The 243,793-nt window shown below is 48.8% G+C and overlaps 3 protein-coding genes across 9 annotated transcripts in view; 1 reads left to right on the top strand and 2 right to left on the bottom strand.

Annotated features, from left to right (window-relative positions):
• The first annotated feature begins 4,331 nt into the window (after positions 1–4,331).
• Positions 4,332–168,618, top strand: cadm1b (cell adhesion molecule 1b). 3 transcript variants are annotated; one of them, XR_015107438.1, is made up of 12 exons: positions 4,332–4,467; positions 118,490–118,510; positions 122,858–123,004; positions 127,342–127,494; positions 129,504–129,641; positions 133,250–133,408; positions 134,743–134,839; positions 135,150–135,322; positions 144,027–144,077; positions 158,195–158,323; positions 158,428–159,276; positions 168,204–168,618. XR_015107438.1 is itself a non-coding variant. In XM_086164153.1 (11 exons), the coding sequence occupies exons 1-11, from the start codon at positions 4,392–4,394 to the stop codon at positions 158,544–158,546; spliced, it is 1,263 nt and encodes a 420-aa protein (XP_086020279.1). In that variant the 5' UTR covers positions 4,332–4,391; the 3' UTR covers positions 158,547–162,752. The 3 variants fall into 3 exon arrangements, 2 of the variants coding, with proteins under 2 accessions (XP_086020279.1, XP_086020281.1); XM_086164153.1 differs by lacking the exon at positions 168,204–168,618 and having other exon boundaries at positions 158,428–162,752; XM_086164155.1 differs by lacking the exons at positions 144,027–144,077; positions 168,204–168,618 and having other exon boundaries at positions 158,428–162,752.
• Positions 168,619–170,094: 1,476 nt separating this feature from the next.
• arhgap32a (Rho GTPase activating protein 32a) lies at positions 170,095–192,885 on the bottom strand. Of its 4 annotated transcripts, XM_086164274.1 has the most exons (24): positions 192,749–192,885; positions 187,928–188,041; positions 187,451–187,555; positions 187,264–187,363; positions 185,550–185,641; positions 184,182–184,266; positions 181,233–181,319; positions 181,020–181,157; positions 180,420–180,512; positions 180,213–180,335; positions 180,068–180,145; positions 179,913–179,994; positions 179,644–179,793; positions 177,395–177,497; positions 176,172–176,316; positions 175,933–176,015; positions 175,332–175,439; positions 175,107–175,252; positions 174,818–175,031; positions 173,460–173,608; positions 173,309–173,383; positions 172,757–173,226; positions 172,550–172,679; positions 170,095–172,380 (listed from the first exon to the last, which is right to left on the bottom strand). In XM_086164274.1, the coding sequence occupies exons 2-24, from the start codon at positions 188,014–188,016 to the stop codon at positions 170,249–170,251; spliced, it is 4,977 nt and encodes a 1,658-aa protein (XP_086020400.1). In that variant the 5' UTR covers positions 188,017–188,041; positions 192,749–192,885; the 3' UTR covers positions 170,095–170,248. The 4 variants fall into 4 exon arrangements, with proteins under 4 accessions (XP_086020400.1, XP_086020398.1, XP_086020399.1 ...); XM_086164272.1 differs by having other exon boundaries at positions 174,818–175,252; XM_086164273.1 differs by lacking the exon at positions 192,749–192,885 and adding an exon at positions 190,223–190,284 and having other exon boundaries at positions 174,818–175,252.
• Positions 192,886–201,111: 8,226 nt separating this feature from the next.
• Positions 201,112–243,793, bottom strand: part of igsf9ba (immunoglobulin superfamily, member 9Ba) — a 64,256-nt gene continuing 21,574 nt past the window's right edge. Inside the window, exons 3-21 of one of the 2 annotated variants that reach the window (XM_086164774.1) lie at positions 234,298–234,444; positions 224,374–224,525; positions 217,837–217,954; positions 216,058–216,199; positions 214,919–215,064; positions 214,128–214,270; positions 213,414–213,554; positions 213,205–213,324; positions 212,923–213,073; positions 210,950–211,073; positions 209,311–209,486; positions 207,603–207,829; positions 207,448–207,532; positions 207,206–207,367; positions 207,077–207,122; positions 206,348–206,434; positions 204,101–205,732; positions 201,526–201,656; positions 201,112–201,439 (exon numbers count right to left, since the gene is read on the bottom strand). In XM_086164774.1, coding sequence (XP_086020900.1) covers positions 201,231–201,439; positions 201,526–201,656; positions 204,101–205,732; positions 206,348–206,434; positions 207,077–207,122; positions 207,206–207,367; positions 207,448–207,532; positions 207,603–207,829; positions 209,311–209,486; positions 210,950–211,073; positions 212,923–213,073; positions 213,205–213,324; positions 213,414–213,554; positions 214,128–214,270; positions 214,919–215,064; positions 216,058–216,199; positions 217,837–217,954; positions 224,374–224,525; positions 234,298–234,444 — 4,139 coding nt within the window. In that variant the 3' untranslated portion in view covers positions 201,112–201,230. The remainder of the gene's footprint in view (positions 201,440–201,525; positions 201,657–204,100; positions 205,733–206,347; positions 206,435–207,076; positions 207,123–207,205; positions 207,368–207,447; positions 207,533–207,602; positions 207,830–209,310; positions 209,487–210,949; positions 211,074–212,922; positions 213,074–213,204; positions 213,325–213,413; positions 213,555–214,127; positions 214,271–214,918; positions 215,065–216,057; positions 216,200–217,836; positions 217,955–224,373; positions 224,526–234,297; positions 234,445–243,793) is intronic. The other variant, XM_086164775.1, reaches the window with a different exon arrangement.

Raw genomic sequence — 243,793 nt, 5'->3', positions numbered from 1 at the left:
AATAGATTGTGCAATTAGCAGCCTTTGTGCTGTTTTGACACAATGAAACGGGGGAAATGAGATTCGTCGTCGTCGGCGTGCGCGGCTCCCGCGTAGCCGCGCCGTTTTTCCGGGAGATATTTCAAATGTTTGCGTGTTTCAGGTGACAATAAGCGGAGACTAAACGGGAGAAGCCGGTTTATCGGTCGACGTGCGGTAATTAGTCCGCTTCTTCGTACGCGGGTCGTACGAAGCAACGGCTGCGAACGCCGCCCGCGACGTTCCACCCCCGGGGATAGGGGGCGCTATCGCTGCAGACGGACCGACAGCTGGAGCGGCGCCTTGAACGAAATCACAAAACACCTCTGCGATTTCCCACATTCGCGACGGTCGGGGAGGTTCTTCTCGCAAACAAGGAGAGGAAGCTAGTTTCCGGGTGAACACGTTCTGCAGGCCTTGCCATTATCGCTATTAGAAGACGTGACCGATTGGGTATTAATAAATGCACATATTTAGCAGCTTTAATTACGAATAAACCCGGCACGTCGACGGCAGACGGATATTTTTACCCCGTCTCTCTGCATGCAGGAGTCTGAGCAGGATAATGGCGGCGTGTCCTGAGGTGGACCTCACAACAACAACAACAACAACAACAACAACAACAACAACACAACGCAACCAGGAATCTGTATTCTGGGACGCCCATCATTACTCTTGAACGTCCGGACTCATTGCGGACGATTCTGACCCACACGTCCGTTCTCCCTTTCAATGCAGTATTCCATGTAGTACTCCTTGTACTTTACATCGTATTTCTCCTTGTAGTCATCGTCATAGTACTCGCCAAAGTTGCATTCAGTGTAGTTTTCATCCTAGTATTCACGGCGGTATTCGGCATTATTTTCATTGTAGCATTCATTGTAGCATTCACTGTAGTAGTCGTCATAGTATTCATTGCAGTATTCATCGCAGTATTCAGTGGAGTTTCCAAAGTAGTATTTATTGTAGTTTTCAATGCATTGTAGTAGTTGCAGTTTCCAATGCAGTAGTTACTTTAGTTTTCTATGTAGCGTTCACGGTAGTTGTCATCTTAGTATTCGTCGTAGTTTTCATTACAGTATTCACTGATGTTTCCATTGTATTACTCCCTGCAGTATTCACTGTAGTTTCCATTGTAGTATTTTTTGAAGTGTCCCAAAGTAGTTTTCATTGTAATAATCCTTGTAGTTTTCTAGTTTTTAGTACTAGTTTTTAGTACTTTTTGTAGTTTTCATAGTAGTAGTCACTGTATCCCTCGCTATAACGCGGTTTACTTTTCACGGTTTCGCTACTTCACGGATTTGCATCATGCATTGTGTTCTGCATTCTGATTGGCTAAAAAAGTCACCCCGCTTCTTCTCTACCTGTGCGTCAATAACGTTGCAGTTTAATATGTACACGTACGTAAAACAGCTTGCCAAATTTACATGACGTACGTGCAAATTCTCTTGCGATTTCGAGTTTCTCTAAAACCCATAATGTTGACAAAACGCTCTGGAGCGACAAAAGGGCCCAAAAGGCAGCGGAAGATGCTATCTATGGCAGATAAAGGTAAACTTCTGGACATGCTAAGGGAAGCTAAAAGCTATGTGGCTGGAGGTCGGCATTACGGAATGAATGAATCTTCCGTTCGTTCCATAAAGAAGGAAGAAAATAACATAAGGACGACAGCAGCGATAAGTTTTAATAAGGATGCAAAAAGGGTTGCAACTGTCCGCAATTTTTTTCATAATCATTTTTAATTGTCTCCCGTTTAATCCAATTACTCGGGTTGCGGTGGGCGGAGCTAATCTCTGCAATTTGAAGCCTTCTGTTCACGTTGATGATTAAAATTATCATTTGACAGTTCAGTACAGAAGTTATTTGTTGAAAAAAAAGTTTCTAAAGTCCAGTACTTTTATTTGTGAAACAAATGATTGAGCCTGTAAAATGGTTTGTTCTTTCTTTTCAATGTATAATAGAGTATTTAACTGTATAATAATTGTAAAAATAAAAAATAAAGGTTTCTACTTCACGGATTTTGCCTATCACGGGTTCTTTTTGGAACGTAACCCCCGTGAAAAACAAAGGTTTACTGTATTCACTTTAGTTTTTATTGCACTTTTCATACATACATCATAGTTTTACTTTCAGTATTCACAGCAGTTTTCATCAAAGTGTTTATTGTAGTTTTCATTGACGCATTCATGCTCATATTTATTGTAGTTTACATTGCAGTTTACATTGTAGTACAGGTCATGGTATTCACTTCAGTATTCTCTGTAGTACTCGGTGTAGTAGTACTCAGTGTAGTAGTACTCAGTGCTGAGTCTCTGGTACGAAAGGGGAAACGTCTTCAAAAATCAAGTCCAGTTACTTTGAGAAGAAGATTTTGACAAGGATGTCCAGCAGCTTCGGGCGATCAACGGCAGAGAGGGAAAGGTATCGACAGATGCCAGAAGAGTGATGGGAAGATGGAAAGAGCTCTTCGAATGAGCTGATGAATGAGGAAAATGAAAGAGACGGAAGGATAGAAGACGTGATGATTGTGTAGAGATCGGTAAAGGTGGAGTGAGGAGGGCATTGGAGAGGATGGAGAGAAGAAAAGCAGTTGGTCCTGATGATCTACCTGTGGAGGTGTGGAAGTGTCTAGGAGAGGCAGCGGTACAATATCTGGGTAAATGATTGGACAGGATCTTAGAGAGTGAGAAGATGCCTGCAGAATGGAGACAAAGTGTGTATGAGAGATGTGTAGAATTGTGGAAACTATAGACGGACAAAGTTGATGAGGCGAACAAAGAAGTTATGGGGAAACTAGAGTGGAAACAAGACAGCAGAAGGCAGCATTTGTGAGAAGCAGTATGGCTTTGTGTCTAGACAGAGTACTGCAGATGCAGTATTTGCTTTGAGAAAGCTGGCAGAGAGGTTCAGAGAAGGTCAGAGAGGTTCAGAGAAGGTCAGAGGGAGCTGCATTGTGCCTTTGTAGACCTAGAGAAAGCCTATGACAGAGTGCACAGAGGAACTCTGGTGCTTTGTGGATGTTAAACTGGTGCAGGACATGTATGCTCGCTGTGACACCGTGTTGAGGTGTGCTGCAGGTGTAACAGAGAGGTTCAAGGTGGAGGTGGGACTCCATCAGGGGTCAGCTCTGAGCTCCTTCTTGTTTGCAGTGGTGATGGACAGGCTGACAGATGAGGTGAGACAGGAATCTCTCAATGGACCATGATGTTTGCAGAGGACTCTGTGATCTGTCGTGACAGCAGGGAAAGGGTGAAGGAAAATCTCGAGAGGTGGAGGTATGACCTGGTAAGAAGACAGATGAAGGTCGGTCACAGCAAGACAGAGATGAAGATGTTGAAGTTCTCTTCGGGAGTGACCGGGACGGATAGGATCAGGAAGGAGTCCATCAGAGGAACAGCACATGTTAGATGTTTTGGAGAGAAGGTCAGAGAAGCCAGACTGAGATGGTTGGGCCATGTAAGGAGGAGGGATAATATATTGGTGGACAGATGCTGGAATTGGAACTGCCAGGCAGGAGGTCTAGGAGACGACCAGCGCTGAAGCCTCCTAATCACACGTCCACCTTGAGGAGCTCTGACGGCTTCTCCGAGGTCAGATCTCGGTTCTCCTTCAACTGACCAAGCCTCCAGTCCAGGTGTCCTCCTGGACAAGGACATGGTCTTTGTAGTCCCATATCAGTGACCTGGTCCTAGTTGAAGGTACGGTACGAACAGGCTCCGCCCCCTTCCTCGCTCCAATTAGGAATCAATAAAGTATCGATCATCCACATTTCTTTCTTTGTATCTACACCTTCAAAGGGGCCTCCTCTGTGATCTCCATTCAGACAGATGGAAACCCTTTTATCTTTAACTTGCTGACCCTGGAGATCAAAAGGTGCCCCCAAAATAAAATGTAATTAGATCATAATTGCAATCAAAAGTCGTCAAGCTGTGGTTTTGATCAGTTTGTTTTTCATTTTGTGCTGCAAAACTGGATGGCGTGAGGGGGGGGGGGGGGGGGGGTCCCGCTGCACCAGGGGGGCTGCCAGGTCCACCGTGGTATGTGTGTGTGTGTGTGTGTGTGTTAGGACGCACACACCGATGCAATGACGGGGTCTCGGGGTGTTTGCGTGGCGGTGGGTCCTCCGGGCGCCGGCGGGATATTGGTTTACAGTAATAATTCATAGCGGCTCCTGGACGGCGTGTCTGCGTAACGCGGGCCAATGTGGGAGCGGACGCCCCGCTTGGACCCTCCCCTCCTGCCCTCCTCCCCTCCCCTCTTCTCCTCCTCCCCCTCTCCTCCCCTCTTCCTCCCCCTTTCCTCCCCTCCCTCCTCTCCATCCCATGGCCGTCTCTAGGTGATTTAGCGCCGCCAGTCTCACGCAGGTGTCCAACATGGCGAACACGGGCAGCGGATCTCTCGCCGTCTCTCTTTCTCTCGTCCTGATTTCCGCGGCGTTTCTTCTCAAAGGTAAGTTTTTCTTGCGTGTGCATGTGCGTGCGTGGCCGTGACGCCGAAGCGCGTCCACGGCGAGGGGGGAAGAGGGAACGGTTGGGGGGGAGGAGGAGGAGGGGGCCGGGGAGTTGCGACGCGTTTTTGCGCGCCGGACGCGCTCCGGGTGTCCGGCCGGAGGAGGGACGGTCCTCCACCTCTCCTGCCCGGCGCAGGCGCCCCCAGCCCGGGCACCAGCGGAGACGCGTCCCGGCGCCTCCCGGAGCTCCGCGATCCGCAGCGCCGGCGCTCTGCCGCAGGAGAGCCGGGGAGGAAAGTGAGCTCGGCGGCGGGAGGAGCCCCGGGGGAGAGGCGGCGGGGGAGCGGGGGTCCGGCGGGCGGCCGGTCGGTTCCCCCCGCGGCAGCTCCTCGGTTCCAGCCCGGAACCGAACCCCCGTCTTCCGCGTTTCAGGCGCGCTTTTCGGCGAAAACACGCATTGCAGCTCCGGTCAGGCCGTGCGTCCCCTCCCCCGCCGGACACCGCGGGTCCGGGTTGTGCGGCGGACACGTCTCCCGTGGGCTTCGGCTGGCACCCACGGAGTTACACGCGTGTTTGGTGTGCGCCGCCCCCCCCCCCCCCCCCCCCCCCCCCGCAGCTTACATCAACAGGTTCTGCTGAGATGGGTTCCTATTAAAGTGGCTTCTCCCATCTGGGTTCAGCCGGTCTGCTTGCTCTGTTGGGTTCCTCACCGCCCTCGGTGACATCTTCTACTGGTGGAAACATCTCCGAGGTGCCGTCGTGAGGAACGACCACTCGGGGTTGCAGGACGTCCAGGTGGGACCTGCACTCGTTGACCTCCCCGTTTCCTCTCGGATTCGTACGGAGCCGATCTCAGGCGTTTGACCTTCTCAGCTGGCCGTACGAGTCCAGCTGGGGCGGCGGTAGAAAAGGCACAGAGACGCCCCCCTGGCCGTCATGGAGCAGGATTCTCCCCGTGGAGCTGCTGAGGCCGGACCCGTCCCGGCTCGGTGCGCCGCGGTCAAACGTTTCGTGTCCCGGCTGCCGGTTCGAACCCCCCTCCTCGGGCCCGAGCCACGGAGAGACGCGTGGATGCGAGGCGGCGAGCCACCCGGGGGACAGGAAGCGTGCGGCCGCTCTGCAGCTTTCGACCGGCGGTTTGCGCTTGACGACGCCGGCGAGCGACGGAGGACGTCGCGCTCGGAACAGATGCCTCTGAAATCTGTCGTCGGGCTTCCGCTCTGCCCTCCGGCGCTGCCGCTCCTGGAGATGGAGGTGCTTTGTTTTGATCTCCCTCCGAGCGTGAGGGAGGATGAAGATCTCCGTGGCGTTAAGTGTTTAAGTCGTGACGAGGTCGACGTTTAGAGGTGAATCCTCAGCCCCGTAACGATCCAATACCACCCGTTAAAAAGGACTCCAGCTGAAGTCAAAGCTCTGCGTTTTGTCACGAGTTCCCCTGCCGTATTAGAAGAACCTACCAAACGCCAAACATGTATTTTTAATCTGCTTTGATGGTTAAAGCAGAGTTTACAAACACGCGACGCAGCAAACGCGACGTCACAATTCAGTTTCAGGGTTTAAATCGGTGCCGACGTGCAGAAAATTCAACCTGCACACCAAATGAGCTGGGAATAAGGACGTCTTATATAACTTTATATATATATTTACATACACACACATTTTCTGTTTTTCGTCTCAGTCAGAGTTGTCTTTCCTCTCTGAGCCGAGTGATTTTAGCTGCAGCTGCAGCTTATTCAGACTATGAACACACACACACACACACACACACACACACACACACACGTCGAGCGGTGTGGCATCCGAGGAAGAAGGTGGTGCAAACATGGCTCCCCGGAAGTAACGATGATAGATTTATTTGTGCGAATGAGAAGTTTCACACATTCGTCCGTTCATTCCCGCTTCTTCGGACTGCGGGAGGAACCCGGAGAACCCTGAGGAACCCCACGCAGAACATGGAGACTCCACCCAGGAAGACCTCCTGTGGGAATCCAACTGGGACCTTCTCGCCGTGAGGTGGAAGCGCGAGCCGCTGCACCACCTGTGGGCTAACAAGTGGGTCGTTGAAGACCTGACAGATGGGCTTTGCCTGGTGCCCGGAGGCAGATGTTCTCCAGAATTAGTGCACGGGAAGAAAAGGCGTCTCGCCAGCAGTCTGATTTCAGACATCGGCGACGAGAGAGACGACCTCGACTTCACCGAGCCTGGTAGATACGACGCTGCGACGCTACCGGCTCTTTTATAGGTGAGGAGCATCGCCGCTCACGGGACCAGGAAGCCGGTCAACTCAAACAAATTCAAACTTCTGTCTCCGAAAAGCGAACAAACCAGACAATATCCACGACCAAAGAGTGGATTTGGAGGTTCTGTTCTCGCCGTTGTTCTCCTTCAGATCCAAACAATGGCCAAATATCTGGAAATGAAACCCGTGAGCGTAATGGCGTCAGAACGGTACCGCATGTCCGTGCAGATGTGCGTCCTCCTTTGCAGCGCCGGGCAAAAACACTTCGCTTAATGGCCCTTTGATATGTAGCCGTGTGTGAAGGATCCCATCGGCTGCACGTTGAGATCACCGCCGCACATCATTTGTAACAATAATATAGTCTTCTATTTAAAGACGTTGAATTTATTGCTCATTAAATTTGCATTAAACGGCTTAATAAGCCCCCCGCTCTGATTGCAAGATAATGCATGCCGCTACTTTGCGCCGTGGCAGCTAATTTCGCCACTTCAAGGGACGCGCTCGCCGATGGAAGGCGCCGGTAGAAGAGGTGACAAAGGAAGTGGATTGTTACATCGACACCTCTGGGCGGCGCTTCTCCGCTCAGATGGCTGCCGCGCGACCGCCGGCGTGCACGGCGAGCGGTTCCCCGAGTTCAAGACGAATAACCGGGATATCGCCGGGTTGTTTGTCCCCTGGTGCGGGAGGCGGAGGCGGGTCGGCGTCGTTTACGCCGAGGGAAGGCGATTACGAAGGTCCGCGTGATGAGAATTTCTTTTTCCGCTCTTTTGTGCGTTTTCAGGCCTGGCAAAGGGGGGGAGGAAGAAGGGGGGGGGTTCGTCTCCTACTGTACCCGGCTGTTTGGTCAAGGTCAGGGAAGCGCTGCATTGGACATCACATCACTTTGAGTCCTGTAATAAATATGAAAAAGAAAAAAAAAAAAAAAAAAAACCTCGGGACTCCGCTTTGGAGAGGGATTTGTGCGGCGGCGTCGAGCTGAATGACAAACCGAGGGCGATCGGAAACGTGTCTGTCGGTGTTGAAATGTAGAAAACAGTCAATTAGGAGAAACAGACGATGACAGGGCCTTTTATGATGGCCGGGACAGAAGCCTCCATTCATAACTCTGCTGTTTTAATGAGGGGGAAAGCTGATGTCTCTGCTTATGAATATGACATTGTTCTCTGTGTTCCCGGGATCTGAGAGCCTCGAGTCTATCTCGGTCTATTGGCCGTGTTGCTTCGGCACAAACAATCAAGTTCACAATGAGGGGGGAAAAAAAAAGGGAAATACAATGTTTTGTCTGGAGAAGGGGCGGGGAGTGCACATTAGTATGGGTGATGGAGCAATTACAAGCTGCCATTAAGGCTGCGTGGCAGTTTTGGTGGACGCCGCCGACCTCCATCGCCCAGACTTCCCCGGGTTTCATGTGAAAATCTTTTACGCGGCTGCGTTTTCCAACCGAAGCTCTGCAACGCCGCTTAACCTCAGTTTACCTTTTGCGATCGCGCGGCGACGACAGACCGTTTCAAATGACGGACGAGAAGTCGGTCGCATTTGCGGTTGGAAAAAAATCCCTTCTAAATAATCGATGCGTGAAAATTATTCCCTCGAAGTATTCAATTATTCTTCAGTTTTCCGTCTTTGACCCAAGGATTGTTTAGCAAACAAATATGATAACCGACAAAAAAAATAATAATAAAGAAAACAATTAAAATAACAACACCAGTAAAGATAATATACCAATATTGGTTGATTTGAAAGGTGCTCAGAGTGGCCTGAATCTAATCTAATCTTCTAATCTATTATTTGAGCGTCTTATTAAAATGATTTTCCCCATTTTTCAACCCGAGAATCCCGCCGTGACACCAGAGGAGCTCCGACGACCGGCGTCGTCAACTCAGAAACGCAAACAGAATCCGTTTGATCGATAGAGATTAAAATCTGTCGTCATCAGAAGCAATGAGTGACGCCGCCGGCGTCCCGGACACGCCCACGTTCACGGGACGAGGGAGGAAACATGCGAGGTGCATTTCTAAAACGGTTTTGTCCTTCAAGCGCCGACGAGATCCCGGAACACGTGTGACCAAATGCATGGCGACGATGCGTAAAGATCGTTTTCTACTCGGTTGATAGGGATTGATTATTTCCTGGATGCCCGCTTGTTCATCAGACCGACCGTCTCCAGAGATGGCTTGTTTGGGAGCTGCTATTTTGAGCGGGTCTTTATTATCATTTTAAAGAGGATCATAAAGTCCGTCTTCTGTCGCGCTTCCTCAGCGGAGGAGCTCCAGGAGCTCCGGGTTTCATAAAACGACTATTTTATGCAGCGTAGCTCGGGAGAAATGTGGCAAATATCTTCTGAAGGTAAGATGTTTTGCCAAACCGCGCTTCGTATCGTGTCAGTCGGATCCGCGGCGCATCCACTCCCCCTCGCCTGCTCCCTCCCAGAACAACCCAAGGCGGGTTTGGGATCCGACGAGGCTCGAGAGGTGAAAACCGTGGGCGTCGAACTGGAAGATGGCGGGCGGAACGATTTTCTGGGAGGTGAAGGAAGGCCTCGAGCCAGTTGTGTTCGCTTAATCCCCGGCCGCCGCCCGTGTCACCGCGGACACGACGGCCTCCGTGTAATCGCTCGACAATGATGTTGAGGTCAACGGTTTGGCTCTGCTGCCGGTCATATTTTTGAGAAACATCGGCGCATCTTTATCTCTCGTCGGCCTGTTCCAGATTAAATTCATTAAATTAAATTTAAAAAGATTAACATGACCACACGGGCGGAGGAGAAACCTCGCCGTAGGTTTCTGGCCTCGGGAAACGTGCGCCGTTCTTCCTTTCTTGCGTTGAAATCGTACGACGACGACCCCGAGAGGGCGCTCGGCGGAACTCGTCGCATGTTCCGACTGGTTTGGATTATAACTCCTGCAATGAGGGATTTTATCGGCGCGCTTACTTTCTTTGAATATTCATTCATTTGCTGATTCTTGTCGAAATCTTGAAGATGTGGACGAGAATTCACGGTGACCCGGATTGGCCAGATCCTCTGCAGACTCGTTCATTCGTTCGGCCTCAGCTGTGATTGGACGAGAGGCGGGGTCACCCGTGACACGTATAGAGACATACAACCATTATATAACCATTCACGCCTCTTATTCAAACCTCAAAAAGAGACGTACAACTATTGACTCTCACAAATTGGTATACCGGCATTTCCGGACTATAAGTCGCTACTTTTTTGTTTGCTCAAACAACAACGTGGCTAATTTGTGGATTTTTTTGGGCTAGCGAGCTTCACGCGGCTAAAACATTTAGCCTCGTCACAAAAAAAAAAAAGCATTTCCATTACGTATTTGTTAATGTTAGAATACAACTTTATTAATCCCAAAGGAAATTCGTTTGCCGGACGGCTCCGACATCACATCCGTTCACTTGAAACATGCAGGAAAAAGTGAGCGAATGTACGGGAGCGATCTGGCAGGCTGCCGCCCGTGACGCTCTGCAAGTGATGTATGCATTTAATTCAATGTTAAAAATAAGGAAAGGGGAAAAAAAAAGGGTTTAAAAAAATGTGTAAATATCTCATGTTCCAACGTTCACACCTGCGGCTTATAGACGAGTGCGGCTTATATATGTACGCATAGATTTATCGAGTTATTCTCAGCCGGTGTGGCTTATATTCAGCTGCGCTCAATAGTCTGGAAAATTCAGTATAAAATAGAGTATCAATGAACTAAAGTCAACCAACCGCATTGGGAAGGCGTTCATATGTTCATGCATTCATCCATTCATCCATGACCCGTTTGGAAAATGAAGGTGATTGAAGACGATTGAGGTTTCCCAAGTAAACAGCAGCGCCGCTGGCCGTCGCCTGTAGAACGTCTCGGAGATAAATCATGTTTACCCTATTAGCCGAAGGTCCACTCTCCCCCGTTCAATCCCTCATTGATGAAATGTATCCATCACTCTGTCGGGCCGACAGGCCGGCTTTGAAAAGTGTTCACATCCCTACTTTATGACGCCGACGCCCTCAGAGTCCTTCAAAAGCTGCGCGAGGATGCATACGCAAACGGAGAGGAGTCAGACGCCGCTCCGGCAGATGGAACAAGACTGTTAATAGTGGCTGTTAAACTGATCCAAGTAGCAAAACAGCAATGGAGTGCCGGTTACTTTGGTTACGGCCGGGGCAGAGAGCGAAAAAAAACACAGCGAATACGATCATTATTGGACGTACAGCAACGATACGCGAGCGATGCAGATTCAGTCCTGTAGACCAGGGGTTTGCACGCTTGTCCAAGTCAAAATGATCTAACTGCTGTAAAAATGCAAACTTATTTACTTAAAATACTACAATATGTTGGTGTCGCTTGCATAACAGCGTGAACAAAATATTGCACGATTCTAACTCTGTCCATTTGCCCTGAATGGAATCAAGCAGGGATGTACGATCCGGACAGAAGCTCCCGCTGGCCGGCCTCAAGCGCACTTCCAAATGATCCGTCATGGTAGAACAGTATTTGGACTTAACGATCTTCACGTGGGAGAAGGTTGACTCACGTCACTAAATGGACAACTTTGATTTTTAGTTCCTTCTCCTCCTTAGCTGGCTTTTCGGAGGGAAGCGCGTGTCGTAGGTTTTTACGAACAGTCCGAAAATTCCGCTTCACATTTTCCCTTCTGAAGGTAGACCGGCGGACGAGGCAAACGCACGGCAAAAATCCTCCTCCCGCTCCCTGTGGAAGTGGTTAGCTTTTTAAATACCCTTTCTGAAGTTTAAAGGGAATAAATTGGAGGACAAGTAGGTAAGTCGCTAGCTTGCTAGTTTTGCGCGGTGACCCATTTGTCAGAAAAGGTCAGACCGGCTGCCTTGTAGGTCCATTAAGTGACAAAGGACGGATGACAGGTGGACGTGAGTCCTTTAAAACCATTCCATCTACCAGTAGATGGTGATGGACGTATTGGGCGTCTCCGCTCTAAACGTAAACAGCCTCCGACGGAAACTAGATGTCTACGCCGTCCTTCCTCGGCCGGAAACCTCATGCAAGCGTTCACCCGGTGATTCCAGGCCTCTGCTGGCCGTCAGTCGCAAATCCGGTATCGTTCAGACACCCGTTGATCCGTGTGCAGCGAAGTGACCGACTCCCGGGAGGGTTGGTGCCCAATCATTTGTTTGTCCTGGTTTGGAGTCATTCTGCGCGATGGCGGCGGCCTCCCGGAGGGGGGAGGCGACGCCCCGCCCTCTCGGCCTCGGCTCTTTCCGTGTCAGGAGGCGTGTGTGACGGCGTGGCGTTCGCTTGTTCCGAGGGCACGGGCTCGGCGTCGCACTGCTCGGCGACGCGTGGGCGGAAAAGCTCGATATACAATTTTACGTCTGAAGTATACAGTGCACGGGACGTGCGGGGAAGTCACAAAAGAGAGGCAGGCCGGATTGCACTTTCGATTAGTTTTCGTCGGCAGTACAAGCACTCTATAGAAGGAAGTTCCATTCCGCTGGCAACGCTTTACAAATCAATAAATCTTGCATTCTTAATAGAAACACAGCACTGTCATACTTAACTTTGCAATGAGAATGAAAATGTAAAAAGGGTGAAATCGATCGACACCGGCTCACGTTTCGCTCGGACTCTTTAAGACAAGACGCGCGGTGTCGCTCGACGCCGGCCTCCCGAGTCGCTCTCCGAGACCAAAAACCCAGCTTACGGATGCATTTATGCATATGCATCCCGAGTGGAAAATATTAGCACCCGCCCTGCGCTCAGCGGGGGACGCCAACACCGGGGGACGACATTACAACAGCCGGGTCTTCCCGCAGATTTGTCTCTTTTCACCGCGCTCGGAGACGGCAGCCAGCAGGGAGGAACAAAAGCCCAAAGCACAAAGAACTGGAGATACCAGATTGTCGGGGAACGAACGGCGCCGCGGCACCGAAATGGAAAATAAGTGATCGGCAGCCGGTGGATCTGAAGGTCGGCGGTCCGCTCCCCGGTCGGCGCCTCCGGTTTCTAGCTACCGTCGCTAAATACAGGCGGTTTTCGGTAGCGCGCAGGAAAACGCCTCGGGTGAAATTGGAAACGGGACGGTGGCGAAGGCTGGGGCGCGGAAAAATGATCGGTTCACCTCGCGATAACAGCGGCTACGGGATTAGCCGCTAATCAGCTAAACGGGGGCACATTTCCATCGGAATCAAGTAAATCGCCGCTTCACAGAGGAAGAGGAGCGGCGCGGCGGCGCAGGGAGGTCACGCGCCTCCGCCGGGAATTACCGCGGAGAGTCAGCGCGCGTTCAAGGCCGCGTAAAGTTCTAGAATTTGTTTCGAGCTTTCTTTCGATTCTAATTGTGACGCTTTGAAAAGGCTAACGCTAGTGAGAACGTCTCTCCCTGTGCCGTCGGACTCGCGTGAACATGCACTTTCTAAACAGATAAAACAAATAAAGAAATGGATCCCGGAGGAAATGAAAGGGCGGCTGAACTGTTTCAGCAGTTGAGTCGAAAATAAAATAAAAATTAAACGAATTAATAAAATTAAACAGCCTCTGAGATCTCCTCCCGAGTGCCTCGCAAACGCTCGCAGTCTGCTATTGATGACAACGGTCGTGATGGGCTGTCGGACACACACACACACACACACACACACACACACACACACACACACCTTGAATGCATTTCAAGGATTCAACTCCAGGTTTCTGCCGGCCAGTTCACATATCGGCGGTCGGAGATGGGGGTAATCACAACCCCAGCTTTTTTTATCTAAAAGCAAGTTATTCAAATCAGGAAGTTGAACTGAAACGCTATTATTCGTGTTCATTGTCGAAAATTGGAACGGATAAAGACTGTACTTTTCTGTTTTAAGCGCGACTATTCAATTTCCCTCCGAATCAGCTCGCCTCGTGCAAATAAAGGACATCATTTATAATACTTTAAATTTATAGACGTCACTTTGCAAACCGTTTTACTCCCCTGTTGTAAAATATTTTACGGTTTTTCCTTTTTTTTTTTGGCCTCATGCAAAGAAACTAAGTGATTCTGGTTGAAAGTAACAGGATCTGTGTTTTTGGGCGTCCGGACCTCCGCCGCACCCCGATTCTCTCCGTGTTTCTCACGAAAACCCCCCGCGTTGATGAAAACCACATAGAATTCAGCCCGTTTGAACCAAAGCTCCATCCGCAGTGCGGGGAAACCCACGTGATTTGCGGAATAAGCCGGGTTCGTTTCTCGGGACGAGCGCGAGAGTGCAGCTCGGCTGTCGGGCTGAACCGGCAAAGCTTTTCAAATAACACGTCTTGTTTCTTTGATCCGTACAGAAAAAAAAAAAAAAAGCAAAACAAAGGGTCCGGACCTCGGGGAGTCACTCGTAAAGTGGCGTTTGTTCAAGCTAGCTAAGCGCGGACGACGCGGGCCGGTGTTTGGAGAGGATAGGCGGTTCCCCGGCGCCGTTCCTCCGAGCGAAGCTAGCTGCTGGACGTGCCTTCATAGCTGTTTAACAGATGGGCCGTGGAGTCCTATTGATCCTCCCATCTTACTCCGGGAAGGAAAGCAAACAGGAATATTTGCCCACTGTTTATTCCCGCAAACACCTCGTCCGGACTTATTTGTCGAATAAAGTCAAGTTTGTGTGGAAGTATATTAAAGATTGACGCGTGCCATGAAATGGAAAAGCGCGACGGCCATCGTACTGCGTAAAAAAAAAAAAAAAAAAAAAAAAACAACAAACGATGATGTTTTTTTTTTATCTTTTTGGAATCGATCGTCGCCGAGGAACCGTTCATGATCGTTAAAGCAATTAACGGCCGACGCAGAACTTTCCCATCCTCTCAAGGTGAATCATAAGAGAATATGTTTACGCCGAAGAGAGCTGTTGTCTGACAGGTCGGCCCCGCTCGCCTGGAGGCGGCGGCGGCGGCGGCGGCTCGCGCTCCGGCCATCAGCGTGACGATAGACCCATCTTAATTACTCTCAGACGCGGCGCTATCATCTGTCATTGTCAGGCGGATCGGGACCGTGCAAACCCTGCACCAGGACTCATTCGCCCAAACCAGGAGCCTATTGATTACTGCTCATTCTTGAGTCATTGCGCCGGGGAGGGACGCGGGAGGCAATAGAGCTAATGGAAGGGGGAACTCAAAGTCACATTGTTTACATCGGAGTTGACAGGTGAGTGTATTTGAAAGGAAATATGGGTTTGATCCAATAACGGAGGAGCCGGCGGTCGGCGCTGCCGGGCCCGGGGGGCTCCACGCTCACGCCCGGGACAAGCCACCGCGACCATCTTGCACTCCTGGAGGTTGGTGTTTTAATCCTGGGGGCGTTTCTCCGGCTGCACGAAATTCTCCAGGAACGAGTCATTTCAGACTAAACCAACCGGATTTCGTGGTGTGTTTCTAACCCGATGTCGCCGATCACGCGTGAAGGCTTGGTGGTTCTACTCCGGTGCCGTACGAATAATCTAAACGGGATGTGAATCGATGTGCTTCGCCGGTGACTGGAATAAACCATCTGGAGAGAAGCTCCTGTCTGATCTTCAGGTTTAGCGGTGTGAGAGCTTCTGTGTGGGCGGGGCCGCTTTCCAATAAGCTTTATTTGGCTTTCATTTTCACATATACACAACTATGTTATTAAATCTCTCTCTCTCACACACACACACACACACACACTCGTATTAGAGATATTTACAAGCCTATAAAGGAGCATCAGCCAGAAGAAGGGGAGGGAAAGGTGGAGGAGACAGAGGTGGGAGCAGAGATGGTGTTTGGTTTGGAGACGATGTGGAGGAGATGTGGAGGTTGGACATAGGAGATGTTTGGACGTGGACGGAGGAGGGATGGAGAAGATCTGGGTAGAAGGATGCTGAGGTTGGAGGAGGAAGACCAGAGAGGAGGACAGGAAGGCGGTTGTTGTGAGAGGAGAGGGTCAGATGGAGGCAGATGATTGGCTGTGGAAAACCCCTTGAGGAAATTGAGATTTCTACAAGTCACAACTTTAAACATTTTCACTCAAATAAAACCGTCCTCCAAACCCCCAGCAAAATCCATGGTTTCAAAACGAAGACGTCGGCGCACCATCATCCCGGCGTAGAAAAAGGAAAAGCGGACGCCATTTGCGAACCTCCTCGTGGAAACGTGATCGGCACAAACGTCCACAAATTCATTAATTTCAAGAGTGGATGATAATAATAGATATGTTGTTTATATTCCACGTTTCATCAGGATAGCGAGAGCAGTTGGTAATGGCCGTTTAATGAAATGACATCTAAATGGGTGATTTATTCGCGCAGATTACACATATGTTGCCCCTGTTGCGTGGCAGTTATTACATTCTGCCTGTATCGCCGCATTTTCCCGCCGGGCTCTAATAGGGTGTTTGTTTTTTTCCCCGTCTTTCTTAATGAGCTCTGCTTAAACTGGGGTGTATTTCCTCAAATATGTTTTGATGACATTTTTCAATTCCGGTCTTGATCCTTTTTTTATTGCATCTACTCGCCGGCTTATTAAAAAGGAATGAAACGCTAACTTTTCTAATGGTAAACAATAGTTGTACTTGCTTAAAGCGCTAAACTAAAGATGAATCTCGGCGGCAGAATTAATGCGACAGGCTAAGCCGATTGCTTCTGTCATATTTTATCTCAGATTTAAAAGTTCTCTGTCCTTTGTTCATTGATCCATCAGTGCGCCGATCCTGGGGAGAAAAAATAAAAAATTGGAGATTTTCCATTTGCATTCGGTGCCGAAATATGTTCAGTCATGCAGCTTTGTCACTCCGTGGGCTCCCGCCAATTAATCCGGTTTTAATAACACTCCCTTAAAATCTTACTTTGGAACGCCGAAATATCCATACATAAGCCGGACGTCCACGTTCGGCGATACCGGAAGTTCGCTGGTTCGATTCCGCGCCCGCGACGTAGCGAAGCCGTGGTAGCGTTAGCGGCTAGCATGGCAGCTCTGAAGCTAAGCAGGCAGATGGAAGTCCTATAGATGCGGATGAAAACCTGATTAAGGTTTTCCGTTGCCAATAGTAACCCGGCCATGCGTCGCATGGGGGGAATAAACGGCTGTTTGAATATCCATCGCAACCCAACAATAGCACTTTCAACTTGCAAAATACATATTTTATTGCCTGTTTATATATTGTATAGTTATTTTATTGCCTATCTGTATATTTTATATATACTTGCTCAAAAAAATAAAGGGAACACTTGAACAACGCAATGTAACTCCAAGTCAATCACACTTGTGTGAAATCATAGTGTCCGCTCAGGAAGCAACACAGATTCATTTTGACTTGTTTTAAGGACATTACACCAAAGTTGGATCAGCCCGGAGTTTGTTTTTACACTTTAATTTTGAGTGTGATTCCTAATCAGACCTCCATGGGTTGATACAATTGATTTCCATTGATCATTTTGGTGTGATTTTGTTGTCAGCACATTCAACTGTGTAAAGAGCAAAGTATTTCATAAGAATATTTCATTCATTTAGATCTAGGATGTGTTTTTTAAGTGTTCCCTTTATTTTTTTGAACAGTGTATATTGTCTATTTTATACAGCTCTATATTTGTATTGTCCAGGACTCCAGATGGAAATTAGCTATGAGCTATAATCTGGTACAAACATCTCTGCCTCTGTGCTTAATATATTTGCACTCTGTCCTAATAAACTTCTAAACAAACAAACATGAACAACCCGGTTGGGATTAACTGTAGAAGGCCACGTTCTCCGGCGTTGCCGTTTTTCGTCACGTTGGGTTTTTTCGACCTATTCATTGTCAGTCCCGATCTTTAATTCTTCCTCCTTATCGCCCCGTCATGGCCGACCCGGAATATTACAGTTCCCGTAATGGAAACTTGTCCCCCCGGCGACGCCAACCTGAGCCAGCCTAGATTAAGCGTCCTCGGTGGCGTCGCGGCCGTCTCTTTAAGCAACGGCGGCGGTAACTCTGCCCGCGGCTCTTTTCCTATCTTTATTGTCATCCTGGATCCTTATTGCATTTGCGACTTTGCACCCGAGCTCCTCCCGTCTTGGCGCCGCAGACGCCGAACCCCCGGTTCCTCCTTTTGCCGCTGCAAGTGCGAAGGGGAACACGTTCTCCGGTGGAAAGCGATTTGAACGGAGACCGTTTTCCCCCGTGACAACCGCAACCAAAAGGCGCGCACGACCCGAAGGGATAAACAGAGCGAATTCCCCGCACGCGGCCGTCTTTCCTCCCTTAAACAAGCGTCGTTTGGTTTTGAGAGTCCATGAAGCACTCGCGGTTGTGCCACCGTAAAATTAATTAGTCGTTTTACAGTCGGCACCCTCTCGTTAATTGCGTTTCAATTGGTTTAATGTCGTCCTCCAAGGCGAACGCGCGACCGCTGCGACGGGAAGACGCGGGAAGTCGGCGTTAAACTTCGGCGCGCGGAAAGCGAACGCGGATCCGGCTCCGGCGCCGCTCGTTGATCACATTTGTGACCCGCGGCGTGGTCGCGGCCCGTCCGCTCCGAGCGCAGCGGCTCGGAATTTATTTCACCGCCGTTACCTCGAATGAAATCCGACGTCTGTAATTTGTGCAGCTGCGTGATAAAAGCACGGCGACAAGCCCTTATTTTCTTCAAGTGCAGGTGTTCATAATCAGGATCATAATTTGTGGGTTGTAAACACGATTATTACCGAGATTATCATTCTAAGCAGCCGTAAAAAAAAAAAAAAAAGACTTGAAAGTGTGTCTGTTTCAGGTAGACAGCTATATTAAATCACATTCCACATAATCATGGTTTAAGTGATGAAAGGTGAAGCAATTCGGAAAAAAAAAAAGAAAAGGAAAACAAGCTTTTGTAGAGAAACCAAGCCAGGAATTGACCGTCAATGGCAACACGGGGAACCAAAGTGAGCGGGGAGGTTACGCTGTGTGAGACGTTCCTCCGGGTTCCTCGGAGAGGCCGAAGCGAGCCGGCCTCGGATAAAGAACCGACCATCTTAACAGAATTTACGCCGTTCTCGCCGTCGTCCGGCCGAGTCCATCAGCTGTGGGTTGAAAGACACGTAAGGGGAAACGTTGACGGCGAAGGGGACGATTAACCTTTTCGGCCCGGCGTCCGTGAAGCCCTGCCTGCCTCAGGCGCCCACGCCGCCCTCCGTCTCGGCGAGGATGACTCCGCCGTTCAGAAGGGACGCGTCGGTTCAAATGAGCGCTGATTTTATCCGGAAAAGCGCATCCCTCTAATTTCGAGCTATTTGAAAAATGGTTTATTTACACCGTTTTTATTCGTTCGCGCCGCAATTACGCCGATCACAAGCATATTTAGATAACAGCCGTAAAGTCAGACGACTTTCTCTTTTCCGCAGTTCCTCACAAGAAGAGAGGTCTCTTTCCGCCAATAAGCCGCGTCTAGAAAAAAAAACCCCAACAATATACAACGAACAAAAGAGGTTTAACAGCTTCCGCGCCTTAAACCCACCGAATTAAAAGTTTTGTTTTGCCGTTTTAAGTGCGACATGGCTCTGCGCTGCAAACCTCTGCAGAGGACAGACAAGCTCCGGTCTAAAAACAGATATCAATAAATGTAAACAGCACCGGCCCGAGGATGTCATTAAAAAGAATGGCTTGTCTAGACCTCATAAAACGAAAAAACATTGTTATTTCGAAGCAGCGGGAGTTATTGCCTATGAACACGAAGATGACATCCATCAATTTAGAGTTTTATTGGAAAATGTAGATAGGCTGCTTGGGAGATGTAAATGATTTACTTAGCATAAAGCTCTGCTTGAACAGGCAGGGAGATAGTGTAGTTAGTGAGGGCAGGGATGTACGTGTGTGTGTGTGTGTGTGTGTGTGTGTGTGTGTGTGTGTGACAAAGGCGGCATTGAAGCGAAAGCTGATTTCCCCAAGCCTGAGCGAGTCGCGATCCGTGCATGAATAAATAGGCCGGACCTGGAGAACGTGGATTATTCCGACTCGAATGTCTGTCGACTCGGGTTGTCAAACGGCGTGCGCGCGTCGCAGGAATGTTGTACACGGTTTCATTTTGTCACTTATACCCGACAAATGTCATATCTTCTGAGGTCCGCTGTGATTATTCCTCACTCCTCCGTTCTCCCCGCCTTTCCGCTCGGGCCAATTTAACAGAACTCTCTTCCCCTTGAACATTCTTTGTGTGCTATTACTAATGATGGGAAGCGTAACCTCGACGCCCGAGAGCGGAGACAAAGCGCTATTAGCTTCGTTACAGCTTGTCAGTACAATAGCGGTAAGGGCACGGAGCCGTGCGGTGTGAAGGCCGTCTGAATAATTCAGATTAGCATGAAAACGCGTGCGGGTTCGGTGCGTTAAACTTCGAAAGATCTCGCGTGGCAATCCGGGGAACGCCGCCGCTTCGAAACTCAGGCGATTAGCATGCAGCTGTGCATCACTTTGACACGCCTTTCGCCGCCGTAGCCCGAGTCTGCATCCGTTCACGTCCGAGCGGCGCGGAGAAGGTCGGCGCCGCGTAATCCGTCAAAAAGGTTTCATTCCAAGAGAGAGATCCTGGATTATTTGGATAATTAGCATGTAGCCTTGCTTCGCGGCGCAGCAGCTCACGCTCAGATTAAGTTGGCGCCGGTCAATCCCAGCTCACAGAGACACTCAGCGTCACAGAGGCATTTTAAATTTTTTTTTTTTTAAATATCCTTTTTGGTCTCGGCCCTCCCGCTTCCTGCAAAAATAAATTTTTGTTTATTTTATTCTTGTCATTGCCACTGTCGCTCTGTTTATGTTGTCATTCAGTTTTGGTCGCCTTTTCACCCCTGCTGTCTTTTGTCCATTTTTTCCCTTTCCTTTTGCTCTCTATTTATATTTATATTCACATTTATTTGATACTTATAACCGTTACGCTGCTGTGACAACAACGGGGAATAATAAAGTCGATTGTATCCTCATCGCTACGAGGCAGCGCTAAACGCCCCGTCGTCCATGATGCTAAATTAGCCTTTTCACGGGTGGTCGCGGCGTCGGGGCCTCGGCCCCAAAGCGTCCCCCGTTCCATTCCCGATCTCGCCGAAGCGCCGTTTCAGACGAGCCGAAGCAAATCTGAAGTCCGACCCCCAGTTGCTCCGGCTGGCGCCGCTGGGTGGAGGATTGCGGATGCGATCGGGATTAAGCGCAGAACGCTTCCCGCCATGTTGGAAGGCCGTTGGTTTGATTCCGGCGTCCACCTGCGTGCAAGATGCAACGGGTGAGTGCGATCTGCTGCTGGAAAGGGCTTTGGAAATAGAAAGCCGCTGGAAGTCCTATAGATGTGATTGAAGTTTTCCGTCGTCAATAGTAACCCGCCCATGCGTCGCGGGAGGGGGAATGAACGGCTGTTTTAATATCCATAGCAACCCAGTTACCGAAGGATTAATTGTAGAAGCATTTCTCCCGTTCCTGCCCACGTTGTCCGGCGCCGCTGGTTTTTCTTCATACTTGTTTTTTCTCCGCTTTCATCGCCGGGCCCGACCTTTAATTCTTCCTCCTTATCGCCCCGTCATGGCCGACCCGGAATGCAGCTTTGTCACTCCGTGGGCTCCCGCCAGTTAGTCCTGTTTTAGTAACACTCCCTTAAAATCTTACTTTAGAACGGCGAAATATCCATACATGAGCCGGACGTCCACGTTCGGCGATACCGGAAGTTCGCTGGTTCGATTCCCCGGATGCGACGCGGCGAAGCGGACCTGGGTGAGACGTGGTAGCGTTAGCGGCTAGCATGGCAGCTCTGAAGCTAAGCAGGCAGATGGAAGTCCAATAGATGCGGATGAAAACCTGATTGAAGTTTTCCGTCGCCAATAGTAACCCAGCCATGCATCGCATGGGGGGAATAAACGGCTGTTTGAATATCCATCGCAACCCAGTTGGGATTAACTGTAGAAGGCCACGTTCTCCGGCGTTGCCGTTTTTCTTCACGTTGGGTTTTTCGACCTATTCATCGTCAGTCCCGATCTTTAATTCTTCCTCCTTATCGCCCGTCATGGCCGACCCGGAATATTACAGTTCCCGTAATGGAAACTTGTCCCCCCGGCGACGCCAACCTGAGCCAGCCTAGATTAAGCGTCCTCGGCGGCGTCGCGGCCGTCTCTTTAAGGAAGCGTCTCAGACTCGGTAACCCAACCCGCGGCTCTTTTCCTATCTTTTATTTTGTCCTGGATTCTTTTTTGCGTTCGTAAAAAAGACGGTTTCCATCGGCGCCCGGACCTGTGACAGAATTCTTCGAACACAAACGTGTTCCTCCCGCATCACCGACCCGTGGCTGTAAACAACACGCTATATTGATATTAGCTCCGCTGATCACAATCGCATTTTATTTTACACCGGCTTACCTGTTATCTCAAATCAGCCCAAAGGCGAACGAGTGCTTTTAGATTTAATTTGACTCCTCCTCCCTCGCCCGTCTGCAGAGAACGTGCCTCCGGATTTGTTTTGCAACCGACGCGTCCATATTTCTTAACCCCTCCAAACAGGCCGCGAATACCTCTCCACTTTGGATAAATGAGGAGTGTGTCATTCAGCGTGAGGAGAAGGAAAGAGCGCGGAGTGGAAGGCGTCCCGCGAAAAAACAGCACTTTCTAAAGACCATTAAAATACTTCATCTTCTGATATTGAGGGAACGATATTGACTTTAACCGTGTTAGACGTTCCCATTTAACCCGAGTGAACCCGGTAAACACGAAGTCCGCTTTATTTGCTAATAACACACGGGATAAAAAAAAAAAAAAAACAGCGCTTGACACTCAGACCTCGCGCTCATCGGTGAGGTCTCGCGGTTTCGTCCGAAAGTATCTAAAGAGATCTTTCAACCCAAAACATCTCTAAATTCAAGTCGACCCCCCGGCCTCAAGAATTCCTTCGAAAAAAGCCAGCGCTTTGTTTCTGATCGTGATACATTTGTGTCTCGTCGGCCAAGAAGTTCAAGGCCCGGCGCCCGGCGGAGACCCTGCCGGCGCTCGCCTCCCCGTTTCAAATCCAACAAAAGGCCCCGACGAGGCGGCGGAGAGGAAATAAAAGAAACCAAAACAGTTGCGGGACGGATCTTTTTCCTTCCAGATCGTGGGACGGCGCGCAGAGACGCCACGCCTTGTGAGCTCCACCGTCTCCCCACATCTATCGCCAACACGGTTATTGACGAGCGCCTGTGTTTCGGGGAACCTCAGGGTTCGACCTCGGGACCCCGGCCCGCTTCCACGCGAAAGAAAACAGACGCGCTCGCTCCCGCTTAAAACTAACCGCCAATTAAGAATCCCGCGAGCGCGGGCCGAGTGAAGTTCGCCGCCGGCCGTCGGATCGTTTCCTTCCTCCGAGCTCTTCCTTGGCCGCCGTCACAGTCACACTTTCCGCCGTCTGGTTTCATCCGTCGCGGCGGAAGCTCAGCGGCGACGAGGTCTTCTCTCCTCGCCGAGCAGCTGCTTTTTTAACGCCATCATTAATTTCTCCTCTTCTTTTTATGTCGATGACGATTGATTGCATTCCCACTCCCGCGTTTTTATTTCCATGCGCCGCGTGGCTATCGATGAAAGATGGCGACCGAGTTATTATGATTATTTATTATTTTTTCTATTCCTCATATTTGCTTGAAACAACTTTGCCTGGAGCTCTTTGCACCTTTGATATCACAATGGCCATCAACTTTCTAAAGGTTTGCTTTTTGTTTGTTTTTGCCATAAAACGCTAATTTGTTTGCCCTTAAAATGCACTCTGCATTATTGCGAAACGGCAGTTGATGCTAAGTCGGCGGTTAGCGTGGCGGTTTGCGTTCCCTCCGTCCGTTCATGCGTCAGAACGTCTCGGGCGGGCGGAAGTGAGTGGGTTCGCAACGAAAAGTGGGTTTGCAACGGAGGAACGCAGGAACCCCTCGTTTGAGAACTCGCCGATTTATCAAAACGCTCGTGCTGGATTCCATCCCTTCCTTTTTGTCATTTCAACGCTAATATATTGTTCTTTTCAATGTATCACTTAAGAATTTATTTATTTTAATCATTATTTAAAATATTATTTATTACTATTATCATTTTTTAGCACGCTTGTCTCTATTTTGTCCTTGTATGTCCTGCTTCTCATATCAAGGGATCCTGCATTAAAGTCTATATTCAAATACATAAAACGATAATGATAATGCATTTAACTGACGGCAGCCCTACTCAACAAAATATAACAACAAAATAATAATAAATTAAAAAAAAAAAAAATCCGACAAGCAGTTGGCGTCAGATGGAACAGGCTGTGTTAAAAAGATATTGAACACCTAGTGCTGTGAAATTAAAATACCCGGCCTAAAAAGGGCACAATGAATAAACGATAAGGTCAGACAATTCATTAACCGCTAATTAAGAAATCTTTGAGATGCGTGAATCCTTTCACCGTGAAATAGCAGGGATGAAAATGTTTGCGTAACAATAAAAAAATTCTATCCTATTCATTTTTTTTTTTTTTAAATTTCATCTTCCATCTGAATTCAAGTTGAATAAAATCCGCCTCCCTGAATTCCTTTCAGCAGGAAACCAACTGGGATGAAAAGGAGAAAGAGACGCTTTTTTTAGTGACGTGGGTCAAGGCTGCGGCTCGGACCCGCGTTCAATGTGATGCTTTGAGATGCACACACACACACACACACACACACACACACACACACCATTTCAAGGTTGGAATGTACAGTATGCTAAAGGGACGGACGTGCAAAAAAGAATCAGCCGGCGTTTCTCTTCCCCGGGAGGTCAAAGAGTAGTTCTGCTGAATAGATGGAATATCGCGAGCGTCCGCCGCTCGGAGCGCACGTGGACACGAGGACCTCGAGCGGGACCACGCGAGACCCGATGCGTCACGTGAAAAGGCACGGATTCCCAAAGAGCCCTCGCCGTTCGCCGTCTCTCAATAACACAGTCCGCGATTGTATTTCAGAACGACAATCAGATGAAACGGCGGCGTTCAGCTCGTTGCAGCCGATTCATTTTCGCGAGCGTTCACTTTTTGAGGCCGAACAAAACGAGATACCCTTGAACCCCCGATCAGATCCAGGGACAAAAAAAAACAAACATTTTGTCCGAGTGAGATGTTTAACAAAGAATTACCGGAAGAAGAAAAAAGGATGGGATTCGTAGAAGAGTGTAAAAAACGACAGGGGATGGTCCGGAGCCAGCGGCCCGCCGGGCTTCCAGCACCGCCGCCCACCGGTGGATCGGTACTTAACGGAGAGAGTTATGGATCTCCTCCTTTGAGTCTTGGCAAGAAACGACCCAACGGGCAGGTTTACTGAACGCACCGCGACGAGGAAGAGCGGCGGAGCATCCAGAACCGGGGTCGCCGCTCGGAGAAAGCGACGTGACAACGAGAGGGACTGATTTTACGCGTCGAAACTCAAAAAGCCAACGCTACGCCGGGATAGAAAAGCGAGGAACTTTCTGGAGAACACGTACGTTTCTCTGCTCGGAGCGTAAACACGACTCCCGCTGAATGAAGGCCTAATTGCTCGACTTGTTGATTAGCGGCGCAGGTAGCCGAGGCGGCGGGAACGCTCCTGATTGCCGGGATTGATCTCACCGCTGACGATGGGTGGGTTGACTGACGGGGACCCGCCTGTCAGAAGACATCATAACTGATAGAAGAACGTCGGAGCCGCCAGCGTGACATCGGGTACAAAGTTTGAACGGATGCGTTGACGGTTAGCGAACGGTTCGTTGTCGTGGCTGAGGCGCCTCTGAATGTTTACCGCCATCCCTGTCACGGGGAGCGACGCTATTTGCGCCGCCGCGCTCGCCTTTCCCCCGCGCGGCCCGGTATCGCGCCCGCTTAGCCCGGCCGGCCATCAGGCGTCTGCGCGGCATAATTATGGAGCATTAAACCATCACGATGTCAGACGAGATATGCAAAAGGCCGGCGCGGTTTACCCTTATTTCTGTCAGCCGGGCCGCAGAAAAAGAGGTTTGTTTGCCGTTGAATCATTATTATGATTGGTATTTATAGAGCCATCAAGCTTTCAGTCGGGAGGGGATTTGAAGGTGACTCGTCGGCGTCACATCAAACTGCAGACGTGGAGAAAGCGAGGCTTTCAGACAAGCCGTCTCCTCTCACCCAGCCTTTTAAATCATCATCGCCCCGGCCGGCCGCGTGATAGTTCACATGATATACGACCCGTGCGCCGGCGCACGGACACGTGCCACCAACAGGCCGGGCCGGACGCCTCCGCTTACGAAGCCTCCGCGATCTCCGTGTTTTTTTTTTCCCCCTCGGAGGAGTTTTTCTCACGTCTTCGTCGACGTCGACGGCGGGGGGATTTTTTTTTCGTGGTGTTTGTCAATCACGGCGGAGCAGCTTGTTAGACTGAAGGTTGCCGTCCATCCCGGCGTCTGTCAGGGAAGCTGCCAGTCTGCTTTTCTGCAAAGTGAGTCAACTGGCTGCTGATGGGGAGCTCTGCGCTCATCATGGCTTTTCTTAATGGCGTCACTTTATTGAAAAGCGCGGCGAGCGACGGCAACAAGTGTTTTCGGTGCCCGCGGGACTCTCGGCCGCGGCGCACGTACATTTAAATGCAATTAAACTTGAAATGTAAGTGGACAGTCAGACGTTTCAGTGAAAGTGGACTAGCAGGTAACACGGAGATGCCAGTGTTTTGTTTATTTCTTTAATTTCTTTGGCTCTGTCAGCCGGATCCAAGCGGATCCACTCACAGCCTTTACTGATTTCAGTTATTTGAATTATTTTGAAATGGAATTGTAGCCGGAGACCCGAAATGGTCCGTGCGTGTGGACGAGAGCGCGCACGGGGGAGCTAACGGCGACAATACCGTCATTTCCGGACTATTGAGTGCTAAAAGTAACAAAATAAATCTATGTGTGCATATATATAAGTGCCGGAGGTTCGCACATTACAACATGATATTTACACATATTTAATTGCTTTTAATTAACATCCACACACACTGGAAATGCTTTTTTTCACGCAGTGTCTGTAACACAGCTGATGAAAAAGAGGAATAATAAACAAGACAAGGAAAAGTCCATATCCTCCTCCAGCTGATCGCTATCTTGGTCTTAAAACCTAAAAAACGTTAAAGTTGCCTTCTCTCCGGTTGGAATTGAACGGCCTCAGAATTTCACGCTCATTTTATCGGTCCGATGTGACGAGGCTAAATGTTTTAGCGACGCGGAGCTCGTCAGAGCGCTAAAAATCCATAAATCAGCCGCGACGTTATTTAAACTGCAGCGTTCAAAGCCCGGGGGGGAAAAGTAGCATCTTAGCGTCCGGAAATAATGTTACTGTGAACGGATCACAAAAATCAGCGGCGTCCAAGTTAAAGACATTTCTGCAAAGTATTCAGACGGAGGGAAGTATTTTAAAATCAACCCTCGGATGAGTTTCTCACGTGACGACCGTGAAAGAAACGCTATTTCCAAAAAACGGCGGTTCGCGGTGCTGCGGCGTTCTTTGAATTTGGAAATGTAAAAATACTAGCGTCGGCTTTAAATCTCACTCGGAGCGATGGCTTTCAGCGGCTGCAGAAGTTTGGAGCTGAGCTGTCTTATCATCGCGCCACCGTCCTCCATCCACCGTTGTAATGCCGAACGCGCAGGGCGCTCTGGCACCGCTCCGAATCCCGCTGCAGAGCGGAAACTGGCAAATCAGTTGGCAACCGTTTCGGAAATCTCTTTAGTCTCCATCGGTTTTTACCTCCCCGTTTCTAGCTTCTGTTTTTTTTCCATCATGTGTGGCGGCTTCTCGATTACTTCTAACAAACTCCAGGAATCACAAACGCGGTGTTCGGGACGGACGCCGCTGCCGAGCCCGTCCCGGGACACGTCGAATATTTTTAAGATCGAATTAACATATCATGACCTCGGGGTTTGATTGACAGATCTGTGTTTAACTATACGCTGAGATAAATTAGATGAACCCATCAGTGACTCGCGCATGATGAATGTTTGGGGAAAAAAAAAAAAAAAAATTAATTGAATTTTCGATCCCTACAGAATATTAAAATATATATATCTTTTCCTTTTTTTTTTTTTTCTCCCTGGCTCGGTCTGAACTTGTCTAAGAGGCGAAATTATCGGATGAAAAGCTCTCAAAAAAAACAAAAAATGAGAGATGCCACCTGACGCTCCTTCGCGGCCGGACTCGGAGCCTCGGCCAAGCGCTTGTTGCGCACCAATATTTATACGCAAAAAAGCCGCCGGAGCTCCTGCTGCCGTCATGCACCATCTAATGTGTACCTACCAGGCGTACCGGCGCACCTGAAGTGGAGAATAATCAACCGATTAAAAGACGCGATGCATCGTCGCACAATAGGGAAACCGATAAACACCTTGCAAAATCCTTTGTTTTTTTTTTTTTTTTTGCGAAAAGATCAATACAATCGCTTTCTGAGGAGCTTTGGAAATCCGTATACCTGTCCACCTCCGCCGCCGCCGCCGCCGCCGCCGCCGCGTCTTTTATTGCCCGATTACGGGAAAAAAAATTGACTGGCGCTAATCTTGGTGAGATTTCCCTACCGGATTCTGGGATTGAATGCAACATTTTGGGTTTAAACAAAAGAAAATAGAGAAACGCACGTCCCTCCTCAGCCCCTTAAGTTGTGTTTTCTCCCGAAGGCCGATCCCTCGTCGCCGCCTCGCCGCCGCAGCCACTTACACCGCTTTGAGAGCAGGTGTGTGTCTGGACTCAGCTGGGTATTATCTGGGCCCAGATTGTTCTCGGACCCCCATGTCTGTCTTATAACCCGGGCGGCGGCCGCCCCCATCCATCACGTCCCGTCCTCGCTATTGATTAAACCGCTTCGGTCCGGTTTCGGGAACGGCGGAGACGTCGTACGCCGGCAATTATAAAGTCATTATCCGTATGTTTGACAAGCGCGCCGTCCTCGCAAAGCTCCCGCTTAATCGCAAAAACAAAGAGCTGACAAAAGGAGTCGGCGAAATGATGAAATATACGTCCTGAAAACAGTAAGATTATATTATTGATGGATCGCAGAGCGGCCCGTCGCCAAAAACTCTTTTATCTTGATATACGACTGCCGAGAATATATTTTGGGTCACTTTGGGCGCCACCGTATTCATCTTCGCCGGCCACGTCGCCGTCATCATTATCAGCCTGACCCGCCGGAGGGATATTTTTTTTTCGGCGCGGCGTGCGGCCCCGGCCACGGCGGGAACAATCAAAACAAATGATGGCGCCGAAAAACCCGGACGTGCTACTTCTACAACCCGGAGATGCGGCGGAGCGTCTCCACGGGCTTCCAGGTCAGGACAGGCCGGAGGAGGATGAATTACATCCACGAAGCCACGCACTCCCTCTCACGCTTTCATTTGCGGCGGCAATTAATCAGCCATCACTGGAGAGCCCTTGTATGTCAGGCGGAGGATTTTATTAGGGATGTCCTTTATGGGCCTTAATGAGACTTATGTCTTCCTTGAGTATTTCATTTGCTCCTCGCAGCTCGTCTGCCGGTAACCTTGAGGTGAAGAGCTTTTCCACAGCGGCGGAAACTTGGCAGGGCTTTGTTAAGCGCTCCTCCGTGATCTTAACACTCCACCCCCCCCCAACCCTTCTCGCTGGATCCTCTAATTTTAGCGACGTCGTGCAATGAAGCCCTTTTTTTTTTTTTTGTTTTTTTTTTTTTTTCCGCTCGCCGGTTTGAAGCGCGGCACAGAGAAGGAGTTATTTTGGAAGCGTGGTGGCTCTGCAGCCATTCTTTGAAATGCATTTGTACCAGGATGAATGAAATGGGCCGGGCGTCGATCGGTTAAACATTGGATCTGTGTGTGTGTGTGTGTGTGTGTGTGTGTGGAGAGGGTTTGTATTTTTTAGATTTAGGGGGGTAATTTGGAACGACCCATATTTTCGGTCGGGCCTCCGGGCAGGCTTTCCAAGAAATACGGTATAAAACACATTTCATGCGCCGCGCTGGATTTGGTAATAGGTCAAGTAGCCGGGACGGCGTTTGAGAGCAGATTTATGACGGCGGCTGCAGAAAACATGAACGCAGGACGAGGAGAGCGTTAGCCGGCTGCTCATTAAGCAACACCCGTCTATGTTCAGTGCAAAAACAAACTGTTGATGCAAGTTAAAGTTCCGGCGAGCGGCGGCCGACCGGGTCAAAGGAAGACGGCGTGTTTGCTTCCGGAAAAACGTTTCGGCAAAAATCTGTGTCGTTCGAACGGTTAAAACCGATGTGCCGACTGTGAACGCTGAGGTTTGGTTCCAAGAAGTAGTTTCCCCCCCCAACGGGAACCTTTTTAGTTTAGTTCCCAACTTCTGCAACATGAACCCTCAAAAAACAAAACCCAGAAGATGAGAAGAACAACATGGACGCCAGGCTGATGGGTCGAGTTTTATCTTCTCCCTGCACTGCTTCCGAGTGTGAAGAACCCCGTTAGCCGTTAGCTATCTACACACTTGAGCTCCAGCTTCTTCTTCTTCTCCTAGTCCGAATCCACCTTCTCCATCTAACCTCATTCACTGGATCCTCCTCTCCATGGGATCCTCCATCCTCCATGAACCCAACCATATCTTCTCTCCAAATCGTCCACCATGTGCCGTCCCTCTGGTGGACTCATTCCTGATCTTCTCCGTCCTGGTCGCTCCCAATAAGAACCTCAGCATCTTCAGCTCTGCCTCCTGTCTTTTGGTCTTTGTCACTGTGACATCTGAGCTCCTCCAATCACCAACAACACGGATCCTGCATCGGAGAAGGAGCTGAGATGGTTGCAGGAGCTGGAGGTCCCTGGTTCCTCTGCGGTCCGAACCCAGGAAAAAGCCCGGTTCTTGAAAAGGTTCTGGGAAACTCAAAAAGTTTGTTTAGTGCGGAAGAACTGAAGAAGCCTCTGGGATGAAACGTTTTCAAGCGAGGAAATACAAGTCCAGTCGCCACGACAAGGACATTTCAACGGAAGAGGCGAAATACAAAAAGGCAACCTCTCAAATAACCCTGAAATGGATAAAGGTGTCCATCCACTGAAACACTTTAATTTGTAGCAGATACTGCAATCTTCTCCATCAGGGCCGCGATTCTGTTATTTCAGCCGCCCGACAAAAGGAGGATCAAAATCAGGTTTAATAGAAAACTCAATTATCAGCAAAGAGCCGGCGAGTTCTGGTTCTCCGAGCCAAAAGCCTGCCGGTTCAACGCCGGTCCGGTTTTCTCCACCCGAGGACTTTGCTGCTCCACGAAATCAGGTGTGAGAGCTGAAGCTGGTGACGGGACCCAGGAAGGAGAGCCGACCCTTTCTCTAAAAGCCGTCCCGGTCAAAGGTCAGGTGTTTAGTCGGAACAAATTGGACAGAGGCGACGCCAAAGAGGTCCGCGCTCCTCTGGCCTGCCGAACCTCACAGGGGTTTCCAGGGCTCGCAGAGGAACATCTGCATTTTGGCCAGAATAAGTGTTAGCTAACAGGGTTCTTCACACGGGTTCTGAAGCAGTGCAGGGAGAAGATAAAAACACTCCAACCATCCGATAGCCGAGGGGTTTTATTCCTTCAACGGAGCTTCACCTCCATGGCGTCCGTGTCGTCGTCTCTGGTGGTTTGTTGTCGAGTCCGGAGCTGAATTGCAGATGTTTAGGTCCCTCACTGGACAACTAGCAGGTTCCTCTGGAGCAGGAGGCTTCCTCCTGCAACCAAATTGGAGCTTCTCTGTCTGAACGCGGCTCCTGACCGAGTTCCTGTAGTTGGATCCAGATCGACCGCTAGTAGACAAAGGACTTCTCTTCCCTCGTTCCGTCTCAGGATTTCTTTTTGACGCTTTCCAGCCAAACCGTTGGAAGTAGCACCTGAACCTAGCAGGGGTCCGGCTGACGTTCCCCCGGCAAGGATCTGACGCACACAAGTCAGAGCACGTTGAATTTTCCAAACCTCCGCACCTCCAAAGCCCGGCCGTCATATCTCTCAATTCCACAAAAAGTCAAAACGATCTTGTCGCCGACGGTCGAAGCCGGCGGAGGCGAAACAGCCGGCATCTTTGTCAGGGAGGAGCGGAAATACCGAAGGAGGTTTAAAACCAACGCGGGGCCGCCGCCTGCATCTGTGCTGCTAGCGTTGAGTCCACCCACAAATTTATTCTGAAGAAAATACAGGCAATAAATGGAAAAAAAAAACAACAACCCCCTTTTGGGCTGGTTCCCCTTTTCCCATCGTGCTGCCGCAGAGCTTCACCCAGGCCGCCGGCCGAGCAGCAGCAGCAGCGTTAGCGGCGTTAGCAGCGGTAGCATTGGTAGCAGCGGCAGCACATTCGACAGCGTCGGAGCGGGCGTCGCCCCGCAGAACCCACAACCACAGAGAGAAAAAAAAGGGATATGCAGACCATCTGGTAGCATTTTTACAGTATGGCGAGGCAATCTGCCCATGTGTGTGTGTGTGTGTGTGTGTTTGCGCTCTACAGGGTCATAAAAGAGACCAAGAAATCTCCAAGGACACACACACATGAATATTCTCTGTCCAATTTTCCGGGTCAAATGTAGGTCAGCAGAATCGCCTGACCTGATCACATCTGTCGGCAGGTTTCTACTCGACCTTCAAACTACAGCTTTTCTTTTCTTCTGAAGCTTAGATCGTCTCCAAAAGGTGGAGACGGTGGAGGCTTTGTCGCAACGACCGGCCAAGCTGGAAGAATCCAACTAGCAACCTAGCAATCTCAGGTTCTTCTCAAAGATTCCCCCCCACGTGGAGGCATAAAATCCCCGATTCCAAAAGCGATGCACAAACAAGAGTATCAGCTGGAGCTTGTGGAGGCCATCGGCGCCGCACCTTACCTTCTTCTTCTCCTTTGCGCCGCCGCTCACCTTCTTGGCCGCCGTCGTCGTCCGTCGCCGTCGGTTCGCGAACAGATCGAGCGAACGTTCCTCAAAGTCTGGGCAGAACGAGGGCCCTCGGCGCTCCGAGGACGCGAGGGCGGCGAGACATTTGTAAGAAATACCCAAAAGGCGACGTGGGAGGAGATCCGGGAAAGGAAAACGCCGGAGTCGAGGAGAAAAACCAAAAGTAACAGACGGTAGAAGTTAAAGGGAGTCTAATCACAGGACGCCGGCCGGCTCAGCGGAGCGCCGGCCAATCAGCCGACACAAGACAGGTGCGGCAGGTGAGGGCAGGGAGGCGCCTGATTGGCCGGACGCAGCGGGAGCAGCTGGTGCTGACGAGGACTCCGTCCCGTCTCACAGGTGAAGGAAAGAGGCGGCAACAAAGAAAGGAGTGGAATAATAACTGGGACGACGCCGATGAAGAACTGAAGGTAGAAACTGTCAAATTCACCTTCTTTTCCCTCTTTGTGCGATTTCAAAGGAGTTTGAGACCTTTGCAACAATGAGAGTGATAAAAATCAAATCAGGTGGAAAGGCAGTGTATGTATGTGTGTGTGTGTGTATGTGTGTGTGTGTGTCATTTTTCCATTCGAGACGTGAATGGTTGTCCGTCTCTGTGGCTCCTGAGCTGGACCGGTCCAAGGTGGACCTGGGAGAAGCTCCTGAGTGCAGGATGAGCAGGTGAATGAATGCCGTAGCTCGTATGCAGTGATGGGCAGTGAATATATTGGCAGACGGATGCTGGACTTGGAGGTCCGGACCAGGGGTCGGCAACCCTGAACACCCAAAGAGCCATTTGGACCCGGTTTTCTTGGAAAAGAAAACACCGGGAGCAATTACTTTTTGACGTCTGAAATAAAGGCACCACTGTATATATTGCTTTTTATTACCTTTACACTTTGTATAAACAAGTGCGAAGTGTGTTTCTTCTGAAATTCACAAAGTATTGTGGAGAAAATTAAATTCTATTTTTGTAATGAACTCATTTTGAGCTTTGGGCTTTCAGAGCGTTTAGCGGAGCCTTGACCTGAATTTAAAAAAAATAAATTGTGAAAAAATCACTGTGTCAGTAAACAATGAAAAATAAATATTTGCAAAATATCTTCATAAATATTTATTTTACCTGCTTTATGGGACTTCTGCTTCTGAACTTCTGCGCACAGCATCTGCAAATTGGGACTTTACCGTCTTCCGCGAGTGTGACGTTATTTTGAGCGGCGAAAAATAATAAATATAATTTTATTTAATATTTCAAGATCACAATAATCTTCCAACTCAGAACTTAAAGAAACAAATGGACTGAACACAAATGAAATACACTTCAATTAAATATTTATAATTTATTTTCCCAAGCCACGAGTAAAGATGAAAGAGCCGCGGGTTGCCGACCCTTGTTCTAGAGGATATGAAGTTAGTCGGTGTGAGAAGAGATGGAGAAGTTGATTTGATGTGGCGCCGCTGGAGGGAAAAGCCCGAAGGAAAAGAAGAAGAAGATCCTTAGCTGATGCTAAGCTATTGGGAGTGATGTTTTGGTGCACAACACCCAACTTTAAAGATGATAAGGAGCGCAGGCCTATTGATCTAAATTGAGGGGGTGGATGAGATGATTCGGAAGCAGAGGTGGTCTTGGTTTCCATCTCCGTCCCTGTCAGAGGCTCCTTTAACGCTCATGAGATGCAGAGCAGTTGAAGAGACGGAGCTCCATCTCTCACAGCGACATGGATAGACTATCTTTGTTCCTGTTGGGTCAGGCCGAGGGAACGGGAAGCGCCGGGCGTCCGAGCGGCGCCGCTAATTAAAGCTACCGATTTGGATCCTGTCATTGGCTACTTCGGAGATGAAAACGCTCTTACTTCGGTCCCGCCGAGCGTTGTTCCTAATGGCCGGCGCCCGTCATGTGGAACCGGGACGCGCACGGAGGAAGTTCACTTTGCCGACCGCAGTATCGGGAAAATCGATACCGAACTGCAGCGGCGTGCGGGCAGCACCTTTGACGGCTGGCAGGCAGCTTGAGGAGAAGAACAATGCCTTGATTTAGACGCTAATCTTAGCAAACTCGCTCATTTCCAGTTCATGCTGTAAACAGCGGCGCCGGCGCGGAGATACAGCTCTGCTGTGGAGGAGCTGGACGAAAAAATGAGGGGGAAAAAATGCCAGATTTCATCTCTTTATATGGTTGTATACGGTTGTCTAGATAATGTGAGTGCTCGTGCGTCTCGGTACGGCAGGCGAACGGTTGTACGCCTCCATACGTGGCCCTGGAAGGTCGCGACCCTCGCCGCCTCAATGACAGCTGATTGGTGCATCGATTCCCTGCATGCAGAATAAACGTTACACCCTCGATAGCAGGAATGACGAAATCAGCATCTGATTTGTAATGAGCGCTCGCAGCCGTGATGTTCCTGTGCAGCTCTGGTTCCGGCAGATCTATCGCGGGAAAGTCGGAGGAAAGTTATTCCGTCTTCAAACTCTTTTCCCGAGCTCGGAAATCTGCAAGGGGAATGAGCCACGGCTTTTTTTTTTTAAAAATTTTTTTTTTTTTTACCCAATTAATTTGTATTTGGAGGTATGACAGCGGTGCGGAGCCGAAGTGTAGGAGCGGGATAATCAAACGACTCCCTCCCTTGGATTTAATAAAGCAGAAACTACTAATTTCACCTTTGATTGCATGCAGTATTTAATGCCCAAAGAAAGCAGATCTCATTTTCCACGCCGCGCCCGGTGCGCCGGCGCTGAGCGGCAGACCGCCGACGAGGGTCGGCGGAGGAGGACGAGGCGGCCCCTGACTTTTAGACATTGATCTTTAATAAACAAAGATAGTAAATCTGGGCCGAGCGCCCCGAGATGTTTGCTAATAGCTCACTCATAAACGGGAGCTGACGTTTTGGTAAATGCACAATTAGCATACGCTTGCGGAGTCAGATGTTAGCGTACCCTCCCGTTTGTTCAATAAAACATCCCGGGCGATAGAGAAAAACGGAATTGGGTGTTTTTCACGCAATAGTGGGACCCGTTCGCCGAAACTGTATTTTCTTTTCGTCCACGTGACGGTGAATCAATCGACCGGCTGTCCTATCCAGGCGTTAAACGTCGATTAGGACTGAATTTACATCTCGGCGCGTTCGTATAAAACGGGATCTGCAAAAATTCAGGGGACGAATGAAGGAGGCACAGCGAGTGACTTTTCTGCACAGCCACCCACCAGCTGCCGCAACATAAATAGTAATGTATCATTATGGCTGCATAAGGGGGGAAACACCCGGTGTTTTAGTTCTTTGCAGAGGTCATGTGGCAATCAGTGGGTGTGTTCATGCAGCTCCTGCTCGGAAAAACACGCTAAATTATACCTCTGCGATACGGCCACGTCTCCGAGCGAGCCCCTGCCACTGACTCAAAGCGGGTTCGGGGCCAATTCTGCTTGGGTTTTGACTCGTCTGGTTTTACCGGCGGGCGGCGAGCGGACCGGCCCCGCTCCGGCCACGCTCCCTTTCAGATCTTTCCTGAAATCTGAGGTTGTTATGAATACAATCTTTTCTTGTTTTGCTGCCCGTCGTCGGAGGGAAGCGCTTCGACAGATGACTCAGTAACCGCCCCCCCCCCCCCCCTTCCCCAACACACACACACACACACACACCACACACACATGATGCAACGCACAGCAAGTCCATGTTCCTTTGAACTTAGGGCTTTCATGGTCGTGTACCAAATGTTTCTTTTTTTTTTCTGTTATTGTTTGGTCTTTGGTTTTGAACGTATCGCCAAAGCTCGCCTGATTAGGACCCGTGTGTTTCTGCAGACCGGTAGCTGGGATGAAGCCCTCGGCGGCCTCTTTCCGAGCGTGTTCTCCGGCGCTCCGAGCCTTTACCGTTCGAATCTTTCGAACGCCGCGACGGGAGGAAGACGTCTCTCGAAAAAGGAGACGGGGCGGCGTCTTATTGCACTCGCTATCTCATTTGAATAACCCCCTCTCGGATGCGGAATTGATTGTTCTGCAACATCTGAATGATCGCATAATCGACTTTATTTTCCAAGGATCGCTCATTTCGAGTTCCTCCGGCTGCGCCGCGCCGTCGATCGTCGCTTCGCCGTGTTCACAGTGTTTATTTTCCCAAAAAGATATATGTGACGGCGCGCCGATGAACCCCCGGTTTCCTGCGAGCGAGAGGCGCCGTCTTAAATGAATTAAGGTGTTGATGTTTGCGAAGGACCTCCGGATGATGATTCACGAGTCCGTTAGTCTCCGTTCGGTTGAGGCCATCGTTTGCATCCGGCGAGGAGGGGCTTTTCTTCCCACAAAATCCAAGGCATCGACGGATTTACCTGGTAGTCGGACGTTTGGGTGACGGGCGGTCCGGTAGTGACGCCGTTGTTTGGGTCTGGAGGCTTAGCCCCGATTTCCCCGCTCATCCTCCGCTGACGGTTGGATTTAAGGACTTACTCGTCTCGCTCTGAGCACTTTGGCAAATCTGACCGCTCGTCGTCCGCCTCGCTTTGGCTAATATCAGCGCCGTGCATCTGTCGTCACCGCAGCTTAGCATGCGGCGGCTAGCGAAGGGGGTCCCAGGATGCCCTGAACCTTGTGGCAGTAATCCAACGACTGATTAAGAATATAAATTTCAACTTGAAGTGGTGCGACGTCAAATTCGGACCAAAAGTGGCGCGGCGTAAAAGCGGCGTAGATAACAAATGAATGAATTAATCTGGAACGTCGCTCCAACTGCCAACTCTGAAGGACTGGAGATGAGACGCTGCGTGAGCGTTCTGGGCTCTCAGATGAAATTCATCTCATATTTCTCACTTAAATGTTGCTGGATTTATTAGATTTCGAGTTTGGCGTCACATCCGCAGCTCAAACCTCCAAGGTTCCTCATCTCTGAGAAGATCGCGTCCGTAGAAGACTTTGGTGAAATGTTTAACTTTTCGAGACGCCCTCTGGTCTCTTGGCGCCGCTCCTCGGGTCAGATTTGGACTCATTTTTCTGTTTATTTTCTCATAATACTTTCATTTTTCTCAGTTTCCTGAACCATAATGATGTTCCTTCTCCCGCAACCTCGTTCCGTTTCTCAATCTATACGATTGACTGAAGGGTGCTTTCGGTGACTTGCTGTCCGTTTCCCGTGCAACTTTTCAACATAATGTAAACTACAACCGCCCTTCAAAACTCCAATTTCCCCTTTCTCGAGCCGTCGCTCCGCAAATGCCAAACCCATTTCGACAATTACGCAGGTGAAATCGCTCAGGGCTAATTTGCTCCTTTTGAGTCCGGTCAAGTGCTGCCGTTTTATAGAAAAGGGCCACGGCGTTGAGGTATCGGGTCGAGGAACCTCAGAACCCCGAGCCGTCGTGAACGTCCCCGTCCAGCATGGCCGTGCCATCGCGGAGTTTGCACCCAGTAGCCGGGATGGAGGCCTTCACAGGTGTGTGTCGGCTCTCCGGCTGAGCCTACGAATCACGAGCAAACACCCGCCCCGACCTCAGATGACGCAGGAGGCCTGTGGTGACATTGATCCGCGAGCGGGCAGAGCTTCAAACGTCAATGAAGGCGGTAGGGTGATGACGTGCTGCACGCCGGAGACTGTCAATGCGACACGTGCTGTCGTCCATGAGGGGAAACATCCCTGCTGGTTTACACACACACACACACACACACACACACACACACACACACGTGGAAGCATGTGCAAAACAAGGCTTTGGTGTTTGTTGGGATGTGCAAACAGCTGTTTGGTGGTTGTGAGATGAAATGCTTTAAGAGGAAGGAGTACGCTAGCTTGTTTTTAATAAGCATATATAGCTATATTTGCTATCTACCGTCATAGTCTTTTGGAGTTCGGTTGTCGTCCCGCTACGTTTTAGCACCAGCATGAACAGAAGGAATTGGAATGTAAATGAGGTTGTCAGGTTCTTTGAATTTGGGGAAGAAATACTATTTGTAGCCGTGGATGTCTATGAAAGTCAATTTTAAAGCAGCCGGTGTTTCAAAAAGTTGCGATAGTTCCTCGGTGACGCTCCCCTTCGACGGACGACCCGGGCGTTTTGGCGTCCGGGTCCAAACAGCACGGCGGCTCCACAGCCTTAATCACAAAGAAAAAAGCAGCCCTTCTCATTGACACTCAAGTTGCAGCACACAGCTGTCAAATGTAGACGGTGCTCAAACAGACCTAGTTTTCATATCTTCGAGTCACCTCGCACGCCACGGCTTAAATTAAGAGGCTTAAAGGCAGACGGTGGTCTCCTAACCGCCGCGTTCTGTGACGTAAGGGAGGAGTTTCGGGGGCGTTTGGATGCTGGAGGGCAGTTCGGCCTCTCAAATGTGATCTTCAGCCCAGAAACGCAGCCGTATATTAAACTTGTCTCATGACATTTTACATTTAGAAAGCGCTCCTTCATTCATTATCTACGAGGGGGTCGTCAGGTGATGGGTGGGTTCACCCTGGGATGGTCACCGGTCTTGTAGAGACTCAAACGTTCACCCTCATTCGCGTATCTGGACAATTTAGATCAGGGGTTTCAAACTCATTTTGGTCGAATTTGATGTCACGAGGCCGGACCAGTAAAATCCGAGCATAATTACTTAGAAGTTATACTAAGTTCAGGTAAATGATAAAAATCTTTATATGTCACAAACTGTGCCTTTAAAAAATACATGTCGAACAACCCGAGATTCATGAGGAGAAGAAGTGCAATTTCAACAACACAATTCCTCCGTGCATTGTCTTGTATTTTTCGGCATGGCGAGTCTTAAGGTGGCACCGAAACTCGCTGCATCCGTACCAAGCATACGGGTTTCTTATTAACATCAATCAACAAATGAGAAGCGGTTGGTGTTTCTTAGAAAACTCTTCACTCCATGTCCACTTTCTTTCTTTCTTTTGACATAATCTTGCGGATGAGGGTGTCGACTCCAACCGAAATCTCTAACAATAAGTAAAAATGCCGTTGACAAACTCGGAAGCCGCTTTCTTGCCATCTGCTGTAAGTTGTGAGTCACATCGTATTGTTCCGTGTTGCTCACACTGACTAAAACAGTGCAGCCCTAGGAGACAATAGAGGAACTGTATTTTTAGTTTTAAAAAGTAGTTCATGATTTTGATGTATTTTCTCAAATTGTATATTTATTCCACGGGCCGCAGTGGAACCCCTGGTGGGCCGATACCGGCCCGCGGGCCGTACGTTTGACGCCACGGGTTCAGGCCCTCCAATGAATTGAACCAGGGACCTTCTTGGTGAAAGTGCTAACCACTGCACCGCCGTGCTGCCCGAGTTCAAGAAGTCCTCTGCTTCGACCGGTCGGGGTCAAAAGACAGAGAGGAGGAACGAGAGTAGCCAGATTTTATCCCAAACTCCTCCGTTCTGGTCATGATGTGCGTACTCAGAGGTTCAGATGTTTGAAATTCAAAAATCACTTTCTCCAAAATCCAGTCGGACCAGTTTTGCTATATTTGTTTTCTTGAATTGGCCTGGTAACCAGCACGCGCTAAATCAGCCGGAAGGTTCCAGCCGCGTGTTCGTCTTCTGTCATTTAATTAGACAGATTATCCATTAAGCTTTGTCGGAATTAAAACGAGTGACATTTTGTTTACAGCGCATTATTTCTAAATGCTAAGATTAGGCACGCAACCAACAGATCCGCGCCGCATATGTGCGTGGCTCCAGTGCGGGAAAGCTAAAGAGGAGAAGAAATGAACTGAAATAAGGTTTTTGAATCTGAAACGTTCGTCAAACAACCTCCGAGCCAGACGGGTCACCTAATAAGGAAGTTGAGGAAAGGGTTGGTCGCATCAGCTTCCTCATCGAAGGGATCAGTTGTTGCTTCTAGTTTTGGTCGTTGGGCAGAGAAATGCATACTGTTCGCTTTTTGATTAATATTTATTGTTGCAAGCATCACACCTCACAGCAAGAAGGTCTCCGGTACGATTCCACACAGTCTGCATAGAGTCTCCATGTGGGGTTCCTCCCACAGCACCAAAGTGGGCAGGAAGTTTATTGGATACCTGGAATTGCCCAGGCATTTGAATGGGGAGACGCAATAGTTGCTTCTGTGCTTCTATGACGCATTAACCAGCGGGGCGGTAGTTGTATGCCTCTAAATGATGTTCGGGCGAGGGGGGTGGGGCATAGTTGTATGCCCCTATATGATGTACGAATGAGGGAGGGGGGCGGTAGTTGTATGCCCCTATATGATGTACGAACGAGGGGGCGTTAGTTGTTTGCCTCTATATGATGTACGAACGAGGGGGCGTTAGTTGTTTGCCTCTATATGATGTACGAGCGAGGGGGGCGTTAGTTGTTTGCCTCTATATGATGAACGAACGAGGGGGATGGTAGTTGTTTGCCTCTATATGATGTACGAACGAGGGGGGGCGTAGTTGTATGCCCCATATGATGTACAAACAAGGGGGGCCGTAGTTGTATGCCTGTATATGATGTACGAACGAGGGAGGCGGTAGTTGTATGCCCCATATGATGTACAAACAAGGGGCATCGTCGTTGTTTGCCTTTATATGATGTACGAACGAGGGGGGCGGTAGTTGTATGCCTCTATATGATGTACGAACGAGGGAGGCGGTATTTGCATGCCTCTATATGATGTACAAACAAGGGGCATTGTCGTTCTTTGCCTTTATATGATGTACGAACGAGGAGGGCGGTAGTTGTATGCCCCATATGATGTATGAACAAGGGGGGCTGTAGTTGTATGCCTGTATATGATGTACGAACGAGGGAGGCGGTATTTGCATGCCTCTATATGATGTACAAACAAGGGGCATCGTCGTTGTTTGCCTTTATATGATGTACGAACGAGGGGGGCGGTAGTTGTATGCCTCTATATGATGTACGAACGAGGGAGGCGGTATTTGCATGCCTCTATATGATGTACAAACAAGGGGCATTGTCGTTCTTTGTCTTTATATGATGTACGAACGAGGAGGGCGGTAGTTGTATGCCCCATATGATGTACAAACAAGGGGCATTGTCGTTGTTTGCCTTTATATGATGTACGAACGAGGAGGGCGGTAGTTGTATGCCCCATATGATGTACGAACAAGGGGGGCTGTAGTTGTATGCCTGTATATGATGTACGAACGAGGGAGGCGGTATTTGCATGCCTCTATATGATGTACAAACAAGGGGCATCGTCGTTGTTTGCCTTTATATGATGTACGAACGAGGGGGGCGGTAGTTGTTTGCCTCTATATGATGTACGAACGAGGGAGGCGGTATTTGCATGCCTCTATATGATGTACAAACAAGGGGCATTGTCGTTCTTTGCCTTTATATGATGTACGAACGAGGAGGGCGGTAGTTGTATGCCCCATATGATGTACAAACAAGGGGCATCGTCGTTGTTTGCCTTTATATGATGTACGAACGAGGGGGGCGGTAGTTGTATGCCTCTATATGATGTACGAACGAGGGAGGCGGTATTTGCATGCCTCTATATGATGTACAAACAAGGGGCATTGTCGTTGTTTGCCTTTATATGATGTACGAACGAGGAGGGCGGTAGTTGTTTGCCTCTATATGATGTATGAACGAGGGGGGCGGTAGTTGTATGCCTCTATGTGATGTAGGAATGAGGGGGGCGGTAGTTGTATGCCTCTGATGCGACATGGTGAATGGTTGTATGTCCCTGACCTGTCCATGGTGCCTCTGAGTAAAGGATAAATACAAAATGAATGAGTGTTTATCGTCGTCTTCCTCCAATCGGCCCCTTCAATCGGTGACACTGCTTTTCGAGGGCTTTCATGAGTTCACCAGTTGTGTCGGCAGGTTGGGGTGTGCGAGCGACGCAACGGATGTCTTTAAATGGGGATTTTTTTTTCAAGAGTATTCAGGTAAATGAAAGGAGCGGAGGAGAAACGAGAGAGGGAATATAATAAAAACAAAAAATGCATACATGGCTTTGAGCTCGCCTCACCCGGAATCATCTCATCTGATATTCCGCCTATTCCTCTCTCCTGGATTATGAATAAAATAATCATTGTTTGCTCAATGAAATTTCTACCCCACTTCCCTCTGCTGATGATTATCTTGTTTAAAATATATCAGCTGGAAAATATACTCTGTAATATGAATGCCAATGATTCCACCAAATATGTTTTGGGAGAAACATAATATGCCGCGCTCTTATTGCTTTTTTATCTTTGGAAATGCATTCGCGGTTTCCATTCAGGGACTCAAGATTGTATGAAATGTGCAATTAGACAATCCTTGCACCTGTGAATATGACCTTTATAGTGTGAGAATAGACTTTGACAGTGTGTGCATGTCTGATTATTGTTTCCTGATAAACAAGTGTGTGTGTGTGTGTGTGTGTGTGTGTGTGTGTGCATTTGTGGATTGTGATGCTCTACCTCGCCATCGGGCCGTAGCTTTCTCCGCCCTCCTGTCTGGGCTTCCATTAAGTCATTCCTCTACCCAGAGCTCCAAAGAGCTTTTTTTCCCTGCCATTTTACTTCATGGGAGCTGAGTTTGTAAACATGTCGCCCACCGCACAAATGTGCACTAACTGCAGCCCCTTTTCTCCCGCCAGGAACTTTTTGCAGTTCCCAGAACCTTTTCAGGTTCAACTTGGTTCCTTTACACAGCAGATGAACCAGGGACGGTGGACCTCCGGTTCCTGGATTAATATAGTTCCCTCTCGTAGGTGATTGGTGGAACTCGTTTACGTTTTTAAAACCTAGCTTGGTGACGGGGACAAGATGGGCAGAAGCAACATAGAGGTCAAAGCTCGTCTAGCCTGCTACACCCCTACAACATCTATATTTTGACCTCAATAATGTCAGAGTTAGCTAATGGCTAACGGAGTTCTTCCCACGGTGCAGGGAGACGATAGAAACTCTTAAACCGTCTGATAATCCGTGGTTATCTTTCCACGAACGCTGTGGCAGCTACCACCTCCGTGCGGTCTTGTGGACCTCCAGGTGCTCCCCACCGTGACCAGACTTCATGGAACCGCTCTTAGACCCTCCTTAGACCCAGGGCCGTCTGGCCCTGAAGAAGGAGGCATCGGGGCGTCCGACTCTTTTCTCCGGCTTTTAATCGAAGAGCATCTTTGCTCGTCGCTAACTTTAAGTGCTCTTCCTCCGCGCCGGTAGCCATTAAGGTTCGGCGGTTATAATCCAGCGCGGCTTTGCCGGAGCGCCGCGGCGGGTTCATCGGAAATACTCGGGCCGATAACTAACCTGGAAAATAACGAAGTAATATCCCAATTCGGTTGTAATTACTGTAAGTCTGTCCGGTTTCTGCATCCGTGCTGCAAAGATAAGCCTTTTAACGTGAGTGTTTCATCTGCTGTAGAGATTGAAATGAATAATCTGTCCCCGGTTGCGCCGGCTCGAATTTCCGCGGCGCGTCAGACAGATGGTTAAAGCTCGGATTTCAAAGTGACAAAGTAAAACCAACGTTGCCTGCCTTCGCCAGTTCTAATTCTTTCATCCCGGGCGAGTTGCACTTCACGAAAGCGGCCCCTCGTTGACTAAATGAAAGTGCACAACAAAGCGGATCTGCTGACTGTCACCGCTCGCCACATCAGCCCGCCCGGGCGCCGCTCCCCGCACAGCGGAGCAAAATCAAGCGGCTTTCTGCACTCCGCCGGTTCCTCCTTCAGGCCGCCGGAGCCCGGAGTCCTAAGAGGTAAATGGATGAATGGGGGCTTTATGGAGATGAGGAAGTGTAATGGTACCCTCCTCTCAGTCCCCGTGGCTGGAACAGTAGCTCTCTGTGTCTTTTATCAGACACATGAAAGGGGGACAATAAGCCTCTCTGCTATCAACAATATGGTGTAATTTGAAGCAGATTATCCCTCTGTTAAAGAAGAAGAAAATAAAAGAGCAGGGTACAATGGATGGAGTTAAGAGCCAAGGTTTTCTCTCCCATGAGGAAATCCTGCATTCTGCGTGAAACTCTTTGCTCCTGTAACGCTCCCGTTGTTTCCGTTCCGTTAATGACGAGTCCGACGCTCTTCGGGGACCCGGGGAATGGATCGAAAATGGATTTTTAATATTTAGGAAGCCGCCGTGACTTTTGGCAGCGGGTTAACCCTTCCAGAGCACAGCCAGAGGGTTGGACCCCCACTGGATGCCTTGCTCTTTGGAGTCTCAATGCAGGAGCTCCACTGGGCACCCGACGTCGTCCGGACGTGGGAACGAGAAGGTGAACGGATACCAAATGTGCAAACGGATGGTTGTACGTCCGGTCCGATGTCTCCGTGTCCCGGAATCGGACGCCTCCCACCCAAAACAAGACAACGTGCCTTGAATGGACCCACAGTGCGGAAATTTCAACTGCAGAAAGTGGACAGTGCAAGAAAAACATAGAAAATTCAATAAACAGTGTTAACGATGCATATAAACGGGTTGGGTTTGTTCAATGATGAAGACAATATTTACACGTGCAAAAGTGGCGACTGCTTGCAGAGGTAGCGCCTATCTATCATGTATAAGATAAACTTTATTGATCCCCATAGGGGGAGTTCCTTTGTCACAGCAGCGTAACACTTATGTCAAAAAATACAAAAAAGAATATCTATAAATAGAGAGACAGAAGATAGCAAGACATTCGTGAATAAATAGACAACAGGGATGACAATAGCCAACAGGAAGGAACAGTGAGGGTGAAAAATACACAACCAGAACTAAACAGTAAATAGAAGTAGAGTGACAATAAAAATAAAAGCAATGAATAAAATAAATGAACAGAAATAGGCAGGATGTAAGCGGGCTGGGACAAACGAGGATAAAGACAGCAGCGTCGGGGCGTGACACGTGGATGGGTGAGGTAGCGAGGTGGTGGAAGCAGCGCCAGTCAGGGGTGTTGCGCTGTTCTCCAAAGGAGCGTCTGAAGCGTCGGGTTCTGATGAACCGTCGGCTGAACGAGCGGCTCGCGGTGCAGGAGGCGGGAAGGATGGTCCAGGATGGCTCCCGGTTTGTCCTTCACCCTCATCACTGCTTCCCAACCTGTAGAACAGGGGCGGGCAAAGTACGGCCCGCGGGCCACATCTGGCCCGTTGGTTCTAAAAATCCGGCCCGCCAAAGATTGGTATCAATGAATGTGGCAGCTCAAACAGGAGATTATTTCATTTTTGGGGCTATTTGAGAATTTTCCTGAGCTGAATGACAGATTCGCTTTATGATTTAGCCTTTACCGTGGACATACTGACACGTGAACGAGCCGGACGTGAAGCTACAAGGGAAAAAACGGTTTGTGCATGAAATGCAAGCAAACGTCAGAGCCTTCAAAACCAAGCTGGTTTTATTTTCAAGGCAAATGTCGGATGAGTCTGATATGAACTGTTCACAAATGCGTTTTTTTTATTTTTTATATACATGTATCGTATCTTGCGGTGTCAAATTTTAAAAGTCAATGCTTGCCCACTCTGCTGTAGAATCTCAGTTCAGCGTTGTGTTTATAACAAATGGCTACTCGAATCCCTTTTGGCGACCGTGTACCGATGGCGCTTGGCTGTTGCTAAGCTATCGGGAGTGACGCGTCGGTGCGCGTCACCCGACTTTAAACTCAATAAGGCAGCGGAGGCTATCTCATCCGACAATTACACCGGGCGGACACCAATCTAAATTACGCCGTCATTGCAAAGTTGAGCCGCCGAACATAATCTGGCCAAATATTGCGCGGCGCGCCGATCGGCCCACGGAATCCAATGAAAGCAAACCCCCAAAGCCCGAGTGAACCTAAGCGAACTTTAATCTCTCTTTATGAATTCCAGTTCGGCTCGCCTGCACACGGTTTACATTGTGTTCCGCTTCTCCCCCTCGGGTCAAATATAAAGTTCACCCATCCATCATCCGGTTTCCGTCTCCTTAAAACCGTCCGAGAGGCCGTTAAGACCTCCTCCATCACCGCTCTGAAACTCGCCCGAGGCTTCGAGAGGTGTCGCCTCTCCCACGTCCAAATTGAGAGTAAGTTTTTGCACTTTGTCACTCGCCGTCAGCGGTGCGCTGATCTATGGAGAAGGTCCGGATCTGAGCCGCTTTCATCCCTGCGCGTGTCCTCCAAAGAATTCTCCGGTCGGCTCGTCGGTATCTGCAAAACATCGACGACGGAAGCGCGTCGAGGAAAACACGAGCGGTTAAAGACGGTATAGAAACGAGCATTTTGAAGAAAGACGTGACGAAATGCATCTTGCAGAATGACCGTGATTATAATTAATGTTCTGAGCTCTTGATGGGTTATTTGTACATTTGTGTGTGTGTGTGTGTGTGTGTGTGTGAGAGAGAGCGAGAGAGGCAGCAGAGAACAAATTATTGGGGTCAAGCCAGATGCTTCAGGTCTCCATAGAAACTGCCCACACTTCACACTCCTCTCTATATTCCCGGCATTTCTTTATTTATTTTGTTGTCAGCAGTTCCAGAATAACTTAATTAAAGCCGTGGCAGGCTAGCACGCTGCGCGGGATGACAGGAGGCCCGGAGATGATTTGTGATGGATTACTGCGTTTTTTTATCTCCCCTTTATTCACTGTGTTGAAATGCGGCGGAGCCTGCTGTAATGCCAAATGAACGTGCAATAAACGTGTTTTTTTTTTTTTTTTTTTTGTGTTCGCTCAAAACCATTTAACCAAACGAGTGGCTGCAAATGCGGATGGTGTTTTTTTTTTTTTTTTTTATTATTTCCTGTACAGGCGTAGTGTTTTTTTTTTTTGTTTGGAGTCGCCGTCCCGCTTGTCTGTGCAGATAAAGTACGGCGGGTACCTGCTCGGCTGCAGAGCTCCATTGATAAGCGCGGCTCTTAATTGGACATCATGGCGGCGGCGGTGGCGGCGGCGGCGGCGGCGAGAGGAAGGGGGAGGGCGCCATGACTGGCACATCATCTTCACTTGACCGGATTTACTCGCAGAGTATTATATTTATCTGCGGTTTTATAGAATATGGTTCTCGTAAAAATCACTTTACAAGCTCTCCGAGATTCCCGAGGACGCCGATCATCGCCGTCGTTCGGAGGCGTTCATTCCTTCGGCGGTTTTGCTCGACGCAGAGGGCGGAGAAGCGGTGAAGGAACGGGTGGAAGGAGGACAGGATGCGGTGGAGAAGGTTAGATGGAGGTTCCTTCAGACGCTCCTGCACCTCCACCTCCGCGCCCCGCGCTCCCTCTCCTGCTTCGGAGCTGCGTTCAAGATCAAGTTAGCGTCTTCAGCCTTGTGGATGTGTTTCTCGGCTGCGGAGGAAAGAAGGTCCGGCGTGGACGAGCTCTCCTCGGTGTTTACGCTAACCGAGTCCAAGTCGGGTTTCTGATGGCGGTTCGGCGGTGGAGACGAGACTCCGACAGGCTCCGGGTCGTCGACGACCCCAACCCGCGAGTGCGATTGCAACTAACCGGGCTGCTTTTTTTTTTTTTCCCCAAAATAACAATTTTTCTCTCTGGTAAAGTGGTGTACGGAGCTGCCACCAACTCTGAATTGCTCTCGAGTCGGCGTAACCGGGTTTTGGCTCGGCGGCTTTTCTCTCACGGCGCTAATGGACTGTCCTCGGGCCGAGGTGCCATCCATCACGCGCACTACCTGAAGTCTGGAGCCTCCATAAAGATTAGGACCGTTAAGAGAAGATGGATAGCCCTTGTCGCCAGCGCGCATCATCCTCCAAACGCCTAAATTAAATCTTGAAATTCTCACGGGGGGAGTCGGGGTTAGTCCCGTAATGCCGAGCTCTGCCCCCTCCCACCGGCCCCGACGCTGCCACGTCATCAAATATTTATGAAAGTTGTGGATATTAACTTTTTGAGAGCTAATTTGAGAACGAGCCGAAGAGGATCGTCGAGGGCGGTGGTGGTCGGGGGGGGGGACCTGAAGCCCAGCCGGCGAGAATTAGTCAGACATTTGTTTTAAAAGTCTGTATTGGACTGACCTTTCGTTTCCCAGCGTAGGCCTCTTTAGTCTCTGGCCTTTTTAAATACAGTCGTTATGGATTTGTTGCCTCGTGTTGTGAAAGGCTTTAATTCCCCGTCGGGATGGAAACAAACCCGCCGACAGCCAGGAGTCCCTCGCACGCCGGCTTTATCGTCCGTCTGCTCCGCCGCCAAACGAGCGAAGGGACGCCTGCACGTAAGCGACCGCTACGAGATATCGATGATCGCACGAAGGATTGTTTGTTTTGGTTTTACCTTGGGGCGACGGAACGATTCGATTGTTTTTTTTTACCTCTCATTTGTCAAAGCGGCCACCAACGACCACCGGGTAAGAACATAAGAACGTCATGCACGCTTTGAATAAGCATGTGTGTGATTAGCGCAGCCGCCGTCCGCTAACCGCTGCGTTCAGTCCAACCCTCAAATTGAACTCGTTCGCCAACCCAATCGACGTTTGCCATTGATTCGTTCCCCAACGCCAAAGACGTACTGTACCGAAACCTTTCTGATGTGCCAAAATACAGAAAGTATTTAAAGGTAACCTTTATTTACAGTGTTTCCCGTGATTTTTCTCTCCTTTTGTGTCGTTTGAACCGGTTTGATGGCCGGTTGAGCGAGAAAGCAATACGGAGAAGTTTTTTTTTTTTGTTCTTTGGTGGAGAATTTTTCCCAAAAAATTCGCTGTTTCCGTCGCTAAATCAGCAAAAGTAAAGCCTTCGCTCGCGCTATCTCCGGCAAGCTATCCTTCATGCATCCAAGCTAACATCCAAGCTCCTTCTCGTCGTCGCCCCTTCAGCCCCGTCAGCCGTCCCGAGCGTATCTTTGCTCTTCAGGTTGGTGCAGACGGTCGACTGAGCCGAGTCGTAGCGCTCGGCGAACACGATCATCGCTCTCACGTTGAGCTTCGATATCCTTTTTCAGACCGACTGTTCTTCTTAGCTGCTTCTTCACACCGCTGTCACTCGCACTTTTAACCTTTCCAGGAGCCACACTGAGCGCTAGCTTACCGGGGAAAAGAAAAGGAACAGGAGAACACGACGATGAACGATGTAAACAATGCCGAGTAGAATAGCACGCGCGATCGCCGCTACGCCGCAACATGGAAAGAGCGTGAGTTTGTTTGTGTGTTGGTGCACCGAGGCTCGATTCGGGGCGTCGGCGAGCCCGGCTTCCGCTGGATGTAGTCCTCTCTTTGACACGCCGCCTTCTATTAAACTATCATGTACCGATTTAATAGCCGTGTTCAGACGTTGGGTGAGGACGGCGCCCGGAGGGGGAAACGTGTTTCCTCACGGTGCCGTAAACACTGCACACTCTGCTGGAACAGGAAGAGGCACTTTAATTTTCTCAATATTTGAACTTGCGCTGCCGGTGTCTTTGTTTTCATTTGAAATCCTCACATCTGGTTTCTCTTTGCTCCGTAACATATTTGTTGTTGTTTTTTTTTTTTTGCAGTGGCATTGATTTAATTTGCTGTAAAAAGAAAATTTGCGGGCAGTTGGTGCTTCCGCCTCACCCGGTTGGAGTCGGACCAACATTATTGCTCACAGTAATGGATGACTGTCAAAGTAAGCGGTAGAGAGAGGTTGTGGGGAAAAACAAAAACAAAAACAAAAACTACTACATTACATTACATTGCATTTGGCAGACACTTTTATCCAAAGCGACTTACAATAGAGGACGTAAGGACTGCAAATACACGATGCACAGGAAATATACAGAACGGTAAGCTTGGGTTAGTGAGGGTTTTTCTTTTTTTTTTTTACACAAACATACACACACACACACACACACACACACTGCATAGCCTAACTTGCTGCCAACCTGATCTGGGGCATCAGCGCAGTAAAAAGTCCTGAAAGAGAAACGGTTTTACCTGTTTCTTGAAGGTTGAGAGAGATGATGCTAGTCTTGTTGCTTCCGGAAGTTTGTTCCACCACTGAGGTAGTAGAACTGAGAACAGTTTTGCCTGAGATCGCTTAGAGCGAGCAGAAGCTACTGCTAGTAGGTTTGAATTAGAGGAACGCAGCTCTCTGCCGGGAACGTAAGGTCTTATCATTTCGGTCAACTACTACGAGTTGATGTACCTCAAGTGTTATGATACAGAAGACTAATAAGGCGATGAGAAACAGGAACTTACAAACAAATCCCAGGGCCTGAAGAGCAGGACTAAACTTCGGATTGTAAATGAACATGAAAACGAAATCCCAGTGCTTTTTTTTCATTCTGTTGTCCATCGTTATTCTTGATGTTGTGGTTTGCTATTTTCCAATTGTCCATTTATATTCATAGTTTTTGATACTATAGCTGTTACGCTACTGTGACAAAAGGGATCAATGAAGCTTATCTTATCCTCCTCTTCACCCCGACATTCACTCGTCCGGACAGTGGGTGTTTGGACTGCGGGAGGAACCCGGAGAACCCCGAGGAACCCCCGCGGAGACCTAGCATGGGAAGGGAATCCGACCGCGGACCTCGTCCCCGCGAGGCTACGGCGCTAAGCGTTCCCGGTCGGCAAACAATATCGATATTTTTCAGCGAAAAACAAATTGCGCGAACCTGGACGTGAAGCTTAAAACACATCAGCGCTGCTGCAGGTGCTCGCCGGCCCGCGGAGAGAAGCTGCCAGTCATTTCCAGTTTGAAGTGTAATGAACTGCCACCAATCTTTTCTCTGCCGTTCCTGCTATTACATTCAAATCTAGCATCAAGAAGCTCGCGCCGCCGCCGCCGCCGCAGTCGGTGGTTCGTCTCTCTCCTCCCCGTATGCCAATAAATCATGAAAGGTTTTTGTAATTTTTTTTTTTTCCCCCCGCTAGCAGCGTAAAGCCCCATGTGTATCATGTCTGAGTGCTGCAAGGGTGGGAAAGAGTAGCTTTTCTCATTTCCTCTGACTGTTTTGGAACTGAATCACATTAGCGCAGTGACAGGGAGTATGACTAGACCATAAAGCATCCTGCTTTGCTTCTGTCCAAGTGAGAGATTTGTCTGCTCAACACTGCAGGTGCTTGCAGGAGCTGAATGATGCAACCAGAATATTGAAAATTACTCTTACCGGCGTTTTCCTTTTAGGACGGCCCCGCCGCTGCATCTCCAACCCCGGGCGGCTCGCGTTTTGCCACTTTATCGGATTTAAAACCGTCATTACCTCCACGAGCCCGGCCTGTTTTTTTTTTTTTTTTAATTTTATTTTATTTTTAGCGGACCGAGCCGCCGCGCCTCCCGTCTCCGGGCCCGGCCGGTGTCACCGGCGGGTAACGGGCCAGCATGTGTCAGCGGCGCAGACTATCCGCGATGAAAATCCATGCCATCCTGACGGCTACAATTAGTGTCAGCCGGGGTATTGAGTCTTTAAAAAGGACTCCTGGCCTTTTGGCTCCCAGCCTGTCTGGCTATAGATGTCTCTAATGAGTCATTAGCCGCATGGCCTCTCCTCTCACGGGTCCAACCCATAATGGCACACCTTTCATCTATTTTACAGAGAGGCTGTCGTTGGTCATTAGTACAGCTCTGAAGTCCTATTACCTTTACGTCAATGATGAATGAATAGGACGCCGCTGCCAAGAACAATATCTCCTCATATCCCGTGGACAGCCATGTCTCTTTTTTTTTTTTTTTTTCCTCCCCTCTTCTTTTTTTAATGCAATTTCTCCTCCACCATTAAGTATAATTGCTAATTGATGTGGTTCAACTTCATATTCAGATTTTTTTTTTTTTTTTTTTGAGCAAACTCTCAGGGCGGATTGCTATTCCCGAGCGTTTTCCCATGCGTGCGTTTCGCCGTCCGCGGCGGCGGCGGCGGCGGCGGCGACACCGGGCTGTCACGGATGATGGCTTGACACTGATGTGATCCACAGGGAGCTGCAGCGGTCGGGGAGGAAGCCTCTAAAATAATAAAGCGGCGGCGGCGCTTTGGAATGCAGCGCCATCTTGCCCGCTTCCCTCTCGGTATTGTTTCCGTGCCCCTTGTCTCTCGGTGAAATTATTCATCTTTGCATAGTTGTTTTCTTTTCATGTCTTTGTTTTCGACTCAGAAGGCAAATTGTAAGTGCGCGCCGCGGATTGACAGCCGCCGGGCGAAGCGCCGAGTCGTCAGTTCAAAACCGAGGGCAATATCGATGGGGTTCAGAGGCGTGATTTGCATAACATCGCCTGAGTAAAAAGGCACGAAGAGAGAAATCCTCTAAAACAAAACAAAAAAAAAAAAAAAAAAAAGACGCACTTACAGTTTACTTCAAGCTGATGTGTTTTCATCTCCCGAATTTTTTAGTTGATCTGGACCTTCGATCTGCTCCCACACACGAAAACACAAACGCTGCTTTAAAATACAGCACAAATATATCTCCGCTGGGTGGACGGGTGGCGTCGCCTCCGTCGACAACATTATACTTCAGACGAATTCACCGGCTTATTCGGAGCCGATCTACGGATTTAGCATATCTGCTGTTCGGTAAATGAGACAAACGACTCCACTAAAGGTCGACTGATAAAAACCGAACAATCAAAATAAAGGTTGAATTTATTCCATCTAAACGGAAAAGGTCATGTGACCGTATTGTTGCATTAATGAGAGCTGATTGTTTCTGCGCGAGCGTCCTTCTTCCTCCTCCTAAACACCTTCTGGGGCTCCTACAGGTGAGCCGGTCGGAATGCCAAGCGTTCCCGGTCCGGTTCTCTCCATTTTAATGTCAACATTATTTAAAAGATACTTTATTCTGACAGTCTATCGCGACGGAGGTGCGTCGGAAATTATCAGAAGGAATGCATTCAAGCGTTTGTTTTTTTTTTAGTCGTTCATTGATGATCTCAGCTGCTTGTCCAGCAGCTCGAGCTGCAATCGGGCGAGAGGCGACGTCTCAGGACGATGATCTCGACGATCCGCAGCAGATCCCTGGGTTCGGCATCTTCATGCGTCGTCCCATCAGCAATGATGAATAATCTGCCGTCGCAGATCTACATTCATCTCGACCTTCGAGGGTTTAGGCCGTGACCTTCGCCGGAGGCCGAGTTTACGGGACGGAAACATCTTTTCAGTCACACTTGGAGACTTCCGTCTCCTCCGGAATGGACGGCACAACGGTTTGAAGCCGTGACGCCAAATGGCTCGAGTCGAGTATTCAAACGACGGATTAGCATGCGGACGGCGTGTTTCCGGACGGAGGCCGGGATGCGGGCGTGTTGCGGGCCGGCGTCGGCCTTCTGCCAGATTTGATCTTCACCTACTCAGTCACGGCTCAGGTGATTTTTTTAAAAAGAGGGGACCTCCATCCCCTCCTCCGAGCAGCCGCCGTCCAGATCCCATTGAACGCAGGGTGGAGTCGGTTTAATGATGATCCGAGCCGCTCGCACTCGGACTTGAAAGTCCTTCCGCGCAACACGCCGTCCGCTTCTTCCCTTCTTTCCTTCGATTTGCAGGTTTTTTTTTTTTTTTTTTGGAAAAGTCTCTTAAACCTGGTGGTCGCCGTTGGCCGAGGTCCTTCACGCGCGACGCGCACTTGCATCCTGGCGACGTCCGGCCTTCCCCGCCATTTTCTCGCCCCGCCTCGGCCCGGCGGAGGGATCCGAGGTCACGGCGTCCGCGCTTCGGTGTTTTTATTCGGAGCGAAAACCGCAAAGAAGGGCCGCGGATTTTAGAGGATGAATCTTCGCCGTCTTGTTTTTTCGTTCCTTCCCCTCGGGCCCGTCGCAGAAATTGCCGTCCGGTTTTGAAACAAACAAAATCGAAATGAGGAAGGAGCGTGGAAGATGGCCGCCAACCTAAAGCCTCTGTATTTCAGCACCAGAATGAAGGAGTTAATCTGCCTTCTGTCCATTTCAATTAAAAGCAGGGAGGGTTAAAACTCTGTGTCAGTGCACCGCAGCCTGCAGATTGCCTAATCTGTGAAAGCGAGCCTGCTGCTCGCTTAGAATATTACGCCGGCTGATTTAATGTCCCCCTCTGTCTTCTTTTTTTTTTCTCCTAGGTAAGCATTTTCTGGCCGCCGTGCCCGGGGAGGGGGGTCGTGAGGCTCGCTGCGGCGGCGGCGGCGGCGGCGGCGGCTGTGTGGCGAGGGGCCGGGGATGACTGATTGAGGTGATGTACTGCAGTGTGTCCAAAACACTACCGAGTCGCCGGCGGGGTTGATTACTCAACGCGCTGACAGCCGAGGACTCGGGGGGGCCAAGAGATGTAAATCTAACCTCCAGTAAGTATTTTAAACCGGCGCGGCGTCTTTAACACAAACTACTGCTGGAGTCCCGCTCGCTCAGAATGTAAGGAAGCGGCAGATAAACAACCACGAAACATATTTTTCCTTCGTCGTCCGGGCTTCTATGACGTCGCGTTCGAATGCGACGCGTCCACGTGACGACCAAATGCGCGGACGTGAATCTGCGACTGGATGCATTCGCAACGTGACGGGCGAAAAGAAGTTCGGCCTTCTGTTTTCAGAGTCAGAATTGCCGCGTTCGCAGAGTAATTTTGCAACGACGAGGAATTCGCTTTGGTCGACGGCGCTCAGCGGACATTTTCGGGGGTTGTTTTTCCAAATTCTAGCTTTGGAAGGAGTTTGGCGTCGGGGAATAGGTGGTGTTGTGTTTCTGCAGGGAGGGCGAAGGTGTCATCATGCCCAGGTGCTACTTTGTCCAAAACACCGTTTCGGATGAGACGCTCTCCTCTCCGATCGGCCGTCGAGAGAAAGTACGATATCGATTCCTTCGGCTGTTTTCAACGGTAATTGGGAAGGCGGCGCCGGCTGTAGAGTGAACCTTCAGCCGACTGGCGTCTTCCACCCTGTCATAGAAACTGCATTTAATCCGTGCGCGGCGCTGATCCGCAGTAAGGAGCCGCTCCTTTGGCCGCGGTGGCGCGGCGAGCTGAAAAAGAGGGGCTTATATCCCGCCGCCACCGAGGTGGCGATGCGGAGCCGGAGCTCCTTCCACATCACTGCGGCGGCCGGGGGGGCCGGAGGCGCCGAGGGGCCGCGGCGCCGAGGGGCCGAGCCTCCATTATGCATGAGGCCCGACCACCTTTCACCAGCTGTCACCGAGCTGACCACTGAATCCCATCTGCACCCGCGGGTCACAGCGGACCATCGGGGGAGGCTGTAAGATGAGCCCGCTGACACGGAAACTCCCGCCCCGGATCCCACTTACCGCCGTCCCCACTCCCACGTCCCCCTCACGGGCAGCGGCGGTTTGCGCGGGGGATCGAGTTTTAATCTCGCCATCCTCTAATGAGGGGGAAAATCCCGGCGGGATCATCGATTGTGAGCAGAAACGCAAGGTGACTTAAGTCCCTCCGCATGAGCGTCAGCGCTAAGATGCACCGACAGCCCGCCAGCCTCGGGAAGAGTTAACCGTCCCGCCGCCTTGTCTGTATTGATGATGTCATGGCTCTGATAATCGCCGTCTGTGCCGCAAAAGGAGTATTGTCTATTCAGCACGTCTAAAAGTGGCCCGCTGGAGCAGATGGTGCTGGAGGCAGGAGACCAGCCCCGCTCTCACCTCAATCTGGATAGCAGGGCTCATCACTCCCCGGGTGAAGTGAAAGAGACTTTGCTCCGGGCGAAACAAGCGGAGCGAAGCTCCGGAGACTCCGGACGACGAGGGGGGAAAAAAAAAACAAAATAAAAAACAAACGCGCATCATTTCGGGAGACGTAAAACCGGACACGTCGTCTTCTTTCCGGTCCGTTCATAGTTTACCGACATATGTTGTGGCGGCTCTCGTTGAAAGCCCCCGGGAAAGCTTATAGATTAGTATTAAAAAGTGCGGTTTGACCGCAAACAGTTTACGCGCAGCTTGTCGCCCACCAGAACGTCCCGAGACTAATCCTTATCAGGGAGCCTTTGTGCTCCGGTGTCTGATTAAAGAGAATTGAGGGACTCCATTATCTGCGCTGCACCGCAGCTGTGCAGCTAATTACAAAATTGCCCCCCCTTCCAAAAAAAAAAAAAATCTCACTTTAAACATTCACGCTTAGAACGTCCCTTTTAAGCATGTTGTTTAAATGTGCTACCGAAACATACGACCACTTTTTTTCAGGAGTCCATCAAAACCTCAGCTGTTTGGATTTGGTACTACACTGCTCAAAAAAATAAAGGGAACACTTAAAAAACACATCCTAGATCTAAATGAATGAAATATTCTTATGAAATACTTTGCTCTTTACACAGTTGAATGTGCCGACAACAAAATCACACAAAAATGATCAATGGAAACCAATTGTATCAACCCATGGAGGTCTGGATTAGGAATCACACTCCAAATTAAAGTGTAAAAACAAACTCCGGGCTGATCCAACTTTGATGTAATGTCCTTAAAACAAGTCCAAATGAATCTGTGTTGCTTCCTGAGTGGACACTATGATTTCACACAAGTGGGATTGACTTGGAGTTACATTGTGTTGTTCAAGTGTTCCCTTTATTTTTTTGAGCAGTATATAATAAATAATAAGTATTGATGGTCAAACAGCAGACCGACCTCGCAGCTACAGGGACGTGAAATGCGGAGCTCTTTCCGTCCGGCTGCCGACGGCGTTTCCCAACGCCGGGCGACCTCTGAGCGCTACCCTGTCAGTCATCCCTTCGTTTTCCACGCCGCTTTGTCCCGCTGTGATTGGACGAGAGGCGGCTTGGTCCGGGAAAGGTGGAGACTCGGGGTCTCTTTTGGACAGCGAGAGGACGGCCAGCGACTGCAGGACAAGCTTTCTAGATGAACCAATGAATGTTCTTGTCTGATGAAGTTGAGTTGGAACTCTTTCTCTCTCTTTTGATTGCCCGTCGTGTCCGATGATGCTATTTGTGAGCGTTGCCGTGGCTGTTGAGTCCAATCCTTGGTGAACCGCATTTTGGGGAGCATAAGGAGCAAATATCAATGAAGGGGTCTAGTTTCATACATAAGGCGCATGATAAAACATACAGGAGATAAAGCAAAACTTTCTTCATCTCACTTTGTTCCCTCAGAAACTCTGTTTGGTCTTTACTCCCCTTGCGTCCCGTCGATTCATTCATGTCGAATTCTTTGGCGGCTGCTTCGTAAACAGGTGCCATTTTTGGGGGTCTTCAGTAATATTGTGTTGATATTGTGTGGTTGTCAGCGATAGCAAACACCTGAAGTTAGCATGTGGTTGGAACAACGTTGGACACCTAATTAGTTATCTAACGTTGTCTGACGTTGCAAAGAAGGACCCACTTTAACACAACGTGTCGGGTGGGAACGCGACCGCCATCAATCAAGCCGCGCGGCTCGGTCGCTTACCAAAGTCACACTGAAACATTTTGCCAGATGTTTGAGCGCCGTGTGACACATAAGACTGGTTGGAGGTCAGCGAGCGCAACAAGAAGTCATACATAAGGCACCGGGTTATAAGGCGCACGGATGATTTTTGAGCGGATGTAAGGATTTACCCGTTAAAAAATGTTGGGAAGCAAAAATGTGTTCGTTGGAGGAGCAAATGGGATGACGGTGCTGGTGTGACACTATGAGAAAGACATACGTAAAGCATTGGATTATAAGGTGCACAATTGATTTTTAAGAAAGTAAGGATTTTAAGTGCGTCTTATAGTGAGAAAAGTACAATAGATCTGGTGCCGACCTCATGACTTCATGACTTCTCGATCGGTTTGCTTCTCCCCCGGCAGGTGGGGTGCCGGGTTAGCTTCTTCTTCATCAGGATTTTCATTTCTGTATCGCCTTTTCTGGCCACCAGCAGAAGGGCGGGCGAGATGTAATCGGCCGTAGAGAACTTCCCGTGGCAGGCGATCTTCGGGCATCTTTGGGGGGGCGGCGAAGCGCAGGAGGTCGACCGATCGTCTTTGGAACCGAACGGTCCTGTTCGGATTCCAGATCCTCCCGGCGTGTCCAAGACCGGTGGATTGTGGCCTCGTACTGACGCGGTTGATTTTGCCGGGTATTTTATTTGGGAAAAGTGTGTGTGTTTCACAGGTGGAGAGTTCGAGCAGAAACTGTGTGACACCACGTCTGCCCTCCATTGTTATTATGCTGAAAAGGTAGTAGATGTGCAGGGGCTGAAAGTTTGTGTGTGTGTGTGTGTGTGTGTGTGTGTGTGTTGTACTCAATATATCAGAATCAGAATACTTTATTGATCCCCCAGGGGGAAATTGCTTTTTGTTGAAAGCGACTCCCGCTTCAGAGTCAAGTGGGGGAGAATAAAAATAGAACTCTATATAAAATTAAAGAATAAAATATCGAATCATAAAAATAAAATGAACCGTAAAAATCGGAAGAAATACAGTTAAAGGCATGTAAAACTATATGTGACATATATATATATATGTGTATTCACACTTACATGTATATGATCACATGTAGTAATTATGTGTATAATTAGAGTTTGTTGTGCAGCAAAACATTTATTGCGCAGAAGAAAATAGATTATTATCGCACATACGTTGAATTATTGTCCATGATGAAGAAAATATGCCGTTGAACCGAACAAGGAGATGAATATTGATCCCAGAAATGCAAACAAAACATTTGTAAATAACCCTAATTCGCACGCCACCCCCGTCGGCCGATGGCGTCACGGCGCGTCGCAACTCACGCCTCGGGGGTTCGCTGTCTGCGGATAAAACACCTCGGCTCCGCAACTGCTGCATTTTTAAATATCCAGGTACATTTTTAGCACACCATTATCTTCCTCTTCATGTTTAAGTTATTTTTCAATGAATGCATGAATTATATGCTGATATCTGACGGCGGCGGCCCGTAATGTGTTCTGTCTGCACGCTGTGTCCCAGATGCATGGATATTATGGAGCGACGTGTATGTAGGGCCACTTTCATGCTTCTGCTATTGTAGAAGAAACAAGATAATGCAGAGAAATGACACTTTCTGCACTTTTTTTTCGTGCCTTACTTAAAAGAAATGCAGCGTTTGTGGAGAATCAAGCAAAAAAAAAAAAAAAAAAAAAAAAAGGACTTTCTAGAGAAAACGCCTGAAAGCTAGTTTTGCACAGGAAGAAAAACAATGAAAAAGGTGTAGTTGCAACAATGAGGTCATTAGAAGCCGGTGCACGGCGCAGACATTGGCACCGCAAAGGGACGGGGATTGGCCAATTATCGGGAGGAAGTAAAAATGCAATGGTATAATTGGCAGAGCCATTAATTGGACTATCTATGGCCCCGGGCGGAATCCAATACACAGTCATTACATCGACTCCGGCGCCAGGATATATACGGACAAACAGCCGGCGCTCCTTTCATTTATCCCCATTTTTTATCCGCGGCGTTTGGTAAAATATGAAACCTGGACGCGTTTCTGAAAGCGGAATCCCCTGCAAGCCGACGGCGGCCAAAAACAGCTGTGCCACGAAACGGCCGAGCTGCGTGACATGTCGCCAACTGACACCGGCCCGGAAATATCACCCGTCCTTCCGTTCCCTTATTTACTCGGCCGGTCCCTTGTGATGAATCTCCCCCGGTGTGTGTATGTGTGTGTGTGTGTGTGTTGTCATCATATGTTTTACCGAAAGCTTGGGTGTTCGCGCTGCAGAGTTATGAACCAATTTAGCATTTCGCTAAATTGAGGTTGCTTGTAAATGCTAGCGTGTCCGTGCGTCGGCTCCTGATGTCGTGCACGGGCCTGGATGCTCCGTATGTGTGTGTGTGTGTTTTTCCCCCGTCATTTGTGTCGCTTGTGGGCACTAACGCTGTCAGCGGAGCTGACGGAGCTGCACTCCTCCTGATCCATCAGCTGTGACGTAGCGCTCTCCTCAATCAGCGCCGAGGGCTGTAATTCATGGCCGCCGCCGCCGCCGCCGCCGCCGCCGTTTCTGCCGCGGGTGGTGCCGACGCCGCCTTCCTCCCCGGCCCTTTGCTCGTCCGCTGCCCAGACAGAAAGAAATGATTGCCCGAGATTGTAATCACCTCACTTATACGACGCGGTGACCTTGTACCAGACAAGCGCGGCACAAAAAGCCGCCGCTTATTTGACGTTCTTGTTCCAAAGGCTTGACGGACCGTCTGTGTTTTTTAACCCGCGTCCACCATCCCGCGGGAAGACGTCGCGTCGCGGCTCGATATTTTACAGACGGGGAGGCGAACGGTGCTGGTTTTTGTTTCGGGATTCACGGAGCCACAGCCGGGGGCGCGAAGCGGCGTCTGATAGATGGGTTTCGGGAGCTCGCTCAGGTAAAATTGATACGGCGGCTCATTTAGCCATGATTGTCTGTGTATGAAACCGAGGGCGTCCCGTCGCCGTCGCCCACGAACTGCTTCCCGCGCATAAACATAAACCTATTTTTGAAGTACAATGTGAACACAACACCCGTTTTTATTTAACTGCGTAGAACTTAAGAGTTTTACGTTTGGTTGTTATCGTTGTTGTTGTTATCCCGCAAGCGGTTAATGCATATCAGATGGGGAATGCGAAGGGAGGTACGTCTTCATCTCGGTAAACAAACAACACGCGGAGAGAGAGCGAAATGGACGGACAGGGCCGAGACGTGACCCCCCCAAAATCCTCCAGCCCCCCCCCCCCAAAAAATCCCCCCTCGCCCTCCCCGCATCCCGCAGCCTTTTGCTGTGCGAGCAATTGCTGCACAAGAATCGACGGGGCGCAAAATTGTAAAGGTGGGTTTAATGGCACGCCTTTTGTGATGTGGATAAAACACGAGAACGCGCCGATGTTGTTTACCTGTGTTTTGGATGGAGTGGGATTGGAGCGGGGGTGGCGGGTGGCGGGTGGCGGGTGGCGGGTGGCGGGTGGCGGGTGGATGAAGCCCCGGGCGATGCGGCACAGATTTTTGTCGCTGCCATCCAGCTGTGGTAGAGATGCGGATGAAAGCGGGGCTCCCGAACAACGACACGTGTGTTGCCGCGTGACTGACATACCTGATCTATATCCTCCTACCGGGAAGCTGCGTTTTACCACGCTGGAAAGACGGGGATTGTACGACACTCGTGTACAAGTCTCGAATCGCGTTTTCCTTTTCTTTCCCAGAAGGCGTGCAAATTCGCTCGTTCGTACCGAAGGGGTGGCCGAAATCAGGAAAAAAATAAATAAAATTAAAACTAGTGATTACTGTTAAGTTTTTAAAATGAAAAGTAAAATATAAGAGGGGGATCTTTAGTCACGGCAGCGTACCGGTTGTAGTATCGATAGATGTAAATATAAATAGACAATTAAAAGATACATCCACAAATAAATAGACAGCAGAGTGATCAACAACAACAAATAAGCCCGCCCCCATGTATTGCTATTATTATTCATCCACTTATTTACAGGGTTTTTATGTTGTTTTGAGGCTATTTACGTCGAATTTTTGATTTTTTTCTTGTGTTTCTTTTGATATTTAAACATGTCAATTTGGCGACATACTATCATAAAAAACAATTCTAGTCATACGGAAATTGCGTATGTTGCCCAGGGCGACGCGTCGATCGGAGGGGGGTTTGCGGGCCGGCCGGCTCTGATTGGTCGGATCTTCTCTGGCACCCGTACAGATGAACGGTGTGAGGGAATAACATGGGAGGAAAATGGCATTTCAAGCGTGGACGACTTAATCCCGACACGCAAAAGCACAAAAGCTGTGAGGCCGCCTGCCTTTTCCAGAAGCAACTGTTTCTCCAGCGTTTATGCGGATGGTCGGCGTGGCCGCGCAGGATCGAGTCGTCCGGCGGCGAGTGTGTGACTTTGCTCTGCTTGGGGGCGGCAGTGACTTCCCACCGGCGGATGCGGCGTGGCTTTAGCCGTAGCGATAGCCCGGAGCGCCGCGAGGTGCCCGCTCATCAACACAGCATCTCTGCGCCAGTCGGCCCGCCATGACAGGTCCGGGACCTCGGGAGCGGCAAAAATGAGCCAAATATTTCCCGTGCGTGTAAAAGCGAGCCCAGATACAACCGGCTCGGTTTGAAGAACAAATGTCATCTCGACGTCATTTGTCATGTGTCACCGCGCGGCCGTTGCAAAATGATCCCCTAAATCAGGGGTGTCAAACGTACGGCCCGCGGGCCGGTACTGGCCTGCCAGAGGGGCCAATCACGCTCGTGGAATTAATCTGCAAATTGAAAAAATACATGAAAAACTACTTTTTGAAAATGAAAATACAGTTCTTATATTGTCTGCTCTGTTTAGTCGGTGTTAGCAGCACGGCGCAACACGATGTGACCTACAACTTACATTACATGGCAGCAAAGTGGCTTCTGGGTTTATAAATAGCAATTTTACTTATTGTTAGAAATTGACCTGCTTTTCCGTCGGAGCCGACACCCTCATCCGCAAGATGTTGCTGTCAAAAAAGAGAAAAGTGGAGGTTTTTTTTTTTTCTTATTTGTTGGTTGAGGTTAATAAGAAACCCATACGCTTGGTGTGGATGCAGCGAGTTTCGCTGCCACGATGAAAATACAAGAAAATGCACGGAGAACTGAGAAAACAGAACTGAGGCCTAGTGTTGGTGAAATTGCACTTGCTTTTTTTAATGCATCTAAAGTTGTTTGTCATATATTTTTTAAAGGAACATTACATATGAAGATTTTTATCATTCACCTGTGCTCCGAAGGAAAAATTTGGACTTAGTGTTACTAATTACGCTGTGATTTTACTGGTCCGACCCCCTTGACATCAAATTAGGCTGTTATGCGGCGCCCCAGGACCAAAATGAGTTTGACAGCCCCGATCTAAACCGTGACAGAGCTTCAAATTCACAATATGGTGTCTTTTGAATAAAAATTAAGGGCATTTTTCATGAAGGCATGCTCTTTTAAAACAGGTCATTTATCCATCGATCCATGACTATTTAACAGCTTCTCCGTGAGCAGCAATGAATGTTTCGCGCTGCACGGGCCGGATTACAACACAACCCTGGAATCAAAGCTGACGCTAACGGCGGAGGCTTCGCCCGCGTTTCCCTCAGGATGGCGCGGTCAGATACATCTTCATAACCGCCCCACGCGCTAAAAAAAATGAGGTTTTCGCACAGCATGTGGCCGAAGGTCTCGCCGCAAAACACAAGAGCTCTTGATTCTCGGAGGCTTGTCAAGATGCAAAATGTCCCCGAGCCGGGAGTTGGGTTGGACGGTGTGATGGACACGGGAAGCAGGAGGCGGGAGGTGTTGCGATGGCTCTGCGAGGTGAATACAGCAGGCAGCAGATGTATCTGCCGTTACGTGTCTTTCCATATGAGCCGTGAATGAAAGGTGATCGGCGGCGGCGGCGATGAACGAATGAATGTATATCATCTACAGTGGGCCGTGTTTTCATGTCACTGGCCCAGATCTGGAAGGACGTTAGCATTAGTATGCGCGGCGCGTCCGCACCCATCCAAGGTGTGATGGCAACAGGTGTTAACGGCAGATAAACGGTGACGACCGCAGTGTGGTTTTCAGTCAAAGCGTTCATTTCTTATCTCGCATAACCGCTCCTCTCCTGCCATATACCGTCTCTGCGCTCAGAGTTTAGATGTCAGACTCGCTGCCTCTTCTGGTGTGTGTGTGTGTGTGTGTGTGTGTGTTTATATTACTCGCTCTGAGACGTACAAACAAAATGGTCGATGACGGGTGAGGGATTTCCAGTCTGGTTGAAATTGTGACTGTGGACGGAAATATTCGCCGTAATGATATCGCCGCAGTTGTGCATATTTTTTCTTTTTTTTTTCTTTTTTTTGAAGCTATGTGTGGGGGAAAAAAAGAAATAAATCCCCCAAGCTCGGAGCCTCTGGGCGGGTGTTTCAGTGGCAGCTGTTGACGTGCCGCCGCTACCATATCAGACGGGCTGTCAATTTCTGCGGGGCTCCAATAACTGGGGCATCATAGTCTGCTATCAAAACGTGTCGTTCCTTTTTATTCAACGAGCCGGGGCGGCGAGTGGCGACGCCCGCTTTCTGATGTCGGCCCTTTTCCATCTAATATTAGAAGGCTGTATTTCACTTGCATGCATAACGTGGACTCTCAGCTCTGATATCTCCTAATGTTGGACTTTTTGCATATGCATACAGTCACACCGCCGTCTCCGTTATTAGTCTGGATGTGCAGAGGAGAAAATCCGCGCTGTCGGAAACCACACAACTGGAGGTGCTGCCGTATGTCCTCTTTTGGCGACCAGGGCGTTAATAAATCAGGGAAACTGTCCGGTTTTCATTTTTCCTCCAAGGACTATTAACCATAAACTTGAATCGGCTCGCGCTTTGCATGGAACGTGACAGTCTGGTACTTACAGAAGACGCTGCTCTACCGGAACTATGCATCTATTTCAGTGCCAGTCGGTAGAAGCCAGAGGTCGGCAACCTTTAGCGCTCAAAGAGCCGCTCGGAAACGTTTTCTCACGGTGAAGAAAACAGCGGGAGCCGCACAACCCTTTGGAAATTTTAAAAATGATTTAACACGACGTATTACTTTTTTTTTTTTTTTCGCTTTTTTGCTATCTATAAACATTTTTTTTTTATATTCTAAATCAGTAAAGAACTGCGGGGAAAAGGAAATTATACTTCAGCATGCTACTTTTTAAGCAAAATACTCAAATTCTATTTAAGCGCTTCTTGTATTTATGAAAAAAATTAAATGATCCACCGGCAGCAAACTGAAAAAATACCGTCCTCTCTCCGTGTGCTGTCATCCTTTTACTCGAGCGTGCAGAGAACGCCAAAAATATTTTAACACGTTTAATGAGATGTTACGGGATCGCCAAAATGTTACAAAATTACATTATGAAAATGAACAAAGTAAAATAAAATATATTTGAATTAAATACGCCGCATCAGAGGGCTCAAAAAGTCCTTTTTGTATTTGTATATGAAAAAAAAAAAAAAGACTCAGATTAAATTTAAATTGCAATTTAGATTTAAATTGCAGCAAACTAAAAATGCGGTCTTCTCTCTTTGTTCTGTCGTCCTTTTACCGGCACGTGCAGTCGCTTATTGAGAGCGACAAAAATATTTTAACACGTTTTATTTCGATGTTAGAAGATTGCGGTGATCTGCGAATTCAAAATTACATTTAAAAAAGGAACAAACCAAAATAAAATACATTTGAATTCAATCCTTAAAAGCCATGAGGATCAATGTTCCCTCTAATTTTTTCATATGTGCATACAGACAACCTCGCTGTGCACGCTGTGAGCAACATTAGACGTGCACGCTGTGGCCACACGCCAGTATCACACCTGGGATCATAGTTTATATTTAGTCCATATTTTTCCATCAGAAAACTCTCACTACTTTAAGCTTCGCTGCAGGTTTTGCAGAGCAGACTTTTCTCACTCGAAAAAGACAAATATCTCACCCGGTTTCCCCGCTTGTTCTTCAATGTGCAGGTTAGCGTGTTAGCATTCGTGTCACTTAACACTGTTATTATTGTTATATAGTAAACTCAAGTACCGCTAATGCTAATGATTGGCTGGACGCCTGTCACTCACAGAGTTACAAAGCAAAATGATAGAGAAAAAAAAAAAGTTACGTATCTAATTGCAGTGCGCTTACTGCACTGGATTGGTTGTCTTGTGTGCTGAGAGTGTGCTAGCAGTGCGCAGTTGCGCAATTAAGGGTAAACATTGACGGGGAGCCGCATCGGTCGGCGAGCCCCGGTCTAAGCCCAGTGCAGGATAAACGGTTAGATCAGGGGTCGGCAACCCGTAACACCCAAAGAGCCATTTGGACCCGGTTTCCTCGGAAAAGAAAACACTGGGAGCCGTAATTACTTTTTGACGTCTAAAATAAAAAAAAAAGGTACCACTGTATATATTGCTTTTTATTACCTTTACTCTTTGTATAAATAAGTGTGTCGTGTGTTGCTTCTGAAATTCACAAAGTATTACAGAGAAAATTAAATTTTATTTATGTAATGAATTCATTTTGAGCTTTGGGCTTTCAGAGCGTTTAGCGGAGCCTTGACCTGAATTTTAAAAATAAATCGGGAAAAAAAATCACCGTGTCAGTAAACAATAAAAAATAAATATTTGCAAAATATCTTCATAAATATCTATTTTACCTGGTTTTTGGGACTTCTGCTCCTGAACTTCGGGAAATCGGGACTTTACCGGCTGGCGGGTATACCGGCTTCCGCCAGTGTGACGTTATTTTGAGCGGCGAAAAATAATAAATATAATTTTATTTAATATTTCAAGATCACAATAATCTTCCAAATTAGAACTAAAAGTTAAAAAAATGAATTAACACAAATGAAATATACTTCAATTAAATACTTATAATTTATTTTCCCAAGCCACCCGGAGCCGCAGTGTAAAGAAGAAAGAGTTGCCGACCCCTGGGTTAGATAATGAATCGATGAATCGCTTTTTTCCGATTCCGGTTTTGCGTCAGTTCTATTTTGCCCCATGTTTCCCTCCCGCCCGTTCCTGCGTACTTCTTATCGCAGAACATCTGAAGTCGCGAGCGAGGTCTCGGCCGCGCCGCCTTCCCAACGGGTCGGCGTTCCAACCCCCTTCGCCAATCTGAAAATGAAATGAGGGGCTAAATTGAAAATGCAGGCAAACTAACGTCTCAGCAATTTGTATCCAGAGGCAAAGTCCTCCGGGCCGCCGAAGGCGCCCGTGGAAGCATTGGCACCCCGTCCGGTCTGTTTACGGAGCTGGCGTGCCCAGAGCGCGGGGGCGGAGCCTGCCCAGGCAACGGCGGTAATAAGAAGGTACTCCATCATCATCACACCCGCCGTCGGATGCCTGAGACGACGCCAGCTCCTCCAATTTCTCTAGTCTTCCCGGTAAAGTGGTGAAACAGCAAGTTGAATTGCAATCTGCGGGTCGTTTTATTTGTATAACACGGCGGGCGGAGCGACCTGGATTGGGCTGAAGGACAACAGCTGAGATAGCGCCGCTAATACGGCGCGAGGCGCTATCTCGCGCAGCCGCCGCCGCCGCTGGAGGAAAGTCCAAGTCGCTTCGGGGAGGTCGCCAGATGGCGTGAAAGTCAGCCGCCGCTCCTCCTGACGGTCCGGGAGGCTTTGCAGACTTTTTCACCGGATGACTGTGAAATTGTTGGCGAGGCCTCGCGTTCGAGGAACCTGAACGGTGTTTTTCCAGCCCGGGCTGCAGAAGTCTGGGGAAATATTTCAAACAAAGCGTAATGATCTCGGACTCGCTTCCTTTCCTTTCCTCGGCGTCGTCGAGATAAGTTTGGCTTCTTGTGGTTTCTTGTCATTTCCGGAACCTTTCAGATCCAAGTGTATTAAAAGCTTTGACCACCACAAACCACATGGTGCTTTCACCAGTCTGACGTGCAAGACATCAACTGAGAAATGTGCTAAAGCCCAAGTGGAAGCGCACCACTTGTGAATGATCTGCCAAGAGCTAATAGCTAATAGCTGCATCTTTTTGTCTACCCTCATTTCCGGACTATTAGCCGCTACTTTTTCTACACGCTTTGAACACGGCGGCTTTAACAACAACGCGGCTCATTTTTTGGGGGCCTGTGAGCTTCAAGACGCCAAAACATTTCGCCTCGTCACATCGGACGATGAAATGACCGTGAAATTCTGAGGCCATTCAATTCCGACGCCTAAGAAGACGACTTTGAGTTTTAGCGCGGAGAGGAGGAAGACCAAGATAGCGATCAGCTGGAGTCGGACAAAGCCAGGATAGAAAATGTTATTTGTAAGTCGTCTTTTTCATCAGCCTTGTTACAGCCGCCGTTCGGAAAAAGGCATTTCCGGTTCGTATTTGTGGATGTAACCTGTAGGTATTTATAGTAAGGTAGGACGGTGGCAGAGTGGTCACTGTTTCCAATTTGCAGCAAGAAGGTCCTTGGGTTGATTCCAACAGGAGACCTTTCTGTGTGGAGTCTCCATGTTCTCCCCGTGTCATTGGAAACACCAAACTGCCCGGAGAGGATGTTTTGGAGAGAAGGTTAGAGAAGCCAGACCGAGCTGGTCGGGTCATGGACAGAGGAGGGAGAGTGAAGATATTGGTAGACGGATGCTGGAATTGGAGGTCTAGAGGAAGACCAAAGAGAAGATTGATGGACGTCAAGGGAAAAGTCCAAAGGAGGAAAAGAATTTGTCACAGGGGTGCAGGACATGTATGACCGGGACAAAGTGGTTTGGGCATGAACGCTCCTAACTGTGGTGAAGATCTGGGTCGAGGGTTGCTGAAGGTGGAGCTGCTGGGCAGGAGGTCTCGATGAAGACCAAAGAGAAGATTGATGGATGTCGTGAGAAAGGACATGAAAGTTGTTGGTGTGAGAGAGGAGGATCCAGAGAATAGGGTTAGATGGAGAAGGTGGATTCACCGTGGAGACCCCTGAAGAGAAAAGCCCAAAGGAGGAGAAGAATTTGTCACAGGGGTGCGGGACATGTATGACCGAGACAAAGAGGTCATGAACGCTCCTAACCGCGGTGAAGATCTGGGTAGAGGGTTACTGAAGGTTGAGCTGAAAGTAGTTGGTGTGAGAGAGGAGGATCCAGAGAACAGGGTTGGATGGAGAAGGTTAATTCACTGTGGAGACCCCTGAAGGGAAAAGAAGAAGAAGGAGAGTTCCACATACATGCACGTACGTTTTAGCAAAACAAATCAACTAAATCGAGTGATTCACAATTTCCTTCGTCTCCAGCTCCACCTGTTATTTTCTTACTCACATGCATATGTTCATGTACACTCAAGTGCCTGGTCTGAATGGTCTCTCAGCTGAACGAACCCCTATGAATGTAAACAGGTAGCGGGATAGAGGCGCAGCACGCCGCCGCCGCTCTCGCCTCGCAGAGATTAACACCCTCTCTCACCTGGCAGCGCCGGCGGCCGAGGAAACCCGGCGGCGAGCGTTTGCACCTTCTCCTCTCGCCCCGCGGTCCACTCCACCTAATCCGGCTTCCTTCTCCAACCTGCTGGAGGTTAATCGACGGTTCTAAATTATCTGGAGGTGTGAATGCGAGTGCGAGCGGCTCGGTGTGTCAGAGAGCGACTCACTTTACAAAGACAGAAAGTGCAGGGGCGGCATGGAGGTCGGCTCCCAGCCAGAAGGTCCCCGGTTGGATTCCAGCAGGAGGGATACGAATGGGCCGAGACCAACACGGGTAGAAAAAGACAAGAGTTTGCAAATGGGTGAGGTGGTGAGGTGGTGAGGTCCAAATGTTTGGGTTTCATCTCTAAAATGAGCCGGTTTCGCCCCTTCGTATCAGGTTTCTCGCGTGGTGAAGTCGTGCGGCAGGTATTTGGATGATCTGGGTCTCTGCACGAACCCACGGGAGCTTCCATCTCCCCATCAACCTACGGGGGATGCGCTCCGTCGCAGACGTTCAGTCTCGGGTCATCCGTGATCCCTCTCTTTGCACGCATTTTGTTTTCATGCAACGTTTCTGCAAAGCCATTTCCTCCTGGCGTTGCGTCCTGTTGTTTCCTCCGACGCTCGGAGTTAGCGGCTACATGCTTCGGTCATTTCTGAAACGCCGACTTCTGACTGAAAACAAACGGCGGAACTTAAACTTTCATCACATGAAGGTCCTGACGTTGTGATCTGAGAGCTGATCCTGGATTCTGGAAAGTAACATTTAGCATAGCATTATAGCATCAAGTGTGTAAGTTAAGCTAACTCCGCCAACCTCCTCTGCTTTTATCTGCGTCCCATCTTCAAGGTAAATACACTAAATAAAACCAGTTTATTCTTTTAAATTTTATACGTTATTTATTATTTATAAAGTTCATTATTCTTATTTAAAAACAAGTGTTTTTATGTAAAAACCGGGGGTCCGGAAAGGATTAATAGCATTTCAATTGGTTCTAATGAGGAAGTTTAATTTGATATACAAGTAAATGGAGTTACAAGCTCTCCAGCGGGACCGATCCGACTCCTACGTCAAGGTACGACTAGCGTTAGATGGATTATAAACTAGAATTATGCGGGGAACGTTGTGTTTACAAACAAATCAATTGTGTATCGCGGCCATCGCACTAAATTCAGCACAACCCTGAACACTTGACCCTTCCATACAGTGCTGTGCATTAATCCCTAAGGAACGCGCACACCTACATACAGTACATAGTCTTCTCGAACTTTTCTACTTTTTTCTTTCTACATATTTATCTACTTATTTTTCGAGATGTTATTTTATCTTCAATCTCGAAACCCAGAGATTGTGTAGTTGCATTGTTGTGCCGTGTTCTTCCTTTTAAGGTTGTTTTGTGTCTGGTTTTGATTCCGCGCAACCCGAGAGCCGCTATCTGCAAATTTGATCCGTTCGTCACGAAAAAGAATCTTGAATCGGATCTTGACGGATTTTTTTTTTTTTTGTGATCCGGTTTTTGTGATTTATCGTTCTTCCGTGTTTCTTCGTAGTATTTGTTTTTTTTTTTGGGGGGGGGGGATGAAATAGCCATATTCTAGCTTAAGAAGAAAAAAAAAAAGTAAAATCAAACAAAAATTCAACTAAAAGATACCCAGCAGGCAAACTCGCAGTAGATCCGCACTCGGCGTGCTATTGGCCGATTGATCACGTTGTTCTGTTCCTCATGTTGATTGGTTCATAGAGTCTGGGAATTGTAACCTAGGCGACGGTGGGTTGATAACAGTTTTTTGGAGGTTGGTAAAGGGTTGAGTGAGGTTGGTTGAGGGTTAAAATATTTGGAAATACCATGGAAAAGATCACATCTCTTCTACTGCTCCAAAAAATAAAGGGAACCCAAAACTGACACATCCTAGATCGGAATGAATGAATTATTCTTGTGAAATTCTTGCTTCTTTACACGGTTGAATGTGCTGACAACAAAATCACACAAAAAATATCCACGGAAATCAAAAGTACGAACCCATGGAGGTCTGGATTTGGAGTCACACTCCAAATGAAAGTGTAAAAACACACCAACGTTGATGTCATGTCCTTCAAACAAGTCCAAATGAATCAGTGTTGCTTCCTAAGTGACACAAGTGGGATTGACTTGCAGTGACATTGTGTTGTTGAAGCGTTCCCTTTATTTTTTTTTGCGCAGCATATATTCGACGGGGCGCCGGCCGACCCCTCCGCCCATATCGCGCTTTTATCACCTCGGGTTTCGGAGGCGCTTCACACCAGATCCCATTCACACTCCCGCGTCGCCGTCGGGAGCGACCGGGGGTCCCGAGGACGGCGTCCCCGTCGGCGTCCCCGGGACGGGACGGGGTTCGGGTGGCGGCCGCCGCTCACCTGCCGCCCTGGCGTTCCGGGTGGCTGCCGCCGGTTTAACTGATTGGAGACGGGCCCGGTTAAACAAACCGGGGGCACCGGCGAGGCTGGAACAGGCAAAACATGTTGGTGTAACGGACCTCCTGTTTGCTCTAACATGGCAGACATGACCTTTTGTGAGCATTTCAAATAACCGGTGGGACCTGACAGACACTAAGTTGGGCTTAGGAGAGAAAGTTCCTGCAAGCGTTGACATTACCGGCCATCTGCTTTAACCGGTCATCAGGGAGAGCAAACAGGAGAGGAGGCACTTTAAAATGTGCACACTGCTCTAACACGCATTTATTTATTTATTTGAACTACGCCGCGATAGAAGTTTCATTATTCTTCATGGTGTTTGTCCGGTTCTGTGTGACAATTTGACAGGATGTTATTTCTGATGTGGGATTGCGTGGCTTAGTTTGCGGCACGCTAACTCATCACTGTCACTTTTTTTTTTTTTGTGCTACTGCTACTTTGCAGCAAAACCATCATCCTGCTATTACATCACATTACATTACATTACATTACATTACGTTACATTTGGCAGACGCTTTTATCCAAAGCGACTTACAATAGAGGACATAAGGACTGCAAATACACTTGCAAATACAAGATGCACGGGAAATATACAGAACAGTAAGCTTGGGTTAGTGAGGTTTTTTTTTTTTTTTTTTGGACAGAGACACATAAAACGTACACACACACACACACACTGCATAGCCTAACTTGCTGCCAACCTGATCTGGGGCATCAGCGCAGTAAAAAGTCCTGAAAGAGAAACGTTTTTACCTGTTACCTGACGGTTGAGAGAGATGATACTGGTCTTGTTGCTTCCGGGAGTTTGTTCCACCACCGAGGTAGTAGAACTGAGAACAGTTTTGCCTGAGATCGCTTAGAGCGAGCAAAAGGTGCTGCTAGTAGGTTTGTATTAGAGGATTGTCTATTGCTATTGTCCAAATGCAATCACGTTACTTGGAACTGACCTTTGCACAAAAAACAAAATTATCCCGCCGCTGCTCTTTCATGCCGTCAAATATCAGCCTATATCTGAGAAACGTCTCGATCCCTCTGCATGTCCAGCACAAGTGGAGAAAATGACAATAAATGACTGACTGGTGGACGTTTAGGTTCCAGGAAGTAAGCGCCTCCTCGTCCTCCGGAGGAACCTTTTAGCTCTGCGTTCCCTCACGTGCACCTTCAGCTCCACCTACATACCGCCCAAGAAGGAGAAGACAAAGACCACATGAAGCTGTGAAGCTGCCGTGGCGTTCATGGAATAATAACCATCTATCAGATGGTTGGGGTGTTTTTAACCTTCTCCCTGCGCCGCCTCGCTGTGTGAAGAACCCTGATAGCCAGCTAAGGTTGTGTTAATGTCTAACATGTAGATGTTCCTCTGCGAAACTTCTCTGAGGAGTCGCAGGACAGAAGAGCTTGGACCTCCTCGGAGCTCCACTTCTTCCTGCTTCTGTCCATTTTGGTGCCAGAAACCATCTGTATCCGGCAATGAGCGTGGCTTATGGGTTCCTCTGAGCACCTGTGAGCTGAGATGGTTCCAGGAGCTGAGGTCCACGGTCGGTTCCTGGTTCCGCCGCCGTCCAGATGTGCCAAGAAACATCCTGAGGAGGTTTTAGGAACTGCAAACCGTTCCTGTTGCTCCTGAACGCGGCCCAACATCTCACAGGTAGTGAGATACTGATATATTGAGATATTGAAGGAGATCTGTCGAGACGTGTCTCCATGGCTTCTCCAAAAACCCGCCGGTGTCTCTGAATGTGACGTGGTGGTTCTGTTGTTTTTCCGGACTGCCGTCCTTCTCCGGGGTTAATAATAGGTGTGATTTCACAAGGTGCTCCTGCAGCCGCCGTGTCCCAAGACGTCATTTGGCCGCAGAGCATGAACCGGCAGCAGAATGAATGACTGCATATCCCATTACCCCCCGGTGCTGGGTTTGCATTTCACCCTCTCTTACGGAGATACACTGAAGGGTATTTATGGAGGGAAGGAAAAAAAAAAAAAAAAAAGGGCATCTTTGTCAGAGTGAGATTTCTCCCCGTGCTGATTTACACCTGGCCTTATCCCTAAATGAGAATGAAAGGTAGCGAGATAGCGGTTATTGCCGGCTTTATGGCCAGCAGCGGGAATAATGGAATGACATGTTCAGATTTAAAGCGAAGAGTCGGGACCGGCGGGACGGCGCGGTGACCTCGGCCCGGCTAAGCGATGGGCTCGGCTCGGCTCCATCTGCCCGTTGCATTTGCCCTTGGCGGCCCGACATAGTTTGCCGATGTTGGTGAGTTAATGAGCGCCGCAGAAAGGTTAAGTAAACAGGAGGGGCCGGGCTGACGCGGGAAATTACCGCCGCCGTCATCAGTGAACACAACTCACCGCTGCGCTTTTAATGATCTGTGGGTAACACCGAGGCGTGGGTGACGGCGACGCGCCGGACTTGCGGCTAAAGTGCTTTGAGTTATAACGGAAGCGGTGAAGTAGGAATCATCCGTTCTGCTCCGCCCTCACATTTGCCATCTCTCATGTTTTTTTTTTTTTTTTTTTTTTTTTTGGCCAAGTGCTGCGTCGAGTTTCTTCTCCGGACGGGGAGGAAAAAAAAAAAAAAAAAAGGAAAAAAAAAACCACGCCGAGCCCAGCCGCCCCGCCGCCGCCGCCGCCGCCGCCCCACCGCCATGATGGATGGCGGGATTGTTATTCAGCATTCCGAGGCTCCGCTCGGCTGCCAAGCCGCTGTCTCCTCCGATGGCCATTGTTCTCTGGTCGGCTGGAAGAGTCACCTTTATCCAATTGAAATAAATGAGATATACTCAAACCCAGACATTAATTACAAAGTTTATCTCCCGGCTAAAGTACACTAATAAAGGACTCTAATAAGGCATCCATCATAGCCGGGCTCTGTGGATGTGGGTAAGGGCAGCGGACAGAGGTCACCCGGTTTGATGAATGAAACGCATGATTCAAAGAAAGGGAGGAAAAAAAAAAAAGAAAAGCACGGTTGGAAGAAGAAAACGATATTACGCGTCTCCGTCTTCATCTGGAAATCCTAAATCTAACACGCACCCTTTGAGGATTTGACCGTAGGACGGATGTTCGTGCATCTTCTTCTTCCGTCCACGAGATTTCAGCTGATTGGGATAAAATCTCCAGCGGAGGGCTGGACGTTCCGGTCGACCCCGAAGATTTGTTTTCCCGGAGTGCAGAAACAAGCACAACAACTGGAACCGCTGTTTTGATTTCATTTATTCCTGCGTTTTTTGTTTTTTTTTTTCCCCCGACAATGACAAATGCACCGTCTGCGGTGCCGGATCTGCGCTCGCTCAAAGCTAACCGGAGCGGGAGCTAACCTCCGGGGGGGGGGGGGGGGGGGGGGGGGGGGGGGGTTCCCCGCACGACCGGACGCCGCGGCATCCCATAAACATCATGTTGAACTTAAATCCCTGCAGGTTTATGTCTCGGCCAGGTGGTTAAGGTTCTGCTTCCAGACCGGAGCTCCTCTCGAGAGCTGGAACCCGAGCTGCTGCCGTCGTTTCGGTTAGCGCCTCGCATAGCGGCGCTGTGAGCGTGCAAAGTGCTCTGTAAGGTGTGAAAACGCTCTAAGTGGAGATGCTTTACCTCTTAGCGCGATTGTTCTTAACAGATGCTTTCTCTGGAACGGAGAGCCGCTGGAGTATCGGCTCATGGGAGGCCGTAATGATTCCTGTCTTTCCCGATGATGCCGTTAACACATCGTGATGGACGGAGGTTAGAAAACGCCGTCCGTCTTCTTTCTTTCGCCCTCCATATTGTCATTTTCAAGCTAAACTCCGCCGCCTGCTCCGAATCGCTGGCTGATTTTTATTGAGTTGCGGCGCGGAGATGTAGTTTTGTGACAGACAACAGAGCCGTCGCATATATAACACAAAAGCGTCTCCTCGTACGCTCCGGTACGTCTTCGGCGGCCCTCGAGAGCCCTTTCGCCGTACAATGGGGCAAATTGTCCATGCAGTGCAATTTTCAGTGGCCATATTGTGGCTCTTGGCAGTGACTCAGAAAGACGGCCTGACATCTCCACCGCGCGAAGATTACACCAGCTGTCTCCCGTTGGCTTTCTAATGTCTTCTTTGTTAACATTTAATCAGCCGTCTGATAACGGGCATAACTGGAGGGCAGCGAACCCCCCCCCCCCCCCCCAACCCCCCGGCTGTGGACCGCAATGTAGCACATGTGTGTGACGCCGGGTCCCCGAAGTTTCACCGAAAATGAAAACCCCGGATGTGTGTGTGTGTGTGTGTGTGTGTGCAGAGCATTAATAAGTAATAGTTGGTATTACCAGCGTAGTCATCAATAAGTAAGAGGTTTGCGCTGTTTATTTATGAGAGCGGCTGCACAAGTGGACAGTTAATCGTCTCCGTCTGATTGGTCTTTTATTGCTTTGGTCTGCAGAGGAGTTCCTCCACCTCTTTATGTTTCTGGCCTGTAACTGGTCCCTTTTTGGTGCAGGACCTTTTTTTCAGTTGATGAACCTTTTCAGGAACAAGGCTCATTTCTTGGTGCATCAGACGGCAGAGGAACGAGGCATCGTGGGCCTCCAGCTTCCGGAACCATCTAAGCTCCTACTCCGATGCAGGGCCTTCTTACGCCTTCGCAGAAACTCAGAGGTGCTCGGTGGAACTCGCAAGCCACGGTTATTGCCAGATGTTCCTCGCGTTTAAAACACGATTGCACTCACTTCAGATGGTTTTGGGCCCCAAAATGGACAGAAGCAGTAAGAAGTGGAGCCACAAAGGAGGTCCGAGCTCTTCTGTCCTGCTGCACCTCAGAGGGGTTTCCAGGGCTCGGGGACAAACATCTATTTTAGACATCAACACAGGGTTCTTGGCACGGCCAAGCAGTGCAAAGAGACAATAAACAGAAACACTCCAACAACCATCTGATTTTCCATAGTGTCCATGGCGTGTGGAGCTGAAGGTGCACATTGTAGCGCTCACTATGTGGTCCATCAACGCTGAAGGAATGCAAAGCTAACAGGTTCCTCTGGAGGAGGAGGAGTAGGCTACTTCCTGGAACCTAAATGTCCATGACAGCCATGAGTTAAGATGCGGCAAATTGAGCGATTGGTGGAACTCGTAAGCCACGCCTGTTGCCAGGGTCTTCTTGCAGACCCTGAAGTGCCAGATGGTAGTTGCATGTCAGATGTTTTCTGGCACCGAAATGCACAGAAGCAGCAAGAAATGGAGCCACGAAGAGGTCCAAGCTCTTCTGTCTTGCTGCACCTCAGAGGGGTTTGAAGGGCTCGCAGAGAACATCTACATGTTGACCAGAATAAGTGCTAATAGCTAACGGCTAACGGGGCGGCGGCTTCCAGCTCCATGATCTCCATGCCGTCTTCTCCTTCTCCTTCTTGGGTGGTTTGTTTTTGCAAGTGGCGCTTGATGTGGTCCCTCACTGCTTGTAGGGATGCTAAGCCAAACGGTAGCTATGAAAAAGGCTACTTCCTGCGTCCTCAGAACGTGTCCATGCACAAGCGGCTAATATTACATGGCGGGAGACAAGTAGAAACACAAGAAACACCAAAAGCGGTCCTTCTCCGTGTCTGCTCCTGGAGATGTTTCCCGTTAACACCGTGCAACCTTTCCAACATCAAACTCGTGCTCTCGATAACGACCGCTCTCAAACGTGCCACTTCTAATGTGCGGATTCAAATGCAAAGCCGTTTCAGATCTGCTCTTCTGTCTCTTACTCTCACGTCAACCTCTGCGTTGGCTCATTGCAAAAGCTCTAAAAAAGCCAAACAAAAAAAAAATACAAATCGTGGGAGAAATTAATAGAAACAGTTCCCGTCTTCTCGCGGCTTCTCTTTGGTGTCAGCGACACTGATGTCTATTTCTCGCTCAGATATAAACCTCCTTCCACCCACCGCCGCCGTGCACGCTGTATCCGCGCCCCGGCCTTCTATACGCGCTTCCTTGAGCCGCCATCGGCCGAGTCGATGCCCTCGGTCGGACTTAAGCCGGATAAATTGTGAGAATCCTAATGATCTCGCTCTGTTTACCTCGGTATAACACGTGGCTGCTTTCTAAAGGCCGGGGCCATCATGTACGCCGCGGATATAGAAATGCGATCCTCATTCTCCCGGCGTCGGCGCTTCACCCCTGCAGGCTGACCAAAGCGCGGCGCGTTGCCTCGGGCAAGTTGTCTCGCTGCTGCCTCCGCGGCTCGTCTGTCATTGGCCAGACATAAAGCTACAGGATCTGCGCTGGACGACTTTAAAACACCCCGGTGAGAGGTCATATATTAAATTAGAAAGCCAGTGTGGGATATATCTCGGGTGCTGGAGAAAAAGCAAGTATTGAGCCGCCTCCCGGTGGCCCCGGGCGCCGATCGCCCCGCCGGCCTGAACCCGGCCCGTCATCCGGAGCCACCGTCTCCGGATTTAAACGCCGGGGCCGAGTTCACTGATTACTCGGACTTCAAAAATTCGAACTTAATCGCATGCTTTTTATGAAGCAGTAAATATCTTCTCTGGATTTTTTTTTTTCCTATGAGGATATTAAGTTCCCGGCCAGTTAAGCGTTCGCTCATTCATTATCGATAATGAATAGATCACGCAGTCCTGCGGTCGGCCTGTCCCGGCTGTGATTGGACGAGAGGCGAGGTTCAACCCGATTGGTCAGTCACCGGGCCGTGGGCAGTGCCATAAATCACCGCACGGTCAGGAGAGCGAGGCGCCGCTGTGTCTAAGCGCCGCCGCCATCTTGGCACATCCGCAAGCACATTATACTTCATATCGCCCGGTTTCATGTTTACAGTTCAATGCAACAGTGCACTTTACGCCTCTGCATGTTCGGTACATGCGGAGAAATTTTTGATAAAGCTGACTTGACTTGAAATTCACTTCATCACAATCAGATTTACAAACATCTCAACCTCGCTTCTTCGCCGTTTGATTGGCAGCAGTTAACGAGTCATGTTTAAATTCTCATATCGGCTTTTCTTCACACATACAAAGTGTAGCACGGAAAAAAAGCACATTTCATTTTAAAACAAGAGTTATTATGGTCTAACCTTTACTTATAAATGAAGTCCGTGTGAGTTCAATTTAGAAAATTGTCTCGTTTGGAAATATAATCCTCCATTTTGAAAGTGAGGACAGAATAATACAAAATAATACAAAATAAATGATTGTCTGCAGTTGACTAGCTAACTTTAGCTTGCTGTCGGCGCAAGAAAAATCCTGGAATCACGAGCGCCCCCTACCCTGAGGCAGGAGAACTGCGTGCCTCACTTAGTGGCTCTTGGCAGCTGTTTTATGATCGCTCAGCACAAGAAACTAGTAACACATATACGGTTGTTGACAAAAAAATGTAGTTCATATAGCAAAAGCGTTTAAACATTTCGATGGCGACGCACAGGGAGACAGCAATGCGGTCTTTGTGAAAGCATACCGGCAGTCAGCTGGAATTGCGCAAGCTACATTGAGGCTCAATAGTCGGCAGCCTCACCGCAAGTCTCATCTCAGTAAATGAACAAATAAATGCGAAAAATCCAACCGTTTTGAATAAAAAGCTGGTGCAGTTAAGTAAAAACTACCAAATCACCGATGAATATAACCATCTTTTTTTCACGTTAGATTTTTTCTTTCTGAGATTGGCAAGTGAGGCACGGCCTCTCCTGCCTCCCCTGACTGCACCTCACCGACTATAGTGATGTATTCTAAATAGACACCCGTTCACTCTCAATTAACCATCGAATCCAGACTTCCAATCGTTCACCCTCTCATCCACGCGTCCTATAGCGACATACATCTACTCGCTCTCAAAATGGAAGCCGAAAACAAAGCTGCCTCCCACCAGGGACCTCCAGCCTGCGCGGCTTCATCTTGAGGTGACGCTGAAGTGTTTTCGCCATTTATCTCGGCAAATAGCCTCAGCAGGCTCGGCTCAGCTCGCCGCTTCCCCGCAACCGAGAGCTCGGTTTGCGGCTGCGTTTCGTCCGTCTGCGGAAAAAGGCGTCGGGTCTCGGCCGAAGCTCATCCTCTCCGTCTCGTTTCTTTGTAAATGACAAAATAAAGCGCTCATTCTAAATTGTGTACATTTTGCACGGCCGGGTAACGACAGCGAAAGCAGCATGGGTTGCGCAGCGGTGTTATAATGAACGAGGGGATCTTGGCGTCTGAAATGAAAGCGCTCGACATTACCGGGGGCCACATAAATATAAGCAACATTTATTCGATGATGAACAGAAGACGGATGCATGCAGGCCACGGCCCCCTGCGCCGCAGGACGTCTCCAGCGATTTCTTCCACGTGGGCTTGTAGCACGCATGTTAACATCTTGTTTTATGGAGGCTCCGAGAGAAAGCCGCGTATTTTTGAAGCTTTTCTTCAGTTTCTGCAGAGACGTCCGGCTGGCGTGAAGATGTAAATACGAGATGCGTTCAGTCAAAAATGGGTAAAAGGGTCGACGCGCTTCACACCAGATGGCGTTCACCCTTTCACGGAGGCGGCGGGAATCGAACCGACGACCCTCTGATCGGAGGAAACCTCGCTCGGGCAAACGAACACCATGTTAGCGGAGCCTCAAAATCAGAAGGCGCGGTGAAAGAAACTTCCGGTATTTTCACTCATTCAAGGATTTGTTAATTATACAGCCGGGGGGGCGGAGCCTATCCTAGCTGTCAACGGGCGTGACGTGATGACCCATCGGTGTGTCACGTAAAAAGACCGTTAGCCGTCGCATTCACGCGTCCGGACAATGCCGGGTTTCCGCTGAACCTCCTGCGTCTTCTCGGACAGCGGGAGGAACCCGAAGGAACCCAAGGAGACCCGGGGAGAAGGTGGAAACTCCACGCAGGAAGGTGAGCAAACAGACGGCCTCCTTTTCTGTGCGGCGGATAGAAACATCGATCACCGGGCCGGTACGGTGGCGAGATATCTCGCGGGAAAAGGCAAAGCCGATGAATTATTAAACGGACCTTTTTCATTAAGAAACGTCTCCCTGTTTTATTTCTTCACAAAGACGGTCGGCGTCTCGAACCTTCGGCTCCGTCGACTGAACCCGCGGTTTCGCCCTCCGTATTAAACCCGGCTGATGGAAAATTCATTCCTCCCGTGGAGTTCAAAGCGCGGGTGAAAGCTGAGCAGGATGGATCCGGAGGGGCTCCTCGCTTTGCATAAGTTGTTATCTCCCAGGCAGTGTCACCGCTCTCTCATCTCCGCCTGGCTCCGTGTTTGCAGGGCAGCGCCGTTGTTTTCGCTAATATGATCATTCATTGTTGGTTTAACTGGTTTGAAAGGCAGATTTGGACGATAAAGCGGCGCCGAAGGGCTGTTTCGACGTGGTCGTCGGCGGATTCCCCAGCTAAACTTTTATTGGGATCCCGCCTATCCGCGCCCCAAAACGGCCGGAGGTCGTCGTTTGTCGCAAACCGAACCGAAAACCCTTCCCTTTGCAAGCTTCCCAAAGACGCTTAAACTCCAGGTGCGCTGCGCTAGCACTCTTTTAATCATGTACAGCGGCGTGTATCTGTCAGACTCTGAAGTACTGCAGTGATGTAGTGAAAGGTAGCAGTTGTGTGATCACTGACGGGGAGGAATCCGTGCCCGGCTATTCATCTTCGAATAAAACCTTTCCATTTGGTCCGTTAGATAAGCTCCGCTGTGTCTGAGCCGTGCGAGGATCTTCCTTTTTGCGCCCTCGCTTCGCTCACGCCGCCGCAGAGCGTTTGTTTTAGGGCCGGTGTCGGATGTCAGGGTGTCGTGACGGCTTAGGTAAACACCGCCGACTGACTTTTAAACCTTTTTCTATTTGCGGTGTTTACCCGGGTAGGGCTCGGCGTTTTAACCTCTTCCTTCCGAAGAGCCGCATCGGCAGTGACAAGGGGACGCTCGATGAAACGTCCTTCGCCTGCCCTAGAGAGCGACGGGCGCCGTGGGCCGCTCGGGTCGGGATCGTTGTTTTTCCACCGGTATCTCCATCAGACATTGGAAAATCATTGTCTTATTTCCGGAGCCACGTTCTGTTCAAATTGTCATTAAAATTAAGAGAAAAGAAACTATTTCTGAGCCCCTTCTAGCTTGAGACAGACCTCAGCTGAAGGTCCCTAGTTTAATTCCCACAGGTTCATTGGAGAGCCTGCGTTGTCCAGATGCGTGAATACGAGTGTGAGTGTTTGCGTGTCTTCATGTGGGAAGCCGAATGATTGAGTGACCGTCTGAATGCCTCGTGTCCGGTGTGAGTTTGAGGAACCAGTTTCCAGGTCCGTTAAGCGGAATCCCATCTGGAAGCATCCTTGGAAAAACGAGCTCCCCCTACCCTGAGGCGGGAGAACTGCGTGCCTCACTTAGTGGCTCTATCCAGACGTTTTCTGATCGCTCAGCACAAGAAACTAGTAACGCACATACGGTTGTTGACAAATTGGAAGTGTAGTTCATGTAGCTTAAGTGTTGAAACATTTTAACTGTGACAAACAGTGACAGCAATGCGGTCTTAGTGCAGAGCAGGCCAGCAGTCAGCCGTCATTGCACAATCTACGCTGAGGCTCAACAGTCGGCAGCCTCACCGCACGTCTCTTCTCACTATTTGAACAGTAAATGTGAAAATCCAGCCATTTTGAATAAAAATAGAAAAAAAACAATCTAAAAGTGGTGAAGAGAAATGAAAAATGCCTTTTTAAAGCTCGGTCCCTTGAGTGGAATCCACTTCACTGTTGACGTTTCAATCCCTTCCCAAACTGTGAAGCTGCTCATAAACTAAAGCCAGGCTAACCTCAATGGTGTGTGTGTGTGTGTTTGTTTATGCCGTCCCTGTCTGTTTTTAAGTATGCCTGCGCTTGTAATGTAAAAATCAATGCTGAATAATGATAATAATATTGTCCCGAGAGTGAAAGGGCAGGAGGAGAGCAGGTGAGCTCGACACAAAGCGGAGGTTAATAAGAGTATCAATCCTGTCCGGAGGAGGTCGAGACAAGCGACGGAAGGGTCGCGATGTCTCAATATTTTGAGAGTCCGGTGTGTCGGGTGTGGATAGAATAGCCGGCGCTGCAAATGTGATGGATCTTATTTTATTTCTATTCTCTTCCTCACAGTTCCGTTTTATTAAAATGAATTCCGGTGGCATTTAAGAAAATTACAGCGTCTTATGCAGTCGTCCGTTGTATTTACTCATCTCTGTTTCATTGTGTCTGGTTGAGCGTGGCTTCCCGGGTCTGCAGACCAGCGGCGGCTCCTCCATTTTAAACAATTAAGCAAAGCCCACCAGGAAACACGGGATCTTTGTTCAGCCGTCTGTAGCATTTAAGAATGGATCGCTTGCCGATTTGAATAAACCGGCAAAAAAAGTATACTGTGTACACACACACACATATGTATTAGCATGTGCATGTGTTGGTCACAGGACGGCGTGATGCAGCAAGAAGGTCCTTCATTGGATTGCAGCTTGGATTCTACATCATTTATTTAATTCATGATTTTGATATTTTTATAAAATACAAGCGTATTCTGCATCACCGCTTCCTTCTTTGCTTTTTTTTCTTTCTTCGTAACCACGTGACTCGGCCAAAGGGTCCGGATGCAAAATGCGGCAGGACTTCAACCGCGGGCCGATGAAAAGCCCAAAAACACAAACATTGCATCACCTAAAGAAAAAATAGAGAAAACAACAGCGGCGGAGGAGCGCTGGTGGAGCTGGAGGGGGTTCAAAAGCGGAGATTGCAAAGATAAACTTCCTCCGTGGACGAACCGCATCCCAACATCAGGATGAACGAACCAAATCCAGTACGCGGCTTGAAATGATGCGACGGACACCTCCTTTGTGTCGTCTTCATCTGGTCACCATGGAAATAATGATGTTTACAACCAAAACCGGACGAAACTACCCGGACTAAGATTCGGATAAAATAAAACAAGCAAAAAGATCAGACGGAAGTGTTTGTGACTTAGGCGCCAGTGTCTTCTCCTAAAAGGAGATACAACTGGATGGAATATTCGTTTAATCGTCTCACAGCGGAGGAATTTCAACCGCTCAGTGCAGAAAGTGGACAGTGCCAGAAAAGTTCTCAAAAATAGAACTAAGAATAAACAGTGTTAAGAATATATACCGCTCCGAAAAAATAAAGGGAGCAATTAAACAACACAATGTCACTCCAAGTCAATCGCTTAGGAAGCAACACTGATTCATTTGGACTTGTATTAAGGACATTTCTTCAACGTTGTGTGTTTTTACACTTTCATTTTGAGTCTGACGTCAAATCCAGACCTTCATGGGTTCATACATTTGATTTCCAGTGATCTTTTTGGTGTGATTTTGTCGTCAGCACATTCAACTATGGAGGGAACAAAGTATTTCATAAGAATATTTCATTCATTCAGATCTAGGATGTGTTATTTCAGTGCTTCCCTTATATTTTTTGAGCAGTGGATATAATCGGGTCGGGCTTGTATTAACACGTTGCACCTAAACAATATATAACAATATATAAACGTGCAAAAGCGGCGAATGTGGTTGCACCTATGGTGTCCGAGTCAATGCATGGACCCGTGAGTAGATGAATGAATGAAAGAGAAGCCTATTGAGAGCAGAGCTGGCTGTTAAATAGTGGAAACAGCAGCTGGCGGGAAGGACCTGCCAAATCTCTCCTTCACACACTTGGAGAGCAGGAGTGTGTCGCTGAAGGAGCCGCTCGCTGCCGTCATGATGTTCTGCACGGGACGGGAGGCGTTCATCAGAGATGATAGCTTAGCTACCGCCCTCCTCTTTCCCATCACGGGACCCCAAGACGGCGCTAGCCTTCCTCTGCAGTTAGTCGATCTTCTTCCCGGCAGACGACTCCAGAGAAAATGGTCGATGCTACCACAGCTAGCTATGACCTTTCCTGTTGTTGGATGGTAGACCACCATATTGGGGGGGGTTCAGAGCTGGGAAGCAGCCGGCCAATCACGGCGCAGATTGGTCCTCGCTGTCTCTCTTTCTCTGAACCGAACCGTCCAAAATGAACGGGATGGGACGCTCGAGCCGGTCATGCTAGCTCATCGGATAACCCCCGGTTTTCGGTCGTCGTGCGAGAACATTGACGTGCACGCTTCTCGCCGAGATTGCAGACCAGGGTTCGACGTCGACGGTCCCTCTGAGATGAGCGGCTTGGAACTCAAACTGATTTCTCTCTCTCGATCCCTTTAGTACAATAAACCACGGCTTTTATTTACACGTTAGCTCATTTTAGCGTTAGCGTTGTTGGAACGCCTTAGCAGCGACTCCACGCATCCCCCGGTGAGCGGCGAGAAACAGAGGGTGACGGGACAAATGTGGGACGTCTACAGCCGAGACGTTGCGCTTAAACAGCATCTGATGCAGAAAGGAATCAGCCGGCGTCTTTTCCCCGCATCCGATGAGTAATACATACCAGAGTGACTGCTTGACATGAGGAATGGCGCTCGGCGAAATTCAAATAGCATCACAATCACGAGGAAGTAGTTAATACCGGAGATGTCGACAAGACAAATGTTTGTTCATTGGGTTGTAATAATCTGTTATCAGAGCACAGCGAATGTGTTTTCCATCAGACTGTTTTGTAGCGCCGATGGATTTGAAAAATTGCCCAGGGCCTGTGATCAAACACTGGATTCACATCATCTCAAACAGCCAGTATTACAACATTCTGTAAACAGTGTTTATCTGTAATGGCTGTCAATTTTATTTTTTTTTCTCCTCCTTTTTTTTTTTTTGACATAGTAAAAGAAACCGACATCGTCTCACCTTGTTCTCGGAGGGTGGGCCGCCACGATACAGTGCGTTTTATACAAATGCCGTTGACTGGAGAAATCCAAACCTTCGGGAGTAAGTAGTTCTTCAAAGAGACGCCGAGACGGGCAGCGGCTCCCCGGAGGGAAGGCGTGTCCTACTTTGAGAGCGAGACGGTCTGGCTGGTGATGCGACGACTGCCGAACGAAGAGGAGAATCTAGGAGTCACGGCAGGAGCGATGTCTGTGCATTGGCGTAAAGCTAATACAATGCTAACGGTTAAAGCTAATGCCGGTGGATTGTAGTCCTGGCGTGGGTCGGGTGTTGTGCTGCATGTGGACCTGGACGGGGAGGTAAATTAAAGTCTGCACCGTCAGACAATAAAATCACCGGGTTATTTTGCGTGATTTGCTCCCGTCGAACGGCTAATGCATGCTAAAAATAAGTCGATGGTACTTTGAGTGCGTGGTAAAAATAAGTAAATACTACTGTAAGTGCATAGCAACAATCACTAAATACCGCTGCCAGTGCATGGGAAAGTACTGACATTTCCAGACTATTTAGCGCACCTGAGTATAAGCCGTACCGGCTAAAAATAACAAAATAAATATTTGCGTACTTAAACGACCAAGGGCCACGTTGTAACATATTTACACCGGAAACTTTTTTTTTTGACTTTCAATTAAATATACTGCTCAAAAAAATAAAAGGAACACTAGCATTGTGTTGTTTAAGTGTGTAAACAGAGCGGTTATATTCACAAATACGTACTGGAAGTGTTTTTTTTCTGCACGGTGGCTGTATCACGGCTGATGAAAAAGATGAATAACAAATAAGTTAAGGAAAAGTCCATCCATTTTCTATCCCACGCTTTGTCCTCCTCCAGCTGATCGCTATCTTGGTCTTCCTCCTGCGCACCAAAACCCTGCATGTCGTCTTCTTCCGTGTCGGAATTGAACGGCCTCAGAATTTCATGCTCAACTCATGTTTTGGTGGCGTGAAGCTCGTTTTACCAAAAAAAATTATAAATTAGCCGCATAGCTGTTTAAACGCGTGTGAAAAAGTAGCGGGTTATAATCCAGAAGTGACAGTAGCTAGCACTGCAAGTGCAGGGTACAAAGAAGTAGATTGTACTTTGAGTCCATAGTAAAAAATAATATAACAGTAATGTGATTGCAGGGTATTAGTAAGTGAATTGTACTGCAAGTGCATAGTAAAAATATGTAAATAATCCTATGAATATATTGTGAAAACATGTAAATAGTACAAATAAGCAGATGGTAATTTGTGTGCATTGTAAAAATATGTAAATAATGCTTCAAGTGCAGGGTAAAAATAATTAAATAGTACTTTGCATGCATGGTAAAAATATGTCGAAATTACTGCGAGTGCATAGGAAATATAAGTGGACAGTAATACAAGTGCATAGTGAAAATAAGTAGGAAATGATGCGAGTGCATAGTGAAAATATGTAAATAGTACTGCGAGCGCACAGTAAAGATAATTAATTGGTACTTTGAGTGCATGGCAAAAATAAGTAGAAAGTACTGCGAGTGCACAGTAAAAATGTGCGTGTAATGCGAGCGCATAGAAAAAAATCATGAAATAGCAGTACGACTGCATGGTAAAAATAAGTAGGTAGTGATCCGAGCGCGTTGTAAAAATAAGTGGATGGTGCTGAGAGTGCGCGGTAAAATAATCAAATATACAAGTAAGAAAGTGAATATTAAATTGCAGCAAATCATTTTAGCAGTGTGTTATCATTTGAGAAAAGCAATCTACCTCACCTTATTAGCGATATCCTCTATACATGGATATTCTATTCCCTCCGCTTGCTAAATGTAGGTGTCACTTCTGACAGCCGGAGAGGAATTTTTGGTATATCTCTTCCGAGGTAGGGAAATGTGCGCCGCTCTAAGTGGAGGAGGGGAATCCAACCAGAGACCTTCTGCATTGACCGTTTCACCACAAAATGTTTCTGTGTGCTAAAATTATGTCATCTACTCATGATACACCAAACAATCGAATGCTAAAGAAGGCTTTGCAGGGAGCGTGCAGGCAGCAGCTCAGCCGCCGGAGCCTTTTTCCTCTGCGTTCTTGCCAATCAGTGAGAGAACACTGATTGGCAAGAGAGAACACCCGGAGCAGCGAGCATCTCAGAGAGAAACAAATCTGTCTCCACCAAGGACACCGTGGAGGCCGGCTGCAGCACGCCGTCGCTAGCTCCGCCACAGGGGAGCTGCCGCGGCGTCCCTGCATCCACATGTTCTATCAAGATGTCGCTTTGCAAGAATCTTCTTCTCCTTTGGGCTTTTCCCTTCAGGGGTCTCCACAGCCAATCCACCTTCTCCATCTAACCCTGTTATCTGTATCCTCCTCTCTCACACCAACTCACTTCATATCCTCTCTCGCTGTATGCATCAATCTTCTCTTTGGTCTTCCTCGAGACCTCCTGCCTGTCGGCTCCACCGTCAGCAACCTTCTACCCAGATCTTCACCATGGTTTGGACATAAATAGAGGAGCGTTCATGTCCAAACCTTCTCAGTCATCACTTTGTCACGGTCATACATGTCCTGCACCCCTGTCACAAAAACTTCTTTTCCCTTGTGCTTTTCCCTTCAGGGGTCTCCACAGCCAATCCACCTTCTCCATCTGACCCTATTCTCTGGATCCTTCTCTCTCACACCAACCACCTTCATATCTTCTCCCATGACACCCATCAATCTTCTCTTTGGTCTTCCTCTAGAGCCTCCAGCATCTATCTACCAATATACACTATCTCTCCTCTGTCCATGACCCAAAAATTTTGGACCTTCTGTTCAAAACGTCTACCATGTGCCGTCCCTCTGATGGACTCATTCCTGATCCTCTCCATCCTGGTCACTCCCAAAGAGAACCTCCACATCTTCATCTCTGCAACCTCCAGCTCCTCCTCCAGTCTTTTGGTCGTTGTTGCTGTTTGTAGAGCCTCTCACCCCTGTCTCCTCCACCTTTCCTAAGAAGAATATATGATTAAAAAAAACAAGTAGCACATAAACTGTAAATCCGGACTATCAAGCGCACTTTTAAATAGGCCGCACCTACTTATTCTTAAAAGAATAAAGAAATTGTACACAAATAAGCCGCATTTGTCTGAAAGCTGCAGAGGTCCCAGTAGAAGCATGAGATATTAACGCAGCAAGAAAGATTTTTTTGGAAAACTTTTAATGAAATAAATGACGTTAACATCTACAACTACCGGTACATAACGCAAATGCTTTTTCTTTAATACAGATGTTGAACTTACGTGCAGCAGCTCTATTTCGCTTTCAGCTTGGAAGCTGCACCAAATGCATTTCTGCATGTCTTTTTCATGATGGCGTTTTTTTTGCAAAAAATGCAAAATGGCTGATCTGAAGAATTATCATAAATGTACCAAAACTGTTTCATTTGTCAACTGTGAAGGTGTTGGTGGAATGAAGCTGCTGTAATTACGCGATAAAAATCCATAAATGATCTGCATCGTTGTAAAAGCCGCACTTCTCAAAGCGTCTGGAAAAAGTACCGTATTTTGCGGACCATATGGCGCCATCGAGTTATAAGCCGCATGATAAGATTTACATACATAAAGCGACAAACTTTTTTCATCTCATTCACTCCCTTTGTTCCCTCGGAAACTCCGCCTGGTCTTCTGTACTTCATCTGCTTGCGTCCTCCATTCCCGTCCCATCGATTCATTCATGTTGAATTCTTTGGCGGCCGCTTTGTTCCATCATCGGCTGCGTGACCGATAGCCTCGGGTTTGAATTACGCTTCGTAAACAGGTGCCATTTTCAGGGGTTCTTCAGTAATATTGCGTTGAAGCACAGTACGTACTGCTATTACAAAACCTGTCGGAGGGAAGCGTGCTACGTGCTGTTCTCTGATTGGTTTGTTGTTGCCAGCGATGGCGGACGCCTGAAGTTAGCATGAGGTTGTATTCCAGCACCACATAGTTATCTCACGTTATCTGATGTTGCAAAGAAGGACCCACTTTAACGCCAGTATCGGGTGGGAAAACACCGACAGTCAATCAAGCGGAGCGGCTTGGTCGCTTACCAAAGTCACGCTAAAACATTTCGCCAGATGTTTCAGCGCCGTGTGACACATAAAACTGGTTGGCGCAACAAGAACTCATACATGAGACACCGGGTTATAAGGCGAACGGACGATTTCTGAGCGGATGTGAGGATTTTAAATGCGCAGACGTTAAAAAATGTCGGGAAGGGAAAGTGTGTTCATTGGAGGAACAAATGGGATGATGGCGCTGGCCGGATGGAGAAATGTGGTGACGTGCGAAGAGCCGTGGCGGTTTCATGAGGAGATTCTAGAAGACATGAGGAGGAGGAGCTGCACCCAGGAGAGGACAGCTGAAACTCACTGATCTTCATCCGGCCGGAGTCCCCATGTTCTCTTGGTGTCTGCGTGGGGTTCCTCCAGGTTCTTCTGGAAGTCCAAAAACATGCAGGAGGTTCTTGGAGACCCAAAAAATGCCAGATCGATTAATTAATAATAATAATAATAATGATAATACATGGGATTTTTATAGCGCTTTCATGACGCTTCACAAGTAAAAAACAGAAGGAACAGAACATACACAGAGTTATTGGGAGGAAGTCCATAATTGCAGAGTGTGGCGATGAGCGCCAGTCCAGGGACAAGCTGGAGGAGCTTCGCAGCTGAGTGTTGCGCTGCTGTGAGGAGGCAAGTGTTGGAGCTGGATGTCGGAGATGGACTTTTGGTGGAGGGAGAGATGGTGGAGCAGGAGGAGCAAGAAGATTTCGGCCGATGGAAATGCCGTCTCGCTAGGCGCCATCGGGATCCGGAGTTTCGAGAGGCTAGCCGGCTAGCTAGCCAGCTAGCCAGCCAGCTCAGGTCACCGTCGAGATCCAGAATTTCGAGAGGCTAGCCGGCTAGCTAGCCAGCCAGCCAGCCTGCTCAGGTCGCCGTCGGGATCTGGAGTTTTGAGAGGCTAGCCGGCTAGCTAGCTAGCCAGCCAGCCTGCTCAGGTCGGCAAGCTAGTTTGGTAGCTTGCTGGAGATTGTCCAGGTGAGCCTTTGTCTTTGGTTTGGTTGATTGGTTGGAGAGGATTATTATTAGAGGATGAACAGCTGGATGTTTTTATGTGACGTGTTGATGAGCGAGGGGATGGTTGTACGTTGATTGCCAGGGGGAATCCACCTCCCGGCCAATCGCGGCCGGGATAGGCTCCGCCCCCCTCCGCCCCCCCCACGACCTCGACCGCAGGACTAGCGGTAACGAAAATGAACGAATGGACGGATGGCGACTCGTCTAGCGGTAAAATTACTGCCAAGAAAGCAGTTTCCGTCTCTTCTTCCCTCCCCTGCTGTTCTCCACAGCGAGTCCTCTGCCTCCATCTGACCTCCTGCGACGCCGCGGCCGTTTAAACTTATCACAGATGAGAGGGTTAATCAAAGGGAAGGGAATCTTTACCTCCTGTCTTCATTTTTTTTCGGTTTGGAAAGAAAAAACGTATCTGAAAAAACGGGAGGAACCGGACGAAGCCACGCCTCCGAGAGGCCGTTCCCCGTTCCAGGCTTCGGCCCAAAATGCGCAGATTAGAGATGAACGTTAATCTGCCGCCGAGCCGAGCCGAGGCCTCGGTGGGTTTTTCCAGAGAGGAAAGAGAGTACGTTACATTAATCTGACTAATGAGCTATCACGTCGAATAAATAAATCTACAAGAACAATAATGTATTTTAATAAGAAATGCTAAAGGCCACTCAGATGAAAAATTGCCTCTCAGAAGCGCTAGCCCACGGAATAAATCTGACTTCCTGTTTTTTTTTTGTTTTTTTTTTTGACACTGGTGGGTGGGGAGGGGGTGGAGGGGATGCTGATTTTAATAATTGATCAGCAGAAAGTGCTTGGAGAGAGCTTTGCTGATAAGCAGAAGAAAAGGTTTTTGTGTTTGAATCCCAACATCCTATCGATTCTCTTTGAAGAACACTTAGCGGAAGAGTCACCGACTTAGGGATTATTTATGGATCCTTTTTGACCTTAGCGCTTCCCCCGGGGCCCCGCGGGCTGTGTTTAAGGCTATGAAATTGACTGCCAAATCCACGCGCGCACACACACACACACACACACACGTGGCGGATAAATCTAAACTGACAACAATAATAAGAGTGGAGAGATTAGCAGTTCTCAGCTTTATTTTTTTATCCCCACAAAGACATACATCATCATCAGCGGCAACAAAGGTGGAGCGGCCTCACCTGTCTGCACGTCTCTGCAGCCTCTCTCTGGTTTGTCAGCTCCCATCCGTCTGCGCCGCTTAGCACGCAGCGCAGACAGCGCTTGAATATAGCCGATATTTTCGCATTAGTATCATCGCCGCTGTCTGATTTTTGCGTGGGAATTAAATGCGACGGCCCGTCGGGGTCAGATCCGGGCAACGAGAAAGTAATTCCGCGCCGTATCAATCTTCCGACCGCCCCGAGACATTTTAGGGGGCTTTGTTGGGAAAGGAAAATCTAATTAAAGTGTAAAAATGTTGACATTTGGTAGCCTAGCATGGAATCCGCAATTCTTCTACTTTATTTTAAGCACAAAAGGAGCCGCTCTTGTCGTTACATCTTAATTCCCCGCAATTCACTTCCCCTGTTTGCGCCGTCCCCGTGATTGTTGGTGTAAAGTGGAGATTCTGAGGAACGAGAGGGTGTGAAGATTCGGTTTTTGGAGCATAAAGGCCGAGCCGCCGCCGGTGCGGAAATGGGAATTTGAGCAGCTTAAAGATTAAGCGCAATTTTCCCCCGAGAGCTCGGGAGCGTCCTGCCAAAAAGGACAAGTCTTTTTCTTTCCGAGGCCTCGCCAGCCGAAGGCGCCGTCCCTCCTGGAGGTCCGCAGTCATTCACCTGTCGGCGTCTCTGAAGATGAACTCTGATGTGCTGGAAGTAGATTTGAACATCTGCGAAACATCACCTTCACCCCTGAGGAGCATGATGAGCTCTCCAAGACCTCTGACCAACTGGAAGGCCCGGAGCAGCAGAGCCACCACCTCAGGTCAGGACTCTGTGGTCCAACTTCCAAGACGAGGGGTGGAGAAGGTGGCCTCTGGCATCACCTTGCACCCACCTCTAGATTTATCTGCGCCTTCTAATTCACCCGGAGAAGTCATCGACTCCCGCCCGGGCCTCGGCTCAGGTGGACTAGCATCTTCGCCGTCCATTGGGTCCACAAATTAGCTTCCAGGCTGGTTTATGCTAACGCTAACAGCGTCCGATCCAAACCTTTTCAGACGACACTGCGCTCAAACTTCCCGTGCGTCCTTTCCCTTGGTTGCTGAGCAAGGCGTCCGCTAGAGGGCGCCGTGGAGTTCAGAGTTCGCTTACAAGTTCCGAGTTGGGTTTCGGACAATACCAAAGACGTTTGTGGGCGGAGGAGCTGCCGCTGATGTGCGTTCCAGGAAAGAAATAGTGCGGCAGACAGCGGCGATCTGAGCACCTTCTACCCGGTGTTACCCGTGCCATGTTGTTGACTTCTGGTGGTATTGCTCCGTTGGGTGCGTGAGGCTCAGCATCTGCAAGAATTTCACAGGAAATGAACGCAAATCCACAAAATCTGTACTTGGATTTATCATTGAGCCTTAGCGACTCGGATGAGCTGCACAAATCCACCCCCGGCGCTGCCGCTCCGGACACTCGCGGTCTGCCGGACCCGTAGAAGCTTCTCAGAAGACAGGAGGAACATCTCCATAAAAGGAAACGGTCGCCACGACGAGGCTGAATACATCCCTGTACATCCAGCAGACAAGTATGGGGATCGGCCTTATCATGATGCTATCATAAGAAAAGTACTATTTCCCATTTTTCAACCCCCTGGAACATATGTCAGATTTTAGAGGAATCAATAAAATTTGAAAACGTTAATGAACTCCATCGACTTGTTTCCAGATCCATTTAACGTGCGGGGGGTGAAAGATGAACCTGTTAATGATTCATTAACATCGGCACGGGAAGACGATCGGGGATCAATACGCGGCTCGCCGTTGAACGTGGAGCTCGATATAAAGGACCGCCGATTACGTTGAATTAACCGACCCGGGGAGTCGTTCATAAACCCGGAAATTCTGCCGTTTGACCGCAATCTTAAGCTCTAAAAGCTTCACGGGGAGCAGGAGCTGCGAACTGCTCATATCGAAGAACATCCTACTGGACTCTTTGAGCTTGTTTGGCAGTGCAAGAGTTCAGAGCCACAAAGAAGCTTTAGGGCAGCTGAGGAACCTAGAACCACCTAGAACCACCTCAGCTCTTAGATGCAGGATCTTTTAAGGTTTCCATAGGAAGTTATAGGTGTTTGGTCGAACTCGTAAGCCGGTCACGGATCGAATGTTCTCTTGGGACAAAATGCACAGAATCAGCAAAGAATATCTACGTTAGTGCTAGAATGAGTGGAAGTTAGCTAACGGATAACGTTGTTCACGCGGTGAAGAAGATAACAAGACGTGAACGCTGTGGAAGTCTTCCTCCTCTTCTTCCTTGCTGGTTTGTTTTTTTTCGGGCGCACTTCACAGCAGCCCGAGGTCCCTCGCTGCCTGCGGGAATGCTAAGCTAAAGGGATCTACTTCCTGGAACCGAACGGTAGCTAGACACTTCCGAGCTCTGTTCTAATGTCAAAAATGCCTGTTTCATTTGTTTAGAACATTCGATAAACGGTTAAAATGATACAAAACCCAAACGGAACCATTATCGCTTTTAAAAGTGAGTGCAGTGCCGGGGGAAAATATCTATGCGAGTTGTTTTGGGGTTTTATTTTCTTTTTAACGTCACAGTACTTGTTTCTATAAAGACAACAATCAGAGAGTTTGGAGTTTTGAAGATGTGACAGCAGGGATGCTCTCATAAGTGAGGATCGTCGCCGCGACGACGAAGGCTTTTATCAAACGCTCGTCTGCGCCGTATCTGGGATTTAATGCTGTTTTTCTAAACGCTCAACTTACCTGCTATGTTTAGTTTAGTTGTCTCTCTTTAAAAGAAGGACTTTTGAAGGTACATCTCCTCCCCCGTCCTTGTTTACGTCCGAGTCGCTTCTCCGCTTTTTCAAAAGTCGGACCTTTTCAAGACAACCGGATGAGGCAAGAAATTCAAAGAATCTGGTCGTCGGAGACAAAAGAGCGGGAATGATGAAAGAGCGAGACACGGCGGGGGGAAAAGGGGCGGCGGATGCCGGCGAAGGGCACGATTGCGACTGTAAAACAGCTGCTGATCTGTAATGACACTGATGTATTCACAGAATAATCCTGGAATGTGTGCGCATCCGTCTTTCCCCGGCGTCGCAAATCCATCCGGACAAAGCACCTCCAATTATGTAAAGATATGAAATTGTTAGAAATATCGACGTGCCGCGAGTTCCTTTTGCGTCCGCGACGACGGGTTTTAAGCGTCGGATGAATCACGACCCGCGCACGTCTGTATCTTGATGTCGGAAGATGACGCGAATGTTAATGTGCGGTTGTGGGGACCGAGTATTAGCAGTGGATTACAGGTGACTAGCGGGTTGAATCTCCTTCCTGTGATTCCCTTTGAATGTGTTCGATTCCTTTGAAGTCGTGTCAGTTTTAAGATATCTCGGCCCTTTTATGTGGAACCGCGGGTGTTTGCGTAAGTATTACCCCCCTTTTTTTGGGGGGGAGGAGGAGATGAAAGCGTCAACAACAGCCAGCGTTCATCAAAGAGCGGAAAAGTCTGGGAAAAGTCCCGCCGATAACGAAGCACGACTCTTTTAAACGCCCGTCCGGGCCGTCGTGTCTGTTCGGGGCGATTGAGGTGCGGCGGCGGGTTCGAGGGTCGAGTGACGGACCGTCCAGGCGTCGTCGCTGCCGAGCTACGTTTTTGCAAAAATAACAAGCAAAACTAACTTTTTGCAAAAATAACAAATAACAATACGTACACTGTGATGATAATTACAATAATAACATCATAATCATATTTTACATTACATTACATTACATTGCATTGCATTTGGCAGACGCTTTTATCCAAAGCGACTTACAATAGAGGACATAGGGACTGCAAATACACTTGCAAATACACTTTTTTACATTTACATAATTTTTAATATTAGTGTTGTTTTATTGATTATTTATTATTCTTATTTTTATGAATAACTACGATAAAGTGACAAACAACGTAAATAATGATAATAAATGAAGTATTCGTAACCATTTTAGCTATTATTGGTTATTATAGTGATCATGTAATTTTTGCTAGTATTCATAATTATTTTTATTATTTTATATATTTCTTGCCTTTTTTAAGGAGGATTGCAGTTGGCACGAGTGGCGGCTGGTGGAAAACAATTTGTATAATATTTATATAATAATGTATAGTAATATAATAATAATAGTATAATAATATTATTATAATAATATTAATAATATTTGTATTTGTACTTAAGACCTTCTTAAGACATTCTCATTCTTCCTCCTTCCTACTATTATCTATTTTGGTATGTTTTTGCTTGAAACTCTGGCACAACAATTTCCTTCGGGATAAATAAAGTTGTTCTCATCTCATCTCATAATCATAAAACTGATAATAACAACATAATAATCAGATTTACATTATTTTTAATATAAATGTTATTTTATTGATAATTTATTCTTATTATCTTTACGAATAATTATGATCATACAATAACAAACAATGTAAATATAATAGATAATAATTTGAATTTTATATCTTGCCTATGTTTTAATGAGGAATACGATTGGCAGGAGAGGTAGTTGGCGGTTTGATCTATGTGTGTGTGTGTGTGTGTGTGTGTGTGTGTGTGAAGGGGTGAATATGATCCAGAGTAGAAGGCTTTGAAACTGATGATGTAAGTGCTATGTAAGTGGAGACCATTTAGCGGCTCCCTATCAACTTCCTCCATGTTTTTGGACGGTGAGAGGAAAGCGTCGCCCTGGTAGAAGCTCACCAGGACATGGAGAGAACATGGAGGCCCCTGGCAGGGAGGCCCCGTGCAGAAATCCAACCGGGGCCCAGTGCACGTGCAGGCATCAGGACCTCGCCCAGTCGGGTCGATGTTACGGCGGTGAGGAGCGTCAACACGCATTTGTCTGAACTTACTTGTCAGAAGGGTTTGCAGGCCTCGGACTGGGTAGATAGAAGGGTTTCGTTTTTATACTTTTCAAAGTGCTTCTCCTCCAGGAGCCTCATCTGACTTCCTTTATCTTCTCATTCTCCGTCCGTCATCCCCCGGGCCCGAACCATCGCCGGGTCGCACGTGACATTGAGTCGCACCCTCGAAATCCACTCGCGTCTTTTCGGAAATTTAAAATCAACCGTCGCGTTGAGCTTTTCAAATACAGGACGGAGTTTTTTCAAGATGAATTCACTCATTTCTGCTCCAAGACGGACGATACGGGAAATAAACGATGCTCCTCTCGGCTCATGTTATGGCTCTTTTCCAGGACTAGAAAATTTACCCTCGCTGACGAATCAAATGTAACCAACATGACTGCGACCTGGTGTTTTTCTTCAAGAAGTGAAAACCGTCTGTCGGCAGATGTGTGTCAGAGTTCTCCACGGGTCTGAAAGTCCTCTCCGATGCTTCTTCTTCTCGTGGCTCTGGATCCCTTCGAGGCGATCTTCAGCCGCCATCATCCGAGAATGGTACATTTTTGGGAGGGAACATCTCCTCAGACGTCCACCACCCTCTTCTGAGATATGGTCCGGACTTTCCAACCCAGGGGTGTGAAAGTACACGTCGGTTTTGGAAAAAACCAGGAACCTCCACCGCGCACGTGACGCTAAGTCACCGCTTTCGGGCGGCGGGTAATGTCCCGAATGGCGGGTCTGCAAAGAGGGCCGTTTCAGGCCGGGAGGTGTCATTCATCTCACGGGGGTGTCGCCGGTGTCGGGCTGTCGACAAAAGGAAATTGTTCAGTTATTTCCTCATGGCCTCGTGTTCTAAGAATAGAGGTGAGAAAAGTGACGGCGCAGCGGTCCGTTCTGGTCACCTTCTCCCCGTTCAAGATGGTTCCCCCTGAGTTTGATGCATGTTGAAGTGCCCTTGGTCAACACAACCCCCCGTTGCTGTCGGTGGTGTGGTGACAGCTCTGCAAAGTGAGGAGAGCGCTAATAACAGGAGAGCATTTCTTCTTCTTTTTTTTTCTTGGCATGTTGCATTTAGGACTATTTCTATTATTGTTGAAATCTTCTTGTTTTGTCAACTGGACTTGAGTTTCTTCATTTGAGAACCCAAATCCCAGAGGCTTCCTCCCTTCTAATGACCTGCGGGGAGTTTCCCATTACAACGGCCTGGTTCTCAGGAAGGTCAAGGTTATGGGGGCTTGTTGTGTAGATGGAGGGTTGATCTGCAGAAATTAGGTGTAAAGGGGGGGTTTTATGCTCATGGGGATGTCATTCATTGGAACAAAGGACAAACTTAGTTGCTCCTCTTCGAAAGTGAAGTGTAGTCATAGCAAGACAGAATATATGTGTGTGAATGAGAGGATTGCTGGAATGCTGGGCTACAGGGAGTGGAGCTCAAGAAGGGGGAGGATTTTAAGTCCAAAGCAAATTGGAATGGGTGGAGAAAAGTGTCAGGGGTGCTACGAGACAGAAGACTATCAGCCTAAGGAAAGGAAAGGAGGAGGAGACAGTGATGAGATGATCTACAAACTGACAATGACCAAAGGTCAGGAGGCAGAGCTGGAGGTCGCAGAGATGAAGATGTGGAGGTTCTCTTCGGGAGTGACCAGGATGGAGAGGATCAGCAATGAGTCCATCAGAGGGACGGCACATGGTAGATGTTTTGGAGAGAAGGTCCGAGAAGCCAGACTGAGATGGTTGGGTCTCGGACAGAGGAGGGAGAGTGAATATAGACGGATGCTGGAATTGGAGGTCTCGAGGAAGACCAAAGAGAAGATGGATGAACGTAGTGAGGATATGAAGTCGGTTGGTGACCCCTGAAGGGAAAAACCCAATGGAGAAGAAGAATTTGTCACAGGGGTGCAGGACATGTATGACCGAGACAAGGTGATCACTGAGATGGTTTGGACTTGAACACTCTTCTCTTCATGTCCAAACCATGGTGAGGATCTGGGTAGGGGGTTGCTGAAGGTGGAGCTGCCAGGCAGGAGTTCTAGAGGAAGACCAAAGAGAAGATGGATGGACGACATGAGAGAGGATATGAAGTGAGTTAGTGTGAGAGAGGAGGATACAGAGAATAGGGTTAGATGGAGAAGGTGGATTGGCAGTGGAGGGAAAAGCCCAAAGGAGAAGAAGTGGAAAAGATGCTATTAACGTTCAATCGAACATCATGAAGTTTTTGCATCATTTTAACAATCTTTGTTGACGTTTCACTCTTTATATCTCAGTCGGCGATGAGGAGATACAGGAAGTCGGGTCAGTGGCGGGGGGGGTGTGTTGGTGTGATCTGCTGCAAATGGACCGGCCCGCCGGGAACTGAAGCGCTGGTAATCTGAAACCACGTCCAGGACTCACCACCGCGCCGCTCCACATCCGGTGTTTACTGTAAACATCATCAGATTTCAGAAGTAAACTCTGAGGACGCCGGATCCGAGGACAAATATAAGGAAACTCCTACGAATAGGACTCGCAGGGACACGAATGGCCATTCAGTGGTGGACGAATGACCAAGCGAGGACCTTCTGGCTGAAAGATGGAATTGCGAACCGTTGTTGCTACCCAGACAGAATCCTTGACAGATAGTAGAAATATTTTACATATCTGTTGTCTTCGAAGTCGCCCCGCAGTGTGAGTTTTGATGTGGTGAAGCTTCTCTCCCAGACATCTGCAGAGCTTACAGCTAAAAGGTTCTGCCTCTGTGAGGTAATAAACCCCCAGACCTGTTATATAAACATTGGACTGGAACATTGTCTATCCGCGAGCGCACGTAACGTTTCCCTCTCTCTCTGCAAAAGCCAAAACAGAGTTTAAGAGAGGAGACGAGGGAAACAGGCATATATTTTTAAGCAGGTTATGAAATGATAAACCCGCTGTATTCTTACCGCTCTCCTCTGGTGTTCCAGTCACTCCAATCACCAATCACAAGTGCAGGCATTGTGAAAGCTGCCGCGCAGGATGACACCCTGCTCATCAGGTCAGCGCTTCACCCGCCAATTATTAGTCCGCCGGCACCACCTCCTGAGCCACAGCGGAAAAAAAGCTCCGGTCCGGGGGATTAATATATTCATTCATCCCGCGGTCTTAGTCGTGGGGCGACGGAGAAGATCCCAGCTGTGATTGGAGGAGAAGCTGGGTCCATCACTGGGACGCTCGTCACGTCGCCTTCGCGTTCACGCGTCTGGACAAGCCGGGGTCGCCGGTGAACCTCCCGCACGTGGTAGGAAGCGGGTACCTTCTCGCGGTGACGACTGGCTAATCGCGGCGCCGCTACGTGAAATGCTAATTAGCCTGGAGACGATCTGCGCGTTAAATCCTGCAAATTACGCCACGGCAGCTTCTGACCTCTTCTAGCGAGAGCGGATCCGACCCGGCGAGCAGGCAATGTTGCTGATATCAATTTGAGTCCGCGGACGCCCCCGGTTTCCGTCATCCACACCCCGCCCAGCTATTAACCGCCGGTTATCTCACAAGGGGAGGGATTAATAGAACGACGGGCCAATGGCTGCGAACAAATGAAGATACCATCAGGGATTTCCCCGCAGGCATTTCTGCAAACACCAGATTAGAATCGGATTGAAAGAGCCCGACAGATGATTTACTTCCGCCCGTGCCAAAAACACTTTACGCTGAGAAGAAAGATGTGTTCGCCGCATCTCCCGGCTCTTAATTCTGATTGGTTGAACATCGGGGCGGCCGTGCCCGCGGGATCGCAGTCGTGGTCGGACTAATGCAAATTGGCATTTTGGTCTTGTGGATGCTTAAATGCGGGAATATAAAATCGCCGTCTCCAACATCGCTCTTGGATGCAGCTAAAATCCGAACCGTGGTCCGATCAGCCTGCAGGTCGGCGGCGGAGATGGAGGTGAAGCCGGACGCCGCGGGCGACCTCGGGTCGAACAACAAGGGCGGGAGTAAGCGAACCTTTTCATATCAGGCAAATAAAAGGGGACGTCTTGCAGACCCGGGGTTTTTTGCTTTGGAAGTCAAACCGCAGCTAAATGCGATTTCACATGAGGAATCACGTCGCCGCAGCGGTTAGCGCTTCCACCTCACGGCAAGAAGGTCGGCGTGGGGTTCCTCCAGGTTCCTCCCACAGTCCTGAAGCATGCAGGAGATCCCACGTTGTCTAGTCGCATGAACGAGAGGGTGAATGGTGGCGATTCTAGATTTTGAATGAATGAACAAGTTCATGTATCGAAGTGTCCAAGTTGCATAGAGCCTGTAACCAAAGCCTGTAGACCAGGGTTCAGGAACCTATGGATCTTCTGGTGATGCCATATAGCTCCCAGACAATTTTGAGTTGAAAAAGAAAAAGATCAATTTGGAACTTATTCTAAAATACTTGTGATATTTCTTCATAATAATTTTTGGCTTAGATGGAGAAAGTTGATTGGCTGTGGCAACGAAAGCCGAAAGAAGAAGATTTCTTCTTAATACTGTGTCATTTTAAAGTAAACAGAAATTAGTTTTTGTGATAGAAGACTTTCAGCCAGAATAAAAGGAAAGGTGTACAAGACAGTGGTGAGACCAGCGATGATGTTTGGACTAGAAACTGTTCCAATGACCAAAAGACAGCAGGCAGAACTAGAGGTTGCAGAGATGAAGATGTTGAGGTTCTCTTTGGGAGTGACCAGGATGGAGAGGATCAGGAATGAGTCTATCAGAGGAACGGCACATGTTCAATGTTTTGGAGAGAAGGTCGGAGAAGCCAGACTGAGATGGTTGGGTCATGGACAGAGAAGAGATAGTGAATATATTGGTAGACGGATGCTGGAATTTGAGCTGCCAGGCAAGAGGTCTGGAGGAAGACCAAAGAGAAGATTTATGGACGTTGTGAGAGAGGATATGAAGGTAGTTGGTGTGAGAGAGGAAGATCCAGAGAATAGGGTGAGATGGAGAAAGTTGACTCGCTGTGGCGACACCTGAAGGGAAAAGCCGAAAGAAGAAGAAGAAGAAGAAGAAGAAGAAGAAGAAGAAGAAGAAGAAGAAGAAATTAGTTTTGAAGATAAATATCACTGGTCACCCATCAGTCGGGCCGGGAACCGTTGGCTTCCGAGCACGTCTGGGTCGTTGTAAAGGTGAAGAAATTAATTTTATCAAATAGCCAATTACTTCATCCGCATCAACCCTCGTAACGGAAAAGATGGCGACAAAGAAAAAAAAAGACGATGATTACCGTGCGTTCCAGGCTGCGAGGACGGAGGAATTTGCATCTGGATCTGCGGTACGTCTTACATGCTATACTTCGCAGCACCAGGGGTCGCATTAAATGTGAGACATATTTCATTTTTTGTGCGTTAAAAATACTACATGGCTCTCAATGAAATATATCAAGAAATACACTGCTCAAAAAAATAAAGGGAACACTTAAAAAACACATCCTAGATCTAAATGAATGAAATATTTTTGTGAAATACTTTGCTCTTTACACAGTTGAATGTGCTGACAACAAAATCACACACAAATGATCAATGGAAATCAATTGTATCAACCCATGGAGGTCTGGATTAGGAATCACACTCCAAATTAAAGTGTAAAAACAAACTCCAGGCTGATCCAACTTTGATGTAATGTCCTTAAAACAAGTCAAAATGAATCTGTGTTGCTTCCTGAGTGGACACTATGATTTCACACAAGTGGGATTGACTTGGAGTTACATTGTGTTGTTCAAGTGTTCCCTTTATTTTTTTGAGCAGTATATTTGGCTTTTGTCAAAAAGGATCCCGACCCCTGCTCTCGGAGGTTCCTCTAGGCTTCCAGTTTGGAGGTTCACATCCACGATTCCCGCCGCTTTATAATTGGGTTTTCAATTTCGAGAGCGTCTCTCCGAGCCTCGTGATTTTAAGGGGATCAGGCCGCCCCGGACGGACGCCGCGGCCGAGCTCGCCGTGGCCGCCGCCGTCCAAACGTCTCCGGTGATAAACAAACTGAGGTCTTGCTGGATGAGACTGGCCGGATCCGTCGATCTGTTTTGGAAGGAAAGAAGGCGGGAAACAGTGTGTGTTTATGTGTGTGAGGTGAGATCTTTTCGCCTGACATCCCTCAGGACAAACACTGTGCCGTCTCACAGCTGGAAGTCTCACTCCTATTATTCTCTCTGAGATTGAAAAGGGGAAATCTGTCTTTGCACCTGTGGCCTCCTGGACTTTGCTCGGGTCAGCGGCCCTTTTTTGCACCGCGGAAACTTCTTTCAAGAACGAGGCTAATTCTCGGTGCATTCGGACAGCAGAGGAACCAGAGAGCGTGGACCTTCAGCTCCTGGATCCGTCTTTCATGGTATCTTATATGACGATCTGTGATTGGTGGAACTCATAGGTTGCTCCCATTACCAGATCCTTCTTCTGGATTGCAGAGAGCTACGATTCACCCGCGATCCTGGTCACGGTTCGGATGTTTTCTTGCAACAAGAAAGAAATGGAGCGACAAAAAAGGTCCAAGCTGTTCAGGTCCGCTGCGCCTCGGAGGGGTTTCCACCGCGAACGGCAACATCTTAGACATTAGCACAACATTAGCTGGCTAACGGCGTTCTTCACACCGGGAAGCGGTGCAGGGAGAAGATAGAAACACTCCAACCTTCTGATAGTCCACGGTTATTATTCCACGAACGCCGCGGCAGCTTCCACCTCCGCGGCGTCCGTGTCGTCTTCCTCTTTTTCTTCTTCGGCGGTTTGTTTTGGAGCGTCGACCTAGCGAGGTCCCTCGCTGCCGACGGAAAAGCTAATCTCAAGGGATCCCCAGGAGGAGGCTACTTCCCGGAACCACTTCTTTGAGCCGCTCCGTCCGAAAGCAGCTCATTAAAATGTAACGTTTTAGATCAGCGGCGCCCCGACCTTTTTTTGCCGTTTAATGTCAGACAATATTTTGACAGACCAGCCTTTAAGGTGTGGCGGACAAATACATATTTCTATTAATATATAGAAACATGCCCGCTTTTTTCTTTCAAAATACTCCAAAGGCTTGTTTTTTTAATGGTCTGCAAGTGGCGGAGCAGTTTTGAACGCCAGTCAAGGCATATTATGCAGAGCAGGCTCGCTGCGTGGGAATCACCTGTCACAATAAATCCATATTTGAATTAGGTCTCCTGGTATTGTCTGTTAAGTACAGCTTTCTTTTTCCTCGTGGTCGTAGGCTCTGCTTCTGTCTCCTCGCTGGGCTTTTTCACCTTTGCAAAGAAACTTTCCAAAGACGTCTGTTTTTTTCCCGGTTTTGCAAGCTCGAGAGTTTAATATTAGCGTTCATGCATCACGTGACCGAGACCAGCGGGAAGGTGGATTCATAGACGGACGGAACCGAGAGAATTCAGTCATTTTTCAAAATAAAACGTTGTTCAGACTCGGATAATAAATAGAACTGAAGTTATGAAGGTTATTTTGTTATTGGGGGCCGCTGTTTTAGAATTCAGGTGGTCCTCGTTTAACGACGATTTACGACGGGCTTTGCGAGAATATTAAAATCTGGGCAGAGTTGTGAGCGGGTATGTATTGTACGCGCTTATGATTATCAAATATAAACATTGAAGAAAAAAAGGTGAACTAGCGAGGCACAAATGGCCGATATGCTTGCAAAGACTGTCCGGTCGTACGCTAGAAACGGTTTCGTTTAACAACAAGAACGTTGGTTCCCCTGGAACGTAACCCTGTCGTTAAATGAGGACCACCTGGATAATAAAGTGCACAGATGTGTGGCGAACCCCTTCATTTTGCAGGGAACGTGCAGGACTCCTCATATTGCAAATGAAAAATAACTAGAAATCCCCAAAATAAAAAGAAAAATACAATTTAAATAACCTGGTCCACTTGTTAATTGGACTGTTTTTGTAGACTAGGGCTTCTCCCAGTTAATGCATTTTATCTCTATTTTTGATTCCGTTTTTTTTCACATCCATACCATCCATGCAGAGGCAGTGATCAGATATACATCCTCATTATCCAGGGAGGAACGCCCGGGCCGAGATAAGCGACGAACGTTTGATAATCTCCCATTAGCATGTTCCGTTGCTTAGCGGTGCGCCACGCAATAAGCACCTGCGAATGTGCGAGTCAGTCAAAAGCTTCTTTTGGACTCGGTTTAGCTTGATGTGCGCTTGAGTGGCGAGGAACCTTTGATGCAGCGGCGCAAGATCTGCCGCTCTGATCTGCAGCTTGACAGCGATGACACCGTGTGGGGCTGCATCGGGAGACTCGGCGTGCACGACGCGCCACACAACATCTCGGCGCCGTGGAGCCTCGGTTTCGAACCCCCTCCCGTCCCCCCGTCGCTATAAACAAACGGATTCATTCCCATTAGAATAAACTGCAGATATTACCTGTAAATTGACAGTGCGATGTATGCTAATGTCGCCGAGCCGTGACGGCGTTCTATCCTCAAAGTATTTTTTTTCCAGCGGTGTCTGAGCCGCTCCCGAGGAAGACGTAGCAAATCCCATTTCGACTTAAACTCTGTGATTTGCCGCAACAATATGTTACTAGCTTTAGTCATGTGGGTGGCGCGCTAACAAGGAAGTCGAGCTCGAAATAGAAGCCGGCAAACACGACGGCGCATATAAATGTGTGTACACTCGCTGTTGGTTTACATCGTTGGCTTGTTTGCACCCTGTGCCGGTGGGGGCACGGCAAGATTAAAAAAGTAACTTTAACCTGTGATAGCGAGAGAGGGGGAGAAAGAGAGACAACGGGGGATGTTGTGGGAGAACAGACAAAAGTGGCGGCGGGAGGGTTTAGACACGACTTGCAGATATTTAGACCAGAAGTTCGGAGCGTTTAAGTTGTTTTCAGATGATTTCTGTTCAGACCGCGACACGCTCTTCTGCTCAAAGCGGCTCGGTCGAGCGAAAGAAGGGTGGAGTCTCGGAGTTGTGCATCTAAGACCAAGGAAGGAGCAAAAGGCTGCAGTTCCGCAGGAAGGCCTTCGGCGGATTCTTTGACTTGGATTAGTCAAAGAATCCATCTTTGTCAAAACAGAAAAACCATCTCCGGACAGGAGCGGCCTCAGACACGTCCGATCACGAACACAGACCGGGACCTTCTGCACCCTCCAAACAACCAGGAACCACCAGAAGCAGCCCCTGGTAACGGCCACATCCGTTCAGGGGATCCAGCAGGTTTCGCTCTTTTGTTTCACTTCACATCCCAATCCAGGTCATCCCACTTAGCTGCTCTTTTGTTCCGACCGACGACACCCCATTAGCATAACAACCTCCTTCCGCCGAGCTTCTGCACGTCAACTCTTCCACTTACACAACAAGCCGGCAACACCTTGACCCGCCCGAGGCCTGAGAACCAGACGCTTGTGATGGGAAACTCCTCACAAGTCACCAGAGGTGAAGAAGCCTCTGGGACGAGGGCTGAAACGTCAGTTTCCACGGCGAGAAGATTTCATAATAATTCACCTGGATACTAAGAACCTCCGCAGACACTATCTTAATCACGCCGTACGATCTGAGCCCGGCCTGAGATCCTTGTAATTACGGTCCGGGAGTCTCCAGGACAGCGGCTAGCCGTCCGATAGCGTTCCTGCTAGTTTGAGCCTTGAACTGGCACGCCCTCTCCGTTTACTTCTCAACGCCCTTCGCCGCAGTAGACGCAGTGCGATGCGGCGCTTTAGCAAAATAACCGCGCACGATGAGAAGCCTGCACGTCAGTGAAGCGGAAATGTGAAGAGGAAGCCGCGCCGCCGTTTACAAGAACACCGTATTCCCCTTTTTGAATGGATCATAGAAAATTCATGTTAATGGTCTGAACACGCAGCTCTTCCTCCTCCTGTTTTATTTTTTTTTCTCTGCAAGCAGCAGCTCAACCCCAAAGTCACTTTTAATCACAGCGGCACGTGTTTGTTTCCACCCACTCCCGCGGACCTGCGGTCGCGGGGAGGACGGTTAGCCGAGCGGCTCGTCGCTACGTCCGCGCCCGTGGATGCGGCGAGCCTCGCGGGCGCCGAGGCTAATTAGAATCCAAACGGTGAATATTAAACGCGCGCGTTTCCCGCACCACCGGTCGCCATGGTTATACCTTCCCGGGGATGAGTTTGAACGCCGACGCCAGTCACGCTCAAAGCCGGAGGTGCTCGTGTTTGAGTTTGCGTGTGTGTTTCTGGCCCGCCGCTGCGGCACATCAGCAGTCGTAACAGGCGGTCCCTGCGGAGGCCAGACTGACAGCTAGGTAATGATCAAAGAGGCCGTTTCCTGTGTTTCATGTCGGGGCTCAGAGAGAGACACATCCATACTGCCAGTTCCTCTGCTTTATAATGGGCTCGGCTTGCAGATAGCTCACTCATCTCCCCTCGCGCACGTGCACGCGGACACGTGACGCCGCAAACTCGGGTCTCCTGGACGCCTCGCCTTAACGCCCGCCCGGCCTGCAAGTGGTGTTTGCTAGCCCGGCCTCTGGACCGCACGCTAGCCGTGCTATCGCCGCGACCCGGCCGCCGGCGCCGATATCTCGCGTGTCGCCGCCCGGCCCGCCGGCTTCTGTTCGATCAATCGAAGCGACTCCAGATTGCATTTGGGAAAGCGCCCCGTCTTATTTCACGTGGGATACCGTCGGAAATGAGGTGCAACCCCGAGGACGGGCGTAAAAACAGCTCCGCTTTATCTGCGAGATTAAAACTTCGGGACGGCGGTAATCTGTCTTAATGAAACTGTCAAGTAATCTGCGAATCTTTGAAGTCCGCGTGTCAAAACCGCAAATTTGGATGTGTGTGTGTGTGTGTGTGTGTGTGTGCTAGTGTTACTTTCTGCAAGGATGAACCCATGTATTTAAATTACTGACTGGCAGTCTAAAGGGTTACTTGATTGGTATGAATTAACTAGCAATTAACTAATGTCAGGGTAATAGCTAAGTCAATCAAATCCAACCACTTAAAGCAGGTAAGGAAAGCTCGCCGAGCCTCTTTAATCATCCTTAAGGAGCCCTACTTTATGCACATATTTGATCTTATAAACCTTTTAATTTTGTGGGAGCAGAGAGCTTTTTCTTTTGATTCCCATTAGTACAGGATATTCTCTTTAATTTTCTTTATTTGCCCGCCTTTGTGCCCCCGACACCAGCTGGGCCAGATCCGGTCCGCAACTTTTTTTTTTTTTTTTTTTTAAAGTAATTTCAGGGAACTTTCTAACCTGTTAATTAGGAGTAGTCTACTTTTAGCTCCCGTCAGGAATGTAGCCTCCGCCGTAACCAGGTAACAGCGGCGCACCTCTCGAAATTGTTTGTTTCTCCGTTTTCGCACCCTTGGAATATTACGCTGATGATTCTGCTCACCGTTGGCGACGCGGCCATCTTAGCGGTCCGATATACGCAGAGGGTTTGCCGTAGCGCGGATGCCGTTAGCGTCAACGCTAAGTGTTGCCAAAATTCCTCACGTTGGCACCGGAAATTTGCTCATCAATCAGAATGAATGTTATTCACTGTTTACGTCTGCATCGGTGTTCTGGTAAAGGAGGGCTGTCAAACGTACGGCCCGCGGGCCGGTACCGGCCCACCAGGGGACTCCAGTCCAGGCCATGGAAGAAATATCCAATTAGAAGAAATATATAAAAACCATGAACTAGTTTTTGGACATAAAAATATAAATTGTCTGCTAGTGAGTTAGCAACACGGCACAACACTATGTGACTCACAGCAAAGTGGCTTCCGGCTCTGTAAATAACATTTTTACTGTTAGAAATGTACCTGCTTTTCCGTTGGACCAGCCAGATGTCGTCACAAAAGAGAAAAGTGGACATGAGGTGTCAGGTTTTCTATGAAAAATTGACCACTTCTTATTAGTTAATAGGAACCCCGTATGCTCGGTGTGGATGCGGCAAGTTTCGGTGCCACGATGAGACTCGGAAAGGCCAAAAATATAAAAACTGTACGGAGAACTGAGAAGACTGAACCGAGAAATTGCGTTCTTTTCTTCGTGAATCTCAGGTTGACATGTGTTTTTAAAGGAACGGTTCATGACATAGAAATATTTTCATCATTCACATGTCCTCCCAAGGAACAATTTGGACTTCTTGTTACTTCTGGGTAATTACGCTCTGATTTTACTGGTTCGGCCCCCTGACATCAAATTAGGTTGTTATGTGGCCCCTGAACCAAAATGAATTTGACAGCTCTGATGTAAAGCCTCGGATTTGTGTGTGTGTGTGTGTGTGTGTGTGTGTGTGTACAAACCCTGTGCTTTGTGATGTCAACCAGTTGAAATAGTCCCTTAATTGCAGAGATGCGACAGCTTCCCCGCCTCCGTGTTTTGCAGCGTTTGTTTCCCTGCATTGTCCGTCCGCCGTCTGCAGGCTTCCAGGAGGAAACGCAACTTTGGGGACCCTTGTATTTTCGGGGAACCCCGGCTGTTTGCCAGCTCCTCAAAGTCTTTCAGAATGAGACTTTCCTTTAGACGCTATGCAGTTTGTTGTACTTAAATACTACATGTAATCACATACAGATACCCGTTATTTCTTTTTGATCCCGACTGCTTTTGTTATTTTACTTTTATTATTCAGTATTCTTTAGTTTTAAATAGAGTTGATTTGTCTCTTTCGACAAGAAGCAATTTAGTCAATAACGTATTCCGATTCGGATTCGGATTGAGATCTAATCCGTCTAACTGCTTCCATCTGCTAATAGAACTTGTAGAACAAGAGCTCATATTCTGATATTCAGAAGAACCAATATTTCCAACTCTGGTTCCTCCAACAGTCCAACAAAAAAAAAAAAAGAGAAAAAAATCAATCACATGATCATCCCCTTTAAAAATGGCGCCACAATAACATGTTTGCTAACACGCATCTCCGGTTAGCATCTGTGGAAGAGTCCACGTTTGCTCGGAACGTGTTATATATAAAATAAATCATCATTTTTGGAGCCATTTTTGGGGTGCGGATTTTTTCCAAACACACGCAGATGGTTCATACAAGGTCCAGACACGTGACCCCGTGATTGACAGGTGTAAAACCCGCCTCTCGTCCAATCGCAGCACGGCAGGCCGCGGCTCCTCCTCCGCCGGTGCAGGAACAAACAGATGCGAATCATTATTATTATCACTATTCATTATTATAACATTACATTACATTACATTGCATTTGGCAGACGCTTTTATCCAAAGCGACTTACAATAGAATTATTAGTTAATAGTAATTATTATCAGTCATTATTAGTCATTTTTAACACAGCGTTCTCTCGCATTGTACGAAAACGCACGCCGCCTGCGTCTGCAGCTCCGTAGCAGACGCCGGACGCTCTGATTGGCCTGTCAGAGCGGCGAAACAGAAACAGCCTCTGATATGGAAATAGTCTAGACATCCCGGTCGTCCTCACGTAACGTTTCATCCCCACGCGATCCCCGGGATGTTTCTGAGGAGTAGTTTTCGCTCGGCGCGAGGGTGACGGGGCTGCGGGGGGTGCGAGCGACTGTCGCGTGGAAAAACGCTTGAACCCGCAGAAGACGCTCGCGGTAGCGGTTCATTAATGCAGACGAGAACTCGCTGTCGTGTCGCTGTCGTGTCGCTGTCGTGATGCGACGAAGCAGGAGGAAAGAAAAAAAAAAAAAAAAAAAAACGTTTTCCCCCGGTTTTATGACAGGCTTGACAAATGTACAGCGGTGTCGTGTCTTTCCACAATAACCCGGGTCTGTCTCTCCCGTCTCCGTCTTCTCCTGCACGTCCAGGACTCGCAGCTGAAGGTAAAGGTTTCCGCAAACCGGCAAGTGCGGAAAGATGATTGATAGCCATTTGTTTTGCCTCCTTAATACAACATAAACTCTCCGCCGATTCATCACCTGAGCGAGGGGGTTTTCACCGCGCCTCTGCACACAGCTCGCTAAAATAATTCATTTCCCGCACGCTACGAGCCGGGCGCTAATGTTAAATATTCATGCGGGTCCGGTCTAAATGATGTGGCCATTGGCACACAGTTAGAGCACACTCTGCGGAAGGGAGGAAATGTCAAGCTGTGAATAAATGAAGGCGGCGAAGCCATATTTTATCCTGCCGTGGTGGATTTACTACGGGTGCCATTTTGTGCGGCCACTTTAAATTTATAATCAATACACTCGGTGGGGCGGCGGGCGTATTGCAACGCCGGCAATAATCCGCTGCTGTGGTTGCATAATCTGAACGTTATAAATATTAACGGAGGACTTTGGGCGATTTCGAGAACGTCGGCGCATCCAACTCACCATGAAAAGGTCCCGGGTCGTGGATTCCGTGCTCGGGTCACGTCGGTGAAAGAGTGAACGGAACACGGACGAAGAATGAATGTTGTACGTCTTTATACAAATACAAATGAGCGGTCGCGTGTCTCCGTAGAGACGGGGGAGTGTTTTCAGAATCGGAATCAGGATATTTTATTGATCCCTCAGGGGGAATTTGCTTTTTGTTGAAAGCAGCTTCTGCGACAGAGTCAAGTGGTGAAGAATAAAAATAGAACTCTATAGAAAATTGAAGACAAAAATAGCAAATAATAAAAATAAAATTAAAAAAAAGACAGTCAAGATCGAAATTATTATCATGCTAATACTGCTAATAATAATGATAATGATAATAATGCTAATAATAAAAATAATAATAATAAGAAGAAGAACAACATCAACAATAATAATTAATTATCATTATTAAATATCAATAATAATAATATTTAATAATTTAATAATTAATATTATTTATAACAATATTTGATAATTTAATAATAACAATAATAATACTACTACTAATAATAATAATACTAATAATTATTATTATTATCATCATTATTAAATAATAATAATAATAATACTAATAATTATTATTAATTAATAATTAATTAATAATCAATTAATAATTAACTAATAATTAACTTTGAATACTTTTAATTAGTTAATTTAAAAACTTTAGATTAACTAATAATTATTATTAAATACTAATAACTATTATTACTATTATTTATCCTTTATTTAAATTCTAAAAAATATATAAATTACATTTTAAATAAATAAAACTAAAGTTAAAGGTATTTAAAAAGAAAAAATAACAATATATATATACATAATATATATGTGTATTTACAAGTAAATTGATGTCCATACATTTGCATGTACATGTGATATACATATAAAGACATTTTTATGTCTATATGATAAGATATGAGAAGACGATAATATAATACTTTTTTGATTCCCATAGAGGAAATTGTGTTTACGTTCCGATCCTTGTTGCTGTTTTTGTTTGGTTGTCGTGTCTGCGGAGGTTCTCGGTCGTCCGGATGCTGGTGAATTCTTGCCAAATCTTCTTGTCGTGGCAGCTGGACTTGAATTTGTTGACTTGAAGACGTACGAGCCTCATCCCAGAGGCTTCTTCACTTTCCAAATATAACTGCCAGGTTTTTGGGCGGTTCTATGTCATGTCTGCATGTTAGGTTTGGGTTGTCTATTTCACCCTTGCTGTTGTTGTTGTTGTTGTTGTTGTCGTCGATGTTGTTGTTGTTGTTGTTGTTGATGTTGTTGATGTTGTTGCTCTCTCTGCTGTCTATTTATTTGTGGATGTCTTTGCTATCTTCTAATTGCCTTCTAATTGTCTCTCTATTTACATTCCTATTCATATTTCTTTACACTATAACTGTTGTGACAAAAGAATTTCCCCTATAGGGATTAAGAAAGTTCATCTTAAAAATAGATGACAAAATATACAGGACTGTCTTAGGGAATGAGAATATTGTGATAAAGTTCTTTATCTTCTGTAATGCAATTAAAAAAACAAAATTTACTTTTTCATGATAGTCTAATATTTTGAGATACGATTTTTGAGTTTTCTTAAGATGTAAGCCATAATCAGCAATATTAAAATAATATTTTGCAATATTTCAGTTGACTTGCAATGAATCCAGAATGTATGACATTTTTTGATTTTGTAATTGCATTACAGAAGATAAAGAACTTTATCACAATATTCTAATTTTCTGAGACGTATGAATGCTTGTATGTCTCCAGGTGTCCCTGCGATAAGCGATATAACACGGCTGTGACGAAGGAATGTCCCCTATGGGGATCAATAAAGTTTATTTTATCTTATAGATGACAAATGAATGCATGAGTTTGGATGGTAAAAGGCGGTTAAAGTCGGGAAAGCTAAATCGCGGTTTCGCGGCGAATGTTGCTGCAGTGGGCGAGTCGGGAGCGAGCACGGCGGAGGGCGACCCGCGGGGTCGAGGGTCCATTTGCAGGAAACGTAACGGAGAGCGTGACGTGCGGCGTGCGGCGTGCATCATCCGTTAAACGGCGGCGCTTTGACAGACACACTCCGGCCGCCTTCAATTCTATCACTCACCCACGTGTTCGCCGCTCACATTCACACACACATTTCCCCCTGCGGTCTGACTAATGAGGCCTGCGGGCTGCAGACGCTTCCATCAAGGAACTTCCCCCTCGGTTTCGCTCCTCACACACACACACACACACACACACACACACATTAAGAGCGCTGTGGAACACACACCTGATTGATCGCGGTGATTTGACTGTGAAAAGGGAAATGGGAAATTGAAAAATGGCAGCAGAAGATTGGAAACAACACGCTGATTATAAACTCCGTGGGAAAACAAAAGAGCCTCACGTATTTTTCCGCAGAGGACGCAGGTGCTCGTCCCGACAGGTGCCTGATTGGGACGCGAAAAAAGACATTACGGCCGCAAACAAACGGACGCGTCGAGGCCCCCGGACGCCGCTTTTTGGGTCTGATAGATGTGATTATGAGCGTACGGGCCGAGGCGGCGCCCGAACGGGGACAGGTGTTTCGGCGAAATCCGTCCGAGCAAACCGACGCTTCGTCATCAACTAGGCCGTCACGTGTCGAAACCGGCGTGTTTTCAAACGGGCCGCTCGGCGGGATGAGTTCCCTCCGCCTCCGCTGGATTCTCCTCGTATCTGCTCATCGGCGGCCTCCTGCCGGCGGAGATCTTTGTCCGCTGCGGTAAACATGGGAGCGTCTTGGCCGAAGCCCCGGTGATTTAATATTCCCCGAGAGCTTCCAGACAGTGAGTGGTGATGCAGCAGCTGTCTCTTGACCCCGGAGAACCCCCACTTACCCCTCGGACCACCTCCTTTCCACCGGGCAAGCTGTGGAGATGACAAACCTGTCAGAAGCTTCTCCTAATGTCCTAATTACCTCTCCCCGTTTTCCTTTTTTGTCTCACACACACACACACACACACACACAGAGTCGCTGCTTGTATGAATGCACACACATGCATACTGAGCAAGCAGATACGCCAGCAGACAAGTTAAAGAGCACACACACACACACACACACACACACTGGCGTGGCATCTGTGAACACTGCCCATGTCTGTTCTATCTGGAGACGTTGAAAGCGGCTCCGGCGACGGGAAAGAATAAAATCGCCCCCCGATCCCGTTTGATTAGGGGTGGGTAATTATTCGGGCTGTCGGGACACATTTCTTATTTAATTTTTATGCGCGGGCCAACTTAGTATCGTGAAAATTGAACAAAATGAAAATTGCAATTTAAATATTTACATTTTTTGGCGTTTCATTTCAACTTTATAACCATTCATGATGCTAGAAATGTACAGACATTATTTTGTATGTAATCATCCGTACAAAATTAAACAAAAAAAAAATAAAGAGCTTCTCAATTCAATATAGATTGAAAGTACTTCTTGAAATATTCAAAGAAAATAATTTGGCGGGCCGGATAAAAAAGCGGAACGGGCCGGATGTGGCCCGCGGAGCGTAAAATGCCAGGTCTGCGTTTGAAGATTTGATTTGGATCCAGGAGCCGGAGCTCGGGTGAAAGAAAAGAATGTATCTGGCGGCGGCAGTTAATAGCGGTAATGGTTTTCGGGCAGAGGTTTCCTCCCTCCCGGCCGGCCCGTCCTGTTAACAAAGTGGAAAACGGCGGGGAGGCAGGAGGCGGGAGGGAGGGCGGATCGCCGCACCTCCCTGGAAACGCGGTTGCTCGGTGATTTATGGCGCCGGGAAGTCGGCGCATTCGTTACCGTCATTGTAACTTCATCGTGGCGGGTTTATTAGCATGTATATTACACGTGTCCGGCCGGGAGTCTTCTTATGACCTCGTGTTTATGGATGAGCGTGAAGAAACCGCCCGCTCCTCCGGTAGTCCGCCACCGCCGTCTTCCAGTTCGGCCTCCGGAAACATTATCGCTTCCCGCTTCGCTCTCTTGTTTACAAGAACGCTCGTCCCGTCCCGTCGCCCCGGGGTGACTTTTTGTTTCTTCCCCGGCAGCATTCCAAGTGGGATTATTCCGTAATCTCTGACAGTGAATGCCGCCTTCGGGCGCACGTGTCCGACGCAACCTCCGGGTCGCAGATTAGATGTTTGCAGAAGTGCGGCAACAGCGGCAGACGGAGGAAAAATCTCCATTCATGTCGCAGTTTATCACGCAGTTATTTAACTTCACTCTTATCTCCTCTAAGCCTGCTCGCTTAATAAACGCCGCCGGTCTCGGTGGAGGATTGGGAGGGATGGTTGCTCCCGGGAGCGGGGCGGGTTCTCAGAGTTACATGTTCATCACGCTCCACGTTCCCTCACTTCTTCATCATTCGCTCGTTATTTGCAACCTGCGGTGAAGGTCACGGGCGAGAGGCGGGGCTAGTCGCCTGTCAATCACGGGGCCACGTGCTAACACGTTAGCTCGTCAAACGGAGGCGAACAAACATCTCATTCACGCGTCGTATAAACGTGGGGAATGTAGGGTCTCCTGTGAAGCTCCTGCGTGATGTTTCCCGTGGGAGGAACCTGGAGAGTCGTCACGGAGACTCATCTTCTGGAACGAAGCACCGGCTGGAAGTAGATCACACAGGTGGAAAATAACGACGCGTGTCTCGTCCGCCAAGAGGAGCTTAAAATCAACAAGACTCATTTAATCCAAATTAAAGTATTTGAATATTTCTCCGCGACCTCCAGTGCAGGATAACCAGCAGAAGATGGATGGATGGATAAATTGTCGGCGCGATCCAGATGAATCCATCTGAAAATCACGACCATCACGTCTAAAAGTCTATTGTTATGTTTTGTTTTGTTTTGTTCAATTCCATTTGCGTGGCGTCTGTCGCCCCGCTCTCTGGGAGTTCACTCCTCCGTGTGAAAAGATTAGAAAAAGAAAAAAAAAAGGAGAAGTTTGAAGCCCACCCCTGATCCCGCTAACCTTCTAATTAAGTGAAAAACACATCGGTCCCCGCGCAGCCGGAGACCGTCATTACGCACGCGTCCACGTGCGCACGGAGGAAACCTACGCGCGGCTCTACGGGGCGCCGGCGCATCAAACCCGTCCGTGTCCTGTTCTGCACCGCAATCACCCACAAGTTTTGACATGCAGCTCGCCGCAGATCACGGGCATAAATAAGCGAGGGGATGTTCTACCTGAGAGGGAAGAGCATTAATTCAAAGGCATCTCGCCGGCGCTGAGAAGAAATGTTGCCTCATTAGTGTTACCCCACTGCTTTTTACCGAGCGGCGGCGGCAGAGAGGGTGGGCGGGGGCGCCGGGCGCCGTCTCACCCCGCATCCGTTCGGTCTCCGGAGATCTCGCCGCCGTCGCCCTTCGCGACTGAGAAGAATCGTTACCGTCCTGCGGGTTGATCGCGGGTTAAACCCCGTCCCGGAGGGATCCGCAGGAGGAGGTCGGCGGCGGCGAAGCGGGATGTGTTCGGGCTTTCCTCCCCCGCCCGCCCGCCGACGCCGCCGACCTCCTCTCTGAACACGCCGCTGCTCATTGTGCGGAACACAGGGATCAGATTGGGATGCGAGGAGGAGGTGGAGGTGGAGGAGCGGCGAGGAGACAAGGACGGACATTATTCGGAGGACGGCGATGCCGGACTCGCTCCCGTCGCCGCGTGATTGACAGATCGGCGAACGCCGCCGCACGCGTTTCCCCTGGAATCTGTCCGTCAGCGCCGTCAAAGCGGAGCGACAGCCGTGACACGTAATCACAGGCGAGCGGCGCCTCATAACTCCCGGCCCGACGTGTCGCAGGTAGCAAAGCTAATTATAGCCCCTCCGGGGGGCGCGGACAGGAAGTGGATGAAGCCGCGGGGTCGGGGAGGTCGTCGCCGCGCCATATCGCCACTTCCTGTCCGGACGTAGGTCTCTGTTGACACGAGGTGGCTCGCTTTTTTCCGGGTTTCACTCCTGACAAAGGAGCGTAAACCAGGGACACGTATACAACGGGATGCTAATGATTTATTTACATAATGTCTGCACGCCGTTGTAATTACCTGGCAATTAAAAAGTGCTCCAAAGCCTCATTACGGGGTGTCCTATGGGCTGGTTGGACCGGGTCTGATATGTTGTTCTCATTCAAGCGAGAATGTGAGTTTAGCTCCCCCCCCCTCCGTAATCACACGCGGTCGCTTTTGCTCGAATTGCTTTCAGCCGAATCTAAATCACCCGGCGGAGAAACCTCATCACGTTAAAGCGTTGCATAATCAGGAGGGTTGTTTTTTTTTTTTTTTGTAAAAACAAAAATGTCGAGGCGGGGAAGTCTCTGCAGGACGGCGAGCGTTGCCGTCGGGTGTCGTTCGTCACATCGTGTCCGGGAGGGAACCGCTGACGATGTTTAAAGAGGTATTACAAGGACAACGCTATTATTACACCCGCCACGACAGGCGACTTCGGACTCCCCGGCCCGAAGTCCGAAACCGAAGCGTGAAATACGAGGAAAAGAAAGCGTGGGTTTGGATGTGCGGGAGACGGTCCAAGAGAAGGAGCGTGTCTGGTGGAGGGGGTTGTTTATGAAAAGCAGACAATGAATGATGGAAGCTCTCCCGAGGGTTCGGGCCCTCAGCGCCGCTGCAGGGACTTGGGAAGACGCCAGTCTCCCACGCTCGTGCGCGAGATGCCAGTTTTGCGGCGGGCGCCGTTCCGAATGGGCGCTCCTTCTCCTTCTTCTTTTTCTCCAGGACGCGCCGCCGGTCCTCTGGGGAGGCTCGGGGCGGGTCTTCCAGAAGCGAAAAAAGGCGCCGCTTGGGTTCTCGATCGGGACGGCGAGCGGAAAACAAAGTCCGAGTTCGATCTCCGTTCAGACGCACCTGTGTGACACCAAACTAAAGGGTGGAAACAAAAGTATGCAGACGCGAGTTACAGAAATATATACTGTAAATTATTTATCGAGCGCACAAAGTCCTTGGCTCGGAGTGTCTCTCGGCGATTCCCCGGGAGCGACGTCACGGGCGGCATTAAAGGGCCGACACCCCGGCCGGGTCCAATTACCGAGGAACGCTCTGGGCTGCTCGGATCTACCTGCAACATTCAGAGATGGAAACAGTATCGCAGAAGAAAACACCCCAAAACACCCCCACCACCAAAAAGCAACATCTGGTTCCGGCGTTCACGGAAGGCGGGTGTCAGCCAGGATTTTATCACGACCCTTCTTTGACTTCGTCTCTAGGATGAAGCTTCGTAAATAGAGTGACCGACGCTTAACGTCATCCTGGAGGACTCTAAGAGCTTTTTGGAGCGAGAAAACAGCGAGAGCCACATAACTCTTTTAAAATTTAAGATGAATCAACGTATAACGTTTTTTGTTTTGTTTTGTTTTTTTTACCCATAATGCCATAGAGAAACAAAATATGCGTGAAAACGAAACATTTTGAACTGTGAAAAAAAAAAACACGTCGGGTTAAGGGTTAAGGTTTTTTTATGAAAAAAAAAAAAAAAAAGACAAACTTAAATGACGCACCAGCAGCAAAACAAAAATGGCGTCTTCTTTTTTGTCGCTTATTAACCCTCATATTATATTAAGGGTCGATTTGACCCATTGGGTCAATGGGTGAAATGGGTCAAATTGACCCTTAACATAATATGAAGGTTAAGAGCCACAACAAAAACGAACGCATTTTACGTAGACGTTAGAGGATAGCCATCATCTTCACATTTCAAATGACATTTAAAAACAAAAAAAAATTAAATATATTTGAATTCAAAAGCCGCAGGGAGCCGCAATAGAGGGATTCCAGGAGCCGCCGGTTGGAAGCGTTGCTAAGCTAACACCAGGCCTCCATGCTGCTACATCTATAAAGTGCAAAAACAAAGTGGAAAAAAAGCGTAAAGTCCGCGACTCCTGGCGTGTCGGGGGCTCGTCCGGGAACACCTGTCCCGATAGCGTTTTGGTTTTAATCACGGGATATTACAGGGATAGCGAACGGGATCGACGAAGAGACGGAATATTTCGAGTTCCCGGCGGGATGTGACTTTGCGCCTGCTGTCTGCTCACAATCTTGTCTGTTTTCTCCTCCTCTGCAACAGGAGCTGCTCAGAACGTGACAGGTACGTTTTATTTTTTTCTCCCTCTCTCTTTCATCGTCTCCTCGCCACCTGCTGTTCGCTTGGAATCGCTCGTCTCGGCCCGTCTCTGCCGATCGTCTGTGCGCATTAGCATAAATAGTCTTTTCCTTGCAGGGAGGGAAGAGAGCCGCACACGTCGCGCAGATTGTGTCGCCTCATTTGGAATTCTACCAATCAATATTTCTCCAGGCTTCTTAATTGGCGCTTTAGTTTGTTTGACAGATTTACGCTCCTCGTGACGTCACGCGGATGCAAACAAATCAGTTTCCAAAGTCCTCCAGGGCTTTTGTGTTCCCTGCCTTAAAGCGGGCAGCCCTAATTCCTCCTTTTGCAAAGCTACTGTTGCTACACTCTCGCAAAAACCTTCATTTGGGGGACGGCGTGACCGAATCAGACACGCACGCCGCTCGTATTCGCGGCCACCCGGTGACATGGTGAATGTCAATCACCCCGTCACCGAGGTAACAAAAATGAGCCATAAGGAACTGTTGCTATGCAAAGAGGAGTCTAGTGCTGCTAGTGTGTGGCGATCTCTCTCTTTTCTTTTCATTCATTCATGCAATCATTCATTCATTCATTCATTCATTCATTCATTCATTCATTCTCTATGTTGCTGAGCCTATTCCAGCTGTCTCTGGGCGGGAGGCGGGGTTCACTCCGGGCCACAGATTAGCGTCATTAGCATGCAAGCATTCTCGCGTCATATCCAGGCATACAACTCTCGCTCCCTAATTCACGCATCGTGTCGAGACATTCAGCCAGACTCCCCGCAGAGAGATCGGCTGTTGAATCCAACCGTGGACCTTCTCGCTGCGAGGCGGAGGCGCTTACCGCCGTCTCTACGCTCACAATATAAACCAGAACCTTCTGCTCCGTTAATTTTGAAAACCCCAGTGTGACAGTTCCGTCACAGTCCTACTTCCGTGCACGAGTCTGGAATCCTGTAACTGTGCTCACCGCTTTGCTTAAAATTCAAATTTCAAGTGCAGACCGGGTCGATCCGGTGACCATTTGAGTTCACAGCTGATCGAACCTCTCAGGAGATCGAGGACTTACGCCACCCATCTATGGACGTTTGGAGACAATGACCCCAACAGTCAGTTCCTACAGAAGCAGACCTGGCATATTTAACTAGAACAACTAATGACTGAACATCACACATACATCTATATATATATATTTGACACGATGAGTCACGTAACTTCTTTATCTTTTTATATTTTAATGACTAATGCAGGGCTTGACACCAAACAACTCCAAGAAACAGGAGTCGGGTGGAAAAGGCTGAATTTTCTCAACATGAATCGCACTATTATTTATGAACGTGGCACCTTTGGACCGTCTGGTACCTTTGAGTCGAAATGAGTGATTCGTTTAAAGAGCGCCGTGGGTTGGTTTAGAGACGTTCTTGCTTTTTAGTGCAATGAAACATCTCGACCTGTGTTGTTAAATTCACAATGAACCCATTGTTTTGCTCCCGGTGATGATTTACAAATGCGGCGGACGCCTTTGAAAGTTTATTCCAGGGAAAAGCTGCCCGACTTTTGGAAAGGCGTGGTCTTACGACACCAAATTAGTTGATAGGAAACCGTCCAATTCAAAGGTTGGCGGAAATCTTGCGCGGCGCTAATTACAGCCGTTCCCGAAACGCCTCTTACTTGTGAACAACCTTAAAACGGCGTTTCACCCTGAGATTCAGGGTCTAATGACTGAGCAGGGTGGAGACGAACTTCTTGTTGTTAATGACTGCGATCCTGGTCGATCCTTGAAAGGACAGGGGGGGTGCAGATGGCGGCGGCGGCGGCGGCGGCGGCGGCTCCGCGGAGAGGAACGGGCAGCGCTGTCCTGCTTTCTCGCCGGCCCTTTCATGTCTTTTGAAGTGAAAACAAGAGAGAAGTTCAAAGAGACAGCCGAGTTGATTCATAAGGTGCTTCCCGCCGAAGCGCCGACGGAAGATTCGGCCCGATTGTCTCGCGATTTCCCTCAACTTTTAGCTAAAATCGGTCGGGGTCGGGGGCCGACGAGCCGATCGTACGTCCCCTCCGAGAGCGGGGAGGACTTCGAAGGTCCGTATTTCCGTCGGACCGTTGGGTCGGGTGTGTTGTGATGCGGGAACAGGAGGGCGGCCATGTGTAGAAATACAGGCACTTTACTCTTCCAGACAGCTGCTGGAATGAGTGTGAATTTATCAGCCAGTCATCTGCGGCGCGCCTCGGCCCGCTCCCCCTCCATCCCCAGCCACCACCCAGAATTAATGACTGCCTCTCCTCATTTGCACCCAATCACGAGCAGGATGCCGAGGCAATTGAAAATGTTTACTCCAATTGCGAAAACCCTCCATGTTCCATAAAGTGGCCTGTTTTCGCTTTGATGGGATTGCTAATCACAGCAATGTTATTTATGTGTGTTTTGAATTGGAGATGAGCCTAGGCTAGGATATTGGAGAGGGACCAACCTTGCTTGGGGCTGCTAAACCTTATGGAGAATTTATCTATCGCATTGCTTTTCTCTCAGTCCAACAGATTGGAGGCAGAGTAACCTTGCTTTGAGGCTGCTCCGTGTTGCCGTTTTCACTGCCAGATAGTTTTTTTTTTTTTTCGCCGATGAAATAAAAGAGACATCAAAACACAAATGCGTGGCTTCGCCTCGTCTTCCGCGGCACTACTTAGCGGCCCGCGTGCCGAGCGGCTTCGTCTCCGGCGTGATCATCGTCGCCATTACCGTCTTCATCTCGGCTCGTATTGTATTCCGATTCAATCTTACGTCCTAAATGAAACCGCGGCCGACGCTTCAACGCATTGACCGCCGTCACGCTGACTTAAACCGCCGGCTAACTAGGTTTGTTAACGCGACTAACGAGACGTCGCCTGGTTTTCGCCGGCAGACGGGAAACGGCCGCCCTCCAGGAGGCCTGTCGATTCTGAAAAACGCATAGCGTGTTGCTAATTCCGTGAAAGGCTCCGCTTTGACCCCGATGTTTTTCACAAGTTAATTACTCAGAACGCGTGACAGCGCGCTGAAAAAAAATACCGTCAAAACATCAGGAAACCAGACAACAAATCCATAATGTCAAACGGTGTTTCCACAACCTTCTGACATCTGAACGGAAGTCCTTCAGAAGATCCCCGGCCGAGATCACTCGTCCCCCTAAAGGTTTTCTGTCAGAAACGAGCCCTCGTCAAAGTTCTCCCGTTATCCGAAAAGGCTTTTAGGATTTCCGCCTGTTCGTACGGCTACGGGCGAGGTAAGCGTTGCCGGGGGAAACGGCGCAGACCACGACGAGACGGAGGCCGGGTCTTCTGATCGTCGGACGGCTCCTTTCTGAGAAGATGTTGGGCGGAAGCCCGGAGGCTAACCTCTCTTTAGCGTGCTCAGACGCCCTGCGGGATCTCGGGACCTTCGTTCCGCCCGACACATTCGTCGGTCCGTCTTCTATTTCCATTATCACTATCTGCGAACGCGGAGGTTTTGTTTTTGGATTTTTGTTTTTTTTTTTTCCCTTCACTTTGTAAATGTCAGAAAGCAATGGAAGCGTCTGACAACCCGGGCATGCAAATGTTGCTGCTTTCTTGGTGCCGCCGCTGATAGCGTTGTTCTTCCACTGGTGTGAATCCAAAGCATTAAAACCAATTCTCCGTTCCCATCGCGCCTTTTTTTTTTTTTGTGCGATCCAGATAAATATAGCACAAGGTGACTTGACTCTAGCTTCTCTTTGAAGACGGGGGGGGGGGGGAAACGCCGGGCTTTTCTGTGGGGGGTTCGGCGTGAGTTACGATGACAAGGTCCAGGTCCTGTGTGTGTGTGTGTGTGTGTGTGTGTGTGTGTGTGGCGACGACGACGACGACGGCTGTGTACAGCGAGCGCCTCTGATGCTTACAGCACTTTTATTCCTGGAGATACAGAACAGAAAAGCTGAGCACACATTAGTCACATGGAAGCTCAGATGGAGGGCTCTGATAAAGCTTAACCATAAACAGCATCCTGCTCGGCTCATCCCTCGCTCGCTCCTCTTCAGCTCTAACCCCCCCCAACCTCTATCTACTACTTGCAACTCTTCTCGCACACTTTCTTTGTCTCCGCCGTGTCCCACCCTCACCCCCCCCTCCATCCCCGCTACCTTTGTGGGCAGCGGAGCTTACAGCCCATCTGGCTCTGACTCACGAAGCCCACTCTGAGCTCGGCGAGATCAATAGTGACAAACACTGCGCATTGGCTCTTATATTAAATGGATTAGAAGTGCTGGAAGCGAGCGACGCGCGCGGCCTGTTGTCGTCGTCCCCGCACGGCGCCGTCCTTGCACAACGACATTTTTCCCCGTCGTCCCTCCAGTGGAGGGTCAGAACCTGGCGACCGACAACGTGTCGGTGGTGGAGGGGGAGACGGCCACGCTCAGCTGCCGAGTGAAGAACAACGACGACTCCGTCATCCAGCTTCTCAACCCCAACAGGCAGACCATCTACTTCAAGGACGTCCGACGTAAGTGGCGGCGCTTTTCGTCTCAACCGCCGTTTTGAGTGCTTCCGCCGTTAGCATCGGCGCGCCGCGAAACGGCGTTTATGTCATCGGCGCGTTTTGTTGAAAGTCTGGGCTTTGTCACAGAGGAGGAGTGACATTTTCAACATTTTCTGACATTTAAAATGTCAATAAATTAAACAAAGACCCGCAGGTGTTTATGTACTTATTGTAATTGCACAGACGCTTTATATATATAAAAATCTATATTTGTATAAAGAAATATCGGCGTCGGCGCCCGCGTTCCGAGAAGCGGATCCTCCCGTCGGCCCTTTCGCGAATCGTTCGGAGGGTTTTTATCTCCGACCCGGTCGTCGCCGAGAAGACCGACCTTATCGGCAGAAGATCGGGTCGGCGGCGGTATCTCCGGTTTTGGGGTCAAGAACCCCCCCGCCCCCCCCGAGATCCCATCTGTCCTTGACTTCTTGGCTCTTAAACGCAAGTCATTAAAGCCCAGATTGCGACAAGATTAATATGAGATAATTTGCGGCGACGCCATAATGGGGGATACTTTTGTGTCCTTGTCACTGTTCGATTTCACGATAATCTCTTAGATTAGGATATTGAACACGATGATTATGCATGAGCATATGGACCGCTTCTCCTCTGATCCCGCTTTCCGTCTCCGCCTTTCTTTCCCGTTGTTTTTTTTCTTTTTTCTTTTTACTTGTTTGTGTCTGGGATCCGAGCCAGGATTCAAGGTGAAGCGGGAACGCCCTTCATTTCGGTCGGTATCGCGTCCCAGCTGTTATTTCGCGGGTCTCGGTGGCGAGACATGTGTTCCATCTCCTCGCTTGCAAAAAAGCGTCAAGGGGGGTGATTTTGACAACATATCTTTTCCATATTTGTTGGAAATAAGCGAGGCGGCCTGCGGAGCGGGGCGGGAAAGAGCGGCCCGCTCACAGTTAATCACAATCGCCGCCGCAGATCCAGTGATGGACTGAAAATCGTTCGGGTTGATGACACGACGCGAAAAAAAATCACCCGAAGGTAAGAACTAATTATTGCTTCGGCGGCGACGAGAACCCGAACCTCCCGGCCGCTTAAGAAAACACGTTTTTGTTTTCTCTTTTCTTTATCGAGCCGCTCTTCGCGAGCTCGCCGCCGAGTCGTTTTTCCCCGTTCCGGTCGATACGGGTTTGAAAAGCCTAAAAGGGAGGCATAATTTATCCGCGGCCAGATTTGAATTTATATCAGATTCCTGACAGGCGTCCAAAGTGTTATTGGGCCGCCGCTGCGTGTTTGTGTCCGCGGTAATGGCTCCGGCCAACCCCGCGGCAGCCTTGTTCCAGGCTCCTTTCTTAAGAGATCGCCGCTTCGGCGAAGACCACCCTCAGTTAGCGGCATTGTCAACCGTCAACGGGATCGCGCGGTGGCACTTCATTGTGCACGAGGTGGTAAACAGAAAAAAAAAAAGCCGGCTACAATCAAAACGTCTGACGGCGCTATAAACATGCGGTTGCATGTAAGTTCGGATAAAGACTGTTTAAAAGCAGGGGTCGGTAAAACAAAAGAAAACAAACGGTAAAGTTCGCAGGTCGGGGGTCGAGAGATCGTCTCGGTCAGGAGCGTAAATGTGAAATAACCGAGCCGTTTGCCGCAGTCGGGAGCCCTGATGGTAAAATCGGCCGCTCGCCGCCGGCGGTGTTGTTTTTTTTGTCCGAGATTTGTCCGACTTTGAAAAGCGGGAGCAACACAATTTGTAGCCTTACAGCTTTTTGAACAGAACAACGCCTCGGATGCGACAAACGCCTCTAACAATCCATAGTCCCGGCAAAAACAAAGGCCCATTGAAGTTAATGCGCAAGGAGAAACATCCTTAGATATTATGCGTTGGCAAAGTCACACACACACACACACACACACACACACACACACACACACACACACACACACGTAGTTAGCCCTATGAAGCAACTGTTGGAAACAGGGATGTCGTATCTCTTCAGTCTTTTCACGAATCCATCCGAAATAAGCGAAACGGTCTCAAGAGAATACTATTCTCGTGGGGCCGGATTGATCGGAAAGATACGTTCAATGCAAAGTCTTATTGATATTTTTCTTAATGATGAATGCCCGTTCAATTGCAGCAGCTGTCCTGCTGGACAGGACAGCTGCTGCAAGTCCAGCCACTATCAAGATAATTATGGAATTAACACGTTAATCTAGATTAAAAAATGTGGAGGTTCTCTTTGGGAGCGACCAGGATGGATAGGATCAAGAATGGGTCCATCAGAGGCACATGGTAGATGTTTTGGAGAGAAGGGACAGAGATGGTTTGGTTATGGACAGAGGAGGGATAGTGAATACATTGGTAGACAGATGCTGGAATTGGAGGTTTAGAGGAAGACCAGAGAGAAGATGGATGGATGTTGTGAGAGAGGATTTGAAGGTAGTTGGTGTGAGAGAGGAGGATCCAGAGAACAGGGTTAGATAGAGAAGGTGGATTCGCTGTGGAGACCCCTGAAGGGAAAAGTCCAAAGGAGGAAAATAATTTATCACAGGGGTGCAGGACATGTATGACCGAGACAAAGTGGTTTGGACATAAACGCTCCTAACCGCGGTGAAGATCTGGGTAGAGGGTTGCTGAAGGTTGAGCTGCCGGGCAGGAGGTCTCATGGAAGACCAAAGAGAAGATCGATGGAGGTGGTGAGAGAGGATATGAAGGTCGCTGGTTTGAGAGAGGAGGATCCAGAGAATAGGGTTTGATGGAGAAGGTTGATTGGCTGTAGTGACCCCTGAAGGAAAACAACCAAAGGAGAAGAAGAATTTGTCACAGGGGTGCAGGACTTGTATGACTGAGACAACGTGATGACTGAGATGGTTTCAAACCATCAAACCATAGTGAAGATCTGGGTAGAAGGTTGCTGAAGGTGGAGCTGCCAGGCAAGAGGTCTAGAGGAAGACCAAAGAGAAGATGGATGGAAATCGTGAGAGACGATACGAATATGTCAGTTGGTGTTAGAGAGGAGGATCCAGAGAATAGAGTTAAATGGAGAAGGTGGATTCGCTGTGGAGACCCAGGAAGGGAAAGGAGGAGAAGGAGAAGAAGAATTGCCACAGGCGGATGAAGGAGGGCAACGTTACTGCAGAGACTAGATCGGATAAAGAAAAGAAGGGGAAGGTTTTTATTTATTCATTATTAGCTGCATTTTTTATTTATTTCTTTTATATGTATATTCGATTTGAGACGATTGTTATATTTATATACTTATTTTTTGAATTATTGTATTGTATAGTGAGGTAAATTGAATTCAAGTGTTACTGTTTATACACAGACATACACACACAAATATTATATTTATAGTCTTTCGTCATGAGTCTCTTTGCCTCTAGAAAGTAAAATATGAATTAATCGCGATTAATCGAAACGCTCTATCCACACCGGCCCCTGCGATTAATCCGATTAAAGATCGTAACGGTTTGACAACGGCGTCCAAAGTGAATATTTCATCCTCAGAAACCCCGAAGCCGGAGACGAGACCCGGCTCTCCGCTCCGTATCCACCCCGTATTTTATGCGCATTTAAAACATGCGAGTGAAAAATTAACCCTCGGCCCAATTTAATCGTTCTCCGCCGAGCTGCCGTTTGAACCGGACGGTCAGAAGCGTCGGGTCCGTCTCGCCGCAGGTGCGCCGCCTCTTAAAGTGCACGAGTGCCATTGTTCCCCTTTGAGAAGAGACTTCCAAAGAGCTCTCGAATTATATTTGAGGGTGAGACTTTGTGTTGATTCTGCCCCGAGACCTCGGGTAATGATCGCCATAATAAGCGCCACTCCTGACGGGAATAACAAATCGCCCGCGCCGGCACTGAGAATCTTTATTTTATTTTAATTCTTTTTTTTTTCAATGGAAACAAGCAGAAAGAAAGTTTCAAAAGAGCTCCCGAGGGGGTGTTTATGGAAAATCGGGGGGACGAAAGGCCGGCCAAGCGGGGTAACCTACTTTGACGGGAACCCGTTTGCTGGGAGTGCGGCGGCGGCGGCGTGATGGAATTCATTCTGTATGTTTGAACGCCTGGGATGTGTGAGGTCGACGCGTCCATCCATGACCGGCCTCCGTTCGAAGAGTTCCCAGCTTGTTAGGAGTCCTCACGAGCACTCCTGGCACTCCCCCGGCCTGCACGGCTACTCTATAAATGAAGCGGCGCGAATCATATTGAAACTGGCTTTTCTTTTTACTCAATTAAGGAGAAAACCCGGGAAAAAGGGGGCAGCGCGCTAGCCGACGTCTCATTTTCTCTCGTCGGCGCCTTCCTCCTTTCTCGGGCTCAACGTCTCCGCTCTCATGTTTCCCCGCAGCTCTGAAGGACAGCCGGTTCCAGCTGGTGAATTTCTCCGACAACGAGCTTCGGGTGTCCCTGTCCAACGTGTCACTCTCCGACGAGGGACGCTACGTATGCCAGCTCTACACGGATCCTCCTCAGGAAGCCTACGCCGATATCACCGTCCTGGGTGGGTGCGAGGGTGACGCGCCAGATCGGGCGCCGCCGTCGTGGATCCGCTCCGCCGCTTCCGTCCCCCCCCCCTCCCCCTCCCAAAAAAAAAGAGACGCTAAAAGTAACGCTAATCTTTGATCCCGTTATCTTTAGCAACTGAAAAACAAAAATGTCAGCCAATTAGCCGCCGTTGGTGCTCGGCGCCGTAACGGGCGGGCGGGGGATGGAGGGAGGAAGGAGCAGATGCTGAAAGCGACGGCTCGACCCGCGACGCTTTCTGCTTTCTGGCAGCTGTGTTGACTCTGTTGAATCCCGGTGAATGTTGACTTGGCTGTTCCCGACGACTCCCCCGTCGAGTGTCAGCTGCGCCGCACTTTGATGCTCCGGAGTAAAATGACTCTAGTTAAGCTTTATTCTACACGCAGACATCCTGCGGGGATTGAAAAGAATTAAAAGCACTTTAACGTAATTACTCCGGTTGTACAATTGAAATGTACAGTAGCTGCGCCGTTTATGATCCCGGCTCCTTGAAACGAGCGGCGCTCCGATTCCAGACTTTGAAGCCGGCGCCGCTCTGGAGGTAAGAGGACGACGGGCCGATTGCAAAAACTGAAAACGGACTGGAAAATTCATGCATTTATTCATTTAACATAAGATAAACTTAATTGATATCTTATCGGGAACGAATGACGGTCTTTTTTCCAGTTTTTGCCAAACGTGAAATGATGAAAATTCATTCATCCGTCATCGAAGGAGTCAACTGAACCGTGGCTGCGACGAGGTCGACGACGGGTTCGTTCGAGAGCGACGTCTTTTTTTTTTTTTCTCAGAAACACGTCGGCCACCCGTAATTTTCCGCAAGTAGTAATATCTCTCTCTCGGGTCGCGTTCCTCGCTGGCAGCAGAATCGATAAATGGCAGCGCCGTAGACGCACGCCCTCCTCCGATTGCAGCAGTCGGAATAATTAGCCGGCCCGCAGCTTTGCCCTCTTCGTATTGACGTAGATAATAATACGTACCCCGGCTCGGGAAGCAGATGTAACTCGGCGCCAGATGCCGAGGAACCCGCAAAGAGACGCTCGGCGTCGGGGAACACCCACCGTATGTTTGCTGACATTTTGAACGCAGATGAAATAAGAAATGTGAACGCCGTTGTTGACGATTGACGAACTGGTTCTACCCGACCGGCGTCGGGACTCCGAAACAGCCGACACTCGTTCTTCTAGCGCACGTAAAGTCCACTAAGCCGCACTCATCTGTGCATCTGCACTTTGAGTTGTACTTTGAGTTGTACCCCAAACTGTTGCATATCTGACCGAATTGATAAGACCTTATGTTCGCTGCAGAGAGCTGCGTTCCTCTAATTCAAACCTACTAGCAGTACCTTCTGCTCGCTCTAAGCGATCTCAGGCAAAACTGTTCTCAGTTCTACTACCTCAGTGGTGGAAGAAACTTCCGGTAGCAACAAGACTAGCATCATCTCTCTCAACGGTCAAGAAACAGGTAAAAACGTTTCTCTTTCAGGACTTTTTACTGCGCTGATGCCCCAGATCAGGTCGGCAGCAAGTTAGGCTATGCAGTGTGTGTGTGTGTGTGTGTACGTTTGTGTGTCTCTGTCCCAAAAAAAAAAACCCTCACTAACCCAAGCTTACTGTTCTGTATATTTCCTGTGCATCGTGTATTTGCAAGTGTATTTGCAGTCCCTATGTCCTCTATTGTAAGTCGCTTTGGATAAAAGCGTCTGCCAAATGTAATGTAATGTAATGTAATGTCTTATTACCCTGCTACTGTTCCATTGCACTGCTCATATTTATATCTATAACCATGTTTACAATCATGTTTACGCTCTTCTTGTTAGCGACGTGACAATGAACGCTTTGAATCTGGAATCTAATTGCACTCAGTCAAAGTGAGAACCATCATGTAGGATTCAACAGAGGTCATTCAACCCTGCCGTTCTTAGAAGCGCATGTGTGTGTGTGTGTGTGTGTGTCGCTCTTCCCCTTACCGCGGCCTCCTTTTCAGTCCCGCCAGGAAACCCAATCATCGAGAGCCGCGAGGACGTGGTCAGCGAGGGGAACGAGACGGAGCTCATCTGCACGGCCATGGGCGGCAAGCCAGCCGCCGCCATCAGATGGATGAAGGGGGAGGAGGAACTGACAGGTCGGTGGAGCGACGGCGTCCGAGGCTCCGAGGCTCCGGGTCCGTCCCTCCCGCTCGCCGCGGAGGGGGCAGCTTTTGTGAAAATAATCGCGGCCCTTTAAAAGATTGATGCCTGTTGCCGGGCGATGTTGACTGACGTGAGCGGTCGGCGCCCCCGGAAGGTGATCGTCGTGCAGCTGCCGGATCAAAATTGTGCCCGGTGTCGTGGCGGGTGGAGCTAATTTCCATTTCACAGGTGTTTGTTTCCCCCTCTTTAAAAAAAAAAAAAAAAAAAAATTAAATTAAAAAAAAAAATCGCTTACACATCCCAAATCCCGGAGGAGGAGGTAAACGCCTGGCTTTTAATCCCGGACGGCCCGTTCGTGCCGCAGGCCTCGGCGGCGAAGGGCTGTTTAACCCGCTGGGGGTGAAAAACCCTTATTACTCCTCAGATACAGCCATCAATTTTTCATTACGGCCGTATTGTACGGCACGGAGGCGGGGCTGCGGGTTCATTTTAGTCATATTTTATTTATACACGCCGGGCGTCCGTGGACTCGTTGTCAAATTATATATGTATTAGAATGTAGAGGATTCATTTAGCCAGTTTAGAGATGAAATATTTAGACAAGAGCGAGTCTGAAGCTAAATGCCATCTGCGCCTCCGGTGCCGCCCGTCCGTCCCCCCCCCTCGTCCCCGGAGGAGTCAGAGTCAATTTCTGTTTATGGGTTGTTGATGAAGTTTTCCCCGCCGGATGGTCGGACCAGAAGAATGCAGGCGGTCACGCTGAGCGGGACGGAGAAGTAGAAGCTCGGCGCGGTGGAGGTGCTAAGCGCTTCCGAAGCATCTCTTGTAATCTGAAATTAAAAGCGGATTTTATCTGCCGGGGTCAACGTTCGCTCCGTCGTTTGCGGTGGCGAGACTCTTCTTACGGCTCCGCTGGGACGCGGCGGAGGTGATTGGTGGAACTCATAAGCGGCGTGCGTTGCAGAACGCCATCTGAAAAGCCATCCCGGTCACTGCTCGGATGTTTTCTCGAAGGAAAACGGACAGAAGCCGTGAGAAATGGAGCGCCGAAGAAGTCCGAGCTCTTCTGCGCCTCAGAGGAGGTTCCAGGGCTCGCAGAGGAACATCTACATTTTTCAGCTCTTCTTCAGGGAGAAGATAAAAACACCTCAACCATCTGATCCCATGAACGTTGAGGCAGCTTCACCTCCACGTTGTCCCTCTTCTTCTTCTTCTCTTCTTTGCTTTGGTGTGTAGTGCTGAAGGTGTACGTCACAGCGGTCCTTACAGAGGTCTCTCACTGCCTGTGGGAATGCTAAGCTAACGCTTCCCCTTGGAGAAGGCTACTTCCTGGAACCGCATGCAGGCTGGACGCTGCTTCTCAGTCTAACATGCGAGATGGAGGAGGAGGAGGAATGGGCTGGTGCCTTCAAACAGGCTTCCAGAAAAGGACCGCGTCGCTTTCGCGGCCGTTCATCTGGCTTTCCGGCCCGGGAAAGACTCCACACACACACACACACACACACACACGGCGGCAGAAGACTCGTTATCATAAATGACAGCTGCGTTATCGTTCAAATGCAGTGGAAACTGAGTGTTCTGTCGCCGGAGCCAAACGACAGTCATACATTTTTTCGCTAAGACAGCTGCGTTTGAGTCGCGCTTCGTTAAATCTGCGGTTTGTTGTGAGTCTAGACGAGTTCAGGAGCGGCGGGTTCTTCAACGCGGATTGAAAAGTCTGGTTTTTGACCTGAAAATAGAATCGCAAAAAGGCCTCATAAATTCACGAGTGTTAAAACACACAACTTTTGAAGCCGACAACATCAATATCCAGATCTGAACCTCACCCGGCTCCCATCGGAGGCTGTATTTTCCACATCTTTCTGCTCTAAATGAGAAATCGCTGCACCCCGTTGAAGACGGATGCTTGGAGAACGTCGACAGGTCTCCACCGAAAGCGTTGCGCCCGAGGCGTCGCTATCTGGATCAGATGAGAACGCGTCGCCCGACTTGACCGGAATCAAACCGCCGACCTCCGACTCCCCCCGCTGAGCTTTAGCGCCCGGCGATAGCACGGCTATTATCCGCGCCCGCCGCGCCATAACCACATCCTGCGAAGGCAGTTTTCCAGCCGCCTGATCAAAGGTCTCCTCTTCCGGGTTCCAGACTGACAGAACGACCGCGACAAGTGGCTACGCTTGATTGCGCCCGGATTGATCAGCGGTTGATGCTCCCAAGAGCGTTTGATTTGGTATCTCCGCCGCGACACTCGAATCTCCTCCGCATTCAGATTCAAGCCTATAAACCACTTGATCCGCGATTGTTTTTCTTACCCGGGTCGGGATTGACAAGCGCGGGGCGGCCGCCGTTGTCTCGAACCGCCGGAAACACTTCGAAGTTCAGCTTTCAGTTTTACATTTTTTTTTTTTTTTTGGTTGTTTTTCTGTAAAAAAAAAAAACAAACTGGTGAAACAGAATTCCATTAAGAAAACAAACAAAGGGTACAAAACACAGGTTGTCTGTTCGGGGAGGGTAAACAGAACAGGGTTGTTTACGCCGCAATCACGAGTTTGCCGGGGCGAAGCGCGTAAAACGTACGTTCACTTTCGCTAAACAAAAATAATATGATAAACAGCACAATAAAGGGCCGCGTTTGAAAAATATCAACTTTGCAAGTCGGCCGGCGCTAATTAGAAGCGCGATGTGTTGCCACGATAAAAACAACTGCACGCTTTTTCATGCACGGCTCCATTTATACCGAAAGCAGCGCTAAACGGAAAATGGCGTCGGCTCGTACGGCGCTTCAGCTCGGTGCTTTCCGTTCACCCGTTCACTCACACGCCGCTGGAGCACTTAATGAGGTGAGGAAATAACAAAATAGCCACTAAAAGGCAACTACCCTTTAACCGCACAAAGTAACCGCACATGTTGTACAGCTCGACGTAAAGCGGTACTTTCTCATTAACGCGTATAACTCGCTATATTTAAGATCACCGCGTTCCTTTAGGATCGCTCGGCGTCGGATTACCGACGACTCGCCGCTGTTTGTTTTCCTTCGTTACTTGGGCGCTCAGGTGTGTGTTACATGAGGTTAATCTCCATTAAAATGACCACGCGTGTGTGTGTGTGTGTGATGGTCCGGTTTGGAACAACAGTGTTTTGCCCTCCTTGAGTCCCGCCCAACTCCCCTGTGACAACGCCGAAATGGAAGTGTGCTCCGGGTCAGAGTGGGGCTGTAATTATTTCCTCACTTCATTAAGTGCGAGTAAACCATCACACTCAGCACTGCGGCTAATGCGATGCCCCCGTGGCATTGTAATGCTCTCTAAATGAACGGCCCTCTGACAGAGCGAGGCCCGCCGGGCGGCGGATTACCGAAGGGGTTAGCCCCGACAATATTCGACCCCGGAGCGGCGCAGACCGGCATTATCGGGCTTAGATGACCCAGACGCTCCTCGCGAGAGCCGGGGCCCCCGGGCCCGTCGGCGTCCCCCCGCCCCGCCCCCCCCCCCGCCCCCGCGTCGGGATTCTAATTAAACAGAAATGCCATTTAAAGGCCGCTGACTTTGACGGGTGATCGCCGACAGCTCTCGGAAGTTAACTCCTCTCCGTGTCTTTCCAGGGGAAACGACGGTGGAGGAGACGTACGACAGGATGTTTACCGTCACCAGCCGGGTGAGATTCTCTGTCACCAAAGATGATGACGGAGTGCCAGTCGACTGCGTCATTGACCATCCGGCCGTGAAGGACCTCCTGGCGCAGAGACAACTGGAAGTGCTGTGTGAGTGACCACGAACCGTCTCGGAGTCGGGCGGCCGCCTCGTAGGCGTGGTTCGCTATCCCCGGATTAGCCGTTAGCTTAACCGTAATAACAGGGACGGCATGTACGCGTTCGTTTAAAGATATCGACTTTAAAACTGCAAATATGTGAAGAATCCACACCCCGCTGCCGAACCCCATCCTTCTCCGTCATATTACTTTGTGGATATTGCAGTAGCGAATAGGGAAATTGTAAATCTACTTGCGGTTTTCAAGCTCCTCGGGATCCATCATACGGGGGCGGCGGGGGGAAGCGGGGGGGGGGGCAACATCTGCAACAGGCGCGTGGTGATAGATTGCAGGCGTCGATCTGAAATGACTGGGAATGAAGCCGTCTCCGCGCGCGCTAAACGCACGGCCCCCGCCGTCTGGCACCCGCACGCCGCATTGATTCGTTTTGGCTATTCTTGAAGCTCGACTGACCCCTCCGTGCTGTCGAGTGTGAGACGCCGGTCGGCCGCGGCGCCGCGGATCCGACGAAAATGGCAACCCAGCTGTCGGGTGACACTTTACGGACCGGCGCTCTTTAAAACCCGGCGAGGAGGAGACCGTTCTACCTGACGGGAGGCGGATTCCTGCTCCCTGTGGCGACCTTCTGCCTCGACCGGTGGCGGCAAAAAGAGCTCTCGTGCTAACGGTAGCGTCTCTGCTAACGGTACATCCGGCTCCCGAGCGTCGCTTAGACGCGGGAGCGGCGGTACATGGAGCCACGCCCCCCCCGGTACCGGAACGGTAGCCCGCCGGGATTCTCGATTCCAGAGGCAGAACTCGTGTTGCGGTTGCCATGACTGCGAGCTGCCGCGGCTGTTTTGTGTTGGCGAACGCGCTATCGATTACGGCGGCGGCGGGTGGCCACGCCCTGTTAGACATCAATCAATGCAGGGGTGAGAAGCCTCTTTGTAGTCGGTGCGGAATATTCATTTAATTTTATTATTTTTTAAGATTTTTGTCTGACCTTTTGAGGGAAAAGAAAAAGCTTGACTGGAACCGCTTGACATTTTGGTAATCTTTGGCGAGCATTGATAAGAGGGAAGAAATCATTTTGCCGTGAGGTGCTGCAGACTGACTGGGTGTCGAATGAGCACATAAGATAATCCCTTTATCCTTCTCTACGTTTCACTCCGGGCTGTGTTTCTTTCATTTAGAAGTCTCTTTCTCTCAGCGCTTGGCTTTAGAGTGCAATCATAATTTCAGTTTTGGCTTCAGGTGCGGGTTTGGAAAAAAAAAAAAAAAAACGGCTTCCTTGTTATAACGTATGACAAGAGTATTGTCAATACCCACCTCTTGTATTTTCAGATAAACCCGAAGTGAAGATTGTGGTGACATATCCTGAAGGATTAACCAGAGAAGGTGACAATCTAGATTTGACGTGCATCGCGGAAGGAAAACCACAGTGAGTGCGCGCGCACACACACACACACACACACACACACACACACACACGGTGGACGGTGGTGTCTTACCTGTAGTGTCAAACCGCCTCCTCTATTTTCATCTCCTGCCAGTTCGACCACCCCCTTAACCTTTACGCATATTATAGCGTCTAAATGTTACATGCTGTTTGCATGCCGGATGAGGAACGTTATTAGCCGCCGCCTGCCGATGGCCTCTTTCCCGGACCATCTCCGGCTCTGACCTTTATATCACATCTCTACCGTGGGAAGACGGCGTCTGAGTGACGCCTGTGGTATTTGGCTCTCCAGTCCCCATCAGATCAACTGGCTGAGAGTAGACGAGGATGTGCCGCCGCACGCCGTGGTCACCGGTTCTGATCTCTACATCGAGAACCTCAACAAGTCCTTCAACGGCACCTACCGCTGCGTGGCCTCCAACGCCGTGGGAGAAGCTTACGATGACTACATCCTCTACGTATACGGTAGTTATCGCCTCTGTTGGGGCATCTTCGTTTCTCTTACAGCTGCAGGTAGAACAGCGACGGATGACGCGAGAAAACCCCGAGTTTGGTTCAGGAAGCTGAGGCTGTTCGGGAGTGGAGTAGAAACCTTGCACGTTTGTCACGCAAAAGGTCAGAAGGGATGAAACCGATGCTGAGAAGCGGCCGTGTGGATTTGAGAAAAAAAAACAGCTTTGAGGTTGCGCCGGAGGTGGAAGGTGCCACCGGACGCCAAACGCGTGATGATTACGGTTCGGGGTCGACCTGGAGGGCGAGGAACCTGTAATGTTTCTAGGTTTGAAAAATGTACCGTGTGTACAGGAACGATCCTTGGGACGTTAGAACGGGTGTAGGCTTTAATGGCAGATAAGAAGAAGAAGCCCCAATGTCGGTTGGAGGATACCGCTTATATAGTATACATATCATCAACATTAAAGGCTCAACATTAAAGGATCAAACTAAGGCATCAACCTTATGACATCAACATTAAGGCGACAATATATTCCTACGGAATATTACATCCCCCTTCTTTTAAAGGAAGCACTAAGTCTCTGTGGTAAAGCTTACGGCGGAACAAAATAGAGTATAGTAAAAGTGGCCTGTATGCAACACTAAACAATTATCCAAACATACTGAAAATGTAAACATTAAGGCAACAATATATTCCTACGGAATATTACAGAACCCGTGAAACCCGCCAACAGGTGGAGGAGACGCCTTCTCCGTCACCGAAAGCGAACCTTCCCGGCCGCTCTGCGTGAGCTGCAGAGTCGGGAACAAAGAGCCGAGGCTTTTTTTTGGGGGGGCATTTTAAGAGTTTCTAAATCTTTTCCAGGATGTGGAATTCGCACCTTTCGATGAACCCGCTGCTGACCCATCAAAGGTCGGCGTTCTTCAACTTCTCACGCATTCTGTTTTTGTCATGTCGTCATTTCCCCCCCCGGCTTCGGGTTCGACACAAATATTCTCACATTCTCTCCAAGCTCCGTATTCAATTTTTCAAATCCCGATTGACTCGGCCGTCTTTTAAGCTCCAACTAATGACGGATGTTTCCCTCGCTGGGTAGGACTCACGATATTTTCAAGTCGGTCCGTCTATTCATTCGCACTCGGGTTGGTAAGGGGCAAATACCTGCACCGTCGGAGGAACCCCGCGCCGTCACGGGGAGAAAGTGGAGAGTCTCCGAGTCGGTTCCGTGACAACATGGCGTCCGTCTAGTCGGCATTGTTTGCAGCAACACAGCGGAGTGACGCCAAAGCCCTCCGCCCTTGGTTTGCCGAGGAGGTCGGGAGGTAGATCTCCGGGGGTTTATGCAGGCAGGAAGGACTCATCAAGCGTCCTGGTGTCTGTGCAGCGCGCTCTCCTCGGACCATAATTTCCTATTTTCGCCCGGCCGGCTGGCAGGGACGATGAGAAAGATGGAAAAATACATTTATAGCAGGAACAGCCATTGTTGGTGAGATCTGTCTTTTTTTTTTTCTTCTTCTTCTATGGATTCCTTGCACCCCGCGGTCTGGAAAACCATTTCTCTCCTACAATTTCATTTTGTGCCTTCCGAGGCTGCGCCGAACATGACATGCCGGTGACAAGACTAACACCTGGAAGGGCAAGTGTGATACAGACCCTCGAGTTCCTGTGCACATTATCTGGAGTCGGTATGTCTTGGAATCAGACAGTTATGATTAGGACCGTCTCGTCCGTAAATGGATTTTTAAATTAATGTTACACGTTAAGCCTGAAAAATAATGTCTGAGAGCAGCTTCATTAAAGAAAGCCGTGCCTTCAGCCCAGCTCCGAGCGCCTGTTCTAGCGGGTTCGGTCTTTCACGACGCTCCCAAACACCACGGTCGTCCCATTATTTTGGCCGACGAGCGTCTCCCCGCAGGAGCGCCGGTCCTCGGGAGGTGCTGAAGGACATCACCACACCGGATTCTGGTGATACAAATGAGCGATTTGTTGGAAAGCGGCATTTATGGGAATCCGCAGAGGAGATCCGTACCTCGATCGCTGGCGCAAAACAGGATTCTTCTCATCAGCAGATCTTATATTTGTATTAGGGCCGGCATACCGTAAGTTAAGTTACTTAGAAAGTCCATTTTCGGGGTAGTTGCAAGCACACCCAAGGCGTCACACAGCGTCTGCATAGCGATCCTCCGAGCGGCATCCCCTCCGAGGAGCTCAACATACTCTTGCAGTTTGTGATCATTTTCAATATTGCATGCCCCGGGTCTTCCAATATTCAGAAACTTCTTTTTCCCTGACATGCACGACAGTGTCCTTGTAACTCGAGTTTTCCAGCGAGTCCCAGAACTCTGTCGCCTCTGGGTTATTCATCATCACGCTTTGCCAGGCAGATGATGACATCTGCTCGTTCCCCAATTGGCCCGTAATGATCACTTCCAAACAAAAAGGACATCGTATGCCAGCAAACAGCTCACTCAGGTCAGACGTATCCAAGCCGACGCGCCTAAATCCCTAATTCCGTGTAAAGACCTCACAGCAAATGCTGTTTATCGTTCTTTCAGGAAAATCGTCACCCGATTAGATGGGACTAAAAAACATTTTATCATTTTTCTGCGATCTAGCCACGGCGGCATGGATGATGCGTCTTTCGCCGATTAATTAAAGCGCCGCCGCTTCCAGAGCGGCTCCGGCCATCTCCGGTCCAAATCCAGTCCAAACTTCCTTGTTTTGGCTTCCTTTGCATTCAAGCACCAACTCTCCAGAGTGAGTGACTGCTGGAACCCCTGTACCTTCAGCTCACTTTAATGAGACACAAAAGTTTTGCTTCAAGGTGCTTAGAACCTCATACAGTCGTGTTTGCGGCCCCACTTTCCTGGAGAATTCAGTCGCTGTGAAATAAACGTAGCGCTACAGAGGGCGTGTCGTCCCAGTGCGAATCAGGGCTGCTGCGGTTGCTTAATTGGAGTGTGTTTTCTGCACGCACAGGCGTCTTAGTGTAATAACGGAGCGATTTTGTACATTTTCACCCGCAGCACTTAACCCCAGCTGACCACCAGTCCGGCACCTGCACTAATTGCACTGTATTTCCTTAAGCAAACAAACAAACTTGTTTTTGTAATGCGCCTACACTGGCAAAGACGCGTCAGGACGCAAATAATACTTTATTATAATTGGCTTCGTTTTCGATGAAAAGAGTCTCGGAATCACAGCCGATGTTTATTAACCGTCTAACTTCGGTCCGGCCGCCTCCGAAAAGAGGTCCTTTCACCCACGGCTGCGGGGACGGGGGGGCGTAAATCCACGTCGGATCGACTCGCCGGTGTCTGTCATCGCCCTCGACGAGGGCCGGGAGGTGAAATGTGGGGCCTCCGGGAGGGTGACCCCGCCGCCGTAACTCACGGACCCCGTAACGACCAGCACCTGTCCCTCGTTGTCAATCGGCGCACCTGAAGCCGATCAACTGCGGCCGATTAGCTCCCGCTGACTTTTTTAAAGCCAGACACGAGCGGGTAAACGGGCGGCTGCCGTGCAGCACGCCGTGGGTGGGTAGGGGAGGAAAAGAACAAGCTGTGTTGATGCTAATGTGGATTCTGTGTGTCTAAATGCTATGTCATGCTGTGCGTTTTGCAAGCCCAGCTACCTTGTGGGTGTTGAGGCTAAATATTGTGAGGTTGTTGTGATTGCTGACTCTCTTCTGCTTCCCTCCAGTGTCAGGTAGTGTGGATATTGTTTCATCCGTTCTACCTGCAGACACCTGAGCAGTGGCTTGTTCTTTGTTTATTCCTTTTATTTGAGCTGCTGCAGCTAACCTGCCCTCTTTTTCTTAGGCTTGTACATCTTCACCTTTTCCTGACTTGTTTAATAAACACAATTCAATTAAATACCAATTACATCTGGTTTTGTTGCTGGCTGGGGTGGAAACAAATACTCAGATTCACATGGGCTGCTGCAGTGGTTAGCCAACTAGACGTGCACGATGTTTGAAGGGAACACCGAACCGACAGTGTCGCTTCCCAGTAAGAAGGTCCCTGATTGGATCCCGGCGTGGCTCTTTCCATGTTTCCCCTCACGGTGCAAACGCATGCAGGAGGTTCATCGGAGATCCTAATTTATCCAGATGTGTGGGTGGTTGCATGTCTCTAGAGCAGGGGTCCACACTCCTTTAGCATGTGCGCTAATTAATGTCAATCTACTATAAAAATGCAAAATTATTCTCTATGTTGGTGTATTTTGCATGACGGCATGAACCCATATACAACTCTGTACTTTTTCATGAACTTACTTGGACTTTCCCCGAATGGAATCAGGGCTGTAGGGTCCGGACAGTAGCTACTGCTAGCCAGCCTCAAGCTATTTGGACTCAACCTTTGTCCCCATATTATGAGCATTGACTCCCAAGTAAGTGGCCAACCGTGATGGAAGTTGGTCGTAGGTTTTATGGACCGTCTGAAAATGCCCCTCCATGTTTTCCTGTGGGTAGCGGGGCAGAGGAGGCAAATGCACTTCGAAATTGACATGTAAAATGTCCTCCCACTTCCATGTGGAAGTGGCAGTTCTTTGGCTTATTTGGTTCCCCTCCCCCAATCATTTTTATACTTTTTTTTTTTTTTTTATTTTAAAGGAAAATTGGAGAAGTAGGTAACTTGTGAGCTTTAGAGTTTTGCAGAACTTAGCGCTGTTGCATGGGTGTATCAGAGGTCAGTCTGGATGCCCTGATCTCAATGGACAAATTTCATAGTTAGTGATGATGGATGATAGACTGCTTTTTTTTTTTTTGAATACCTTGCTACCTATCGACATGAACGTCTCCCGAAGACCCTGCGACCAGTGAACGCCTCTCCTCCTGTGACAGCCGGGACAGGCTTCGGCGCAGAATAAATATTCAGAGTTCAGGTGGATTTCTGCATGAGCGGCGCTTTCTCGGCTCTCCCTGTTAATGGATTGCTGTTTTTTTAAGAGCGGCCTTGAGAATCTCGTCCGTTTAAGCGGCCGGTTGAGTCATCGTGGCTAAAATCTCATTTCGTAAACACAAATGGCTTTGTTTTGCGGGAGAGAAACCTCGACGAAGGCGGCGTGAACGGGGCATTTAAACATGGGGGGGGGGGCAAACCGTGTTGGCAGGCGGCTTTAAGCAGGCGGCGATAAACAATTTCTCCTGCATTGTTTCACTTTATGGTTAAATTTTCTCCTATCAAATTCCTCACTGATACAAATGCTCCTTGAAAATATGGCCTCACTAAAATACACTCATATTTCAGCCTTCATAAGGCTGAGCCCGGAGTCATCCAGCCTGGAAATTGCCCGTGGAGAATTCTTGTTGGGCTGGATATTATACGTGCCACATCCTATCCCAGCCTTTGTGAAGACCCTCTTTCCTGAATGGCCAATTTCCCTCTCCCAGACGCTGACATTTCAGCTATCATACTGCCTTCGGTCACAGGGAAAGAAATCTAGCCCACCTCCCTCTTCAAATGCTGTCAGAGGAGAATCTGTCCATGATCCCCTGATACACCCCGACCACCGTCGGCACCACCTCCGCCATACACTCCATCCCCGGCGGTAACATTATGCCGTCCTTGATGTTTTATCATTAGTTTGGGAGTGTGTGGTCCCCCACTGCTGTCTTTTGATGGAGTGCAGACAGTAAAGGCACCGAGACAGGCAGCCAATTTCCCCCGCTGCGACTCTCCCGCAGCAAGAGGTCGTGCTATCTTTCCCTGGCACCGGAGCCGAGGCACACGTTTCCCCCTGATGAGGAAGCGCTCCCTCCTTAGCACAGTTGCATACCTGAATTGCCTTCCATTTTGTCTGGCTGAATGTTTTGTTTGGGGGTTACTGACGAGCTTAATGAGTACAGTATGGGGCGGCGGGATGCTGTTCTGGGCTCTGCTGCGCGGCGGCGGGAGGACGGAGGAGTGGTTTAATTCGGAGTTTGACTTAATTATTGAGAGACGCTGAAAAATGGCAATGCCTCCCCGCGGTTGCCAGTCATTGTTATTCGGAGTTAATCAGCCAAAAATTTAAAACGCTGGCTTTCCATCATCAAATATGGTACCGGAACGCAAAAGTATGTCCTTCCCTGCCGGTGGGGATGATCTGATGTGCGACGTTTACTTTCCGCCGCTGCCGGGTTGTAAAGAAATGCCCCGAGGTCAGCGTCGCCTCTTCACCTTCAATGTCTTTTAGAGATTTATTGATGCAAGTCACACCGGCCAACTTTGTCCCTGTACAAGCCGTTTGCAGTTCTTACAATCTTCAGGAAGTACTTTCTCTCTGTGCATTCGGACAGCGGAAGAACTAGAGACCGTGGACCTCGGATGCTACATCCATGTTAGCTCCTCTTCCAGGGTCTTTTTAACGCAGGGGTCCCCGTCCCCCCATAATTCGGTACTGGTCCACAGAGAAAATCTTTCTTATTATTACAAATAATGGTGTCTTCATTAGACCTTCCGGATCTTCAGCCATCGCCTTTCTGCCGCTCTTAGCTCTGTTCACACATCAGCTACCAAAAGCTAGCCTTTTGAAACAAGGGAGCCGGAGAGCTTTTTGCAGGAGGAAACGAGCAAACGATGAGATCGCAGAAGCGTCGCAGTCTGCCGCCAAAAAGAAAGCTGCATTTAAAAGAAATGATCAAGATTCCGTGCTTAAGTTACGGCTTCATCGCTCCAGGGGATACACAAGCTCTGTGCATGCTATGTATTGTTTGCGGTGAACGGCTAGCTAACGGAGCTATAGTGCAAGATGATTGTAATTGCCTAATATTAAAGTGTGATGGTTGTATTCAGATGAAATACTGTGAACTAACAAGAGTTTTTATGATTTGAACCCCAGCGCTTGGAAACGGGCCGGTTAGGTATGTAGGGAACGCCCGGTCTAACGGTTCCATAGGAACTTTTGGTGATCGGTGGAACTCATAAGCCACGTCCATTGCAGATCGCCATTCTTAAAAGCTACCCGGTCACGAGGTCAGATGCTTTCTTTGGACAAAATGCACAGTAGCAAAGTGAAATGGAGCTACCGAGAGGTCCCAGTGGGGTTTCCAGGGCTCGCAGAGGAACACCTACATTTTGGCCAACATGAGTCGGGCAGTTAGCTAACTGCTAACGGGGTTCTTCACAGGGCGAAGCAGTGCAGGGAGAAGATAAAAACCCCTCAACCATCTGTTTGTCCTTGGTTGTCATTCCATGAACTTTGTGGCAGCTTCACCTCCACGGTGTCCATGTCCTCCTCTTTGTCGCTGGTTAGTTTTTGAGCGTGGAGCTTCCGGTGCGCGTCACAGCGTTCCCTACCGACGTCCCTCACTGCCTCTGGGGATCCAAAAGTAACAGGTTCCCCTGGAGGAACCGAATTTGAGCTTGATAGTTCTTTGTACTTTTTCACCTGAAAGAAATTCATGGCTAAGTTCTTCAGCCGGTCCGACAGCTCTGTTTTTCGGCCGGTTTGGACTCCAGTCACGCTGAGGTTGGTGTCCTTCACTGAGCCGCATGTATACGTGGACCAGATCAAGCGTATGAGCTTCGGACCCGCCGCATTTTTCCAATGACTGAACTCCGTGAGCAGAAGGAGAACGTGCTCAGGTCCAGATACGACGCAGGAACGAAGGTCTCACATCCGGCTTCCCGTGTCTGTGGAACATCTGTGGCGCGGTCTTGTTTTTTTGCTTTGTTTGTTGTCTTGTCGCGCTGTTTTGCTGCTCTTGTTTTATTTGCAGAACGCCGCGATCCCGCTCGCTCCCGTTTTCTCCATTTCAAAAAGGCATCTCTCGCTATTTGCGATTCTCCGTAGCTTCTCCGGTTTCCGAGGCGCGATCAATTCTCGCGTGGAGTTTCTGGATTAGCGCTCGTCTCGCCGCGAAGACGGAGGCTGTGCATCTTAACCCAAATCAATGGGCCCGTTATATGAAGAATGGTTCATATTCAAATAAAGTGCCACTATAATCCCATTTGCATTATTTGGAATATAGAAACAGGCACGGACGAACGATCGCTTTAGTCCTTCATCATGCGAGATTTGCTTCTCGCCGCCTCCTGTTTTCCAGGAGAAACTTTCCACGGCTTTTAGATTGCATCATTAAATCTGGTCCAAAGTGTCGCCGTGGAGAGAGGTGGAGGGCGATCCCGCCGCCGCCGCCGGTAATCCTCTTTTCATTCAGCACCTCCAGCGGGTCCCAAGTTTTCATTTAGCCCATAAAGTATCTTAATGGTCGCTCGGTGGATCGGCATAAATTTCAGGGGGAGGGCATGTAAGGTGCCGCACGTGGAAAACGTTGTTCTGAATCTTCCGGAGCTCCTGAATGTGGCGGAGACGGCTGCCTTTTCAGTGTCATTAGATTTAGTAGAGCTTAAAGCTCCTTAAGTTGCCCGTACTTTGGTCCTCAACCACATAAGTGCAAATAAAGGACATTCCCATGAGCCTCAGCTTAGCATTAAATATTAACCACGGTTCGGTGTTATACCTGCTAAACCTCGCCGCGCTAACTGCTGACGTTAGCCTTCGCCGTGGCTGTAAGCAACGCCGTAAATTGCGAGTTCACTGAGCCGGCCGAGATTGGAAAAGAGCTCGCGCGCGTTATGATTTTCTTTTTTTTTCTTTTTTTTTTTTTTTTTCAACCGCGCAGCTTCTCATCTTCAATGACGTTTGTCTTGCTTTATGCTTGTCTTTCTTTATTTCTTATACATGTTCTTTATTTATTTATTTTTTTGTTTTATTCTCCTCATCTAGATGCTCCCACCACTATCCCCACACCCACCACCAACCCAGTCAACACGCAAGGTACTGTATACTCCATTGCTGTCCCTCTTACAACCCTGTGTGTGTGTGCATGTGTGCGTGTGCGTGTGTGTGTTTGCATGCATGTATGATCAATCGATCCGGGCGAAAGCACGAGGGCTGCGACCTGAAGGCAGCCTGCGGGCGGCCGGTTTTTAATCAGATGGCTGCTGATCGGTGACATTGAGGACGGACGGCGAGGGGGCCGACACCCGTCACGGTCCTTTTTAGAGGGAACGGGAAAAAAAAATAAAAACAGAGACGCCGCCTCGCCGGTTCGGCTATCTTATCAGCATCTCCAGCTATATCTCAAACAGGCCATCCATCATATTGTAATGCCCTTTACATCTCCCCTACAAATGCCAAGTCACATCCTGTCTTTGTTTGGCCAAAACGCATCAAAGACTTGAAACGAATGAAAGGCGGTTCATTTGCCAGCGTTCTGCACACTCAATTTCAGACTGTGTTTCTTTTTTCCTACTTTGTGCAGCCATTAAAACCCATCTATTGTATTTAAAGCCACGCTAAGGCTACACGCGTGTGGCGAGGCAACCTCGGGAGGTGACATTTGAATATGCCAGAATTTGACATTTCAGTCCAAAAAAAAAAAAAAAAAAAAAAATTTAAAAGCTATCTTTAAAAATAGGTCAGCTTATCAATAGACGCATTCGGATCATTCCGGAATTCTGACCCCAAAAAAGTTACGTGTCAATAAACAAGTGGTTTGAAAGTCGGCGTTCTGCGGACCGGCGTACGTTTCGCCACAGTTGAAAACTTTTTTGGGCCTTTTGATAACGTCTAATGTAATCGCTTTTCTTTAACGCGCTGCTGTCAGAAGAGCAGCATCCAAGGGTAGAAGCTATCAAAAAACACGAAAATTAAAAGCGCGGACGTAAACAGACTGGGACGATTCTTCACAAACAACTTCCGCAAGGTTCGACGGCTTCAAGTTGAAAATTTCCTTTTTCAAATTTGTCCGCAGAGGTCGTGGAGAATTGCTGTCGAAATTTGTCCCAAATGAATTTGTCAATTCATGTAGCTGTAAGGCAAACCTAATGAATCGGAAACAGGAAAACTTGATTTGCCCCTGAGGGCCGATTGGGGGGCACATGGGAGAACATCAAAATTGTGGACATCAAGAATAAAAAAATTTAACAAAAATTAAAAAGTAATTAAGAAAAATTTAAAGGTGTAAATGTACCACTAAAACTACAAGTCTCAGAATGCTCTGCTGGTCTGCATCATGTCGACTAACTCTACCTTTTCTTGTCATCGTCCCAAGAGTCCAATAGTCCAATAGTCGTCTCAGTCCCACAGTAGTCCAGTTTCCATTGGTTCCCTGCAGGTTATCGGTACCAATGGCGGTCGTTGTTAACCCGGCTCTCGACCAATCCGGTACGAGATTATAAGGTTTGATTCCCATGTTTGGTTTTTGCAAAAGTTTGTCCTTTCTGACGCGACCCTGTACATTTATACATTTATCCGTGCTCAGGTAGACGCCGGCCCGAGAACATCGGAATCGCTGCGCATTTCTTTCCTTTTCCGAATGAGCTTCCCGTTCGTCGCCCTTTCGGAGCCGGAGAACGCGGCGCTTTCAGCTCCCCTTCTGTCTCGCGCCGTCGGAAAAGGAAAGCCGCGCATTACTCTGCGTTTTTTTTCTTTTTTTTTTTTTTCCCCCTATAAGCTGCTCACCGCGGTGTTATGGATGCGGCCGCCGTCTGTGTTTTCTGCCGTAACGTTTCCTGTAATTTCCAAAAGACAGGCTTGAAAGGGGATTTACCGTGATTTATGCGGTACATGCTGGGAGGATGTAATTGAGCTTTCTTGCAGTTCACTACTCCTCTAAATACCCTGTCACAGGGGCAATGCTAAGCTGGCTCGCGGTAGATTGCTTTGCCCTACCTTAATCAGCATAACGGCGCGGTATCACATTTTCCTTTCGCCAATGAACGTACACAGTACAATTTCATTACACATTCATCATAGCCGCCGTGGGATTCGGTCTGGCCACCGGCGCCTCCGACTGTTTTCTAATCAGAGGCCGCTGGAGTGCCGTCCTATAGGATCCCCATCTCAAAAAAGCCGAATCAATATCGTCGGTTGTGAGACGTAAAGGGCCGGTTTGCAGAAATGTTTGGATTTGCGGCTCCGGCCGTCGATCAAAGCGTGGCGCTCCAGTGAGTCACGGCGGGAAGAAAATGTCTTTTGATATTATAAGGAGGCAATAAAACCCTCCCAGTCCCGGAGGCATTGTTAAAGGGCGTAGTCCTGGGCAGCCTTTGGGGCAAACAACGAAAATAAACGTATCCAAATGTCATGTTTGAGACGGCGTCGCGGGTGTCTGGGCTCCCCGCTAGCGCCGTGCTGCTCGGACCCTTTCCAGCAGAAATAAACAAAACCAAAAGGCCAAACCCGAAGTCCGACGGACGCGTTCCCACCGAACGCCGACAAACCTCGCTTCCCCCGGTCCGTCGCATGTGCTTAAGATTTCCGGGCCATGTGTCTTTTTTACGGTGAACACTTAAACTAAAACCTGTCGCCAAATATAAGAAACCTTCTCACTCACAGATGGAGAAATATTTGAATTGTACGAGCGAAGCCGACGGCATTTGATGCGACATCCGTGGACATAAAAGCGGCAACCCCGCGTGTAAACAGTTGAATTTCTTCTTGGACGAAGGGAGAGTTTACCCACAATCCTTCGCGCGGAATGACTGGAGTAAGTCTATGGCAATCATTCTCCTGCTCGTCAGATGCTCAGAGATGATCCCAGGCAGGGACACAATATCCCGGCTAAGCCCCCGGAAGCCCCCCCGCCCCGGCCCGCCCGTGGCTCGCCGAGGGGAGCCAGATGAAAGATACGGAACATGGAATTACGTCGTAGGCTTGATTAAGAAGACCCTATGTTTCCGCAGATCTGCAGCCAGAGAGCTAGTGTTGTTGAGCGCGAGTCGGGAGGACCTTCTCCTCCGCTACTTCCTACCTGCTTCTGGGGTTGTTGTTCCGCTGGAGGATTTGGTTGGTCTTAGAAATCCATATCATGGCTTGATCTTTAATCCTGGTCGCCCGAAAAGGGCTGACCGGAGCAGGTGCAGTCCGACACGTTCGTCCAACCGTTCATCCTCTCATTCACACACCTAGACAACCAATGAACCGCCTGCATGAAGCCTGCAGCAACTCCTGAGCCAATCAGGGACCTTCTTGCTGTGAGGCAGGAGTGCTAACCACTTTGTCACTGTGTCACCATTATTATTATTATTATTATTATTATTATTATTATTATCACTATTATCATTATCATTATAATTATCATTATTATTGGTAGTTGTATTGTAACTTAATATGATTATTATTTTTTCAATAGTAGCTTGTAGTATTGTAACCTTACTATCATCATCATTATTATTATTATTATTATAATAATAATAATAATTAGTATTATTATTATCCTTATTATTATGATTATTATTGTTGGTAGTAGTATTGTAACTTAATATGATTATTATTATTTTCTTAAAGTAGCTAGTAGTCTTGTAACTCTATTATCATTATCATCGCTATCATTATTATTATCATTATTATTGGTAGTAGTATTGTAACTTAATGTGATTTTTTTTTTTTTTTTAGTAGGAGCTAGTAGTATTGTAACTTTATTATCATTACCATTATTATTATCATTATTATTATCATTATTATTGGTAGTAGTATTGTAACTTATTATGATTATTTTTTTTTAGTAGTAGCTAGTAGTATTGTTACTTCATTATCATTATTATTATTATTATCACTATTATTATTATAATCATTGTTGTTATTGTTGTTTTCTATTATGTTGATGGTGATTGTTTGGATCAGGAATGAGTCCATCAGAGGCACATGTTAGATGTTTTGGAGAGAAGCTCAGCGATGGTGGGTCACGGACAGAGGAGGGATAGTGGATATACTGGTAGACGGATGCTGGAATTGGAGGTCCAGAGGAAGACCAGAGAGAAGATGGATGGACGTGGTGAGAGAGGATGAGGATCCAGAGAACAGGGTTAAATGGAGAAGGTTGTCTCGCTGAAGGAAAAAGCCCAAAGGAGAAGCAGAAAAAGAAGATGGTAATGATTATTATTTCTCTGATAATTTTGTTTCACGCAAGCTTGCATCCCAGCTTCAGCAGAGCATGAAGACTGGAGGGAAAAGTGTCTTGAGAGAGTGCAGGGTGCAGACATATCGAAGCAGAGTCTGAACAGGGGTCGGCAACCCTCCTCTTTGACCTCTGCTGCGGCTCCCTGTGGTTTTTGAAAATAATTAACAAGTATTCAATTGAAATGATTTTATTTTAATTGGTCCATTGTTAAGATGATGGCATTCTTGTTACAGCTAAAAAAAAATGCGTTCAAATATTTCTTTCACTCTTAATAAGCGATAGCACGGTAAAAGCACGTAGAGAAAGGATGACATTTTTAGTTTGCTATCATTTAAGTCCGGCTTTATTTCATAAATACAAGAAAGACTCAAAAAGACATTGAGTATGTTGCTTCAAAGTAATCTTCAATGCAACGTTTTTTTATTTTTTTTCAGAGTTCAAAATGTTTTGTCGCACGGAGACATATCATTTGGTTTTCTCTGCGGTTATTCATTGATATAAAAAAAATGTAATGTTTCCATTTAGCATAAAGGGAAAAAAAAATTAACTTTCTACATCATGTTAATTCATTTTAAATTTCAAAAGCGTGGCCCTGCAGTGTTTTCTTTACTTTACCACTGAGTGGTAAAGGTTGCCGACCCTGGAAACACAAACATCCTGGAGAGTGTGTGATGGGTTACACACATCCCATATTACGCGCTATTTGCTTAAAGAAAATATTGTGCTCATTGCACTTCCAGTATTTATTCCTTCATGTAACAAATGATGCAACAAAACATAGCTTAATTCCACAGGAAAAAAAAAAAAAAAAACGTTTTACACGCCGATGCTTGATCAGTCATAAATACTAAATGCGGGGAAAAGCGGTGCAGCTTTAAGAAGCTTCTCCCTTTTGTGATCTCACACAATGTATACCAACAGATATCCCTGCTGTGAGCACTTGATATGAGTGTATAAATGAGCGCGAGGCAGCACTGCATGGCAACCTCTCACCTGCCATGTTAAGGTTAAAAAAAGAAATAAAAACAACTCTATTATGAGTTTGCTGCTGGGAGAGAAAGGAGGCAAAAGCAGGATACAGTGTGCGTCACTTGCCTTACAATGCTCTGAGGTCAAGGTATACGTATACACAGCATTACACACACACACACACACACACACACACACACACACACACACACCTGGTTGTTTAATCCAGAAAATGTTCCTTGTTGGAAACGATGTATCTTCTGCGATGCCGAGGCTTCCTGCCCTGCTTTCTTGATGTCGCTAACGGCTCGTAGCATTGTTTAGCATCCGAAGGTGCGGCGGCTGCAGATCTAGAGGAGGCAGATGGCTGGAGGAGCCGTGCTTGTGTGAGGGAGTGCGGAGATGTTAGAGGGGTGCAGGACATAAATTAGAGCTGGAACGAAGAGGTGAGGCGTGCTGGAGGCGTGATGGAGGAGGTGCATCAGGGATCATCTACGAGCCCCTTCTGGTTTGCCGTGCTGACGGACAGATGATCTCCACGGACCGCGATGTTTGCAGATGACACTGGGATCTGCAGTGAGACCAGGTGGAGGAACATCTAGAGAAGTGGGAGGATGCTCTGGATGAAGGTTTCCCTGCAGAAAGGCAGAATAAGTGTCTACGAATGAGAGGAACCCTAGTGGAGGAGGTGGAGGAACATGTTCAAGCAGGTTGGAACGGCTGGAGAATCAGCCAGAATGGAGAGACAGATGGAGAAGATGGAGGTGGTGTCCGGTTAGGAGGCAGCGGAGGTGGAGATGTGGAGGTTCCTCTTCTGGAAGTGGAGAGTCCATCAGCAGGTGGTAGATGTGAGACGACCCCTGAAATTTCCAGCCAATGAGAGCCCTGCATGCAAACCTCATTTCCCCGTGTTTACCCCGACAAAAACCTCCACCTTTTTTTCTTTGTGTTTTTTTTTTTTTTTTTTTTTTTTTCAGTGAGTAAATCATTTGATTGAGCGGCAGTTTTTTTTTTTTTATTTTTTTTTTTTATAGAGACAATTTCCTGCAAGATTTTTTTTTTTTTTTTTTTTTTTTCCCGTGCCTGTTTGTTTTCGTCTAACTCAATATTTGTTCGCGTTGGAGGCCGACAGGTTTCCTTTGCCGTCGCCGCACGTCCAGGGAATCACGTCCGGCTCCGTTTACACTGCCGGCTTCCACATACATCGCATCCGTGTTATTGTATTCCATAAGATTATTCGTCAAACATCCCGCGTGCATCCTCGCCGCTTGGACTCATAATGAAAAGATAGTTTGGAAATGCTAATTGCGTTTTCTTACGTTTGACTGCTGTAATTCCCTGCTGATTTATTTTGTTGTTTTTTTTTTTTCCTTCCTGACCTGCACTTTTTTTTCTCCTTTTGCTTTAAGGAGCTATTAAGAAAGAAAAGGGAATACCGTAATGGTCTGTTTTAATTGGTCTCCGGGGAATGTGCTAGTAATACCGGCCCACCCTGGAGTTGAGTATTTTACAGCAATAATATTGTTTTCTGGTGGAGCAGTTGATCATGATTATGGGAGCTCCAATTACCTCCATTTAGCACATTAGCTTTATTGGGCTGAGCGTCGCCTTAACGCCGCACACCTCCGAATTCAGACTTCCCCTTAACTCCTGAGTCCGCTTTGCCATTTTTACCAGGCGAGTTTTCATATTTCACCCCGTCGCAAACGTCGCATCCGTATTTGTTCATCTTCACATCTCGGGTTGGATTATTACCGAGGACCCTGGATATCTATTAGCGGGCAAAGGGTGGCGATGGGACTCTGCTGAGGGCAATATTGGTTCCCGTTGATGGTCTGCTCCGGCGGCCACGGAGAAATGATTCGGTAATGGCTGCCCACCGACGCTGATTCCATTAACTTCATTTTATTCACGGACGAGCGGCACATACAAAAGCACGGGATGTTAGCAATTCAGTGCCGGGAAATGGGTATTGACGGTGTTTCGGTTAATTCCGGAGTGATCCCTCGTTGTTCCGCCGCTATCCGGTAAGGGATAAAAGTGTACTCAGCAGAAGTGAGGCTTTTGCTCCATCAATAAAGGAGAGTCATTGTTTCAATAATATCCATGTAATTACGTCTGTAAATTGTAATGTGTTTACGGGTTTTTGTTTGTCTCCCGGTGCGAGCGGGAAACGATTAGAATTTTAAAAAAAAACGGACGTGTTTGTAATAATCCAGGTGACGGGCTGGAACGGCCCGCAGATATTGTGATAGGGCGCGCCGTGGCAATTAGTCACCGCCGGACGGAGGTGGCGAAGGTGAATCTGCAGGACCGCGGCTTCGGCGGGGCGGATTTCACCGAGCACACAGACACAGGCATTAGTTGCAAATCCTCTTTATTCCTCCATAAATCCCCCGTGGCTGCACACATCCTGTCAGGACGGCGGCGCGGGCATGTCAGCGCTACGGGATCGAGTTGTAAGCGGAGCCGTGCTGACGCCGTGGACCCCGTCCGCATCGCGTTCTACTCATTTCAAGAGTGAGGCGGCTGAAATACATTCCTATCATCTGTCATGTTGTTTTTGTTTTTTTGTTTTTCATCCTATTCCTAGTATCTCGCCGTCTGTCCCGGGAGCGTTCTCCATCTCGGCGCGCTGGATGTCAACTTATTTCGCGCAAGAAGACGAATGGCGGTTGTGACAATGTGGCCCCTTTGAAGAGATTTTGTCAAACCAGAGCTCACCCTCCCCTCGTTAGAAAACCTGACCCACATAACGTTGTACTGGAAGCTCAGAGATACATGAACCGCATGTGGCGCCTGGCTGGATGGCAGAATACGAGGCACATGTCAAACACTCGCGTGTGTGTGTGTGTGTGTGTGTGTGTGTGTGTGTGTGAAGTCGGAATTTCTTTATACGAGGCCAGTTGTCTGATGACACTTGCCCTGGAGAGCAGATCTGGACCAACGCTCTTTAAGATGATCCACAGAAACCCGACTCCGGCTTTTACCTCCAGCAGGAGATCCCGGCTCGATGTGGGCGGCATTTTGCCAGAAAGACAGTAAGAAAGACAGAGATGGAAAGTGCGGTAAAGAAAGAGAGGAAGTATGAAGGTTGGGAAGCACTGGAAGGAAGGAGAATTTACTAATAACAGCAGTGCTCACAGTTACAGTACATAGTGACAGCTGAAGTGGTACAATAACAATGTGTGTGTGTGTGTGTGTGTGAGAGTGTGTTGTGAGTATGGCTTTTTTATACATACAGTCCACACATTAAGCCAAATTCAAAATCTCTGTATACATACAAGCATAATACACAGCCATATGCTGTGCAAACATTTTATCCATATGGTACTGCTCACACACACATGTAAACATATAGTCATACACACACTATGTACGTATTGCTGTGTACATACCATGTAAACATATAGCTGTGTACATACAGTGTATGCATATGGCTGTGTACATACAGTGAATAAACATAGCTATATAAATCAAGTGTATATATAGCCAAGTACATGCATACTGATGTATCCACATAGCTGTATACCCACAGCAAATAAATTAGCCATACACACACAGTAAATTGTATGATGTAGCTGTATACAGTGTACACATATAGTTAAATACGAACAGTGTACCCATGTAGTCCTATACATTTAGTCATCATATACAGCCTTATACATTGCAAAAACTGTATCCGTATGGCACTGCACACACACAGTGTATACATGTAGTCATACGCACACTGTACACATACAGCCCTATTTGCACGGTGTATCCATGTCGCCTTATACTCACAGTATATAAATTAGCCACATACACGCCGCGTTTTGTGCACACATAGCCGAGTACAAACAGTGGATCCATATAGTCATATACATACAGTGGATACATATGGTTTTATTTGTATTTCTTATTCTCCCTCCTTCCTACTATTATTTATCATTGTTATGTTTTTACTTGAAACTCTGGCACAACAATTTCCTTCAGGATCAATAAACTTATTCTTATTTTTATTCTTATTCTTATTCTTATTCTTATTCTTATTCTTATGCTTATATAGCCGTGGTTATACAGCATATAAACCCTAGCTATGTGCATACAATAGCCATGTACACACTTTGTATACATATTGCTGTATACAACAGTGTATACATATAGTCATAATATATAGCCGTATACAGCGCAAACGCTGTATTCATATGACACTGTACTCACTCAATGTTTACATGTAGTTACATTACATGCATTACATGCAATGCTTTGTATCCATATTGCCATATAAATACATTATATCCATATAGCCATAGACAAGACTTAGAGTATATACATACAGTGGTGCACATATATAGCCTTATATAAACTACAGTGTATCCATGTGCCCGTAAACATACAGTGTCTATTCATATAGCTATGGCGTGTGCATAGAGTATATGTATATTTCCATATGCTTATATATTTACTTATATCAGCATATATAGTGGTACATATATATACATATAGACAGTAAATATATATAGTTGTACACATCCAGTGCATCTATATGGCTTTCTGCATACTGTAGTGTCAGTTGGCACAATAATTGTCAGGCTTATTTTGTTGGTTTGCTACTTTCTCATGTGGAACAGCTCTGGTCCAAATACACAAATAATCCAGCTGGCCGTCAGCCAGCACCGGGCAGCGCCGACCAAAGGCGGGATTCTTTTGTTGATCGCCGATGGGCTGAGCTGCGGGTTCGGTCGGCCGCGAGATTTAATCCAATCTCTGAATTTTTGCCTCTTGCGTTTTTGGTGGAGGAAAGAAAAATTGGACGCCCGGCTCCTCTCTTTGTGAACGCCTTCTGTCGGTTCTCGCCGGCGCCATATGCCGTTTCAGCATTTTGCCTCGTCGCTGAGCGCCGGAGGAGCCCCTCTGCCGGGCTGCCAGCGGCGGCGGCGGCGCCGGCAGCGGCGGCTGGGACGGAGGTCATCCCTGGAAGGATGTGAATTTAACAATTATAATACAAGGTTCACGGACGGATACATTCGTGGAGGAGCAATTTCTGTTTGTCGCCGTCGGAGCTCCGGGCCACATCTCCCCGAAGGGATGAGGTTGCCATGGAGATAGTATAGTTGTTATCGCCGCCCTCGGCCGCCGATGAATAATGATCTGCTTTTTCTCAGCCGGTCATGAAGCGCTCTTCACGAGCATGTGTGGTCCTGCGTGTTCAAGACGCCGTTAGGATTCAGGGTCGTCGCACCGCCGTCATGTACCTTCCGCCGCCGATACGTGTACCGACGACTTACGTACCGACGAGGACGTTTTGGCGGCGACGAACTCGGCCCTGTTGTCGAGTTTGGAAACTCAAGTCGTGAGAAGAATGAACCTCCTCACCCCCCCCCAAAAAAGGAGAAATGAAATAAATAAATGTGAGTGTTTCAGCTGGAAGCCTTCATCAGCGTGTTGCTGATTCACTTAATTACTTTCCGCGCCGCCATCATTATTACAACAGCCGCTAGAGGGCTTTATCTCTTTGACATAATTGGTCGTTTTGGGGCAGTCGCTAAAACAAATGATTTTTTATCTTTTTCTTTTTCCCCCTGAGAGAAAGTGTGTTATCGTCGCCCAAATTATAATATAGATCAAAAGTCAAACGCCGGATGACAAACTGGAAGCGGCAGAAGCCGAGACGGTCGCGACTCCGCCGGTGGAGCTCGTAAAACATTACGACCCCTCGCCTTCCAAATAATATCCACCTCCGGTTTATAGAGCGTCCTCTTAAGAAAAATAATAGGTCATAAAGGCAAGTGACCTGGAGTTTATTGATGTTTAAGAGACGGGTGGCATCGAGCAGCCGCCGCGTTCGTTCGCGACCACGAGGAAGCAGGAAATCAGATTAAATGTGAGGCGAGTCCTGGAACGGAGAGCTGGAAAAAAGGAAGAAATCTGCCAATCTGAGCCCGAGATCTCCCGGGTTTTAACCCGAGCCCTGAAGCTACCAAACACCCCGGTGCGACCGGCCGCCAGGGAAATACGGTTTACAATAATGTTGCTAATTATACGGCTATTCTGAGTCGAGGAGCCTTTCCTTATAATTCCAGCTCTCTATTGAGCGGCGGCGTGACCGGTGACGACGTCAGACGCTGCTATTTTTAACCCTAACCGCAGAATATGCTATATTTTACCAATGTTCGCAACTCACCGCTGAGGCGGCCTTTTGAAAACCGCTGAATGAGTCAATTTCCCGGGGTTTGCTGGATTGCTTGTTGGATCTTTCTCTTTGTCGTCACAGGAAGCCAATGCACAGCCATAACCCTTGTAACCGCTCTCTTCCTGCTTGGATGTATATCAGCGTTTGCCATGCAGTGAGCCTTCTTTCCGTGTGAAACGCATTCACGCATTCATTATCTGTACAGCTGTTCCTGCACCACAAACACATAGACATACCGTATATTTCGCACTATAAGGCGCACTTAAAATCCTTAAAATCATCCATGCGCCTTATAGTCCAGTGCCTTATGACTTACGACCTCCAACCAGTTTTACGTGGCACTCTGCGCTCAAACATCTGTCAAAATGTTTTAATGTTTAAATGTTTTGAATATGGGTTGCAATGTCAGATAACGTCAGATAGCTATTTATGCAGAGCTGGAATACAACTCATGTAACAACACGTTGCACGCTTCCCTTCGATGCGTTTTGTAGTGGCGCTACTTACTGTGCTTCAACGCAATATTACCGAGGAACCGCCGAAAATGGCATATACAATATATATAAAATATACAGATAGGCAATAAAATAACTATACAATATATAAATAGGCAATAAAATATGTATTTTGCAAGTTGAAAGTGCTATTGTTGTGATTTTGTTGTGATATTGTTACTTTGGTCATCTGGGGGCCATCAGATGTTACCCAGAAGGGAAACATCTGATGGCAAAATACCCGTCTGGTAAAGTAGTAAAGAAGTAAAGTAAACCAGAAACCAGAGTAAAGAAGACCAGACAGTTTCCGAGGGAACAAAGGGGGTGAAAGAGATGATAAAAGCTCGACGAAACCGTTTTTTTTCGCCGAAGTTTGACGAAACCACGCAGACACGGGGAGGAACATGGAGACTCCACACCGAGACGAACCCTGTGGGAATCCAACCGGGGACCTTCATTTCATAATTCCATTATTCCCCATTTAAACTGCAGATTATTTCAAAACAAAAACAAGATGGCGCTAATTCACTTTGCATTCGAACAGTTTAAAACCAACCCTTCCATCCATTCATCTTTTATGCGCTCCGAGTGCCGACACCTCGCGGTCGTCTTCTACCTGTTAAACGGGTCTGCGTGCAGAGGTGGGCCGGCCGCGCTCGTTTCCCCGCCGATGTGTCAAACAGAAGACGGCGGGGCGCAAGGTGAGGGCGGGAAAATGGGGGGGGGGGTTGACGGCGTGCGCGGATATCGCCGGTGTGTGTTAATTAACTTTGTTCGGCGTGCTCGGGGAAGGAGCCGATCTAACTGACATCCCTTGATACGGTAAACAAGCCGGCCCCGGCGTATTCCAGTTCACACACACCTGCAGCCATTGTCCTCGCCGCTCGTCTGAAAACGTTAATTAGTCCCATTCCGGGTGAAGTAGCGAAGCGGCGAGATGTTGCAGGGCTGAGCGCGGATGCGCCTCTTCTCGAATCCTGCACCCTTTGCTCGTCTTGTATCGAAATCATTCAAGTTCAGAGCATGACTAGTGAGATTGATGGAAAATTGAGCTGCTCCCTCATGCAGCAAAGAACAGTGCAGCCGTTCCCTCAGCCGCCGCCCCTCCATCAGTCCAAATGGGCACAGATATAGACTATTGATAAATGCCTCTGAACTATTCTGAGCCCGGAAATTTGAAGGCTTCGAATTCTGCCTTGTACTCCTGTGGCGCGCAGATAAATCTGGCTAACTGCTAGACGGTGATGCTCGGTGACACCTGAGGCAACAAGTATTCCTCCGCATCGGGGACAATTTATCTCCGGCCTCGTATCTATTTCTGATGATTGAGCTCTATAACTTCCAGAAATGGCCTCTTAAATCGCAATGTGCTTTACTGCGTGTGAACCCGCGCCCAAATTGCGGAGGGTGCCTACTGTTTCATGGTGTAATAACCGTCTTAAAACACTTTCAACGCCGCTCACTCGAGAAGCTCAAGCGGCCATGACTTCTATACGGTGCTAGAATATATTGGGTTTTTATTTTTTTTTTTCCCCCGACGCTATTCACATGCGGGATATGATCTGGAAAAATATCATTATTTAGTTTGGTGATTTATTTCCAACATATTCAGTGTTTATTCACTACTTCACCCATTCACGTGTCGCGCCATAACGCCGTTGTCTTTTTTTTATCCTCGTTGGTCCGACACCACTCGCATCTTGCCTATTTATTCTCGTCATCGCTATTGTCAGTCCGTTTATGTTGTCGTTTTGTTTAAGGTGTCTACTTTTCACCCTTATTGTCTCTTTTCCTTTCCATTCTGTCGTCCATTCTTATCCTCGATGTTGTTTTCGTAGTTGTTGTCTCTGCTGTTTATTTCTTTGTGGATGTATTTGCTATTTTGTATTTGTCTTCAGTGGTCTCTACTTATATTTATATTCATATTTATTGACTTGACACTGTTACGCTGCGGTGGCAAAAGAATGATCCCCTATGGGGATCAATAAAGTTGATCTAATCTTATTATCCGTATTAATTGATGCTGGACTCTCGTGTTGTTTTTGACCAGAATTGTATCGTTTCAACCGTTAGCATGTAGCAATTAGCGCTAGCAGGAGGTCATTTGTGCCTCCCAACCCTCTTTCTCATCCCTTGTTTGTCTCCATCACACCTTTCCTTTCCATCTCCATCTTCGGTCCAGACCTGCTCTTCATGCATCCATGACCCTCCATGTGCAACTCCCTCCTCTCCATGTTCTGAGTTAGCGCCATTAGCCGCCACTTCCTTTCAAGATTCCTCGAGGGGAACGTTTTTATTGGGGTTTACCGTCCCCTAAAGGTTTTACACACAGCCGCTGGTCCGTTTTCAGATTCCAGAGCGGGCGAAGGAGCGCCCCAGAAAATCGACCACGCCGTTATCGGAGGGGTGGTTGCCGTGGTGATGTTCGCCATCCTCTGCGCGCTCATTGTTCTCGGACGATACTTCGCCAGACACAAAGGTAAGGCCTCGCAGAGTCGACTGATTTATTTTTCGCGAGCGGACCGCAGTAGAATTGGAGTGCGCGGGGCTAATCGGTGTGTGTGTGTGTGCGCTCCCGTGCAGGTACTTACTTCACGCATGAAGCCAAAGGGGCGGACGACGCCGCCGACGCCGACACAGCCATCATAAACGCCGAGGGAGGTCACAACAACACAGACGAGAAGAAGGAGTACTATATCTGAAGTGGACAGGCCAGGAGTGACGGGCGGGTTGGCGGCGGCGGCGGCGGCGGCGGCGGCGGCGGAGGTGGTGGAGAAGGTGGAGGCGGTGCTACGGAGGCTTTGTGTCGTCACTCTTATTGGTTACAAAAGGCTTTTCTGGAGAGAGGGCGGGATGTAAAGGTGAAGAATGGAAGGTCAAAGTAGAAAGTAGGACCGGCATGGCCGAGGTGTTGCTGATTCTCCTGTCCGATCCTACCTGGACTGCTGGGGCCTATTCTGTACAGTTCGATTATTTTACAGACTATTTTGTGCCTTGTTCTATTTTTCTGTTTGGTTGATTTGTTTTTAATTTTTTTTTTTTTTACTCTCCCTCACACGCTTATCGGGTTGGATATTTTGCCTTTTTTTTTTTTTTTTTTTTTTTCTTTTCCCTCCGACTTTCACGGTTTTCATGTCGCGTTTGGCTTTTTCGGATAAAAAAAAAGAAATAATAATAATTAAATGGGCCTGTTGTTTGTTTGTGTGTGCCGCAGCAAGCTTTTAGCCCAGGAGTCTTTGTGCACTAGGAGCCAGCTCATCCACACTTTTGCTTGAGTAATCTCCAGAGTTCAGTGACTGGAACACAGTGTCAACACATCTATCCCCCGCCGGGTCAAAGGTCGTCCGGCTGTGGCGTTTCATTAGATCGCCCTCACATCTGATTGATTTCAACATACACGAATTCCAGCAGGGGGTTTCACTCTCGCTCCAGGTAAAGCTCATTTCGCATTTATCGTCAGGACTGTATTCAGTATTACCGGTGATCGTGGATTGTGTTCGTCCCTGAAAGTGCAACGGGGCCGTTGAGTATCATTTCAGCCCCGGAATCTGCAAAGTTTGTTTGTCTTACGGTGATTTCGAAACAACACGATGAGTACAAGTGGAGTTGGTTTAGCGTCGGCCGTCGTTGAGCGCGGCCCAGACCTGACCAGACGATACGCCCGATTTTATCCCAGGAATGGGGGCAGGGCTAATCTGTTGGGCAACGTCAGTCAATCGGATCACCAGCCGATCAATATCGAAAAGAACCAGCCGAACTGGACTAGAGTAATGGAGGAAATAACAGCGCTAACATTAGCGGCAGCAGGCATGTTCGATGCGCCCGCTTCGACCGATCTGCCCATCGTTTCGTGTCCGATCCCCAGTCTGTCCGTTTTCCTCAAGAAACCGAGGTTTTCTCGACATCGCCACCGACTAAAAGTTGTGCGACGCCCCCAACGTGCCGCAGGCACCATCCATTATCCGCCGCTTATGAGCTGTTAGCCTAACAAATCGCCTGCTAAAAGAAAAACCCGATCAATCCTCGCCTCCGGTTTTGTCAGCTAAATATGAAGTTTTGTTCTTCCGAGCTCAGATGTCTCCGATATTTACCGTTCATTATTCCAACCAGTGTTATAAAGAAGCAAACGTTGCCGTTACGTCACAGCCGTCCAGGCGATCCTGTCCGCAGAGAAAGATCTTGACGCGCCCGTGAAATCGCCAAGCGTTTTTACGTCAAACCTGCGCGTTGGTGTCGCGCCGCTCGGAAATCCCGATAATGTAAGACAACAAGAGTCGGAGAAAAAGCCTAGACGGCCCTCATAGGTCGCCATCGGGCGGTTGTTTAAGCGGTGTTTATTTTACTGGGAGGGAGTGGCTGCTCTCCGTAAAAAGTGACCTATTCTTGGAGTCTTCAAATGTCCTATGAGATACCGACTGATAATTCCACCTCCCCGTTTGAGGAGGGAATGGAGAGAACAAACACGCGAGGCGTCGGTTTAATGGCCGCAGATTCTTTGAAGGTAAACGGCGGCAGCTAACAGAGAGATAGACCCCGCCGCATTTACCATTCAAATATATTATGGGATGATTTAGAAGGATCGGTGTCTGCAGAGTCCAAACACTGGCCCTTTTCACATTTTGGGATTTTAAACGACCGGCGTGGTTAGACGTCCTTACGGCGTCCTGATGCCCGACCCACTCTGCATGCTGCTCATGCATTATTAATATCATTATTGCTGTCGTATATACTATTTTTAATATTATAATGATGATGCTAAAAATATCAATAATAATGATTTATCATTATTATTACTATTATTATTATTATTGTTATTATTTGTTGGAAATAATAATGGCTAATAATAATCATCATCATTATTATTATTATTCTTATTACTTATTATTATTATTATTGTTATTACTATTGTTACTATTATTTTTCTTATTACTATTAATGATGATGTTTGAATAGTAATAATAATAATAATATATCATTAGTAATAATAATAAAATAAGATAGGAACAACTTTATTTATCCCGAAGGAAATTGTTGTGCCGGAGTTTCAAGCAAAAACATAACAATAATAGATAATAGTGGGAAGGAGGGAGAATAAGAAATACAATAAAATATAAAGTGTCAAGGTTAAGGCTATCAAGTGTTTTAAGGTCTTAACAAGTACAAACTTTTGAATATTCCCTCATCATTATTAGCATTATTTAATATTAATTTTGGGAAAAGACAATTTCAGTGTTTCCTTGGCGTCGGTGCATCAGGAGTTAAGATATGTGTCTGAATATATATGAATATCAGAGCGGCGGGGTGGCGATTGAGGGTGAAGGGAGAAAGAAAAGCGGTGTTTCGCTGCTGGTGTGTGACGTTGTGCCCTTGCTCTCCTGAAAGGTAAGACGGCATTCAATCACTGCGAAATATAAATCAGTCGCGTTGCCGTCTGCAGAGACGGCTCTTGCTTTTACCGCCTCTGATTAATTGCGAGGCCGGTGTTTATTAAAGCGTGTCTGGAAAAAAGGCGAGCGCGGCTACATCTCATTTGCAAAAGCCCCGTTAGTTAGCGAATCGTGTCGAAGGACCCGGCCTCGTTCAGAGGGTCCGTTTTTACGGATGCTAATCGGCGGCGTTAGCGTCCGCGCTACGTCCGCTAGCGAAGGGGCGACACGGAAGCGGCCGTGAGAAACCGCCGGGCCGCCGCCTTAAACCCAACTCTTGATGCTCATCGTCGTGGAAGAAGAGAAAGGACTTGTACAGTAGCCTCACGCACACTTTGCAGTATATATCCTGTATATTTACGTTGCTCACGATATTCCCGACGAGTATTTCCGCGTCAGTCGCGGGACGCGGTCAGCTAGGTGGTCGTCGTCGGCAAAGCTAGTCCATAATAAGCCTATTTATTTGGATCTGTACCAGGACCGGGCTCAAACCCTCACAGTATTCCACACGATATAAACTAGTAGTCCATTCTGGGGTTATTTTTTTAGACTTTTGCCGTCCTGAAAACTCCAAATCTGCATGACATATTCTTAATTTGTTTGGTTTGTTTTTCGCCGCTTTCTCGGTGAACGTCAACGATTGTGAAAAGCACCACTCTGATCCTTATTTTTTCCTTTTCTTTTTTTAAAGACTTGATATTTAGTATGTTTGTTTTCACTCTCTCAGGTTCATGAGTGTTGATAGTTGTGTTTTGGCATCTCAGGTAGTATGCATATTTAAGGCCCCGAGTATATACTGTAGTACCACACACACACACACACACACACACACACACACACAGCTAATTAAAAGCGTGACGAAATCACGAGTTGTACATGTTCTTCTCAGTTTGTACATGTTTATGTGTTCTTAATATGGTGCACTGTTAACGGTAAACGTTTCTATTATTTTGCATAGACCTAGTGGACGGCGAGAGAAGCCTAGATTCGTTGTGTACAGTGAGCGGCGGCCGATCCCTTGGCGTTCGAACCGCGACTTCTTCGACTTTCACCCGTCCAGTGCCGGTTGTTTAGTTTGGCGGCGCCCGTTTGCATCCGTAGATGATCACCGATGAAAAGATGGTGTATTTACTGTGACATGAAGTTTCATGAATGACTCGTAACACGTCTTGGATATTTAATGCCTGGGGTGACGGAGGATTGTTTTGACCCCCTCCCCCCCCCCCCCCCTTTCCCCTTCTTTTCTTCTTTTTTTTCTTTTTTTTGTTTGTTTTGTTTTTCTTCCGCTGTTGAATCTTATTTCTCTCTGTACCCGGGCAGCCATTTTTCTTTTGTGTAGTGAATTTGTTTCTCATACGGCCATGCATTTTGTATTGGTTCACAAACATTTTTACAAAAAGGATTAAAAAAAAAAAAAAGAAAAAAAAAACAACAAAAAATCAGAAGAGTACTTGTCTTAATAAAAAGATATCAATGTTTAAAGACGTGTGTTGGGTTCGTGACTCATTCGCCGCCACGAGTCGCGCTCGTCCGGAGGGAAACGGCGATCCCGGCTCCCGTCCGTCGAAAACGACGCACGCGGACGGCGACGATTTTGACGAATTGACGAACATTCGCGGGAACGACACCTAATTCATAACCGTAAGGCGTCCCGTCATCGTAATTCTGTCACCGGCACCATTTTCCCCATTACTTTAAGTGATCCATGCCAGGTAAAGGTCAATAACATTATTCAAACTTTAATGGGAATAGTCTAACCTTAAAAACCCGCCACTTCCCTCCCCGCCCCGGAGCGCTCATCCAAATTTAAAGCCTCGTAAATACCCGTCCCCGTACGTTATTTTCGGTAAACGCGACCGGTAAGATCTCCGGTTCCGTCGAATGTGTTTAGAGAACGTTCGGGGAGGTAAGCGGGGGGGGGGGGCGCGTTTCAGTTAGGTGCCACTAATTCCATTTAAATGTTTAATTCCAATTCCGAGTTGACATATTTAAGGGTAATTAGCACAATGGGGGGAATGTGAGCGAACAAACGCGGGAGCGAGGCTTGTTTAGTCGGCTAATTGGTTGATTGAGATTGATGGCACGGCGCGCTCGGCTCGGCTGAGGTGTAATTACGTGATAAAAAGCGAAGGCCGGCGCGACGGCGGTCGACGTTTCCCGAAACCAAAGGTCGAACGACATCGTCCCGAGTCAGAGGTCTACCGCCGCGTTTCCCGATCGCGGCCTCCGAAGCGCTACGATACCACCCAAAGAAATCCGCTTTAATTAGCGAGGACATCCGGCGGCGGCGGCGGGGGGGGGGGGGGGGAGGAGAAGCCCCTCATGTTTGTGAGGTGATTAACTCGCAGGACCTGAGAGACGCCCGCGAACGCTTTAATATCAGCGCCGTTTGACGGTTAATCAGACGTTGATTCTTACCGGGGGGGCCGGGAGGAAAATTGTGATGCGGATGTTCTAGGTGTGATTAATTAGGTGGGGAACCGGAGAAGGGGCGGCGGGGTGGAATCGGTCCTTCTCACCCCCCCCCCCCCGCCTTCCCGCCGCCCTCCAAAAAAAAAGGTTAAGTGTTTCAGTTGGAAAATATGTAATTATCGTCGGAGCCGGGTTCCCGGCAGCCCTCTGAAGTGCCCTCCGCCGAATCTCAAGGTGACTCCGCTCGGCAGAAGAGAAGTTTTCTTTGCCAATTTCACATTGATGTTCCGCTCGGTTGTCGCCGCCTCCCTCGGTACGATGAACGCCGCGCACACACACACACACACACACACACACACCCGTCTTCGCCCGCTCATCCGCCCGCCTCCCTCCCCGAAATCCGTACATGATATTTGATGCGCAATTAATTCCCGCTCTGAAGCGCCTCCTGCGAGACGTCGCCGGCCTATTTGGACGTCCGTCCGGCCGGCCGGCGTCCTTCTGATGCGCCGCCGGCTGCCTTACGGGTGGCTTTTCTTTGTTTCGTCCGCTTCTTCTGTGCGCTTTTCACTTGTCAGCACATGAAAGCGTGCTATTTTTTGCGGAGAAAGGAAAATAAAGACGGGCCCGAACGCAGCCTTGAAGCCGGTGACAGGGAGCCTTGGCGAGCCGGCGAGCCGCCGCAGGAACACTGCCATCTCAATAATTTATCACGCCGAGTCTATTTTCACTTATTAAATTAATTAGTTAGGTAATTAAAAGTTACATGTTTTAATTAAATTGGCATTGAATTCGAGCGCGGGGGCCTTTACCTGGAAAGAAAGGCATCGCGGGATAAAGTTCATCAGCTCGAACGAGCGTGAATTTAATTCCGTTGGCTGGCGAGGGGGGGAAAGGGGAGGTAAATTAAAAAACGCTCCCTTTCATGGTCGGGAAAACATGGAAGCGAGCGGCGGAGAAACAGGGCAGATGAAGGAGGTCCGGATAAGGAGGCGGCTCACGCTTTGTTCGGCCGCAGAGAAGCGGAACCGCCGGTCCAGCTGGCCCGGATCGGAGTTTGGCGTTCCACGCCGGGATGGAGAACAGGAAGTCCGCTCGGAACGGGGGGGTCTCGCGGGGGAAGCGGCGAAAAGGGAAAATTTTGTTTTCCGCTCGGTAATCAGAGGGCGGAGCGTCAACGTCCGACCGGTTGACGAGGAGAAATTCGACGCCGCGGTTCTTATCCACTCCGTCCGAAACGTCGAAGGTTCTGTCCGGAGTTTACAGGTTCTCGGCGGACCTCCGGGTCCCGGTCGGTGGAGCCGGTCCGGAACCCCTCCGATGCAACTCCCTGCGTTTTGAAAATAATTGACAAGTATTTCATTGTTTTATTTTAGTTTGTTCATTTTTAGAACTTTTTAAAAGACGATGGCGATGTTGTAACATCTGGATAAAAGGTGTCGCTCTCAAGCGACTGCATTCGCCAGTAAAAGGACGACAGCTCGCAGAGAGAGGACGCCATTTTGGTTTTTGCTTTTTTTTTTTCCAATCAATACAAAAAGGACTCCTTCAACCCAACGACTTCAAAATGTCTCCTACGGAAACGTCATTTCCTTTTCTGCGGTTGTTCATTGATTTAAAAAAATGGTGTATTTTGTTTGCAAAAAAATAAGGTCATAGGCCGTGTTCGTTCATTTTAAATTCCAAAACCGGTGTTTTCTTTACGGCTCCAAAGGGATCTTTGAGTGCTCAGGTTGCCGACCCTTGACGTCGTGTCCTCCTCCTCGTCATCGCCCCGCCGTCCGTCCTCCTAACGGGACGGGGGGAAGTTTCCGGTCGATAACCGCCGAGCGTCTTTCTAATTCGTTCCATTAATGAGTCAAGCGTCGCGGGGGTTGTTGGGAGCTAAGCTAAGCTAAGCTAAGATCAGATGGTCCTTCATTAGGAGCGACAGAGCCGTGCATTTACATGCAAATGTCGGCTACCTTGTGAACCCACCGTAACGCCCGGGGGTAATTACATCCCGGCTTCTCGGGCTCTCAGTCATCAGGTAAAGGTCAAGAGCGCCATTTGCAACACAAACGGCGGGCGGCGTGAAACGGGCCGGCGCACGGCGCTCAAGATGTTTGGTCACTTTGATCACAAGTGAGTATCAAATTAGAAAGCGGCGCGCTAACAGGCAGCCATTAGTGCCGGGGACAGGCTTCGCCGAGGTCTAATCACTTATTCAATCACTAAGCATTGTGTCTCCTGCCCTCCGACGCCGCTGCAGAAAATGCGTCTGATTTTCAAACACCAGAACGCACGCCCTCGATTAAATGTATGTGTTTTTTTGTCACCCGTCACCGAGGTTTAATTCATTATCAGAGGTCTTAATAAGCTTTTCTTCCAGGCTGCAATTAACTCGGAACACATTTTCCCCTTAACTCGCCAATTAAGCAAATTGTTGACGATCCCCAAAGGTCGTCTTCCTCTCATCAAGAAGAAGAAGAAGGAAAAGACGAAGAAGAGGCGGGGGGAGGGAAAACTCACCAAGTTGAAAAGATAACAGAGGGGAGGAAGAGCGAACGCCTAAAAGTAGAAGCTGCGCCTTCTCGTGTTCGGCTGCTACGAAATTCATCTTGCAGCCGTCGACACCAAAGACGCAGCTCTCGAAACACACACACACACACACACACACACGTGGAGAAGAAAAAAAAATAAAGGATGCAAGAGCTACTTTAAGTCACAATCCCGAGGCTTTTTTACACGACAGGCTGTCGCAGAGACGGAAGATGCGCGGCGGGTTCTCCAGCCGAAGAGGCAGCTGCTTTCCCGGAGACGAGAAGGACGTTCGCACTCACGGAACTCAGATGTCGTCACGTCACGGTACGATGAAACGCGCCGCGGCGACCGTCATCCGCCGCTTTGTTCGGCGCCGTTAACTCGCGTTATCCAAATTTCTTTTGAACTGTTCCGTCTCCGAAACTCTCAAAGAGCCGTGGCCTCTTACCTCGCGCCCCGAATAATCCCGGGGTTAAAGGTGAACGCCGCCCTCTTCGCCCGACGCTCCCACGCTCGCGTTTAAAATCGTCGCTGCAGCAAAAAAAAAAAGGAAGGGGTTTACGAATCCCGCTCTTGAAAAATGAGACTTTAGCCTGATCCTGAAAGGTGGCGCGCCTCACATGGATCATGGAGTAAAAAAAAAAACAAAAAAACAAAAACAGCAAACAGATGGATGTCTCACCGGTCGCACCGAAACGCTGCATAATACATATAATATATAATACATGCATACATCGCCGCCGTCCGACGGATTGGGTAGCCTATAGAAAAGGATTGCTTTCAACATAAACCATTTTGCTGCGGGCTGTTCTCTTTGCGCCGGTCCGGTCTGCCATAAATAATTTGCTTTCAACCTTCACATGCATAAAAATTGCAACTTGTTGGTTATGAGAGAGAACAGAGAGGACGCACTTTGAATGCCAATGTGGCGATGAATAAACAATGGCTCAGAGCTCCGGGAGCGGCGCCGCGCTGCCAGGAGACGCCGCTTTGAGTCCGCCGGCTCTCTTAATGGTTTTCCGCCACAGACCGGGCCTTTCAGCCGCCTGTGAAAGGCGGGCTGCCGACAAGGACGGCGGCGCTAATAATTTCTAACAAAGCGACAATTCCCAAGGCCCACTGGGCGTCACTGGATTTTTTTTTTTTTTTTTATCCTCGAGCACCTCCGCCCGAGATCGAATGGGGCTCTTATTGTAGAAGCTCAGTGTACGACAAGTACGGCGGTGGCTTTTCTGGATCCGCCGAGGGCCCCCGATCCCGACACGGCGCCCAAGACGGGCTCCGAGGCCGTAGAAGCCGCCGGATGCTTTGTCGGGCCACAAACCGAAGCTCCCGGGATGCAAAACAGGGGGAGTCTTTTTCAACGCTTGGGCTACAGCGCCCCCTGGTGGGCGGTTGGCGCCGCTGTGGTCCGCCCCCGCCGTTGGCATGGAGACAGATGAGCGGTGTCCCGTGGCATTCGGGGCTCAAACTTTCTGATTGGAAGTGTTTTGTTTACGGACATTCATTTTTACAAGGGGCCGTATGAGAAACCGGTATGTGTTGGAGGGCCGAATCGACGATAATAACTTAAACTTATTATAAAGGGAGGAAATTACACATTCTGATGAGCTGCTTCTGGTTATCAGAATCATAAGATAATGTTATGTAAACAAAATCAATCATACCATCAGTGTTCTCAGACGGTCTGATGTGTTGACCTTCACAAACACTAAAAAGGTCTTTCTCCTCTTTTGGGCTTTTGCCTTCAGAAGTCTCCACAGCGAATCCACCTTCTCCATGGAACCACATGTCTGTCTCCCTGCCTCCTCCACCTTTCCTTTCCTTCTGGCCGATGTTCTTCTATCCCTTTGTACCCCTGACACTTTCCTCCAACCGTTCCAACCTGCTTGGATCCATTTCCTCACGCTCTGGACTGTTGACCCCAAGTGCTTGAAATCCTCCGCCTTCTTGATCTCCACTCTCGCTGCGACTAACCTTCAGTCCTCTCCTTTCCAGAGCACACCTCCACCTCTCGACGTGATCCTCCACCTGTTCCCTGCTCTCACTACAGATCACAATGTCATCTGCAAACATCACGGTTCACGGAGATTCCTGGGTAACATCATCTGTCAGCCTGTCCGTCACCACTGCAAACAAGAAGAGGCTCAGATGGAGTCCAACCTCCACCTTGACCTTCTCTGTCCCACCTACAGCACACCTCACCACTGTTTCACCGAGAGCATACATGTCCTGCACCAGTTTAACCAACTTCTCTGCCACTCCAGACTTCCTCATACAATACCAGAGTTTCTGTCCCGGCACCCTTTCCTATGCTTTTACTTGGTCACAACAAACACTAAAAAGGTTTTTTAGCATTATGCTAAAGATATTGAATTGATTAACTTTATGCAAATGGAAAAAAGTGCTTTTTATTTGTGTTATACGATAGCATATTACTGCTGCTGAGTTCAACAAACAGTAAACTGTCCGTCTAAAAGCAGCTTACGTTTTCTGGCGATGTTGTGGGATACGGCGTACGTTGCCTTGAAATTTGCATTTCTTGGTGTAAAAAAATTTAGAAAAATGCCCTTGTTTGTAGTGCAGCTTTGCTGGGAAAATATCTGTGTCCCTTCATCAGAAGGTCCTCGTATCCTCCTCCATATTTGTTCACGTTGTGATGATTCAAATTGTAATCCTTACACTCTGCTTTACTGTTGGCTCCTGAAAATAAATATTAAGCGGTCCATGTCTTGGTGAAGATACAGCGTTCAGCATCAACTTCTGGCAGGAGCTGACATTTCAAGGGGTCAACCGGCTCGCAATTATGTGAAAAAAACGGCGTCGTTTTCTAAATGAAAGCAAAACTTATGACACATTAATGGAATAAGTGTTTTTTTAGTTGGACCAACAGCTGGACCAGCCGTCGTAAGGATTAATGACACGTTGGTCGAAGGATCTAGAATTCTTCATCACATCTTTATTCTCTTCATGACACCCGTTAGAATAAACCTGTTCAACATGTCCTACAAGAGTAACCCTTTCTAACCCGGCTGATTCTTAAATAGCATCTTTAATGAATAAAACATCGTATTTTCATGTAAAACACCACGTTGTTAAAAGTTCCCTAAAAGAGGAAGTACGTTTTCGTTCTGTGACCCCAAAAAAAAACAAAAAACAAAAAAAACCCACACCGCTATACAAAATACACTTTTCCAAAGTATGAGCCGAGCTGCTTGTATATTTAGCATATTTAGCCGCGGGAGCTTTGACCCGTTGTTAACGTACGACTGCGACTGCGATAACGTGTGCGATAAGAAGAGAACAGGAAAGTTTATTTTCCGTGTCAGCCACCCCAAAAAAGTGCTAATCTAGCAATTCAGAAACGCTTCGGAGCAAAACTGCCGCACACAGAAAAAAAAAAAATATATATATACATATATAAATGTATATATGTATATATATATTGTTTATCCAGAGGTTTAATGTACACCATATTAAGACAATGTGTTTCTCACACAGTGACCCTCAAAAGTGCTTGTTTGAGTCCGAGCAGACAAAATAGGGCACGAGATGTACAGTACGTTAGCCACGTGTTAGCTGCGTGTTATTTTCATACAAATATACTATATTTAGAATTAATCCGGACACGTTCCTGTACATACTTTAAAATCATACGATTAAATCATTTACCTTGTATTTCCCCGTGATTTTTTTTTTTAAATTTTTTTATTAAGACGTTAAATAAATGTATAAACGGCCACCATTTTTGCTCAAACATGCCGCTGACGGTCACACTCACATCTTGAAAATGAAAAAAATTTTAAAAAATGGTTAAAAATGAAATCATCAATTACGAGTGAAATGCTAAGAAGATGTTTCCACGAAAAAAAAGCCGCGTCTCACTTTTTTTTTTTTTTTTTTTTTTTTTTTCTTATCCGGGAGGTTAAAGCGAAAAAAAAAAAAAAAAAAACGCAATATCAGTCAAACAGTCTGTTGGTCTGGCGGAGGATAAAGTGCGGTTCTCCTTTGGCCCTGTCGGGGAATTAGATAGAAAGCCTGAATCACTCGTAGACGCCGGCCGGCGATCTGAGGCCGGGTTGGTAAAAAGCCTCTTGATCCAGAGCGCCGGGCCGCAGTCTGTGCCCGCGAGGAGCCTCGGCGCCGCGGCCGGACAAATACTCGGCGGCGGCTTTGCCCGATCTTGTGGATTTAGGCCTGGCGTAGAAACCGGACGCACTGTCGTACTGCGTCGGCCTGACTTTTGTGCTCTGAGTCCTCCTGCTGGCCTGAGCGGGAAAAGACCCCGGCAGTTCGGGCTCGCCGGGGGATTTGGCGTGGAGGTGGTGGTGGTGGTGGTGGTGGTGGTGGTGGCGGCTCTCCCTTGTGCTCTGCGAGCGCCCCGCTCTCCGGAAGGCGCCGGAGTAGCTGCCGGCGGCGTGAAGCGGCAGGAATCGCTCGCCGGCTTGAGGTCGATTCCGCGGCTCGGGCTGGTCGTTACCGCCCGGTTCTCCGCGGCTTCTCTCCGGCAGCGACGGCACTTTCCGGAGCGGCGGCTGCTGCTGCCCCTTGGAAGGGCCGTCTTTGAGGTGGACGCGCCTGCCCGGCGCCGCCTCCACGCCGCTCAGCTGCCGGACGACCCCTCGCTCCGCCAGCTGGGCGGCGGCGGACGCGGACAGGACGATGCCTTCGCGCTCTTTCTTCTCGGCGGACAGCAGGCAGGCGTTCCCGGGGTCCGACTTGCTCCTGATGTGGACGATGTCTCTCCCCGGCGAGCCGGCCGAGGAGCCGGCGCTCTCGTAAGGCGGCGTCGCCGGATGCGCGTTTCTGTGCCTGATCTCCAGCGGCGCCGGCTGATAGACGACCCTGTGGAAGACGTCGGCGTCGCCGGCCTCGTACACGACCCTGTCCCGGCTGGCGATGTACAGATCCTTGCTGGCGGGGACGCCGCGGCGTGGAGAGCAGTGGCTCCGCGGCGTGTACGACTGCCCGCGGGGGATCTCGCTCTGCGGGAAGGGCTCGGCGTAGTACCGGGCGCCGTCCGCGGGGGCGTCGGGGTAAGGGGCGTAGCGTACGTGCTGCGGGCGCAGAGGCAGCAGGCCGGTCTGGACCAACCTCTGGTAGGAGGCCTCCTGCTCGCCGTAGAACATGGAGTCGGGGGGCGGGGCTTCCCTCTCGGCTAAATCGTAGCGGCTGATCTGCGGGGCGTGGAAGGAGCGAGCCCTCCGGATGGCGGGGTGCCCGACCCCCCGGTCCTCCGGCCTCTGCCACTGGCAGCCCAGGTGATGCTCGCCGCGGTGGTAGTGTCTGTACTGGGGGGACTGTGGAGGGCGCAGACCTGAGAAGCTGTAGCTGCCTCCGGAAAACTGCCTGAAAATGCTTTTGGGCCCCAGGAGGGGGTGCGGCATGGCGGCGGGCCGCGGGCAGCGGGACTCCGGCGTCCTCCCGGCCTGGATCTGCCTCAGAGGATGCTGGTTGGCGTACGCGTCCTCCGCCAGGTGGATGTCCTCCGCCGGGCAGTAGCGTTGGGCCGAGGAGATCTGCGGCGGTCGCGGGAGGACCTCGTCCACGGACGCCGGCACGGAGGTCTCGGCCAGAACGGCGCGGAAATTAAAGACGTTGATGGAGTCCGCGTTGGCGTAGATGGGCGAGGTGGCCGGGCTCTGCGCGGAACAGGACGGCCGCGTCGGCGTGCAGACGCCCACGCTCTGGTAGGTCGGCTCCGCCACGGAGATCCCCTTCCTGCCGCTCCTGAACTCACCGCTGCCGTCATCGAAGCTGCCCGTCCCCAGCGGGCTGACGTTGGGCGTGACGTTGTATGTGCTCTCCTGGCCGGCGGCGCCCGGCGGCGCCGGCGGCGGCGGCGGCTCGGAGCACAGGTGCGCGGGCAGGAAACGAACGGGGTGGGGGTAGCAGTGGCTCTCCACGGGGCTTTGCTCCAACGCTTGCCACTGGGATACAGCGGGAAGGTGGGGGCCGCAGAGCTCCTGCGGGTACACCTTGAGGTCCAGAACGGAGGGCCGGGGCGGTCGGTCCTCAGCTTCCTGTCTCCTGTCGGGGGCTCTGCTTCGCCGCGGGGCTCCGCCGCTGGCCTTCCGGGCGGACTCGGCCAGCGCCAGAGCCAACTTGCGTGCGGCGCTCGTCGGGGAAGGGTGAGGAGGGAGAACAGACACTGAACTCATAAGTCTATCTGCTCCTGGGGAGGGATAAGACAAACAACGCTACAGTATGACAGGACAAACAAAGCTATGGTAAGACATGATGGGACAGGACACGAAAGCTTCATAAGAAACTACCCAGCGCATTACAACTAACTACATAAGTGGAATGAGATTTACGTGACGTTGCAGAGGAACGGCGCCCACCTGGATCCGGGAGGTTCTGCGCAGACTGGGCGAGGTCGGCCGCCGCCGAGGCCTGGCTCGTCGCGCTGGCCGGACTGCAGTGCTGGAAGGGCCCTTTGGGATCCTTCCTGTCCGCCGTCGGGCCTTCGGGCTTGGAAGGAAGGGAGAGGCGGAGGTGAGGAAGAGTCCACCGGACCTGAGAGAGAGGAGGCGGCGCGAGAGTCTTACCTGCGACTTGAAGGATTTCTTCCTGAGTTTGGGCGAGGGCGCCTTAGCCGGGCCCTTCCCGGCTATCCCCAGGACGGGGCTCAGGTCCGGGGACTGAGAGCGGCTGATGTTGTTGTTGTTCGGGGACGAGATCGGCTCGGACTCGCTGGAGCAGCCGGCGCTCTTCCTCCACTTGCCTCCGTCCACGTTGCCGTGCTGGAGTCGCGGCGTCGCCGCCGCCGGGCTGCACTGGAAGGACATGGGGTCGAAGTCCAAGGTGGAGATGCCCGCGGCGGGGGGGTAAAGGTCGATGTCGTCCTCCGGATGCGGAGGCGAGCGGCCGGCGGCGGCGCGGCCGGCGCCGTTGCGACTGTCGTTCGACGGCGGCGCCCCGCGGCCATCTTTCACATGGCGAGGGTCGTTTCCGCCGCCCGCAGAGATGGCTTCACTGGTCGAACGAGGTCTGAGACGGCGGTAACTCGGAGGTTCACCTGGACGGAGGAGAACACGACACCTCCAGCTGCGGCCTCGATAAATTCGATATCTCTGGAGCATTTTGCGCAGAATAATTACCCTCCGCGTTGTGCAAAGAGGTGAGAGACTCCTCGCTTTTGGTGGAGCGCAGTGTGCCGCTATCACCTCTCCCGCCTACGGTGGATTGGGAAAGTGAAGTAAGCGAGGTGAGGAGCGCCATGAAGGAGCGCGGAGCGGACGCTCATCTGACCTGGCAGCGCGATGCTCTTTATCTCGTTGGGTTCGCTGGGGTGTCTCTTCAGTTTGCGTTTGGACACCGAATGGGACTTGCCCAGGTGGAAAAAGGAGAGCCAGTTGCCCACAGGTGACTTCTTCGCCTTGACGGGAGCACGCTTGCCGCTGCAGTGAAGGAACAACCGGGAAAAGTCGAACTTCCATGACGTTGAACTTGCAAAGATACAAAAACAACAACAACAACAACAACAACAACAACAACAAGAGCGACATCTCGCACACAACAAACGAGGACTCCTCGTAGGCTTGAATCTTTCTAGTCTGTGGGAGCTTAGAGTTGACGCTCGGTCGTCCCGTCATGCATGACCCATCCCATGACGCAGCATTCTGTCTGCGCTCGTGGGTCTCTCAGCTATTAGCATGTAGCTATTAGCTCCAGCAATGTTATTAGAAATAGACCACTGGACCCATCATTTACTTTCTGACTGCATCTAAGCTATTAGCATGTAGCTATTAGCACCAGCGATGTTATTAGAAATAGACCACTGGACCCATCATTTACTTTCTGACTGCATCTCAGCTATTAGCATGTAGCTGTTAGCACCAGCGGTGTTATTAGAAATAGATCACTGGAGCCGTCATTTATTTTTTGACTGCATCTAAGCTATTAGCATGTAGCTGTTAGCACCAGCGGTGTTATTAGAAATAGATCACTGGACCCATCATTTACTTTCTGACTGCATCTAAGCTATTAGCATGTAGCTATTAGCACCAGCGATGTTATTAGAAATAGACCACTGCAGCCGTCATTTATTTTCTGACTGCATCCCAGCTTTTAAACTTGACACTTTATATTTTATTGTATTTCTTATTCTCCCTCCTTCTTACTATTATCTATTATTGTTATGTTTTGCTTGAAACTCTGGCACAACAATTTCCTTCGGGATAAGTAAAGTTGTTCTTATCTTATCTTATCTTATCTTATCTTATCTTATCTTATCTTATCTTATCTTATCTTATTAGCATGTAGCTGTTAGCACCAGCGGTGTTTTTAGAAATAGACCACTGGAGCCATCATTTATTTTCTGACTGCATCTCAGCTATTAGCATGTAGCTGTTAGCAGCAGCTGTGTTATTTGGGATCATTGGAGCGTCCTGACCCTCGTACTCCCACGCTTGCAACGCTGGCTTTCTGCATATTATCTTAAAGAGTGGTGGTCCAGGCCGGCACTACATGCACGGCGTAAATAAAATCTGACTAGCCTTTAGCATAGCACAGATGAAACTTGAAAAACACCAGACTGGAATGGACGCTGCCGGAGGACACAGACGGACATGAAACCACAAACACCCGTGGACAGGTAATGAAACTACCTCTCAAGCGGAAGCTCGAGGACTGTGTGGAACTTGCCGAGCAGCGCTCCGGGTCCCTCCCCCACCTCGATGTAGTCGCTGTGGGAGAAGCAGGGCGTGGTGGCCGGCGTGCCCAGCTGGGCCTGGGTGCGAGCCTGGGCCTCCTCCAAGGAGAGCAGCTTCGTGGAGGGCGAGCAGACCAGCAGGGACTTCGGTCGGGACAACGTGCTGTTACCTGACGCCAGACGTTCCCGGTTAGGCGATCCGTTCCGCGGACCGTCACCGGAAACGGGACGTTTTCCGAGCTCACCGGCGCTTTCGCGTATGATGCCGTTGAGCTTGGGGCTGAAGAGCGTGTCGGCGTTGTTGAGGATGAACTCCACCACCACCGACTGGATGCGCACCTCCATGAACGCCGCCGTGCCGCTGAAACAGGCGGACTCGATCTGCCTGGACCTGGACGGACGGAAAAACGTGCGTGGAAAGAGTCCTTCGCCTACGAGTTTGACTTTGAATCCCGTGCAAGAACGCCTACCTGAGGAGGTTGGGGGCCCAGACGATCGCCAGGTTCTTCGTGTGCATGTTGGTGACGGAGCTGAAGGTGGCCAGATGGGACAGGTGTCTCATGAGATACTCCAAAGTCCTGCCGGCGGAGACAAACGTGAAGGAGAGCGCGGTCAGGGAGTTCAGCTGTCGTACGCCTTTCCCTCCAGCAGATGGCGCCGTTACACATTGCAGAGAAGGAAAAAAAAATCCAGGCGTGGTTACCATGGCAATGCAATTTCCGTGGACTGGAGTGCTGAGCGCGTGGAGGGAACAGCGAAAGGTCAGGGTTTGGCTTCAATGGGATTTACATTTCAGCAGATCGGGCTCGATTCGCCATATTGTCATTTTGCTGCAACGGTTTATTTTCATTCACTCATTTCACGAAACGGTGAATAAGATTGTTTTCTAGTTTTTCTACTTTTCTTGCTTCTACCTCTAAAACATCGCATGCTAACACCGACAGGGTCTTCTGCTGCACGTTATTTAAATTGATAAATCCCGTCCCAGTTTTATCCCCTAAATGTGGCCAATCTAGGGGGATAAGGAACATCTTCCTCCACCAGGTGGCGGCGGAGAGCCGTCCGGCTGACCTGTAGTGCGGCGGCGGCAGCTGCTGGATGACATTGTGGATTTTGACCAGCCTCTCCTCGTCAGTGGCGGCGGACACGGCCTCCTGTGACGACAGCGGACAAACCGTTGAGCGATAATAACCGGCCGGGACGCTAATCCCGTTAATCTGGTTCCTCGAAAGCTCCGCCGACCTCGTTCACAGACGCTAATTATTTAGCGGTTCTCGTCCAGGAAACGTTTCTCCCGCCGACGTTCTTACCGAGAATCGGTCGTAGAGCTGATAGGTGAGCAGGGGGTTTGGCAGCTCCCGGAAGTACAGCTTGCAGAGGGAACCCACCGAGTGGATGTCCTGCCTGAAGACGTCCCTGCTCAGGTCCGGGATCTGCTCCGAGTCGAACTCGTGCCTGGACGGGAACGAGAAAGATGTGGGAAAGTGTGCGTTGTGCATCTCCTGACACAAACCAAACAGGACGTCCCCTTCCTGAAAACACGACTCTACGAATGCATTTCATAACAAAACATCACCGAACTTCAACCCCCAGCGATAGAGACGTCCACTTCTGCGCTTTTAACGCCACCGTTGATCCTCCAGCATCCGACTCCGGCTTCAGAGCTCAAATCTAAATCCCGGGGCAGGTCCGGTTCTTCTCCCCGGTACTGATGGAAGAAGAGTCCAGCTATAATTGGGCTCCAGGATGTAGCCTCCTCCAGAGGAACCTTTTAGCTTAGCATTCACACCGGTGAAGCTGCGTTCACAGAATGATAACCGTGGACTGTCGGACAGTTGGAGTGTTTTTATCGTTTCCCTGCGCTGCTAAAGAACCCTGTTAGCCGTAAGCTAACTCTGCAATTCCTACGGCCCTGATGTAGATGTTCCTTAGATGTTCCCTGTTAATGGAGAAAGCAGGCCAGAAGAGCTCGGACCGCTTTGTCGCTCCATTTCTCGCCACTTCTGTCTATTTTGTCCGGAGAAAACATCTGAGCCGTGCCCAGGAGAGCTTTTCAAAACGGCGCTCTGGAGTCAGCAAGAAATATCTGGCGTGGCTTTCGGGTTCCACCGATCACCAAGCACTGATGAGGTCCTATGGAAGCGTTAGAAGACCCTGCCACGTAGTAGGAGATTAGATGGTTGGATGAGCTGGAGGTTCCTCTGCTGTCTGAATACACCAAGAAACTACTTCCTGAGAGATTTCTAGAAGCTGCAGAAGATGCTGCAGCAAGAGAGAGCCTGATGTGTCTTTAAGACTGAGAAGAAGAAGGTCTTCTCACTCCTAATCTCACTCCTACGCTGCTAAAGCTTCCTCACATCCAGCCTGGTGCCCATATATCTCCATCTCCACGAGGGGCACCAAGGTAGAACTTTAACTTCTCATCGGTCGGTTCTTCTGCAGGATCTATGAAGGACCAACTTGAAGAAATAATGGGATTACGGTACCGTAATGGCATATAAAAAAAAAAAAAAGGGATTAAATGGGCACAAACCTGAGTTTCTGGATGTTGGAGGAGATCCCAGACAGCCTGTAGATCCCGTCCACGACCCCGTGCCTCTCGATGAACTCCGTGCAGCTCTTTACAACCTGCGGGACTGCAGGAGGAGAAGCTGAGAATATTTTCAAGGAAACCAAAACAGCGCTGACAGATCCTGCTCTTGTAGGATCCTGTAGAAGATAGTTCAGGCCTTCACATCTCCTCCGTCTCCACCGAAAAGTTCTGGTCCGGACCTGCTCTACATGACCGCATTGCCATTTGGAGCTCCCTACACTGAAGGTCGCAGGGGGACGGAGCCTAATCCAGGGTGGACGATCGAATGTCTCTACATGAAGTGTGATTGACGGATGAGATGTATTTTGATGAGCCCATGTTTGGGAAATTATTAAGCAGCAGCAGCAGCAGCAAGACATACAAGGATAAAACAGTGATAAAAATAAGCTAAAATACAAGTAAAAAATAAAACAAAATAAAATAAAATAAATCAACAAACTCTGAAGTGAAAAAGTATAAGGTATAATCTATCTTCTTCTCCTTTGGGCTTTTCCCTTCAGGGGTCTCCACAGCCAATCCACCTTCTCCATTTAACCCTATTCTCTGGATCCTCCTCTCTCACACCAACTACCTTCATATCCTCTCTCACGGCATCCATCAATCTTCTCTTTGGTCTTCCCCTAGACCTCCTACCTGGCAGGTCCACCTTCAGCAAACTTCTACCCAGATCTTCAGAGGAGCGTTCATGTCCAAACCACCTCAGTCATCACTTTGTCTCAGGCATACATGTCCTGCACCCCTGTGACAAAGTCCTCGTCTCCTTTGGGCTTTTCCCTTCAGGGGTCACCACAGCCAATCCACCTTCTCCATCTAACCCTATTCTCTGGATCCTCCTCTCACTGCATCCATCAATCTTCTCTTTGGTCTTCCTCTAGACCTCCAATTCCAGCCTCCGTCTACCCTCCTCTGTCTATGACCCAACCATCTCTGACCTTCTCACCAAAACATCTAACATGTGCTGTTCCTCTGATGGACTCATTCCTAATCCTATCCATCCTGGTCACTCCCAAAGAGAACCTCCACATCTTCATCTCTGCTACCTCCAGCTCTGTCTGTTGGTCATTGTCACTGTTATAGAGTATAAATTATTTAAAAAAGAAATTAAAATGTCTCTCCATATTTACCAAAACACACGAATAGGTGTCTGCCTCTTTAGTTTCAATGGGGTTTTTAATTCAAATGTATTTTATTTTAGTTTGTTCACTTTTAAAATGTTATTTTAAATTTGAAAATCATGGCAATCTTTTAACATCTAAATAAAATGTGTTCAAACATTTTTGTCACTTTTGATAAGCGACTTAATAAGCGCCAGTAAAAGGATGACGGCACAGAGAGAGAACGCTATTTCTGGTTTACTGCATTTAAGTCTGTTTTTCTTTTGTTTTTTTTTTCATAAATACAAGAAGGACACAAATAGATAATGAGTATTTTGCTTCAAAGTAACTTTGCTTCAACACAACTTTCAGAGTTCAAAATCTTTTGCTGCATGCAGAAAGGTCATTTCTCTGCAGTTATTCATTGATTTAAAAAAAAAAATGTAGAACATATTTTGTTCATACATAAAAAACATTATATGCAGCACTAATTCATGTAAAATGTGAGGCTCCCTCTGTTTTAATAACTGTGGCGAAACATGTATTTAACCCTCGTGCGATCTTAACATTGTGTTTACTCCCCTTGTCCGACGGGTCAAAAATGACCCATAAGACAATCTTTGTACCCTAGTGGTGTACAGCCCACATGGAAACATAAACAAAAAAGAAGTATCACTTTTTCTAATTATGGGGTCTCTTTAGGAAAAGTCATAAAATTTCAAGTTGGAAAAAAATAGGTTATGGTGTTTTTTCTACAGTTAAACATGGTAGTGGGTCAGTTTTGACCCGCAAGACAACACAAGGGTTAATATCATATGCACAGCGTGGAAAGGTTCTTCCTGTACAATGAAATTCTTCCTCTTCTGTCTGCAGTGCATTTGGATTTGTATTGACAATAAGCATTATAAATATGAACTATGTTGGCAATGCAAGTGAAAAAGGTGTGAGAATAAGAGGGTGAAAGAATGTATGTCTCATACAATCATATCCTCCTGCATGAATGATTGAATGATTGAATGAATGAATGGATGATTGATTGATTCCCTGGATGTTGAATGTTTGTGATCAATGAACGCGACGGCGTGAATCGGAGACCTTCGTGTCCTGAGTTGTGCAGATGTTCTCCCAGGTCGCAGCCGAACACCCTCTCCCTGAGGATCCCACGCTGACGCAGCTTCTGCGGCGGCGGCCGGGACTTCATGAAGGACCTCAGGAACGTGACCAGCTTCCCGTGTTTTTTACACACTGATCAGCATCACACACACACACACATACACACACACACGGAGCGCTTTGAATCCAGCCATCTTCTAACCCGCGGTTGAGGCTTTTAATAGATGACGGGCGGCGACACGTGGACTCACCCGGCTTCGGCACGGAGCTCTGAACGCTGGGGGGGATCTTGTCGTTTATCAGCTCCACACAGTCGCAGGGGAAGAAGCCCACCTGAGCGGAGGAGCGGCGGATTTAAAAACCAGCGACGTTTCCTCCAAAATGTCCACTTTCATTCCCGTTTTACCTGGAAGCCGTGTTTCCCCCTCCACCAGCCCGTATCTTCTTTGGGCGGCATGTCTATGACCGACACGATGTCCCCGACCTGCGGCGGAGGTGGACATCACGTCAGCGGATTCTACGGAGGAACATCGAGAGCCGCGGCGTCTCACCTCGAAGGTCAGCTCGTCCGTGGCCTGGGCGATGTAGCGCTTGGTGACGTGGGCGGCGGCGATGGCGGGCACGTTGATGGACGCCTCCTCGGACACCAGGAGGTGGTTCCCCTTGTTGTCGATCTGGAGATACAGAAAAGGTGGACCTCCGAGACTCGCGTTTGGTCCAAGAAAAGCCCAAACGGTGAATTGGCGGAAAGGTGGTACCTCCATCCACGTCAGCACGGGACCGCAGTTTATTTTGTTGTCGGCGATGGCGGAGAAGCGGGACAGGTACGTGGCCAGCATCCTGGTGACCGACTGAGAGGAGACAGGGGGGGCGGGGTCAGAGGATGATTGACGGCCGGACCGAGACCTTCACGCTTCTTCAACGGAGCAGCTCAAACATCCGAAGGGAAGATCGACGTCGGGTCTGGATTATCATTACATTCTACGCAGATTCGCTCGTCAGAACAAATTTAAGGTCTCCGCCCAGGACCTCCTGCAGGTCGGAGAACCCTGAGGAACCGGCCTCAGATGTCAGTGATCACCGCTCGGCCGCACCTCCAGCGTTTCTGAAGGTGATCGATAATATCATTTATTTTTCATTTAATTAAGAAACCGAGAGCAACCTGGAACATGAAATTCAATGAGCCTAAAAGGCAAGCGGTATTTTCTAGTACAGATAAAAAAGACGATCGAGAACGTTGATCCGACGGAGTCGTTCATTGATGGATTATCTGCACCGTCCGCCGTGGACCTCCTGCGTGTGTTCGGAGGAACCAGGAGAACCCTGAGGAACCCGACGCAGAACAAACTGGGCCTCACCTCCAGCGTTTCCCTCAGGGTGTCGTATCTGGGCAGCTCGGCCAGCTGGGAGTAGCGGCGGTCATAGATGCACAGGTGCAGGTGCTTGTCCAGCACGCGGAAGTCTTCGTAGGACCTTCTCACCAGCCAGTTTCGAGCCTGAAAACAGGGGAGGAGAAGAATACTCAAGATACCTGCGGCGTCACGTCTCCGGGCGGTACGAAGATACCGCACCTGGCACGAGATCTGGATCAGAAAGACCAGCTCTTTGGAGTCCAGACCGGCTTTGGGTCCTTCGCTCTGCCCCTCTGTGAAGGCCAGCTGAGGAGACACAAAGCGGAGGGAGATGCAGATACTGTGAATAATGCATGGAGGCGCAATATGGAGACCAGCCGAACGGCCCTGATACGACAAGGTCTGGAGATGTTCCTGCAAACCTTCTGCAAGCTCCCGCGATCATCAAAACTCGTGAATAAAGAGGTTTTCTCCACTTTCCTGTTTCACTTTATCTCATGCGTCCCATCACGACGCTCCAAAAAGACCTAGAAGTTTTTGGTTATTTATAACCGTCCGCCGCTGGTCCAGACACAAGTGTTACACAACACGGGGCGACCCAGTTCCTGCTGGAAACCGGTCCGACAGGAGGGAAATCGGTCCTAAATAAGCACAGGGCTCTCGAATTTCGAATCGGAGGCCAAAAGGGACGATGAGGAACGAGATTAGACGGTCCGCTTTCAAAAGAAACAACAAAATAAAAACGGCTGGTTGGGAATTTCAACCTACAGATCTCTCGCTGGCTAATTCCTGGAAAGCCTCCCGTGCAGAAACACACCTCTACCGTTTCCCAGAATCAGTTACCTGAAGCCTCCCTGGTCTCCGTCCACAGCTGGAGGAAGAAGCGCCTCCTCCTTTGTGTGCGGCTGCAATCCTTCCTTCCTTCCTTCCTCCCTTCCTTCCTTCCTTCACCCGCAGCTCCTCCGCCGGGAAGAATCAACGCGACGGGCCGCAGAGTTTAAGCACCGGGAGCGAAAAGCCAAACGCGAAGACGGCGGTCGCCTCTCGCTGCCGCTTTCCAGCCGGCGAAGGAAAGAAGAGGATGCTCCCCTCCCTGGTCCTGGTCGCCTCCAGTTCCCCCTCCCCTCCCTGCAGCCTCCATCGCCTTCCCCCCTCCTCCCCCCTCGTCTTCTCGCGCTCTGTCTCGCCACAGCATCTCTTTCTGTGGCGACAAAAGGCTTCGGCGGCGGCGAGCGGGGCTAAATGGATGCGCGGCCCCGGCTCCTTTCAGAGCGCTTCACGTCGCGCTCTGGAGGCGAGACTGGAGCTAATCTGGGTCGGGATCGCGGGGAGAGACTGCCGTCCTTGTGCTGCATGAAACCCCGTCTGGACCTCCTCCCCTCTTCTCCCCTCCCCCGCTGCCCACAGATGCGGGAAGAACTGACTATTTATGGCTTTCTTGTGATCCAGAAATCAACATGAACGTGCCTTTGTTTGCACTGTGTTTGTGTGTGTGTGTGTGTGTGTGTGTGTGTCAGAGACATCCTCATCTCCCTGTACTGATGTGTCTTTTGTGCTTTTGTTTCCTCCCCGAGGGATTTTTCTCTCAAGGTCACTGAAACCCGTTGAGTGTCTCTGCTCGGCGTGGCTCCTCTGAGGGAGCCGTCACAGTCCCGGCAACCAAAAGAGGACATTTAGGCCTCGGTGAGAGCCATCTGGCTCTTCTTCATCTCCCCTAATGCCGGTCTGGCTGCTCCAGCCCTCTGCTAGCATGGGGCTTTTCAAGAGGAGCTCTGCTGCCCTCTTGTGGCAGAAAGCAGAACTACAACCATTCGAACCACTGACTTCTCTGCTCCTACCTTTGCAAAGTACAAGATCTAGCCGCAAAGAAATACCCTCAAAGGTTATTCAAATGTCTGGGAAACTCACTGTTTATATGTCTTATTGTAAATCTCTTCCTCCTCTTTCGAATCCACCAGAGGAGCGTTCATGTCCAAACCATATCAGTCAGCACTTTGTCTCGGGCATACATGTCCTGCACCCCTGTGACAAATTCTTCTTTTCCTTTGGGCTTTTCCCTTCAGGGGTCGTCACAGCCAATCCACCTTCTCCATCCAACCCTGTTCTCCGCATCCTCTTCTCTCACACCAACTAACTCCACCTCCTCTTTCACCCTCCATCCATAAATCTCCTCTAGACCTCCTCGGACCTTACAGCAAACACCCAAATGGGCAAATTCCAAAATGATAACCTTTAGAAAGCACGGGGACTGGACTGCATTCGGGGAAACAAACACAGAGAACGCGAAGCTTTGACTTTTAAAATGATTTTGAATAAAATGAGCGTTTTAGTCACGGAAAACACCTGGTTATCGGTAAAACATCCGTTTAATAAGCGACCACACAAGGCTCGATACAACTAACTGTTCCTGAAAAAAAAAAAAAACAGAATTCCTTGCAACCCCAAACCACATCCACAAAATTCCCAGCAACCCCACAACCACACAGAAAACATGAACCCCAACATTCCTGACTCGCTGCAATACTTTCCAGCTCTAAGAGTTCTTGCGATGCAATCGGCCCGCCTGACTTCCAAATTGACTCAGATTCAAATTGAGAATACGTCGTGCATGATCACCTCTAATCAGGAATAAGTATCGTTAGAAATGATCTTTTGTGGACGGAGAGGATGAATCATCCACCCGAGTTAAAGCTCTTTCGAATGATTCCGAGTTCGCTCCGCCGCGTTACCCGATCTTCCGCGGAGACCTCGACATTTATTCAAGTGGCCGAGAGACGGGTAATCTGATTACAAACATCTCACTGGGTCGTCATTTGTTAAAGTTCGGAGTGGAAAACAATGAAATTGGATCAGATTAATGATTAAATATATCTTTTAGAGGAAAATGAAGGTGATGGATCCGTTTATATAATGTCATTTAATTAAGAAACCGAGAGCAAACTGGAACATGAAATTCAATGAGCCTAAAAGGGAAGCGGTATTTTCTCGTATAGATAAAAAAGACGATCAAGAATGTTGATCCGACTGATTCGTTCATTGATTGATTATCGGCACGCGTTCGTCCTCCCGTGTTCGGAGGAACCAGGAGAACCCCGAGGAACCGAACCGAGGACCAGGTTGCTGCGAGTCGGTCCTACACTTTCCTCGCGGAGCGTTTCCAGGCCTCACCTGAACATTTCCGAAGTCGACGGTCTCGTAGTGGAAATGGGCACACTCCGCCAGTCTGGGGAAGTGACCTCGAGGGAACGTTAGTCTAGAAAAAAAAAAAAAAAAAAAAAAAACAGTAAAAAATTAAAGACAAACAGCAGCGTATCAGAACTGTATCTATAGCACACTTAAAGTCCTTTTATCCTTTTAAATTCTCATAATCGGTGCCTTTTGTATGAATTCCTGTTATGCTTACTGACCTCCGACCAGTCTTATGTGTCAAAATGTTGTAGTGCGACTTCGGTAAGCGACCGAGCCGCTCCGCTCGACTGTTTTTTCTTTTTTGAATATAATAATAATAATAATAACCTTTATTTATACTTGTAAGACCACTGAGGTCTCCCTCATTTTCAGGGTCGGCAAGTTTACAAGCAAAGCAGAGCACAGCACAACAATTAAAAAAACAGGAGATAAACTAAAAACAGGTGAATATGAGATTAAATTAAAGACGGTACGGAAGCAGTAGATAAAACTCGAAACAAGTAAGAATGAGATCAAATTAAAAACTACAAGTGGGGTGGATAAAGCTAAAAACAAGTACAATCGGCAGTACAAATTTTAAAAAAAATAAAAAAAATGGGTTGCAACATCAGACAACGTTAGATAACTAATTGGAATGTAACGACGGCCCTGCGAAAGTATGAAAACCTCAGCGCGGTGTCCTTAAATAAATACACAAATAGCCTCCAAAAGGAAAGATAAGTCAAAATCACTGAAATCCAGTCGTAAGTTTAAAGATCCGGCCATAGCGGGCCGAAAGTGTTTATCTCGCCGAATTGTAAATACCTTTGGAATCCCGACGTTGTTCCAGCCTCACGCTAACTTGTCCGTCATCGCTGGTAAGGATGAACCAATCAGAGAACAGGACGTAGCACACTTACTTTTTGGAATAGCGCTACATTGCGTGTTTCCTGTACGTTTGTGCCGAAAATGGCACAAATTCAGCGGATGATGGAAAAGAATTCAACACGAATGAATCACCGGGACGCAGGCAGATGAACCGAGACGAGTAAAGGAGACCAGAGTTTCCGACGGAACGAAGGGAGATGAAGAAAGTTTTGTTTTGCTTTATATACCGTATGTTTTATCATCCTCATGTATGAAAATAGACCAGTTGATAGAACACGTTGCGCCTTATGGTCCGCAAAACACGGTATTCCGCGTGGTGAGGGAGCAGAGAAGGAGGCTGGATGTGAGAAGATGCGAGAAGATGCGAGAAGATGCGAGAAGATGCGAGAAGATGCGAGCGCTGCGACGGGACGGCCTCCGTTCCCTGGCCTGGATAGGAGCCCTGGTTTGAAGCCCATAATAGCAGCAGGAGGCACCTACTTCTTCATGTTCTTGACCTTCATGCTGGCGGTGCTGACGCAGGAGCGCAGGAGGGGCTCCACGGGATGGTCCACCACGTCGCCGGCCTTCACCTGGCAAACAAGAAACGTCGATCAGCCAAAACCCCATGCTTTCGTGGAGGTTGTCGGTTTGAGGTCTAATATGAGCGTTACATATCTGGGTCAGGAGTTAAACCCAGAGATCATGAATTTGGACCAAACCAAAGTGAACTTCTTCCCCTGCCTCCGTCAAACCTACAGCCGATCCAGTCTTCCCTCCGTCCACGTCCAAACCTTCTCAGAACATCTCACCGGCGCTCCTCACGGTGATTATTGAGATGCTCTCTGTGGATCCAGCGCTAATTTGGCAGTTTGTTTGTGTTTCTTGAAGAGCTGCCGCGTGGAAACGTGTGAAAAATACCATGAATCCCGCTAATCTGAAGCACGGAGCCAATCCTGTCAGATTACAGAGGAACGCGTGGGCTGGATCTGCAAGATAAATTCCACTAGCGCATGTTATTTCCAAGAATTAAAAATAACAGGCCCCGTCCGTGCAGGCATCTCACGCACCACGCAGGGGTTTGTTGGGAGTATCCGAGGTGTCGTCGCTTCAGGCCGTTTGAAAACGTACACGTGTTAAAATATTTGCTCTAAACTTGACTTCGGAGTTTAACCGGTTCAGTGAGCGAGCTTGTTTAATCGCATTTATTTGATGTAAATTTCCTCATTAAATTGAATTGAAAAGCTGTTTTGTCCCATGTCCTGTGAAAAATAGGCTAAATTAATATTAATATCAATCTTCTTCTCCTTGAACAGAGGAGCGTTCATGTCCAAACCATATCAGTCATCACTTTGTCTCGGGCATACATGTCCTGCACCCCTGTGACAAATTCTTCTTTTCCTTTGGGCTTTTCCCTTCAGGGGTCGCCACTGCCAATCCACCTTCTTTATCTGACCCTATTCTCTGGATTCTCCTCTTTCAGACCAACTAACTTCATATCCTCCCTCACAAAATCCATCAATCTTCTCTATGGTCTTCCTCTGGACCTCCAGTTCCAGCCTCCGTCTACCAATATATTCACCAGCCCTCCTCTGTCCATGACCCAACCATCTCTGACCTTCTCTCCAAAACATCTAACATGTGATGTTCCTCTGATGGACTCATTCCAGATCCTATCCATCCTGGTCACTCGCAAAGAGAACCTCCACATCTTCATCTCTGCGACCTCCAGCTCTGCCTCCTGTCTTTTGGTCGTTGTTGCTTTTTGTAGAGCACCAGCATCGCTGGTCTCATCATTCTTGTCCACCTTGAATAAGCTGGTTTTACTAATTATATTTATCTTGAAGATGGGAAGATGGCGGCAGAGGAGATGTTTGGAGGAGGTCGGGGGAGTTTTCCATTTGGTTTTCTATCCTTAGCTTAGCTTACAGGCTACACACTTAATGCTACGACGTGTTGCTAAACGTAACTTTGCTTCACGTTATGTCCGAACTCACTTATGGACAGAGTAAGAGCATCTTCCGACACCTTGTTCCCGCCATCTGCCGCGAATCCCCGTAACGGTCTCCTGTTGTTGTCCCCGACAACAACGTGCACACCTGGCTCGTGTTTTTCCGTGATAAATCGTCCTCTATGAAAGAGGTGCGTACGCCTCCCGGGACCGTCCTTTCACCGCGCAATCGCACGCAAAACCAACGAGTCTTTGTGCGGATACCTCGCTCGGCGGGGGCTCCTGCGGCCGCCGCTCCTCAGCGAGGCGCTCGTCGGGCGCGGCGGCGTCGTCTTTGACCGGGTGAGAAAGCGGCAGCTCGCCTCTGAGGAGGAACGACAACACAAGAATGAAGTTATTTTCTACTTTTACGAGCGTTTTTGCGGTGATGGTGCGGAAGGACGTGTCGCACAGTCGCCGCCGTTTCATCGCTGCGTCGCGCAGCTCGGCCGCGGGAGATGCAGAAAACATGACGTCTCGTCGACGGGGAGGCGGCGCGTCCTTGCGCGAGGACGCGCTGTGGAGAAAAACACCGACTTGAAACGTGACTCGGTGCTCGGGAGCGAAGGGTGAGGTCCATTCAGCTCAACTTTATGTGCAACAAAAGAGACAAGAGAGAGAGAGAGGGAGAGACGGGCTTCGCTATTGTCGCGGCTTTTCACGACGGCGAGGGCGGGAAACCAGGCCAAGAGCGGGAACGCGGTCCCGCGTTGGGAGGGATGCGCGGCGAAGTTACATAACATCAGCTCGACCATTCAAAGGGAAGGGGGAGGGTTTAAAAGCAGGAGAGGATAACTTTTATCCACACACACTTCAAGATTCACACGTGATTTTAATAAGCTCAGATGAGTCAGAGCGGGAAAAAAAAAAAAATCAGGGAGTTACTCACCCGTCAAGGACGTCGCCGCTTCCTGGCGCTCCCTGGGGTCCTGAGGCGGCATTCTCGATCACCGCGGCAACCACACATCCAGCCTCCATGATAGCGCCGTCCTGCAACTGCCCACTATTGGAAACGATCGGGACAAAGAGAGGGCTGTGAGGAGGCGCCCGCAGACATTAACCCACTTGCGGCGAGCGGCGCCGACGTCACGGCAGGACGCCTCGCCCGGCGCGCGTTCGCGCCTTCGCCGCGGCGTTCCGGAAAAGGCTGGTCGTTTGGTTTTGCGCGCCGGAGCTTCTTTTTCTCCGCCGACGGCAGAAAGGAGGCACAAAGGCACCTGTCCGCTGACAGCGGTGTTGAAATGAAGCTAAAATAGCGGAGCGGCTTCAGAGCGGCAGGTCTGCGGTTGCGCTGCCAGGGGGAGGCTGTCAGCGCCGTCCACGGAATGACAAGCGGCGGGTCGAAGGTCGTGGGAACGGAGGCCTGGAGATACTTCTGCGGACTGAAGAGCAGCCCGACTGAGCTTCGGGACACACCCCTGGGATTCAATGCCGTCGGTGACGGAACACTGCGATTATATCCCTTCGTTCATTCATTCGTTCAGTCGTTCTGCACTCAGGATCGTGAGGGCGCCGGAGGTTAATCCTCTCTGTGATTGGACGAGAGTTCACCCCGGAAACCAATCGCAGGGCCAAAGATGGAGACAAACATTCACCCTCTCATTCTAGACGTAGAAAAACATCCGTTCCTGGATAGTTCAGGGTCTCCAATGAACCTTCTGTACGCGTTGGACCGTGGAAGGAACCCGGAGGAACCCAGAGGAACCTGGAGGAACTTGGAGGAACCCAGGGGAACCCGGAGGAACCCGGAGGAACCTGAAGGAATCCGAAGGAACCCGGAGGAACCTGGAGGAACCCGGAGGAACCCCAGACAGACACGCAGAGAACGTGGGGACACGGGTTTTCTCTTCGGCGGTGCCCGGATGAGGAGTCCTGGGAGGAGAAGATGGGGTTTACTGATTGTTTCCTCCAGGAAATGTCAGCGGTGGCGTCTGGAGTAAACAACTTCCTCTGAAGGTTTTGCAGAAAGGAGCCTCTTCCCTTTTACACCCGGTCTTCTGCGGACGGGCCTCCACGACAGCTGGCATTTTATCAGTAAACCTGCACTCGTGTCTTTATTTATTTGGTGTTTAAAGGCTAAAATGGCCGCGGGCGTGGAAACGTCCTCTGGGCTGACAATTACGACCCGGGTTTATCTCCCGTCGGTCTCGTTCTCCGGTCTTTCTGTAGCGTAAACAAACAAGAGGAACGCCCTGACGCGCTGAAACCCGACGCCGTCAAAACCTCCCTCCGCAAACTTCCCGCGACCGTCCGTGGAGAAGCGCCGACTGCGGACATGAGGGTCAAAACCTACTCGGGACCTCCGACCCCTTTCCCCCGCCGCCTCCCCTGCAGATCGACGACGAATAAAAAAACAACAAAAAAAAAAAAAAAACGGCGACAAACACATTCACCCCCCCCCTCCTCCTCCTCCCCGTGCACTGCTGCAGCGGCAGTTTCCCCCGAACCCAACCCCTCTGACCCGCAGCCTCAATGAACGGCTGCTAACTGACTTCCACAAAGCCCCCTGACTCAGCAGAATGCACGCGTGCAGACAGGATCGCGGGCCAGATCGGGCTGGAGCTGCACCTCGTCCCGGTACCCGGACCCCCCCCGGGGGGGGGGGGGGGGGGGGGGGGTGAACCGGATATGCATTGACCTGCAGAGTGTGTTAAACAAACGCACGGTTGTTGTGTTTTGTGATGTTTTGCAGGATTTTAAACCCGCGTCCGGAGTTACATCACGTTACAGCGAGCGTTATCTCACCGAGGAACAGGCTGTGCTTGGCGCTGCGGAGGAGGAGAAGTTATGTTCTCTTCCCGTCTTGCGCGAACGCGCGCGTGTGATCTTTCGGCGCCGACGCGCGGAGGCTCGGATCTGCCGACGCGTGTAAAAATAGCAGCGGGTTTCAGAAGCGAATCGACGGCAAGACCGGGTCGGCACCGGTTTACACGGCGGACCGGAAGGGACCCTTTAAGGCGTCTCAGGGAGCGCAAAGGGACGTCCGATGGCCTACATGGCTACATTTTCCTGAAAAATAGGCCGACCGACACTTTCTGGCCGTTTGCGACGCCGTTTTTGGAGGAGAGATGATTTAGCGACTCGCGGGTTCGGGCGTAAATCGGCCGTCTCAAACAGGTTTTTACAGATTCAGCCCCGCTGTGCAGAAACAGAAAATACATTTGCGTCTCATAAAGATCTTTACCGTCGGGAGAGACGTCATGAGAGCTGAGCAGACGCCTGGAGCGGTGAGACGGCGCTCCGCACAGGCTTCACCGCCTCAGGATAATCCCTGTGCTTCTCAGCGTAAACTGCAAAATTGATTATAATTATTTTGTTATTTTATCCAAGGCCCTCCACTCGCTCCCACATCCACGTCTCCTCTCCACCTGTGACGCTCGGTTAGTTAGGTAACATCTATATTTTGTCTAAATGTGGATCTAAAAAGAGGTGACGGTGACTTTATATTTGTCTTTTGGCCCTGCAGGCGACGGCCGATCGAGCAAGTTTGTCTTTTTTTAAACAATCCGCACATCGGCCGTCCGGGCATCACATATCCGCTCTATTTCAGGTGAGTTTCCCAAATCTCCCGCGACCCGGTTGCCATGACGAATCGTGTCACATTAAAATAAACCGTCGACACGTGAACCAGTCGCAGACGACAAAACTGCACTTGATGCGCGTCATACTCAAAAAAATTAAAAATAACTACAAAAATGATCAATGGAAATCAAACGTATGAGCCCACGGAGGTCTGGATTTGGAGTCTCGCTCAAAACACGCCAACATTGATCCTTAAAACAAATCCAAAGGAATCAGCGCTGCTTCCTCAGCGACCGAGTGAACGACTTGGAGTTATATTGTGTCGTTTAAGTGTTCCCTTTATTTTTCCGAGCGGTAAATCTCGACGTGACCGAGATTTGACGTCCGCTCGATGAAAGACCTCCAACAACAACAACAATTCTCGCGACGGAAGAAGAAGCGCATGTTGGCGTCGGGCAGCGGCAGCTAAACGTCCACTCCGGCGGGAGGTTTACTATCATATCATCTCCTGCAGAACTTTGAAGAGGAGCCTTTCCTGCACCGCTAACTTGGAAGCGGCGCATCGGCGTGGTCGCCGCTCGCCCCCCTCCGTCCCACCCCAGACGGCGTGACAGGCCGGCGCCGTCACCGAGGGCAAACCCGGCCGTTCATGCTCTCGTTCTGAGCTCCGGAATGCAGTCAACACACGCGAGGGACACAATGGGGAGGGAGGGGAAAAAAAAAAAAAAAAAAAAAGAAAGAAAGAAAGAGGCCGCTGGTTGTCATGGCAACCTCTCCCGTCCACCATGCATCCTCCAGGCTGAGGATGAGGCGGCGAGGAGGGAAATTACATCATCAGGCAGGCTCAGGGCCCCGGCGTGCAGCCGCCCTCTCGCTGAGAAATTACTCATATCGGACAAATTCACCCGGGCCTCGTCGCCGGTTTAGCACATTGCAGAGGAGGAGGAGGAGGAGGAGGAGGAGGTGTGGCCGTGACATCCCATAATCTTCCTGAAATCTGCCCGGGTGAGATTAACTTCATTTCATCTCACGACGAACCGCGGTTCAATCTTTTGTCCCCTGACCTTGACGGATCTGGGCCGCGGCGGGGCAGAGGGCGGGGAGAACAGCCGGACGATTACACCGCCGACCGCACACACCCAAATATTTAATCAACTCCGGCGGGGAGGATCATTCTGTAAGCCTCGCCGGGAAACGTCCGCGGGTGGAGCCTGGATGGACGGCTCCTCCGACGGCGACGTTCTCAACATCTCGTCCAGAAAACTGGAGGTCCAGAACCAAATCCCCAAATTATCCCCGGGACGAACAGTTCGGTTCCTCTGTGCGGGAGAAAGCCGAGGTCTCGGGAGGTTGTCGACGTGCGGGGCACGTGCACCGACGCTGTGTGTGTGTGTGTGTGCGTGTGTGTGTGAGGTGGACGATGTTGTGATAAGAGAACCTTCACAATCACGAAGGGACGGCGATTATTAGCTAGCCTGTTTTGAGGATTCAATTAGAAGCTCTCCGGCGTCTTTTCCAACCTCCTCCCCTAATTTGGGGCGCCGAGCTCCCCAGGTGGATCACGAGGACGTCCCGTGTGGCGCCGGGAGTCAGAAAGAGCGGCGACACTTTCCCAGGACAAATCCAGAAACCAGGAAATAAATCTTTCTGGGGTTCGATCTGGAAGCACCTTCTCCTCCTGGACGGCTGGAGAGAAGCATCTCAGCAGCAGGTCCCTCAGGCTGAGCCGGATGTGCACGTGGAAACCAATGCAAATACAGGAGAAAGTGCGTGACAGGCACACACACACACACACACACACACACAGACACGCACACACCAGCTGGCGTTAACCTGGCACAGGTTGAACCAGAAATAAAAACATACTCAGGTGGAAAAAAAAACCCTCCCAAAACACTTGTTGCAGGGTAGGAGGGGCGTGCACGTGAATCCGTGCACGTCAGAGAAACCATCAAGACTGACAGCAGGTGGAGGTGAAGGTGGAGGTGAAGATGCGGGCTTCCCACAGGTGTCCTTTGACCCGCTGGGCCGCTCCGCGCACCGCAACCACGCCACCCGCTCGCCCACGCCGCCCCCTCCCCTCCCCTCCCCGCACGGCCTTTTTTCCCGTGAAAACGTGAATTGACGTGAAAAACGGAGGCGCGGGGGGGGAAAAGATCCCGTCCCGTCCACGGGTGACTCAGCCTACCTGTGTCCGTGCACGTCGCTCCTCTCAGCTGCACGGCGCGGCGGAGACACGCCGTCTGCATGTCACGGCGCGGGCACGGCCGGCGGGGGACGCACGGAGCGCGGCTACGGCCGTCCGGCGTCGGGGGCGGAGGCGGAGGCGTGCGGGAGAGGAAATGCGGCCGCGATCGGCTGCGACATTGCGGGAGCGGTGCGGGAGTCGCTCCGGAGCCGCGGCCGACTGCCGGGAATCTGCACCCTGCGCCGGGAGCGCGCACCGCTGACGCCGTGCCCGCGCCTCCGACGGCGTCTCTCCGCGGCCCGTGTCAGTGCGCGGACGTGGGAGCCCGGGATCCACGCGGGGACGCGGCTTCGTGACGTCCCGCCGCCCGGGGAGCATCGTTTGGCGGCTCCGCCAGGGTTTGGTAACGCTCGACCGGGAGTTACATAACAGGCGTGTGTGTGTGTGTGTGTGTGTGTGTGTGTGTGTGTGTGCAAATCACCACTCAACCTTCTCCCGCCTCCCTGCTGGAGCTGCAGGACACACCAGTGCAACACATCACTTATTTTACTGCAAAAAATAGTTTGCATGCAGAGATCGATGCCTGAGCTCTGCATGGAAGACACATTATTATTTTATTTAGTACTATTATTAATATTATCATCATTATTATTATTATTATTATTATTATTATTATTGTTGTTGTTGTTGTTGTTATATTGTTATTACTATGCTTGTAATGTTTCATTCATTTATTATTGTTTCTTATTTATCAATATATTCAGGATATTTATTAAATCTAATTCATTTTTCACCTATTATTATTATTATTATATTTTTTTTTCCTTTTTTATTTATCTATCAACATTATTTTTTATTTATATATTGTATTATCATCATATTTAGTTTTGTTCTATTAGTATTATTATCATTATTGTTATAATCATTCTATTATTTAGTTATATATTTTATATTATATTTAGTAATATATATTTATATTTCATATAATATATTATATTTTCATATTATTATTATTATTATTACCACAAACATACTCAGCTCTCCTCACATGATGACTGACAGGTTTCCTTTGGGCTGCTCCTTTCAGCTGCCAATCACGTGCCTCCATCTAACCCGCAGCCAATCACGTGCCTCCATCTAACCCTCTCCTCTGCACGCTCTCCTCTCACACAACTAACTTCCTGTCCTCCTCCCCTCCATCCATCCACCTCCTGTGTGCTCCTCCTCCAGACCTCAGGGTCCTTCTACCCAGATCTTCTCCCTCCCTGGTCCAAACCATCTGCAGAACATCTGAAGCTCTCCGTCCTCCTCACTCCGGCTGACGTTCAGCTCGGCGGACACTCGTTTCACTTTGAACACGCTCACGACGGAAGATTCCCAGCCTCGTCTGGAGGATCATTTACAGAAGCGAGCTGTTAAAAGGTGTGTTTGTGTGTGTTTTGTGTGCGTGTGTGTGTGTGTGTGTGTGTGTTTATCCAGCAGATTAACTGCACTTTTTTTTTCTTTCTTTTCCACCCCGCAGGTGTATGCAGATGGCTGCCGGTGTGTTTGTTCCTGCCCGAGGGAGTTTGAACAAAAGCACAAAGGTCAACCTCGCGCACCTCGTCCTCTTTCAGGTTATTTGTTCTTCTTGGCGTTTGAGGCTTCACGTCTGCGCGGGAAGCGGCGGTCAAACATTAATCAGGCTGCGGATGCTTGGAGCTTCCTTCTCCTGCTAGAAGGTCCCAGCCTGGATTCGGGGTCTCCATGTTCTCCATGTCTGTGCAACAAATCCACAAATATCTCAGTATATCAGTACTTGTTGTTTTATTTACTCCATTTTTTACCTCCATGTGTTATTTTGATGGTCATGTGTGTGTGTGTGTGTGTGTGTGTGTGTGTTCACCCCAAGTCACAGACAGTCGCGTTGGAATCAGATAAAAAAATGTAACGGTTTAAAAAAATTGGAATTTCTTTTGGTTTCAATCTCATTTGAAATATATTTTATTTTGATTTCATTTACCTTTATATTTCCCTTTGTCTGTCAACTGACGGGGAAAAAAAACATTATGACATTTAAAATGTGGGAAACCACGTGGTGTCTCATCGTATCCATCTGTGTGTGTGTGTGTGTGTGTGTGTGTGTATGTGTGTGTGTGTGTGTGATCGGAGTAACAGGTGAGATTGTCAGGATCACATTTGCGTATTTGAAATAAATAGCATCGCAGTTGCGCTGGTTAGCGCTTACCTGTCGCAGGGAGAAGGTCCCCGCTTGGATTCAGGGTTCCTCAGGGTTCCTCAGGGTTCCTCAGGGTTCCTCAGGGTTCTCCTGGTTTACATGCAGGAGATTCCTTGGAGACCATTGACGTTTTGCTCCTAAGATCGATCGTAGGAGGGAGGGAATTTTTAAACTCCCATTCCTCAGCGGTTACAGCAGTTCTGACATTTATAGCTGCCTCTGATGAAACATCCAATCAGCATGCAGCACACTGCTCCGTGGGGTCAGGTTCTCTGGGTTCTAGGTCTAAATGTATTTTTATATGTGTTATATTTCAATAACCTGTATGGCAAAAAAAAGCATTTTCAAGGGTGGCGCCCAATCAGAGCACGGTGTTCTGTATCCTGTTCTCTGATTGGCTACGGCGCAGCTGGTTCTCCGCAGCATGTGGGGATGCGTTGGGCATCTGGCCTGGTCTGCTGCACATCCACCTGCGGTCGCTGCTCGTAGGGCTGCTCTGCAGGTTGTGTCCGTGCAAATTGTAAAGGAAGCATTGATAAGAGCGCAGGGAGGGTTTTAAAGCTTTAAAATACATATTAAAATAAAAATATGGATCGCCGTTTACTGCGGCTGGTTCTGGAATGTGAACCAGCGACGACTAGCGGTGCATCCAGCAGTTGCTCATGCGCCTCCATATAAACAACATAAAATATATTGATAAGTAAAAACAATAATACATAAATGAAAAAACATAATAATAACAATATAATAATAATTATTATTATAAATAAATAAATAAATAGTAATAATAATAATAACAATAACAACGATAACAATAATAATAATAAAAATCATAATAATAATGATGATGATGATGGTGATGATGATGATGTTGATGATAATAATAATAATAATAATAATAATAATAATAATAATAATAATTATTATTATTATTATTATTATTATTATTATGGAGGGGGTCACGTAGCTACAGGGAACATCTTGATGTTTATCTCGCCATCCGGTGGTTGCAAGTTGTATTGCTGTGTTATTTTGACCAGTCAGTTGTAACAATTGTCTAATCACTTGTTAGTTTACCGATGTAATGGGTCACCTTAGTAACCTTAGTAACCTTAGTAACCTTAGTCCCATGATAATTCCGTCTGGAGGAGCCACTGTTGGAGACCTGACATTGTCCAGGTGTGTGAATGAGAGGGTGAATGGTTGCATGTCTTTCAATGATGACGTGAATGAGGGTGAATTTATGTCTCTAAATGATGTTTGAAAGAGAGAGTGAACGGTTGCACGTCTCAAATTGCATGTAAGTGAGAGAGTGAATGTCTATATGACGCTTAAATTACGAGGATGAAATGTTTTAACGTCTCCATGATGCATGAATGAGAGTGTGAACGGTTGCATGTCTCTGAATGACGTGGAAGTGAGAGTGAATGTCTGTGCAGGACTGTCTCAGAAAATTAGAATATTGTGATAAAGTTCTGTATCTTCTGTAATGCAATCAAAAAAAATATATATATTTCATGATATACTAATATTTTGAGATAGGATTTTTGAGTTATATTAAGATGTAAGCCATAATCAGCAATATTAACACAATAAAAGGCTTGCAATATTTCAACTGATTTGTAATGAATCCAGAATGTATGACATTTTTGTTTTTGTAATTGAATGAGAGAAGATAAAGATCTTTATCACAATATTATAATATTATAATATTCTGTATATGTGAGCCAGCGACGGTCTCCTGACTGCAGGATAGGCGTGTAGCTAACAGATGAATGAAAGATTTGAAAAAAATCATTAAAAAAAAAAAAGGCGGGGGGAAAATTGAAAATGAAATTGAAAAAGAAAACACCCTTGACCTGATTAAACATCCCTTCCGCTGCCCAACACTTACACCCTGTGTCCGGCGCGTGAACTACAACTTCTTGTCACGAGGAGACAAAGAGAAGCGAAAACCTGTTTTGATTTTTTTATTATATCAAAATACAAAAATTTGAGAGGAAAAAATCTGTATGGGACTAAGCGTTGGAGATGACGTGGTGACGTGAATACAACGCCGCTCTCATGTTCTCACACACATGCCGTTAAGATGGAGCGTCACAAGGAGCCGCCCTTCCCCCCAAAAAACAGAAGGCTTCGCAAGCATCATATCCAGGCCGGCTTTACGTAACAGTTCGTTTTTCTGTTGGAAAAGAAAGATGGCAGTCGAACATGAGGGGTGAGTTAAGACGTGGTGACCTCTGACTGTACAGGATTCACCGGACGACGGTGGCAAAACAAACCCGAACCGAGAGAGAGAGAGAGAAAGCAATACAAATATTATACATAAGGCTTTGGTACAGCACCATACAGTATGAGTTAGTCGCTCACAGAAAGTTAAGTGAAGCTTAATACCTGATGCGGTGAGGATGAGGAGTCTGAAAAACCGAAAGCCGAAGCGAAAACGGAGGGGAAACATCGGGCCGTCGTTTTCAACCCGCGGGGAAAAAGAAAAAAAAAAACAACAAAAAACAAGAAAAAAAAAGAATCTGAAGTATTTACACGTGAACGTCGTCGCCGACGACGACGGAGAGCAGGGGGGGGGGTATGTAAACAGGTGATGTACAGCACAGAGTTTCTTAGATGAAGGTGAAATGAAACGCGTGTTTTCTTCCTTTCGGCACGACGCGGCCCGCTTGACTATGAGCGTTTGCTGACGATGTAGTGCTTTACTGTCGCCTACGATAATTATACATTCTAGTTTCTCAGTGCTGGTACACATGAAAATCAAAACAGAAAATACTACATATTCTATTTTCTGTCCATTAACAACCAGCTCGGACGTCCATGAATGATTGCTTAATAAGTGTTCTCGTATTGTCTCTACATGCAAGATTAATACCATTAAAAAAATCAAACTGGCTCTAAGTATCGTCCTACCAGGAGCTAGTGATGCACTAAAAGCTGTAAGCAGAAGAAACTGGAGAGCAGGAGAAGAAACTAAACAGAGCTAACAGTACGTCCAAAGCAGCCCTCTTTTAATGCTGTACAGTTTTCTTTTGAAGATGCAAAAAAAAAAAAAAAAAAAAAAAAAAAAAAGCCCGGAAGACGACATCCGTTCTGCTGGGAAAAAAAAAAAAAAAAATCCCCAACTCCGCGGCAAGGGATGCGCGACACGAGCTGCTGAACCGACCCCAACCCGCCGACCCCCGGCCGAGCGCCAACGTACAAACATGGTCCGAACGGCATCGTGGCTACACTGTACAGTACTAGTAGGAATATTACAGCTGAAAAACGCGGCGGGCTGCGAGACGCCTCCCGGCCCTGCAGTAGTGTGCTTGAAAAACAGTGCCGTCAACCGAACGACGCAGACCTACGGGAAGTGCGTGTGTTTCTAGAAAAAATCCCCTTGGCGACCTGACCACGCGTGTCATGTGGCGCAGACTAATCGGAAAATCAGGTAATGTTTCCTCTATTTTTTTTTTTTTTTCTTCTTCTTTTAGGCTGGGTTAATATTCTCAGTGTGGTCACACGTCTACTTTTAGAGGGTACTTTGGAAGCACGGACAGACATCGCAAACACGCCATAGAAACAGGTCATCTGGAGTTCATCTGAAAGTAGAGTCACAAGTTCTATTATTGAGGTTATACGACTATTTTCCAGTATTGTCTATCACTGTCATCACACCATGGAGCTGTTATGATAAGAAACTCTAGTGTCTACCGGAGCTAGTTTAGTTGTTCAAACACACAGGGCCCGAATAGTTGCTCGTCGGAGAAAAAAAAAAAAAAAAAACGAAAAAAATAAATAAACCAAAAAAAAAAAAAAAAAAAAAAAAAAAAAATCAGACCTCTACTCTACAGCACCACAAAGTTAAACATAGCACCAAGTCGTAATGTTCAAAAGCAACTTCGCCCCCTAACACACCGGTCTCCTTCAAACTAATGTAAACACCCTCCGACCCCCCCGACCCCCCCGCGACCTCCCCGACGGTACGGGACGACAACATGTCGCTTGGAAAGAAAAAAAACAAAACAAGAGTGAAAAAGGTCGACTTCAGTGTATTTGCTTTGGATCCGGAGCGGGTCTCCGTGTGTTTATGTGTGTGTGTGTGTGTGTGTGTGTGTGTGTGTGTGTGTGTGTGTCGTATGGTAAGAAGGAACACACACGTCTGCCGCTAAAGCTTCTTTTGTTGTTCCAAATGGGCATTAACATGGGAGAGGGTGCGGCGCTAACGCTGCTAGCACCGAGGCGTCTCGGGGGGGAAACAATCGTCCGCTAAAGTCTGACGAATGAGGCACCTTTAAAATGTTTCAAAAACATCATTCACTTAAAGCCGTACTGTAAGCAAATACTTTTATATATAATCTAATTTCTTTTTCCTCGGGGTCCCCCACCCACCCACCCCCGTTATTCATACACTTTCCTGTAAAACGTGGTTCGATTTCTCTTTACAAATACAATACACGCCATGTACAGTACATAACAAATATAGAGTTTTTTTTTCCTCTCTCTCTAACCTCATATTTTACACGAAACCGATTTTATTCACTTCGCGGGTTTGGTTTCGTTTTTCTCTGATTGGTTCGGGAGCGGGCGAAAAAAAAAAAAAAAAAACAAAGAAAAATGGCCGCCAGAAGACGAGGAGCTCGGTTCTTCCCGCCACGGAAGCGGTAATCTGGGGTGGGGCGAGGTGGGCGAAGCAATTTGGGCTTTAGCACGCCGGTCGGGTCGATCTCGCCGGCGGCGCGTAAACGGTCATTCAATGCACTGTGACATCGGGACATTCATTTCCTGTACAGCGAAAACATACATTCATTATCGGTTAGTGTCAAGAACGAACACAGAGAAGTAGCTAGCAGGTAATTTACAGTTAGAACAGTCGGGGCGGCCGCCAACATCCTCGCTGCACCGCTTTCCTTCTTCCTGCATGAAAACCCATGTACTTTTCCACCGACATTATATTTATTGATTTATTCTGCCCCCCTGATCCCCCCCCCTCCCCCGAATCGGCGTTCTTTCAACCTCCGGAGGTGTTTCATTTCTTTTTTTTTTTTTTCCCTCGCTTGTATAGACAACAGCTGAAGCAGGTACCCATTAGAAAAATTATAAAAAAAAAAAAAAATTAAAAAAATCGAACTCGCAATTAAAAAAAAAAACAAAAAAAACACACAAAATAAACACGTCATGCATCCTCGGTGGCATTTTTTTTTTTTTCTTGTGTCCTTGGCAGAGAAAGTAAAAATCACATAATATAGATGTGAGAAGGCGAAGGAAAAGGCAGTCGATTCGTATGTTAGAAAAAAAAAAAAAAAATACAAACAAATTAAAAAAAAAAAAAAAAAGTTAAAAAAACTAGAGAAAAGGCAAAAAAGGCATCTGGAGATGTGCCGCACGTCACAAATGATTCCTCCACGATGAAATATAGTACAGTACACTTACAGTTCGTCACCCTGTTCTTCTAAACCCTACGAGTCCAACCTCTTTTCGGCTTTTTTTTTTTTTTTTTTTTTTTTTTTTGAGACTCCTCTCGAAGGCCGAGACGGTCCCCTAAGCGGTCGGCGTCTGATAACACATCGAAAAAATCAAACACAATATGCCCGGCTAGTCGTCGATAATAAAAAGCTAGATAAAGTTAGGCCGTATTATCTATGCGAATAAGTGTGGCGCGTGATATAAACCTTTTTTTTTTTCTTTTTTTTCATCTTTAGCCATATTCCTCATATGTAAAAAGGTGAAGTACGTACAGTATACCACAAGAACTACAGCAACTCTGCGTTTTTACTCTGAGGTATATTTTGTGGTTGAGAACCCTGTGTTTAAATACTGACACTATCTTGTATTGTAGGAAAGGTAGACTCGAGCCCCCCCGCGGTCGGAGGGACGCGCCAGGCTTAACAGTACGCTGCATCACTGAAAAACCTAAAGGTATGGACCCCGATGACCAGTGAGTGGAAAAACGTTGCGCGTGTTGCGACGCACTCAAACAACACCGTTATTACTGTAGGAGGAACCTTCATTCCCTTGTTTTACTATTTATATACATTATATATTTTCAGAGCGTTTTCAAGTGAGATTCCCCGGGCGACGAGCGGCGAGGAGGAGAGCCACCGTTCTGGAACGAGCGCCCCCCGAAGCGGAGGGACGGTTATAAGAAACGGGATGCGGAGGTCGGCGGCGGAGCGGCGAGAGGGCCGAGGCGTGGCTGAGGGCGGGGTCGGAGGTCGGGTCGAGTCCGATGGCTTGTCCTGTCGTGGGCGTGGTGGTTAGCGGGGGGGGCGCCGCTCAGCGGAGAGTCCCGTAGTTGGGGGCCTCGGAGTCCGCGCCGGCCAGGATGCCGGTCTGGTCCTCCTCGGACGGCCTGTGGTGCAGGAGGGAGGTCAGATACAGATAGGGGTTCTTCTTAGTTTGCCTTTTCCTCTTTCTGTGGGCGTCGGGGTCCCCTCCCCCTTGGGGCGTCTGCGATTTCTGCTGGGTCTGAGAGGGAGACACACCTGTCGGGGAAGGGGGAGGAGCAGGGCGGCGACACGTTAACCCTCGGCCCCGCCTTCGACCGCGGGCTTTCGACGATCCGACAAACCTGTTCTCCTCCCGGAGGTGGTGTTGTTATTGTTGTTGGCAGCCACGCCCTTGGCTTTAGTAATGCAGTGGTGTAGAAGTGCTGGTAAGCTCTCAGACCCAGCAGGATCGCTAGACGCACCTAGAGGTTCCCTGAGGAGAGCAGAGGGGAACAGCATGCAACGGTTGACCGTTAATCCCGGGACCCGATCCGGAGGACGCGGCGGGACCTGCACGACGGCGGCAAAGGAAACTTCTCCAGCGGCCGTCGCGTTAAAGACCCCCTTCCGTTTAGCCATCATTCGGCGACACTTGTCTGATTGACGTTTTACGCGACGGGAAGTCTTTAAGTCGCGGCCGGGCGAGGAAAATTCGTGAGATGAAAACGCGGGAAAGTGTTTTCATCTCACGAAGCCTAGGTTAGAATGATCGGTGAGCGGGGAAACGCCCCCCGATCCCGTCCACGCTCCTCGCCATCAGCTTTATCGGCGAGTTCGCGAAAAGAGCCGAACGGGAGTCGAACGTACGCGAAGCTCGTTCGGGTCTCGCTTCGGACGCCGAAATGGACGGCGGCGACGGGTCGAACGGCGCGGATTTGGCCGAAAATGGGGGGGAAAAAAAAAAAAAAAAGACAGGTGTTAAAAAAAAACCACCTGGACGCGTTTGGGAAACTGAAAGCTCTAGAGACGGCGTCCATCTTTTTGCCGCTGTGGAGAGAGAGAGCGAGAGGCGTTAGCGGAGGCGTGGACACAGATCTGAGAGTCACTCATCCCGGTCACATGGTGCGCGGACGCCGCGGTCCGCTCGGTACACTACATTTCCATCGACATAAACACTGTACAGCACACTTTGAGAAACATGAACACTGCGTACAGAGGCTTCACCATGCTGACGGGAGGAGATGGCAGGAAGAGGAAATGGCCGTTAAAGAACGAGTCACATGACAGGAAGAGGAAATGGCCATTAAGAACGGTCACATGACAGAGAAACGAAAGCACTGAGGACAACAAATGTGACGGAGAAATTTAGTCTGAGGGTCGTTGTTATTTGTTTGGTCGCAGAGAGAAGTTTAAAGAATGCATGCATGGCATTTTGCACATGGAACAAAGCTTTAAAGGGGAATACTCCAGTCTCCCATTCCTGTGCGTCCTCTATTGATTCAAGGCTTTTTTGGGCGCAGGGACACACGTGTGTGTGTGTGTGTGTGTGTGTGTGTGTGTGTGTGTGAGTGTGCGTGTGAGTGTGTGTTCGCAGGATCCAAAAAAGACAGAATGGATTGCTTCTCCTCGGTCCAAAACCCCTCCTGGTGTGGCCGCGACCTGCGCCGCGCCGGTACCTTATTGGCAAGTGTATCCTGCGGTTAGCCGAACTTCACTTGAATCCAGCACAGAGGCACAACCCAAAGCAATTCCCCTTTAAAGGAGAGAGTGATTAGAGCCCTCCCCCTGCTGACCCCTCCCCTCTCAGACATGGGTCCGACCCTTACCTATTGCGGCGTAGGGGACCGGGTCACAACAACGCTGCCCAGATAGCTGAGATCAATCAAAAACAAATCAGGTAAGACCCTTACCCTCTATAAAGCAGCAGCCCTATAAGCTACCTTCTCTGCAGGAGAAGGCCTCGGCTACGCTAGGCTACGCTACGCTAGGCTACGGCCGGTCCGGGGTGGGTGGAGGGGGCAAATAAATGTATATCTTCGCTACGGGGGAGGGGGGGGGGGGGGGGGCGTGAGGGCGGCGGGGGGGGGAGGGGTCGCCTGTGAGCACTTCCTGTTTTGCGTGCGGAGTTTTATCCGGGCGCCGATCTCACTATGGGATAGGACGAGAGGTAAACATGTGACTTCCCCCTTCCTCCTTCCTCCTTCCTGGTTCTCCCACGACCCACCTGACCTGCGAGCTCGCCGCTCCCAGAATAGACCCTAATTGGCTTTTAGCTCCTATTATCTGTTGTTTATCGTCACAGCGCTGCACAAACGGACTCTCGGACGATAATATTTCCCTATTCCGCCTTGTTGCTTTTGCTTTATTTGTGACTTATTAATATCGGAAAGTGAATGTCGGGGTGACGCGTTCATTAATATGAGCTGGATTTTTCCTCGTCTGCTAAACTAAGAGTGATTTTTTTTTTTTTTCTTCATGAAACATTTCGAAAAATTTACAGCTAATATAATAATCTAATGCCCCTCGTGTTCAACTCTTTGTTACGTTGAGCTCACCTCGCGCCCCCCCGCCCTCCCTCGCGCGTCGCATTCACTGCTAATCGGGATTTTTTTTTAATGAACGCTAACTCGCTCGTTCGTGGCGTCAAACTGATCCGTTCTATTTTAATTTAATTTAACGTTTCATAGCTGAGAACTGTCATTTTTAAAAAAAAATTTTTTAATGAAAATATCTCTATATTTGATATTGGGGCAATGTGTGCTAAATGCAATGACATGCCTTCTGCATATCAAGGAACAATATGCATCCTAATTACGCCTAGCTGGGAACATCCATTTTGAAAGTGGAAAAATATTAGGTCGATTTGGAATAAATCAGGAGAGAAGCCTCCCGTTTAAATGAATATGCGACTATTCTCCGGTGGAGCGGCTCACCTACCCTGAGGCTGATATCTGGAGCTGAGAGGGCTCTGAGGGTAGCATCTCCTCCTCTGTCCTTCTCTGGGATGGCCTCTGCCCGAAAACGTCCCTGCCCTCCGGAGGCGGAGAGGGGGACTGGGAGGGGTAACTGGCCGCGGTGGAGGCGTAGGACATGTGGGCGTGGTACCCGGCGCCGGGCTGCTTGGCGCCCTGGCTCTGCGTGGGAGAGGCGGTCAGCGAGGACCTCCGGGAGAAGCTGACGCCGGCCGAGGACTGCAGGGCGATCTCGGGCATCTCCAGAGACCGCGAGGTGCGGAGGATGCTCGGGCGCGGCGGGGGGCGCACCAGGATATCCGGGGAACCCGGCTGGGTGCTGAGGGGGCTCTGAGAGAGCGGGGAGAGGCGGGACGGCTGCAGGACCAGGGGGGGCAGGCCGGGGTCGGGCTGGCGCCCCGCCGCCCTCGGGCCGAGCCAGGACTGAGGGCTACTACTGGGGGCTGTGCTTGGGCTCCCTGCGCGGGCTGCCGGGTCAGGGTAAGGCAACACTGGTACGCCCACACCGTGGGCCGTGTGTCTGAGCTGGCCGAGACTCTGGGCCTGTTGCATAGCTAAACGCCTAACCGGAGGCCCCGGGGGCCTGTCTCTGCCTGGGGGAGCCACGGGGACCTCCAGCTGCAGGAGTCTAGGGCTCGTCGGATCCTTGAGGGGGGGGAGGTGCAGGCGGCCGGGGGGGAGCGAGCGGGGGGGATAGGGCGGCTGCTCGGAGATGTCCTGCGGGTGATGCAAGGCGTGGGGAGGCGGGTAGATGAAACGTGGACCCTCCAGACCCATGAAGGGCAGGTCGTGGGGCTGCCAGCTCTCGGGCGAGCGCGGCGGCGGCGGGCTGTGCGTGCGAGACAGCGAATGGCCCGAGGCGGCGTACTGGAGGTGCTCCATCTCCCCGCTCTCCTCGGGGATGGAGGGGTAACCGAAGGGCCCCTCCGCCGTGCCCGGGGGCGAGGACAGGGCGGAGCTGTGCGGGCTGATGTCAGGCATGTAGAATGGCGGTGGAATCCCTGATTCGGTGCGGCTGCCTAGATACCCATAGAACGGGCCCTGGGGGAAGCCCCGGTAGCGGGAGGACGGGGCCTGCCCGGAGGCGTGGAGCGCGCCGCCCTCCGCGAAGCTCATACCTTCCATGGGCCGGTGGAGACGGGGGCTGTAGGTGGGGGGCTGCGTTGACTCCAGGCTGGAGGACGTTGGGGAGAGCTGCGGGCGCAGGGTGGGCATGATGGGCGGCAGGGGGCCGGGGTCAAAATCATTCTCTTCGTCGGACTGACGAAACTCGGGGTACATGTCGGACTCCTCCGCAAAGGGGAACCCCTGGATGCGGCGGGGCGGCGGGCTGCTCTCCATGACAAAGCGGCCGTCGGGCCCGCGGCATATTAGCTCGATGGGCGTGGTGACCTCCGCCTCGTGCTTGGACACGCTGTACTTCTTGCTGGCTATGGCACGCTTGGTTTTCTTGTAGAAGGAGAGCTCCTTGTCCTTCTCCCTCTGCGGGCTGGGCAGCTTCCTGACGTACAGGCCCGGCCCGTGGGAGCCCTCCGAGGACAGCGAGCGGGGCCGAGAGGGAGGGGAGCTCTCGGGACTTATCTTCCCGGACGACAACCTGGCGGAGAGAAGACACACGGCGCTGAATCCACGCCACCCCCCGGCCCGCCCGATATCCGAGATTAAAAGCTGCGCCCCTGCCGGAAACAGATGACCGCACAAAGCGGAGGCGCTCCACCGAGGAAGCTGCGATGACGGGCTGATAATGAACATCTCACAGCGGCGGCGGCGGCGGCGGATGGCGGCGGCGGCGGCGTCAGCATCCTGGAAAGACGGCAGCTAATGAACCGAGCTGCAATGGGGCGGGGGGGAAGAGAGGGGGGGGGGCAGAGGCGGCCGTGACGACCGCGTCTACCCGACGCTAACGCCGACGGCTAACCAGGCCACGTTTGCCCGCACCAGGAGCAGCACAGGTGACACTTACTGGGTCAGTGAACGCACTCGGTAACCTGCATGCAGCCGGGGTCCGATCCTCGGACGGGGCGGGCGGGCGGAGGGAGGCCCGTGCATGCCGGGGACGGGGACGGGGGGGGGCGGGGCTTCACGACGGCAAATTAAAAAAATCGTCAGCGGATCATTCCGGTGCGATGCGTTCCGGTACCATGCAGCCAAGCCGGCGCGGCGCAGCAAACTCTGGGTTTGAGCTCTGGTTTTGGTGCAGGCAGGCACTCACAGGGGGCTGGAGGGCGGGGGCAAGAAACTGCTCCTGGCAGGCTCGTCCCAGCAGGGCTCTACCCCCGGCAAGGGGGTGAGAGGAGGCCTGCGGTGGGAGACAAACGACATGGGCCTGGTTCGTCTTTTTGCGAAGGACTGAATGAGAATCCCCTGACCATTTCACACATTGAGGGGAAAAAAAAAAAAAAAAGGAGCCGACACCGACCGATCCGAAGGAACGGGCGGGGAAACATTTATTCCGCGATGACATTTACGCACGTTACAGTCACAAATGGGCCCGTCCGGACGGTGAAATGCATTGGTACCTAAACACACGTTCCAGAGACAGACACACACACACACACACACATTGAGCCGGGACGTTACATCGAGTGTGCGGCTAGACGGAAACGAAACCAAAAAAAAAAAAATTTGCGTTATTCAACACAGTGGAGCATGCGAAGGGGACACCGACGGATAAGAAATCAATACAAACACCGCAGCCCGGGCACTCTGGGCGATGTGCTCCAAACGCTGACTTGGACACTTTGAACATTTTCATCTGCCGTGATCTGCAGAAGACTGTGCACGTTCCTCTGCACCTCCGCCATTGGATCAGCCTCAAAGCGTCGCCGCGCCGGAATAGTGGCGACGCGGCATCTAGGCCTCGTAAAATCGGCGTCCGGTGCAAAAGAAGGCGAGCAGTGATCGGCGCGGACGCCGGAAAGGGCCGGTTGCCTTTACTTACGGCGACTCTATGCTTTTCCTGAAGTGCGTCACCGACAGCGGAGGATCTGGGAGGGCAGAGACATTTTCGGTTAAGTCCTCCGCGGCTCCGGACCGGGCCGACGGACGCGTTCGGCGTGAACAGGCGCACCTGGTTTGCGCTTGAGTTTGCGACGGTGTTGCTTGTTGACGAAGCAGGCGGCGAGGGTGCTGAACAGCACCGCCGCCGCCAGGAAACAGATGGTAGCCACCACGCCCGCCACCACGGGCCGCGCCAGCCCCTCGTCGGCCACCTCCGCCGGCGGGAAGGGATCTGTTTTTGATTTCAAAACGCAAAGTGAGCGGGAAACACGCGCCCTCGAATTCCGGCGCCGTCTTTACGAGCACGCGCACCTGTGCTGGACACGCCCACCACATTGCTGCTCTCGCTAATCAGGTCGTCCATGACCGCCATCACCCGAAACTCGTACCAGGACTCCTGCAAAGGGAGGGAGGAGACACGCGTGGGTTAAAATGCACGACGGAAAATAAACCCTCTGGGGTTTTACCTGCACGAGGTCCCTGGCTATGAGCTCGGTCTCGGTGGACGGGATCAGGTCGTCCAGGACCTCCCAGCGCTCCCCGAGGCGGAACTCCATGATGTAGCGGTTGATGGGGGAGGAGTGGTTGGCCGGCGGGAGCCAGGTGAGGAGGACACCGTGCTGCGTGCGATTGGCTGTGAGGCACCGTGGTGGGGTAAGAAGCACCAGTGGTTCTGGGGTACCCAGAGGAGAACCTGCGGAGGACAACCCGAGTGTCTTGGGAAGTGTCTTCCCGGATGATGAATCGGCAACGTCCGTTTCCTGTCGAGCTAACCGTCTTTCACGCGCTCCGCTTCCCCTTCATTCATTCATAAATCATCCCAACTGGCCGGGGGCGGAGCTTATCCCGCCGCTCTAGAGATCATTTCCTTTAGAGATAAACGACCGTTCGCTCGTTCATGCAAACGTCTGAAATTGAGATGTTGAGATGTTGCTCTCGGAAGCCGAATTCGTTGGCTCGGAAAGGCCCGGAGGTCGGAAGCGATCGAACGGGAGTGAAATGAAAGTGACACGGAGCCGTCGCTCCAGGGGACGGCCTGACTTCTGTTCACGTGCACCTCCTCGCGGAGAGCTCGGGTTACAGACACTGGAGATGTTCCTGCTCCGTGGAGGAGCTTCCAGGAGGTCAGCTCGTCACTTTCACATCACCCACGCTAAGCGACGGGGAGAAACCATTTTTATTTTGTTACACTAGTAAATAACTGAGCCCCTCAGGGTCCGAAAATGAAACCCGGGATTTTCCCGTCTTTGCCGGGATTTAAATAATGGCGCTTTAATCGAATGCGTTCACGAGATGTTCAGATGTGTTGTATTCGAACGTGGACCGCGCGATGAACGTCGACGCTTTCGATATCTCGATCCGTCCGCCGACGAAGTCGCAGTGGCGGCACGAAAGCTGACATTTGTTATTTGATGGTGCGGCCGGCGGCGTAAAGGCCGGCGCTCCACTCGAGAACGAGCTTTGTTAGCCGCGGTTCAGCCGGAGGGTCAGGCGGAGGCATCGTCCGCTCGCTTCGGGGTCGACGGGAGGGTTCGTGATTCGCTTCTGTCAGGTGTGCGGAGAATGCAGGGCCTTCTCAGCACCGGCAGAAGAGCTCCGAAGGAAAAAGTGTGAATATGAAGGTACCAGAGGGCGGGCGTGAGACTCCCCTCTCGCAGGGTTCACCCCGGACCTGACCGTCAGAGGGTCACGGATGGAGGCCGCAGAAATTCACCCGTCGGCTCGCCGGTGAACCTCCCTCGTGTGTTTGGAGGAACCCGGAGAACCCGGAGGAACCCCGTGCAGATACGGGGGAGAACATGGAGACTCCGTGGAGCCCGATCCGCGGGGAGGGGGGAGTGCTAACCGCTGAGCCGCGGCGCCGCCCGAGAAGGTGTCTGTTAATTAACGACTAAACCTAATTATTTATAATCAAATAAGAAACGCCGTCTGAGATTCAAGTCGTCCAATCTGATTAGCCGCCGCTCTGCAGGAAAACAACATTCCCCGGTCGCTCCGGGAAACCCCGGGAGCCCAAACAAAATGTTGCGCTTCCGCGACACTAGAGGGCAGCGTGTGACACGATTAGCCGGCATTAGCATAAATGAATAAATATAATCCTCGTGTCTCCGTGCCAGCAGGAAGCAGGAACGGAGAGGGAACGTCTAAAAAGGGGGGAAAACAACCACGGCCCACCTGCAGTGTTGACTGTCACAACTTCGCTGAACGGGCCGGTGCCCAGTTTGTTCTGCGCCAACACGCTGAACTGGTACTCCGTCCCGGACTCCAGCCCTGGCACCAGCAGCCAGGTCTGAGCACCAGAGACCGGCATCGAGTGCCAGTCATGTGGACCGAAGTCCACTCTCTTTGACCTGCGGGGAGAAAGAAACGGGGTTAGCGGGGGGGAAGTGGGAGCAGGAGGGGAGAATAGCCAAAATGAGCCGGCGCGGGCGGGAAACACGCTGATTTCAGACGATTTCACTCGGCTCGCACCTCAAACTCTTGATGTGACCCACTTCTACGGCCCACCTGGGAAATTTGGTTACCACGGCGACATATACGCTTCAAAAAAAAAAAAACCTGATTAGCGCCCTTTACGCAGGTAACGGACACTGTGAGTAAGGTGAGTAGTTTATCTTTATATTCACAACTCAAAAAAACAAAAGGAAGACTAAAATACATCCTATATCTGAGTGAATGAAATATTCTCATGAAATACTTTGTTCTTGTTCTTTGTTCTTCTGCTGTTACAATGACCAAAAGACAGCAGGCAGAACGAGAGGTTGCAGAGATGAAGATGTTGAGGTTCTCTTTGGGAGTGACCAGGATGGAGAGGATCAGGAATGAGTCCATCAGAGGAACGGCACATGTTAGATGTTTTGGAGAGAAGGTCAGAGAAGCCAGACTGAGATGGTTGGGTCATGGACAGAGGAGCGATAGAGAATATATTGGTAGACGGATGCTGGAATTGGAGCTGCCAGGCAAGAGGTCTGGAGGAAGACCAAAGAGAAGATTTATGGACGTCATGAGAGAAGATATGAAGGTAGTTGGTGTGAGAGAGGAGGATCCACAGAATAGGGTTAGATGGAGAAAGTGGACTCGCTGTGGCGACACCTGACGGGAAAAGCCGAAAGAAGAAGACACTACTCAGAAAAACAAAAGGTACACTAAAATACATCCTATATCTTAATGAATGAAATATCCTTACTTTGAACAAATACTTTGTTCTTGACATAGTTGAATGTGCTGACAACAAAATCCCACAAAAAAGATCAATGGAAATCAAATGTGTGGAGGTCCGGATTGGGAGTCACACTCCAAATGAAAGTATAAAAACACACCAACTGTGATGTAACATCCTTAAAACAAGCCTAAATGAATCAGTGGACGGTTTGATTTCACACAAGTCTGATTGACATGGAGTTGACATTGTGTTATTTAAGTGTTCCCTTTATTTCTATTTTAGCAGCATATAAACATCTGCTGCACCTTTCCTGCACCTCCTGCATCCAAAGGTGAACTCCACCACCTGTCCTGACGGCTAGCCGGGCCAGAAGGTGCACATCATCATCATCATCATCATCATCATCATCATCATCATCATCATCATCATCATCATCATCATCATCATCATCATCATCACGGCAGGTGTTGAGGAACATGAGCGAGATAAGCCGCGGCGACTTCGCGACCGGGTTGACTTCTGCATAATCTGATAAACGCCCCCGAGAACGTCGCCGTCAAAAGAATTTCGCTCCGCCGCTTCCGAGCGCTTCCACACGTGCACGCTGACGCATCTGGGGTTGGGTTTGCAGGTGGAGGCGGGAACACTCACACTGGGCCGTACCACACGGAGAACGTCTGCTCAAAGCCGCCGTCGTAACCCGGCTCCCAGGACACGTTCGCGGAGGTGGTCGAGGGCAGGACGTGGATATTGCCAGGAGCGTGTGGGCTGGTGCCTGCGGGGATTTTTGTTTTGTTTTTTTTTAATCGAGACAAGAAGAGGCAGAATAATGCAAGAAGTTACAGCTAGTTGGTGAGTTGAGTTCAAAATCAGGAGTTACGCTAAGATAACACCGATGGGGATACATTTTAGCGCGTGACCTGAACGCGGATAATGTGACGGTTGAGGCGGCGACCGCCGAGAGGTCGGGTTCCAGAGCGGCGGCGGCGGCGGCGGCGGCACCGCCCGCGGCCGTGCACGTCCAGCCCGCCTACCGACTGCGCCGCGTGGCTCCGGGCCAGCTAACTCTCGCCGCGACGAGGGAGGGATCTCAACACGGTCTGAGGAGCACAGCTGCCGCCGCCGTGTCGCCTATCAGCAGGTCACGCGGGGGTCGGCGAGCTGCACCCGCGGCACTAAAGTAAACAAGGCTCGGGAGGAGACGACCTCCCGGAAACATCCATTTATAAGAAACTTTCTACAAGCTGACCAGATAAATACAACTGGGATAGAATACTTGTATTGCGTCGTAATATCCTAGCATGGAGCATCAACGCGCCCTGGTTTTGAAGGGATCCCTCCTTCCTGATGGGACGCGGAAAGGGGAGCGGTTTAGGTTGTCGGGGACTTTACGAAGGGCTATGATGGGATGTTTGGTCTGCAGTGACGCAAGCCGAGGAGAAGGCTAGCTTAGGAGGTCAAAAGAGCTATCGAAGCTCCTATAGCAAAAAAAGTTTGCTATACAGCCAAGTTTTGTCCCAGAACTGAGGGGCTACAGAGCTGCAGACCGGTCGTCGGGCCGATACTCGCCGGATGCTCCCGGCCAGGTTTGGCGGAGCTTGTTGCCTTCACATGTCGACCTCAGGGTGAGCGGGAGTCGCTTCCCTTCTGCGGCCACGGCAACCGCATACACTGAGGACTGCGATCCTCTGGGAAACCTGGGGTCCCATCACTCGTGTGGATGTAGCTTCTAGATGTACAGCCTATGTATCTCTAGATTAGGCAGTATGTTTGTTCCCCTGACACACTAGAAACAGTCCAAAAGCCTCTGAATCGTCCTCCCGGCTCCATAAAATCTCCAGTTCTGCATCTTTGAGACGGGCTGAGGTCCCACCTCGCCGTTATGATTAGTTTGCGATTGTTTGTGGCTCCCTCCCCAACCCTCATACCTCCTCCATCTCTATCACTCTTGCTTTCTACCTCCGTCCTTAACCCTCCCTTTCTTCCCGAGGCCGGTCGAGGCAGAAGGCCGCCCTGTCCAAAGGTTCCTGGTTCAAGGCAGCGCTTGCTCCTGGGGGAGTGTGGGGTTCATCTTAAAGCGTGTGGTCCAGACCTGCTCTACGTGGAGAGGGTCATCGGACAACCGGGCTGGTGTCATAGCAATCAACATCCGACTTGACGACTACCTTTTGTGGCATACCACAGGTGCTCCTCCGGGGCTTGAAGGACACCGAGCCTGGACGTTCCTTCACAACCTTAGAAGGTACTTCTAAAAGTACTTCTTAATGTTGAGAAACTAGCAATAACCTCCGCGACACACGTGGATGATAGCATAAAGGCTCCAGCAGTTGTGTAAGTTGTAAGAGGTATTCATGATCTGCAGTTTACGTATTGTCCTTGCAAAGCATGTATCTATGGCAACACAGTCTGGCCAAAGCTAAAGGCTAACGTGGTCAAGGATTCAGGACGTTAATGGTGCGTACAGCGCTAATACAGATAAAGCAAAATCTTAGTGACGTCTGTTCGCAAAATGGACAGCTTTTTCTTCTCCGCGCAAATCAACAAATTCCGATTGCGGCGAACTCGGACTCGGGAGGTCGGTGGCCGAAAAGAAGGCGGCGAGCAGCCGTGCAGACGGTGTGTACCGATGACTAGGATACGCGTGCTGGCAGTGATGCTCGTCACCACATTGGTGGCTACACACTCCCACTCTCCATGGTCCTCCTTGCTGAGGGACAAAAACTGTAAGCTGCCACTGGGTAGGATGTTGTGCTTACTCCTGCTTGGCTTCCCCACCTTCAATAGACACGAGATTCATGGTTAAGTGGCGGTGGAGAGCATGAGTATAGATTCAGTAAAACGAAGGGAAACGTGAACACGGGGCGGGTTTCAGTCGACCCAGGACGGGGTGTGTTTGCGGGGCGCACCTTTCTCCAGGTGATGGTCGGGATATCGGGGTCTCCAGAAGCAGCACAAGGGATAACTAGCTCTCTCCCAGCCTCCTGACGGTACTCCCCCCCAGGCCTCACGTTAAAGTAAGGGGGATCCTTCACACACAGACACACGGAGCCGGAGTTGCTTCAGAAAGTGGCAAAAAAAACAGGGTGAAGAACCCGTGACGGGGGCAGATACCCACCTTTAGCACCAAAGTGGCAGGGGGGGACATGCCCATGGTACCCAGGGCGTTGTAAGGCACACAGGTGTAGGTGCCCAGGGAGTCTTCGGTAGCCTCTGCCACTCGGATACTTCCGTCCGGCATCAGGCTCCAACCAGGGTACTGCGGGTCAGGAGGTTCAAGAAGGCGTTAAAAACTCCAAGAATCTAAAGTACATCAGGGTGACACTGTAAACCTGATTTAAGGAGCTCCATTGTCTGCTGGTTTTAATGTATAATTTAGTGGAAGAAGAAGGGCTGCAGACTTGAAGCTACACTTGTCTACATGTTTATCATTCATTCATTGTCTACACCGCTTGTTCTGCACTCAGGGTTGCAGGGGGGCGGAGCCTATTCCAGCTGTCATTGGGTGGGAGTTCACTCTGGACCGGTCCAACACCAGGCTACATATGGAGACCTACAACCGTTCCCTCGTTCATTCAGGAGTCTGGACGATGAAGGTTCTCCAATGGACCTCCTGCATGTTTTTGGACCGGAGAAGGAGTTGGGGATCTTCTGTGTGGAGGAAGCTCTGACCGCTGCTAGCCGTTGCTAACCCCTGCTAACCGCTGCTAACCACTGCTAACCGCTTCCCCACCATGCATCTCTTTTTCAAAAACATGTACATCACGGTATCACAGGCTATTACTGATCTGCGACGTCACGACAGTCCAAAGAGGTCCTCGAACGGACCGACCTTCTCCACTCTGAGGGGGTAGCCATCCTTCTCCCACTTCACCGACGTCACAGGCGGGTTGGCGTCCACCGGGCAGCGGATGATGCCGGGTAATTTCCGTGGGACGTAGATGACCGGGGGCATGTTGATCACTCGGGCAGGGTCTGAACACACATCGGCGTTATGGAACACATGAAAAACATTCGTGCCGACGTTCGCGACGCGGGAAATCTCCGGGAGCCGTAAGGCCTTAATTAGCATTCAGCCTCCATTACATTTTGGGGTAAATCAGTGCCAGTGGCTGCAGTGCTGCAAATCCCTCAGCCCCCGCCCCGCCCCCTCCCTCGCCACACACTGGAGCGCCGCAATCAATGACCGATGGCGACTCGGGGAGCAAATTAGCCCGAATGCGACGCGGGACGGGCTGAGGCCGCGACGTCAGGCTGCCAGACGGCCGCTCCTCTCCCATCCGTCTCGGCTGATGAGCGGCATTTCATTTAGAGCGGCGGATTTAAAGGCGACCGCTGGGGGGAGCGCAGTAGGGGACGGGGCTGGGACGGCGGCGGGAGGTGATTCTGCTGTTCGCGTCAGGAGACGGCGAGGAGAAGCTAACTGCGCTCCCCCCCCCCCCCCCCCCCCCCACGCTGCTGCCTCTGCCGTGACCTTGAAATTCAAGAAGGTCGCGCGGCGTTGGAGCGTTAGAGCACCGCTGCCAAATAACAAGCCAGCCTCCGTACCGCCGCTTCCCTCCTCCCGGAGCTCGCTCTACAAATCCCCCCCCCCTTACGCTGGGTTGCCACGGTAACACTCACACTGAACAGTCAGGTACGCCGACGCCGAGGGCGAGATGCCGAGGCTGTTGCTCGGGCTGCAGGTGTATTTCCCGGCGTCCTCCGGCTTGACCCGGAAGATGATGAGGGTGCCGTCGATGAGGATGCGCACTCGCAGCTTCAGGTCACTGCAAGCAGACACCAGGGTCTCGTCACGCCATGTTAGCCCGACGCCGCGGCCAGGCGGGACGCGCACGCGGCGGCGTCCTCGCCGAGCTACGTTGCATCCAAGCGCCATAAGAGAGCAGCAGAGAGCCGAACGTCCGAGCCTTCAGAGGCGAGACTCGAACGCGCCTTTTTGTCAGAAACGATGAACCGGTGTTTAATGTTCGCTGCAGGACTGAGGCCGAAGCTAAACGAACGCACGCCGGCAAAACTCCATGTCTTTCACAAGCAACCGATCATTCAATCAGATCGATAATTCAGCCGGGGATTCGACCCTCTCTCCGGGGAAGGGAAAACTTCTGACGCGGTCAGCCTGAGGATGCTCGGCGTCTTTTCTCCGAAAAGATAATCATTGGAATTATCGCCAATCTGTCAAGGAAATTCTTGGACGCATTTTCTCCCTGTTTTATCCAGTAATTATTATTATCAAATAATCTGTTGCGACTCTTGTATAATCAACACCTTTTCTCTCTCTGCTATATTTCCCGTTTCTTCATCTCATCACGCGGTCAAATTGCCTTTAACACTTAAATTGATTTGATTACTTCTGTCGGCTACATTGTTTATTTTCATTTATTTTTCTCTAATATGGAGGTTTGCGGTTCGATGCCGACGGCCCGGTCAGCGCCCTGCATGGAAGCTCTGCCGCCGCAGGTGAGCGTGTGTGCATGTGTGTGTGTGTGTGTGTGTGTGAATGAGTGTAAAAGTGCTTTGGGATCACGACGTCACGAAAGCGGACATAGTTCCCGTGAAACCTCGAGTGTCATATCATATCATGTCCTTCATACCGCTATGAAACGTAGCCGCTAGGCTATCTAACTTAACGTGCACCGCTCCTGCAAACTCCGCCCATCAATAAATCGATAGGTAATAATCCATGGATACCTCATTGATATGAGGACAGGGCAGTGCAGGGAGCGGCAACAGTACGGAAGTGAACTCGATCATAACTTTACTTCTTGAAATAGACGTTATCCTCCTCCCAAAACCAGGTGTAGGTCAGGTTGCCAGGATACGCCTCGGCTTGGCAGGTGAAGAGTGCGTTCTGGGATATGTTTACAGTGATGTTCTCTGGCGGGGAGACGATGTACGGAGGTCCTGAGGGGGAACCAGAAGAAGGCGTGTCAGCGTGCGGCGCGAGGCGGCGGCCGATAAATCCAGACATTGCATCCAAACAGGCCCCGTAACAATCTGAGAGCCCAATAATGAATTTTATCACCTGTTAAGTTCCAACGTGTTTGTATGTATTTACGCATGAAGCGGATGAGTAACACTCCCCCTTTCAGATCGCTTTTCTGTCACCAGTCTCTTCTCGCAAATTCGATAATTGTGGGGCCAGAAAATGAAGACAAAGAGCTGAAAACCACTAAACACATAGATAGGAAACCGTTAGGTGCTAAGGGGAACCGCTGACGCCGCCACATTTCTCTGTCACACACCGTCGTTCGATCCACACGCCGACATCGCGTCAAGCGTCCGGAGGGCTTCGGCTTTTTAGACGTCCTCGGGTTCTTCGCTCGAAAAGCTCTCAGAGAAAATATTCTCTACGTTTTTCGCACAGGCGCGTCCCGTATTGTTTGTCTCGAGGCGAGAACAAATGACCCAGATAAGCCCGTCGCACCACAAAGGATTAAATCGCGTCGCGAGGCGTCCACGCTGCACCTCGCGATGGCTAGCAAGGAGGCGCACAAGCGATGCATAATTCACCGTTTTGTTTACCTGCCTAACCTAAATAGTAGTCGCCTGGACACGCCGGGCTTCTCTCACCGCAAGCGGGTCGCATGAGTTCTCCTCGCGTTCAGTCGCTTCGGGGCTTTCTTATGCAATCGTGAATCACGAAGGGGGAAAAGTGGATTCGGCTTGTTCACGTGAACTCCAAGACACACGCGTATTTTTTTAAAAACGCAAGATAATTTCACAAGTATCTGATGAGGAGCGCCGGCTGGCATCAGATTGTTGGATAATTGGCTTACGGATGTCAGTTGGGGCTCAGATGTGAGGGAAATAAAAAAAAAAAAAAAGAAACCAGAGCTTCCTACATCGGCTTTACGTTACAGATCGTTGTTGGAGATACAGGGGTGGGGAGGAAAACAAGCATCTAATTGCGAGCGGATCTCCTGACAGACGTCCACGTAGTTGCAGCAGATGCACGACCGGGCGCTCTGCAAGGCGCGGCGCCGGCCGACGCCGTGCGTGTTTTTTTTTTTTTTAATGAGCGTTTGCAGCGCGAGGGGAACAAAGTTCTACCGAGCGGCTCCGCGAGCGACGGGAGTTCTGCACGCCGACCCGACGTTCCCCTAGACAGGCTACCTGGCCTCGTTACGTGCACGCCGTTAGCTCGCCGTGACGCTGCTGCGGCGGGAGACCCGAGGCACCGGAGTCCCGTATCGCCACCGCCTATCTGATCTGTGTCTAGCAGAGCTTCCAGCTAATGGAGCGGACACACACACACACACACACCTTATTATATCCACATGGCTGTGCACAAAGGAACACATCCACACAGACTGAGCTATTGACTGACAGATACAGACCCAGAAGGCATGTTCTTCGATGAACTTGAGAGCTCTGCTTTTAGATGCCATAACAGTAAATGCCTTCTCGTACGGGGGGAAAAAAAAAAAGCATTTTACTCCCCCTGGCATCGAGATGTTAATCTCAAACCGCGGTCTACGTGGATGAGCACGTGGGCAAGTGGTACCAGCGACATGTGCATGGCGGGGGGGGGGGTGTACCTTGAACCAACAGTCGGGTGGTGTGCAGGACTTCGCCCTGGTCGCTGTAGGCTCTGCACGTGTACGCCCCTCTGTCATCTCGGGTGATGCCAAGGATAGTCAGGCTGCCGTCGTGGACCTGCGGCGGGTTTGAGGAGGACATGGAGGATGCGGGGAAGATAAATGACCGGATAAAGACGCGTTAGCGCACAGCTAATGGGAGTCCCGCTCGCTTCGGCGTGTTCTCAGCGAGTTCGGGTCCGATCGGTGCGAGTTGGTGTTCGCGGGCGCCGATGAGGAGAAGCAAGAAAGACATTAACAAAACCTAATAGAAACATCCTCATAAATTATGCAACAGGTTTGCGAAGCTCTGTCCATTCAAGCTGCACGCAGCTGCGGTCTGTCCATTCATGAGGCCCGCGACGCCGGCAGAATATCCCCGATTCATCCGTCCCTCCAACCTTTTAGCCGCGAGATGCTACCGAACAGATCGGCCCAGTTAACCTCTCTCTTTTGGCAAAGTGTAAACGTCATCTCTCGCAAGATTAAGTTTGTGTTCGCCGCCGCTACACGCAGCACATGTGGAGTCCTCCAGTCTCGAGACGCTGTTATTCGTTAAAATAAACGAAATAAATCGCTAGGATATGTTTTGTCACACGTGTTTTCCCTGCGCGTCATGTGACGCTCCTCTCTTTAAGCCTTGCACCTGCATCATACATAAATAAAGTATTGTCAGCGACATATTCACGTCGCCGCGTCTCTTACGGCGGTGAGAAAAAACAAATACATGCACGTCACATTTAGCCAAACTGAAAAATATGGAGAAAAAACCTTTTTTCTTGAACAGAGAATAATAGCACCTCATTCACATGTCATGCCCCAACTCTGCTGTCTCTCTTGTTCGTCCCGGCCCGCACACATTCTGCTTATTTTTGTTTATTTGTTTTATTCTTGTCACTCTGTCCAATTGTTGTTTAGTTCTGGTTGTGTATTTTTCACTGTTCCTTGATGTTGTCCATTGTCATCCCTGATGTTGTTGTCTGCTGTCTATTTATTCGTGGACGTCTTGCTATCTTCTGTCCTCTGTCTTTCTATTTATCTTTATATTCATAATTATCTTACTTTTTCTTTATGATAACTGTTACCCTGCTGTGCCAAAGGAATTTCCACTATGGGGATCAATAAAGTTTATCTCATCTTATCTCAAAATATTTGTCAGTCTTGTCTCCAATGACACAGACGGGAAGGTGTTTACCAGCCGTGTGATTGGTCGAACCCTACCAGGCTCCACCAATGACGGTGCAGGATAGTGAATTTGAATGAATGAATGAATGAATGAATGACAATTGAGTAAATTAAGACAGTTATTCTAACTTTGACGAGGGAACCGTCTTCCATTTCCGATAGGCGTCATTTCAGACCGGTTTGTGACATAAGTGACTGAATATAGTGATGAAGATTTTAAGAAATGAGTAAATCTAAAGCGCACCAGCAGATAAATTGCGTTATTTTGATTCCAGAATCCCGACTACAGAGGTAATATTGCCCGATCCGCAAACGTGCGAGGGCAGCGAGCGGAAACGGCCGGTCGATTTAATTTAACGCCGTCAAACTCTTTACAATGCGGCGTGAGAATAAGGTCAAGAGGGAGATAAGAGGTCTTTTGAGAAGTTGAAAAAAAATGTCTTCCGTCCGTTGGCGGAGCAGCCGCGGCGAAATGGAGGAATTTAAGTTGCACTAATCTGCACTAAAAGAATCAGTTGCTCCGGCGTTCCCGGCGCGGCGGCGGCGGCGGCGCTCGGTTCCGAAGCCGAGGCGGAGGAGATTTAAGAAAAGGAGGGCGAGTCGGGCGGCGGATGAAGGGAGGAAGACATGAGAAAGAGGAGGCAGCAGATGAGGTGAGGAACCAGATGAAGGCGGAATCTCAATCTTTGACACATGCAGAGAGGCCGACGGCGGGATCGATCGCGGTCGTCGTCGGCGGCGGCGGCGGCCGATGACGATCCCGGGCTTCTCCTGCACGGCTGCTCGCCTCGCCGTCTCCTTTCATGTGCAAATAAATGAAGCAATAAAGTTCAGTAAAGAGAGGAAGACGAGGATTCCTCTTCCCTCCAGCCCTGTCTGTCACATTCTTGCCTTTCTCCATTAAGTCTCCATGGAGCCGAGCATGTGGGTGAACAAACACACACACACACACACACACACACACACTCGTGCGCGGACTGAGATTTTCTTCTCACCACATGCCTCGCCGTGTCTGACAGGCAAATTGATGAGGAAAGCTGCTAAATGCCGCTCTCACTAGTGATTTTCATTTTTAGCGTAACATTCATATTAGGTCTAATGTAATATTGATGCAGAGGCAGGCCGTTAATAATGCATCAGAATGTTGTCCAATCATTTCCCGTGGGGCTCGGCGTGAGGAGGCGACGGCCGGGGGAGTAAAGATGGAGGAAACTAGGAGAAAAGGGCGAAGAGGAACCTCTGGATGCGACTGGCATTTTTACGGGAACGGCAATAAAAACCCAACAATTCTATGAAGGCTTTCCTTGAAATTGAAATTTCCCCACCGCCTGTTGTATTCTATTCTTCTATACTTTTTGTTTTATCTCGCGAGAACAACGACAAGCGTTTGTGAAAACTGGGGTTCGAAAGGTCTCGAGGGCCGTCAAGGGGAAAACAACTCCGATTCCCAGGATTCAGCTCTCCGGCTCTGATTGGACACCATCTGGCGTCGGAACCGCCTCCGTCAAGATGGCCGACTCGAAACACACCGGCTTCCGGACGCAACTTTCAGTCCAAACGAACTCAAGACGAAGGAAGGAGTTTCCCTTTCCTGTTTAAAGAACCACGTCGAGGATTCCTCGGCCCGACTCGCTCGGATGATCTGAACAAGTGAATCCCAGCGGCGTTACTATGGCGATTTGATTGGTTGAGGAAAAGCCAGAAAACATCTTGTTGGTAGGTTTCATTTATTTATCTCTACGTTGGAATCTGGACACCGCGGTCGGAAGAGCGGGTGTTGATGGATGAATATAAATCAACTCACAGCGGGTCTGCGATAAATCTCATTAAAATTTCGACGATTAATATACGTTATATTTTTAAAGATGGGTTCGATAACCCTTCAGACTTCTTCGGTCTAAACGCTCCGTTGAGAAGCGACGGGCCTAATTGGGTGATAAATCCATCTCCTGCTCCTGACAATCCCCAGGAGCGGATCGGGAACGTGACGTCTTTAGCTTTTAATTGGGGTTTAAAAAACACAAGGTTTTTCTTTTTTCATTCGGGGGAGGGGATGGGGAACAGGCTGGAAAATCATCAGTGAAGATGTGGACTTGACGGTGGCTGCTGAAGCTTCTGGTGTGTTTGGATGTAACGCGGAAGAGTGTGAGTTACTCGACAGCAGAAGTCGAACGCAACTCCTCAGCTCCCCCGCCATGTCACGGCTACGATTAGTTTTTTTCCCCACTTTCATGAATGTTTATTTGCATAAACAGAGATGTGCTGTGGAGACAGAACAAATGTGTGTGAATGAGAGGAACCCGGGTTGAACGGTGAGGCTACAGGGAGTGGAGATCCTGAAGGTGGAGGATTTGGGGTCAACAGTCCAGAGCGTAGGAGAGTGTGGAAAAGAGGTAAAGAAATGGGTCGCGATGGGTGGAGAAAAGCGTCAGGGGTACTATGGGATGGAAGACTATCAGCCAGAAGGAAAGGAAAGGTGGAGGAGACGGTGGTGAGACCAGCTATGCTGTATCCTCTGCAAAAAGTTCAATATGCACGGTGCATACTGACTCAGAACTGTGCAATCGCACTGACTGTTATGCGGTATTATAGGAAGAAGTCTGGAGTGGCAGGACATGTATGCTCGCTGTGACACAGTAGAGAGGTGTGCTGTAGGTGGGTCAGGGAAGTTCAAGGTGGAGGTGGGACTCCTTCAGGGATCAGCTCTGAGCCCCTTTTTTGTTTGCGTGGTGATGGACAGGCAGGCAGACAGATGAGGTTAGACAGGAATCTCCAAGGACCGTGATGTCTGCAGGTGACACTGTGATCTGCAGTGAGCACAGGGAACAGTGGAGGAACATCTAGAGAGGTAGAGGTATGCTCTGGAAAGGAGAGGAATGAAGGTTGGTCACAGCAAGACAGAATATATGTGTGTGAAAAGAGGGGAACCGGGGTGGAGATCAAGAAGGTGGAGGATTTCAAGTACGTAGGCTCAACAGTCCAGAGTATAAAAGAGTGTGGAAAAGAAATGAGTTCAAGCAGGTCGGAATGGGAGGAGAAAAGTGTCAGGAGTGCGATGAGATAGATGCCCATCAGCCAGAAGGAAAGGAAAGGTGGAGGAGACAGTGGTGACACCAGCCATGCTGCTCTACAAACACTGACAATGACTAAGTTCAGCACAACCCTGAACACTTGAACCTCACATAAAGTACAGCGCAATAAACCCTTTTTTTCCACTTTTTTACTTCTTTGCTTTCCACATATTTATCTATTTATTTTTTATGGATGTTATTCATATTTTTTATATATTTTTTTGGTGTTATATTTTTTCTGTCTAGTATCTCAACCCCAGAGATACTGCTATTATTGTCTTGTTGTGCTGCGTCCTTCTTTATAAGGTTGTTTGTGTCTGTTTATGATTCCACTGAACCTGGAAGCTGCTAGCTCTACATTTCGTTGCACTCTGTGTAATGACAATGAAAGTCTTGAATCCTTGAAAAAAAAGGAGGCAGAGATGGAGGTCGCAGAGATGAGGATGTTGAGGTCCTTTTTGGGAGTGACCAGGATGGAGAGGATCAGGAATGAGTCCATCAGAGGGACGGCACATGGTAGATGTTTGGGAGAGAAGAGATGGTTGGGTCATGGACAGAGGAGGGCTGGTGAATGAATTGGAAGACGGAGGCTAGAAATTGGAGGTCTAGAGGAAGACCAAAGAGAAGATTGATGGACATCGTGAGAGAAGATATGAAGGTGGTTGGTGTGAGAGCGGAGGATCCAGAGAATAGGGTTAGAAGGAGAAGGTGGATTCGCTGTGGAGCCTCTGAAGGGAAAAGCCCAAAGGAAAAGAAGAAGAGACGTGCTTTTGGGTGAAAGCTTGACAGTGAAATTTCCTAGCATATCGGAAATCTGACTCACGTTCCCGTTGAAAAATGCGTGAGGCAGCATTAGCATAGCCGCTGTCAGGGAGCACTGTGCCCATTGCAATGCCTGATTCGGGGAAACATAAAGCAAAGCAGAAATGCGACATGCCGGACTCCACTGCTGCATTTTTCGAGCTTCAGACAGTGATTTCAGCTCTGTTGACAAGGACTTTCCCCGAGGCCGAAATCTCGAAACACATTTCGAAACACAACTCAGAGACTTAAAGTACATAAAATAAGATTGGCGTCTTATCAGGTGGCCTGCCTGACCCCAAAATGACGGCGGTAAACAAACACCATCTGTGTGCCGGGGCCGCCAGAACAAGAAGGAACAGCGACAATGGCAAGGAGTCTCGTCGGTGGTCTTTTCGCGGCGTTTGGAGCTGATAGTAAGTTGGGCGGTGTTGGGAGCGACTTCCCCCTCCGCCCTTTGTCATCTGTACACGCCGTTTGCGAATCGTCGTGAAGGTATGGCCGTCTTTTGCGACCGGCGCTCTCCTCGGTACGCAACGCCCGGGCTACTCTTTCCAAGAATGATCGTCCATTTGCGTGTCTCTACGTGTATGCCTTACTAGATGTAACATGGAGTACTCGGATAATAGTACTCGCACAATAGTACCCGGACACACAAAAAGCTCTGCCCGAAAGACAAGTGAAGAACTCCCAGACCGAGGGTTGCTAGGGCCGAATGACGTCATTTGGTTGTCCGGGAGCAAGAACACGCTTCTTGCCAGGTTTGCAGAGGCCTGACCTGCTGCCTTGCAGGTGCAAACCTTCGTTCGTCGTGCCTGTTTTTGCGATGCCGTGGAGTGTCTACATTGTTGAACATCGGAAGTTATCAAATCATGCTGTCGCTGAGCCAAAAGCTTCTCGTCATGAGATCACGCTGGCTACGTTTGGGGATTTATCCTCTGGAAATAAAGATAAAGCTCCAGATCTGCAGCGTGCAGCTTCTCAACCACGCTAAGTGATTGAAAGGGCAATTTCTTTCTTTTTTTTTTTTTTTTTTTTTCGTCAATGAAGACATTATGGAGAAGCGGGAAGAGGAGCTGAGATCATCAGGAGCTTGTTCAATAAGCTCCACATGCAAAGGGTAGCCTCGCGGTCGAACTCCTCCCCTCGGGAGCAGCGCACGGCCTCGTGCACCACTCTATTTGATTCCACAAGTGCCAAGCGGTGCCATACACATCTTAAGCATGTAATGACCCCTTAAGAGGGGCTTGGCACAAAAAAAAACAAAAAAAAACCTGACCCTCTTTACAGCACAAGAGCAAAATAATGTGATTTCAGCCTGAATGGGATCCATCCCATAGTCTCGGTGCAGATGGACGCTGTGGACGACACCATCTGTGCATAAACCCCGGCTTCTATATTTGTACAAAGCCATAAATCGGAACAACAGCCATTTCCTTACCGAATATTTTGCGTTGGTTGCCAGCTCCTCCCCCTCCCTCAGCCAGCTGATCATTGGTTTAGGATTTCCCTGGGCAGAGCAGCTGAGCAGAATGCTACCCCCTTCCTTGGCCTCGACATATTGTGGTGGCGTTGATGTGAAAGCGGGCGGAGCTGTGGAGAAAGCGAAGGCAGAAATGATTACAGCGCGCTAATATACAAAAATTATTATCCAAATACACTGGATTTTGCTTTTACTACCATTCTGCTGCAATAACCGGGCTTTGTTATTTCAGCAGAACGCTCGGGTTGTGTTGTTTTTAGGGCAGTAAAAACACAGTCAGGGCGGCGCGATGCTACACGGGTTAGCACAGCCAGAAGGTTCCCGCTTGGAATCCCCCCAGGAGGCACATTTCCGTGTGGAGTCTCCATGTTCTTCCCCGTGTTCTGCAGGGTTCCTCCGGGTTCCTCCGGGTTCCTCCCACATGCAGGAGGTTCACTGGACAATCTGAATTGCCCAGACGTGTGAATGGGAGGGTGAACGGTTGGATGTTTCTATAGGAGTGAGTGAATACTTGTATTTTATTTTTGTCATCGCCATTCTCACTCTTACTGTCCCCCGTTTTGTTGTCCATTCTTAATTCTTATGTTGTTCTCTTGGCTGTCTATTTATTTGCGGTTGACTTTTGCTATTTTCTCATTGTCTCTCTATTTATATTTCTATTTATATTCATATTTATTGACACTGTGACTGTTGCGCTTCTGCTACGAAAAGAATTTCCAAATCACCAAGCAATTTTACAACTACTACAAGGAATTTGCTTTTGGTTAACAGTGTTAAACAAAAAGCATGAACTAAATTAAGAATGAAATCAGGGTGATTGTGGTTGATAGTGGTTGGTGGTGCAAAGTTGCAAGTTGTGCAAACCAGTGCAAATAGAGCAGTGCTTTATATGTGGCTCGATTGCAAAGAATGAATGAATGAATGAATGAATGAATGAATGAATGAATGAATGAATGAATGAAAAGTCACCCAATGCCTTGTATGATGGATCAAACCCTGGCTGCTAACTCACTGCGCTGGAAGAACAAGGTAAACAAACATACTCCGGCTGCATACCAGTCAAGGGTCACTGGGGGGTCAGAATTTAAATCCATGTTCCAATGGAATTTTTGGTTTTTGATTGTGAGTGAAGGTACAATGCAGTGGTAGACAGCTCTGCGTGGACTGAAAAGAGAGACTCGATCAAAAAAAAAAAAAAATCCTATCCTGGAAATGGGAAACAGAAATAGAGCAGACACAGTAAGCAGAGTTTCCTGGGAGGGGAGGGTTGGTCCGGGAGGCTGGCCGAACGCGTCAGACAACCGGAGAACGGCCTCATCCGAGGTGGTTCGGCCACTCCCGTTGGAGAGGTTTCAGGTACGCTGGCAGGAAGCACACATGGAGGGATCGTATGTCTCATCTCTTAGGAAAAGGCAAGCGGAGAGGCAGCTGGAGAACGTGCAAGGCCGTTACCCTGTTAGCTTTGCTGACAATGTGAACCGGCGTGGATCAGCAGAGCGGGATTGGATTACAATTTACCAGTGCAAGAAGCTGTTAAGCTAACATGTCATCCAGTTCGGTTAGCGCAGGGAGGCCCAATGTGTCGAAGGTACCGTCAATTCCGGCGTATAAGCAGCTACTTTTTTCACACTCTTTGAAAACTGTGGCTTTTACAACGATGCGGCTAATTTATGGATTTTTATTGGGTAATTACGTCAGCGTCCTTACGCCATCACAGTGGACAAATGAGTGTTTCGGCCAACCCACTCGCATTTATAATAATTCCTCAGATGCGCAGAAATGCATTTGACGCGGCTTTCAAACCGAAAGCGATCAGTCCGGCTGTCCGAGACAGAAATAGAGCTGCTGCACGTAAGTTTGGCATCTGTTCTGAAAAAAAAAAAACATTCGCGTTATGTAGCGGTAGTTGTAGATGTTACCGTCATTTATGTAATTTAAAGTTTTCAAAAAAATCTTTCCTGTAACTTCTTCCTGCGTTAATATCTCATGTTTCACCAGGGACGCCTGCGGCTTATTTACGTACAATTTCTTTTATATTTAAAAAATTAGCAGCTGCGGCCCATATAAAGGTGCGTTCTATCGTCCGAAATTACGGAAGTGTGGTTAAATGGCATTAAAAGCACCAACGTAATCTGTCTTCACTATAAAATTTGTCACTTAATGGACGTAAAGGGTCTGACCTCTGACCTTTTCTGACCCGTGGGTCACCGAACATGCAACAGCGCTGAGTTCTGCAAAACTCTATCAAGCTCGCGAGTTACTGAGTTATCCTCCAATTTATTTCTTTTACACTTAAGAAAAGATACTAAAATGAGTGGGGGAGCTGGAAGTAAGGAGCCGAAAACTTATTACTTCCATAGAGTGGGGGAGGACATTTTTTTACTGGCATTTTCAAAGTGTGTTTGCTTCATCTGCCGCTCAACCGTCGCTATACCGATGAAGGGAAATGTGGAGCGGTATTTTCGAACCGTTAATAAAAACTACGACGCCGATTTCCCCCAGTTGTCCGGAAAGCAGTCATTTTTGTCACAGCTAACTTCAAAAGCGTACGTATATTGTTCGTATAAAGGATTCTCACTATATTTATAAATGCATGTATGTTTTGCATTTTTTTTTTGTAGTAGGTAGATCATTTTGACTTGGACGTTTCATAAGTAGGCCACATGCTGAGAAAACGTGCGTTAGCATGTTAGCAAACTGATATGGCGCAATATTAGCATCCCTCCACGTTGGTGCCGGAGGCTAACAGCTAACTCGTCAGCGGTGGAAACCAGCTGCTCCTTTTGTTTAGAATTTTGTGAAACCAACAAAGCAGAAAAGCAAACTCTGAGTTTGCCGGGTGTATTTTTTATGGGCTCCCTTGCAGCCGAAATTGTCCGCAGTTGGCGAAAAGCACGTCTAGTCATAATATCACTCGCCGCCCTGCCATCTCGCCTCAAAGAAGCGTCGCCACGCTGTTTCTCAGCTGCACCGGCAGCCAAAAAAGGGGCTCTTCTCCGGCTACAGTGGACCAGTCAACAGTCGTTTTCTCTCGCCAGCTGCTTTTTCCACGATCCGACGCGATATTGTGCCTGTAAATACAGACTCTGTGTCGGGCTGAGAAGCGAGAGGCTGTGATACACAAGCGGGTCACCGCTTGCTGACGGGAGCGTTGCCACGCGTCGGCCTACACACCAGCGCGCCGCATGAAGTAAACAAATTGCCCATTTAGCGCATTTGGACATCTGTCTATACATACTGCCCTCTCTCTCCCAAACACTCATTATATTCTAAGATGGATTAATGGAGACGCTAATTAAATGTGTGGCTGTTTCATGTATCTTTAGCGGCTACGTGCAGTCAGCGGGTCAGCGGCTACATTAAACACATCGTGACGGATCAGGGATCGCCGATTTGATTGACTGCCGCCCTCCTGCAGCTGTTTGGAGTTTGTGCTTCTATTCAATGATATACTTTATGGATTGTTTTTACAAGGAGACATGTTTTTTCTCTAATTGATAGTGGAGGAAAATTGCCAATATTGAGTCTTTTAAGGAGCCTGAATGCTTAAAGCTGGAGACGATTAAGTCATTAATTGTACAAAACACAACAGCGGGACTCTTTTTCCGACAACCAACGTGACGTTTTGTACTTGACAAGTGCTTTCACTCGTTGCGGTTTGGGTGTTTTACACCAGCCAAACCTTTTTTGCACCAGGGACCAGTTCTATGCACGAAACCGGTAAGCGACTAGCTTGTGGTAGCTGTTGGTTGATGCATCTCGACAGAGTAAACTGTGAGGCCACGGCGGAAACACTCGATCTGGAAGATCTGGACAGCATTCACCCATCGGCCGTTCCAGGCGGCTAACCGACCATCTGAGGCCGACTCGGGGTTCGGAGTCTCGCCCGTAAACCTCGCGACCGGACGGCCGCCGAGCCACGGTCGTCCCGTTTGCATCGATCGGTTACAAGAACCGGCTATCTGACAGAAAGTGTGTAACGTTAGAAGGAAGTAGCATGGTGGCAGGATCCTGCTGTCTGCAGTGAGCGTGATATAAGATAGAAATAAATATATGTGTGTGTGTGTGTGTGTGTGTGTGTGTGTGTGTGTGTGTGTGTGTGTGTGTGCGCAATTAGTTTGACTAACATGGATCTAGAGTACAAGACTTTAAAGACTGCTCCAGATGGGTTTTACAGCATATTAAAGTAGGGAAATTGTAATTTCACAAAACTAAAGACAACGTGCCAACAGTCATCCGGGGAGTAAACGATGAGATGGTCCCCAAATTAAAAATACATGGAAACGCACAAAGATACTGTGTAATACAGACAGGACTGAGCTCAGCGGCGCTCACTCTATTCATGAGCTCCATTTATTCTGGGTGGACCGGAGAATGTTATGAATATTTTATTCTCCTACATATTAACTGGTTTACATTCAGTTGTCAAAAAAAAAAAAAAAAAAAGGGGAAAGTCAAGTCAAGTCCTAAATACAGTAGTTAAGATTATAATTGAACCCCTCCCTCACCTCCCCGCCGGGTGTGAAATGGAATCACCCGACACATCTGTTGCATGTTTTGAAGAAACTAATCAGAAGAGGAACAAGAAGAACCAACGGACGACAACAATGGCCTACACGTCCGAAGTCCATAAAACCCGCTTGCGGTCTTACTCTTTGTTGCGCCTCAGGGAAATGTCCTTCGCCCTGACGATTCCTCAGCCCGTCGACACCGACGTCGTCGATGTAAACACACTCGGCCAGATAAACCTTAATCCGGGCTTCGGATGTCAAACGGGCCAAATATTAGTAGAATCAATCAAGTTCTCGAGCGAGAGCCTTCCAGTGGGTACGAGCGCAGAAAACAAACACCGATCTGTGGCGATGTTGAGAAAAATCACGTGCCAGGATCCAATCGGTGTACTTTTTGGTGGGGAATAAATCCGCCCTCTAACATCGATTACAGTCTGCTTGTTATGGATTATCAGATCGACGTATACATTACTCTCATTGGTGCAGCGACAAGCTAAATCAGCCACTGATCCATCAGGTGGGAGCCACGGTAGTATTTTCCGAGGCGCGCTATAAATAATGTTCCCCGAGGAAAAAGAGGCGAAAGCCCGCCGGTCAGCCCACTCGCCGTTCCTTGTAAAGCCCCGGAGCGGTAAACTACCGCGCTCCACCTTCGTCATTGTCCCACACGTGAACGCTGAAGCTGATTTACGGTTTTCTAATGAGCATAAGCGCCCGTCGAAAGGCAACCGGCGGTTTGCAGCGAGTACATTTTTCAAGCCGGGACTTCTTACTGTCGGGTTCTCCGAGGAGGTTTCGCCGTAGCCCGGCAACATGGGAGTTGCTCTACTAAAAGAGTCAGCATGTCCTACTTATGGTGGCTGTTCATCAGTTGTATACGTTGAAAATCTCGAGGGCGGCTGCGGCTCAGCTGGTAGAGCGAACGTTCTTCCAGATGTCGAGCCCCGATTCCTCCTTTCCGCGGGCCGACGCGTCCCTGGACCGACCTCAAGTTGCTCAGGATGGTCAACGGGAAGCGCTTTGGAACCACAAGGTCATGAAGGCGCTACGTTCGATTCAACTTTATGTCATCGCATGTTTAGCATCGAACAGCAAGTGCAAAAAAAGCAGATCGAATGAATAAATGAATCCTATGTATATTGTGCCAATCAAGGTGATTTACAGAGAGAGTACGATGAACAAATTAAGATACTATAAATTTTATTGATCCCCATAGGGGGAAAATTCCATTGTCACAGCAGCGTAACAGTTATAATGTCAAAAAATAAATATAAAGACAGAAGATAGCAAGACATCCAGGAATAAATCGACAGCAGCAACGACATCAGGGATTAGAATGGACAACATTAAGTTGTAACGTAAGTTGTATTGAATTACCGACCCTTAAGATACAAATCACTTATACATAAATTTTTTAAGATAAGTTCGCGATTCGAACTAATTTTATCCTTGAAATCCGAAAAATTGTCACGATACGAATCTGCTGTGGTTTTGCTATCTCTTGTGTGGCATCATTTTATATTTTTGAGCTTATTTTGTGGATTTTTTTTTTTTATTTTGATCACCATGGACCCTAGGAAAGCAACCGGGGAAGATTTTTTCCATGGAAATTAAGGACGTAAAAAAAGCAAAGCACAAACGTAATGTATCGCACATGAATATAATTGCGCTTCTCTGTTATATTAAATGGAGAAAATTCATTTAAGATATGAAAAAATCAACATAATGGACATTAAATAGTACATAGATGATTATGGCCAGAAGCTGCCAGGGGTTAATAAACTAGTGTAGTGTTATGAGTGGAGACCATCTAACACTGAACCTTGTCTTCTGCAGACCACAAACCAAACCTGCCGAGAAGGAAAACCTTTGCTCACTGGAGGAAAAAAAAAAAAAAAAAAAAGTGTTTTAATTGCCTTTTTTAAAATAATGAAAAAACCTTGTGGTTTTCACGACGTGGCGATCTTCACTGCATTTATCCTGAATGGAAAGGATTAGGTTTCACAATCGCTCCGAAATCACAGTTGCGTCAGGAATCGAGCTCATACACTTACCGTCATTTCCGGACGATAAGACGCTACTTTTTCCACGCTTTTTTGAACGCTGCGGCTTAAACAACCATGCACTTAATTGTGGATTTTTTTTGGCTAAAAAAAATTCTTTGGAAATTTTTTGGAAATTCTGAGGCCATTCGGTTTCGACACGGAAGAAGACGACTTTAACGGTTTCAGTGCGCAGGAGGAAGACCTAGATAGCGGGGATGGAAAATAGATTCACGGATGGACTTTTCCTTGTCTTTTTTATTATTCATCTTTTTCATCAGCTGTGTTGCAGACACTGTTTGGGGTAAAAAGCATTTCCGGTACATATTTGTGGATGTTACCACATGTTATGTTATTTAATTAAAAGTTTAAAAAAATGTGTAAATATCTCATGTTACAATGTGAGCACCTGCAGCTGATTATCAAGTGTATACATAAATATATATTTTTATACATATAGTTATTCTTTTTAGCCGGTGCGACTTATATTCAGGTGCGCTCAATAGTCCAGAAAATACGGTAGTGATATCACTGAATGTGAAATCGGTGTCTCGGATCCGGAAAGCATTTATTTAAAGTAACGAAGAAAAAAACAATACGATGGAGTGAATGGTAACGGAGCCCGTCAGTAGCTGGCGTGGACGGCTGAGCGCAGGACGGCGTGAAGCTCGTGGACGAATAGGAGACATTTTGGATCTCCGCCGCTTAAAATACCGGGACATCACGAACCAGCCCACACATTGCACGGGTTAGGGATTCTTTTTTTATGTTTAAGAGATGATTTCCTTCGAACAAAAGCGGAGCGGCTTGTTTTGATCCGTGAGAAGCTTGCCGATGCCGGCAAATGGAAGCACGGGACTGTGTAGAGAAAGTGTAGAGGAAGGGTACGGTAAGTAAAGAGGAGAAGAGACGGACAGTGAGAGCCTTAGTGTCTTTTTTCGGGCACAAGGCCTTGCCATCTGACACCTGCCACTGAGTGGGCATTAATTCCCTGTCCGCTTGGCAGGAAATGAAGGCCGGCAAACAGGAACTCAAAGGAGGGTGTGTGCAGAAGAAAAAAAACGGCCAAAGGAAACGGGCGCCCTAAGTGTCTGAGCGAAGGCCAGACGAAAACGACACCTGCTTCCCTCTTAGAGGACGACCCCGCCGTAAAAAACCCCGCTACGAATCCCCGGATTGCGAACCATCTGCAAATCTCAGCATCTCCACAAACGCATTTAAAAGAAATTCTCGCCTGTTAAAAGTAACGCATCTCAGTCCCGCGGCTCCGGACGCCGCTTATAAAACACGAGGCCGTAACCCGGTGACTTGTGTTTCGGCAGAAAAAAAACCCCACCTCCCCCCGCGGGAGCGCGGCGTCGGGCGGTCGAGAGTGAATACCGATGAGGCGAGCGACAGAGGTGCAGTATGCCGGCACAACAAGACATTCACACAGCCGCCCATTCAATCCCCGACTTCAAAACCACAGTGGGGGTCGGAGTGGGAGTGGGAGTGGGAGTGGGAGTCGGGGGGGGCGTCTTGTCAAGATGCACAAGGTTTCATGCAACGCGGAACAATCTGCAGATGTGATTCGCGGAGAGGAAACGATACTCCGCATTGATAATGGGCTTTTACACAGATCAGCATATTTTATTCCGAAGTGATTATGCGGCGCAGTGAACTTTATAAATGGTTCTTTACACAGTATTTCACATGGAGTACGCCGTAATCATAATTCAAATATGGGCACGGCGTCCGTCGTTAGACGTGCGCTTGATCTCATTTCACACCGCGCCTTAGTTCACACGTTGAAAATATACATGCGAATGAGCTCGGCGGCACTTAGCCCGCGACACCTGCGCGGAATAGCGGGGAGATGTTTCAGGTTGGTGATGTTCGGAGCTTGTGAAACCAGGAGCGGAGGTTTTTCCTTCACGACGGTCATTTTTGTTGTCTTTAGGAAATATTCTCGTGACGGAGGCGAATGTATCGTAGATATGATAAAGATTGAGGTTTTTTTTGGGTTTTTTTTGAGCACGGCCGTCTCCCGAGATCTATGATAATGTGAAAAATTACAATACACTTCAGAGAGAATCCTCCGACCCACCGGGAGCTTCCTGGGAAATACAAAGGTGCAGATTTTTTTTTTTTTGCTCTTTTTTTTTTTTTTCCGCCCGGTCATCAGTTTGATGGGACTCTTGCAGACGTTGCCTGCCGGAGCTTCCTTAAACAGGCCGCGATCAATTCTCCTCTAACCAGCCTCTCATCCCCTTTTTAGACAAGGTCTTTGGAGAACGAGGTGAAGGAATCACCTGAAACATCCCATAATGGCCTCTCGCTCATGTACCGCGGTAGAAAGTCACGGGAGCTTATAAACCGGGACAGGGAGTCCCAGAGTTGCTCTATTTTTCAGAGAAATCCTGTCAAATAAAGTGGATGAATGCAAACTCAAACTGCACTGAGTAATGTCTGCAGCCCATAATAAACAGGCAAACATTTACGAGCCGGTTGCCACGGCGCTGGGATGGATGTGTCCGTTGAGCAACGGCGGGCTAAGGTGCCAAGTCAAAGAGAAGAACTGCAGGCGCTACTCTTCTTTGCTATTTTTTTTTTTATTGTGAGCGTGAATTGGACTAAGTAGCTTGTTTCCCGCGGCGTTTTATCCCCCAAAGAAGACGTCGTTCCAGTCGAGAACCTTCAAACGGCGGCTTGTAATCTTTAAAACGAATATGCACTGCAGATTTGATCTAATATGGAGCAGTCGTCTACATGGAGAAATGTAGCAGAAGCGGTGAAAACGCACCGACCAGGTCTTTGGAGTCAAATCATCTGCATCGGTACGACCAGGGAAACTGCTGTATCCCGTCCAAGTCAGTGTCCTTTTCCATTTGAGACTTTTGCAATCGTCTAAACCATTGGCGTCAAGATCTGGCCCGACAAAATGAGTGTTAGAGCTGGCCTGCAGCGCATGTACCGCTAATATGACAAATCCCAGAATGCTCCGCTGGTGTTTTGGCATGACAATCACAGCAGGACCCATAAACGTCCTCTCCTCTGTTGTAAGAAGTCATAGCGACCGGATGCTAACACAGGCTACCCAGTTCTGAATTTCGAATTTTCATCACCTAGTGGTTTTCAAAGTACTTTATATTGAATCATGTTCACCACGCAAGGCGCTAACCGGACAATCGGGTGCAACCGGGGGTCCAAGGAGGCTTCGGCTTGCAGACAGGAGGAGCCGGGGATCGAACGGCAAGCCCTGCGATCGGAAAATCGCCGATTCTTCCACTGAACCGCAGCCGCCTCGCAGAGAAAGAAAGATAGCTTCCAGCTGAGAGAGGGTGACTCACCGTTGACTGTGAGGTGCACCCAGCTGCCGTTGTGGAAGGTGTTGTACTGTTGCTCCAGCATCAGGACCCTGCACTCATACCAGCCCTGGTCTTCAGAGCGGACGCGGTCGATCTGCAGGGAGGCCTTCCCGTGCAGAGAGGCTCTACCTGGAGACAAAAGAGACGCGCTCGCTTTAACAATTGGCACGAAAAACAGGAAAATCTTGTAGAAATCTTCTTGTTGTGGCGACTGGACTTGAATTCCTTCACTTGTTTCACCTCTCATCCCAGAGGCTTCTGTAGTTCTGATCTTCAGTTCTTAATGTCTGCAAATGACGAAATTCAAGTCCAGTTGCCGCGACAAGAATTCACCATGACCTGGATGACTGAGAACCTCCGTGGACATTTGGCATACAAGTACATACAATTTGTAAAAGCATGATTTTTATTTAAATAGAACCCCATGTGCTCCACCTACAGAAGTCCAAAACGGACAAACCAACACCCTGCGGTCTTCTTAAACATGCACTCTCTTGGCATGATGTCAGAGAGTGCGCTCCATTATCTAGGTTGGAGGCCTCTTACCCCAGAGGCTTCTTCAGCGCAAACAACCCCTTTGGTTCTAACCGATCCTTGGACTTATGCGACCCTATGTGATGACAAGGTTGGCCATCAACCCACTCAAGCCCCGACTCGTGTGACCCGATGTGCTCCTCAAGGTAAACGGTCTCCACTCGTGTAGTGCTTTCAGCCCTTTGCGGTTTCAAAGCACTTTACACTGGATCTCATATCCCAATGGTCCCGGGCGCTAACCATACCGCCGGGAGCAACGCCTGGTTTAGCGACACTTCGGTATGCACTCAAGGACGGAACTGCCAAATTTCTGATTGGAGGAGGGCCCGCTCCAAAGAATAACCGTATTAACCAACCCTTTCACACGGATCACCTCATGGATCCAGGGTCAAACACGTCTTGGGATTCGTAACCCCAACGCTACCCAGTGGTAGTCGGAAATGAAGGAGCTTCTTGGATGAGATCTTGGATCTTCAAGAAATTAACAACAGCCTGCCTACAGCACCCCTCCCCACTGTCTCCCAGAGCATACATGTCCTGCACCAGTCTAACATACTTAAGAAATGTATTGGGCCCATGCGAAAATTCAGGAGTGCCATGACCTTATGGTGGAGTATCTTCACGGACAACCCGCAGCATTTTGAACATCTGCTGTCCCGTGCGGACTCTGAAAAATGTTAAATCCTGACCCTTCAACCGTTTACATTTGTTTACATCCTATATAATGAGTCACTGGCACTCTGCTTGTTACGGACCAGCCATGGGTTCAATTTTGGTGTTCTCAACCATCTTTTTGTGCGGTGTGAAGTTCTGTTAAAGTGAGCAGACCTTCAAGCCTGGACTTCAAGACTGATGGATGTCTTATTCCAGCACTGGGACACCATCACTCTTCATAATAGCCTCACTATGACTTGGTATAGATGTTGTACAGTATGCGACTCTAATGGAGCCATCCTTTTTTTTTTTGGATCCTTTTTGTATTTCAGTGATTTTGATGAGGAGTGCCTATATCTACCTGTTTTATTCACCTCGTGAATAAAAATCCGTTGACTGCCAAGGCGTGTCAGATGATAAATGTCGTTTTTTTACTGCTGGAAGCCTCCAGTGACCCCTCGTTCTCATTCGTTAATGCAGTCATTATCATCTTCTGTCTCTGTACATTTTTCACCCGTCTATAGTTCAGTTTTGTTTACTTAGGAGACCGAAATGATGCATTATTCTCTTGGCATTACAAGACTGAATAGATGAGCTTCTTCTCTTAATGTAATCCGCCCTTTAGGACATCCTTCTTCTTTTCCCTTGGCCTGCTCTCTTCAGGGGTGTCCACAGCCAATCACCTGCCTCCATCTAACCCTCTCCTTTGCATCCTCCTCTCTCACACCAACTAACTTCCTGCCCTCTTCCCTTCCATCCATAAATCTCCTCTCTGGTTTCCCTCTGGACCTCCTGCCTGGAAGTTTCAACCTCAGCATCCTTCCAGCCAGATCTTCACCATCCCTCCTCCGTACATATCCAAAGCATCTCAGTCTGACTTGTCCCTGGGATGGACTCGTTTCCCATCCCTTCCGTCCTCCTCTCCTTTAAGATGTCCACCTCCATTTGTGTGAAATTTGTTTGGTTTTTTTTTACAGCCAAATATAAGGTTGATGTGATCTTCAGATGCATTCAGTGGCCTTGCTGTTTGGCATCTTGCTGCTGCTATGGTGGCGGAGCAGCCTCACTGCCTGGATCCACTCCAAGAGCTGGTTGGAAAGCAGGAAAACACCACGATGGGTTGCGAGTCACTCGCAGAGCAAACAGACAACACACAAAAAAAAATTGGACATTCATATCCCCTCAGCTGAATGATCCCTCACCGACCTCCAAGCCTTTGGAGATAAGACAATACAAAGGTAGACCATTTGTGGACGTATTCTAACATCAGAAATCACGCCTGAAACAAAACGGTATGTTTTAAGCCAAGCAATCAACGTAGAGAGGAACTCAACTTCTGCAAGAAAGTGCCAAGCAAAGACTACATTTGTGGATTTACAGACTTTAAGTTGCTACTTCTCAGCTGTCAAAGAGCCAATGGCATTGCACCATCTTGTCCATCTGACAGGGCGAACTCTGCGCTCCCAGGGTTCGTTTGCAAGAGGCCTTTCACCGACTCTGTAGAACATCTGCTTCCTGTTTGCCGCTGCATACGAGTCCTGAGTGGTTGTGTTTAGTTGTGTTATGGCCACCTCGACTATTTGGATTACCACTTACCAGCGCAGGTACTGTAAGTGGTAAGCTAACATATCATCCAGTATGGTTAGCGCAGGGGTGCCCAAAACGTCCAAGGTACCGTCCTTTAGGGACTATAAGCCACTACCTTTTCATACGCTTTGAACACTGTGGTTTAAACAAGGATGCAAGTAATTTATGGATTTTTTGGGAGCTAACAAGCTTCACTAAAACATTTAGCATCGTCACATCGGACCAATCGAATTACCGTGAAATTCTGACACCAATGAAGACGACTTTAACGGTTTTAGTGCACAGGTGGAAGCTGGAGGACAACAAAGTGGGGATAGAAAACGGATGGACTTTTCCTCATGTTGTTTAACATTCATCTTTTTCATTAGCCGTGTTACAGGCACTGTTCGGAAAAAAGGATTTCCAGAACGTATTTGTGCATGTTACCGGTATGCATTTAATTCAAAATTGAGAAAAAAAAATTCCGTGTCAATAGACAAGTGCAGCTTTTATATATATGCATAGATTTATTTAGTTATTTTAAGCCAGTGCAGCTAATATTCAGGTGCGCTCAATAGTCCGGAAATGATGGTAATGCTAAAATGAAAAATCAGCGGGGTTACACTACACATCCATCAAGAATAAAGATTTTTAATTGTCATCACAATGAAAGCTCCCGGCTCAGACTATGTACAATAAAAAAATTAATGGAAATAAATATGTAAATAAATAAAAACATAGAAGTTATATGTACTTCTCCAAAAAATAAAGTGAACACTTAAACAACACAATGTAACTCCATGTCGATCACACTTGTGTGAAATCAAAATGTCCACTTAGGAAGCAACAATGATTGATTTGGACTTGTTTTAAGGACATGACATCATCCCTGGTGTGTTTTTGCACTTTCATTTGGAGTGCGACTCCAAATCCAGACCTCCACGGGTTCATACATTTGATTTCCATGGATCATTTTTTTGCGATTCTGTTGTCAGCACAAAGTACATAATAGGAATATTTCATTCATTCAGCTCTAGGATGTGTTATTTTAGTGTTCCCTTTATTTTTTGGAGCAGTGTATACAGTGCTCAGGTATATATATAATGCAGATGGCCTGGAGGGAGATGCAAATATGCGCAGCTCAGTGCAAGAAGGTGTTGGGTGAGAGATCGAGATTGAAATGAACTGACCTTTGGCCTACATGAGCCTGAATCCGGACTCCCAAAACATAGCGCCCGCCTGTCGCTTTACATATTTATGAATCTTCGACCGAATTAAAATATAATATTTCACGTCTCTGCGGGAACGCAAAACAGCCGTTCACTTCACAGGAATCATAAGTTTGGTATAAAACTTGTCCGGCTCCGACACTTTTCCCTTCACGGCTCGGGATAAATTGGAATTCTAAAAGGGGTAAATCACGAGGGATGAGAGAAGTTCAAGAAACCAGGCGTGGTGAAATCCTGGGCCGCTAAGCTGTCTGTCTCCGAGCTTCCACCCCGCTGCTCACACGGCTGCCTCTGACAGCCCGACAGACTGAAACATTTGCTTCCGCCGGCTCTGAAAAGTGCTCCGAGATGGACGATTTTTCCAAAACTTTGAAGTGGAAATGCACTATAAGTACTGTTTCCTGTTCCCGCGGAACGGGTGTCAGGCAAAAACGCCTTGATGCGGAGGCCGGCCCGACCGCTCCGGCAGAACTGCGCTTATGCAAAAGACAGATACTCAAATACTGACATCACTGTCATAGTCGGGGTGCAAAACCGACATTTCTGTTAGCAGAAAATCGATACGGCGGAGTCGCGGAGGCCAGAGCGGAGACTGCAGCCTCGCGGTAAAAAGGTAGTTTGTCTTTAAGGTTCTATTTTTACCCGGCCGCCGAAGTGCCGAGCGGAGTAGGTGTTGTCTTGAAGGGTAGGGATCAACCTCGGCTCCCATTTGTCAAAGAGCGAGCGGGCGTAGCTGTAAACAAAGTTAACAGCGCCGTCTCCGCCTGCCCCTCGGGCATTTATCACTCGCGCGACATCGGCTTCCGTCTGGTGTGAAAACAGAGGAGCTAACACCTCGTCGGGATCACATCGCCCGCGGAAAAGTCGCGGGATTGGCGGAGTCGATGTGACACGGCCGCCTCGCGGCGACCGGCCTCGCGATGCGAAGAAGCGCCGTTAATGAGAAATCGATGCTAAAAGGCGAATGATTATTCTGCATAGATTAACAAAAGCCCCCGATCGGAGATATTATCGCGCCTCACCGGTCTTTATGAAATAAACAACGGAATCGGGGGCATCGTCGCTCCCCGCGATTTCAGGCTCTCGTCACGAAATCGAATCGGGAGATGGCGAGATGGGAAAACAAGGGCCGATTTGTAAGTTGCGTGAAAAGGACTCGTTCTGTGACGTGTAAAACTCCGCTTGGATAAATTCTGTAATTTAACCTCCTCGCATGTCCAGGAAAACAAGAATTATTTCCACCTGACGGCCGTATATTCCATTAATACAGATTTGTCGGTGCGAGCAACACGGGGGAATAACGCTGCCGAACCGCTCGCAGGTCCGTTCTACGGCTTCCGTTCAAGCCGATGTTCAAAGGGATGTGATTTTGGTTATTCCGAAGGCTTCTCCCCGAGCGTGTTCATCTGACGGCAGAAATTCACCCGCTCTCACATCTGAATTATTGATCACGCCATTGCCTGAGTCTGACACAGAAATAGATGTTTTTAAACGTTGTAATTTTCCCATAGCCGCAGGAAATATTAGCGGTAGCATCCGGGGGAGGTGCGGCCTGCGAGGCACTGTTTCTCGTGGAGCAGCGATTGCATGAATGCTAATCCATGGGGGGGGATGTCATAATGAGAGGGCGTGGAATCATATCTTTAAATAATTTCACATCAACGATTTGTTTCCTTAGCATCTGGATTTAGAGGAATCTGATTGGGCGCTTCGACCTCACAGCGCGAAGGATCCCGGTTGGATTTGAGTTTGCATGTTTTCCTCTCACGGTCCAAAAATGTGCAGCTGGTTCATTGGGAGAAAATTGGGAAAAATTGCTTAATGTTTGAAAAGGTCAGGATTTTTTGACCGAACCCTTCTTGACTGGAAAAATAAAATGTGATTTTTTTTTTTTTTTTTTTCCAATCCAAGACATAGGTATGTGTTTGACTGGTGCACAAAATGAACCGTGCATCAACATCAATGATGTGTTCAAGGAAAAAAAACAGCAAAACATGAAATTCACACAAAATAAATAGGAATGAATAAAGTTAAATGTTGCCTTAGTTTTGCCGGTGCTAAATTAGAATTGCTCAACTCGGCATTGTAAATCATGTAGTTCGGACACCGAGTCCTATCTCTAGTGTGAAGAGATTAAAATATTCAGAAAGCGATCGCACGACGAAACGTCACAACGGTCACAAGTTGACTTCGGGTTCGATTCAACCCAGGTTAAGAACCACGGCACTCGCTACCATACGTCCTACTTTTTCATCATTTTTCTATCTACTGACGATCTCATATAGCATTCAACTCGACGCTCTTGCTCTTTCGTCATCCGTTAGTTGACGTAACCAATCAATAGCCAGCATTAACCTTTCTGTGTGGTGAAAATTGGGGAAAAAAATGCCCCGAATGAGTGAGTGAATGGTTGTTTTTCTGCATATGTGGCGCTGCGATTGAACAACCAGTCCGGGCTCCAGTATCCCCCCCCCGCGACCCTAAATGCAGGATAAGCAGCAGACGATGGATGGATGGATGGATGGATGGATGGATGGATGGATGAAACTGGCCTTGCTTCCAAACCAGGACACGTAACCAGGAGCTACTGTTTACATTTGTCCTGGAAGCAATATCACGGCATGGTCGGCGCGGTGGTTTGCACTTCCTCTTCCACACTGGTGGTCGGAGGAGCATCTGTGCTTCCAAAACCTCACTACCATTCACACGTGTCATGCCCGAACTCTCTTGTATCTATTTTTATCCTTGTTGGTCTCAGTCTATTTGCATCCAACTTATTTTTGTTTATTTTATGTCATTGCTATTGTCATTATGTCTAAGTTCCTATCCTTGTTGTTGTTGTTTTGGTTGTCTATTCTCACCCTTGCTGTTTTTTTTTTCCATTCTGTGTGTTGTTGTTTTCTATGCTGTCTATTTATTTGTGGATGTCATTGCTATCTTCTAATTGTCTCTCTATTTAAATTTATATTCATATTTATTGATACTATAGCTATTGCGCTGCTGTGATAAAATAATTTCCCCCATGGGGATCTATACAGTTCATCTTATCTGATGAAGCTCTCCTGACATATTACAAGCTGTGTAAGAAGCCAGGGTGTGCTAGCATGTAGCAACACATGGTGTTTTGGAGGCTCCAGAGAAAAAACGATCGTAGGAGATGCCCGACATGGACAGATAGATCGGAAGAACGTGCGAGGTTCGGCTCACGGACCGGGATGCAAACTCACAGAGATGTTTATTTGCCTCACCGGGGTTAGAAACGCCATCCAGAGATGCAAAGTTCCTGCTGGTCTTCCATTGAGAAGGTCCCTGGGTGGATTCTGTGCAATCTGTATGGAGTCTCCATGTTCTCCCCATGTCTGCGTGGGGTTCCTCGAACACATGCAGGAGGTCCACTGGAGATCCTAAACGGTTGTATTTTTCTACTTGTGATTGACCGTGTGTTATAAGCGGTGTAGACAATGAATGACTCTATTTGGACGCCGCAAAAGAGCCTCTGCAAAAGAGCATTTCATCAACGCCGGTCTGATGTGATTATCATACGGTCAAAATGCACCAGCGATTCCCTGAACGGGCTTTAATCCGCCGAATGAAACTGGCCATATTTACGCCGCATCTGTTCACCGATAATTCGGTGGCGGCGGCGGCGGCAGACCTGACGCCACATGGCTGCTGCCACTTGAGCGGGAGTGAACACGGCGGAGTGAGATGGCGCTCGCTCTCGGTCCGCCGTCGGCCGAGTGTAAACAAAATTAAAAAACCCGCCTCTCGCGGCTCGGTTTCCTCCGTCGTCCACCTCTGAATTGAAGGGAGCTTCCAGCGAGAGCCCTGCCTGCGCCCCCGCTTGAAAAGCCCATCGGGAGGGATTCAATTAAACAGGATTCTCACCCTATTAATGTGAAAAAAGGCAAATATATCCGCTATTTGCACGTTTCACGACTCTCTCCCGAGACGGGAAACCAAGGCGCGACGATCTGCTCGGAGGAGAGGGCAGGAGCCCGACGCCGTGACCCAGTTTGACAGCTCGCCGTCTCGTCTCAGACAACAAAGAGACGTCAGAAGAATCGGTTCCCCCGCCATGAGGAAGCCGGCGAGGAGGCAGACATGTTGTCTGGATCAGCAGAAGATGCAAAGCTTCCACTGAGAGGAGAGCACATAGAATATGCATCCCCGAAAATCCGTCCGCTGTCGTCGGTGTAATTAATCATTTCATCCAAACCTTGTTCGTATTTTTGTTTTGTTTTTTTGGAGTGTTTGGGAAAGCGCGTACGGTTTGTACAATGCAGCAGGAAACCGCCGAGTCGCTGGTTAAACCACGGCCGCCGTACCAGAAACGGAACGTGGCCGGTTCGATCCCAGTGCTTCAAGTCCAAACCGATGTTAGACTATTTCCGCAGGGAAAATGGAAGGTCGATCTTCTCAGGGAGAGGATTTAGAGCGACGTGCACGCTGCACGCACCGCAATACGTCCACTTTGTTTTCAGAAACGGGCTTCGCTCGGACAGATTTCCACCATCACGCCGGAAATCATGAAAAATCACCTGTTTCCTTCATCGTCAAAGCAAATCGTCACAATCGATATCCATCGGCGCATGAGTGATCGTGGCGGCGGTCGTCGTGCGAGAGGCGAAGGTTCACCCCGGACGCCATACGGCAACATGCAACCCCCTGCATGTGTTTGGACTTCAGGAGGAACCTGGAGAACCCCGGAGGAACCCCACAGACATGGGGAGAACATGGACAACCTATGACCAATATGCTTCTTTTCCTTTTGGGTAATTCACCAAAGCTGATCCACCTTCTCCATCTGTTCTCTGGATCCTCCTCACTCACACCGACTACCTTCATCTCCTCTCTCATGATATCCATCCATCTTCTCTCTGGTCTTCCTCTGGACCTCCACTTCCAGCATCCGTCTGCCCTTCTCTGTCCATGACCCAACCATCTCTGACCTTCCCTCCAAAACATCTCATTCCCGATCCTCTCCATCCTGGTCACTCCCAAAGAGAATCTCCACGTCTTCCACGAACCTTCACGTCTCCTGTCTTCTTTTCATTGTCAGTGTTTGTAGATCATCTCACCACCGTCTCCTCCACCTTTCCTTTCCTTCTGGCCAATAGTCTTTGTACCCCTGACACTTTTCTCCACCCATTATGACCAAAATTCATCTACAGATAGAAAACATCTACATTTGACACTATTTAGACAGTTTGAGTCCACTAAGAATTATAATATAAAAGTTTGATTTATTAATTATGTATTTTATTATTATTTTATTTTAATTATAATATAAAAGTTTGATTTATTAATTATGTATTTATTATTATTTTATTTTAATTATAATATAAAACTTTGATTTATTTATTATGTATTTTATTATTATTTTATTTTAACTATAATATAAAAGTTTGATTTATCAATTATGTATTTCGTTATTATTTTATTTTAATTAGAATATAAAAGTTTGATTTATTTATTATGCATTTTATTATTTT

This window comes from Fistularia commersonii, chromosome 18 (genome assembly GCF_037954325.1).
Source record: "Fistularia commersonii isolate RoL2024-O1a breed Wild chromosome 18, RoL_Fcom_v1.0, whole genome shotgun sequence".
NCBI classification, from domain to species: Eukaryota; Metazoa; Chordata; class Actinopteri; order Syngnathiformes; family Fistulariidae; genus Fistularia; species Fistularia commersonii.
The sequence above is the reverse complement of the archived record's forward strand: the minus strand, read 5'-3'. Positions and strand labels throughout refer to the sequence as shown.

What these genes read in the sequence shown, in the direction of transcription:
- cadm1b (XM_086164153.1), top strand. Translation starts at nt 4,392, where the DNA reads ATGGCGAACACGGGCAGCGGATCTCTCGCCGTCTCTCTTTCTCTCGTC. An exon ending in CAACCCAGTCAACACGCAAG is followed by an intron (nt 144,078 to 158,194) that starts GTACTGTATACT and finishes GTCCGTTTTCAG; the next exon opens with ATTCCAGAGCGGGCGAAGGA. An exon ending in ATACTTCGCCAGACACAAAG is followed by an intron (nt 158,324 to 158,427) that starts GTAAGGCCTCGC and finishes GCTCCCGTGCAG; the next exon opens with GTACTTACTTCACGCATGAA.
- arhgap32a (XM_086164272.1), bottom strand. Translation starts at nt 188,016, where the DNA reads ATGGAGGCTGGATGTGTGGTTGCCGCGGTGATCGAGAATGCCGCCTCA. An exon ending in AGCGGCGACGTCCTTGACGG is followed by an intron (nt 187,556 to 187,927) that starts GTGAGTAACTCC and finishes TTTTCTCCACAG; the next exon opens with CGCGTCCTCGCGCAAGGACG. An exon ending in TGGGCCCCCAACCTCCTCAG is followed by an intron (nt 175,253 to 175,331) that starts GTAGGCGTTCTT and finishes CCGTCCGTCCAG; the next exon opens with GTCCAGGCAGATCGAGTCCG.